General features: G+C 40.7%; 4 protein-coding genes across 5 annotated transcripts; 2 read left to right on the top strand and 2 right to left on the bottom strand.

Moving 5' to 3' along the window:
* The first annotated feature begins 42,424 nt into the window (after positions 1-42,424).
* Positions 42,425-55,353, top strand: LOC117485595 (protein FAM171B-like). The gene is given in 10 exon segments (XM_034134189.1): positions 42,425-42,754; positions 48,476-48,709; positions 49,882-49,974; positions 50,157-50,315; positions 50,694-50,773; positions 50,775-50,868; positions 51,892-52,008; positions 52,831-52,954; positions 53,053-53,100; positions 53,490-55,353. Coding segments are annotated over 10 exon segments (2,007 nt in total). The 5' UTR covers positions 42,425-42,579; the 3' UTR covers positions 54,373-55,353.
* Positions 55,354-56,165: 812 nt separating this feature from the next.
* LOC117485976 lies at positions 56,166-60,992 on the top strand. Of its 2 annotated transcripts, XM_034134686.1 has the most exons (7): positions 56,166-56,302; positions 56,942-57,055; positions 57,147-57,212; positions 57,310-57,438; positions 59,218-59,349; positions 59,441-59,493; positions 60,395-60,992. In XM_034134686.1, exons 4-7 carry the CDS (start codon positions 57,357-57,359, stop codon positions 60,671-60,673), a joined length of 546 nt encoding a protein of 181 aa, XP_033990577.1. In that variant the 5' UTR covers positions 56,166-56,302; positions 56,942-57,055; positions 57,147-57,212; positions 57,310-57,356; the 3' UTR covers positions 60,674-60,992. The 2 variants fall into 2 exon arrangements, with proteins under 2 accessions (XP_033990577.1, XP_033990576.1); XM_034134685.1 differs by having other exon boundaries at positions 56,942-57,212.
* A 71,969-nt stretch (positions 60,993-132,961) lies between these two features.
* Positions 132,962-178,746, bottom strand: calcrla (calcitonin receptor-like a). The gene is made up of 13 exons (XM_034134642.1): positions 178,593-178,746; positions 157,726-157,834; positions 152,909-153,062; positions 152,437-152,547; positions 150,367-150,479; positions 144,543-144,634; positions 144,311-144,437; positions 143,248-143,401; positions 142,907-142,967; positions 142,124-142,190; positions 141,113-141,331; positions 135,392-135,433; positions 132,962-134,460 (listed from the first exon to the last, which is right to left on the bottom strand). The coding sequence occupies exons 2-13, from the start codon at positions 157,798-157,800 to the stop codon at positions 134,239-134,241; spliced, it is 1,437 nt and encodes a 478-aa protein (XP_033990533.1). The 5' UTR covers positions 157,801-157,834; positions 178,593-178,746; the 3' UTR covers positions 132,962-134,238.
* A 1,130-nt stretch (positions 178,747-179,876) lies between these two features.
* On the bottom strand, positions 179,877-233,564 carry tfpia (tissue factor pathway inhibitor a). The gene is made up of 7 exons (XM_034134365.1): positions 233,389-233,564; positions 201,513-201,698; positions 188,953-189,129; positions 188,047-188,124; positions 187,306-187,365; positions 181,390-181,578; positions 179,877-180,941 (listed from the first exon to the last, which is right to left on the bottom strand). The coding sequence occupies exons 1-7, from the start codon at positions 233,474-233,476 to the stop codon at positions 180,874-180,876; spliced, it is 846 nt and encodes a 281-aa protein (XP_033990256.1). The 5' UTR covers positions 233,477-233,564; the 3' UTR covers positions 179,877-180,873.
* Positions 233,565-288,358: the final 54,794 nt, after the last annotated feature.

The following is a 288,358-nucleotide window of genomic DNA, read 5'->3' as shown; positions in this document are numbered from 1 at the left end:
CCCTCCGACGTAAGCGTGAAGTATTGGTTCTTGGTTGTTGCCGGGCTAAGAACCAGTTTTCGGTGCTTAGAGCCGGCTCCGCTGCGGTGGAAACAGGAAGAACCAGAGCTTAATCAGGCTCTAGCCCGAAACCGGCCCTGGAACCGGTTTGGTGGAAAAGGGGCATACATGGCCACTTGAAGCAATCTCAAACTAACTTTAACCATCATTAGTAAAGCTATATTTTGTAGCCTTAGTGTACTACAATTATGTCATTAGGCTTGACCAAACTACTTGTCAGATACAGAGACACCAGGAACATGGTCATGGTAACTAAATAATTCAGACCTCACATCATATGTGACCCACTCTATCGAAATCAGTCGGAAGTCGCAACGGCTCATTTCAAAATAAACGTGGATTTGCGTAAAAAAATTGTTTTTCGGGGATCGGGTATTTTGTTTGATTTTAAATAAACAAAGTCTTGGCTTTCAGAATATGACACTTTTATTTCCAAAATCACACGATAAATATATTTTTGAAGCTTGTAAAGGGAAGATGACAGCTCTCCCTCACCACTCTGCTGTTGGGCAGCGCTGCTTCCCCTTCCTCCGACTGAAATTATGAATGTAAGACGTATAGTAATCATAGATAACATGGCAGGGTCCGTTACAGTTTGTTTTCATCTGATTTCAAATAAACAAAGTCTTGGCTTTCAGAATATTAAACTTGTTTCGGCAAATTCAGATGATAAATACAACTTTGAAGCTTGTAACGGCATAATTACAAGCGGAGAACGGAGTAACTTGACGTCACAGCAGGCATAACAACAGCCGGTGTTTCTCGTGAGTGTTTTCCCCGGGAAACAAACACAATACACACAAATGCAAAAATACACAAACACACACACACGTATACACACACATACACTCGCGAGCTTCCCCCAGACCAGTAATCCAAACGAAAATATCTTCCCTCCATAGTATTTTGATCATTTGCTCCGCTAATAATCAATCAGATCGATGGATTCCAGAGAAGAGGAAACTTTAAAGGCCTTTTCCTCAAAATGATGACTCGGTGACAGTCATTATATAATGTGACATATTTAGTTTAATATTTGGAGTACAAAAACAATCCTGATAGTATTAGAAAGCGAGGAATCTCCTCTTTCCAAGAGTGTATACAACTCAAATGTGTCTTTGGGTCAATGCGACTGATTTCGATGGAGCAGGTCACATATGCACAATATCCATAGGGAATATGGAATATTTATTCATAAGGAGCTTACTGTGTTGTTAAAAATACGGAGCCTTATATGCAACTGAGACTGAAAAGACAAGTTGCTGATGAATTTTATCAAAACTTCCAATAAAATATCAATCAATCAATCTCAACACATACTGTATTGAGTGATCTGTACATGAGGTCCTTCAATGCATGACGTTTGAAGACTAACCTGGCTAGACACTTGGATCAAATTCCCATCAGATTTAAATCTATTCAGACTGAGAATTGGAAGGCATCACCCCCGCTTCGCATCACAGCAATTTTCATCAATTTAAGGCAGTAAACTTGCATCCTACTCTCCTGCGCTGTTGACACACTCGGTTAGCAGAAGATCACAGTCAAAGCAGCGTCTGGGAATTACATTTGATGGGAAGGGGGTCATCTGCTGTCTGAGTAGTCCATTCTCAGTCAAGCATGTGTTTTCACACTGCAGCCAACCAAAGCCATTCATTGTGAGCCAGACTTGAATATAGATTTCGATTGTAATTTTAAAATGTGGTTCAGGGACATTAATGGTTCCCAGACAATGCATCCTAAAGACTTTAGTAACTTTTTCTCCAAGCACTACTTTATGAGGTTGACAGTTGTGATTTTAAGTAAAATGCTTCTTCAAGACTTCAAGACCTTTTGACATACAATTTGGTTCACACATTCATGTCCGCTTTAACACAAAGGGAAAACACATTGGTGAACTCCTGACTTTAGGAAAAGATCAAGTACATTTATTCATTAAGCACACTTGAAAAAAACAAAAAAATGTTGCCGCAGATCAGGATAATATCAGAAAAATATATGTAGTTTGTGCAACTTCTGGTCAGAATGTATCCAGCACTATAGTTTATGACCTAATGCTTGCAAAAGTATTGCTAACTCAAATAGCATTAGCATGATGGTAAGACTGATAACAAAATATGTTAGCATCTTACTACTGGTACTTTGAGCATGTTAGCATCATGGATGTGGTTATTGTTATTGTCCGGCAGTGGACTTTGACTGTGAGCCGTAGGGTCACCGGTTCAAGTCCCCGACCAGACCTAAATATGGAGTGTGGACTGCTACTTGGAAAGGTCCCAGTTCACCTCCTGGGCCCTGCCGTGGTGCCCTTGAGCAAGGCACCGGACACCCCCCCACCCCCATTGCTCCCCGGGCGCTGTACAATAGCTGCCCACTGCTCCTGGTACTAGGATGGGTTAAATGCAAAGGCCAAATGTCACTGTGTGTGCTGTGTGCTCTGCATGTGTGACCATTAAGGAGGGTTTCTGATTCTATTCTATCGATAATGCTGAAGTTAGCATTTAGCTTAATTCACAGCAGTGACTCTTAAAGCTTCATAGAGTTGCTAGCATCTCTAGCATGGCATAGACACTCACTAGTTCCATTCCTTACCATAAATGCATATGAATTCATCAGCAAATTAGGTTTACTTTCAAATCACGAATTGGTATGGTGCATGATAATTGGAAATGATCTCCATTGACATAAACATAATAATAAAAAAACAAATTAACAACAAAGTATACAACAATAATCAGTATCAGCTTAAGGGTTATTGCTATTATTATTACCTAAAAATAATTTTCTTTGGTGTACATATATTTGTAAAGAGAAAATACAATAAGTATAGATAAAAGCAAGTTCCAAAAAAACAAAACATAAACACATTTATCTTTAATACAAATATTAAAAAATGCTACAAAATATAATTAAAGTAAAAACGAGTGCATGACATTGATTATCCTCTTCAATGTGTTCCTCTACCCAGAGACTAAGAGACAAAACTGTATATTTTATTACCTGTGCTTGGTTTCTTTTTATTAGCTTTACAAAATCAGTGGCCTACATTCTTCACTTTATTGAACCAGCTGGTATGAGAAAAGGACTACAATCCCCAGAGAAAAATGATAATGATTTGGTCTTCTCGCATCTCAGTGACCACAGTGATTACCCCTAAGTGTTGCTGCGACAGTGCTATAGATTTTTCCTGATCTTCATCATCTACCTTTGTGCTTCATGGGAGATAGAAAAGCTCCAGTCCGTTGTGAACCTTAACAAAGCAGAGGAGGGGAGCTATTATTAGACGCTGCTAAAGGGCATCTATAGGACATACATCACAAATGGAAGACTTTCTTTTGTGTATCCATTTTTTTCTTTAAAAATCACTCTAGATGTTACTTTAATAATATGCTCATAAGTCTGCCTATTGGGACAGAATTCATGGATTGACCTCTTTCGAGATTTCTACAGCAACATCACAACCTAGAGAACATTGAAAGCAAATTGCAATACTGGAAGATAGTGCAAAAAATGAATATTTGTTCAATAAATCCATGTAATGCCTCAGATTCCTTCAAATTGTCACTTTCCTAAGAAATATTTCCACAACAGCAATACCATAGATAGCAGATAATCGAATCTTCAAGCCAAGCACTAAATATAATTTGTTTATAGTTTGTCACATTATGGGATGTGTCTGTAATGCCCAGTTACTGATGCACAAAGTGTTTTTTTATCTTCAGTTCTTCAAACCTTCCGTACTTCAAATGGACTCATGGATTATCAGCTCTTAGAAGATGATGCTCACCACATGCTAGAAATCCTATTACTTGGAAGAAGCTCTCTTGAAATACTGATCCAATCAGAAAAGCTTCTATCTGTATTTTCTACATTGGTATGTGTGGTGGGAGCTCTACAGTGTATAGTATATACACTCTAAATTGTTGCTCCACATATACACAGCGAACAATTCAAGAAATGGCTTCTGAAAACATAATTTTAGCACGTGTCAGCAAGACATTGGCATTGTTTTAGTTCAATACATTTGTAAATGGATGACGGATTGTTATGATATGCTGGTGGTAATTTAAATTGTTGTTATTGTCAATACACGCCGTTTGAAGAACACAACCTGCAATGAATTGATCTTCCCAATTATTGCATCTGCAGCCAAAGCCGGATTCATTTTGCCTGTTCAGTGATACAGTTATATTTGGTCACATGTTACTTTATTACCATGAACACACACTCTGTTTATTTTTTAATCCAATGTACATCATCCTGCAAAGTATACTCTTTAAGTCAGGGGTGTCAAACTCAAGGCCCGGGGGCCAAATCTGGCCCGCGACTTCATTTTATGTGGCCCACAAGAGCTTGCAAAGAATATAATATGTTTATTATACGGTTACATGCCGATTTACAGAGGCACGTTGCCCATACATGGAGCACAATGCATCTCAAATTTGCCTTTTTTCTCAGAATTAGATTTTTTTTCTTCAAAATATGCCTTTTTCTTAGAATTTGCCCTTTTCTCAGAATTTGACTTTTCTTTTTTAAATATTACTTTTTTTTTCAAAATGTCACGTCTTTTTTTTTATTGTGACTTTTTTCCCAGAATTTGGCTTTTCTTTTTAAATCATTTTGTGACATTCTCACTGAAGAGACTTGCAGTTATTTGCCCTAAACTTCTGCTTTCAGTCGTAGTTAATTATGAACTTCCATCCTACATCTGCTCCCTGATCTCACGGCGAATTGTAAGTGGCTATTGCCTGAGATCGCATGCTGTGGTTTTATTAAATGTGCCAACTGCTAGGACTGTCTTAGGGAAGATAGCTTTTAGATGCGCAGCTCCACTGTCTTGGAATAGTCTTCAAATTAAATGGAAACTGAGCAATCTGGTGCCACTAAATGTTTTTAAAGCTCGGTTGGATGCTACACAATCGGATGCTATTGGTACCTGTTCATGTGGATAGTTATTGTAAATTGTAATCCCTGTAACGATGCTGTATGATGTCCTTTTTGTTGTTCTGTTGTTTTATGTTTCTATGTTTCATGTGGAACCTACTTGAGCAGGTCTCCCTTGAAAAAGAGATCAATGATATCAAGGGATTCACCTGGATAAATAAAGGTTTGAAATGAAATGAAGTTATTATTACCCTATCCGATAATAATCCAATACAGAGGCAATAATGTAATATATAACATTATTTTATATATATTATATATTTATATATGTATTTTTATGTAGTCTTAAAGTTACAACCGGCCCTTTGAGTGCAACCATAATGCTGATGTGGCCCGTGATGAAATTGAGTTCGACACCCCTGCTTTAAGTATAAATTCATTGCTGGAGAAAATTCCTAATAATGTGTTGCACTGATGACATATTATTGAAATCATTTCAGGTGTAATATTCTGTATATATTTATCATAGATTTTATAGAAAAAGTCAGGTTCTGATTGTTTAATTTTCCCCTTTTAAAAGGGTGCTGGTGGGTCATAAACTTGGTTTAATTAAAAATAAAAGAGAGAAAGTGAGAGAAATTAAACTGTAGGGTACTTTTTTATCTCCATATATACTATATATTATATTTAATGATATTTAAAGGGGACCTATCATGCAAAATGCACTTTTGTACGTCTTTTATACATGAATATGTGTCCCCGGTGTTCCAGGGAACTCACCAAGTGCCAGAAAACACAACCCTCTCTATTTTCCTCCATACCCAAATCTCTAAAAAAGGGGCTGCAACGGATCTGATACAGACTGATCCAGATTTGAACACTTCTATGTCGTCACAGAAGTGGCGCTACGGCTATTGGGCCAACTCTCCACCTATCAGGGGAATGTGGGGTTGGGCCACGGCCGGCTATTGCCGCTCGAAAGCGCTGGAGACGCTGTAGTACATATGCCAGGCCTGTAAGTGGCGCTGTAGTCTGCCACAAAAGCAGCGAAGAAGACTTCCCGCCTATAGTTACCATGGTTACCCTTCTGTTTATTCTCCGCTGTGGCTTTTTTTCTCCCTCCCCGAGGCAAGCGTTTGCTCCCGCTGCTTTAATTCAATGTAATCCCTCCCCGTCGAGGCAAGCACTGTAATTCTCTCCGGTTAGTCCACCAGCAGATGACAAACACCCACCTCTCCGCCTCTTCCAAGGAACGAGGGGACCGTGCGGCAGAGTTTCAGTTTCAGTTTCTTTCGCCGGTCAAGATGTCCGTTAAAGTTTAAATCTTCCGGACAAAATTAGAAAAGTGCCGGTCAAAGGTCTTCTTTGTTACCCTCGCCCCCCAGTACTTAACAGACCTCCTACATCCCTACACCCCTTCTCGGAGCCTGCGGTCCTCCGACACGGGCCTGCTCTCCATCCCCCGCTCTCGCCTTCGTACTGTGGGTGACAGGGCGTTCAGTGTTGCGGCCCCCACCCTCTGGAATGCACTTCCTCCTGAGATCCGGAACGCTGCCTCACTGGACATCTTCAAATCCTCACTAAAAACGCACCTGTTCACCATGGCCTTCGGACCCTAGTCCTTTCCTGGTCCCCTGGCTTCCTTTATTTTATTTTATTTTGTTCTTGTTTGTTCGCTCCTCATTGTCTGTTTTGTCTGTCCACCATGTACAGCGACCTTGGGTCCCGTGAAAGGCGCTTTATAAATTCCATTTATTATTATTATTTGTTATTTATTGAGCTTTAAAACAAATGAATAACGACTCTATATAATAAACAAGGTGCGTACGGGTGCTGGAAATCCTTGAAAATGCTTGAAATTGTACGAGGTGTTTTCAAGGTTTGAAAAGTGCTTGAATTTTGGGAATGGTGCTTGAATTTGGGATAAAGTGCTTGAAATTGTAAATGCTTTACTTCGCTTTTTAGATTAAAAGAAAATGAAGAAGTCGGAGCGGTTAATTGCTTCGCTTTTACATAAAACAGCTCCGCTCCGGCCTTCCCGCGCAATGCGCGTGACCGGCAAGTGTTTTTGTTACGTGTGTGACCTGGGCATTCTGATGAGAGTGATAGATGACAATGGGTGTTTCTCAATCGCGAGTACGCTTGCTTGGTAGCACATGTCTGCCGAGCATCTTGCTTCAGAAGCGAGTCAAGAATACTTCCTGGCATTCGGAAAATGAAGTGTGGAACACGCTAGCAAGTGTGCAGGTGTGCGTCATATGAGAGGCCCCGCCTTACATCTTCCGCCACAGATTTGGGGAAATTGGTCCGTGCGCAAAGCATTGTGGGGATTTTAAGATCGCGAAGTCTACTCATGTGCAGACTCGATATTTCTCCAAACGGAGTACGCCGGGCTCGGTAGATTTCCAAGTATACTGGAGATTGGAACAGTACTTCGGCGGCACTCGATGACGTAGTATGCTTGAAATAGTGGCTCTGAAGCAGCTTTACTCGCGATTGAGAAACACCCAGTATGCCAGGAGGTTGCCGTTTCAACGAGCGTTGGCTAGCAGAAGACAAATACAAGCCATGGCTAAGACGAGGGTCAAGCGAAGCCCAAGAGTAGCCTCCTGCAAAGTGTGCAACAATAACGATGCGAGAGTCTGCGCTGACGATCCACACACCATACGAAAGGCACGCCGTAGTAGAGCATTTTAGATTAGGCTATCGTTGCATGTAAAATACATGACACTTTTCTCTGTGCGCGGCAAAACAAGCTCGCCAAAATGGCTTCACTGGTCTGGCAGTATTTTAAGTGTCCGAAAATGACAATAAAATAGCGGTATGCAACGTGTGTGTGAAGCAGAAATCCTGCAGCTCCACCCGCTGTGACGGACCGGTGAGCGGAGCAGAACACACATTAAGAGTTAGACCTAACACACTTAGCTATTTTATCTACCTCTGGAACAAGCTAAACTAGTTATAAATATATTTATTCTTCACTGTCGGGTCGCTCATTACTGGATCAGTGAGCTGCAGGAGATACTGACGGGCTGTCAGGAGAGAGAGAGAGGGGGAGAGAGGAAAAGAGAGCGATATCGGTATCGGCCGATACTGATTCCGGCGATCGGCTCCAAAATTGGCGATCGGAGCATCCCTAATAATTGTATATGATATGTTTTATAATGATTGATCATGAAAGTGTTATCAAAGCTGGTAAAGTTTCAGCTAGTTTGAATGACTTTGTATACTACAGAGTAGCTTGTGAATTTACTCCAGGTGGAACTAAAGTCTGATTTAACACTTGATTATATTTCACATCATTGATCCACATCTGTAAAGTAACTAAAGGTATTAAATACATGTAGTGGAGTCAAAGTACACCATTTACCTCTGACTTGTGTTTACTGCCAACCTAAAAGTACCTCAAAAATAGTAATCAATAATATATTGAAAAGTTATTTGGCTGATTGTTTTATATTGGCTCAGCCAGGTTATATGGGATGCCCAGTCTACGTACAGATGGGTCACTCATTTTGAAATATTAAACTTAGTTTTATTTTCTAACATTTTTAATTTTTCATCCTCATGTAGAATGCTATTATGAAACACACATTTGGTTGTTTATAGCATAAAGAACATCTGATTTAATGTGAGGTAGGGAAATAATCATTTGAGTATAAGTATGTGTATATAAATATGTAATTTACAACAGCTGTAAGATGCTTGAAAAGCTTGAAAATGCACCTTGAAAATGCTTGAAAAGTGCTTGAATTTGACTTTGGAAAAGGTGTAAGAACCCTGAATAAAACACGGAGGACGGAGATCTCTTTTTCTCCCCCTCTTCTGACAGCCCAGCAGCTGATTAGAGCACGTCTCCCCTCTCCTGCAGGGGGGCGTGGTCAGCAGAATCAGACCCGTAGACAGCAAACAGCACATAGAGCGAAATGAGGCATGGCTAAAATGCATGATCTGTTTGGTATTTTGAAAACAGAAACGTATAAATATACCTTATATAGGTATGGCCCTACAATATATCATTTAAATATAGCATGATAGGTCCACTTTAAATTAAAACCAAGGTTAGATATCTGCCTAATTTATTGGGACCTTAGGTCTTCTATCTGAATACGGATACAGAAACAGAGTTTTGTTTGACTAACATATACAGATACAACCTCTGTATAATATGCCTTTTGCTTCTGTTTGTTGCAGGAAGAGAAAATATTCTAGGAGCAATGAGCCAACAAATGGGCTTTTGGTCCAATGAGACAGTTGGGGCGCATTGAAGTAAAAGCTGCTTCCCTTCACTTGCTTTTAATCTTGTAAACCACTGAGTTAACCTTTCCCTGATGACCTGATGTTTCATATCGCACAAGTTACTCCGAAATGTAATTAGGCCAGAAACCATTTAGTGTTTTATAGACATGTACAGTAATAGGATTTTAAAATCCATCCACACAGGAAGCCAGAGCTGTGGTTCAAGGAGAGGTGTAATGTGCTCTGTCAGCAGGATTTTGAACAAGCTGCAACTGTCTGATTGATTTTTTCTACGACCTGTGAAGACAGCATTACAGAAGTCTAGTCGAAAATAAACGCATCAATAAGTATTTTTGTATCTTGATAGAAAGAAATCCTTTAATTCTTGCCGTGTACAACAGGGGAAAATGTTTAATCATAACGTTCTGTATGATTCCAAAGACAGTGAATCAATGTTACTCCAGAATATCCTGTTATTGTGTGTACCTTCTCCCATGAAAAGCTGAACAAATTAGCCATCTGGGTCTCAGTTTTCTTATGCATTGAACCTCTGTGCTGTGGGCTGTCACATATTGATTTAATGTGACGCCATGTTAGCCACAACAGGCGTGAAAACACATATTTAAATGACAGTATGTCCACCTGTTTTCCAATCTAATCAACACCTGATGCGTAGCGAGGGGCTCGGTTTAGAAAAATTCCATCCTGTGCAGCATCTGCAGCTGACCCATTTTTATGCCCAATTTGGCACATCGCCTATCATTTCAAAAGAGTGAAACCAAGAGATGTGTGTTACAACTAAACTGCCTTAGTGTTTCCTGGTAAAAGGCAGATCAATCTTACTATACTCACGGGAGAATTTATACAGAGAACTGCTCAGCCTTGTAGTGATAAAAACAGGGACGAGCACTTACAGAGTCCCAAGTTCTAAATAAAGAAAGGCAGGAAAGAGGAATTATGACTGACCTTTTCTCCCTCTGCGAAAATAAGACGCGGATGATACCTCAATATGTTACAAACTGGCCCCTGCTGTGTCTACAGAGATATTTAAGCAGTGGAATCATAGTCGCTGAGTTTGCTTCTATTTTGGGGCTAGAGTGAGCAAATAATACAACTCTGCAGTAAGTAATTTAGTAAGTTCCACTTTCTAACTTACTGAAAAAAATAATGAGAGCATGGGGAACCTTAAAACCTTATGAAGTCAATATACAGTAGTTGCCATGGGTAAGCCTCTTACCATCGTCCAATTATAGACACAGCTGACAAATCTATTTCCAAATAAAATGAACATATTACAGCTAATACTGTGAAAGTAATGTGACTGGGGTAAAGCATGAAACTTGTATTAACAAGATCTGGGAAAGTTATTGTTCATTTTGTATATGCCCGGGGGGAAATATACCCAGAACTGGGGGTTGATGCTATTAAAAGTCCTGTCTCCAAGTATATAGTATATCACGTATAGTGGTTAGTTCAGTGGACATAGCTCTCACCAGGGTTCGAGTTATGTGGGAGCCAATGGGAGCTGAGTTCCCATAAGGAGGGGTCTGAGCTCCTATGAAAGCAGTGAAATCATAATCAGTGGGGGTCGCCAATACATTACCAACAACCATTATTTTAATCACAAATAATGAATTTTTCAATGTAATAAGTTATTTACGTTAACGAGGTAAATAGGCTAAAAGAAAAACAAGTTTTCCAAAAGAACTACGCATCGTATTGTCTCTTGAAGGACAATACACCTGCACTTCACCTCCAAGGTATATAAATATCACCCATTATCACCTGTTATTGATATATTGTTCTCCGCCCCTAACGTTAGTGTTAAAGACCCCCATGAAGCTCAGATTTTAACTCGAACCCTGGCTCTCACTATCGTCTTACAGAGATTGGATGGCCCTGAGTAGTGACCCCCTCACCTCTTACTCTCGATTCCCCTCCCAAAGTATCTCACTGGGAACCCGCTCATATGCCTTCTGCAAATCTCCAAAACACATGTAGACCCTCTCCGGAGGGTGGCTGGCATCTCCTTTAAGCCCGCGTCACACTGTCCTGAAATTGACACCAGATGGACACACGATAAAGGAAATGTTCAAATTCGGCTCTGATCGTAACAGGCCATTCGTGAGGGTATCTTAAGCCATCGTATGACCGCCGGTGGAGTTTCTCAGGCTGCGGCAGCAACTTCGTGAGCGGTGGCAAAATCTTTGGCATGCCAAAAAATTGCCGAAAGACTTTGCGAAGGTTCATTTTCGTGTTGAATTCGTGTGTCCATTTTGCCCTTCGTAAGGCCATCGTGAGGGCATCTTGTCAAATCGTGTCATCTTCATCTTTACTTCGTGTGATCGTCGGTGCCATCGGGCATTTTTCGCCTCACGAAGACAATAAGAAGCTGCCCGATTGTCTTAGGAAGGCAACACGACTACGTGAAGCCCTCGCAATGCCGTCGTGTAGCCATCGTATTATAGTACGATGACATCGAGATGGGACCACGGTGTCGGCGAAGACAGCCGAATTTGAGTAGCTCAAGCGTTTCCCATGTGTCATGGTAACGTGGACATATAAAAGGCCAGCCTCAGAGCATCTTCCTCAGTCAGTCCTGAGCAACTCTACAGAGCAGAGGCGTGTGTAACTCCCAACGCTTCAATCACAATTAATCACAATTCAGTTCCTGCAGAATGGCATACTTTGATGAGACAACCAGGAAAAAGAAGGCAGCAGCATTGCTTATTTTTATGCACCTCAGAGAACATGATGAGCAACTCTTACAGGCCCAGCACCTCCTCTTACAGGTAAAAATTGTCTTATTTCACTTTGTAATTTCTTGCTATTTGTGACCTGCTCTATCGAAATCAGTAGCAGTGATGATACCTGTATTAAGCAGGTGAAACAGGAGCATGAGGACACGGTGTGCTATGTTTCCTTGCAGATCGCTTCTCTGGTTGTTTGATTGCAACAAAACAACGAACAAAATCATGTAAACATATTATGTAAATAACCCAATTTGTGTTCTGTGAAACGGAAAAGGATATTATATTGTGTTTGTTACTTTCGTTGCAGTTGTATGTCTTAAATGTAATTTAGGTTGACTTCTTGTTTTATTTAGATGCTTTTTTTTAAGGCGAGTTTACGCTGTTGACAGGAAGTTGTTGTTGCTATGGAAACAACATGACGGAGAAAAGTAATATCTTCTACATATAAAGACGGAGAAAGTAAAGAATAAAGTGTATGTTTAAATGTTAGCACCCCCCGAAGAGGCACAAGCTCTTACGTTGAGTCTGGATACATTCTAAATCATCAGTAAAGTCTACGACCATATTTCGGAGGGATATGCTACATATTAACTGTCTATTTTATGCATTTCAGTTCTTCATTAACATTCCTTAATTAACACTTCACTTTCCTAACACAGTTCCACTAACATACATTCACTGTCGATTGTTGTTTTTTTATATTCTTTGCGGAATTTGGCCGTGTAAAATGTCCTCTTGGGTTGCCGTACAGCCAATGCGTGGCGTAACGGACCCCGAACCGATCTGGTAAGCCGAACACATCTGGTACCTGGCTGTTGTTATGCCTACTGTTACGTTACGTTACTCCGTTCTCCGTGTCACGATCCTAATGTTATGTCACGTTTTTAGTTTAGTCTGTCTTGTTTTGGGTGTTTTGTAATTCTGTTCTCCCTGTCTCTTGTCTTCCTTCCTGTGTTTTTCCTCCTTGTGTCTTGTTTGATCCTACTCCCTGGCCCGTTCTCATGTCATCAAATTCCCCTCCTCGACTCCCCTCCTCGACTCCTATCCTCGAGACTTAGTCCCGCCCACAGGAGATGCGAGCAGAGGAGCAGAGGAGGGGAGCCGAGGAGAGAGGAGGGGAAGCAGCAGGCGGTTAGAGAAATGAGAACTCCTCTCCTCTGAGCGGTCATTTTAAAGAGACGTCCATTAATGATGACAGGAGGCACAGCAGCACTCTGTCTGATGGACAGATGTGTTCATGACGACTTATATATTTACTTTTAATTCATTCACAGTGCGGTATAATGAGACAATAACAGGCTACATATGCGGACACACACACAGACACACAGACACACAGACACACACACACACACACACACACACACACACACACACACACACACACACACACACACACACACACACACACACACACACACACACACACACACACACACACGTATATATTTATATAAATATATACAATTTCAGAATCAAACAGAGCACTCTCATAATAACGTAACACTATCAGAGACTGGATATACCCACTGTTGCCGGAAATGCATCCACGAAGGAGCCGTGGAGGACCCATCAGTGTATCCTCGGTTATAGCTCCTCCAGAGAGCCTCCTCGACGCTCGATCCTCGGTCCTCAAAGTGCATTTAGAGAAATGAGATGTCCTTCAACATGGCGCGCTAAAATTCATTTCCGGGTCACTACCGGAGGACCGAGGAGTCGAGGAGGGGGATTTGATTGATTGTTTCCCTGGTGTGTTTGATTGTCTAATTGTGTTCACCTATTGCCCTTGTGTTTCTACCTCCCCTGCCCAGCTGTTTCTTGTCCCGTGATTACCCCTCTCTGTATTTAGTCTTGTCTTTCCCTGTGTTCCCCTGTCGGTTCATTGTTGGTTTTTCCTGTCTCCCTCCATGTTGGTCACGATCGTTTTTTGGTGATGTATATTCCTTGTGCTACCCATGTTATCCATGCCATGTTTTTTGCTCATCAGCTTTGTAAATAAAGCTCGTTTTTGTTTCTAAAAAGGCACAAATGGAGGTGGCCGACATGCCTTGGTTGAGGAGCTTGTTGCCTGCATGGCTCAGAGTTTTTTCTCGTAGCCCTGAGTGTCAGTCTCCATTTTCTGACCCTTTTTTGGGATCCCGCCTGGCGTTTGGAGGTCCACGGAGCCTCCAAAAGACCTCTAAAAAACGCAAGGTCAGGAAGCCAGCTCGTACTCCAGTACCGGCCCACACAGCCATGTTTCCGTGCTCCAGTACCATCCCACACAGCCATGGTCGCGGCTTCAGTTCCGGTCCCAGCAGCCATGTTTCCGGCTCCAGTACCGGCTCACACAGCCATGGTCCCGGCTTCTGTTCCGGTCCCAGCAGCCATGGTTCCGGCTCAAGTGCCGGCCCCAGCAGCCATGGTCCCGACTCCAGTACCGGCTCACACAGCCATGGTCCCGGCTTCTGTTCCGGTCCCAGCAGCCATGGTCCCGGCTCAAGTGCCGGCCCCAGCAGCCATGTTTCCGGCTCCAGTACCGGCTCACACAGCCATGGTCCCGGCTTCTGTTCCGGTCCCAGCAGCCATGGTCCCGGCTTCTGTTCCGGTCCCAGCAGCCATGGTTCCGGCTCCAGTGCCGGCCCCAGCAGCCATGGTCCCGACTCCAGTACCGGCCGACTCAAGTTCCCTCTCAAGTTCCTTCTCAGGTCCCCTCTCGAGTCTCTTCTTGAGTCCCCTCTCAAGTTCCCTCTCAAGTTCCCTCTCAAGTCCCTACTCTATGTCCTGTGCCGTTGGGGGTCCCGCCGACTACTGTTCTGTCGGGGGTCATGCCAACCCCATGTCCTGTGCCGTTGGGGGTCCCGCCGACTACTGTTCTGTCGGGGATCCTGCCAACCCCATGTCCTGTGCCGTTTGGGGTCCAGCCGACACCTGTTTCGTCCGGGGTCCTGCCAACTCTGTGTCCTGTTCCGTTGGGGGTCCCGCCGTCACCTGTCTCGCCGGGGGTCCTGCCAACTCCATGTCCTGTGTCGTTGGGGGTTCCGCTGAGGGTCCTGCCAACTCCATGTCCTGTGCCGTTGGGGGTCCAGCCGACACCTGTTCTGCTGAGGGTCCTGCCAACTCCATGTCCTGTTTCGTTGGGGGTTCCACCGGATTTCCTGCCAACACCTGATCCTGTTCTGTTGGGGGTCCCCGCCATATACTGTGAAGCTGTATGATGCACCAGGGGGTGGGTTCTCATTCTGGGCCTTCCCTTTCCCTTTGTCGCCCTTGCCCACTTCAGGCTTGGACTTGGACTTGCCTGCAGTGAGGGCGGGGGAAGCTGACTCATCTGAAAAGATACCAAATGGAAAAAAAATTAAGTACATGCATGGGAATATCTAACAAAATCAATAACCCCTCTTGCCCCCCATCCATACCAAAAATATGTTATAAATATTTACCTTCATCATCCGAGGATTCGGGCTGTCTGTTACGAGCCTGTTACGAGGAGGAGGGGGAGAAGGCTGCCGAGACTCTTGAGACTGCTGAGGAGACCTTTCAGACTGCTGAGGAGACCTTTCAGACCGCTGAGGAGACCTGGAACCCTCTGGGGACCGCTCTGGAGTTTTACTTGGACAAGGACTGACATCTTTCTCGCATTTCCTCCCCTTTCTCTCTCTGGTTGTACTCAGTGCTGTCTTCTTGGACCTCTAAATCCTCAGTTTCCTCTGCTTTCCTCTTCCGAGTTCTGTATTTACCAGCCAGCTTCTTCCGTCTGCCTCTCCCTGCATGTTAAAGTTGAATTTACTGTGTGTTCTGCTCCCAATAATCTCCGATCAGCAATTTAATTTCCCACGTGCGGCCAAAGGTTGTATACCATCAGGAGGTCACGTGACGCCTTCATGACCTAATTTGAACGCATCGTACTCTCAATACGATGCGTTCCTCGGGTGGCCTTCGTGTGTCCTGCGGGTATAAACTACTATAAAAATTCACATCTTCGCGTTGCCTTCGTGTGTGTGGTTCGGGTGGCATCGTCTGGCCTTCTGTAGGCATCGTACTTGCTTCGGCTGTTGCTTGGCTGTTGACCAAGTTCGGGGCCATCTTCGTGCGAAATTCACAATTCCATATTTGTGTGTCCATCGGGTGTCAATTTCGGGACAGTGTGACGCCAGCTTTAGGGATAAGGTGAGAAGTTAAGTCAGAACCGCTGCTCCTTCGCGTTGAAAGGAGCCAGTTGAGGCACATAGTAAGGATGCCACCTGGGAGCCTCCCTAGGGATGTGTTCCAGGCAGGTCCAGCTGGGAGGAGTCCGAGGGGCAGACCTAAGACCAGGAGGAGGGAATATATCTCTACACTGGCCTGGGAGCTTCTTGGAATCCCCAAGTCAAAGCTGGTTGATGTGGCCAGGGAAAGAGTAGTTCGGGGCCCTCTACTGGAACTTCTTCCTCCGCAACCCGAAGCGGTAGATGGTGGATGGATGGTATCTCTGAAAATCAATTATCTGTCGTTTTTTCTTTCATGTTTGGAGCCCAGGAGTGTTTATAAAGAGAAAGAACATCTAAAGAGTCCTCAATTGACTAATTTGTGCACATGACATATAATTTGTTACCTCTTTTATTTGGTTTGTTCCCAAGTTGAGATTTGTTTGTGTCCAGAATGTGTACAAGCCCATAAATCTAACAGCCAATATTCATTCTATCGTGCACGTTCAAGAACAGACTTCTTCTCTTCTGTAATCTTGCTCTGTTGTAAGTCTACTTTTTGAAAGCTGATTGACTGCTGGGATTTGATGGCTGAGGCTTCGAGGATAAAGGGTTGCCAATCGGAGGGTCAGTAATTTAAACCCTATCACCTGCAGGAAACATGACCAAGTTTCCTTGGGAAAGATACTGAACCCCAAATTCCTCCCGTAGGCATGGCTAATGGTGTAGTAAGGCACTTTGGATAAAAGCAACAATGAAATGAAATGACTGTATTTATACTGCACTTTTCTTTACGACTCCTCAAAGCACTTTTACATGCAAAATGCTTGATCTAGCACACCTGTTAACTAACAAGTCAGCATTAACCCATTCACACCAGTCATACAGAGGCATGCCATACAAGGGGCCACCAGCTCAAGGAAGCTAACATTAAAGGGCCCATGTCATGGCCATTTCCACTGATCATAATTCCATTGTTGAGGTCTACTAGAATAGATTTATATTGTGCAATTTTCCAAACTCACATTGGTTTCTCATACAGCATCTCTGTAAACTACGTGTATTCACTGAATTTCACTCTCTGCCTTTAACGGCTCGTTGAAGCTCCAATAGCTCCAGTCCCCATCCTCCCTGTGAGCACAGTGTGCTCTGATTGGTCGGGACGTTGTGAATCGCGCTGAGCTCCGTGGAGGTGTTGTTTCCTTGTTAGCGATACACAGCCAAACACAGCCAAACTCATCCTGAGCACACACAAAGTCACAGCCGAAGTAAAAACAATAAGTGTGGCTTGATCTTGAGTAAGAAATAGGTTGATAAACGCTGTGAGAATGGGTCTGCAGAGAGAATATCGCCGCGATCCCAACTGTCTGTTATCAGCCTGCAGCCAGGGAGGAGAAATCACCTGAGCTGCCTGCTCCCTGCACACAGATGTGTGTTTGAGAAAGTCCGTGGATTGGTCAATTTGGACCAATCAGCGGGGGCTTAACGTAACGGCTCCGCGGACGTAACGTAACGGCTCCACGGATTGGTCCATTTCAACAGCTCCACGGATTGGCATGATGTCAAGCCGTACCCGGAATGAAATGGAAGAATCAAATGGACAATGACGTATCTCCAACGAGGCGTTTTGGGGAGGTATTTTCTGTGTTAGAGTTTTACTCGCTACAGGGTGTACTTTGAGGGTTTGTGACTCTGCACATCGTTTACATGCATAAAAACCTTCATAACACACAAGGGGACGGGTAATAACCGGAAAAGCATGACATGGGCCCTTTAAAAGACATTGGAAGCAACTTATGGTTAAGTATCCCAACCTCCAGACTGAACAAAACTAACCTTTGGCGCATTCACACCGGAGTACTTTTCCCACAATAGTTCATCAGAACTCAGATATATTTGCGTTCACACCAAAAAGCCCCCTGAACTAAATTAGTTCATCAGAACCATTTTTACCCCCTTTTCAGTCCCTGCTAGAGAGCAGGGACTTTCGTGGGAGAAAAAGGTTCGTATTTCTGATTGGCTTGGCGGATTGCAAACCACGCCCCGTAAATCTCTGAAAAAGTTTTGGAAGCCGCCATTGTATTTGCTCACATTAAAAGCTCAGCGCAGCGCACCAATGAAGAGATTACTTTTGTGAAAGCAGTTATGGCAACACCAAATAAATCAGCGGAGCGGTGGAGTGATGATGATGATGTGTCGGCGCTTCTGGAGATTTACTCGGACGACGCGATCCAGAGACTTCTACTGAAGGCAGTTTCCAACGTGAAAATGTACGACTGTATTTCGGTAAAGTTAGCGGCCATGGGAATCGTCCACAGCGCTAAGTCATGCCGGGACAAAATAAAGAAACTGAAGCAGGACTACAAAAAAATAAAAGACAGGTTCAAAGCCCACTGCAGTCAGCATGTCATTGTGTCCCTGGGCAAGACACTTCACCCCAAATTGTCTACATCTGGGACAGTCAATTTTGTATTATTATTATATATATATGCCACTGTTATTAATACTGACACATGACTTTGCACTAAGGTGTGTCTGCTGCTGAGCCTATCCCTACATCTGGGACAGTCAATTTTGTATTATTATTAGGGCTGTCAGTCGATTAAAATATTTAATCGCGATTAATCGCATGATTGTCCATAGTTAATCGCGATTAATCGCAAATTAATCGCACATTTTTTATCTGTTCTAAATGTACCTTAGAGGGATATTTTTCAAGTTTTTAATACTCTTATCAACATATGAGTGGACAACTATGCTTTATATGTTTGTTTATTATCATTTGAACAATGACAAATATTCTCATGAATATTAAACACAACAACCTCTGAACATTACAAATATTCGCCTCAATTCAACCTGGAACCTCTCTCATACAATAATACAGTGTGTGTGTGTGTGTGTGTGTGTGTGTGTGTGTGTGTGTGTGTGTGTGTGTGTGTGTGTGTGTGTGTGTGTGTGTGTGTGTGTGTGTGTGTGTGTGTTTTGATTGATTGATTGAAAAGTTTATTAACAGCTTGTATATTGGGTACAGTGCAGTACAGCTCAAAACATACAATTGTTAAGGGGATGCAGACCAGAGAAAGACTTTCGTCTTGTTTACATCAGGGTCCCCCATTTCCAATTCATCATATCATTTAAGACATATAAGACATATTTGACATACAGATGGCTTATTTACAATTTACATACTGTACAGGTGGTTTTTTACATACAGATGGCTTATTTACAATTTTCATTTTAGATTTCGTTCTAATACATCCTAACCGGACATTTAAGACATACCAAGTCTACAGACATACAGTTAGTAACAGAGTCTAAAATGCGAGTATATACATAGATGGGGGGGAAGCTGTCCATTGTACGACAGGTTGAGATGTGTACCATTACCGGGGGCCAGCAATGCTCTCCCCCGAAGGTGCTCTTTAAGAGAGGTTTTGAAGGTAAGTATAGTTTTACTTTCCTTTACAGTTGTGGGAAGAGCGTTCCACCTTGATGTGGCATAATTGCGAAACGTGTATTCCCCCTTTTTGTGCCAAATCTGGGTTTTACATGATTTGTGGAGCTCCCTCTGGTGTTATGATCATGGTATTCCTTGACCTTTGGGAAGAATTTTGACATGTACATGGGTACCATAGAGGTGTAGTAGATCTTGTAGACCAGGCCCATTGCAAGTAGCTGTACTCTGTCGTCTACTCTAAGCCATCCTAGGTTGTCAAAGTGGGCAGAGGTGAGGTGGGTTCTAGATGAAAGGTCAAGCAGTAGTCTGACCAGTGTGTGTGTGTGTGTGTGTGTGTGTGTGTGTGTGTGTGTGTGTGTGTGTGTGTGTGTGTGAAAATGTGGAGACACTGTGATGGATCGTTGTGCAGCTCAAGGCACAAACGGGAGCTGCCTGGACGCTGCAATCATGTTGCGCGTACTATCTGTGCTGAGTGTGCTGACTTATCGTACAATGTCCCACTGGCTACCTGCATAAAGTCAAGTGCTCGGCGCAGTTGTCGGCGAAATGTCATTGAAACAGCTCCTTATATCCGTTAGCGCAGCTAGCTAGCACCAGATGCTAACAACAACACGTAAGGTGTGCCTCGCTCGCGCGAGTCGCGCTACACATACACACACCCTCCCGGTCCTCCCGATGGCCAGTCCGGGCCTGCCGGTGAGCGTGGAAGTGTGGTCTGCCACAAGCGGGCGGCAGGAGCGGGGCTGTCAGCATCAGCTTGTAGATGGTATCAGCTTGTAGATGGTATTTTACACTCTGAAACACTCTGAAACTACGGGGCGGCCGAGGACAAAAAATACACATGCGTTAATCGCGTTAAAATAATTAGTGGCGTTAATTTTTTGTATTAACGCGTTAACTTGACAGCCCTAATTATTATTATATATATATATGCCACTGTTATTAATACTGACACATAACTTTGCACTAAGGTGTGTCTGCTGCTGAGCCTACCTATTATTGTTATTATATATATATTGCTGCTGCTGCTGATAAATAAAAGAGAACCTACATGGCGATTAAACAGATCCTGTATCTTGCTTATTTCTCCTCTGACACTTTATCTTTACAGTGACCTGTGTAGCATTCTATACATCACATGTAAGTGATTATTCTGATACCATCATGTTTCATCGGTTATAAACTGGCGAAGCTTTATTTATTGTGTCCCACCCCAAATATGTGGCTTTGAAAAAGATAATTTCATTGTATTTCAAAATGGCGTCCATCAACACAAGCACTATTTATAGAAAGAGAAATGGTTACGTTTGTAATTACCAGTGTTTTGAGTTCAATATTTTTATTAATTATAGTAAGGGAACATCTTAGGAGTTAGTGTAGTGAGTTTCAGAGCAGTGTAATAATTATTTGACCTAAAACTAAATGTTTTTATGAATGTCCTCTGAGGAGGACATGGGGATTTGCTAACTTTTTATTTCCTCCATTTTACACAACACAAAATGGAGTCCACTATGGGCTAAAACTAACACGTAGGTTTCTGTAGGGTTCATGGCAGACGGATGCAGTTGCTCTCAGGAGGGTATATAATAAAGGTGTGTTAACTGCTGAGCCTATTTACTGTGCATACGACACACCTGGCACAGTTTGTTATTATATTGCCACACTGTTTTGCAGTGGCGAGCCATGACTTTTATACCTAGGCCCTCTGACCCCCCCCCCTTCCCTCGAAAAAAAAGAAGAGTTATTACGTCTCAGCATATACTTCAGCGGAATATCAAAACAACGGCCCGGGGTGCAAAACGCATCAATGACAGCGACCCTCTACCACACAAAACAACACCATTTATATACAGGGCACCCACAGCCAAGTAACAATTACAAATGAATTAAGTCGGCACGGCGGCCCACATTGAAAATGACTTAGGCCTGCCTTTGATGATCAATTCACTTAAACACAAAGTCCATCCTCCTGTCCTTTTGGATGAAGCACTTGATGGCGGGGTCATGCAGCTGATCCTTTGCCACTCCAGTTTATCATTGTAACTCAATCTTGAAAATGACTCGGTTAATAATTTCGCAACGATGTCATCACTATCACTGAAATGAGCCATCATGAACGAACTTATGCTAATCATAAATCTATCGATTAGATTTATGATTCGAAAATAATAAAAGTAGGGTAGACATGTGGATATTATCCGGCTGAACAAAACGTGCATTTATCTAACAGGTTCGTTTTCCACAGACCTTATTTCGAGCTATTACATCCATGAGAAATCCCATTGCTTTTCTGTCGAGGGAACCCGAGCGCAGCTTACTTCCGGGTTTTAGGACGCGTCACTACACCACTTGCACCACCTCACAGCGGGCGGAACTTGTCATAAAGTCCGCGAAAATAAAGCCCACCCATTTAGAGGGAGGATATGCAGGGTTGCCAACTCTCACGCATCTGGCGTGTGACACACGCTTTCACTCTCAATCTCACGCTCTCACGCTGCCCAAACTATTCTCACGCCAAAAACAAGAATACCGAAGACTAGAAACGGTTTTGAAAACTTTTGTCACGTAGTGATCGTCTTCTCAATAGAACATCTTTGATAATGTCTTCTGGCCAATCAGAATCACGATAACGGCGTGGTTGCAGGAAGTCCCGACGGAGAATACGTTTGCGGTAGTACATCTCTATACATCGATACAACATTACGTGTTGATAGAAATCAACACGTAATGAAATAAGACCCCACGGTTTGATGATTGATAGGTGTGTGGGCTGTCTTTCATTTTGACACACAGAACAATGGGGGCTATCCACCCTTATCCACAATGTAAAGTAATTCACACAGCCTCTTCCCTCTTCTCTCTGTGAGGAGCAGCAGGTTCAGCTTTCAGAACAAAGTAACAAAAAACTAAAATGGCATTCATTTTTTTAAATATGTCGTGTAGTAATAGATTTATTTATTTTTCTTTTCAAGAGAGTACCAGAATGTGTATTGTATGTTAGTATTTAAAAAAATCTCCTGGGGGACAATCCCCCAGACCCCCCTGCAGGGGTTGGGTTTTCAGCATGTCAACTCTTTCACTTGTGGGTAAATTGCAGGATTGGCTCCAGGTCGCCCTTTTTATTTACTACAAGACAAATGTGCCTTTTTATTTCATACAGTTCAATTTGGATTGAGACAGGGAAATCATCTAAACCTCACGCGTGGCGTTTCACTGTCGGGGGGAGCGTGTATGTAATTACATTGCAAATACTGATTTGAGCCCCACCACTGTATGGGTTAGCCCTACCATAGATTACGCAACAAAAATACTCTGGAGCCACAACTGCCGACCCGTATTGCGCATGCGCAGATCTAAGATCCAGTAGAAATGATAAAAAAGTAAAAGTCTGCTGCTTATTGTTCTACTTGGCCAAAATAGAGTCAAAGAGTATATGAGAGTGAGAGTGTGTTAATTAATATATTTGGAAGTTTGGAGGAAGTCTGTAGATTTGTTTGTGTGTGTGTTTCATGTATAGGCCTCTCACGGTAATTAATTTTGTTGGATACATTTTCCCGGAAATTATTGCGATAAACGATAATATTGTCGGCACCGTTGTATGACCATTTTAGACCACTGACATAATGATAATATATAATAATAATTCAAGTACATCCTTTCAAACTGCTAGTCACATCCTCATGTAAATGGCAATTTATCGAGGTCAGAAAAGTTATCGAGTTCATTTTTATTTATTGTACGATAAGTCAATTAATTGCTTATCGCGACAGGCACACAATAAAACAGTGGAAACAAACATGTTTGACTTTCATTAGTGAATGAAACTGTGTGCCCATTATAGTCTGTGTCCATTATTGTGTATTTGTATATATTGTATATATATCCTATATATATGCTAAGGTCCCGCTGCTGACACGAGAGCAGTTATTTTGTGCGCATATGTGTAATTAAACCGAATTAAACCCATGATATCAAAATCTCACTCCAGCCAGGTACCCAAAGTTGGCAACCCTGGGATATGATTGGTCAATTGTACTGTCATTTGACATTACTCTCTCGTTGAGTTACTATAGCGGGCCCTCTGTGAATGTACAGAGGGACCAACAAGCTCTCCCGTCTTCACAGTAACTCGCAGAGACGGCATTTAACCCTTCACATTCCAACAGAAACTGAACAGGCAGATTCTAAGGATTTATTTCTTTGGAAATGTTATTTTAACTACAATTAAATCAAGTCATTTTGGTAAAACTAATGGGCCTAGAGGGCCCTGACGGCTCGCCACTGCTGTTTTGATACTGACATTGTATCTTTGCACTAAGGTGTGTCTGCACTATTGTAATTTTGTCTGTTGACTGTGGTAAATAAAAGAGAGAACCAAAAGCACTGTACAAAAGATCAGCTTTATTGTCAATTTACAATTTACATGCTGTTCAGATGCTTCATAAGGGCTGTGCGCGTGTCTTGCCCCCCAGCCTCGACAATGGCTGGCACTGGCCCATCAAGCTGGGTTGCCGGTAAGGCAGTCCATTCCTCCCTGTACTCATCACCACGACGCTCACACAGGTTATGCAATACGCAACATGCTGCCACCTTCGCCTCCGAATCAGCATTGCTATTGCATTTGACTGGTCGACGATCTGTATTTGTGGCTGAGTTATTGGCTGAGTTATTGGCTTAAATAACTCAGTTACGAAGCTGTATAACACGAGCACCAAAACCACAACTTCAGTCAACTCCATCATGTCTGAGGTCGGAAGGTAAACAGACGCATCATATACAGCGGAAGCGGAAGTTTTTCTTCTTCTTCTTCTCTCGTTTTTTTGGCGGATTGCAACTTTAAGGTGCATACCGCTACCTACTGTACTCGCCGTGAAGTTGTTTGCGGCCTGCCAGTAAACTCAAAGCAGAAGAAGAAGAAGTGACTTCAGCGGCTTCATTTGCCTAATCCACCCCCAGGAACTCATGGGTGTGAACGCGATCTGCTTTAGTTCATCAGAACTAAAAGAGTTCTCATGAACTATTGTGGGAAAAGAACTTGGTGTGAACGCCCCTCTTGTTTCTGTATGAAACGTATTGATTGACGGGTGCTTTAAGCCAATCATTGACAGAAGGTCTGTGCCACCCTGTCAGCAGGCTTCATAAACTTTGAGGAGCTCGGCGCTCAGACACTCCAGCCATTGTCGCTAAATTCTGAAACATACCCACCGTGCTAACAGCAAGTATTGTTTGAAGGCATTTAATTAATTATTTGTTGACGAAAATAAGAGTAATTGCTTAAATTCTGCTTCCCAAACATAGAAGTCAGGCTTTGTTGACAGTATTAGCTGACAAATCATTGTAATAGTACTTTATCCCAGAGTGGTTCAGTAAGAAGTCTGGCTCTTTCTCAGACAATAACCAGTTTAATGTTAAGCCCCGAGCCTGTTTTCCAGGTCTCAGGCTCGAAAATGACATTCCCAGAACAAATTACTATAACTTCACTTATAAAAGCAACAAGTCCTCCAACTAATACGACCAAATAGGCCGATTGTTCCGACCCATAATACGACCCACAGGAGCGTTTTCAATCAACGGGAGCGTCAGCCTGCCAACCCTGTCTCCTAAAAATTACGTTCCCACAGAACTAAACTGCATTCTCAATTACGTTTAATTAGAAACATATTTTCTCCCACGTTACGTTTGTTATGAACGTATCTTAAATACGCTTATTTTCTACATATCTTTGCCATTTATTGTCTTGCTTATAATAATGATAATAGTAATTTAACAAATATCATTTTAGAGCACACATTTGAAATCGACAATCGGGCTCGATATATGGTTAAATTAAAATCAGTAGGCGAGGCTGTAATTTCGCCAGCTGTCACTCTCATGAGCGAGGCAGAAAATAATAGTTGTAACATGCCAAAAAGCTGCTGTGTCGTTTATTGCACCTCAAACATTAAAACAAATCCAGAGTTAAGTTTTTCTGTACTTCCTCTAAGAAGAAAGGACAGAAAAAGAAGAGCTCTGTGGCTTCAGGCTTGATCGCCGTTCAAATGACAGCGTTGGTTTCCCCAAAAGTGGGCGGGGCTGTAAAGTGACGTAGATTTTACTTTCATCTATTATTCAAAACCATTCTATTTATTCAAACGTAAATTACATGCCAGTGTTTTATCTTTTTATTTAGCGATTTGTTTTTGCATGTTTAACTGGGAATAGTTTTTACAGGAACAATACCGGAAACAGACGTAGGAAAGATCCTCAGCTTGGTGATTGAATTGTTTAGCCGCAATGCACGTTGGGATATGGTGTTTATGCGATGTGAAATCCGAAAACATTTGAAAAAAATAAAATAATACTTTATTCCGAGTGTTCTTGCTTTTCTCTTTGGAAGTCGTCACATAACGGCATTGTAATACACGGTTCGGCTGCATTAAATATTACACATCTGCCGTAGTTCTTTATTTATAGAGTCCTGATGAGAAGACTTCTGGACAAACTGGAAGAAGTGCCGCCGAAACTGAATATGTGACGTGAATCATAAATATATCAGCAATTACACAACATCTTACATTTATTTTCACAAAATACGTCTCCTTGCAGTATCAACATTAATTCGGCTGACTTTTTATATTTGATCCAATTGGTAGAAATTATGTTATATTTTGTTGAAAAATTATGTTATATTTTGTTGAAATTATGTTATATTTGATGAAAAAAATATTAAGAGTACATACTTTCATAGGGGAAAAGTAGAAGGTCAATGATAGAAATATAGAATAGAAAATATCAAGAAGATACTGTAGTGATCTCTACAATAAAACAGTTTAGTGCTGGACGTCCAAAGATATTAATAGGAGGATGTGCAAAACAGACAAACTAATAAGGCTTCATTTAAACATTAAAGAATACTTTAAGTTAAGGTCTTCTTTTGAATAAGAAAAAAACGTTGGGGGTATCCACAGATAAATATTAAGTCTGACAAAGTACAATCACCTTCCCTGAATTTGACTCAGGTGTAACTAAAGTCTGATTTAAGGGTTGTTTATATTTCACATCATTAATCAGAATCTGCAAAGTAACTAAAATAAATGTAGTGGAGTAAAAATACCAGGTTAACCTCTGAATTGTAGTGGAGTAGAACAAAGTAGTATGCTGCTGTAACAAAAACATTTCCCAACTTGGGATCAATAAAGTATATCTTATCTTATCTTAAGATGATCGATGGCTACTGCCATATTTGCAAAATTTGCCTCTGAACCTTGACAAGTGCATGTTTCCGGCTTATCAATGAACAACAGGAGGGGTCACAGACATAAGACCAGCTGTTAAATAAAGCTCTTCTGACCTTAGCTGTCATGTGGGTGGGTATATTAATGCTGCCCATTATGGACACAAGCCATTTTCACCCATTTATTAATTATATGGTTTTAAATTTGATAACACCACTGTGTTTCCCATCCCCTAAACCTCCAGGGTGTACACAGTTTAACACTGGCAACTTCTAATTGTGGGAAATACGAAAACGTCTTATAAAACTACAATTCCCAGTAGAGACGTGCCATAGAACATGTTGCGAAACACACAATAGCCAGCATGTGTAGTTCTGGGGGGGGCTGGACCCGTCCAATTCCAGTTTTGGAAAGTCTGCCGTGGTTCCATTCCATTTCATAGAGCTGTTTGACGCTCAGCGTAACCTTGTCGCACTGCCACTCCAACATCCAATCACAGGGCTTGATGACTAATCACGGGGTTTGTAAAGCAAGGCGGATGTTGTAGTCCCAAACGATAGCTGGGGATTCTGGGTAGTGTAGTGTCTTCGGAAACTGTAGTGTCTAAACTCCGAAAAAACTATTTGTTTCTCCGAATCGAAGGTTAAAAACACAAAAGCATTGTACACAATTTAAACCAATCAATATTGTGTAATTAACAAGGATAAACTGATGTTTTTTAGTGGATGAGTAATGCAGATATCAATGTGAAATCATTTGACAGTGAGGGGAATACATCCGGTTTTATTATGAAAACTTAGAGACCGGAAAAACTGTTTCACCCCGTGAGGGTTGGCGCTAACTTTACATGGAAGCTGCCGCATATACACGTTATCCTGGCGAGACCTCAAATCATCTTCGTAATATCTATCAAACTATAGATCCTACACATCGACTGGATGTGGATTCTAAGAGTACAATATACACTTCTCGCTAGAAATCGAATCAAAAAGCATTTTAATGGCCAAACTATTCCACAATTTAGGATTTTCCAGAGAGGGTTATTTGTGAATAAACGTCCCTCCGGAGCGTTTGCAATCAACGGGAGCATGTTGTTTCTTACACGACCACTAGAGCACCTCTAGTGGTCGTGTAAGAAACAACATACACTTTAAAACGTGTCTCTGGGTCGTAATAAGGGCTTGAACAATCGGCCTATATGGTCGTTTTTTGTAGGAGGACAGGCTGTATAAAAGGGGTAAATTAATAATCTTTTTTCTCAAAGCAATGATAAACCTGTGAGTTGGATGTAGAAAAGTAAGAATCAATATGGATTTTTTTTTATTTTAAAGTAAACTACTATTGAACATAGTAAAAAAATGTAAATTATAGTGTCCGTCCAAAAACGTATTTATAGTGAAAACCACCCTTGAATGATGAGATAGTAGACTAAAAGCTTTAGAAATCCAAACTATAACATATAATAAGTACCCTGTATCAAGATTGATGCAAAACAAGTGACATTTGACCTTTTTAGAGAGGTTTAGCAAAAAAAAACACTTCTGGGGTCATTTGGGTGGATTTTCCATATCTCCGGCCCCCCTTGGTCGATTTTGATGATTGACATCTCTTTTTAACCGTCAGAGCCAATATAATCGAGGGGAAGTTCCTAAATCCACCTACAGGTTACCAAATAAGGAGTGAGAGTGATGCGTAGCCAGAATACCCAAAACAGGAAGCTGTCATACACTCTGGCTATCATAGCAGCTAATATGAAAACTCAGTGTTTGACATAAAAATTGAATGATGGATTATCAGTAATCATTTCAAAGTGACACAGACAGTGTGCAGATCCGATAAGTAATAAAATATTTATACCTAGAGTTCTGTGCTTTAGTGCGTTAGCATTTTTTCGCTCAGGGCTAATTTAGACGCTTCTTGTGAGACTTGTGTTTTGTTTCGGTAAAAAGGGTTCATATCGTCAGTTAGCTGAGTTTCTTCCCGTTAAGTGAGTATGACACATTCATAGTTTATTAAATGTTAAGAAGCCCTGAGACACAGTTTCGTGAAAAAAAGTTATTATTATTATTATGATTATTATATTTTATCATATTATTATTGTTGCTGATGGTTGTGGTAGACGATCTGTAGATGTTGCACTAAAATCTGTATCATGGTCAGTAGCATCTGGAACACGAACGCAACCCTGTGATCCGCCATTGTTGTTGTTGGCGAAACGCATCAGCAATGACGCGGGTGACGCGGGGGTGAGCAGGAGAGGTGGGGAGATGCGGGGCTATAGCGTCATCGTTTTCAGTAAATGATCGTATAGGGCGTACACACGGAGCCGCAAGCGTTTCGTCCTCAGACCTAACCCACTTTGGGAGCCGTTATCAAAGTGTATCGGATTCGGGCTTCGAATCCGCGGCTCCGTTTCAGCCTTATGTGGACCAACCGTCTATCTATACGATAGAGAACGTTAGCGGATTCAACTGATATCGTCTCCGTGTGGACAGGGCCTAAGCTTCCTATGCTAATACTTTCACTCCAGGTTAGTGAGGCAGTTACACAACCCATTGTGATTGATTTAGCACTGAGGAGAATGAGCAAGATGCCAATGTTTGTGCCATTGAAGCAGTGTTACTGCAAAGCAGGTGTAATGAAACACATATTTGTCTGAGGAAAATATGTGTTGAGTATGTGTGTTTTTCTTTGCACAGCATGAAAGAAAGGCAAAATCAATGGGCTGTGATTTTAGTATTTTTAAGCAGAGGTCAATAATTTGTACGGCCCTCGGAGGATGTTGTAAAAATTGAAATGGCCCTTGAGAGGAAAAAGGTTCCCCACCCCTGTCCTAGACCATCCTCGCCAAACACTCCCCATATTGATCTTTGGTAGCAGCTTATTAAGACTCTGTTAGCTTTCTGTAAGGTGCAAGCAAAGGAGGAAGACCCACGTGCCACCATTACCATTGGCAACTGCATGTAGGCTTTGCGTAGCATCAGTAGCTATGTCAATAGAAACTGGTTGATTACACAGGATCAACGGAATACTACAAGGGCCCTTGGAGAGCGCAGACCCTCTCTGGCAATGCGAACGAAACAGGTTTCCTTTTTTTGCCCTGTGATTGGGATCCTCTCCAAAATGTAATGGCTTCTCTCTTGGTCCATGCTGTACCCTTCTACCAAAAGCCCCCAGGAAGGGAGCTGTCATTTAAGAAAATGTTCGTAGTGGCCAAACGATACAACTTATTTGTCAGTCTGTGACATCATTGGGCCCAAAAAACGTTTTCCCCATTGACTTACATTAGGAAAGAAACGCCTGTTAATCGGATTTTCAAAGAAAATCGAATCCAGAGTTATTTTGCCTCTCCATTCATTTGATTGCGAAGAAACCTGCCTTGAAAATTGATAAAAGTGGATAAGAAAAAAGCAAGTTGCTCTATGGGTCCCAGTCAGTGCTTAATCCAGGTACTTTTTGTACCTACAGATAGTACATTTTTGGCTACATGCCCCACTGAGCTACTTTGGAAGGCATTAACGAAGCCCGCATCCAATGCTGTTTCCAATTCTCTATTTACATCAATGCTTCCACCATGTTTCGTGATAATCAAGCCAGTAGTGTTTTCATTCAAACAAAAACGATCAAACAAATCATTGAAACAATTAACATCAAAGTCATGTTTTGGTCTTGAATAAAACCTAATGAAGTGCAAGTTCACAATTGCTGCAACAACTTCTCACACACACAATCTCACCAACACTTGATCTCTATGCCAGTGACGAACAACCAACAATATTTATAAGTAGACTTGCAAATACGTTAATTTCTTCCATATTTATTATAGTCGTAAACAGTTGGGCAGTAATTAGACTTCTTCTGGCAGAGGTGATAAGTCTTGGTCAGTTATAGATTTATGAGTACAGAAGGAACAGGCCCTGACTTGTCTTTATGGAGATGAGGCAGCTGGTATTGATAATGCAATTGGATGAGATCCGCTCATTGGAAGTCAGTCCTGATAGTTTCCTCTGCACCCCCCACCTGGAGCACTACAGCTGCTGCTCCCCACACCGACTCTATAAATCATTCAGAAAGCACCTCTGCTCTACTGCCTGTTAGTTCAGTTGCTAAGCAGGGGGTCAGTATTAGCTCTGATGTAATTGGACTTGTGGAGCAGCGGCACTGACAATGCAGGAATAAACAACATCCATTATTGTCCTATTGTGCTTGTCCTCATCTTCTCCGCTAATCCCCAAATCCTGTTCATTTCAGAGAATAAATACAGTGTGTAGAAGACTTAGCATTCACCTCCACTGGGATAAAGAAAGTTATTTAACAAACAACCAACAAGCATTTTGATTACCATAGGCTGTTTGGGTATTTAATTATTTTCTAAGACTAAGTAAGTCTTAATTAAGAAAGCTTTACTGAATCTCAGTGCATATTTTCCTACTTTTGAAGACTGAAGTAAAGGCATAAGTTAATGTAATAGAGAATGCTGAGTATCTGTAATGAAGTTGTGCATTGAATTATTAATACTCTGCATCACACTGATATGTGCTGTGCTGTTTAAATCCTGCAGTGTTGTAATACACCCAGCATGCAGAATTTGACTTTTTCTTTAACCAAAATGCTTAAATCCATAACCTTCTGGGTAGATAGATATACAAATGATAAATAAACCCACAAATTTGGTAGAATAGGTCTTACCTTGCCCCCCAGAAGCTGCCCTCTCAGCAGCCTGCCACAGGTTTAAAGAGTCAGAACAGGTTACCAACAGGAAGAGATGATCCTGCTGGAGGTTCCTAGTTTTTGTTTTTTCACACATAGGATAACACCACTTCCTTGTCAGTCTGTCAGTCAACATCCACTTTCTGAGGTGGAGTGCATGATGTTATAGACAGCTAACAGACACTACTGCGGGCCATCATCATCACAAGGCAATATTTCACCACTGGCAGCGAGCAACAGATGAGATTTTACAGAATGGAATTTCTGAAGAAATGGGTTTTCTTCAATGAGCTACAGCTAGGTTCCCCACTTTGTGAGGCTCTTCTTATCAAAAGATCAAATGTAACTTGATAACCAGCTTATTGCTTGTAAAATGCTGGCCTACATCCGGGTCCCAATAAAGGCAATGGGAGAGTCACTTCTCATAAAACATAATGGTAATGTTCAGTGTAACTCACAAAAATTCATTGTGTTTGTCCTTGAGGTCAAACAAAATGGAATAGCAACATTTTTAAAACACTCTAAATCCTACAATGTTCTACATCCATATCTCTTTCTTCCTTGTCTTTTTATCATCATAAACATTCCCGTTCATCGATCCCGTTTGAGATGCATATATGGTGCATTAGGTTTTTCAGGATGCAAGAAGGAGTATGCAAGCACATCGTGACCAAAGTCAGAAGCTTAAAGGTCCCATGTCATGCTTTTGTGCTTATTACCCGTCCCCTTGTGTGTTATGTAGCTTTTTCTGCATGTAAACGGTCTGCAAAGTCACAAACCCTCAAAGTACACCCTGTAGCGAGTAAAACTCTAACACAGAAAAGACCTGTCTACAGTATGCTGCCCCAGAACGCCTCGTTGGAGCTCCAACAAGGCGTGTAGGACAGAGAGTGAATACACATACTATACAGAGATGCTGTATGAGAAAACCAATGTGATTTTGGAACATTGAACAATGTAAATCTATTCTAGTAGACCTCAACAATGGAATTATGATCAGTAGAAATGGCCATGTCATGGGACCTTTAACAGATGTTTTACGATTCATTCTGTGGTTCATGAATATATGCACCAAATTGCATATTTATAAAAGTAGTGAACTGACGGGCATACATTTTTGTCTATTAAAAGTAGGATTCTTAGAGAGTAGCATCCATCATAGAGAACTTTAGATTTCTCTGGATTTTTCATATAAGACCTAATGCAACTTGTGCTAATACAAAATATGCCTTTCAATGTCCTTATTCTCAATTCACAAGTATTATCATGATTACATGTGTTGCCTTCACTTGAAGTAAAATACACAATCTGTTAGCTTTACGGATTCATTTAGATTTAAAAACTATATACAAAAGTTAAACTGAAGAACAGTTGAAGAGCATCCTGATGTAATGTCCTAAAGTCTCCCCTGCATAAAAAAACGAAATTAAAGGCTTACTTCTGACTTTCGAAAGTATTTATTATCTTCCAATCATATTCCACGGCATGCCAGGTCACCCAAAAAGTATTTGCTGATGTTAGCGTTATTAATGGCAAGTCATGCACCTGTCTCTCCGGGCGAGGGCTCCTTCCCCGTGTGACGCTGTCTATCACTTTGTGTTTCCTGTCTTACACCCTCACGTCACTTTGTTGCCTCTGGTTCATTTCTGGAGAGCACAGCTGCAAAGAGATACTTTCAATCCATTCCACCCCCGGCATACGTCACCTGGCAGGCTGTCGTCGCCTCCAAAATGCTTGGACCAATTACCAAAAGATGTGTCATATTAAGTATTTTAGGACATATCATGTACTTTGTGATATTGTTAACGTTTAGAAATTCATTTTAAAGGTGTATTGAGATGCAAATATCTGTTAAGTTTTGATACGCAAAGTTTAACAGACTTTTGTGGGTCATATCATGCTCGGACATATTTATGTAACATGAAGAAAATATGGCTTTTTTAGACCATATGGCTGATGCAATGGCCCAAAACTGACACGAAGGGCTCTTTAAGAACTCAGATGCTCGATTCCGTTGCTTTGTAATATTCTTTATTTATAAAGATCACAAAGCTTTTCAAGTCTTCTAGGATCTACTAGGACATTCCAAAGAATCCTTAGGTTCGACTAGGTATATACAACAGGTCTCTGGTAACAGGCATGGATCTCATGAAGAGACAAGACGAACCAACACAAGACAAAGGGAGAGAAGGACTATATATACACACACACACACATTAGGTAATGAGGCACAGGTGGACACAATCAGGGGCGGGAACAACAATCAGTCTGACCGGTGACACACAAAGACAGGAAGTGCAGACACCTGGAAAGATAGAGAAGAGTCATGTCACAATAAGACAGATAGACAAACACTAAAACCTTACAGTACCCCCCCTTTTACGGACGACTCCAGACGTCCCTGAAACCTGAGACCGTAGTCTGTCAAAATCCGTGATCAGAGTCTTGTCGACAATGAAGCTGCCCGGGATCCAGCATCTTTCCTCTAGTCCATACCCTACCCAGTCGACCAGGAACTGTCTCCCTCTTCCCCGCTTTCTTTCTGACAGTATCTTTTCCACTGTATAGACGATACCTCCGTCGATGACCCGAGGAGGTGGAGGTGGTGTGGAGGAGGGAACCAGTCTACTTTCTAAAACTGGTTTCAGCTTGCTGACATGGAACGTGGGGTGGACCTTGAGAGACTTTGGGAGACATAGGCGAACAGCAACAGGATTAATAACCTTTGAAATGGGAAATGGACCAACGAACCGGGGGGCCAGTTTCCTGGAGGCGACATGAAGAGGAAGGTCCTTGGTGGACAACCACACTCGTTGTCCGACCTTGTATCTAGGAGATGGACGTCGTTTTCGGTCGGCCAAACTCTTCATGCGGGTCGCACTTCTCTGCAGCATCTGGCGAACACCCTTCCATACCCGGCGACAGCGGCGAACCAGAGCATGTGCTGATGGTACGGTAACTTCTTGCTCGAGCTCCGGGAACAATGGAGGCTGGTATCCATGGACACATTGGAAAGGAGAGATTCCGGTGGCTGATGTGGGTAAGGTATTGTGTGCATACTCAACCCAGATCAGATGTTTGCTCCAGGTGGTAGGCTTCTGGGACACCAGGCATCTCAGACATGTCTCCATTTCCTGATTCATCCTCTCCGCTTGGCCGTTTGACTGGGGATGGTATCCGGATGTCAGGCTCACAGTGGCTTGGATCAGGCGACAAAACTCCTTCCAGAAACGTGAAACGAATTGTGGGCCTCGGTCTGAAACGACATCACTTGGGAAACCATGTATTCGAAAAACATGGGACAACATGGCCTGTGCAGTTTCTTTGGCAGTAGGTAATTTGGACATGGGGATGAGATGTACCATCTTGGAAAAACGATCAATGACTGTGAGTACTGTGGTATTACCTGCCGAAGGTGGAAATCCTGTCACAAAGTCCAACGCAATGTGCGACCATGGTCTGTGGGGAATGGGCAGAGGTTGAAGAAGACCTGCCGCAGCTTGACGAGATGTCTTGTTTCTAGCACACACAGGACAAGCTGCCACATACTCTGCAACATCCTTCCACATAGCAGGCCACCAGAATCTGTGTTTCACCATAAAAAGGGTCCTCTTGGTTCCAGGATGACATGAAAGGACAGATGTATGGGCCCAATGAATCACCTGAGAACGAAGTGTCCTAGGAACAAACAGGCGATTCTGAGGACAACCTTTATGGACAGGATTCTCTCCATTAGCCTGTTTTACTTTAGCTTCAATGGGCCAGGTCACACTCCCGATCACCCGGTCTGACCGCAGAATGGGTTCTGGAGTCTTGGGAACTGGCTCCGGATCAAAAACTCTGGAGAGAGCGTCCGGTTTCCCGTTCTTAGAACCAGGTCGATAAGACAGAGTGAAGCTAAATCTGTTAAAGAATAAAGCCCACCTGGCTTGTCTGGAGTTCAAGCGCTTTACCCTCCTGATGTACTGCAAGTTCTTATGATCTGTCCATACCAGGAAATCCTGCTCCGCTCCCTCCAACCAGTGCCGCCACTCCTCCAAAGCAATCTTCACAGCCAAGAGTTCCCGATTTCCCACGTCGTAATTCCTCTCAGCAGAAGATAGCTTACGGGAGAGATAGGCACACGGATGAAGTTTATTGTCCCCCGCTGACATCTGAGACAGTATAGCTCCAACGCCATCGTTAGAGGCGTCTACTTCCACCACAAACTGTCGGTTGCGATCAGGTACAGTCAGGATAGGAGCTGTGGTGAACCTCCTCTTCAGATCCATGAAGGATTTCTCTGCCTGTGGATTCCACACAAACTGAACATGGGGAGAGGTAAGGGAATGGAGAGGAGAGGCAATAGCACTGAAATTGCGTATGAAACGTCTGTAAAAGTTAGCAAACCCCAAGAATTGCTGAACTTTCTTTCTGGAGTTTGGCGTAGGCCAATTTGCCACATCACTGACCTTTGCTGGGTCCATTTCCATCTTGTTAGGGGAAATCACAAAGCCCAAAAATGATACTGAGTTGACATGAAACTCACATTTTTCGGCTTTCACAAACAAATGATTAGCCAGGAGTCTTTGAAGAACAAGATGAACATGGTTAACATGAGTATTCTCATCTGGAGAAAAGATGAGAATATCATCGAGGTACACAAAACAGAAAACATTCAGGAAATCTCTTAACACATCGTTAATGAGAGCTTGGAAAACAGCAGGTGCATTACAAAGTCCAAAAGGCATCACCAAATATTCGTAATGTCCCGTAGGTGTATTGATACCTGTTTTCCACTCATCCCCCTCCCGGATGCGCACAAGGTGATAAGCATTCCTTAGGTCAAGCTTGGTAAATATCTTAGCTCCCTGTAATAGTTCAAATGCCGTAGAGATGAGTGGAAGGGGATATCTGTTCTTGACCGTGATCTGATTTAGCGAACTATAATCAATACAGGGCCTCAATGTCCCGTCCTTTTTTCCCACAAAAAAGAAACCTGCCGCTGCTGGGGATGAAGATGTCCGAATCAACCCAGTCTTGAGTGAAGAATCGATATATGCCTTCATGGCCTCCCTTTCTGGCCCAGAAAGAGAGTACAGCCGTCCCTTGGGAATAGTAGAGCCCGACAGAAGTTCTATGGGACAATCGTACGGTCTATGGGGAGGCAATGAAGTAGCTCGTGTTTTGTTAAACACCTCCTTAATGTCTGAATAGCAACCAGGAACTTTAGACAAGTCAGGAAAATCAGAAGGTTTAGAACAAATGTCACTGCTATTACCTGCTTAAAGTTACTAGGTCTGCTACTCAACCCTGTTTCACTGGTTAAACATGAACGAGAGCACTCAACCCCCCACCCTTTCACCTTTCCTGTCTGCCAGTCAACGTGAGGGTTGTGTTTAACAAGCCATGGGTACCCCAAAATGAGAGGATGTTGAGCAGAGTTAAATAAGTGAAAACTAATTTGCTCTCGATGTTCCTGATCTACGACTAATACCATGGGCTCAGTGCGATGAGTAACTGTACATAAAAGGCGGCCGTCCAAAGCACTAGCCTCTAAGGGCTGATCTAAAAGTACAACCTTTAAATTCAAACTCTTAGCCAGCTCCCAGTCTAACAAACTCTCATCAGCCCCAGAATCGACTAATGCATCCTGAGTCACAGTCTTATCCCCAAGCTTGATTCGTACCTGCATTAATTTTCTGACTGGAGAGTCGAAGGAAGTCACTCGGCTCACCAGCGTCTTCCTTCCTGCTGATGAGCCTGATCTTTTGCCGAACAGGCTGCCGAAACATGACCCTGCTGGCCGCAGTAGAAGCACCGCCGCTCCCGTAGACGGCGCTGACGCTCCTCCGTCGTGAGTTTGGCTCTTCCGAGCTGCATCTGTTCCTCCGCGGCGATAGGAGGCGCTGGTCGCTCTGGAGATGAAGTCTGGGAATTCCTCTGCCAAGTGTAGTATTCCCTCGGTAACTCCCGTCTGAAAGGTGGAGTGGATACTGCATTCCTTCCCTTTTCCCGCTGTCTATCAGCTAGACGTTGATCAACCCGGATAGCCATGGCGATGAGCGAGTCCAAATCTTCAGGCAGCTGTAATGGAGCTAACTGATCCTTTATGGGATCCGCTAACCCATGCAGGAAAGCATCAAAGAGAGCCGCCGAGTTCCACCCACTCTCCGCTGCCAGAGTACGGAAATCAATTGCGTAATCCGCCACTCTCCTCTGCCGCTGTTTAATGTTCACCAGGGCTCTCGCTGACTCTCTCCCGGGTGATATCTGATCAAAGATCTTGCTCATGGTATCCAAGAACAGTTCCAATGACTGACAAACAGGCGAGCACCGGGACCACTCCGCTGTTGCCCAGGCTTCCGCTCTACCCGTCAGATGAGAGACAATAAAAGCTACTTTAGCTTGATCGGTGGGAAATGCTGCGGGCTGGTGTTTGAAGTGGAGATCGCACTGTACCAGGAAGGGACGACAGTTTCCAGAGTCTCCGGAGAATCTCTCCGGCGAAGCGAGACGGATCGTAGGTGACTGCATGGGTACTTGAACGGGGATATCAGCAGACCCGACCCCCGCTGAACCGGAAAACTCTGCCGCAGGAACACCAGGGTTTGCCACGAGGTGAGTCAGTATGTCCCGCATCTTTTCAGCCAGTAGATTTATTTCTGTCGTCACCGTAGCTTGAAAGTTGTCTTGACGAGCATGTAAATCCTGGACCCCTTGGTTGATTGCTGACAGCTGTCCCTCATGTTGATGAAGGCGTGTACCCTGCGCCTGCAGGGCCGTTCTTACTGTAGTGGAATCGGCTGAGTCCATCTTGTTTGGTTGGTTGGTTCTGACACGAAGGGCTCTTTAAGAACTCAGATGCTCGATTCCGTTGCTTTGTAATATTCTTTATTTATAAAGATCACAAAGCTTTTCAAGTCTTCTAGGATCTACTAGGACATTCCAAAGAATCCTTAGGTTCGACTAGGTATATACAACAGGTCTCTGGTAACAGGCATGGATCTCATGAAGAGACAAGACGAACCAACACAAGACAAAGGGAGAGAAGGACTATATATACACACACACACACATTAGGTAATGAGGCACAGGTGGACACAATCAGGGGCGGGAACAACAATCAGTCTGACCGGTGACACACAAAGACAGGAAGTGCAGACACCTGGAAAGATAGAGCAGAGTCATGTCACAATAAGACAGATAGACAAACACTAAAACCTTACAAAAACATTTCCATTTGGAGAAACGGGCTGGAGTTTCAAAAACGATGCAAAACACAAATGTGCCAAAACACATGCAAATGAAGAAACATCTTTAAAAACTTGACAACACATGCGCAGCATTTAGAAAACCTTCACCAACTTGGCGAAATATGCGCAGGGTTTATTAAAAGAGCTGCATAAACGAAACGCTGCAAATACGCTGGAAGAAGCTCAAAACATAACGGATACGGGGACACTAAAAAGTGACGCACACAGGTGGACCGGAGCGCTCGTTAAAGTTTGGGGAATATAAGGTTGGCCAACTGTCACTGGAAACGTACCTAAAATGTACGTTTTATTTGCTTATTTTGGAAATATGATCGCATAATTACTCCCGATATTATTGCAGATCTGCTTTAAGCTAGCTAACTAACCTATAGCTAACTTAGTCATTCTAAATATACTGACGAAACACTTACAATTATGAAACAGGCTAACTGTGTGCGTTTGCACCTGTTGGCCACCGTACTTATGACCTTAAAGACATTCTTAGACAAAACTATTGAGTTTTTATTCAAGTTTAAAGACACCCAAAGGTAAGATATGAAAATGAATAATGAAGACAACAAATACAGTTATTTTCAAGCCAAATGTTCTACCTTAAAAAATAGAGAAAACCTATTTCACAGTTAATTGTCAGTTCTTATTACAGTTCCATAAAAAGATGATAGAATTGGAAGATAATAGAGTCTTTGTTTTGTTAGCAGAATCTAATAAACAAGGCAGTGTTGTGTGCTAGAAAACAAAGTGTATCTGTGCTCTGATAAGATTAATAGGGGAGAACAGTCAAGCGTGGAGCACGGAGCAGGAACAGGGTGAATGTGAGCAGATTTCCAAAATGCAGCTATTTATGTGGAGAAATGAGCCATTACTGTATCTAATTTGTGGCAAATTGATCCTCCAGACTGCTGTCATCCTCCTGTTTGTGTGTTTAGACACCGATTAATACTTCAGGGGATTAGAGCAGCGAGGACGGGTCTGCTCACTGCTTCTCCCATGCCCCTGTCAGTGAAGAGCTATGAGGGGAAGAAGCCGGCTGAGGAAGGATTCTCTCAGGCTTTAAAGACAGGAAGCTCCACAGGCGGATATCACAGAGGAAGCCGATCTTCAGGTGCTTTGTTGAGGATAGATCTAAGTGGAGCAGGACCTGAAAAATACCTGGGTGTTATTCTTTACTCTGAGCTGAATTTGAAATCAGAAACAATACAAAGATGGCCTTCTATGATTAAGAACAAACTACAAATCTGAAAAAGAAATAGGATTCAATTAGGTGTATAATCAAGTTAATTAAATACTAAAAAGGCAGAATAATTCGAATTGGATGTTGTTTTCTCTGAATTCTATCCATTTTAAAAGAAAAAAGGCCAAACTGAGGAAACAAATGTGCTCCTAAACTAAACTGAACTCTGCTTGCTTGCAAGTGTGGGCACCTTTTTCCCCCCTAACATTACGTAAAAACAGAGGTTTAAAAACATGCAGAATGATTGTTAAATGTTTAATGGATGCATTAATTTCACTGGAAAGACCCACGCATGTTTTAATAAATAATCTTACAAAGAAAACTAGAGAACTTCTGTTATTGCTGTCACTATAACTGCTGCTATACTACCACTACCTCTGCTACTTTATAATATTAAATTCAGCTCATTAGGATTTATTATCAGGACGTATGACATATGTGTTGCAAAAACAATAATGAAAGTAAATGAATATTGAAATTTACAACAAATAAAGTGGATAACAATATTAATGAATAGAGTCGAGTAGATAATGAAATAAAACAATATACTGTATACATATAAGTGTACAAGTGTTTATCTAGTGATGAGTACACATATGTAATACTACAGTATATAGATAACAAAAGAAAACCTACTAAACATCAAATAAAATATGATAATGTTGACATTAAAGAGTAAAAAATGCACATTTAAGAAAAAAACAACATATACATGTCTATCTGTATAATTGTCTTTGTCCTTAAGTGGTTGTCTCTTTTGTTGAAGAAGAAAGTGACATTTTATATTTGCCAACACTGCACATTTTTTATTTTCCTACAGGATAAAGGGCTATTTTTCCCTTCCTGTCAGACTTTCTGGGCAAAATGTGGTTAGCTGTTCTGCCACTGTTGACAATCTGTTATTATAATTTTTTCTTTAGTTAGAATTGTGTCAGTGGTAACTTTCTGAGTGAAGGTGCACCTGATCTGAGGTTGGCTGGGTTTTGTGATGTCATGGGGTCCAAGGTCAGCCAGCCTCAGACTGAAGGCTGAAGAGAACAACCACCACTACCATCACCCATCACCCATCACTGTACCCTGTATGCAAGGGCTGGTCTGCCTTCACTAACTGTACGGAGGCTCAGTCACTGGTACATTTTTATATATAAAGCCATGTTAGGGAAACTTCCATCCTACATCTGCTCCCTGATCTCACGGCGAATTGTAAGTGGCTACTGCCTGAGATCGCATGCTGTGGTTTTATTAAATGTGCCAACTGCTAGGACTGTCTTAGGGAAGATAGCATTTAGATGCGCAGCTCCACTGTCCTGGAATAGTCCGCAATTGAAATGGAAACTGAGCAATCTGGTGCCACTAAATGTTTTTAAAGCTCGGTTGGATGCTCCTGAATCGGAAGCTGTTGGTACCTGTTCATGTGGATAGTTATGTAAATTGTAATCCCTGTAATGATACTGTATGATGTCCTTTTGTTGCTCTGTTTATGTTTTTAATGTTTCATGTGGAACCTACTTGAGCAGGTCTCCCTTGAAAAAGAGATCAATGATCTCAATGGGATACAACCTGGATAAATAAAGGTTTGAAATTAAATGAAATGAAACCACTACTGATCTTACAAGTACATCTTTATGTGCAGGTCATGTTCCTCGAGGCCAGACTTGCAGGTTAAATATCAGCTTCAATCAGTATGTGAATTAGGTCACGTCACTACAGTTATGGTATGATAATGGTGTACTGGGAACTGACGTTACAGTGTCACCACCTAGTGGGGAACATCAGTTAATGTAAGTGTTTAACAAAATATTACACAACAAAAAAAATATTGTTTTTGTAGTATTGTTTTTGATTTGTGAAGCATTTAATGTTTCCTTTTGTGTATGAACAGTGCTGTATAAATAACGTTGTATTGATTGGTTGGTTGATTGATTGATTAGTGTTTTTCTTGACAAAATAAATAACAACAATACTACATTTCTCAAGGAAACCTGCAAAAACATTTTTTATTCTCATTTAAAGTTGCATAAAAAGGCTAAATAGCACATTTCAAAACAAACATTTCAGAAAGTTCTTCAGAAAAATACAACATGCCACCACACAATTAAATAAAGAAGTAATAATAACAGTCCAATCAACAATTACATATAGAAAATATAGAAATCTGAAATAAAATTAAAATAAAATATAAAGTTAAAATAAAAGCCAGTTTATAAACACTAGTAGGCCTACTTATTTATTGTAAATACATATGATCCTAAAACTTAAAATATTCTTCATAATCATTAGGCCTACTTTATATAATCTTACATTGTGTTGTTTTTATTTTTAAAATAAAACAAGGATCTACCTTCAAAACCATATCTGTATTCGTTTGTGTGATGCATGTTATTGTCGATAAATCATCAGTCATCATGATGATATCTGGTTAAAGCGGATCTCCATGGAAGCAGCTTAAAGGGGCGGGGCCTCGCTGCTCTGACAGCGTAGAGGTTAGGATGGCGACACACTGCTCATCTCTGTTCCTCCACAACGTATAGATGCTAACTGGATGAATTGGATTTGTGAGTCATCGGTGACCTCCATCAACACTTCTCTTCTCCAGAGGCAGAGCCATGCGCCTGTGGATGTGTGTGTTTTCTGCGCTGATCCTATGCGAAGATGGGAAAGCGAAGGGAGCGTTCACTCCGCCTGGACATCCTCTGCATATCAATGACGGCAACTTTTCAGACCGGGATCACATGAAACAAGAGGCTTTTCAGAACCAACAAGTGCTGCTCCCGCTGTCAGGTCTGTGTGGGCTTCACTGTGTCACCATTACCGCAATCGTATCTGAGTACAACTGAACGTGTTTCGCTATTGTGCTTGATGTGTGCCATTAGAGCTGGGAATAAATAATATTTCAGCTGGATTATAAGGATGCATGTCGAATTCTGCCATTTGTTGTTATTTCGACTTCATCACCCATCACCATACCCTGTTTTTCTAATATATTTTAGTATAAATATCCTTTATTTAGTCGGATCAGACCATCTGTGCCAGGATTTGCTTGCATATCCTCTGATCATGAGTAGCCTAATAAGTGGCGTGGGAGCTTGCTGCTGTCCCCTCATGACTAACGGTTTGTCCATCTGTTCCTATTTATCTGCAGCATCACTACCAAGTTAACAATGTGCATTTGCAATATTATCACAATATTAACATCGTAAATTCTTGGGAACATTTTCATAAAAGCACAAAAAGGCTACTTATAAAAGTACATTTTGTTTTGGGTGTTCAAAAAGCATGACAGAAGGCCCATAATGTTACTAACTGCATTATCATGTTAATCAAATCAAATGTCAGCAGACTCATTCTTCTCTCCAAGTTGTTCCCTTTTTCAAGTTATTCAATTGATGTGCTTTTGTGATTTTCAAATCACAAATGCACCCCCACCTCCCCAATCCAGAGTGCATCTCTCTGTGTCTCTCAGTCACACACAGATGCATGCACTTGTCATGACAATGTTCTTGTTCACAGCTGAGTGGCGGAGAGGACAGAAAGAGCGATTTGTGACCCTTTTTCATCAACTGATTCATGACTAATTCATGCTGCTGTAGGAGTACATTACCATCCGTCATCACATGATCCTCCTAGTCTGTGTTGTTGACTGAAACACTTGGAAATGCACCCAAGCATGCTGTTGTCCCCTTGTAGCCTCCCTCCTCCCCCCCCTGCCACCAGGCGCTGTGTCCTGCCAAACCTTCTCGTCTTGGCCTCCCTTCTATACAAAGTAAGCTCTCAGGGGAAATGACTGGACACTTTACTGTATACTTATAAAATAAAATAGAATATCTAGACATAGAAATGTACAAAACATACATTAACAACAGGAACTAACGTAAGGCCAGCAGATAACGTTGGGATTGTCCCACTCTCAATAGCTTTAAAGGTCAACTCAAAGAATGGTTGAGAAACAAACAGACGTGCAATCACCGCTAAATGCACTTTAACACAGGTGTATCTCCTCTTGCACTTTATGTAGCTCTTGTATCATCTCTTGCACTTTATATGTCGTTGCTGCTATATTGTACCATGTCATAAATACTTGTGTATGCTGCTCTTGCTCTTTTTGCATATCATGTTTTTATTTTTTGCTATGTTTATAAATGTCATGTTCTTATATGTTGTATGTCAGGGACTACGGATGGAAATGAGCTCAAAGCTCAAATCCGGCATATTTACACTTGAAGCATTATTTGTCTTAAGTGTTCATTAATGTGCATTGTCCCTATTCAAATAAATGATTAAAGTGGACCTATCATGCTATATTTTGATAATATAGTGTAGGACCATACCTATATAAGGCATATTTATACTTTTTTTTTTTCAAAATACCAAACAGATCATGCATTTTAGCCATGCCTCATTTCGCTCAATTTGCACTTTTTTAGCCCTGTTTTTGCAAGGGCAGATTCTGTTAGAACAGCACCATCTACTGGCCTGGCATATGTACTACAGCGTCTCCAGCGCTTTCGAACGGCAATGGCCGTGGCTGTCTCCTCCTGATTGGTGGAGTTGGCCCAATAGCCGTAGCGCCACAGTCCTGACGTCAGGACAGTGTTCAAATCTGGATCAGTTTTTATCAGATCCGTTGCAGCCCCTTTTTTAGAGATTTGGGTATGGAGGAAAATAGAGAGGGTTGTGTTTTCTGACACTTGGTGAGTTCCCTGGAACACCGGGGACACATATTCATGTATAAAAGACGTACAAAAGTGCATTTTGCATGATAGGTCCCCTTTAAATGAAATGAAAGTTGAGGTTAAGGTTGTTACTCATGGTTAGCTAAGGAAACAGTAATAGTTAACACTCGGTAAACAGTCACAGTTATGTTGTAGCAATTAGTTGCTGTTGTTCATGTCTTTTCTACATCAACATGTGTCCCCTCTGTGTAAAGAGATTCTGAAAGTTTCAGCAAAAAAGATTACCTCACTTTTTGTCCTGATCCATCTATATAAAAACCTGTCTGAAAATGAGCTGATCAGATTTTTGCCACTTTATGATGTCATAACGATTTTTTGGCTTGTGTAACCATTAGCCGATAACCAACCAAGGTACCAGTAGCCACTACCCAAGCATCACTATTTGACTCCCTCCCCTAAAACAGGCTAAAAAAACACCTCTTTTCTGGAACCAGATGGTCAGTTCTCCCATGCTGAGATTAACATCTTCATTGTTGCCTTTTACATTTGGAGACAGACTTTAAGATTTCATAATTTCCCCCAGGGGAGGATTGTAACTATACCCTAACAGGACTGGTGGTTGCTCAGACATTAAATCTTCTTGACACCCCTCTGTCGCTGACACCCTACGCATCTTTTGTCAGTTTGATTAGATATTGCTGACTCGTGCTTGAGGCCTGTTTGGCCCACATATCAAAGGGTTCTCTTGTGTTTGTCTCCATCAGTGGAATGTATGGCCTAATTCCAACACACAAACATGCGTATGTGGGGTAGGTGGGGGGTCAGCGGAGATAAGTCCCTGTTGGACCATCTGTTTACGCTGACTGGTTGTCTCACAGAACTGACTGGTCAACATGGTTGTGCTTGTCCCTGTTCATCCTGATTTTGTTGTCAAGATAATATGTAACGCTATAATTCCTTGATATGTCAGCCAATGCAAATTGCAATGCGTTAAGCCAAAAATAATTGTGTTTTTGATTCATAACAGCTTGCCGTTCTCTTATTTACCGCCTTCATTTCTGGGTCACGTAGCTCTGTCATTTGTCGTTTGACATAGCAAGGGTTATCTAACAAAGGGTTTGAGATCTCTGGAGTTATGCATTTTCTTTCCTGGATGAGTGCTGTCATTTGCCCAATAATAACAGTGTTCAAGCCAAATCACACACAACGTGGGATCTATTTGTCATCTGCTCGGCAGCCTTGAGCAGCCCATTGCAATCCACTTCATAAACCTCTTTGTGCCATGGTTCAGTTCGCCAAATGTGGAGATTATAGTAATCTGGCACGAAACACCTCCACTTCAGATTTAGTGACCCCCTTCTGTTATGTTTGGCCATAGAGGCAGAACACACATCAAGATGACTCTTCCAAAACAAGCATCCTCATGTCCATCTGCACTGGTGTATGTATCCCAGTGGGCGGACACTAACACTGCCAAATGTAGTGTTTAATATTGTGGCTGAAAATAAAGGCCCTCCTGGCAGCTTCAGGCATCTGTCTGCTCCTGATCAAAGGGAATTGTTATGGGGTAATAATACAGGATGGTCTGATTATCTGGTTTTGGCACTTTATCAAATATTGCTAGTAGCATAAAGCCTGGCTTCATTAGTCTTCAATGAAGCTATTGCAGGTCTTTTAGCAGCTATGAGCAATCAGACCAAAAAACACCTACTGTAATTGTCAAATTGTCCCCATTTGAGAGTTCTTTACGACATTATGACCAGTAAAATAGCTGCTTTAGCAATGTTTCAGCATTTAGTTAGTGATATAATGTGCAATAAGGACCTTTGTATGGACTGCTAGCACTAAATAACTTCTGTAACTGTGGAGGCTGGATGATGAGCTGGCTGCTGAGATTCATGGCTCCAAAACTCATTTTCCGGGCCACACTGTATTGGAGCAGTACATTTCAGTAGAGAATATTTATAGCAGGGCAGTAGGTGAAGGAAGATAGTTTGGTGCTGGCAGAGATTTGCACCTCTAAAAAGTACTCTCAGTACGGAGGAGTTTCTATGAAGCAGTGTTCAGTAACTTTACGAGCAGTTGTTATGGGGCCTTTGTTCCAGATTTAACCAACTAGTCTTTGATATACACCTTTTTTACATCAAAAGATGAGGTTATATTTTCGGCTTTGTAAGCTGATGTTTGGGAGCAGGATTACAGAAAATGACTGGCCCAATTCTAATGGGGCGAGGAATTAACATGCATTATTTGTCAATTTCATTATCATTGTGAAATACAACATGTGGCCTTTGCGGCGAGTGCACTTTATTTTTATTTAGTTTTTTGTCATTATTGAGCTGTTTTAGTTCTATGCTATGAACCCTCATGAATGGCAGGTGTTAGGAATGCCAAACCTGCACATAAAATAAAATCACATTTAAAGTTGCATTAATTGACTTTGTGGCCACTTAAGGGCAGCAGAAGGAGATACAAGTTACACACAGTTGCCTATTTACAGTTCCACATTAGCATTCATTAGAGTAACCTGACACAAATCCAATATGGACTCACAATGTCCGGAGGGAAATGTCTCTCTTTAGCTGCTAAAAGCTCCTCTGTGGTCACCGGCTATCAGCTCATTATGTCCTGCTGCTAGGAGAAGCTAATGGAATCATTTCCCCAAAAATGTAGAAACATTAACAAACCAAATAACCTATTAAAATGACATGACTGATATTGTAACAACATTTTCATTTATAATATAAATAATTTCAACTTAAATGTGATACCCCCTTTTTAAATGCAGTCATTTTATAACATCAAGGAAACCAAAAGACTCAGTTAAAAAAAGAAAACATTTCAAGGAGATCACTGAAGTTTTTGTTATTTTCTGATGGTTTCTTATCTTATATCCACTCTGGTCTAATAAACCATCCTTCTATTTCCAAATTGATTTCTGTTTAATGCATTAAACAAGCACATGTTTCAACTTTACATAATCCGTCAAAATGCTTACATTAGCAGTTAAATAATCGGCTGCAAGGTACGCCGTTATCAAGGCTTGTTGTAAGTGGAAAGTCAGTGAAGTTGCAGGTTTCTCACTGTTTAATAACTAATACCCTTATGCATTGATCAATGTTGGGGAAGTGTATACATGGCCACTATTGATTCAAATGGCCATGGGACTCACTATTGGGAGTTGCTGCACTGTGTGAGTGACTAATTGGTCTTGTGGTTAAGGTGACACATCTACATTAGAAACCGATTATCAGGGAACTACTTGAAAACGTATAATGATTAGGGCTGCGGAATTGGAATCACATTATTGGAAATATGTACTTTAGTTACCCGTCTGCATGCTGATGTAGCTTAACATTGTCTTGAACCACGCTGTGCTGAAGTTAATGGCCATTTTTAACATTGGGTTTTTGCGTCCACCTCTGTAAAATAAACTGGGAATAATCGATTCATAACCTTGAGGGATTATGCAAATTACTTCTCGTTTTTTTGGTGCCAATAAGGTCCTGTCTAGGTTAATTACAAATGCAGCCAACTCCATTCTGTTAAAGTGTTAAGGTACACAGTCACACTGCATAAAGGGGGTGGACTAAATAATAAGGGATTTGGCATTTTGTCAGAAGTGTCAGTTTTGAGACCATTTGTAGTGTTAAAGTGGAATACATCATATTGTAAGATATTATGGTTAAAAAACACGATGTCGATAATGTGCAACTTGAATAAGTATCAAGGTTCTTGCTCAATTGTAAATACATTTTTATAGAATCAGTTATCTTGCCCCAACCACCCAGTTCTTTTCTTAACCTGATCTTTATTCCCCCCCCCCCAGATCCTGCTTTTAACCTGAAGGTCCAGGTGAACAACGTGCTGAGTCGTGAGTCCCTGAGCCAGGCGCTGGTGGAGGTCTACATCAACTACACCCTGTTCACCACTGCCCTCACTGGGGGGGACGGCGGCATTCTGCTTCACGTTCCTTACCAAACTGGGACAACAATCACACTTGTGGCCAGTAAGGATGGCTATATCTGCACACTGCTCCCGTGTAAAACCGACCCAATGCCAAGTAAGTTATCTCATGTTTGAATCACCACAGATAATGAGCTGTATGGAGCATCATCCTGGGCTCTCACCATCAAGTAGTACTTTTAGACTGCCCAGAATAGAGGAAATGTTTTCAATTCACTGGCTACAGTACACTTCATCATGACAGTTCATCATCATCTCTTTGCGCTCTGCCTGTTGAGTTCAAACCCAACCAATTACATAATTTCCCCCTCGGAAAAATCATTATATAACTACACTTGTGTGTGTTTACTCAACCCTGTCTCCTACGATGGAACATTCCCATACAACTAAACTGCATTCTCAATTGCATTTACAGGAATATGTATTTTCTGCTATATTATGGTCGCAGTATTAAACCAATGGTTAACGTTAAACAAAAACGTTAAACATAAACGTAACAAAACTGTTTGATTTAAAAAAAATAAAAAAAATAGGTTTGGGAAAAGAACATGACTGGCTTAAACTTGAACTCTTGGTACATAATTTAAATAACAGAAGTCCTGTGTTTGCTTCACCACTCTTTCCACCAAAACATCCTTTTTTCCCAGACTTTTTTAGAAAAGTACATGTATCAATTCAAGAGAAACCTAGTCTGGAAGAAAATGTGTTTCTCTCAGAATGCAATCTAATGCAGTTTCGTTGTATTGTGAATGTCTTTTGCGAAAAGCAGGCTGGTTTATTGGACACAAAAGTCACATGTACCTGTCGGTGGATCCGTAAACACAAAAAAGGATGGATAGTATGTTTTCCTTATTTTATCAGGTCATGTAAAAAACGAATTTGACATGAGGTACTGTATAAGCTTTACATCCTTGTGATTTTCATTGTTGTTGTTGCAATACCAAGTTTAGCCTCACCTCTCTGCATTTCACACCATATTAGGCAGAGCACCCAAGCGAAACACCTGGGATCATTATATAACCTGTGCACATCTGGAATGTGTGTCGTCTTCTGTTGCCCCTCTGCCATCTGTTATGCTTTTCCAATGACAGAAAATAACTAAATCATGATCCATTGTTTTTATGATCAAAGATGATATAAGCTTGCTTTTGTGTAAAGCTTGATAGAAAAACATATCACACTGCCATCTAGTGGAAGAAACTTTGTGCATCACATTAAAGTGCTTTTTGCTAATTGTGTATTTTTCCTCTATTTTTAACATTTCTGCAGTATTTTCCTCCTTGACCATGTCACTGCTTGGTCTGAACCAGGGGAACATCTGGCTCTATGATGATTCCGTCCTGATCACTGGCAAAACATCTGGTAATGTATATATTGTTAAAGTCACTTTCTTTCTTTCTTGCTCATTATTTTTCTGTATTTGATTCTCAGTGCAAGCATTGATTAAAAGTGACATATTCAATTGCCAAAGACAGCTGCACTACAAATTATTTACAAAGCACATTTTCAAGCTGTAATTGATCATGTTTTCCCTTCATTTGCAGATGATTCATCAAAGCCCGTTGTCCAGTTTCCCAAGAGCCTTCTGAATCTGAGCGACAGCAGTAATGCCACGGCTGTCAGAGCCTACCTGACCGTCCCAAAGCTGCCGGCAGAGGAGGATGGCTTCCAGAACACTCTGGGCATCATGAGCACTAAATCAGGTAGACAACATTTTGAAAAAACATTCATTTTTGGGCATGTTTTTATATTTATTTCTATATGTTTCACTTTGATGAGATGAGCACAAAGTGTTATAGATGGTATTTCCGCTGTCAATCTGAAATGTGAAAGTTAAATTGCAATGCGAATTCTAGCTACACAAAAGTAACTGCAAGTTCAGATTAAAAAGAAAACCTCTTATGTGTCTTCTTTTATAAAAATAGCATTTTTCATCTGAGGCTTTAATAATCAGATTTAAACAATAACCATGTAAACTGGAACCATGTATCTAAGGCGTTTATGTGTGAATAAACACTACAGTACGTATATGTATGTGTTTATTTTAATCCTTCTCAAGCATCACCTCCTCTGTTGTTAAGGATACGTTGGTTTGGAGTTGAGTCCGGTGGCAGCTGTCAGTGTGCAGCTGTTCTCAGGAGACACTGAGTTACATGTGAGGGGGGGGGGGCATTCAGATCAGCCTCAGCATTCCTGACAGCCGCGGACTCCAGACCTCCGATGTTGTTCCGGCCTGGTTCTTTAACCGGACTACTGGTAAGTTGAAATCACAATCAGACTAGCCCATTTTTATTTTAGGAGAGTAAGGAGATGAAGTAAGGTTTATTGTATGGCCTCTACTTGGAAATGTAGCTTAATAGAACAGTGCAGCGAGGTCGTATTTTTGGAGGCCGACCCGGAAGTTTGCATCGCAAGCAATTTTAAACATTACTGACCCAGCCCTGGGCAGCACAGAGAGACGTAGCTTAGTAGTATTTCCATATCTCTGTAGGCCATAAACTGTACTGTATACAGTCATTAACAGACATGCAAAAGGCCCCACCATTACTAAAACTATTTTTATATCACGGGCAAAATATTGCCTAATTTGATCTCAAGAAGTACTAGTACAGTCTGAAAATGTTCACAAATGATGACAACCATTTGCAAAACAGTTGATGAACAGCCTAAGATGCTTAGCTGATCTCTTGGGTACCACAACTCATTTACCTTCTTTGTTCTCAAACTCCCTGGCAAGTTCCAAATTGGAATTAATTACTTTTCAACACATTTTTGGCCGGTCATTCAGTTGGCCGGAATCGACATCTTTCAAAAAGAAAGGCTTTAGCAAACCGTTTATAGTCATCTTTGTAAGAAGATGTAAAATGATGACATTAAAATATAGAACTTACATGTTTTAAACTCAATTTACTGTCCTTTCTTTAATTTGTTATGATGTACATACTGTAAATCTGGTGCCGCCACTATAGAGAGAATACAGTTGGAGCCTCATGTGTAGAACCCGGTGCATTTGTATTACATTTTTTACTGAAACATGTATTTGTTGCCATCTTTGCCATATTCTTGTCTAGTGAAAAGTGTACAATCAATCTGTTCCTCAAAACAATCTAATTTTGGGTGAACAAAAGTGTTTTCATTTATTTTCCCTTCTCATTAACCTTCAATGTCTTTGGAAAGGAATAAGCTGATTTACTTGCACATCTCACAGGATTTTGTTGTTTGTGGGTAATTGAAGAAAGATGTATACAAACTAGTGTTGGTCTTGTTGTTTATCTCTAGGTGGATGGATGAGGAAGGGGCTGGGGACAGTGGTCTCAGTGGAGGGGAAGCTCATGTGGACATTCACTGCTCCTCACCTGGGTTACTGGATCGCAGCGCCTTTATCACCCAATAGAGGCAAGTGTAAAGTGTCTCAAGTGTTACTGATACTACCATCTTTGGCAGTTAGCTGTATGGCAATGTAATGGTAATACATTGTACATAGTTGTGTTAATTTATGAAGTGATCATTTTGACAAACATATTCTATAATCATTTCAAATGGGCCTGGAACATACAAAAGCCTTGAGAGAAGAGAAACACTGCTCAAACAATTTCAAGTTGGATCGAAATTGTTTTCTCCCCTGTTTTATGCCAGGATAATCTTTCAAGTGCATTTTTGTTTCCATCTTTGCCACATGTAGAGTTAGTAGGAAGGGTATATTTGCAAAACTACAGCTCTAGAAAAAATGAAGAGACTACTTCAAATGTGTCTAAAATCGCAATCTCTACAAGTATGGCATTACATTCCAGTGTCTGTTGAATTCCAACACTGACACAGAGTCAGTAGTTTAGGGAATCAATTAAAAAAAGAATTCATTTTACTCAAACATATCCCTATCAATAGTAAAACCAGAGAAACTGATTATTTTGCAGTGGTCTCTTCATTTGTTTCAGAGCTTTATGTTTTTCTCTTTTTTTTTTCTTTCATAAACCGGCATTAAAAACATATTTATGATTATTTTGTTTAGAACAAAATGACTTGGCATTGCTATCAAAAATTAAATATCTTATTTAATGATCTTTTTGATGGTATTTTTTAAATCTTTTAAATTTAGAACCCAGTTTTTTTTTGGTTTGGATGGAATACTGAGTTTATTCATTTTTATTTATTATTGCATGTACGTATGTTTTATATTTTTCAGCCAAACTTATATTTCTGACCATTTTTATGCTTTAGGTTTCTTTGGACTTGCCATCCCCATTGACTTCATCTTAAACCATTCATCTCTCCTGATGGTTGTCCTGGGAGGGATGCTTGTTATTATCATCTGTCTTCTGGTTGGGTTATTATGTAATCGCAGGTAAAAGAAACATTCAACTCATACTCCTCCATGAATACTATCAATTGTGATTTTGATTAGATATAAATATGTAAAACAATTATAAAATATCTCACCAGCTCACTGGGAGGGCAAAACATATATCAAAATATATCTCTATCCTCTAGGTAAGAACATTTGTTTTCATGGTTCTGAATAGTATTGTAGTTTTTAGTAAACACATATTGTAGTTGTGTTGCATATACAACTGTAATTCATGTTAAAATAACAAATTATAGCTTATATTTTATCAATGTCAATTTTACTTTAAAATTAAGTTGAATTAACTACTAATTTACCACTTATTAGTTATGTTCACGTCAATGTAAGTGTTACCTATCATGTTCCGTGGTGTACTCCTTTAAAACCCCTTCAATATTAGTCAAATCTATATTTTCCCAATTGAGTGAACATTTTTATATTTGTACTGTGTAATCATGTAGAGTTTATGGATAAAGTTCTTACTATCATTAGCCTGGCACTGAATAAGACTCAACACATTTGTTATTGTTTGCAGACGTTCGCTCAGTGAACCTAAAACCAAGAAGATCCTACCAGCGGTGAGAAGAGACAAAACCACCTCCACATGTGATGATGAATTCTTTGAAGAAGCTTCACTAGACTCCTCTCATCCACAGAATGGACTGAACCAAACCATTACAGGGAGGGGGGATAATCGGCACAATGGCAATGTCATAGCCAACCCCAATGCCGTGGCCATTCGGGTGGAGTGTGGCGGAGTGGAGCTTAACCCTGACCTGAACGATCTGATGTGTCTGCATGACCCTACGGATCAGATCAGGGCTCCCGTCTCTCTGGCTGAGAATTTGTTCTTCTACAACCAGCCCATTGCCATTCTTCACGCCCCGGCATTCTTCCATTTGGAGGAACAGGCCCAGTGGAGCAAGTCGGCCGCTTCAGATCCACTGAGTAAAGACGAGTTCTCCCAGGCCCCGGCAAAAGGTTCCTCTGCCACCCAGAACCAGGAAGTGGAAACTGAGGACCAGTCCGAGGTTCTAGAGGAGGCATCAACTTCCTCCAACACATCCAGCGGTCACTTCAGCCTCACGGAGTCAGCGTCGGTCCCAGGAACGTTGAATAAAATCCGGGGCAGCAGACGCTCCGTGCCCGCCTTGGGAGAGCTTTCTAAAATCCCATCGACGCAGTCTCCAAGGGCCTGGTTTGTATCGATGGAGGGCAAACCTGCAGCTGAGATCCATTACGCAGTGTCTGATCAGCAGAGGAGACGGGGGCCGGCCGACAGTCGAGAAACCAGCTTAGACTCAGGAGTGGACATGAGCGAACTGAACCAGCCGTCTGGAAGGAGGGCTGTACCACTGGAGCGCAAAAACACTTTCATCAAAAGCTCATCCAGCAGTACACAAGGACCGCCACAGTAGAAACAGCTATCTAAGTTCATACAAACAGCTATGGCATGTCATTTATTTAACTCATTGCTAATTGTTTTACATTAAAGGTGCAATGTGTGAGATATTCACATTGCAGAAGTATCATTTAAAACATTAAAACAATTAACAAAAATCAACAGAAAGTGAAGAGATAACAATATTGACATTGTGTCAAAGACGTCTATGTTTTGAGTTGCAGATATTTCTAATGAAATTAGCATGCTTTGGTGGGAAAAATGAGAGTTTGCCACTTTTGACATTGTTTTATACAGATTCATGTTTTCCAAATATTTGTACATCTCCCAGGGTTACCGCATGCTCTGTTCCCTTGCAGATTGGTCTCCAGGTGGCAAGAGGACAGGAGAATGTGCGGGTCAATCCCTTGTTTCTTGGTTTATTCTAATGACCGAACTATCAGGGCGTACATGAACCAAGCCGAGGTCGATGCCACACATGAAGACTATGAGATAGTTGTGTTATTTTGACCGGCTCTCACAGTAAGGTTTTTAAATGACTGATCAATTTAGATTATATGGACCCATAGGACAGGTGAAATACTGGCACCTATATCTGTGGGGCATGGCAAGGTGCCGATCCAGGTTTAGGGTTAGAGGCCCATCAGATTCCACACAGTGTGTGTGTGGAAGCTGTTGCACATGTACACAATTGTAAAATGTCTTTAACCAGTAACATACTCCATTTTGCAAAGTGTCAGTGATCATTTCCTACCGATGAGTTACATATTACCCTATGTATCTGCCTCCAACGGGACAGAGACACAATGTGATTGAGATTAATGAGGTCAGAATAACAGACGGACTACCATGGCTAACTGAACATGATTGAACTCTTGTTATTTTAACAATGTTCTTTAATTTGTATTTGATTTGCATATTTGTTTATGCATGTTTTTTGTGTACATCATCATGAAGTGAATCATTTCATTATATTTTAATCAAATAAAACTGACCTTGGTGACAAGTGTTTTTATTTGTTTACTTTAAAAAATACAGTGTGAAACTATGTTTTGTTACTTATAATATATCGCAATAGCCAGATATGAGTTAATGTATGTTTGAGATCCGCATTATTTAGCTTATTTTTTTTATGACACATTTAACAACCTTAAGACCTGCAATGGAGATCATTCAGAAACTATAAGACTTTGATAAAGTTGAAAACATATTGGATTATAAACTTTACACAAACAGTGTCCCGTTACCACCGTAGCAAGGTCTCAAAAATATAACATCATTTTCTGTCATGCGGTGGAGTGCTACCAAATCACATCACACAAATAATGGCAATATGTTTTTTATACTACAACATTTATTTTGAAGGAATATGCTCCTGGATAATTATGGTGAAGTTTTATTGCAAACAATATTAAATAACTGCACATTCTTACAGTTTAGGGCACCTGACCCAACATAACCTCACAAGAAATGGTCTCTTGCTAGTTTGGTAAAGGTATGCTTTCGAATAATCTTGGAGAATTGTTATTATTATATTCAATAACTTCATGTGTAGTGCTACTAGAATCACTTCATACAATAATGGTCTTCTGTCCTACTATTATATGTTTGGAGGAATATGTTTTGTATTAATATAGGAAGATTTTTGTATGTGGTTATTGAGCCGTCATTTCCTCACCGTATAATTCTTTCTAATAAATACCATAATTGATAAGCTACTTTAGCACATGTCCACGTCAGAGCAGCATGACACCTTCTTACAGTGTGCACTGCGCATTATGGGCTGTTTGCCCAAACTCTGAGAGAATGAGGAAGTGCTTTCTCTGATGCCAGTGTGCGTAATCCGGACAGAGGGAAAACAAGACTTTTTGTTTCTACGTGGAAAACTTTTCTTTAGAATTATTTTGATTCCTGCTGGTTTTGCGCGATAATCCACGCTAATAAAGGTAAATTGTGTGCGCTATTTGTTCAGTAAAGTTTTGGTAAAGTACAGTTACGCTATAGTATTGTGTAACAACAAAGAAAAGTTTACTTTCGGTTATTGTTTTTTATGAACAGGAGGGGAACAACAAATCCACATTTACCCTATAATCTACCAATTTGTAACACTAAAATAAATACATACATACATTTTTTGGACATTACATCTTTTTTGTAAAGTTAGAATTTTCCCAGGCACACAACATTTGCGTTGTAATTGTGTAATTATAAAATGGTATTGTTAGTATTGTTATTGTGTGAAACCAAAAGCTTTTTCAATTTGTGGTATGATACATTTTTCAGTCATTTTCAGTGAAGATTATTTGTGTTGTATTAATATATTGACCCCAATTTTTTTGATCAACACTTCCTGATTGCATTTGTGTGTCACCACAAATGTAAAACAAAATGGCCATGGTCTCAAAATGAAAACATTTTAAAATCATTTTTACATATTGTCTTTTGAATGTTGTTTATAGAAAATTATGAACACCACACACCACAGGCAATTATATCACATCATTTGGCTAATGCTTTGCTCTTGTTTGATACTTTAAGTATTAGTGAAACTGCCATAACCCCGAATATAATGTCTCTCGTTGCAGATCATGAAAAAACTGGAGTCCGTGAAGGCAAGACTCTGTACGTGGCTTTCAGAGGACCCTGATTTTATCCTCACCAAGTGTGGGAATATTTTACTCATGAACGAGTTTCGGGAGGTACAAGAGCGAAGCAATGCATTAGAAAAGATGGAAGTGCTTTTGAGTACAATAATTAAAAAGGGAGACGATACCTGTCAATCCTTCTTAGACATCCTGGAGGAGAATCAAGCGCACTACCAGCAACTGAAGCAGCTTTTCAACCCTGCACCTCAAAGTAAGGCCTCTAAAATACCTGTGTACTATAACCTCATAACTATATGACTTACAACTTCAACATGCAGCTGACATATGCTTTTTATTAACATTTACAGAGTCAGCTGCACCAACTGCGCACGCTGACAGTTGCAGTGTTGTTACCATGAGAGAGATAACAGATGTAAAATCAGAAACCCTCAACGTGGAGATTAAAACGGAGATGGATCCACGGAGTTGGACAACTGGTAAGCTTATATATTTCCAATACAGGATGAAATCACATAATTTGAAAAATTGCATTTGCATACTTCCAGTGGCGAGCCGTGAGCTTTATACCTAGGCCCTCTGACCCCCACCCCTTCCCTCGAAAAAAAGAAAAAAAAAAGAGTTATTACGTCACAGCGTATACTTCAGCGGAATATCAAAACAACGGCCCAGGGTGCAAAACGCATCAATGACAGCGACCCTCTACCACACAAAACAACACCTGTGAACCCCATTTGTGTTCTTTGACATTGAAAATGATATTGCATTGTGTTTCTTACTTTCGTTGCAGTTGTATGTCTTAAGTGTAATTTGGCATGCTTTTATTTTGAAGGCGAGTTCACGCTGTTGACAGGAAGTTGTTGTTGCTATGGAAACAAGAAAAGTTTCACAGCAGGCGGAACTTGTCATCTAGTCCGCGATAATAAAACCTACCCATTTAGAGGGAAGATATGATTGGTCAATTGTACTGTCATTTGACATTACTCTCTCGTTCAGTTACTATAGTAACCCTCTGTGAATCGCAGAGAGGGCCAGACGAGCTTCTTTCATGTAACCCACATTCAAACAGAGACTGAACAGGCAGATTCGAAGGATTTATTTATTTGGAAATGTTATTTTATTAAATCAAGTTTTTTTTCGGTAAAACTAATGAAAAATATAACAAAAATAATATTAAAAAAATATATTTTTTTTTAATGTTTTTAAATATTATTTTTTGGAATATCTTAGGCCCTCACAGAGGGCCTAGAGGGCCCTGACGGCTCGCCACTGCATACTTCAGAATCAATCAGTTACAAATCAATTTTGGTTTGGGCCTTATTCTAAACACATTAAATAAGAGATAGCAACATTTTACGCAACTTCAAGGACATTCAAGTAGTTTATTTTGGCAACCGTTGTGGACAATATCGGTAGCCCCCTATGCAAATTCATACAAAACAATATCTTGCAATTTATTTACAAAGAAATAGAACCCAGCTCTATCACTGTCCCTTTATTTACACAAGATTTCACACAAAATAACATTTAAAAAAAAAATAATAACACACAAAGTATCTCTATATACTGTAAAGCTACATAAGGTCAATAACTGTTATATGATGATGGTGAAACAAACTGAACTTTGATTTAGCCACTTATGTTTATTCACGTAGTGACGACAAACCAGGTCAATATACAATTCAGGATTATTTTTGGATTCTTTCAAATTCTATTTATCTTGATGCTACTCCAGTTTAATGGCAATTTGGATGTTTCAATGTCCTACATCCTGGTTGCCATTATTTCACAGGTGAGGTTTAAAGTGATCATACACAGACACATAACAGATTCATTTTCTGGTCGTTGGATGCAGTTTAGTTTGCTGTTTATTGAAGATCTGTACAATACCAATGTTGTGGTGAGTTGATGAATGAGTTCTCTGTGAGCATCTGGCAAGATGAATATAAACAAAATAAATTGACATGCCAACAATACACATACATGGATCCTACATCCAGTATCAGCCATAACCACATAATTTAATGTCAAATAACTATTCTCTTCATGACACCTCTTCCTGCTTCCATCTATGCCATAAATCATTTTGTCTGATTTTGTGGGAAATCTTGGGACAGGCATTCAGAATTACAAACAATCTCTTTGCCTATAGTCTTGTTTGCTTTTGTAAGTCATATAAATGCATCAGTATTTTATTACATAACCCGTTAGACTCCTTGTAGTCATTTGAAATGATTCATGTTTTTTTCTTATTTCAGGAACTGCTGTTGGACCAGTTCCCCAAAGAGATTACACTGCTCTTAATGGCAGTGTAATCTGTGCTGACAAAATATCTGGTGTCAATAGTGATGTTCTAAACTTATCAGTGTCTGTGAAATCAGTGAATACAGGTAAGATTTAAACAACTTGCGTTACATATTTGTTCTGTATAAATGTTCTATCTGGACATTTTAGTAAATCCTAACTCTGCTTTCTTATCAGGTAGACGAGACACTGCCACCCCATCAGTAGACGAGACACTGCCATCCCATCAGGTACAGCACATACACACAATTGTAGAAACCATTACACTATAAAATAGTTTGTTTTGTTTTTTGGGGAGTTTTTGTCATTACCAAGAATGGGACAAACTCAAGGGTGAACATCGCCAAACTAGCTCTTTTAAAAAACATTATTCACAAGTTTGACTAAAATGCTCATTGCATGTTATATCGAATCAAACATCAAATTGTGTTAAATACAATGCACATTTTACTAACATGACAAACAAATGATAATAACAAACATGTCTAGACAGCTAGCTAACAGCGTCAATCGTCACTTCTGATGAGGACACAGCCGCAGTGTGCAATTTCAGACAATATAAGCTGTTCGAAATTCATAAACTGCATAAATGTTTACAATGCAAACATGTATTTTTATGAAGATAATTGTCAAAATGTACAGCCACTGCTTCCAATTTGTGTGCTAATTGTCGGGCGGCTCTATTTACATCTTTATCCGACCATTTTGAGGCTCCAGATGTACAGCATGTGAAAAGTTTTTGGTCAAAAGTGTCAGTCATAAAAAATATGTTTTTATATCCTAAATAAAATCATATCAGGTAGAGCTTACATCACAAAGTTGGGAGTTCAAGTGGACAAAACCATTGTCCTGTCTGTTAAAATCCGATATCCACTATCCAGCTGTTCAGTGGAGGGTTACAAATATAGGGGAATATCTACCGGACAGGTTGTTAGCAACATGACAGAGAAACACATTCACACTCAGGCAGACATTAAGAAGAGAGGCAAGCTCAAAGTGCACACCTACAAACTGCATGCTGAAACATAAAAATGACGTCTTAGACTAGAACAAATTCCCAAAAGCAAATGACCCATATAACAAGTTAAACTTTTGTTAAATATTGATGATCAATTCTGCTGTCTGTTCCAGGGCCCGGCTGCCAAAATGATCATTTCGAACAAGGTGAGACTCATTGTCTGCCTGAGTGCGGGTCCATCCTTCATTTTGCAGAATGTGCAACAAAAGAACATCCTCTCACTTAGACAATATGGGAATTTGAAAGATCTCTCACAGCGAGAGGAATTCGCCATAGAGCTCATCGACCAAGTGATTAGCAAAGGTGAAAAGTCCTGCTCTCTTTTTCTTGAAGTTCTCAAACAGCCTGATATTCTTGAGAATTATCCGAATCTCAACGAAATCAAATGGTGATTAGCAGAAGTGGAAACAATGTATTAACAGTTAAGGTGAACAAGACATGGGTGATATGATGTTATCTTGTCTTGTATATTTCATTATTAACTGTTATTTTTTCTGATGAAAAGTACATATTTGAAATACATCCTTTACGCATAGTAGTAAGGATGACACCCAATAGTGTTTGCATTTTAGGGGTTTTAGCTTACAATTGGAAAAGGTTTTGGTATTTTAAATGTCCCCTATTATACTCTTTTTCAACAATATTTTATAGATCCTTAGATATATACAAAACATGCCTCTTTATGCCTTTTATTATACATTTTAGTTGTACTGTGAATTGTGTACTGTACTATAAAGCACTTTGTACATTCGTGTTGAGAAGGGTGCTATATAAATAAAGTTTTACTTACTTACTTACTTACTTATGTCTCTGAAGTGTTTGGTTCAAAATCCCTAAGAGATCATGCATTGTAGCATGCCATACACCCATCATAATCAGCCATTTATTTTGCTTTAGGAGGAGATTCATGTGATAAGGTGGGCGGTTGTTACCATGGTTGATTATTGGCCAGTGGATGCACGACCCAAAAAACTAATTATGGCATCATAAAGTGGCCAAAATCGGATTGTATTTATGTATAATAGACATGAAAAAGTGAATACGGCATAATTGGTGACCCTTAAAGGTGGGGTAGGTAATTCACTTCAGAAACACTTGTTATATTCCATGGAATGCTCTTAACATCCCGATCGCAATGAATATATTAAATGCTTTGACAATAAATACATCTGTGGAAGCCGTGGCGCTGTAAAAAGCACGACCAATCATTTTAGCCGGCCCGGCTAAAATAACTGGATGGCCTACCTGCCTGTCAGCCTTCCATCTGTGTACAAACTTATCTCGTGCCATCATTGGTCATGTGCGCATTCGTGTGTGTTGGAGGAGAGGCTCTGTAAGGAAGTGGTAGATTTTTTCCGGTTGCGTATTTTCAAATTTTAGCGCACTCGAGCTGGTTTCTCCAAAATTACCTACCCCACCTTTAAGGTAAAATCACTATTTGCAATAGCTTCCTGATGAGGAGCCAATAGCTGTCATTCACACTGGGGATGCTGGGGATATTTAAATGTGTGTGTATATTAAACCTGATAAAAAGCTTGCACCAATATCTGTCATCCGTCATTAGGAGAAAATAAATTAAAGATAGATAGATACATTCTGACTGGATATTCCTGAATAAATGGACTAGTAATATCTATTATGAGCCACTAGAGGTCACAATTGTTAAGGATTTGTTTGTTGTTATCATTTGTTTGTCATGTTAGTAAAATGTGCATTGTCTTTAACACAATTTGATGTTTGATTTCATTCAAACATGCAATGAGCATTTTAGTCAAACTTGTGAATAAGTTTAAAAACTAACAATCTAAGAAATATTCACCTAACTTTTACTTAAAGGTAGGGTAGGTAAGTTTGAGAAACCGGCTCGAGATTGCTAGAATTTGAAAATACACAACCGGAGAAAATCTGCCACTTCCTTATTGAGCCCCTCCTCCAACAAACACGATGGAAAGCTGACAGGCAGGTAGGCCATCCAGTTATTTTAGCCGGGCCGGCTAAAATGATTGGTCGTACTTTTTACAGTACTACGGCTTCCACAGATGACATTTTTATATGGATTTTTTGTCAAAGCACTTAAGATATTCATTGCTATCGGGGTGTTAAGAGCATTCCATGGAATATAACAAAAAGTGTATCTCGAGCCGGTTTCTCAAACTTACCTACTCTACCTTTAAGTAAACCTAGTAGTAAGCTAGACTGTAGTTTAAAAAAGATACAGAAAGAAATGACCTAACAAATCCTCCATGAAAACCTTTTACTGAAGCAATGTAAAAATAATATATATAATATACATTTAGCATCTTAAAATATGTAAGCATCTTAGTAATAATACTTGATCTCCACAATTGACCATTTAAGAATATAACATATCATATTATTGGATTATATTTAATGATCCATCAATGTGTCAGCATCAGCGTTTTTTATATGAATTTATTTTATGCACTTTGTATGACCTTGAGAAGACACAAGAAGCAGCACGCTTTTGGTCTCTGTTGACAAGACGGCAACAAAAACAAAAATATACACTTCACAACTTTGATTCTTTATTCCAGTTTGACAACGAGGGGTTACGTATGGTAACCCTTGTTATATAAGCACAGGCGGAGCCCTCTACTGGACTCTATGGGTACTACCTTATCATGCAAGCATTCGCCAGACTGCCCATAGGCAGAAACTCCCCAGCCCTTATTCTTTGTTAAAACGTTTCAGAAGCACGATTGTTGTTCATATTTTCAGGGTCGTCCAATCCTACTGTGTTCACTGACAGTACCAGTGTTGTTATCAGCAGAGAGATAACAGATCCAAAAGTAAATTCCATCTCCTTAAAGATTGAAACAGTGAGTGATCCAGGAAGACGTAAGACTGGTAAGAGTGGGTTTTCTCAAGCAATCAATCTAGTATGAAATCATGAAATGAACTCAGGGGTTGTAAGAGTAAAATTCCCGAACACCAATGACCCAAATCTTAAAAACCTCATTCATTTAGGATCAATTAACAAAACCGGCTTCTTTTACAGGGCCCTGATGTGAAAATTATGGGAACTCATTGACTGACCGAAACACATGAATTATATCAACTTATCTTGACCGTCTATTTGAATTTGACTAAAATATTAAACAACTTTTTTGAAATCCAGCCTCTTTTTTAGTAACATTCTGAAAGGATCACACCTATTAATGTCAGAATCAACATTTGTAAAGTGTAATCTTATAAACATTAGTTTCCTATTTATCATTTTTTGAAATATTATCTGTTATTGGGAGACATTAGTACATATTGTTTTGTTAGTAAAAGATTTATTTGGGCAACCAGTGCTTTTATTAAAGTGCCAGTGTTGAAAGCGGGAAAAAGAGGGGATGTCACGCGGCAAATAGTCCCAGGTCGGATTCAAACCCAGGTCATGGGGACCGAGCCCCAGTTCATGGACCAACAACTCTACCAACTGATCCACATGGGCCCATACATTGATACATTCTGACTGAAGTCTACTACATGAATGAACTAATAATGCACATTTTGTAGTTGAATGCAGACTGCTGCACTTCATCTTTTAAGCCACTAGAGGTCACCATTGTTAGGGTTTTGTTTTTGAATTAATGGGTTTGTCATGTTACAGTTTTTCTCGATTGCCAACACACAAAGATTATACATAAAGCACAATTATTTTAACTGACACTCAAAGAGCAAAACATCGGCTCAAATCTCCCAAACTCTAAACACGTTTTCAGCTTTTCACACAATTTGCAAATCAACATGGCACTTTTTGCAAACCAATGCACATGTTTCTCCACGTAAGACACAGGAATCTGACATAAAGTCACGTGTTAGCAGGTTTAAAACACTGATATTCAAAATGCCTCACACATGGACCATTAATCAAGAAACACGTTCCACCTGACCAAACACCTGATTGCATAATTGTTGGCTCATCAATCAGGATGTTAGCACTATAAAAAGACCACAGGTGAGTACTTTCTTACAGAAACAACAAGAGCAAGAGCAAGAGCAAGAGGAAGAGGAAGAGGAAGAGGAAGAGGAAGAGGAAGAGCTGGGCTGAGAGTGAGAGGAGGAGGAAGAGGTGGGGTGAGAGTGAGAGGAGGAAGAATGAGAGGTAGAGGTAGAGCTGGAGTGAGAGGACGTGGATAAAGAAGAATACTCTCTAATGAAATCCACTTTGATTGACCATGTTATCAACCATGGTTTGACGATGAGAGAGGCTGGACAGAAGGTTCAGCCTAATATTTTTTTACTCTCTAAGTTTTTATTTCTATCTACTGTATTTGACAGAAGCATCATTTTTGTTTTGCGTTACAGAAACAACTGTAACTATGTGCTGAGATGCATGTTGCACAATGTTATTTTTGAATAAAATATGATTTTTTTCAACAACTGATTTGTATTTCTTCATTTACTGTATTTCTGTATACTCAAGCAATCTTTCTCTGCAGAAACCTCTATGAACAGAGCATAGCCCATAAAAGATGAAAGTGCTTTAGATTATGCTCAGCAGTGTGTAGTTGGGTGGTCAAACAATCTAGTATTTTGAATGAAGTGTGTTATACTGTATGTGGTGCAAAAGTTTGCATTTGGTAAGTGTTTATGTAATTTTGAGTGCAGTTCTTCAATAAGCAGGAGAAATGAGGTGTTTTGCACTTTGGGTGTGTGGTTTTGTGAATTGTGTTTAGTGTTCTGAGAAACTGAGCAATTAAAAAAAAAGATGTGTTAGCAATCGAGAAAAACTGTAATTAATTTGCAATGTATTTCAGACAAAATACTTATAATTCAAGCACTGCAACGACAATCTGAGTGAAATTATTATTCAACATTATAATATTTCTCACTTACCTCGCATTTTAAGTATTAAAGTGACGTTTTTATATGTACAAAAGTGGTGGGGCACGAACAACTTAGATGTGTATATATAAGCTTCTGATGCTTTTTTAAACACGTAAACAAATAGCTAGGCTATCCATGGTTCCGATAGAGAGAGGGGGGGATATAAGGAAAACACAGACACTCATCACCGAGGTCACAATATCAATCGATCCCGCAGAGCAATAGCCTATTGGCAAAACACAGAAGATCAACAAAAGATATGACATAAAATGAACTTAACAAAGCTGAAGTAGATGGTCAACTTCATTCATTTTCTTTCCGTTTTACTGATTTTAATCGCTATACGCTGCTCTCTCTCGTCTCCTCTTCACAACTACACTTTTCGCGTCACACATACTTACAGCCAATCAGCTCTCTGAATTATGAGATGACGTTTGGTGGGTATGCCAGCACAGTGCCCCTATGGTGATTATTCTTTTGCCGCACACATTGAATAGAAAAATACTGTGTGCATGCGCAGTGTAGTTTTAACAGCACCCATTCATTTTGACAGCAGAGAGAGGGGCTTGCCCCACATCGCTCAACACGGCTCAATAGGCACACTGTGGACACTAATTGAAAGAACGCAGCCAGCAATGTAGAGACGAATCAGATGACTAAACATGATCTCAAAATATATTTTAACGTATATTGTTTTTGCATATTTTTGGAATTATTATTTGCATTACTTTCTGCTGACACTAGGTGGGAATGTGCCCCCACCTGCGGACAGAATCATGCAAATAATACATATACAAACATTTGAACTGAGTATCTAAAAGACGTTTCTCTTCCAACACACAAATAAATCAATTAGATTGATTCTTCCTTGAGCACTTGAAGCTTTTTGTGTCTCTCTTTGGTTTGCAGCAACACATGTCAGGAACATTTGGCATATTTCATTTAATCAGTAATAAAGCTGACTCAACTTGATCCCAGATCAGGGTAGGGTTTACCCAATGAGAGCATCCAGACCCTGACGGTTCATTTTATTCCCTTTGAAAGAACATTCGTTGTTGGATCACATCCAACTGCTTCTTCTCCAGAGATACTGACAGGTGAACCTGAATATGTTTGACTCTCTCTCAGTAACACCCTGCCTTGGATGGAGGCCTTGGGTTTCTGGCTTTGGACCAAGGATTTCTGGATGTGTGGAGTAAGAGTTCAGAGGAAAGGTAGCTGGATGATTCGTTTGGAATGGAAACAGTTTGACGCACTTGGTAGATCATAAAACGGCAGCAGGATTAGCGCTGGCCCGTTGGGGACAGCCAATGACAAACACTCTTACACCTCATGTGAACCGTGCTCCTGCCTCACTGCTATATATTTCCTCTGGCGTTTTATTTGATCTTACCTCTTTTGACGCAATAAGCTTTTTTCATCTTGAAATGGTGCACCCAAGAGATTTACATTTATTAACTGTGAAATCATGATAAAACTTCTCCACCCATCTAGCATTGTTCATATACTTTAAACAGTTTTTTTATACAAAGGATCAAAATCGCACTATAAAATAAAAACCTGAAATACTGCAAATCCAGATATTGCTTGTTTTATTGAATCCATATAATAATATTCTTTATTAAAACCTGGTGCCTACATTACCCACAATGCAACTTGACAGCTAGGAATCTGTGTTATATTCAGTGCTCTTACACTAGTACCGGCCTTAAGCCTGAGGAGTGGGATACAGGTGCTGTTTACACGGACGGAACGCTCTGGGGGGCCAAACGGCTCCGTGTGTACGTCCAATACGATCATTTTCCTGATTATCTACCCGGCGAAGTGTCAGTTCGGGTTGTCCATGGTGTGGGCAGCCCGGTGGATGAACCGGTGATAAAACGTCACCATCCCAAGGAACTCCCGGGCGCCCGAGCTGTGGGCGGTCGGGGAAAGGCGGACACGGCCTCCACTTTCGACGGGAGGGGGCAGCTCCATCTTTGCTGATGAGATGTCCGAGGAAGTGGATGGAGATCGTTTTATCACCGGTTCATCCACCGGGCTGCCCACACCATGCGCCCGCTGTACGAGGCCCTCAAAGACAAGTCCCCGAGCCAGGCCATAGGACAAGTCAGGCTTTTGCAACCCAACATCAACATTACTGGGCAGTGCATATGAACAGTGTAATATTTACTTAAGTTGTCTTGAAGATGAATAATTATTCGAAAAAATTGCATCTCTCTGTTTTCTCATCAACCTGTAGTTGTAGGGGTTTGCGGTTGTAAACACTTTAAATAGGAAGTTTTGCAGGGTCACAGAAGGTGAATTTGACCACGATTGTTCAAGATGATAAACTCTGGATCAACCAGACTTTATACCATAGACTTCAGATTACTTCATTAATGTTCCTTGATAATCCAATCCTAAAACATAATAGTTTCAGTAACCCATCATTCCACCCGTTATAAAGCATTCTGTCACACACAGTATGTGTTGTTAACCGAGGCCTTGGTCTATTCCAGTTGCACCAAGAACACATTAGCATGCCCTATTGTTCTACTTTCCTCCTGTCGTCCCAACATGGGGGACATATTGCACATGCCACTGCACAGCCAAGCTTTCGAAACATGAACCCCTGCCAGGCCAGGCAGCGAATGCAACCCGACGGTGAAAACGGGCTATCAGTTACCCAGGCAAGAGGCCAGATCAACAGTATTCGTTTTAACAGCAGGCTATTAGCCGGCATGCTTGTCTTGAGTAGTTACAAGGGTTTCCAATCATGTGAAGTAATAAGTAAGACAAAGGGTCTAAACACCCTTTGTTTAGAGTCTAAACAAAGGGTGTTTGGACCCTTTGTTAAGATGGTGGCAGGAGGATGACATTTTTGGTCAAAGTACAACCTCCTTTATGTAATCTGTTAAAAGATTACACACATGATTTGGTTGAGAGGTGTCAGAGCAAAGAGGCTGCTAATGGTTCGGCGCCATGGAAGAGTTGGGGGTTTGGTGTTCATGTGGCACCTCTCCTACCAGTCCAGCACTCTGTATGTTTGGTCCAATTCAGACTTGATCCGATGACCCTCTGACAGCCCTAAATCTGCATTGGACCCATTGAGCAGTGTAGGGGTCAGTGCTTCAAGGACACCTCAGAAGTACTTGATCTTTCTGGGATTTATACCAGTGACCTACCAATTCCCAAACCAATTCCATGAGCTTCTGCAGCCCTTTCAGGCTAAAGGTTGCGTGGTGTGTTCGAGATCATTAGTACCACACTTGGATTGTTTTGAGTTAAAGCTCCCATGTCATGCTTTTCCGGTTATTACCCGTCCCCTTGTGTGTTATGAAGGTTTTTATGCATGTAAACGGTGTGCAGAGTCAAAACCCTCAAAGTACACCCTGTAGCGAGTAAAACTCTAACACAGAAAATACCTCCCCAAAACGCCTCGTTGGAGATACGTCACTGCCCATTTGATTCTTCCGGGTACCGCCTGATGTCATGCGGTACCCGGAACGAAATGGACCAATCCCGAAGAGCTATGGCCACACCAGCAGCGGCGTGTTTCTCCTCCAGAGGTTCGAAGAACCGGCATTTCACAGACGAAAGCTTCCAAAACATTGCCCAGTTTGAGGCCGGATATGCACAGCTTGTTTGGACCGTTTGGAGCAGGGGAAGATCTGGGTATACAACCTGTAAGTTTGCATTGTTATTTGTGTATTTATCAAACAAGACTGTTTAAATGTGTAAACTGTGTTGGACTGCTAAGCCATTGACACAGTGCTAACTGTGCTAACTAAGTTGCTAGAGTTTCCATATATCAACTCTAATATCAGCAGATGGCCTTGCATACATGTATCTCATAGCAGGAGAATGTCTGCATTCACACACACGGAATACTCATACAGTATACTGTACTGTGATTTACCGTACATTGTGACCGTACATATACTGCATGTAGCTAACGAGGCTAGCTGTATGCTAGCGCAAAACAATGTATTCATGCAAGTTACATTGTATGGTAGCAGAATACCCGTATACGATTGCAATTATAAACACGTTATTGCTAGCCTAATATGAACCACTAGCTTTTGTTCATAGTAGTTTTATTACACTGCATTATAGTTGCCTTTCCTCCAAGCTAACGTTCATATCGTGTTAGCTACCAAGGTAAACAAAGCTAGGTTAGCATATTAGCAGGCAAGCTGTTCATTACACAACTACTACTAACGAATCTAAAACAACTAAGTTTCTCTAATATTTTGTGATTTGCATTTGATTTCGTCCAGCCAGATCCTGGCGGACAATCCATGACGTGCTAAAAGGCACTTCTACTACTACTGAGGCGTCGTGCTAAAAGGCACCGCACCGACTGTGCGCAGGCAAGATGCGAGGAGGAGGAATGGATGATATACCGTGTATATATGTATATTTATGTTCATTTTGTACATTTCTAAAAATAAAGTTTAATGGAAATACTTAGTAGGCCTATCCTTTCTTCCCTGAATTCATATATAGCAAACCATGATTTGATTTCTCATCAAACAGTAGTAGTTTATAACGGGTAAAAATAACTTACTCTTTGTTATGAGCGGCTCGTAGGCCACAAAGACAAGGAGACATACACGAGTTTACAAAACCACGGCACATTTATTGTGGTAAATGCAGAGATAGGTGGTTGAGAGGATCGCAGAGTTAGTCTTCCTGCAGCCGCTTTGGAGAGAGACTGGGGCCGTAGTGTCCGGAGGTGTCCGTGATCGTGCTGATTAGCCTCTTCAGCTCCACCCCATCGTAAGACAAAGGCCCTGGGGCCGTCACACTCTTCTATAACAACAGTTAAAAATATATATGTATATAAAATATACGGCTGTGCCGACGCCATGATAAGACTGATGTTACGCTGAGAGCAGCCGGGAAAAGCACTGTTAGACATGGGCGCAGCCTCTCTGGTGGTTGACTAATCAGAACGAGTGGCCGAGCTGACCAATCGGAGCACACTAGGCTCACAGGGAGGGGGGGGGGCAAGAGCTCCAACGAGTCGTTTAGTGGAGAAAGTGAATACTGCTGAATACACATGCTTGACAGAGATGCTGTATGCGAAACCAATGTGAGTTTGGAAAATTGCACAGTATAAATCTATTTTAGTATACCTCAACAATGTAATTATGATCAGTGGAAATGGCCATGACATGGGCCCTTTAACCTCTTACGCACCGCCCCCCCGGTACCGGGCGGATAAACGCGTCATTTGCAGGAAACAACGTCTAAGGAATCTTAATATTTAATAAACTATGAATGTTTTATATCCATGTAACGGGAAGAAACTCAGCTAACTGATCTTTTTAAAAAAATTTTTTTTTAAAAAACCACAATGCTAACACTCAGCCTCTGAATTAGCCACGAGCGAAAAAATGCTAACCTATCACTGCACCGAAACTCACTCATACCCAGTGCTTGAATTGGGCCGGTACTCACCGGTACGCAGTACCGGCACTTCTGATTTTTACCCATGTGGTACCGGCACTTCTTACTGAGTACCGGCACCTTGCCGGTACTCAGCTGCCGTACATGCCGAGATGCCGGCGGCATCTCATGACGCGTCTGGACGCTGGGCATATTTGTCCGAAAAGACAGCGGTTGTCGCCGGACAAGGAGCCGACTGCAAATACAGAAAATGCTGTGCCTGTGTTAGAAATTGTGTCTTGACGGGGAGCCTTCTCTGGTCGAGCCTCCTGCTCCAAGTTCTGCATCCCATAAACCACCGTCTGGATTCCCCGGTGTCCTCCCTGGCAGCTCCATTGATTCCCTCTCTCCTTTCCTGCTGAAAGATGAGTGTACTCAGGGACGAGGAGTCATTTAACCAGCCGCCAGTAGGAGTCAGGCTTTACTTCCTTTTATATCCATAAAGAAAAAGTAAATCTGTTTACAGTTCTGTTTCATATGGATGTTGAGAGGTATCCATATATCTCTTCATTTTGCTCTCAAAGTGCACCAGATTGATGCATTTAACTTCAATATTTAAAAAAAAATCGTCCCGGGGGAGCATGCCCCCGGACCCCCCTAGAGGGTGTCAGGTCCACTCCCCACTTATAAAAATAGCACTTTACCACTGCACCCCCTCTAATCTCAGATGCACCCTGAGTCATTTTGTTTAAGTACAGTGAGCCTTTCTAAAATATACAGTAAAGAGACAAACCCACCAGAATTAGGATATACTATGACTTTGAGCCAAATACTTGTTTTTGGGCTGTATAAATAAATTGACTTGAAACAGTTGCTGATTTAGAGTATTGGCACCTTTTTTATTCCAATTCAAGCACTGCTCATAACTCCCTTATTACTTATCCTAGATGCACAGCCAACCAATCTATTAGCATCGTCTGGAGACACAGAATCGATGGGTGCCCACCTCAACACTCAGTGATACAAACTCGCGACTCTATAAACGAAAACGTACATCAAAACATTTGGCGCTAGGTAGCTACAAACGCTAACATGGCTTACCTTGGTCTTTGTCTGGTCAAAACTGGTCTTCAATGGCATTAAAACGATAAAAAACGATGCTGCAGTTAATCCATAGGTTAATCCAATGTGTCTGTATCCTCTTTGAAATGATTTCTGATAATCCATAAGCAATAAAGCTGCTTTTCCGTTTCCAGATGTCAGAGTGAGAGATCGCTTCACTCTGATGCAAGCCTGCATGCGCAAAGCCCCCACCTTTTTGTGTTAATGTTGGTGTCTATGTGAAATCCCCCTTCGATTCTATTGGCTCTAACGGTCAGGAAGAGATTACAATCACCAAAATCGACCAATGCGTTCCAGAGAAACTGTAAAAACGCCCATTTACACCCAAATCACCCCAGAGGTGTTTTTTTTTTCTAAACCTGGCTAAAAAGGTCAAATGTCACTTGTTTTGCATCAATCTCGATACAGGGTACTTATTATATGTTGTACTTTGGATTCCTAAAGCGTTTAGTCTACCATCCCATCATTCAAGGGTGGTTTTCACTATAAGTAATGTTCTTTTTTTAGGTGGAGGTAAGAATTTACCTTTTTTTACCATGTTCCATCTGAATTTATTCTGACTGAGAAAAATCCATATTGATTCTGACACTTCTACATCCAACTCACAGATGTAACCTTGCTTTGATAAAAGAAATTATTCATATAACCCTTTTAGAAGTTAAGTTGTAGTCATTTGTTTTGGGCATGTCATTTTCGAGCCTGAAACATGAAAAACAGGCTTGGTGCTTAACAGGTTAAAGGAGAGGTGTCATGCTTTTCTGGTTATTACCCATCCCCTTGTGTGTTATGAAGGTTTGTATGCATGTAAACGGTCTGCAGAGTCAAAAACCCTCAAAATACACCCTGTAGCAAGTAAAACTCTAACACAGAAAATACCTCCCCAAAACGCCTCGTTGGAGATTTCTCATTTTCCATTGTTTACTTCCTGGGTATCGCTACGTAGGGATACCCAGTAGCCACGCCCAGAGCTATGGCCGCACCCTCTGCCAGCCTTTCACGTAACAAAGCTTCCCAAAACCTTTCAGCGATTCATGCCGGATATGTACAGCGTAGGGCACTGAAGAACGATGCTGTTCCTACTTTGTTTGGACCAGCGGGAGATTCGGGTACACAACCTGTAAGTATTCATTGTTGTTTGTCTATTTATGATGTTTAAAACAAACAAGGTATCTACCACGACTGTTTAAAATGCTCTCCGCAGACCCATGCTCACAGCGTTATAAACCTTTTTCTTCTCAATATCAAGCCACACTTATTGTTTTTACTTCGGCTGTGAGTGTTTGTGTGTGTTCAGGATGAGTTTGGCTTGTTCTAGCTGTATCGCCAAGCCTGTCTGCTCCTCCAACAGTGTGTGTGTCTTTGTGTGTGCGAGCAATGCTAACTAAGTTGCTAGCGTTTCCATATATCAACTCCAATGTTAGCAGATGGCCTTACATGTATCTCATAGCTGGAGAATGTATGCAATCACACACGAAATACTCATAGACAGTATACTCTGGGTGATTTACCGTACGGTCAGTACATTATAGTTGACGTTCCTGGCGTGTATGCTACGGAGCTACCGTTCATAGCGTTTATGCTACATAGCTAAACAAGAAGGCTAGCTAGAGCTAGACATGCTAGGGAAAACATTGTTTTCATGCCAGCTACAATGAATGACCGAACGTAGCAGACTACCCGTATAAGATTGCAATTGTAAACATGTTCTTGCTTGCCTAGACTAGCTGTTGTTCATAGTAGATTGGCATATTACACTGAACAACTAGCAAACGTAGGTTAGCATATTAGCTGGCAAGCTAACTGTGTTGATTAGATACACACTCCTACCACAACTACTACTAACAAATCTCTGGTGGTTGACTAATCAGAACAGAGTGCCCGAGCTGACCAATCGGAGCACACTGGGCTCACAGGGAGGGGGGGGCAAGAGCTGCAACGAGCCGTTTAGTGGAGAGAGTGAATACTGCTGAATACACACACTTTACAGAGATGCTGTATGAGAAACCAATGTGAGTTTGGAAAAATGCACAGTATAAATCTATTTTAGTATACCTCAACAATGGAATTATGATCAGTGGAAATGGCCATGACACCTCTCCTTTAAGAGTCTGAAATAAGATTTCAAATACAGAGTCCTGGTTCCCAAAATTAGAATATATAGCTTAGCTACTAAAATTAAATAAAACCATTAGTTTATATTAAATAGGGATAATTAAAACAGAAGTAATAACACTAAATTACATCAAAATAGTTATAAAATAAATAGGTACAAGTAATTAGAACCAGGATACTCTCAAATTCAACAACAAGGTAACTGAATATATATGTATACAAAATGTTTATCTGAAAGAAAGAGGGAACAGAGAATACATATTATAGCTTTCTTGACCTTTTCCAAACAACGTCTGCTTTGTGTCTTTTCACTTTTATTGCACAGTATCCATTTTCTTCTGAGCGACCTAGACTTCTGATGTGTTGGTCCACACACTGACATTTCTTCACTTATATTAGAGAGGTTTGATTGAAACTGATTCGTATAAATAATTCTGTGCTCAGCATTAACTTTTGGTGCTCGTGTTACACATAGGTTAATCCAATGTGTCTGTGTCACTTTGAAATGATTACTGATAATCCATCATTCCATTTTTATGTCAATAACGGAGATTTCATATTAGCTGCTACGATAGCTACTAGTGTATGACAGCTTCCTGTTTTGGGCATTCTGGCTACGCATCTCTCATTCACCAATGGGTAATGTTTAGATGGATTTTAGGAACTTCCCCTCGATTCTATTGGCTCTAACGGTTCAAAAGAGGTGTCAATCATCAAAATCGACCGACGGGGGCCAGAGATATGGAAAATGCACCCAAATGACCCCAGAAGTGGGTTTTATTTTCTAAATCTCTCTAAAAAGGTCAAATGTCACTTATTTTGCATCAATCTTGATACAGGGTACTTATCATATGTTATAGTTTGTATTCCTAAAGCTTTTAGTCTACTATCCCATCATTCAAGGGTGGTTTTCACTATAAGTAATGTTTTTATTTTGGACAGACACTATCATTTAAAATGTTTTACTATGTTCAATCTGAATTTACTTTAAACTAAAAAAATTCTATATTGATTCTGACTTTTCTACATCCAACTCACAGGTTTATCATTGCTTTGAGAAAAAATATTATTAATTTTCCCCTTTTAGAAGTGAAGATAATTGTTCTGGGAATGTCATTTTCGAGCCTGAGGCCTGAAAAACAGGCTCGGAGCTCAACTGGTTAAAGCAATCTATGCCAGATTATCACATTTACTAATATTCTTCGGAATGAGTGTAACACAATCACCCTTCTTTACTTTGCACTTGTACACAAAACACACCAGCCTCCCCCAGTTGCCCCAAAATAGCCCCACTTGGTGTAAAAGGGTTCAGAAATAGCCTGGAGTTGAAAAGGTGCAGACAGCTGGGTGTCATCTCATTTCCTTCGTTTTTGTTTGTGTCACACAGACTTGCGTACCATTGGAATTCCAGGCATATAGGTTGTCAATCTAAACATCTAGAGTGGACTCAGTTTACACTTAAGTCCATTTTGTGCCGTGCAACTTTAAATGTGTGCAGGATGAGGCGATTAACACCTATAAATGATGTTCTTCTACAATCAACTAATCAGAATTTACTAGAATGTTTGTTGTTTTTCGAAGAAGTTGCAAAGAGGGGCCACCAATGTTTCTGCTCATTTCTTCATGAGGGACAAACAGAAGAGATGGGTTATAAAACACTTTATATCCATCTGTCAATCACATGAACAGGACACCCTATTGGTGAATTGCAGCCTTCACTAATCAGGCCTTGATCTGTATCAGCTGTGTCCTCTCCTGTCCTCACTTCCTATAATCAGCATTATCCTGTAACCAAAACAGAAGCCTTTTTTATAGTATAAAACCAGGTAGTGATTTCAAATTAAATGTATTTTCAGCATATGCTTACATTAATACAATACAATTAAAAAGGTTATAAAGAAACTGAATTGCATGCAGTAAATAAAGACAGTAAGAAAATAAACAGTGTTGGTCATGAAATACTTAAGGCTACAGTTGGCAGAGTTCAACATGTGATAAGGGTTTGGGTCAAGATGCTGGAATTTAAGGGTCACTATCTCCAAGATAGTCTGGTGGTCTACAACAGTGGTTCTCAACTGGTCAGGCCTCGAGACCCACTTTTCCTTTGTCAATAAATCGCGACCCGAAATTTTGAACCACCACCAAAAATCGTGCTGTAATATATACGCTTTTCAGCATATATTATTAATTAGGTAGGGTAGATAGCTCCCATTGTTCTGTGACCTGTCAATCATCAAACCGGGGGTCATATTTCATTATGTGTTCATTTTTATCTGAAGTTATACCCATGGATGTATAAAGAATAGTTCTACTGCAAAGTTATTCACAGGTGACTTTGTTGTTATTGGTACTCGAGCTGCGCATGCGCGCAATGGATATATCCAGTGCTAAAGCACCGCCTCTGGCGGTCAGTAGGGACGAAATAGAACCACTGGTCTACAATATATGTTGGAGAAATGTGAAGCCTCTATTTGCCTAACAACAATTGTTAAAAAATATATCCTATATAAAGTGAGATTCAAATGCAACAAAATAAATAGTTAGATTAGTTACGGAATGCTGTTATATCTCACACAGGCTCCGCCCTCTACTGGACTCTATGGGTACTACTCTCTATCATGCTGTGCGTGCTTTCACCTACTGAATTACGTAAACGTAGCCGGCCAATCGGGGCGAGCCTACCTGAATGCGCGCGCAGGCCCACAGTATATAAGGCGGCTACACCCGCCGCCCCATTATCCTTTTTCTCTTCAGACGAGTTGGAACGTAACGAAGATTTAGAAGATTTAGAAGAAAAACGAAATGGACTCACCATTGCTAGAAGCTCGGCCATGCCCCACCTGCCCTGGTCTGATCGCAGGCGCGGATCCACACCGGTTCTGCTTTGAGTGTCTGGGGGCCGACCACGCCATGGAGGGTGGTGGAAATTCCCCAACCTGCAGTGCCTGTCGGGCGCTTCCGCGGCTCCAACGGCTGCATCGCCTGGACCACTTCCAGCAGGCACGATATGCCGTTCCTGAGGACGATTCGGACCGAGGCGATGTGGAGGTGGTGGAGATGGAGATGGACGAGGAGGACGGAGAGGTGCCTTTCGTCTTCGCACTTCCGGCCAGCCGTGCTGCTCCGCTTGTCGAGGAGGGAGAAGATGAGGAGGACTTCTCACTGTCGGGCGTTTCTGGCAGCGTGGGGCCACCACGCCGATCTGTCAGTCAGGATTTCCCGATGGTGATGGCCATGGCAGCGGAGCGTGTGGGCCTGGCGCTTCCTCCTCCGCTACCACCCAGACCGGTGAGCCGACTCCGCCAGGGGTTTTATGGCCCGGTCCAGCCGGCCCAGCCGGCTTTTGTCTCGCCCCTGCTGCCGGACGTATGGCAGTGTGTGGAGGCAACGTGGCGGCAACCTCTCAGGGCGAGAGCTTCGGTTGCCGGCATGACGGGGTTGCTAAGGCTAGAGGGCCACCCGGACTCAGGGTGTCCCGGTGTGCCCCCCTTAGATGAGAGCCTGGCGGCCCATCTGCTTCCCCAGGCAGCTGGTTGGGCGGAGGGGAGAAGGCCCCTGCCCCCGCTGCCTCGTGACCGTGAGGCGTTGGAATATCTAGATAGGATATTCCGCCTCGGGGCACAGATGGCCGCGACGGCCAATAACCTGGGCGTGTTGGGGGTATCACTAATTACCCCTCAACCAGAAACCTCCGCCCCCTCGTCTCAGGGCGACCCGGGCGATTATGCGGACCGCTGCATCGGACAGATTAACAATCTGGTGAACGGTGTGGCGGCTGCAGCTGGCCGTGTGATGTCCCTAGCCACAGTGGGGTCACGACATGTGTGGTTGGGACTCACGGCATTGTCTAGGTCGGACCGGGACGATCTCCTGGGAGCCCCCATATCCACGGCAGGGCTCTTCGGGTCCGTTACTGCGGTAACACAGCGCTTTCGCCGGTTGGAGGAGGAAAGAGAGCAGCTCAGCCGGATGCTGCCGCTGGCTCTCCCTCAGCGGGGCGAGCGCGGACCGACAGTAAGACGGAGAGACAGGCGCAGGGCCTCGGTTCCCATAGCGTCCGTTGCCTCTCCTGCTTACCCGCCCAGCTCTGCGCGGCGATTCCAGAGGGCTCCACGAGGCCAAGCTGGGCGATCCCGGAGAAATCCTGCCCCGGCCCCGCGTCAGCAGAGGGCCGCGGGTTGGGGTGCGCCGCCCGCTCGGAGTTGACGGGCGGCGGGAGGTAGCGTCCCGGCGGAGAGGGGTCTCTCCACCCAGGACGCGAGGATGAATCCTGCCTCCAGTGTTTATGATCCTACTGTGTGCATAAATAAAAATGATTGCATTTATTCCAGTGTGAGAATCATTCCTTTCCACAATCCCGCACTTCACGGTAATGCCTGTACAGATTCCCCCCTCGCCACCCCAGTTGTAATTCCAGTACAGGAAGCAACCAGCAGGTGCGCGTGTGTGATAAACCGCAGGAAGCACTGTCAGAATGCTATGCGGGTACAACGGCATTATGTGCGGCGTGAGCAGTGGCGACTGGTCATTAGGGGCAGGTGGGGCACAGCCCCACCTAGTGTCAGCAGAAAGTATTACACATAATGATTACAAAAAATGGAAAGAGATGCAAAAAAAGAAATAAAAAAATATATAAAATATATTTTAAGGTCATGTTTAATCATCTGATTCGTCTGTGCATTGCTGTTTTAGTCTGTGTTCTTCTAATTAGTGTCTACAGTGCCGTTTTGAGCCATGTGGGACAAAACCTGATCATGCCCCACCCTTTCACTGTCAAAGTGAACGGTGACTGTAAAAACTACACTGCGCATGCTCAGAGTATTTTTCAATGTAATGTGTGTGGCAAAAAAAAAAACACCATAGGGGCACAGAGCTGCCATCCCCACCATACGTCATCTCACATCATTCAGAGCTGATTGGCTGTACGTGTGCCGCGAAAAGTGTGGTGTGTGAAGAGCATGGATGTATAATAAGAGGAGACGAGAGCTGCAGTGACGCGTCCTAAAACCAGGAAGTAAGCTGCAAAAAAGCAATGAGGTTTCTCTATAGGATTTTAGAAAATAGCTTGAAATAAGATCTGTGGGAAACGTACCTGTTAGATAAATGCACGTTTTGTTCAGCCGGATAATATCCACATGTCTACCCTACTTTTATCATTTTCGAATCATAAATCTATCGATTAGATTTATGATAGACTTTTGAAACTACAAGATGATAAGGAGGACTTTTACAAAAAAGTTATAGAATTTTTTGTCCAGAAGGATAGGCAAATGGACTTCATCTTCAAGTCAAGGTAAGACCGCAATTTTTTGAAAATGGGATCTTACTTAGAGAGAACAATTCAATATTTAAATGATCAAATTACATTTTTTGGGTATCCTTTTGTTGAACTGTCTGTTTAAAATTAATCGAAGCATCAGACAAAAAAAGCTTTTGAAAATAATATTATATTTTGGTTTAGGTCAAAATATAATATTTGTAAACCTGAAGAGTCAGTGCCAGTGCCTCACCAGCCATGAACCTCACTGCACGTCACTGCAGAAGCTTATATATAGACATCTAAGTTTTTTGTGCCCCACCACTTTTGTACATATAAAAACGCCACTGGGCGTGAGGTTGTTAAAAAACACATCACGCCGAGTGTAAAAGCTCCGTTTAATGCCTCTTTTTCTCTGAGAGAAAACAGCATTATGGCGGAGCGCGCGCTCTCACGGGAGCGTGCTGTGGTGCGTTCAGGAACGTCAGTGGAAAATCGGTCGTTTTTTTCTCACAGTGAAAACTGCATTATTGAAAAACGGCCCTTTCTGTGTCAGCCCCCCATGGGTCAAACTTCCTTTTATGGAGGGTTTGACGGCGGAGTGGGCCACCAGAGAGTATCACAGCTTCATAGCTGCAGCTCCGCAGCTGATTGCACATCCCCTAACACAATGTTATGGGGAATGGAAAATCAGTTGTGTTAACAGAGTGGATGGACAGGACACTGAGACTGGGTTATTCACTCCAGTTTTGCAGCGTCCCTCCTCCATTCAGAGGCATAAGAGAGGCAAATCTGTCATCCCAAGAGGAGATAGGTTTCCTCTCAGCAGAGGTTCAGGCCCTGTTGCAGAAACAGGCGGTGTCTGTTGTGCACTCTCAAGACAGAGAGAAGGGGCACTATTCCCTGTACTTTCTGGTTCCCAAGAAAACAGGAGAATTCAGGCCCATTCTGGATCTTCGGGGCTTGAACCGGCACATTGCATGCAAAAAGTTCCAAATGTTGACTATGAAACAGTTACTGGGACTGGTGCAGCCAGGCGATTGGTTTACAACCATCGACCTGAAGGACGCTTACTTTCATGTCGAAATTGCCCCAGGGCACAGAAAGTATTTGCGTTTTGCCTTCCAGGGGATAGCCTACGAGTACAACAGACTGCCGTTCGGCTACTCCCTATCCCCACGCACGTTCAGCAAATGTGTGGCCACGGCGCTGCAACCGCTGCGCGACCATGGCATGAGGGTGTTCTTTTATCTGGACGACATCATAGTCATGGCCAGGTCCAGGGAATGGGCAATGTTTCACACAGCCCAGTTAATCCTTCACCTAACCAAGTTAGGTTTTGCGATCAATTGGAAGAAGAGCTCCCCCATACCTCACCAGCAGGTAGAATATCTGGGGGTGATGCTCGATGCGGGCAGGCTACGGGCCACCCTGACAGAAAGCAGACAGGCGTCCCTGTTGCGGGCGGTCTGCAGGCTGCGTCAGGGGGCGACAGTGACAGCTTTGATCATCATGCAGACTTTGGGGCTCATGACGGCTGCTCACTCCGTAGTGCCACTCGGACTCCTGCATGCACATCGCATGCAGAGGTGGTTTATCGGCCTTCGTTTAGATCTCAAAAGACACAAACGGCGTCTGGTGACCATCCCCCCCTCAGTCGAGAGCAACCTCCGATTCTGGAGATCCCCAGAGAATCTGCGGAGGGGAGCTCCACTGGGGCAGGTAACCTCCTATGTCACAGTCTTCACAGATGCTTCAGTGACAGGATGGGGGGGGGGACATGCCTAGAGAGAGCTATAGGTGGTTGCTGGCCTCTGACAGAGGCTCGGCACAACAACCTCCTGGAGCTGCAAGCAGTGATGTTGGTCCTACAGCACTTCAAACCCTTGATAGAGGGCAAACATGTGCTAGTAAGGAGCGACAACCGCACCACAGTGGCGTACATCAACAGGCAGGGCGGAGTCCGCTCAATAGCCTTGTTGACCGCAGCAGAGAACCTGTGGCTGTGGTTTTCACAGATTGTGTTGTCTCTAAGGGCCCTGCACATCCCGGGACGGGAGAACGGGGGGGCCGACCTCATGTCGAGAGGCGGACCCCTGCCAGGCGAGTGGAGGCTTCACTCGGAGGTGGTGAAGCAGGTCTGGACTCAGTTCGGGAGAGCAGAGGTGGACCTGTTCGCCAATCGGCGCAACAGCCACTGTGCCCTGTGGTTCTCCCTGGCTCGGTGGGACAACCCGCCCTTGGGGGTCGACGCATTTGCACACGAGCCATGGCCAAGAAAGCTACTTTACGCCTTTCCACCGCTGCACCTTATCCCCCCCCTCCTGGAGAGGGTGAGGCGGGAACAGCTGTCAATCATCCTGGTGGCCCCAGATCGCCGCCTGGCGCCGTGGTACGCGGGGGTAACACAGATGATGGTGGGCCAGCCCTGGGCGATTCCTCAGGTCTGGGGAGCGCTGTCTCAGGAAGCAGGTGCAATAGGGGCGTTACCCACTCTGGGCCAACCTCTCCAGGCTTGGCTCCTGAGAGGGACAGGCTGAGACAGGTGGGGCTGTCTGATAACGTTATTCAGACTATCCAAGCAGCAAGAGCAGAATCCACCACAGCTTGTTACAGGCCAAAGTGGGCGGGATTCCGGCGATGGTGTGAAGGAAGGAGTCTAGAGCCTCTGTCGTGCACGCTGGGCTCTATTCTTACCTACTTACAGATACTGGTGGACAGGGGGCTGGCTCATTCCACAATTAAGGTGTATGCAGCAGCCATTTCGTCCTGCCATGAGGGATTTGGAGGCAGGTCAGCCTTCAGTCAGCCGCTTATGACGCGGTTTTTGCAGGGGGTCAGGAGGCAGCGCCCGGTAGTGCACGCCTCCGCCCCACAGTGGGACCTGCCGTTGGTGCTCGAGGCTCTGGTCACAGAACCATTTGAGCCTCTGGAGCTGCTGAAAGCACTGTCATGGAAGACACCATTGCTACTTGCCTTGACTTCGGCTAAAAGAGTGTCCGAGCTGACCGCTCTGTCGGTACACCCAAGTTGTCTTTTGATCCGGGGTGACCGTAGCGGGGCGACACTCAGGCCGAACCCTTCCTTTACTCCTAAAAGTATCAGAAGTTCATTCAGATCAAGGGCTATTCAGTTAGGTGGCTTTAATCTTCCACCCCATATTGGGGCCAGGGAGGCTAAATTGCACCTCCTCTGCCCAGTGCGTGCGCTAGCATGCTATGTAGAGCGCACGGCTGCCATTAGGCGCACTGAACAACTGTTTGTGTGCTTTGGGGATGGTGTGGCTGGAAAAGCCCTCTCAAAGAAGCGCCTAACAGGATGGCTATGCGGGTGCATTACACATGCCTATGGACGGGCGGGGAGAGCCCTCCCCACTGGGGTCCGTGCACATTCTACACGGGCTGTGGCTGTGTCAACAGCCTTATTCAGCGGCGTGAGTTTAGAAGATATATGCACGGCGGCGTCTTGTTCTACGCCAGGCCCCTTCATAAAATGTTATCTCCTGGACATGTCTGGCTCCTTCTCGTCGTCTGTGCTTGCCGGGGCAACGCATGACTGGTGAGAGGGGGGGTGGCTGTGGGTCAGCAGCTATCTGACCCCCCCCCCTGGACATAAAGCACTTGTGTTTTCCCATGCTCCTGAGGGACTCGGGAGACATGGTGTGCAATCAGCCCCATACAGGGCTGGAGGACTCTCCCCGCCTGCCTATGGGCAGGCGGGGAGAGCCTTCCTCACTATTGTCCATGCCCACTCTAGACGGAGCGTGTGTGAGTGTGGGGGATGTGGTGCACTTATGTTTTCCCATGCTCCTGAGGGACCTGGGGAACATGGTGCGCGGTAGGCTCCAGACGGAGTCTCCGCACAATTTTTTCCATGCACACTCTACACGAGGTAAGCGTGTGTGAGTGTGCCTTATCCAAGTTGCGGCCCCGACTTCTCCACGGTTACTACCGGATGGGAGGAAGTGGGGATGCAGTGGATGTTAGCCAAAAGCCGGTCAGGCACGGTGTGGTGGGTCGATGTTGTTGGACGACAGGGCGTTTATACATCGGGGCTCCGCCCACTGTACCCATAGAGTCCAGTAGAGGGCGGAGCCTGTGTGAGATATAACGGGGGGTTACGTATTGTAACCCTAGTTATATAAACACAGGCGGAGCCCTCTACCTGGGGGCCCTGTCTTACCTAGTCCGCTCGCTGAAGAGTGTATAGGATAATGGGGCGGCGGGTGTAGCCGCCTTATATACTGTGGGCCTGCGCGCGCATTCAGGTAGGCTCGCCCCGATTGGCCAGCTACGTTTACGTAATTCAGTAGGTGAAAGCACGCACAGCATGATAGAGAGTAGTACCCATAGAGTCCAGTAGAGGGCTCCGCCTGTGTTTATATAACTAGGGTTACAATACGTAACCCCCCGTTACTTCATCAAAGGCTTAAGTATCATCATAAAAACATCTTTAATCCAGAAGGATTTGTGTTTTAGACTGCTAAAAGTTGACCGTAAATTACGTATATTATATTAGCACAGTGCAAATATGAAAAGCTTCACATAACAGAAACATGAGAAAACACATTAACTGCCAACAGTAGCAGTTTCCATGCTTCATAATTGTAAAGAAGGAAATAAACTAAAGTTAATCAAATCATTTAAAATAAGGCAACGTTGCCCTTTGGTTTTTCACGAGACAATAACAGCAGTCTCCTAGGTAAAAGCCCCATGTTCTACCCAACCATCCCCTTCATTTCCTCCATATGTAGGCTTTGATAAATCAAATCTCTCTAGCCCGGGAATTTGGGGTCTAACACAACAATGGTTCCTAATTAACTTCTGATTGCTATTGTTTATGTGGTACTTGATTGTAATACTATCTAGCCACCACCATGTAAGGCAAGGCAAGTTTATTTATATTGCACCTTTCAACACAAGGCAATGTAATGCACTTGTTGCGGTCATTTCACATATTTCTATGAAATCAGGCTGAATTATTTATGTAGTTGCACAAACCCGGCGTCCATTAGTGTTAATTTCAAAAAGGACTCTGATCAGCTGTGGGAAATACAAAATGGGACATGTGCTCTGCAGACAGGGTGGATCAAAGACGTCAGTTAATAGATTTAAAGTCTCAGAAAAACACCAAATTGATTTATGATGGTGGACTTGCTGTGTCAGCCTTCTACAGCTGACTGAATTACATACAAACATTCGCCCTTGCGCAGATAGAAAAGCAACGTTGCTTATAAAGTTTAGCTGGAACACATTACAATATTTATTTGGCTTGGGGTGCAAACGCAGCCCAGCTGTTTCTCATGCTGTTCTGGGTCCAATGTATGTCACTAGAACTGCCCTCTAAGGGTCCTGGGTTTCTCTCTGTCTGTGGTCTGCTGTGCTCAATGCTTAACAGACTTTCTGTTTTGTGAGATTATCTTTGATGGTGGGGATGTTTCTCTACATTGGCGTGTTTTTCATGTTCTGCTCCATTTCAGTCACGCATTGGACAGATGGTTGCTGATCTTGGGTGTTTTCTTGTGTTTATACTTGAAAGTCTGATTTTACATTTGATTTTAAATTAAAGCCACACCCATGTAATCTGTGTTCATTTAAGACATTGAATATCTCTGAAAACCTTTAGAAACATGCCTATAAAGCGTCCAACAATCAATTTTATAGTAAAAATTGATCATAATGAAAAACCTACAGAAAATGATAATAAAACTCTGTTTTCCTCCCAGCTATATGAAGTGTTGTACCATCTATTACCTTATTGTTTGAGTTTTCGGGCATACATTTTAATGTTTTGCCTTATTCTCAATACTTTCATAGTATTGTTTTCAGCTTCTGACATGTCTACAAATGAATGCTAATGTTGCATTGTCATGATTGATTAATCACAATCACAAGTTTAAAATACAAGTATTTACTTATATTATTTTGGGTGGAGATAAAACACACACACATGTGGTATAGTAATTAAGAAATGCATTTCAAACTGGTAAGAGAAACCAGATGCTTTTTCACTTTATCATGATTTCTGAATTATTGGCATGATTTCCAAAGCCGCTGGGTTAAACAAAGTCATATGATTGATTTAGGTTTTATTTTTATGCATTAAGGCTTCAAGATTAATAGCAATAATCACATCTTTCCTTTTCTCAAAATACTTTTTTGTTGGTTAATATACTTGTTTATAAAAGATATCTAAGTTTAAGGCACTTCAAATTGCTTGGTTAATACAAGACGAATGTAACTACTTTCAAAGAGATGTTAGATATAACTCATGGGAAATGTTACTATGTTCAGCCATTATAAGCGTAGTCTGTAAATCAAACAGCACAAAGCCCTTTGTCAAAGATATGACAGCCGGTTATGACTAAACTGGTCAAACCAAGGACACACATGTTTGTTTTACTTGACTTTCTCATGGTCGTCCATCCTTCATCTGCTCTCTAATGCAAGTGCATGCAAGTGATGTGCAATGCCTTTCAGCCGAGGCGGCGGGAGGGGCTTCAGCTGTACAAATAAAGGGAAGCGGGCTCCATGCTGGAATAATGTGTTTGAGTTGCCATGTTTGTGGTCTGACACCTGTATGGAGCGAGATAAGGGTCAGAAAAAGGAGGGCTCGGGGTTTGATCACATGACCTGTACGTGTATCCTTCACACATCTGTTTCACCAAGGAAATGATGTAGCACCAATGATGAAAGGTTAAATAAAATAACTCGAACATTAAACAGCCTTTTGAGGGGAAGCCAGCCATGGTTTATCTGCAAAACAATAAGCCGACAGGCAGCGTTTGGCTTTGAAAATAAATCATTCCTCCTAGCCACAGAGATAAAGCTAAATTGCAAATTGGTGGCTGCACACAAATGATTGTGTGTACGTGCAGCCGCGGCTGAAAATTGGATAATATGAGACTGAGGCAAAGTTTCAAATGTCAGTTTAATTGAGGCAAAAATTGTTGTTAGGGGTTGCGCTGAGAGTTCAGGGAGATGAGGATCTATAGCAATATGGACGTGTAGAAGATATGATAAGAATAAATCCCCTGGTAGCATGACTTTACCCTTTTGTACAGTAGAGAATTGACCTTTTGATGTGCAGTCAGAGGCCACAAGGCATATCTGTTTTAATCTACCATAGCAGTAATATCAATCTGTGGAGCTGGAGCATGGTCTGTTTCAGTTTCTCCTCTGCTAGATTGCAGTCTGATGAGTCACGCAGCATGTATATTCTTTTGTGAATCATGCCGGCATGAAGGCACTACAACCTGTTTAATGATCTCCATCTGTGCACCTAATGATTATTTATGTTTCCTTGTTAATCCACGCAATTTACGCAGGCTGTCCCTACAGATATTTCAAAGCATTTGAGTACAAGATACGCCTAAAGGTTTAATAGTACTTGAAGATAGTGGGAAACCCCAGAAAAAAAGCATGCATATCTATTGAAGTGAGAAAGTACAATTATATAAATAGCTGTAATAAAGCATGAAAATAAGGCATGGCTAAATAGTCCTGAGTCTGTTCATCCATCCCTTCTATTCCCTTAGTGGTCATACTCCCATTATAATCACTATTATACTATACTATATATCACTAATTAGCCACTAGAGGCATACACTTGCAGTTTTAGAGCACATGTAAAAATATTCCTGTGCATGTAAATCAAGCCCGCAGGAAGTGTGCCAGACGTTGAAGCAAATGTTCATAGTGGAAAAACGGTGGTACTACAACTGCAGTGTCGGTGACGCCATTGGGCCAACAAAGACTTTTCCGATTGACGTCTGTAAAATAGTGGAAAATTCTTGGAGCTAACTCAACTACCCAGTACAAACACTTTTATAGTCCTTATTTAAATCCTTAAGGCCCCTACACACCAGGCAGTCACCAGAGAACTCGCCGACATCCGACACCGACAGATCCATCGACGAGTTCTCCTGCGTCTTGGCCGTGTGTACACTGAAATACACCGCTTTACTACAGCCGAGCACGTACGAACTGCGCATGCGTGAGTGGCAATAACTCTCCTTACCAGCAGGCGGCGGTAGTGTGTATTCGTCATTCAAAATAGGCAACAACCGGAAGACAGAGAAGAAGAACAGACTGATATACAAACAAATAGCGGCGGGTGCCGTTCCATTTTCACTCTCGTCCATCGAAAACCATGTTTTAGAATATAAAAATACATGCATGATGAAATGAGCACATAAAGTGCAGACATACTATAAAATCACAGTTAATAGACCTGCATCTGATGATCGCAGTGTTCTGGCGGGTGTGTAGTTTATTGAGTCAGCAATGTAATAATGGCCACTTCTTGCTAAATTTACGATGAGATGAAAAACCGGACTTGACCAAACAAATCACGGAGCTCTCAGCAGAGGACAGCCGGGGACGCTCCCGCCGATATCAGAGATGTCCCTGCTATGTGTGGGAGGTAAGAGAGGACATTTAAGGGCTATGTTTGATTTCTTTAAGTATCACCTGCTGGTGTTTAGCTGCTGTCTTGTGCCTTAAATCGTTTGTTTACGTCCCTCACTTCCGTTTCGCTTCTCATTTGCTAGCTGAACAGCTGATCAGAGTGGTTTCTTGGCCCGATAGCTTGTGTCCAACACCCGGCCGATTCAACATGTTGAATCGGCCGGGTGTCGACCGTGAAAGGCCAAATAAGGCGTGTCACGGCCGAGGGTTCGGGACACACCAAAATTGACTTTGGGCGACAAGGAACCCGTTTTCGCCCAACAACGCAAGACGGCCGATATCGGCCTGGTGTGTAGTGTCTAAAAGTTGTAAATTGCACTAAAAGCCGAATCCAGACTTATTTTCAACTTTCATAGGAATTGACTGGGTCCCGCCACCAACGCTGTATCCAGTTCTCTTTATACATCCATGATGTAGATTCATAAGAATATTACCACGCATTCGGAGAACTGCACATGGTCTTTAGCATTGCTTTAAAATGACGTGGCCGTCATAAGTAGAATCCCAGGCCTTATCTTGAAACAAGAGCCATTAAAGACATTAAATGTACTTGATATGATCTCTGTAGGAATTGATTATTTTCAAAAGCGTTTACTTGTATTTCTACTCCCACTCCCAAACATTTAGCTCCCCAGAGACGAGAGGCGATGTGAGTTACTGCTCATTTCACAATCTGACTCCCCTCTCCTGTCTGGTATCATCACTGAAAGACATGGTGGAGAAATGGTTGTTCTTATGCAACTCCAATGTGAGCTAATGGTCCATGATCATAAACCATGTCAGCCTCCCAATGATGTCATTTATTCCTACAAGACATTTCCTCAATGCAGTTCAGCTCAAGTTAATTCACAAATGGATAAAATAATATCAAATGACACAAAGGAGATTTGCGAGATTGGACATCCTGATTATCTACCTAAAGACAATTAGAATGCAGTCAAGCAGAATCTGTCCTGTATTGCAAAAAACTATTTGGGGTGAAATTACACACTTTTATTTGGGAAATACAGAGATGGGCCAGTATAATACAATATCTACACAGAATGTGCTGACTGTAGACATTTTGCAACCCTGGATTTTTCTCCAGCCTCTGTCTCTCAACTCCCCATGACATTGCCGTTTCACAGATTTAACTGTACCACTGTTATCTCTAGACAGCAGGGGTCTTCTTGATGGGATGAAGAAAAAGGGAAAGAATGATACAATCTGAGTAAAAGCAAACCTCAAGTTGAGCATTTTCTCTGCCCTTTGGCTCTTTTTCTTTCACTGCCAAAGCCAATTTTCTTTTAGAATAGCACCAACTGTCTCGCAGAAACCCCTGTGGATTTGGGAAATAATGCAGCAATGAATATAGATATGTTGGTCTTGTCACAAATTGAACAAAGGGGAGAAAAGGCTAGAACACAAGACTGCAAGTCTTTGCACATCCCATACAGTCAAGTGCTGTTAATGTGCCATTCACATGCATAATTGCAATTTTTTGTAACAAATGCCTTAGGCAAGTTTCACGTTAAACCTGCAGGTGGGCACGTGTAATAAACGCATTACGTTGGAAAAAAAAAGCAAGAGTATAAGGGATAAATTATGAGCACATGGAAAAAGTAAATGCATATCACCTCACAATTCAATCAGAAGTGTTATGATGTTCCTGGAAGCATTTGTTTTAAATGTTGTGACAAAATATGTTTGATATTACATTTCCCTTCCTCCTCTGCCCTCATCACACGTGCAAATATGTGGCTATGGAGCGGGTTAAACACTCTCTCAAAAAGTGACCAGAGGAGACAACAAAAGACATGTATAAATACCAAGCAACAACATGCCATGTACTTCTCTCCAAAAACGAATTAAATGCACTGAAACAATCAATAAAGGATTAATTATTACCTCTGTAACAATTATACACATGACTTCACAACATATGGTAAACATACTTCACATTTTTCATCAAATGCAAAAATAAAGTTATGCAACATTTCTAAATACATTTACTCACAGATTATGCTGTTTCAAGTGGATTGAGGTAGATTGAGGCACAGCTGGGACCGGAGCGCTTGTTGACGTTCAGGCCTAGCTAACCTAGCTAACCTGATAATATCGGAAGGAATCCTCCAATCACATTGTTAAAATAAGCTGATAAAACCTACATTTTTGGTTACCCTCCAACAACAGTGACAGTTGGCTGGACGTCAACAAGCGCTCCTGTCACAGCTTTGTGCTGTGTTTCGTTTATGCAGCGATTTTCGTAAACACGCGTTAATGTGTTGTCAAGTTGGTGAAGATTGGCACTTTAGTTTTTTATACTTGCATCGTTTCTGAAGTTTGCAGCGCATATTTCCTGATGGAAAGGTTTTAGGTCGTTGAAGCTAATTTCTCCTGTCGGCCACTGTACATAATAGTAATCGATGTTCAAGATTACAGCGGAACACCACATCATTGCAACATTAACAATGGATCCCTTGAATGAATCTCACACCGACAATATGATCTTTTAGGACTTGTTTTTTGTGGTTTGCATACTTTCATCTGAATTTCCCAGAAGGGTTCATGAACCATTCAAAATTGCTGCGTGTTTCATTCCACATACAAATCAGAGTGTGTAGTACAGTGTGTAATATGCCACCTCTTCCCGACCCTAAGGCCCCACAGGAAGAAGTATGACAAAGGTTCAACCAACACATGCGAGCAGGTCATCAGTTGTCCTGGTAACTTTGAGACCAGTCGCTGTGCTTTGGGCTGTCAAGGGTTCAGGTGCTGACATTTACTTACTTTACATATTTAGAAAATGGTTCATCGTAGTGTCCAAAATATGGCATACTCAGCAGTTGTACTACCTATTGTTGTGATATTGCGCAATTGGGTTTTCCCTGTTCTACAACAACATGGCATCAGACTAACTTCATGAGCAACACGTTGTTGTCATGTTAACAGGATAGTCAGTGATAGTAATCAATTATGTGATCGGCCCTGTATGGTTTTGTTTCCCCCCTTTGGATGCATACTTTTCCTTCTTTCTGTGAATTTTTTCTTGGCTAACATCTGGATATAATTTCATGGAGCTGGGATTTTGCAGACAGGACCTGCTGCCTCCGTACAGATGGTGAGAAAAGGCAAATTCTCTGGTGAAAGGTCAAATCCCTCAACGATGGGAACCATTTTTTGTGCGGTGGTTGGAAATTCTATACTGTATACTGTATACTGTAACTGTATTATAAAGTTGCTGATCCTGGGCAAGAAATAGACCCTGATTATTAGAAAACTCTCTTTGTTTTTGACTTTGTTCTAGATTCAAGTTAAAGAAGCCCTAATGTGCTTTTTGGGGGTTTCCCTTTCCTGTAGTGTGTTATAATGGTTTCTGTGCATGTAAATGTTTTCCAAAGGCTAAAATCCCTGTGTTCCCTCCAGAGGAAGTTTCTCTCCCACACAGCCCCACTCCTATGTTTACTTCCGTAACAGAAAGACATCACTATGTAACCCATGCGCTTCTTTTGGATAGCGCTCCAACACATTGTACATGATAAGCTAAGGGGCAGGACATCTCTAAAGGAGCCGGCCAGCTAACCAATCAGAGCAGACTGGGCTCTGGTTTCAGACCTCGGGTGAAAAGAGGTGCTGCAGCACAGGTAGTATGAGAAAAATAAAGAGCTTTTTGAACATTAAAGCATTTTCATGTTCAATTCATGTCAGTTGAAGCACGAAATACAAATATGAATCTGAAAATGTGCACAACAGAGTCCCTTTAAAATGTTAAGTCCTGATAGATTATTTCTATCATTTTGTGGCAATAATGAGTTCAATTTAGACAAATATTGCTGATTATATGTCTTAACAATTGATTTGAGTACAATTATTTTAGAACTTTTAAGCTTTTATAAATGGTGGAGTGATATTGAATTGTCTGTCAAGCAGTATTAGGCCTATTTGAGGCTAATGACTGTAATTAGTGAAAACATTCCTGGAAGCTTGTTCTACATCCTTCCTCCAGAGTATCTCTTGCCTTGCCAGCCAGTTAGCAGACAGCCGGCAGCATGGCCACTTCCTTCCTCTATTGACTCCTTGACTGTCTCCAGTCTCTGACTAATGGTGGCTGCAGCATACATTACCAATGCCATTTTGTTTACTCATCATCAGAGTGGAGAATGTGCAGAAGCTAAGTCTGGTATGCTGACACTGTCTTGCTAGCCTCCCCACAAAAATGTATAGCCATTTCCTTATTTTTCCCTCGGTTTCCTGTGTTCTCAGAGTGTGGGTCTTCAACCAACACCCCAACCCCCAACCCCATTTCCCACATAAAAAAAACAGACACACCCAGAGACTCTCGATAACACACTCTCTCACCCAAGGAGGGGGACAAAAGAAGAACATGGAGAGTTTGAACGTCCACACTTTCTATTTCTATTGTTCTGCCTTGTTTTTCCTTTTGGCTGGTTGGTGACAAGCTTGGTCATTTATAATACATCACCCCGAGCACTCACACTGCCTTCCTACTGCCCTGTCTTGATAAGGAACACACCCAGCACAATCTGTTACCGTCCAGCCAGAATTAGGATAGAGTGCTGAGAGGAAAATCATGGCATGAACACCTTGAGACAGTTTCTAACCCTAACCCCATTTTAAAGTATTTCACCATCCTTGACCAATTCTGATACAAACTCTTAACATATACGACATTTAAACTAACCAACATTTGTGGCAGAATCATTCATTTCAATGTGAATTGCATTTTCAGTTGATGATGATCGGGCCGAGAGCTTTTACTGGTCAATAAAGTGTTGCAGTGCAATAAAAATGTTATCTGACAAGAATGTCTGTTGTATTTTACAAGATCTGGTTATTAGTGAGTAGAGAATAGGCCTGAAATTCTATTATGTAGTTATCTCTGTTGGCAGGTGGTGGTCAATTTGACTTTTTAGCAGGGATCCTTTACCATAGCTACAATAGGCGCTTTCACACCAAGTACTTTTCCCAGGAATAGTTCCCGGAACTTTTCCCCGGAACTTTTATTTCCTGGAACTATCTAGTAAATCGCGTTCACACCGGAATAAGTCCCTGAGAGAGCCGCTGACTTCACTTCTTCTTCTTCTGCTTTGGGTTTACTGGCAGGCCGCAAACAACTTCATCGCGTATACTGCCACCCGAAGTCCCCGGCCGGAAGTCCCCGGAGTTGGGGACTGGCTTCAGTAGAAGCTGCTATTGTCACACTGGCAATATAATCTTTTAGGAATAGTTTTTTTGTGGTTTGCATACTTTCATCTGAATTTCCCCGAACGGTTCATGAACCCTTCAAAATATCAAAATGAGTGATGCATGTTTCATTCCTCATATAAAAACAAAATACTTTTTTATACATTTTTGTGGACTGTGACATACCGTATCTCCTTTCTGGCAAACATCTTATAAGCCTCCTTTGATTCTGTGCTAAGTTTTTTATATTGTGCAGGCCACTCAGAGTGTGTAGTACAGTGTGTGATATGCCACCTCTTCCCGACCCTTAAGCTTCACAGGAAGAAGTGTGACAAAGGTTCAACCAACACATGCGAGCAGGTCATCAGTTGTCCTGGTAACTTTGAGACCAGTCGCTGTGCTGTCAAGGGTTCAGGTGCTGACATTTACTTTAATTCTGTTTATTCCCTCTCCATACTCAGTTATACTACCTATTATTGTGATATTGCGCGATTGGGTTTTCCCTGTGAGGAGAGCAGCTGTCCCCAGTTTGGATGTTATTACTAACTACTGGTGATTAATTGAAGTTTCAGAGTAGAAAGAGCAACAAAACATGAAACTTCTCAAACCCTCCTGCAGCAAAATCCAACTCTGTGCTGTCTGGATTTGGAAACATTTTCTACAGGCATTCATGATCCCCAGAGAATGAATGCTACTGACTTTGGTTTTCCCCATTATTATAAGATGCCGGGAGCAGTTCAAAGTTTTTAATTATCGAATTAAATAAACCACCTATTTACTCAAGATTCCTGCATTAAAACGTACGTTCCTGTGTGGTTAACACCATGGGTCAAAACAATAAAAAACTTGTCGAAAGTTGTGTACATGATGAACATTTCGTTGAGAGTTGTGGGGATCAGGCTGAAATTAGATGCTCAGGTCCCACAGGATATCTATTTCTATCTCCTATATTTGTCTATATAAGTTGAGATTTTTTTCCAGATTGTGGTTTTGCCATGAGATTCCAGTGTACACAGCAGATCACTGGAAACGTGTTTCTATAATTTAACCGGCCATGGCCGCAGTGTCTGCCTGTCTGTTTCCCTTCAGGACTGAATGTTATATTTTAGGACTTCCGTTCGTTTTCTGCTCCAAAATAATTCCGTTGGCACATCTGTGTTTTGAACAAGAGTGGATGCACCTGTTGGTGTCCAGCTTCTATCTGAGGAAGTTATTTTTTGAGAAAGATTGCAGATGTTAAAAACACAGCAGCGATATAATAATGTTAGAGACAGCGATTTCCTCAAAGATATTTCCTTAAACTTTGGAACACACTTCCTCTGCTTATTTTAGACACCGTTTGTCATCAAAACAGAATGATATCAGAGTTTGCAGGAATACAAAAGTGTCGGTTTGGCCTTGAAAGACAAATATAAATACCTGACTTAATAGTTAATATATTATTGCAGTCACCCAATATTTACCTACTCTTGTTAGTACTTTTTAGTGTGCATATAAACCCTTATAAGTCAGAATAATGCGCACACTTTAAGTATTACATTTCAATGTTTATCCTGCAAAACATATTGTAACACATTATTATTACAATACGTGGGAGGGCCACATGAAGTGTGCTGTGATGGCTGAACAAAACAAACTGAACTCTAAGAATAGTTGGAAGTGTTCAAAATACAGTTTTGACAAGTGTTGGTTAGAGGTCACTGCGAGACAAAAGCAGAGTGCAGACATCTGCAGGATTCTCAGCTCTGAGGTCAGAGGTCACAGAACATAAGGACCAGCTGACAGCGAGGGGAATAAGTATTTCTCATGTAGGGAAATATTAGATATAAAATGAAACAAACACACAAAATAGCCTGGTAAAGTTCCCAGCCTGATATCAGTAGGTGAATTAGTCAGCCTCTTGGGATTAGGAATACTTCTTGCAAATTTCATGTAAATCTGAAGGTTCTTTTTTAATATATTTTTTGCCACAACAAAATGCAAATTAGTATGTTCTCCTCAAATGTATACTACATATTTAAGTATGTTTTGAAGTCTTGATGTCCACTGGCTGGAAAATGAGTGCTACCACCTACTTTTCTTGATACACCAACTCCTATTTCCAGTAGTACCAGTCCTCTGCCCAGACTAATGTTGCATCAATACGTCCCTCGGATGGTCTAATTTCCTGAGTTGGGAAGTCATTATTCTGACTATAGTGTGTTCATTAGCTTTAAATCTTTAAATTGAATGCTAAAAAGACGATGTTTTTTATTCTATAGCTCTGAACTTTTATAACTCTTTACGATTTGTTGTATTGTGTTGACTTGAGGGGACGTTCACGTAAATTGTATACAACAATCGAAAAAGTTTCATAAAATTGTGCCTGTCGTTTTTTCGTAATTCCCTTTGACAGAATAAAAGACAAAAAAACAAAAACAGAAGTAAATACACATCAAGCTGATAATGGTGGAGTAATTATAAAAATCAATCACGAGGAAATCCGCTGACAGCAGAGAAAATGATCCTTATCATTGCCTTTACACTAAAGTTAATAACCCTAATGAGCGATTCATTACGATACTAGTTGACTCATTTTGAATGGACTCATGAGACTTAAAGGTTAAAGATAGATCCATAGCTCTTCCAGTGAGAACTGATTTAATCTCACAACAGCTCAGATCAGGTCTGGAAACACTGACTGCACGCTCTGCAATACCTCTCTCACAGGAAGTGCTTTGACGTCTTGTAAGTTGGGAATTATGCATGCGCAAGGAAGATGACCGTACCAAATGTTATGCCTTTGCCCCGTCAGAGCGTTTTTTTTACATGAACAGATTTTACTTGCACATCACAGCTGTGGCATGAATTATGTCCCACATCTGTGCACGGTTCCGCTTTATTAACTGGGTTAAACTGACCCACTTTCCCTGAAATAAAGCAATACAGGGGGATTTGAGTAGCCAATATGCATCCTTGAATTCCATAATCCATCACCATGACACTCTGGAACATTTACTCTCAGGAAGACGCCATGAAAACTGCATTAGAAAATGTTCCCACAGTGAGAACCCTGTCCTCTGGGTCAGAAAAACATGTTCATGTCTGCACATTAAGATATGAGTTTGGCTTGTTTTAGCTCAAAATTCAAAGTAGCTAAGGATGTCTGGCACCCCATAAGAAGACTCGCTGAGCAACAGCCACCCATTCGTTATAAGGTGAAGAAGTCATAAGAGTATGTATATTTCAAACTGCCTGTATTTATTTAGAGCAGTCATTGATATTGAGAAAGTGAAATAGTGAATTTCTCTTCTTTTAGTGAAAGTAAAAGGATTTCAAAGTCATTCAGGGATGCAGTTAAGCTTGGCAAAGCTTTTCAAAAGACCATCAAACTGCATTAAGTACGGTGTATGAAAGCAAGCAGGAAGAGTAGTAACATCCTTTTAAAACATTAAGTAAATTAATTTCCAATTCGCCACTTGTATTACTGTATCACCTCATTTTAAATAAGGCCTACAATTCAAAATAGGATACAAATTGACACCCAATTGCAAATGACTGTATAATGGGCTTAAAAATGTCCATCCTGGATATTGGTTGCTTTTTAAGTCCCATATATCATAAGTGGGAGTTCTTCACCCAGCAAATAGCTCTTAGTGAAATTTCTTTCTCCTCTGAAAAAAGAAATATCTCCGATGACATTCTTCCTGTTGGCTTCATTTTCCAAGGTACAAAGCCCCTGCCATTACTGCACATTAGTGCCACAAGACACACACTAGCACAAATGTACACACCATACAGAGATATATATACACTGGCACAATATACCGTCTAGCCCAGGGGTCTCCAACCTTTTTTAGGATGAGAGCTACTTTCAAAAAATAAAACAAGTCGTGAGCTACTTTTACTCCTCTTTTTATTGTTTTTTGCAGTGTATATATTTAGCACATTTTAACATTATTATATGCTTACCTTTAACCTTTGTGTGCTGTTTGGGTCTGTGGGACCCTTTTCAGTGTTTACTAAAATAAATTGTATTCAATTTAATTATTTTAACTGCTTTATTTGGGGGTGGACGGGCCTCACCTCCTCTAGGGGGGTCCTCACCTCCTCTAGGGGGGGTCCGGGGGCATGCACCCCCGCGAAGATTATTTTTTAAATGTTGAAGTGAAATGCATCAATCTGGAGCACTTTGAGCACAACATGAATTGATGGATACAGCTCTCAACACTCAGATGAAAGAGAGCTGTATACTTTTCAATAATCCAAACATCTTTAGAATATGATCACAACCAATAACAAATCATTTAAACTTGTTTATTCTTATCTTATGTTACCTAGTTAGCATTTTTTCTTTCTATTTATGCTTATTTTACTAATCACTCCCCTTTTAAATACAATATAGTACACATTGGAATGATTTCTTACTTTATTTGTTACAACTATATTAAATAGATAAAGGTGTGCTCTCTCTCTCTGTAATGGAGACATGTTGAACGTTTTTGTCACTTCATGCCCTCAAGAGGCATTTTGTTGAATTGTTTTGCTTAATTTTTCAACGTAAGAGAGGTTTTCCTACAATTCAAGCATAAAATGATGTCCAAGGAGTGTAGGGTTAGGGAGTTATGGCAGGTTTAACACATTTTTCCTCCACTCTGTTTTGAGATCAAAGCATCTAGACTTAACGAGCTGCGCAATACACACTAATGTTAAAATCTGAAGAAGGCCTCTTTACCAAGCTCCAAACTAAATTAAATATCTCAAAAAATGTAAAAGATATCAAAAATCTGAATAAGATTTTCATAGCTGAAGGTCTTGTGATCATTTTAAAGTTGGAATGAAGTCTCTAGATGAAAGTATGTGGAAGGAGTAGCATTTGGTGCAAGGTGTAGGTAAAAGAGGATTTGAAGGTTCCTCCCATTGAGTTACATGTTAAAAAAAGAGTTTAAAAAGCTTAATATTTCAAAAAGTATAACATATTTTGAAAAAGTTGAAGGTTTCCCATCATATTTTTGATATTTGAATGGTTGCTATAGCTGAAAGTAGGCTGAAGTTATTCGACGGCAAAATATTGGTTGAAATAAGAAGAAGAAGAAGAAGATTAAAGAGAAACAGAAGAACTATAGTGGAATGCTGTGGCACAGCATTCACACTAATTACCTTCATTCATACAGTAGTTAAGGACAATAGTTGTGCAATGTTGCTAGACAATAGGCTACCCTTTGATTTAATTGGTGGTAGATTGGGATGGATAATTAGGCTGTATTCCAATGAATCTCCTTTGAGTGGCAAGCTATAATTTAGGTTGACAGGGCACCAGTGGGCTCATCTCTGGCAATGGCTGATAAGTGATGACGAACAAAGCCACATGTCACTTCAGTTTAATAACTAGGATTAAACTATTTTCCTTTTCACATTAATATTCTGCCATAGCACGGTAATAAAACCTGACATCTGTTCAGACTTTGTACTTAAAAAAACATTCATAACTGGTTTGAGTTTGCCATTAAAGTGATGAAATACAGATGGCTTAATATGTTCTACCACTACAGCTGTTTCTCAGTCTAATCTAGTAGCAATGAGTACACATCAGCAAGTAAAGACTATACAAATATCCCAAGATCTAAGACCCCTTCAGTGTACAAAGTGGGCAAATAAACCAAGTGAACAACACAGTAATTCAATGTGTTCCAGAACATGATTGAATAATGGTTTGAATATAAAAATCCAGATCACTAGTGGTATAATATACAGTATATTTACTCACATGCTGTCAATGTTGCTACTTAGGTACAATTTTAAGGTAAGTGTTATTCTAAAACTAATCCAATAAAGTGTACCCAACGGTAATATTGAAGATCCATGATTAAAAAGGGTGTTGTTGAAAGTCTTGTGTTCTTCAAAAATGTTGATCTTCGATATTTACCATTTTATACTCAACTACTTTTCACAGGGAATACATTTATTTAACCGCCAACGTTATGAGTTATCTTGCCAATAGGTATTCTACATTAAAAAAATCTTTAACCTTATAAAATATGACACATTAACTCCCCCCCCTCCAACCAACCATACCCTGTTACTATAGTGACATTCTGACTGCATGGTCAGTAATAATGAAAATAGTATAACAATGTCAATGCCTATTCTATAACTTAATGAGGATTTTGACTAGAGGTACTTTAAATAGGTTTTTTATTTAGTACTTCTATACAACAAAACAATCAATTGACTCGTAAAAATTACATTTTAAAGATCATTTAAGAGACCCTGCAGCCCCCGGCCTGGATTGGTTCTCTTCTTTTCATTTTGCTGTGCCATGGGACTCTGCCTCCAGCTGTCTCTCCTCTGCCTTTTTCTCCGGCTGACACTGTAATCGGTCGTAATCTCAGGAAGCTCTGCTAAATTCTCCTGTCTGGCCACAAATACTACGACCAATAGATAGACTGTTTGCTAAACTCACTGACTGGGAGGAACCACTTTGATTGGTGTGTTTTCAAACCACAATGGAAAAATCCTACCCTAATTGCCTTTAGGTCAAATTATGAGTATACTTTTATAAAAGGGGCCCTATCATGCTATTACGAGTTTTCCCTTTCCTGTAGTGTGTTCTATAGGTTTTTGTGCATGTTAATGGTCTGCAAAGACTAAAATCCCAAAGTTCCCTCCAGAGGGAGTTTCTCTCCCACTCTCCCCCCCTTGCCTTGCCTCCATTGGACTCCATTGTTTACTTTTGTAACATAATGACATCACTATGTAAAAATCACACTTCTATTGGCTAGCGCTCCAACACATTGAACGTAATAGGCTAAGGGGTGGGACATTTCTAAGTGGTTGACCAATCACAACAGAACCGGCCAGCTAACCAATCAGAGCAGACTGGGCTCTGGTTTCAGACAGAGGGTGAAAAGAGGTGCTGCAGCACAGGCAGTGTGAGAACAATAAAGAGCTTTTTGAACATTAAAGCATGGAGACAACCTTTTTCAATGTAGATATATTCACACAGTTGACTACATTAGGCTAGACCAGGGGTCTCCAACACGTCGATCGCGAGCTACCGGTAGCTCGTAAGCCCTCAATAAGTAGCTCGCCAAGCAAATCCAAAATGTAAAAAATACACCAAAAATAAAGGAAATGTGATTAAAAGAATCTACCCTATGCATAAACGAAACCTCAATCATAGCGAACTCTATCTACTTACTACAACTCTATATCTATCTAACACCCCTCCTCCCCCCACCCCCCACAATGAATATCTACCAATCACGTTCTTGCTTGATTTGCTGGACCAGCGTTGCAGTCTGGAAGAAAAGCAATGTGGAGCGGCAGCTCACCGCTTCATAAGGAGTTTGACCTTTCCTTCTGGCAGAATCTACACAACACATCAGCCCCATTGAACAGCCTAGTCGTGCCAGCCTATACAACACATGAGGGCCAGAGTTTTACTGTGTGTGTGTTGCAACTTGTATATTTATTGCACTTGACGCACACACACGCATGGCGTAATTTCCACTGGGGACAGTCCCCCCCACTTTTCGAAATCCCGTTTGTGTCCCCCCACTTTACAAATATGTTTATTTTATTGTTTTTTTGGTACTTGAAGATTTAAAGATTTCACTAGAATATTTGAAAGCTTAATTGTCTGATATTTTCATGATTCTCTTCTGAATTCTTTTTTACTCAGCTCTCTCTTGGATCAGATAGACCTAAGATCCAAATGGTTAATGGACTGAATTTTTAAAGCATTTTTTAGAAGACATGCTCACAATGACAAAAGCTGTTTTAACCTTTTAACAAAGGAGGCTTCCGAAACAGAAGTCCTTGGAAGCTAATGGTCAATTAAAAAGGGGAAAGCAGATGGTCCAGTTTGCTCTAGTTCCAAATCAAGGGCACAGGGACTTTCTTTTCAACACATGCAAGAAGTTTCCACAGGCCATCCCCAGCGGAGGCACACCACGTAGGCTGTTAATTCTATTTAATACCACCACCAACTCCCATTTCCTTTCAACAGTTGCTGTGAGTTTGTTCAAGAGGTTTGGCTGGCTCGCTGTATCTTGTTTCACATGACACTCCACCACTCAATGAGCACTTTGGGATGCAGTTTCTCTCCGAGGGAAATGTTCGGAAAGTCCTAGAGCCTAGCTGAATGGAAGATATCCGAACATTTTGTTACAATATTGGATTTGAGAGGGACCAGACAATTGTTCTGGCACACATTTTTGGACAATGCAATATGTGCTCCAAAGTCAGGAGGACTTTGCCTGTATTTTGCATAGCTTTTTGCCACTTATACATGACTATCTTAGCATTGCACCTAACAAAGCTAACTGTATGCAGAAAGAGGAATTAAAAGGGTTTTGGTTCCAGCTCAAATTTGACACTATTGTCTGTGTCAGGGTCTCTTAGTTTGTCTTTGCTCCACCTTATCCTTCCTTCCCATCCTAGCAAGTGCCTTGAGGACACAAAGTGCTCTCATCTTCAATCACTATATTGTACAACCGTAGTGAATTCATCTTTCCTGGGCATCATTTGCATATTTTCCATTTCAGGCTCACCCAAGTAGTTTTTTTTAAAGTCATCCAGTTCATCTGTGTCTATCTCCAGGTTTTGGGCCTTGGAATGATGCTATAAGAAAAGCTATGGTTAAGGAGTCTTGAAGAAACTTTAAATGATCGAAGTAAATTTGAATCGATAAAACAAGAGCCAGAAGATGACTATCTTTTTTTCGTACAGAAATAAGAATAGCACACACGGGATCCAGATCTTGGTCAAATGGGGAAGCATATAAAAAAGATGTCCATCCTCGATGCCTTTAATCTGCATTTCTATTTGAAGCTCTCAGTGTGAAACCCTTTCTAGTGTAACTTTAACTCTCGACACTCCCGCTGTGTATCCGAAGGATGAGTTACATATGGTTAAAATAGGCAGTGAAGCAGTTGGTGATTAAATTGATAACTGATTAAAATAGTGTACTGTAAAAGATATAGATAGGCTACACTAAAATTAAATTTATGAGACATTAGTCAATATGCCAAGATGTAATACAACTACATTGATGACTTTGTGACATTAGATTATACATGGCTCATATAAATTATGAATTAATGAAAAGAAATCGCAATAAACCCAAAATAACATAATGTAAAAAAATACATTCATCTTCACACTTTAGCATTTAGATGATTTCTTATGCCAAACTATTTAAAATCATAAAAATAAACTACAATATTCTACCCTGAAGCAATTATTACTGACAGAAAATGAAAGGAATTGATCTGCACAGAACACATTATTTCTCAAACATTCATACTACAGTTTAGCTGGAAGATCAAGATCGTTCCAAAATCGGCACTATCGGCATATTGCACAGGCAGACAAACACAATGGAGCTTACTGTAAATCATATCATAGTAATTATTTGTAACAGAAAAATGCATGAATAGGCTCATTGTCTTTTGTATGGGACTCAGTTTACAGTAGATGAACATGTCCTGCTCGGCTGCCTAGTTGATATAATCAGAATAGGTTGATGAGGTATTGCACTGTAAATCTTAGCTGTTCAATGGCGCTGACATGCCCTTCAGTGTTGTCTGACACAGGTTTCAAAAACCTCAACAAATCCCCAGACATTCACGGCAAAGTAGGTCTTAAGTCCTTCTAAACTACGCCTTTTGATCGCTCCTCTGAGCATTATCTGATGTGCCAGTCCTATAGTTAAAGCTGCTTCTATTAATATTTCTATTAACAGTAGATTAAAAGATTATCATATTGTATTTACCAGAGGGGCATCCAAGAAGGGACTTTTGCTATTGTTTGTCTGCCCCAGAATACCCAAAGTAAAAAAACACACGGTGCAATGCCATTCGTTTTGACAGATCATGTTTGAACACGCTTTGCTTACATTCAGGTAAACAGTCCAGGTGGAGAGCAAAAGAGGCATAACAAATTAGACAAATTGCAATCTTGAAAAAAATCGATCGACAATCGTTTGACGATGATTTTGCTTTTTATTTGCAAAAATAAATAAATAATCTAAACTGAATGCAAACTGGCCAATTTGCAAACAATCTGGTCAAACACTTTGTTTCTCAACTCCAACTACATTCTCATGTCTCGTTACTGGAAAGTGTTTTAGCCGTTATCCAGAGCCCCAATCGATTCTTACAATAACCAATGATTAGCAACTAGCTTATGAAGTAGTAGAAGCTCATTTGGCAGCCAAAACACACATTTTTCTAGTTGGTGGGGACCAAAACGGAGGTTAAAGGAGAGTGGATATTGGAATTACAATCAACACGTTTCATGAAACAAAACTGTAAATCTATAATAATGTTGGTTCATTTGTTTAGCACAAAAAAACATTCCTTAAATGTATATAAATAAACACCCAAAAATGCCCCCAATTATCAGGAACTGGGTGAAATGTTGGGGAGCAATGAGCACTATCACAATCTGTGTACGTTTTGAGGCTAGCAACTTGACTTCAGTGAATTAACTCTGTTAAGTTTTGACACACTTCGACTCTGTTTGTAGGTCTATCGCTGGTGGCCAGACTATAATAACTCAACAAATATTGGGGGGATTTTGCACATATATAAATGTTGCCCAGATGATGAAGCATGATTTCCCTCTTTGCCCCCTAACTTAACCTTTAATGCCACCATGAGGTTGACATTGGTTGTTTTGAATGAAATGTCTCAGCAACTATTGACTGGAATGGCACAAAGCAGATGCTCAATTCGCCATTGCCCTGTGGCCGCTCTGAAAGGAAAGCACTTCCTTTTAAAGTTAGACGCAGTGTAATCTGATGAGGCAGCTGGTTAAACTCCAGATGACTGTAGCCTCAGGTCCTCCAGCTGTTTATTTATTAGCTGTTTTGCTGGCTGTGGATTAAAGACAAGTGATCTTTAGGCCTTGTCATCTTTAAAAACAACTTGTATGAGGAGCTCAGTCAGAATAAATCTGTTTTCTTTTACTAGTTACATTTCAGTCTTATAGACTATTTACAATTTAAATAATTTAAGTGCTTTTAAAGTGTTACATAAGTACAAACAACAATGATGACTAAGGTAATAATAATAAAATGCAAGTGCATGCTAATTCTAATGGTATGCCAATATGAGGACAAACACTTATTGTCCCTCCTGAGTTATTATTGTGCTATTGTGTGTCATTTCAGGAAGCAATACTTTGGGTTTCCCAAAGAGCTTGTGAGCGATCTATGAAATGCATTTTTTAAGATTTCTTTCAAAAAACATGTCTCATTTCAAAATGCATAACTGATAGTCCACATCAACTGATACCCAAAACTGAATAAGGACATTATTTCATATGTTGTGCATTAGCACTGAGTTTTGTTGGCCGGACTATTCCTGTAAGCCATCCAAACCTGTGTGTTGAGTACTTTAAATCGTGGGTGGGCTCTTTTGCCTTTTTTCCATAATCCAACAGTGTGAGAGCAAATTCTATTTTCTGTGAGTTGACTGTCACTTGAAGTGGGCTCACAGGTCGAATTAGTCATTGTTTTGATGAGTCATTCATGCTGCAGTTCTGGAACTAACTCTGCGTCAGATACATAGTTTATTTTCCAAAAACACTACAGTAGATATAAATGTTTGAAGTAAACTATAGGTCTAACATTTTGGGGGCCTGAAATATAAAACATCCAGTGAACACAATATTTTGTAATTTTCAGGACGAATGTGACAAACCTAACACAAAAGAAAGTCTAAGCCCATCTACTAGTTTGTTTTTTGAGCATTCAATCAATAGGCTACTTTGAGTATGAATATGTACCCGTAACGTTCAAAAAGTTAAAGGTGGAACCCTGGACACTTCTCACACTCAATGGTGGCCATATTGGCTAGGAAAGCGTAAGACACATTTGTAATTGCTTGGGTAAACACAGCACTACACAAACAAAAGTCTATATGTGGTTTTTTCCCCCTTTTAAGTTACATACCACTATACTGATGCTGAAAAAAGACATGATTGATTTTATAGGGTTGATTGAGCTGTCTGTAATAATTTGGTACTGCAAATGATCATTAATAGCTAGCTAGCAAGCTAGCAAACAAACAACGATGATTATCACTTCTGGTTACATCACAGCAGCAGTGTGCAATTTGAAACAAAGCTACCCTGAAATTCACAGTGTTCACAGTGCATGGTATTTGTCAGAAGATGGAGTTGGATCAGTTGCCGTGGCGATGAAGCTGCTGACGCACCAGCTCAGTAGCTTTTATAGCTTTACCCATAACACTTTCAGAACGTGTCTGGGGAATGACATCATTGTATATCCACAGATCTCCATGACAACAGGGACACATCTATTCCCTGACACAGCAATACTGGTGAAAGCTCCAGAAAAAGCTAGTAAGTCATGTGGTTGGTCATCAAGGATGAACTTTTATGCACAAATCCTTTAACATAAATTAAAAGTCAGTCAAACACTTATTCAGCAGGATGTTGCAAACTAGTTTGATTGATCATTTACTTTTCACATGGAATAAACTCTTATACCTTATAACCAATACTGTCTGTATTTCTTTCTTTCAGGTATAGACCTGTACTTGTTCTCATACATTGCAGAACGTTGTTATATAATCATATGTCTCTACTGGTGTAAACAAGATGTTCTAAAGTGGTGCGCTGAGAAAGGAAGACCACTTAGGATTAAAGTTGCTTTGGCAGTAAGTAGTGTTACGGCCCGGCTCTGGGGCTATAACATAAACTGGAGAGTCGAGACACGGTGTGACCAATTAACAATGATTTATTGATGTTAACAATAAATGAACAAAAGCCAGCAGCAGGTTCCCCGAGGCTGGCACGGAGAGAGTGCCCAGAGGAATGAGAGGCCCCTCCCGAAACACAATGGGCTGTCTTATAGGAGCTGCTCAGTCCACGATCACCCACAGCACTGGAACCTGCAAACAAGAGAGAGAGACCACGGAACGCCTAGTGGTGTGGAGGGGTCGTCACAGTAGCAACAGTGCTTTATAAACTAAAAAAGCTCCATTAAGTTCTTGAGAAATCAAAGCGGGGTTTGTTATATTTAGATGTCTGGGTTGCTAACTAACAGGAACTCGTTTCTGTTTTTGTTAATTTGCTTAAATAAATAAGATTTACTTGTCTGACTCAGACTTCAGTAAAACTGGGTTGGCTTATAATTCATTTAGATTTTTTTTTTTTTACTAAGGTTACTTAAGGGTTAAGTTAAACAAAAGGTTTTTCATGCACAGCAGAGTATACTAAAAGCTGTTAAGACAAGCATCTGAAGGCCTGTGTCTATTTATGTTGCTCCTCACCAGACACTATTTACATTCTTTGGACTTCCCTAAACAGATTAGATATTAAAGGGGACATATTATGCTCATTTTCAGATTCATATTTATATTTAGTGCCTCTACTGTGACATGTCTCCATGCTTTAATGTTCAAAAATGTCTTTATTTTTCTCATACTGCCTGTGCTGCAGCAGCTCTTTTCACCCTCTGTCTGAAACTAGAGCCCAGTCTGCTCTGATTGGTTGTTCAACCGCATAGAGATGTCCCGCCCCTTAGCCTATCATGTGCAATGTAATGGAGCGCCAATAGAAACGTGTGTGTTACATAGTAATGTCCCTATGTCACGGAAGTAAATAAAGGGAGGGAACACAGAGATGTTAACCTTTGCAGACCATTTACATGCACTAAAACCTATATAACACATATTTTTAATATACCTTTGTATGCTTGACAAATCAAGCCAAATCTTCCTCTTTTCCGAGGTCTACAACAATGATAAACAAGTATCAGTTATTTTCTTCTTTCTGTTCCCTGATGCAAAGCCAAGCAGAACTCCCACCATGAAGTCAACATTATTTCAATATAATTTCCTTAATTGCATGCATTTACGAGCAAAGGGCAAAAGAAGGAACATAGATTTCTTAAACAATACATCCTCTGTTTAGAGAAATGTCTTATCTGGGGATGTGCAGGAGATTAAACACGAGGAAGACTTGTTTTGTTTGGAACTCGAAACGGAAAAAAACATTGCAACTCACACAACCACTAGATATAATCATAAACACGACTGTGTTCAAATTGTGGTTTCAAAACAAATGTAATCAGTCCTGCAAGAGTAAACATTTTCTATCTATGTTTATGTATTTTCCGTGTTTGATAATGCTAAAATATATTTTAGCTTATAGGCAAGATGTTACATTTGGGATTTAAATACATCTGTTCCTCACATTATGACAGTGCTTCCCAAGGCATGGGTTTTGTGGTTTGGAGATTACGACGATTAAAGGTAGGGTAGGTAAGTTTGAGAAAACGGCTCGAGATCGCTAGAATTTGAAAATTCACAACCGGAGAAAATCTGCCACTTCCTTATAGAGCCCCTCCTCCAACACACACAAACGCGCACATGACCAATGAGGGCACGAGATAAGTTTGTGCACAGATGGAAGGCTGACAGGCAGGTAGGCCATCCAGTTATTTTAGCCGGGCCGGCTAAAATGATTGGTCGTGCTTTTTACAGTATTACGGCTTCCACAGATGAAATATTTTTATGGATTTTTTGTCAAAGCACTTAAAGGGGACCTATCATGCAAAATGCACTTTTGTACGTCTTTTATACATGAATATGTGTCCCCGGTGTTCCAGGGAACTCACCAAGTGTCAGAAAACTCAACCCTCTCTATTTTCCTCCATACCCAAATCTCTAAAAAAGGGGCTGCAACGGATCTGATAAAAACTGATCCAGATTTGAACACTGTCCTGACGTCAGGACTGTGGCGCTACGGCTATTGGGCCAACTCCACCAATCAGGAGGAGACAGCCACGGCCATTGCCGTTCGAAAGCGCTGGAGACGCTGTAGTACATATGCCAGGCCTGTAAGTGGCGCTGTAGTCTGCCACAAAAGCAGCGAAGAAGACTTCCCGCCCATAGTTACCATGGTTACCCTTCTGTTTATTCTCCGCTGTGGCTTTTTTTCTCCCTCCCTGAGGCAAGCGTTTGCTCCCGCTGCAATGCAATCCCTCCCCGTCGAGGCAAGCACTGTAATTCTCTCCGGTTAGTCCACCAGCAGATGACAAACACCCACCTCTCCGCCTCTTCCAAGGAACGAGGGGACCGTGCGGCAGAGTTTCAGTTTCAGTTTGTTTCGCCGGTCAAGATGTCCGTTAAAGTTTAAATCTTCCGGACAAAATTAGAAAAGTGCCGGTCAAAGGTCTTCTTTGTTATTTATTGAGCTTTAAAACAAATGAATAACGACTCTATATAATAAAACACGGAGGACGGAGATCTCTTTTTCTCCCCCTCTTCTGACAGCCCAGCAGCTGATCAGAGCACGTCTCCCCTCTCCTGCAGGGGGGCGTGGTCAGCAGAATCAGACCCGTAGACAGCAAACAGCACATAGAGCGAAATGAGGCATGGCTAAAATGCATGAACTGTTTGGTATTTTGAAAACAGAAACATATAAATATACCTTATATAGGTATGGCTCTACAATATATCATTTAAATATAGCATGATAGGTCCACTTTAACATATTCATTGCTATCGGGATGTTAAGAGCATTCCATGGAATATAACAAAAACCTACCCTACCTTTAACAATAGTAAAGAAAACTAAATATCCGTTAATTTCTTTGTATTTCTTTTTGGTTTTTTTCTAAAGCTTTCCTGTTTTATATTTACATTTGTACTATAAGAAAGAGTTGCAGTGACATTGACATTTTACGATCGTTTGTTCCAGATACAGTATATGGAATAATAATAACCAAAGGGTTCTGCTTCCTGTTTAGTTTTGACTTTGGGGACGGAAAGCAGACCTGTCCCGGATGAGCTAAAAGTATTAGATTGCTCATAGTTTAGCAGAAGATCAAACATTTATTAAGTTTGATATTTCATTTTACATATGATAGTCAACGTTTTGACGTCTGGTTTCACACGGTCAACTAACACTATGTGAAAGTCCTGTGTTTGTTTGACCCGTCCGTCCACCCCAATCTCCTCCGTAAGTGGACTTTGTTGGTCTTCAAACTACATCACCCAACTTCCTCCTTCACTCCATTCATATTTACTAAAGCCACAAGAAGCAGTCCAACGTGACAAACTGACAGAGGGATATGTTGAGTTTGACACGTAGAGACACCGTACAAGCTGCAGAATGGGAGGCGTTGACAGAAATGTCAGTATGTTTTGCTTTCTAGTGTTTTTCCCCCTCCGATTATCACTTGACTACACAACGGTATGAGTTACATTTGGGTGGAGAACCATAACTTGCTTTACGACAACAAGCAGAGAGGGTATTCACACTTCCAGGCATCGGTTTCTCACAATTGCAGGAAGAGTCTTTAGTGCTTATGGCCCTCTCATCGAGGAGTGACCTGAGCAGACATTTCCTTGTGTGATAGCAGAGCTGCACTCTGCAGTTTGTCTTGTTAGCAGACGTCCTGAACAGGCGGCTCCATAAACAAACCACTTGTTCCCCTTTTCTCTGCTTAACTGGGAGGATCTGTGTAAATTGTTGTACATTATGTCTCGCTGGATGACGGACTTGCCTGAGAAAACAGTTTTGTCTTCATGAAGCAAGAGAAAGAAATTGCTGAACTGCCTTATAGTACTATTTGATTTGGGATTCACACACACTTTCAGGCACTGAGTCAACATTTCTCCATCAATAATTTTCTGAAAAAAACATCCAAACACTACATGTATTTAAAATACTGAATATGACATTTAAAATAAATATGGGATACATTGCATTGGTCCAATTCAAATCCATTGTAAAGCTAGTAGAGTGATCATATACCTTACAGGTCAATACTATGGCAACAAGACCTAAGATGCATAATGCTGGCCTGTTGCCTATTTTAGTTTTTATGTATACGTATAAATGTCTATAATATTTGATATAGGAAAACAAGCCGTCTGTGTTAGACTTTCTGTTGTGGAAAGGTCAAGATCATTCATGTCTGCATACAGTGGAATACAAATAGTCAGGAACATTCTAGCAGTATGTGGGTATATCAGTGTATCGGTACAGATAACTGCAACCTGAAGAAGCTACAGAGTATCATTGTTAGAAAAGACTCTGAAGGTTCAACACAGCTATCATTTGCTCTATTGCTATAAACATGCAGTACAGCTGATGGGAATACTAGCAATTAACAGGTATTTGTTCAAACAAATTAATTATTAAACGTTTTGACTTGACAATGGCGCTAGATGAAAGGTCAGGAAGTCAGCAAAGTGATAGCAATTCTTCCTGATGATAAAGTAAATGTCTGTCGCAACTATACATCATGTACTTGTTGATTCATTTGACTGTGAAGGAAAAAGTACTAAAAATAAAGCAAGTTGGAGAAAAGGGAGAAGTATGAGAAGAGCATCAAAGATACTATCTTCAGAAGTTGTCCATGGATGTATAATAAGAACTGGATACAGCGTCGGAGGCGGGGTCTCGTTTTTTTCCTATGAGAGCTGCTCATTGGCGCATGAGGACAAAATGGCCTGACATTTTCGAGGAGCAAAACTTCACAGATTACCCATCATGCTTGGCTGTCAGAGCAGAAGTACCCGTATGTGCGCTCATACAGCATGCGCAGTTGAGTTTCCCCTTAAGCCCCGCCCCCGAGCTCCCGCTCTCGGCTCCGTAGAATAAATGGACAGAGAAAATAAATCTGGATTCGGCTTTTAGTGCATTTTACAACTTTAAGGACTGAATGATTCTAATGAGGCCTATAAAAGTGTTCGTGCTGGGTAGTTTATTTAGTTAAAACAAATTATCTGCTGATTTACAGCATCTCTTTCCCAATGTTAGTCAATGGGAAAAGGCTCCCTGGGCCGGGTGACGTCACGGACTGATACGGAAATTGTAGTACCGCCCTTTGGCCAATATGAATATTTTCCTTAGGAGAACTACCTGGGGGCTTGAATTAGCCTCATCGGGTTCAGCTAGACAGCAGCCATTAACCTGACTACCCTGCTGACTTTGGGATTTGTAGTCCTTGTTGCATCCAACTGAAGGGATGCACCTTCCCTCTATTGTACTCACTATATCACACCATTCAGTTTTAGAGCAGATCTAAAAGACGCTTCTGATACACGTATTCATACATTTTACTTATGGAAACAACTTTGGCCGGAGTCTGCACTCTACACATGCCCTTCTTATGGTGGCCTACAGGTGCAAACGCGCTAAAACGGCCCAAAACTCTCCCATTAGGAGAATGCGCTGCAATTTAAAAAAGTTGGTGAATGTTTTTTAAAATGTTGCATTTTGTCAAGTTAGTGAAGAAGTTTCTTTATTTGCATGTGTTTAGGCACATTTGTGTTTTTGTATTGTAGCGCATTTCTCCTAATGGAAATGTTTTGGGCCATTGTAAAGCATTTGCACCTGTCTGCCACCGTACATTCTAGTTAGAAAAGAAAAGTGCTAGTGAATTGTCCGACCGGCCCACTTCGGTACCGGCCCACCGGGAAAACTCCCGGTATTCCCAATGGCCAGTCCGCCCCTGTCTTGGTCCTATCGAATTTGGAACGGGTGCTGCTGCTGTTGGCATAGGCGGCGCGTGAGGTTCAGGTTTGGGAAGGCTAAATAACTTTTTTTACCTGACGCTGCCCGCCTCCGGCGTGTATAGAAAAGAGATCAACTCAGTGAAAGCACCGCCTGCTGACCAATCAGAGCTCAGTGTGCGGAGTTTAAATCTATCAAGTCATATTACAGGATTAAGGAAATACAGTTTAAACTGCCGTATGCAGAGAAGACGCCGACGTGTCGCACTTATCATTCATATTAGGGCTGTGCGATTATGGCAAAAATCATAATCACGATTATTTTGGTCAATAATTGATATCACGATTATTAAATACGATTATTCATTGACTTTGAAAACATCCATTTATTGAACTTTAAAACAAATACAAATAATAATTTGAACAGTATCTTTTTAACTGTTGATTACCCTGAACGTATAATTCAACTGAAAAACCAATACAAAAATAAATTAAATGATACATTTATATTTACATTTAAATAAATAATATCAAAATATTAAATACCAATAAACAAGATCAACAAATATTTTGGAGCGCACTTCAACAAGCTACTAAACATATGTAAATATGATAAATACAAATAAATTAAGACTAAAATAAATTAGATCCAATATGTTGCAGTGCACTGTCACAACCAAGCAAAGCAAAATAATCGTTTTTTACGATTATGTTGTTTTCGTAATTGTGGCAGGCCAAAATCGTAATTACGATTAAAATACGATTAATTGCACAGCCCTAATTCATATCACATCATCAATCAGATCATCGATCATATAATATCATAATATATAATATTTCCTTATCTGAGTCAGCTTCTCAAGCCGTATCTGGCCGTGCAACACTTACATTGTCACATATACTGTATGCAGAAGTATTATTTTAAGCAACACATTAGGTTGACGAAACACTCAACTCAAATGTAATTAAAGTCAGATCCACTCGTGTCTATGGGGCAGTGATATCATAAAACTGTTGTACGCTTTCAAACACTCGGTAGTTTATTTATTTTTTAACCAGTTGTTCTATATTCACCTTGCAGGTGCAACTATGTGGCTTGTATCCTGGATTATATGTTTAAATCATGGATGGTTAAAGTTCATATTTGTCTAATATTAGTTTACTTTTCATTAATGAAGTATGACGCTGCGCTGTCAGTACACTTGTCCCTGTTTGTCATTGGTCAAATGTTGCTAACCCCGCCCCTTCCACGTGAACGCGCTCTCAGCTGGACAGAGAAACCCTGGCTTGATTTACCGAGTTGATAACCAGCGTCGTAGGACTGCTTAGCGAGATCTCGTTTGTTAGGGTTAGTTAGATAACTCAAACATATCCAGGGTATGTTGAACTGGCTTCGTAGTGCACAGGGCACAGGTGGCTGCATAGAAGCGCTAATGTCAAAGACACAAACATTATATTTTTATTTTACCAGGATGCAGTGACAAAAATATTTGGGAAGGCTTAGCCTTCCCTAGCCTACAGTACCCGCTGCCCCTGGCTGTTGGTGTTAGTTGACTGGCTGATCTCTTCCGGATTCCAGGCGACAGATTTAGCAAGGAGTTAAATCTCTGAACCTCCGGTGTCAAATCCAAGGGCACAGGAAGTATGAGCGTTATGTTTGTTGCCATGGACACAAATGCACAACATACATGGATTGCAGAATTCAACGATAAGGGACTAAATATATAGCGGTATTACTCTACAGAAATAATTTTTTTATTAGCACTGCAAGACGTGTCATACTAACTATTTTCGTACACACAAAGAAACAGACATGCACACACAATGCACACACATACAAGGAAAACTGCTCATCTCCCATTACACACAAGCACAAAGCTCTGTCAGGGCTAAGCCTTAAATTCTGACTTTCTGCAGCGTCCGTGCCACCGTTACGATACACCTGTCATCACACCATATGAGCTGCCAAACAGCTTTCTGGCTGATGTGCATTAGCTGCTTCCTGGAAGCTCTTCATGCTGGATATAGACCCACACACACAGCACAGTATCAGTGATCCACAGATAAAGCTGCCAACGGCTGACTGGAACTTTTATTAAACAAAAAGTATTCCTGAGAAGGATGTCGAGTTGATCCCACTTATCTATGGATATTTTAGAAAATCTTAACCTAAACAGAGGTTGAAATCACAAAATAAAGCAGAAAGCTAACATGCTGTATCTCCAACTGTGCAATATGGTGCTTTGACGACATGGGTGCAAAATACTACGCAAAAGGCATTGATTGTTAAGAATGCAAAGACTGACACATCAGCATGCATACACACCTCAATGCCTTTGTTTGCCCTCCTGGCAGATTGCATTTTAAACAGTGAGTGCTGCAGCTTGATTAGTATGTAACAATAACCACAGCGTTAATATTGCAACTCTATCAGAATCACAATCTGCTTTAACGGTTAGGAGTGCAAACACATACAAGGAATTTGATGCTTTCTTTTCCATGGCTTTCAATGTAGGCCTACAGTATCTAACATAACAGCTAAGAACAAGGAAAACAAAGCGGGACAAATGAAGATAAAGAGAAGACAGGACTAGTATGTACACATGGGAAAATCAGGGGAATACATAAAAAAGAAACCAATGACCAACAACAAACGTCTAAACACCAGTTGAGATTTTCTTTAAGGTGGTATCCTACAAAAAAGGTAGAATTAATCAATAGTTTATTGATGATTATGTGCTATATGTATAGCTGTCTATACAGTTTGTACAGCATGTGATACAAAAGGGTTCATTTTAAAATTGTAAGGATATTTTATCTAACATTGTAGCTAAAGGACAATGATTTGATGTTAACCGTTAATCTGAATAACTTCCCTCAGAAAATGTGTTTTTGTGCCTGGTTATTTTTGCAATCAATGCCATGTCGCGCCAATTTATAGCTAAAATCAAATATTGATAGAAAGTCAACAATACAGGTGATATTATTGTGTCAATATTCCAGAGTTATTTTGGTTACTCGGTTCAAAAAGAGACAAAATGCTCAATAAAATAAGTCAAAGATGAATTTGACAGATAGCATTATATTTTATGCCTCAAATGTTAGATAGATATTGCAATAATAATGCTAATATGATTTATTTCTGCCATGATAAATGTGTTTTACAAATTGGACATTGTGACAGCCCTTACTGTAATTGGGTTAACAGCACTGGCAAACTATTATAGTGTTTCAGTCAATATAAATAAGGAATTAATTTGTATTTCTGGTTTTTCTTTGTAATGGTTACTTTATACCCAAACAAAACAGGTTGAGATGCATTAGTCAGAAATATAATGCAACGGTATCCCTTATGACACATCCTCCAAAATCAGAACAGAACAGAATAAGATCTGTGCTGCCTGTTTGATCGCTGCTCTGTCTCTCAGTGAAACTATCCTCCAGCATTCAGTTCAGATTACTTCTCACCGAAGACACCTCTCAGTAACATAACCTCTTCTTCCATTACTGCTGTCCTGGAACCTACAGGGTCACATCAGCTTGCTCCTGCCAGGAGCCCGGCTTTTTCCATCAATCTGCAGCTCTCTGTATCTGATGAGAGGAGTCTTACTGACAACCAAACATGTACCATATTCCCCATCTTGGTATAAATCATCCTTATGTGATGTATTATTAGAACATTCTTGGTTCAATTAAATTCCCTGTAACTTAAAAAAAACTATGGTTACTAACAAGGGCAAATACGCTACAACGAACAAAAACACTTCCATTTTATTATGCTGCAGATTTAGAAACAATGAAAATGTAAAAGCACAAGCGTGTCAAAAAACATGCAAATTAAAAAACTTTGCAGTATTTATGTAACATATATGCAGTTTTATATCCTGCAACTTGACGACACAATAATATTAATTTGACAACGTAGTTTATGAGTGGTTTGGACAATAGTTTAGAATTGTCCGCACATGGAAAGTAACTATTAATTTAAGCCAGATATGAGTTTAACCTGTAGACAAGTCAGAATCAATATAGATGTTTTTTATTTTAAAGAAAATTCAGATTTTACATAGTAAAAAACTGTAAATTATAGTGTCCGTCCAAAAATTCTTTTTTACTTATAGTGAAAACTACCCTTGGATGATGGTAAGGTAGACTAAAAGCTTTAGGAATCCAAAGTACAACATATAATAAGAACCCTCTATCAAGATTGATGCAAAACAAGTGACATTTGACCTTGAGTGCTCAGGGACCGTCTGCAAAGTGAAACTCGGAAAAAAGAGAATACAATAATATTCAATCACTAGCTTATTACTACCAAACTCACCACACACATCAATAGTCTCCTCTGTGTCATACTACAGCAGAGAGTTTGGAAGAATATGCTTTTGAATAATTTTGGGGAATATTTATAATGTAACATCTTCAATAACTGGCATCATCTTAAATAACTTTACTATTATACAGTATATTTCTACCAAATTCACTATTTGCATTGTTGGTGTTAGCATCTGGTTAGCTAGCTGCGCTAATGGATATTAGAAGCTGTTTCTAAAACAATGAGAGGGAGAGCTCTGTCCTGTCAGACTGAGAGAGATAACTACAGCTCAGTGAGGTAAGGGACTCTCTGAGTGTTTAGATAGTTAACTTTAGTCTAGTTATCTCAGTGGGTCTTAAACGGTTTGGTCACCATTTATGAGAATAAATGAAAAACAGTTATGAAATACTATATGACAGTAAAACAAGAATACAGTTTAAAAGGAGAGTGATTTGTAAAATATCCATAAAGAAAAAGAAAATCTGTTTACAGTTCTGTTTCATATGGGTGTTGAGAGATGTATCCATAAATTCATTTTGCTCTCAAATGCACCAGATTGATGAATTTAACTTCAATATTTAAAAAAAAAATCTTCCCGGGGGAGCATGCCCCCAGACCCCCCTAGAGGAGGTGATAAAATAAAATAGCACTTTACCTCTGCTTACACCTATATGCCATTTTATATGCTGTGAGCTGATTATCGAGCCTTCATTGTAAGAGTCGCGGGTACACTGTGTATGTGCATACTCGACTGTAGCGCCCGGTACATTAATGGGAAACCCTAGTTGTACATGTTCAATACATTTGTAACACTGTACACATGAACGTTTCTTTTTTCGGTTCACCAAAAAAAAAATCTCACTCCAAGCTGAACTCAAATGTTGGCAGCCCTGGCGAACCTATTTCTAGCTCTGACATCTGGAAACGGAAAAGCAGTTTTATTGCTTATGGATTATCAGAAATCATTTCAAAGGGACACAGACACATTAGATCAGGGGTCACCAACCTTTTTTAGGATGAGGGCTACTTTCAAAAAATATATACGTCGCGAATTCGTATAATTCAGTGATAATGAGGGTACCCATAGATTCCGTGTCACCTCACGATGTGAATCGATGTCATGGATGTGGAGAAGAGATAAATAATAAGGTTTTGTGAGTGATTTTCGGTGTAGTAAATCTGTTAGCATTTTTCGCTCGTTGCTAATTCAGAGGCTCAGTGTTAGCATTGTGGGTTTTCTTTTGAAAAATAAATAAAAATGATCAGTTAGATGAGTTTCTTCCCGTTACATGGATATAAAACATTCATAGTTTATTAAATGAACATGCCCTCAGACACGGTTTCCTGCAAGATGTTGCGGGAGGGCGTCGGTACCGGGGCCTCTCGGGCTTAACAGGTTAACCTTTTTCATAATTAATTGTATTTTGGCAGATAATTTGAATAGACTGGCTTATAATAAGAGATGCCAAGAAACATCAACATGGATGGGGGGAGAATCAACTCAGTGAACAACAGATACCAAGGATGCTGGCTGATGAAGAAGATCAAGTGAGCTAAGTAACCAATATAAGGCTTAGCAGTACAGATACATGTGGGCTCACTATTTGGCAAGCAACCGGTCACAGTTGCCCTGTTTATCTCATGTCTTATAAAAGCTTATTAATGATTTATAAAGTGTTCACAACCTAATTAATAAATGAATTACTAACTATTGTCTTATTGTAAAGTGGTACCGTTTCTTCTGTATTTCGTCTTGCTATACGCAGCCTTTTCCGAAACAAAGTTTGCCTCCTTGCTGTGATAAAAATCAAGAACCAAGTACACGATCGCTTCCATATCCTAGTGTTGGTGAGTTGTGTCGCATTGAAGATGACCTCACGGCAGTTTTACGCAGCGTCACTCCGCCCGCCGATCACCCCGCCTACACTGCGTCGTTACTATAGTTACTACCCTATGGAAACACAGCTTAAAGTGAGCCTGTCCTACCAAGGCCAAACTAAGGCCCCATTTACACGGAGACGGAAACTAAAATAAACCGAATTCGATATCAAAAAAGTCTTCCGTTCACACGCAATCAGCTCAATAAACGTGTCCGTCCACACGAGACCGCTCCACCCGCTGGAGATGCTGTAGTACATATGCCGGGCCTGTAAGTGGCGCTGTACTTCCGCCACAAAATACACCAAAAGCAGCGAAGCAGACCTCCCAAGCATGGTTGCCATGGTTGCCTGGTTGCCCTTCTGTTTTTTTCGCCGGTCAACATGTCCGTTAAAGTTGAAATCTTCCGGACAAAATTAGAAAAGTGCCGGTCAAAGGTCTTCTTTGTTATTTATTGAGCTTTAAAACAAATTGATAACGAAAAAGCATATATAATAATATAAGAATAATAAACGGAGTCTCTCTTTTCCTCCCCCTCTCCTGACAGCCCGTCAGTATCCGTCTCATGCAGCTGGCTGATCCAGTAATGAGTGACCCGACAGTAAAAATAAACATATTTATAACTAGTTTGAGAGGTAATTAAAATAGCTAAGGGTGATGATCTAACTCAGGGGTGGGCAATTATTTTTTCCATGGGGCCACATGAGAAACTGAAAATATTGTGGAGGGCCGGGCCAAAAGGCTGAACTCAATTCTGCATAATATTAATTGTATTTCTTTATAAAAAGCAGTAAATAGCATTGTTTTGACAAGCTGGTAAGAGTATATGTTATAGTTAAGCAATGAAAAAGTGAGGTTGCCTTACAAAAAAATGTCATTTATTAAATCAAATTTCCCAAAACAATGGTAAACAAAATGAACGTTTTTCACCATTTGTGACTCATATTAGTGAACATTTTCAGTCACATTCACTCAAACACATTTTGAGTGTCATTTACTGTTGGAAAGAGCTTCTTAGCATTCTAAAGACATCACAATATTGTCTTTGTACTCCAAATATTAAGCAAGATACATCATATTGAACTGTCACTAAACATCACTGAACTGTGATTTTGAGAAAAAGGCTTCCAAAGAAAGTGTCCCAGTTCACTGCTAGTTGGTGCCTTTACATGCCAACATTTGTAGTCTAACCACCTAATTTGGTGTTTTTAAGTTCTCTTTTCTTGTTCAGTGAGAGAAATCTAGTCTCTGCTGGGCTTTAACGAGTGCATCGAAGTCAGGTTGAATGTCTGAGGTGGAGATGCGAAGCACAGCTGACAGATGATCATCAGTGAGAGAGGATCTATACCTGGATTTCGTAAACTTCATCATTGAAAATGTTTGTTCACATATGTAGGTAGAGCCAAAGAGAACCAACATCTTCTGAGCATGTCTCCTCATGTTTGGAAAGTTCTCCTCCTTGAGAGAAGAGTAGAAATCCAGCAGAGATCCTGACTTAAAGTGCTCTGCCAGTACTGCATCAGACTGCAGGTCGATGAGTTCCAGCTGAACATCACTGGGTGCATCATCCACACTGCAGGTAAAGGGAGAGGAAATCAGGTGCATTTCATCCTCGATTTTTCACCATGCAATGCTCCCAACATGGATGAGTACCTGCGGAGGTGATCAGCTGATGGTGTGACTTCTTTCAGGGTTTGCATGTTGAAGTAAAAAGATATGATTCTACACTGTATTGAAGTAAACATATATTGTTTGAACTGTTTTATGTAATCACAAACGGGTTTTGATAATCACTTAGAAAAAGAATGTTATTCTCACTTTTAAATTCACTGACTTAGAGATTCTGTGTTTCACACACTAACATTGATCCTTATCACCACTAAGAGCCAGATGCGGTCACTAAGTCGTTAAAAGACATCGTAAAATAAGTGGAGAAGAGTTTAAATGTCTGTGGGAGAATGGTTTAGGTGAAAATATCCCCTGGGAAGGAATGTAGAGTAAGATAAGGTAAAGATAAACATTGACTTTTGACCTAGTGTGGTTTGGGGTCTCACTCTGTTCGAAACTCTGATTGACCTCGGCCAGAAGCGAATCCAGCCAATCAGGACACTTGGAGGAGGTGGTCAGTTTAAACAGCTCCTCCCCAGGGGCTCTCTAATTCGCTTGGGAGAAAAGTGGGAAGGAAGAATCGACAAATCTCCGCCCCAAAGACAGATAGAAATACTGATGTTTGTGTGTGTAAAATTGCTTTTGGGTTTGGTGAGTTTGTTGGTCCTGATAACTGTATCCGCATCGCATCACAAACTTGAAGTCCAATTTCTTCTCGTTTAATGAGTTTGTCTGGTCCTGACGCATTTATCCGCATCGCATCACAAATCTAAAAGTCCGGAGTGCTCGAGTACTCTGTATAACTTGTATATGTGTTTGGTTTCCTACTAGAAGTAAACTCAGATAATTTGTTATAACTTTGATTCCGGTGTTTTCAATTCCTTTCTTAATTTAATAGAGATCCAGCCTCATCCAACGAACGGCGCGTAGCAGAGGTATTCTACTCCAACAATGTGAGTGAGAGTGTTGCTCTCCAGTTGGCTTGAAAGAAACTGCATCTTTGTCATGAAAGCCTTCACCAGGCTGTGCATTTCATGAACAAAAAGGCCCTTGCCTTGCAGTTTGGTGTTCAGTTCATTCATCAGTGCAGTCACATCAACAGCAAATGCAAAATCTGCCATCCAGTCCTCATCTGAGAGCTCTGGGAAGTCTTTGCCTTTCTTCTCACAAAACTCTCGAATCTCTGCTTTCAGGTCCCAAACTCTTTTTAGCACTTTGCCCAGGCTGAGCCATCTGATAGCTGTGTGGTAGCCGATGTCACGATGCTCAGTCTCATGCTCCTCCAAAAGTGCGACAAACTGTCTGTGATTCAATGCTCTTGACCTGATGAAGTTTACTATTTTAGTAACAACATCAATAACATGGTCAATTTTTAGCACTGACTTGCACAACACATGTTGGTGTATAATACAATGCAAAAATACCAGTTTCTGATCCGCGTCGATTTCAGTCACTTTATCTTGCATACGTTTCAAAAGTCCGAATTTTTTTCCGGTAAGATTTGGACAACCGTCCGTTGTGACACCTGCCAGTCTGTCCCATTTCAGTCCCAGCGTGTCCATGCACTCGTTTACCTCCGTGAACAGATCGCTCCCTGTCGTCGTCCCTTTCATCGACCGCATTGCTGCCAGCTCCTCCGTAATCTTGAAGTCCGGTGTTATCCCGCGGACGAATACGTGTAACTGGGCTGTGTCGCGGACATCACAGCTCTCGTCCAAAGCCAAGGAGAAAAAGTCGAAACTTGCCACTTCACGTTGCAGCTGAAGCTCCAGATTCCCCGCAATGTCCTCGATCCTTCTAGTCACGATTCGCCTGGACAGTGGGACTTGCTCAAATGCGGCTTTTTTTTCAGGGCATATTAGTGCTGCAGAGTCCACCAAGCACTCTTTGACAAACTCCCCCTCCGAGAATGGCTTACTGTTTTTAGCGATTTTGTGGGATATCACAAAGCTGGTCTTGGTTGCTGCATCCCTGGATGTGTGAAGCTTGGTAAAAAAGCCTTGCTGCTTTTGCAGTTTAGCTAGCAAAGCTTCCGATGTCCGCGCCCTTTCAGCGTCAGTCAAGTTTTTATATTTCTCCGCGTGTTTCGTCTCGTAATGCCGACTCACATTGTACTCCTTAAACACGGCGATCTGCTCCCCACAAACTAAACACGCGGCTTTACCTCCGACTTCAGTAAATAAATACTTAGCAGTCCAATTTTTGTTGAAAACCCTGCATTCAGCATCTACCTTTCTTTTTTTAGCGGACATTTTGAGGGCTAAAGTCGTCTTGTGACAAGGATCCAATCATGTGCACGTCTTGATATACGTATTGCGTCATTATGCACGTGAATAAAAAACAACTTCAAAATAAAAGCAATGCAGCTTTAGTCCATGCATGAGGTAAAGTTAGAAAATATGTTTATTTTGTAATTTCCAATTAGCCTTACACGGGCCGGTCAGAGTCAACCAAAGGGCCGTATGTGGCCCGGGGGCCTACAATGCCCAGGTCTGATCTAACTTGAAGTGTGTGTTTTGCTCCGCTCATCGCTCCATCACAGCGGGCAGAGCTGCAGGTGATCATGCAGAGCTGTGTGTCTCTCCGTCAGCAGCAGCTGATCTCTGATCTCTCTCTCCTGTCCGATTAGACTTCACTCGCGTTTATGTCCATATCAATCAAATCTAGCTGGAGGCTCCTGCTGGGTGCACTGTCCTGCGAGATACCGGGACCTGGCTCGAAACACTCTATACGATAGAAAAAAGTAGTAGATACAACCGGAACCGTCTCCATGTAAACGGGGCCTAAGTCGTGCTAAGCCGTGCTAGGTCCTGCAGTGGAAACGCGCCATAAGTGGAGCAGGGCCTGAACCAAACCCGGGTGTTATTATGCTGAATTTTAAATCACATATACACAATATGCATGTTACCCTGCATATTATTTTATAAGAAGTGATTTATAAATAAATTATATTATTATTATAATTACATTAGAATTTAAATACATGATGAATTTAAAAGATAATTTCATTAAATAAATAAATGATTAATAGATGGTCCTTGGTAATTTGTTAGTAAGTTTGGAAAAATACAAAACAGAATATACTATTTTATTTCAGACTTCTAAAACGTAATTCTGTACTTTGTCAGTCGGGGCGCTAGCTACATATGACCAACTACAGCAGGACTTTGCACATGATGCCGACAGTTCTGACGTGACTTCTGCAGTGTCTTGTAGGTGGGAATGTGGTTAATGTTCTTGGACTTATGAGAGGTTAAGTGTCCTGCAGATGGTGTGAGTGCATATTAGTTTGACACTTTCACTTGATGCAGAGTAAGCTTTATATGAACTGACAGGAAACAAATTAAAGCAAAAAAAGGCCTGAATAGGAAACATAATTGATGCAGATGCTGTACAGAGAAGGAGGGGTCACTGCATGTGTTGATGAGTATGAACATGATGTGAATCATGTGGACTTTCTACAGTTTAACATCTACGGGAGCAATCAGAAATCTTCAGAACATCAAGTCTTTTTTGGTAAGATTATGTTCAATTATGGACAGGGTGTAGAGGGTGGGTTCAGAATTGTGGTGTTTATGTTCTAAGCCTTTTCTGAATTACATTAACCTCTTAAGCACGGCGGTCCCCCCATTGGACCCCTCCCACCTTTTTGTTTTCGAGATAATGTCTCAGGGCTTCTTAACATTTATGAAACTATTAATGTGTAGCACCAGATTAACGGGAAGAATCTCAGCTAACTGAAGATATGAACCATTTTTACCAAAACAAAACACAAGTCTCATAAGAAGCGTCTAAATGACCCCTGAGCGAAAAAATTCTAACGCACTGCGGCACACAATTCAAGATAAAGATACCCTTATTACTTATCGTAGCTGCACATACAATATATCCGATTAAAGCTGAGACTCCACTGATTATTTAGGTATAGTATCATCACTGAGCGATCCAAACTTGCGACAGGGGAAGCAAACACAGACATCACAACATGTACCTTTACGGAGCTTTTACGGCAGATCGTCTCACCGTAGCTGTCAATTAGGTCAAAAGACGTGTTCAATGGCATTAAAACGAAAAAAAAAATGTCTACAACTGTTGATCCATAGGTTGATAATGTACCTGTACCTTTTAAAAAATTATTTATAATCCATAATTCCATTTTTTATGTAAAAATCGGAGCGGAAAAGTTAGCTGCTAATGGTAGCCACCAGAGTGTATGCAGCTTCCGGTTTTGGTAACGCGTCACTCTCACTCCTTATTTGTTAACGTGTTGGTGTGTATATAACTTTCCCTCGATTCCATTGGCTCTAGCGGTTATAAAGAGATTTCATTCATCAAAATCGAGCAAGGGGGGCCAGAGATAGGTCAAATCCACCCAAATGACCCCAGAAGTGGGTGTTTTTGGCTAAATCTCTCTAAAAAGGTCAAATTTCACTTGTTTTGCATCAATCTTGATACAGGGTACTTATTATATGTTGTACTTTGGATTCCTAAAGCTTTTAGTCTACTAACCCATCATCCAAGGGTAGTTTTCACTATAAGTAAAAAATTATTTTTGGACGGACACTATAATTTACAGTTTTTTACTATGTAAAATCTGAATTTTCTTTAAAATAAAAAAACATCTATATTGATTCTGACTTTTCTACATCCAACTCACAGGTTTATCATTACTTTGAGAATAAAGATTATTAATTTAACCCTTTTAGAAGGGAAGATATGGTCATTTGTTCTGGGAATGTCATTTTCGAGCCTGAGACCTGAAAAACAGGCTCAGTGCTTAAGATGTTAAGAACAAACGAAAAATCTAAAAAAGGAAAAGGATACATTTAGGATGTATAATCATATTCACTAAATTATAAAAAGGCAGAATAATTGTAATTGGTCTGTTCTCCTTTCAAAATTCTATCCATTTTAAAATAAAAAAGGGCAAAAATTCCAGATGTAGGAAAAGTATATGCTCCTAAACTACTAAAGTGTGGGTAAATCTTCACCGAACATTACGTAAAAACAGAGGATTAAAAACATGCAGAATTCTTGTTAAATGTTTAATGGATGTATTCATTTCACTGGAAAGTCCAACGCATTTTTTATGAATCATTTTACAAAGACAGAACTTCTGTTTTTGCTGTCTCTATAACTGCTGCTATACTACTACTAGTATTACTACAAATACTATACCTTTGCTAATTTATAATATTACATTCAGTTCATTAGGATTTATTGTGTGTTGCAAAAGCAATAAAGAAAACAAATGAATGTTGACATTTAAAACAAATAAGTGGATAACAATATTAATGAATAGAATCAAATAGATAATTAAATAGAACATGAAAAAAAACAATATACTGTATACGTATAAGCAAGGGTGCACATAACTGGTACGCAGGTACGCATGCGCTGCAAAAATCTGAAATGCGTAACGTCACTTTTGTCACTGCGCGCCTTTGCGTACCTGATAGGACATCAAAACAGAACACATTTTTCGTCTACACGTGTTTCTTGTCAACACTCAATGGAGTAAACTACTAGACAGGCAATAGCAAGACTCTCAGATATCTGCACCTGTCCACACTGCGATCCCAAGGAGGCCCCTGCCGGGAAGCTATAGGCTATAAAGAGAAGTTTGTCAGGGTTCAGCGAGAGATGGAGAGATTGACAGGAAGGAAAGGAAGAGAAAGAGTTAATATAGAGTCAGAATATTAAGATAGTCACGCCTCTTTAAGCCATTCCAAATGTTGCGCCCCCCACCAACTCTGTAACATATCCTTTATTGAATACACTGGGAAAACCATGTGATATTTCACAGCAGGAAGAATAATTAACCTAAAAATGAACTTAAGCACAGACATTACCCAAAACAGATGTTTCATAAGCAAGGATGTTCTGCTAACCCTAACCCTAACCCTAACCAGCAGAACACACACATAGTGGGGATGTTTGGACATAAGGCCATTAGAGTGTCATGGAAGGCAGAGCCCGGTACCCAAATGCAGCACACAGAAGCACTTCAAAATAAGTCTTAACAGAAATATACCTTTTATGTCAGGAATCCAGGACAGGGCAAGGCAAGACAAGGCGAAACCGAACAGAACTTTCCCATACAAGGATCGACAAGGATCCTCAAAAGACAAGGACTTAATTACAAGCAGAACCAATCGCATTGACAATACACAGCTGGAGGGGGCGGGCAAAAACACAAGGGCAGCAGGTGAACAGAATCAGGGCGGGGCAGACAATCAGGAAGTAAAAGCAGACTCAACACAGGGGTTGAACACTTTTCAAAATAAAAGAGAAAACACAATGACAGATTATGACAAAGAGTAACTCCTATTCAGCAGGCATGGAAACACTTAGTTTTGTTGATTAAAAGTTATATTTAGGGAGAGTTAAGAATATAAATAATAAATATATATATATATAAATAAAATATGATAGACCTATTGCATTTAAGAAGACAATCGTATACACATCAGGCATCACATACATTCTGCCAATGTATTCTCAAAATAAATTGAAAACACCCTTCTTAATATTCCCATAAACATTTGTAGAAGACAATCACGATTTAAAAAAAGTCCATCCAACAGTTGGTCTTAGTTCCCTGCCTCAGATCTTTCCTGAGTTTTGGCAACATTCCTGAAATCCTGCTTGTCTGACCTGTTGACAGTCATTTAGGAGATTCCCCAAAGGTAAAGAAATCCTTCCTGCGTTTTTCCAGTGAAGTTGGCCTTTCTCCTACATATACACAGCAGCAGCTATCAGTGCAGGACAGGGTAAATGTTTTCATGAAACTAAAGGCCTCCCTTCGTCCCCATTTCCTCTGCTGTCATGGAGGGCTGCAGGATGGGGGTGATTAGATAGTGACAAGCACCCACACTGGCGCCTCCTCATCCTGTGGAGCTTTTTGTGCGGTGCAGTAAAGGCGAGATACTACATTGTTGTGTTGAAATAAATCCCTCTCTCCATACCCCTGTACTCCCGAATAAGGGGGGAACGTTTTGTCTTCAATGGGAAGCTCATGTGCTAATCCGTTAACCAAGCACTGACACTGGCAACATTGTTATCTTCTTCCTTGGATTGGATTGCGATTGGATCATGTCTGTAATGGATTTAAAAGATTCCCTAGAGCAAATCACAACATTTGATTGGCTTCTAAGTCTTTGATGATTTAAGTAAGATTTCAGTTTAGGTCAACAATTTTATGTCATTACTTTTCGGTCAGCGCGTTCTAACTACCAACTCTGGGTAGCTCTGGGCATCAAACTATGACACTCCACAAAACCTGCTAGTGGAGCATGCTCGTGAACTGTTAGGGCCTGAGCCTCGCAGCGGGGATACTGTGGAGCGCATAATTGTGCCGCATTACATGAATTGCGACGCATTTGCGCATTACATGAATTGCGCCTATGTAACACATGCGCTTCTATTGGCTAGTTCTGCAAAACATTGTAAGTGATAGGCTAAGGGGCGGGACACCTCGAAGTGCTTGACCAATCACAACAGTGCCGGCCAGCTAACCAATCAGAGCAGTCTGGGCTCGGGTTTCAGACAGAGGGTGAAAAGAGGATATGAACCTGATAATAAAGATACTTTTTTCTGTTTCTAAAGCTTAAATGTAAACGACTTAATGTACTAAACAATGTCAGGACAAAGTATGTGCTTTTTTTTGCTCACCTCAAATGTCAAACTGCCTCAGTCTGAAGTAGCAAGTGTTGGAATGTTTTCATGGCAAACCAATTATTTTTCCTTCCGTGTCATTTAGAATGAGTTCATATATTTAGACGGGTAAATAAAATAAACTCTCACTATAGTCAAAAAGTGTAAGTAAGAGAACAATGCACCATCCCTCGAGTTGTGTAGTGTACACGTGTATCACCACCTTTGAGGCTAAGTGCAGGCGACAGCGCCCTAAAGCAGCCCCCCCTCACCAGTGAGCAGCCAGTGGTGTGCAGCCATACTTATTCAGGTCACGGGAAAAAATCGAGATAAGCTACCAGAGAAAAGACATGAAATGTTTGTTCACGTAGAACTACAAAGAACGTGTGACTCATGTGAAAGTCTTACCATTTGTACAACTTTTGCTGTTGTGGTCAAAGCTGCTACGTGCGGAAAAGTTAGAAACTGGTCGAAAGAAATTCCATGTGTCAGCTCAGGGTGTTTGGAGGCAGTGGAGTGGTATAAATGAGTGGTACTGGGAGTTATAATTGGACAAAGTGGGATTCAGAAGGGTGGGGGACATGTCTTTAGCCCTGTGTTGTTCTACAGTCTACAGCTAGAGTTGTGAATGAACTTTTGAACTTGTTGAATTACAGTACGAGTACATTCCAGTGTAGAGGCGACTGTGCATTAAATAGGGCTCTGTTGTTGCCAACTGTGCTAGTGGACTTCTTTGTTTAAATGCGTATACTGGAAACAATAGACCGTCAAAACAAACCATTAGGATCTATTTATGGATGTACAGTTTCTGGAGCATGGGGGATGGAGTGTGTTGGTAATAACAAAATGAAATACTGCTGCATAATCTAGCAGTGCTGCATAAATGCATCTCTTAATTTCATATATAATAATACACCACTAAATGTACCATGAGGACCGCTCTCATCTGAGGTCCGCATTAATAATGTATACTTTCAGAGGAGGATTTGATTAAATGAATAGTCTCTATAATGTATTTTTAATGGTAAGCCCCACACTGCTTTGCTTTAGAATGTATGGCATTATTTCCAAATTCTAAATGAGTGAATTATGAAAATAAATGATATGCACAAAAACACTTTTGTAAACTTGTAATCTAGATAAGGTTGGAAAATGTGTGTAGGTCATCACATAATTCATCAGACATATGTTGCAATAATTGGCATAACTATTCAGAATTTGCAAACATGTGTTCATCCTAAAAGTCATACTTTTTGTATTTGTTTTACTGGAAAACAAAAATGTGAGGATATTACTGGTTTTATTTTTTCCTTTAAACCATGATATTTCCATATGAAAACAAGCCCACATTATGATTGATATATAGTTATTAATGGCAAAGATGAGAAGTCAAATAGGACAATAAATGAGCATCAGACACATTTCCACATATCAAATATAATATCTGCCCATATTCAACCTATATCCATCAACTTCTTGAGTAATTATTGCACCAAAAAAATGTATTTATATATCTTATAAGTTAAAGGTGGGAATATATATGAATATATTAAATGCTTTGACAATAAATACATTAAAAAATGTCATCTGTGGAAGCCGTGGCGCTGTAAAAAGCACTACCTGCCTGTCAGCCTTGCCATCTGTGCACAAACTTATCTCGTGCCCTCATTGGTCATGTGCGCGTTCGTGTGTGTTGGAGGAGGGGCTCTGTAAGGAAGTGGCAGGTTTTCTCCGGTTGTGTATTTTCAAATTCTAGCGCACTCGAGCTGGTTTCTCCAAAATTACCTACCCCACCTTTAAGGTTATTATGTTGTTCGAGAAAAATGCAAACCATTAGAGGTATCATCCAGATGAAGGCAGACTTTTTCCATTCAATTTGATTTAAAAAAAAAAAGTTAATTTATACTTTAGTTTAGGGTATCTTCTCTATCTAAAACATTCACTTTTACAACATGTTATCAGATGTCTGGCCATACACTATACATATCTTTACACTTGCTGTACACTGTGCTGTTACATTTTTTTAATATATACTTTTCTCCACTTCTCACAACAAAAAAGATTTGGGACCTGGGCGTTCTACAAAATAAAGCTTGTTTGTTTGACACTCTTTCCAGTGTAGTAGATGTTTCTTATTACAACACCCCCCCACCAGGCACAGAGGTGTCAAATTAGTTACATCGTGTTCGAAAGGATTTGGAAGACCATACTTCGACACTTAACTCATATTGTTTGCAATCAATGAGACAAACATGAAGGATGTTACGCTGATACACTTCAGGCTAAAACTGTTTTTATGGACTGGCTAACTTTGTGTTTTTTGGTTGCCTCCATAACATGTCTTCTTTCAGACTACTAAAAAGAAAATAGTCAAAATACAAATTAGTATTTGATATCCATTTGTTTTTCCAATTCATCTGTAGTTTCTTGCTAAATGTTAATAATTTTACAAGACTGAACAATACTATTTAAATATCTATCAACACAAATCTCCACCTATTAAACAAACCTTAAAGTTCAATCCTTATTCTGAATAGTTTTTTTTAAAGAAAGGATTTTCCATAAATGATTCATAGCTTGATGTATCACTATTAATCCCATAAACATTGGGGATTTTCTGAAATTTGGAGTGACACAAAGACATATTTAAAACCACTTTTCTAAAAAAGCTTTGAATTCTGAACCTTACTTCATCTTATATTCATACTTCTGTTCTGGAATTGTATGATTGCACATATTTGATAAAATAATCCCTCATACTGACCATAAAACTACCTATACTGGAACTAGTGAAAGTCAAATATGTGCTTTTTATTTAAACGTGTGTCAATGTGTGTGAAGCAATATAGTCTAACAATTAAGCCAAAAAATAAAAATAATAGAGTTGATGGTTGTTAACTGTATTAAATGCAGAAAGCAACATTGTCTAATCAGTGAAATAATAAAAAAAGACACCTTGTACGTAAATATATATGTATATATATGTTTTTCACAGAGAATGAAACACAACCAGTTACATTCAAACAGCAGTGTGGAGTCAATGTGTCAAGACTGCCAAAGTTAAATACAGTACAGTATAAACAAAAACTAGACATTGCCATTAATGCTTTTGTCATACTTCACAACATTTCACCAAAGTGTCCCAGCGGACTTCACAAACCCTTTGGAGAGTCATATGAAAATATTTCACACATATATACACAACTTAAATGGTACATAGTTACTACATTTTCCAGAAGTCTCTTAGTTTGTGATGAAAATACTGTTTAATTGACTATAAACCATCACTACACGGTAACTTACTTGGTTTATAAAGACTTCCACTGTGATTGCCATGTATGTAAATTGTATAGTTTAGAATTATACAGAGAAACTGTCCTGCAGATCTGACATTATAAAGTACAAAATGTATGTGTGATACTGAACCCTTGCTTTAAAGAATACTCTGCATATATCCTGTAATTAACCCACTCCCGTTATAATTGGCATCCAATAACACTTTTTCACATATCAAAATACTATAGAACTTTCTTTTAAATATGTTACTGGAACAGCCAAAAAACCCGTTAGGAGACAAGCACTGCACTTTCAAAAACGATGCAAATATAAAAACACAAAGCACATGATAAAGAAACATCTTCACCAACTTTAGGAAACATGTTCAGCATTTTCTAAAAGCGCTGCAAATACAAAATGCTGTAATGGGTCAAAACACACGGAAACCAGGGAACACTAAAAAGTGATGCACACAGCTGGGAGCGGAGCGCTTGTTGAGGTTTTCGGGAATTATAAAGTTGGCCAACTGTCACTATCGTCAAAGTTAGTAATATTCGAAATGATTGGGTTATCTACGGTAGCTAGCTAGCTTAACCTGTTAAGCCCCAAAGCCCCCGTCGGCGAGTCTTTTTTCTTCTTCACAAATAAAAAAAAAATGTTTTTTTTAAATTTTTTACAAAAAAAAATGTATTTTAATTTTTTTTCTTTGAATGGAATGAATACCTATGGTGATAATTCAATGTAATACATCATTTTTATAGTCTGGTACCTGAAAAAGGTCAAATGGCACTGATGGAACCAGATATACCCAAATGTGCCGAAAGCTTATTCCGCCTGGAACAATCTTGATACAGGGTACTTATTATATGTTATAATTTGGATTCCTAAAGCTTTTAGTCTACCATCCCATCATTCAAGGGTGGTTTTCACTATAAGTAATGTTTTTTCTTTAGGCGGAGGTAAGAATTTACCTTTTTTTACTATGTTCCTATTACTATTTGTTTTGGGCATGTCATTTTCGAGCCTGAAACCTGAAAAACAGGCTCGGGGCTTAACAGGTTAAGCAGATACGCAATAAAATCGGAAGGAATCATCTGATCACATTGTTAAAATAAGACAATACAAATTACATTTTAGGTGAGTTTCCAGTGACAGTGACATTTGGCCAACTTTATAATCCCCAAACGTCAACAAGTGCGCTTTGTGTTTGTTAGTGTTGGCGAAGTTGTTTCTTCATTTGCATGTGTTGAAGCACATTTATGTTTTTGTATGTGCACCGTTTTTTAAACTGCACCGCGTTTCTCCCAATGGAAATGTTTTGGGCTGTTGTAACGCGTTTGCACCTGTTGGCCACCGTACAAGTCCTCACCGTTCAGATTATTGAGAAATTCATGATCTACAAAAATACTCATCCACCAAAGATAAAAGTAACTGACTATAAAACAAATGTATAATTGTTTTTGGAATACTGTTATGAAGGATATATATTGTTTGTCTTCAACACTCTACGTTGAAATAGTAAAGAAGACATGCTGTTTGGAAAGTTGAATATGAGTTTCTACATATCAAACTAACACTAATTGTCTCTGTCTGTTCTTATAATATGGCATTAATAAGTTACACAGAAGGCAGTGCTACTTTTCTTTCTTCACTTTCAAATACAGGCAGAGTGGAAAGGTGACAAAAAATGATGGTAAATAATACGAGCAGACAGATCCCACGCTTCCCCATCCTCCCTTTTTTTAAACACAAAGGTAGAACAAACAATGTCTTTATCAACGTCCAACACACTGGCCGTTTCTCAATGTCGAGTATACCTGCTGCAGAGCCACTATTTCAAGTATACTACGTCATCGAGTGGCGCCGAATGCTGGGCATTTAACATGCATTTAAATAGTCCTTCGGCGCCACGAAGTATACTTGAAATAGTGGCTCTGCAGCAGGTTTACTCGACATTGAGAAACGGCCACAGTCACATAAGACGGTTGCTTTATGCTTGAATGCGTCAGAGTATAATGTACTCATAAATACTGTAAATGTATAAATCATGCACACACGCCAGTCACTCTCACATGTTCAACTTTTCAGAAACTAGACTTAGAAAAAGATTTACATCAGCTGATAGTGAATCCTGTTCCCAGCAGTATGGCCGTAGCAGTATAAAGGTTCTAAAATGAACCAAAAGTACATGAAGGTTTTAGGATGAAATGACAGCAGAACTGTTTGGACAGCTTGCTAAATGCTTTTAAGAATGTAAATGCAGTATTATTTTTTGCAGTTTCTTGAGAGACGGTGAGGATATCACTTCTGACTAAGGCGTGTGTTCAGACTGACGCTAGCACTAGTTAGCATATAACTAATTGATATGAATGAGATATACAAAATATATAGAATTTTGCTGCAATGCAATCCATCATTACCTTGAGACGCACTGCATCGACCAATTAACTTTGTGCAGGTGCATGTTCCTGCTACTTGGTGCTAACAACCTTAGCATAATGTTGTTTAATGTTAGCATAAACAACATTAGCTTCTAGCTTCCTAACAACCTTAAAAGACAATAGGTGTTTTTGTTAACTTAAATCCTGCACATAAGTTAAGTAAGTTACGAATGGGATGTAATATACATACATACATACAGTGCAATAGCTACGGTTCCTAAGTAAGTTACCTTGTGTACGTAAGTTGCAACCCAGTCTCACGGCATTTCGTGTTATTAGTCACGAAATTAATTTAATCTATTAAATTCGTGTTCACCAACACGATTTTCACCTTTTTTTCGTGTCACACAGAACGATTTTAAATGCAATGTATTTCTATTGGTAGTATGTTTCGTGCCTGCAGCCTAACCATATCCCTTTTATTTTAAATTGTATAATGTCTGAGTTTTTTTGCCGTCAGTGAGGAAAAGAAATGGGGCTCAGAGCCTCAGAATACTGAAATCTGTATTTTATGTCATCTTTTTTTCCTTCTAATTTGTTATTATTTGGTGCAGGCACGAAACATACTACCAATATAAATACATTGCTTCTAAAATCGTTCTGTGTCAGAATACTTAAATCTGTATTTTTTAAATGTGTTTTTCCTTCTAATTTGTTATTATTTACATTGCTTTTAAAATCGTTGTGTGACACGAAAAAAATGGCGAAATCGTGTTGGTGAACACGAATCAATAGATTAATTTCGTGACTATAACACGAAATGCCGTGAGACTGTGTTGTAAGTTGACGTTGAAAAATTGACTTTGAAAATCCAACCCTTTCCTTTAGAATTGCTTTCCTGACTTGTATTTCATTATCTTACCGTTAGCCTCCTGCATTTCTAACACAGTACTGTTCAGTCTGAACACCCCATAATGCTTATTTAGTGGTTATATTTAAGTAATCTGAGAGCAGTAAGGCTAAAGACAGCAGTGAATGGGAATGTGGTACATACAGTATATGTTCAGAGCCACGTCTTCAAACTTCACTGTTACATTCGAGTGTAATGAATATTGGTGAACATGTGATATCAAGACGGCTTCTCTGTGAAAATATTGTGTTAAGAAGTTACATAACAACCTAATATGTGGTTTACAGGATGCACAGGTCACTAAGGATCACTTAAACACGTTCAAACATTAGCATGATGATATCTCTTTAAATTAGCTTGCATGCTAACGATATGATTCGGTAAATCATCTGCATTAACTGCACACAGAAACGAACAAGAAATACATTGAACGTCTGCGTGAAGCAATAAGTCATATTCATTTCCAAAATAATATATCATATCAACTTCAATAAATACTGTGTGGTATTTATTCAATAAACAATAACATGTTCAGATAAATTAAGTTTAACATGTGAAATATATAATATAGCTTTAATATATTATTATGCACTTGTTAGACGTCCTATCTTCGTTCTGGTTCTGTATTGAAAAAAAAAAAAAAAAACGAGGCAGGCAAAGATTTCTTGGTTTGGCACTAACCATGTCATAAGAATTTTCAGTGTTACCAAAGGCTTTTTGTGCACAACATGTTCCCCGAAGGACGGTCGAGCTGTTAATGTTCATCCACTTTAAAACAATTCTGTCAGGCAGAAAGATCGCAACGTTATTGTGATTATCAGAATGCATCTTAGGTCGAGTGAAGCAGTTCTGTGTCAACTTGTACACAAAGCGCAGGAGTGGTTGTATTGAGCTCACCGTACAATGCTGATAAAGAGCGGTGTGACTGAGAGGGGACAATTTCCTTCGGGTGGGTGAGAGTGTGTCCTTTTCCTCACACATTGCTTCTGACTTCGTATCAAAAGGAAAAGGCGAGTTCTCTGGTTGTCTCTCCGAACATGCTGCAGTTTTTAGGCTTGTGGGTGGGGCAGGCAGAGTTACGGAAATATTCTCAGGCGAAGGGGCTGTCTGACTTCAAGATGGAGGCGTCGGCGTCGTGGAAGCCTTTGCCGTTCATGTGTTCTGTGTGGCCGTCGATGCTGTAGCAGCCCTGTACCTCTGTGATGGAGGAGGCTGTGTAAGAGGCCGAACGCATCGCTTCCGAGTGGTTCCCTATGCTGCTGCCAAACTGGATGTTGTACTGGTTCCAATGCCTCCGAAGAACTGCTTGGACCTAACCAGAGAAACCAGAATTCATATTTAATGGAAATGGATACATATTTGAGACACAACTATGGTTAAAGCACCTAAAGTAAAAGTGAAATGTGTTGGGAAAAAAACACATTTGCTTTCTTTCCAAGGGTAATATGAGTGTAGAGGTTTCCTAATGATACACATCTTTGTGCTAAGCTAGCCTAATAGCTATTTCTCAAAATATTAACCTTTCCTTCAGAAATTGTAATTACTTTGCAGTGCAGTCATTCTTAACTGCTTTTGTACTAATTCTTAGTAAAACTTTGTTTTTGATAAGGCGGACTTGTTCTTTTAAAAAAAATGTGGATGCATAAATACATTTGAAGTGCTTGGACTCTTGTTGTCTTGTGGTTTTGAACATATCTTCAATATGGCTCTTTAGTGCTGTAAAATACATATTTTTTGTCAAAGATATATATATATATCCATATATTTTGTGTGCCTAAATTCCTATATCAAGACAAGTCAATGCCACTGTTTATTTGAGCGTACAATAAGCCCATTATTGTTATAAGATGTTTAATAGAAATTCAAATCAGTTAAGTGTAAAATAAAGCGGTGCTTTTCTCCATTTTATGTTAACACCTAATAACAGGGTAAGGAGTTATTTAATGGCTCTTTAGACATTCACTTCTGGCGGTAACAAGCTATTCTGTAAGCAGATCAATCACATGAATAATTGAAAGCAATCAGAGTAAAATCTATGGCTGCTTTCCAACAGTAAACAATGCTAAGTCCCCGGCAAAGCCCCGAAGAACTGAGGCTGTCAAGACATTCTGCTAATTTACCATCCTGCTGCGGGTCATGCAGAGGAAGTTGCCTTGTCTATTCCTGATCACATAGGGGAAGTTTGGAAGAGTGTGGATGTATGTGTGCATGCAGGTTTAAATAAATAAATAAAAACATCTTACTTCTCCGTTGAAAAAGCAGAAGATGGTGGCCACCAGCAGACCCTGAAATTCAGAAAATATACATGAAAATTAAAGAAAATAAACACCTTAATAACTGGTCTGAAGCCTCGACTGTCAGCTATTCACTGGTGATATGTAAAGGTCTACGGTTCTGCAAAGCAAAGAAAACTGTTGTTATCGGATTCGGTTTGTTGCTCAAGACGTTTTCCCAGCAGTGCCCATGCTGGGACAGCTCAGAATGATCAGAGAACACCTTGCCAACACTCAACAGATTTCAGCCTCCTCTCAGTTTAGATAATTCATGCCTTCCTTCCTGCTGTTCTTCCCTGCGCTACAACATAAACAAAGTCTTGTGGGAGGCTGATAGGAATGCTCAGCTTTTTACTGAAAGCTAAGATGTGCTGGATACCCGGGCAAAAGTTCATTTAGTAAACAAAAAAACAAGTATATATCTCCGGGAATGCAGGAGTAAGCCACTTACATGTAACCAAGTTTAATAATAAATGATATACATGTTGCAAGGACACCATGACTTTATGAATAGAGCACAGGGACACTGCAGTACAGCGGACAATAAACCTTGAATAGGTTCGGAACTAAGATGGCGCCGCAGATGGCTGCTTCGGTGTTTTGTCTTATTTTGTGTGTTAATTCAGTGTTTACATACAGTACACCGAACTCTTTCAACAGGGAAGAGCTCCTAAACATTAGAGAAACAACTTCAGCGTATTACTTTCCCACTTTTATCTGTTCTTCCGTGGAATGATTGGACATTCTTGTAAAAGGTTCCCTCACGTGCATCCGAGCACTGAAAAGCCACAGGAGAGGGAAACTGGCCGGGACACTCGTGCGCCTCCGGAGCCGCGGACTTCGCACGCTGCTACCCGGAATATTTCTCTCCAACGTGCGTTCCATAAGCAATAAACTGGACGAGCTTCAACTACTGGTTAGTAGAAACAGGGACTTTCCTTCATCTTGTGTTTTGTGCTTCACTGAGACCTGGCTGTGTGGATCGATTCCTGACTTGGAACTGCAGCTGGGAGGCTTCCAGCTGTTCAGAGCGGATCGCGACGCGGAGCTCTCCGGCAAATCAATCAATTTTTACACTAACAGTGGCTGGTGCAACGATGTGACAGTGATTCTGCAGCACTGTTCTCCCACTCTGGAAACTTTTATCATCAACTGCAAACCCTTCTATTCCCCCCGCGAGTTTTCTTCTTTCATACTGGTTGGTGTGTACATCCCACCGCATGCTAATGTGCAGGAGGCACAGCCACACTCGCCGACCAGATACTGTGTGTGGAGAGGACTTATCCGGACTGCCTAGTTATTGTTCTTGGTGACTTTAACAAAGGAAACCTCAGCCACGAACTCCCAAAATACAAACAGTTTATTAAATGTCCCACCAGAGAGGGGAATATTTTAGATCACTGCTACACCACCATCAAGGGAGCCTATCACGCCGTCCCCCGCGCTGCACTGGGCCACTCTGACCACACCATGGTCCACCTGATTCCAGCATACAGGCAGAAACTCAAACTGTGTAAACCTGTAGTGAGGACATTCAGGAAGTGGAGCAGTAAAGCTATGGAGGAACTTCAGGCGTGTTTGGACTGTACTGACTGGGACATGTTTAGGACTGCTACTCAAAGTCTGGATGAATATACAGAGGCTGTGATGTCATACATCAGCTTCTGCGAGGACAGCTGTGTACCAACACGCACCAGGGTGAGTTTCAACAACAACAAGCCCTGGTTCACACCTAAACTGAAACAGCTAAGATTGCAAAAGGAGGAGGCGTTTAGGAGTGGCGATAAGGCACGCTTTAGAGAGTCGAAGTACGTCTTTGGCAAGGCGGTGAGAGATGCTAGACGACAATACTCTGAGAAACTCCAACACCAGCTCTCAGCAAACGACTCTGCTTCTGTCTGGCGTGGTCTAAGACAGATCACAAACTACAAGCCAAAAGCCTCACACTCCATGAACGACCGACGCCGATCTGAATCAGTTCTACTGTAGATTTGAAGACAAAGAGTTCAGTCCTGACACCATCCCCCATGACACCTCCCAACAGCTTCAGACCCCGTTTAAATGGAGACGAAATGGAGAACGAACCGAATTCGATATCAAAAAAGTATTCCGTTCACACAGTATCGGCTCAAGAAACTTGTCCGTTCACACAAGACCGCTCGACCCGCTGGAGACGCTGTAGTACATATGCCGGGCCTGTAAGTGGCGCTGTACTACCGCCACAAAATACACCAAAAGCAGCAAAGAAGACCCCCCGAGCATGGTTGCCATGGTTGCCCTTCTGTTTATGCTCCGTGGTGGATTTAGCAACATGTAGTTCATGTAGTTCTCAATGTCCACTTGCTGCTGATGGTTGTGGTAGAGGAGCTGTAGATTTTGCACTAACATCTGTAGCATGGTCAGTAGCAGTAGCTACTGACCATGCTACAGCAGTGAGCAGGAGAGGTGGGGCTATGGCTTCATCGTTATCAGGAAATGATCGTATAGGACAGGGGTACTAAAATTCAACGAGGTCCAGTTAGAGAAAATCTCCCCATGCAAAGGTCCGGAACATCAAAATGTCTAACTTGCTTTATGAATTAGTGTGATATATATTGAAGTAGCTGTAGCTTTATCAATGTCTGCATGTAATCAACAACTGACTGCCAATCAAATAAAGAAAGTACAATTAAAAAACAACAATATTTATTGTCAATAACATTGAACTATACAGATATACAGTAAAATACTGTGGATATGTGTAATGTTCCTCTCGGGCTGCAAGAAAATAAATCAAATAGCTTTTGAAAATGTGTGCATCTTAAAAGTGCTTAATTTTAGATTTAAAATAAAGTGTAGCAGCAGCTTGAGTTTCCCTTTTTCTTTGTTAACCGTTTCACATCATGACTTAACAGTTTCAGACGATTATAGAACAATATCAGTCTTTACACATCATAACAATTGAACAGTTTCTCTTTCTTTCCCTCTTATATTGCAGTCCCTCACTCACTTTTTTTTGTTCAGTGCGAGAATTGAGCTCGAGTTTGTCCTGCCAGGAGTTTAAATCTGGGCTGAAATGGTGTCAGGGCCATTCTCATACACACATGCAGGTGCTCATTGGTTAGCCTGGAACGACATCATATCATCATATTTGGCTCAGACTTCTTATTTGACCTCAGTTCTGACTTGAGAGGGAATGTTTGGTCAAACACTTTGTGTTTTGTCTCATAGTGGCGTTTCACATTGGCACTTTTAATGAGCGCCACGGTCTCTGAACAAATGAGACACACTGGTTCTGTGCTCCCAGTGGGCAGGATGAACATGAATGAGTCCACTCAGGGTTAAACTGTCCACTTTCCTCTTCTTGGAGAGCGCCATGTGTAATTATTTGTCTCTTCCTGTCTGCCGCTAACATGCCTGTTCGCTCTCCTCTCCGTCTTCTCTCCCTTTCTGCCGCTCTCTCCTCTCTGTCTTCTCTCCCTGTCTGCCGCTAACGCGCCTGTTCACTCTCCTCTCCGTCTTCTCTCCCTATCTGCCGCTCTCTCCTCTCCGTCTTCTCTCCCTGTCTGCCGCTCTGTCCTCTCCGCTTCTCTCCCTGTATCGCTAACTCTTCTCTTCACTCACTTTCCTCTCCGCTTCTCTCTGCCGCTCTCTCGTCTCTCTCTTCTTCTGTGTTTCTCTCCCTGTATCGCTCACTCGTCTCTTTCGCCCCCTGTCGGCGGTAGTTAAAATAGAATCGCCTCGTCAACATTTAAATCCCCTATTAATGTATTGATTATAGGTCCGGGTCCGTATAGGTCGGCGTCTGGGTCCGGATCCGTACCGCGGTCCGCCTGTTACTGAACTATGGTATAGGATGTACACACGGAGCCGTTAGGCCCCCCAGAGCGTTCCGTCCGCAGATCTACCCACCTTGGGACCCGTTATCGTTTGAGGGGTCCGTTTCCGCGGTTCCGTTACGGCCTCGTGTGAACGAACGGGCTATACGAAAGAGAAAAGTAGCAGATAAACACGAACCGTCTCCATGTAAACGGGGTCTCAGTCTCAAACCTCCACTTCCCCCTCCCCTTCAGTGTCCCACTCTCCTACACCACTGACCTCCCCCGACACATCAAATTCTCTCTCAATCAATGAAAGGGATGTAAACAGACTTTTTAGAAAATTCAATAGCAGAAAAGCGGCTGGCCCTGACAATGTCTCCCCCTCCACCCTGAAGCTCTGTGCTGATCAGCTGTCTCCTGTGTTTACTGACATCTTTAACACCTCACTGGAGACATGCCACGTCCCAGCATGCTTCAAAACCTCCACCATCATCCCGGTTCCCAAGAAAACAAGGATCACAGGATTAAACGACTACAGACCCGTCGCCCTGACCTCAGTGGTTATGAAGTCCTTTGAGCGCCTTGTCCTGTCCCACCTGAAATCCATCACAGACCCACTCCTGGACCCCCTGCAGTTTGCCTACAGAGCCAACAGGTCTGTGGACGACGCTGTCAACATGGCCCTTCACTTCCTCCTCCAGCACCTGGACACAGCAGGAACCTACGCCAGGATCCTGTTTGTGGACTTCAGCTCCGCCTTCAACACCATCATCCCGGCTCTGCTGCAAGACAAGCTCTCCCAGCTGCACGTGCCCGACTCCACCTGCAGGTGGATCACAGACTTCCTGTCTGACAGGAAGCAGCACGTGAGGCTGGGGAAACACGTCTCTGACCCCCGGACCATCAGTACCGGTTCCCCTCAAGGCTGCATTCTTTCCCCTCTGTTCTTCTCCCTGTACACCAACAGCTGCACCTCCAGTCACCAGTCTGTCAAGCTCCTGAAGTTCGCAGACGACACCACCCTCATCAGACTCATCTCTGGTGGGGACGAGTCAGGTGGGAGATGGACCATCTGGTGACCTGGTGTAGGGACAACCACCTGGAGCTCAACGCTCTCAAGACAGTGGAGATGGTTGTGGACTTCAGGAAGACCGCAGCCCCACCCACCCCCATCACTCTGTGTGACTCCCCAGTAACTGCTGTGGAGTCTTTCTGCTTCCTGGGCACCATCATCGCCCAGGACCTCAAATGGGAGCAGAACATCTGCTCCCTCATCAAAGAAGCACAGCAGAGGATGTTCTTCCTGAGGCAGCTGAAGAAATTCAACCTGCCAAAGACGATGATAGTGAACTTCTACACCTCCATCATCGAGTCCATCCTCACCTCCTCCATCACCATCTGGTACGCTGCAGCCACAGCCAAGGATAAGGGCAGGCTGCAGCGTGTCATCCGCTCTGCAGAGAAGGTGATCGGCTGCAATCTGCCATCCCTCCACGACCTGCATGCCTCCAGGTCCCTGAGGCGGGCAGGGAAGATAGTGGCCGACCCCCTATTCTATAACTCATTGCATTCCATTTCGCTGTAAATTACTGTTTTCTTTTATTGCTATTCAACTATATTTTATATACAGTGTCCTTCAAGATTTTTTGTTTTATATTAGATTTCTTGTTTTATATGGAGATTCTTTGTTTTATATTTTATGTATGCACCATGACATCAAGTCAAATTCCTCGTATGTGTGAACTTACCTGGCAATAAACCTGTTTCTGATTAAAAATATATACTCTGGGCATGCAGTTATGAAGCATGAACTAACGTACAGTTATTTATGTATTTTTTTACATGGAAAAATTCCTTGGACCTCAAGCCTTCTCATTGACCATCGTCTCACCTGGTAATGCATTAGTATGTGCATGATGTAGTCGTATATTTCGGAGGAGACCCGTCCCTCGGGCTTGTAGGGGAACAGGACGTACTGAATCCCCAGCAGAGGCACCAGGATGAGGGTGGCTCTCACGGCTTTCATGTAGAGACTAGACTCCGCTTGATGGGTCACCTTCAGTTTGGTGATGAGGACTCGCACAATGTTGAGCAGAAAGAACAAATTGACCTAGAGGCGGAAAGCAGCAGAGAGGACATCAATACATCAGCAGAATATTCTGGCTAATAGCTGCTGTTAAAGACTAATCTGCGGAATCTGCATTTAGCAATGCGACAACATTTTGGTATTGGAAGCATTTTGTTTTCCATTTGTAGTCAAGAAGTATTGACCAAATTTCGTACGTATCTGGTCACATTTCATTGGGCTTTGGTTGTATGCAAGTAAAGAGTCCATGTAGAAAGCAAAAAAGCGGAACACATTGCAATCTCAAAACCAATCAGCTTTTGTCTCAAGACATTACATGACATGTTATCTTGCCCATGGACAACTGCCCATGTGGTTCATGTCTCAACTGGCCAGTACGTGTAAGGTTTAAGCAAATACAGAATGTTCCATCATGAACAAAACAACACCAAGACATTTGTCAGCCAAGTTTCTGTAAAAGGTTTCAGAACTGGACATTTAGTCCTACGAGAGTCTTCAGGGAGCACTTTTCTCTGAAGCGTGCCCGGCTCTTCTGTTTACAGTAGTTGAATTCCTAGAATGCAACATCGGCCAGAAGACCATTAGGTGGATCCTCACAGGGGCAGATGCATTGATTTCGCAAGATAAGCGTATTTACTCATGATATGAATCCGTGTTCTGGTTTCAGGCCACCCACAGAGTTCACTCAGAAAGAGGCAAAACAGACTTATTTTTTTCGTTGCGCTATTAAACAAAGAGAAGTATGGAACACAATGTTGTTATTGTGTTTGACTCTACTGTAATTGATTGGTTTGAGGGAAAAGAGTGAAGTCTTACCAAGAGAGCTGCACAGATGGGGCCATGGATGATGTAGAGTAGCGATGTTTTGGAGCTGATCCAACAGCTACAGAGAAGAGAGGATGCCAGAGAAATGTTTACCCAACAGTGTTATTGCATCACATGACCGCCGACCCACGATGCAGATCAATGGGTTTTACGAGAAATTAATTAGCATCAACAGCTCAGCGGGGGGATTGATTAAAGAAGCCATCAGCAAGGTTGAATGCGTCGTTGAACTCTGCCAGGTGCGGATAAACATCAAATAATCATTTTAATAATGTATATACATAACATTTCATTATTATTATTCTGAAATTAAGCTGCGTTAATATTCTGCATTTCACATTTGAGACAGATGTCTAACCGGGTTCTATGATTTTTCAGGAGCAGAATTAGAAACAGTTTATTTAAATTTGGTACGTGGCATTTGCTCCATTTAAGAATGAAATAGATAATAACGTTTCAAATGTAAAAATAGAATGAGTATGTATAAAAACATAAGAAATTAATGTACAATAACAATATAAAATAAAATACAGATAGGTTTATAAACACAATAAGTTCAAATAAAATGTGCAATAAAAGATAGATAACAAATGATTAACAAATATTTGTAAAAAACAAGAAGTTAAAGTAAAAATGTGCACATTGTACTACAATATAAAACATGTTAATTAAACATTTAAAATAATTATTGTGTGGCATTCATTTAGTCTATTTTTACTTTATTATTATAATCTGTTATAGTAAAAATGATCAATCATGTACTTGGATGCTTACTTGTCGTTGTAGTAGTAACTCCGAGCAACGGCATGTATGGTAGCTGGAATAAGAGGAAAACCTGCAAAATAAAACATTTAAAGTGAATTAGAGTTGCAGTTAAGGCTAATAGACCTTGCAATAACACTTATGTAAGTGTATCATTCTAGACTGAGACAAATTGTTATACTAATCATGTGCTTAAAATGCCCTTCAAGCCATAAGTAGGTAAACAAAACCTTATTTCTCTGTTCTATCAAACCGGAATACGAGACTGACTACAACATAACCCAATAAAAAACAGACTCTTTCCCTAGCAGAGTGAGTGCATATCAGTGACACAACTCATTATGCTGACTTACCCCAGCCCAGGAGATAATACCACATGAGGTGCTGCTTCTCTGCGAACACTGCCACCACGATGAGAGTGTGCAGGTAAATCCCCTCACACAGCATCCAGAAGTAATTGCAGGCAAACAGGTACAGATGAATGAACTGGGACACTTTACAGCTCGTCTGAGGAGGAAAATCACACACACATAATTCATGTGAGAGTGGCCGTTTAACTCAGCTTCCGTTTTTTCCCTGAGCAGTAAACCCTTTGAAACAAACAAGCCTGAGGGTATGAAAAGCATATTTCTTAACTTTTTTATTTGGCAAAATTCCACTATTTATCATAGCAACATTACTAATTTTCAACTTTTCAACGTTCCTTGAACAGAAAAGGGAAAAAAATGCATGCTTAAAACAGGGATATTTTAATTAAAATCACTTTATTCTATATGTCTTATTTAATATTCTGCCAGAAATCAACAATTCACACTAAAAAGATACTGTAAAAAACATAAAATTCTGCATTTTTTAAGACAATTGGGTAGCTTTTTGACTAATACGAATAGTCGCGTGTCAAAAAAATCTAATAATTATTTTACATAAGGACAGGACATAAGTGGTTTTAAGTAGTACAAATATTAACAGTCAATATGTATAGCATGTGGAGTAATATATAATTAATAATTGTGGGCACTTGGCAAAATGTTCGATATGGATTCCACTTAACCATATTTGTTTAAAATAAATGATCAAAGAAGTTTGCGTATTTTTGTTTAACTGCAGAGAATGCTTTTTCTTGTTCTCTCTATTTCTAGCCATGGTTGTGCTGTCTTTATTAAGGTGTATTGCAGTGAAGAATGAGGCCACAGTGAGAAAAATCTGACAGGAAGAAAAAAACAAATCCTGAAACTGCTGGGTGCTCGGATATGAAATGAATAACTGAATCTCCTGACGCTATAATAAATGTATGTTTAAATACTGAAATAATGGTCACAAAAAGGAACAGCTCAAACCAAATGGGTACAAATCTTGGATGTAAAAAAAAGTAGATGATTTATAATGTAAAATATAAACATAAATACATGAACTTACTGGATTCCTCTGCACCAGCTCCTGGTTGTTTGCCACTCCTGTCAACCAAATCATGGTGATGACAGAGTTCAGAACAAAAGAGAAGAAGAGGTTTTTGTGAAGCGTGATCCTTTGGCAACTCAAACTCCTGCAAGAAGAGAAAGGAGACATTACATCATGGAGCTATAAAGTCATGCACTCAGTAAGACATATCTGCGTACAAAGCATGGTAGGAAAAGATTTGGTGACTCACTTGAAATGGAAGAATATCCCCAGGGAGACGAAGAGCGAGGTCAGGGACAGGCCATGTCCTATGAGAGCCAAGTAGAAGAGATTCATGGCCGTCTGGAAGGAAAAAAGAGACATGGATTAGATTATCTGCTAATGACTAATCATGTTGTGAGGCAATATTAATATGCTGTTGAAGAGAACCCATATCCTTTACTCCTACAGTAAAGCCCTAATGTATGGAGGGATGACCATGAAATCATGTTAAAGTGTGAATTAAGTTTATTAAATGTCAAAGAGTAACTGCTATATTGTGTCACCAGAGAATGAAGTAACAATGATTAATGTGTTGTGCAGTCCCATTGAGCAACAGTTCCCATTAATCCTCACATTGGTCCATACTGAGGCACAATATATATACGTCAATGGGCCAGATTTCCATTTGCTGTGAATAATCATAATCTCCAGATGATTCATTGGGACGTTTTAACCCCCTGACCTTTCTTCTATCAGTGCCTTTAGCCCAAACGTTCCATCGAGGCACTACTCATGTACAAATAAGTTGATTGGGTCCCATGGAAATTGTAATGGCAGAGGCTTCCCCAGAGGATACATTTTTTCAATTTTCTTTAATTCCTTCAAAGTACACACGTTTTGTTTTCTCCCTCGGGACAAACTGCACATTTTAAGCTTCAATACATCATTATTGTATTACATTTCACTCAAACAAATATCGGAGGCGGCAGCAGCAGTCTGTAGGAACTTGGCTTGGGAATCAAAGAGTCGCAGGTTCAAGTCCCGATAGGACAAAAAGTACACATGTCGTACTGCAAGTTTATCTCCTGAGCATTGCCAAGGTCCCCTATTATACTGTTTTTCATCAATATATTACAGGTCTCAGATATATACAAAACATGTCTCTGAAGTGTTCGGCTCCAAATACCAAACAGATCATTGCAGCATCCCATAATCCCCTCTGTTTCAGCCCTGTTTCAAAAGGGCTGATTCTCTGGCTGCATCTCATTTCTCTTAAATGCAATCCTTGCGTCCTTCACTTGCATATTTTCCTTGCGTCTTAGTCCCTCCCACCAGGGAAGCATGGAGAGATGCAAGGAAACCACGAGAAGGGAGAAGAAGCAGGGAAATTTGTTTTAAGAGCAATGGGACGTCCTTTCCTCCGGAGCGTCACGTGAAGCGACGTCCGTTTGTGATGACGCCGCACAGCTGATCGTCTGACAGCAGCCAGCTCTGTCCCCGTTTTTTTCACAAACACCCTCTCTGTTAGTACACTGTACATTTACTGACATAAACCTGTGTGTCATCTGTTATAGGCCCAAATAAATAAAATAAAATAAGAACTCATTCTCAATAAAGATAAACGCCATTCTTAAAATGTATAAACCAACAATAGTTTGATTAATATTGATTAGAGTGCACAACAGAAATAAAATAATTGAGAGAAGAAAAGAGATATGTTATCTATCAAAACCCAGTTAGATTAAAGATTCCATGTCTTGGCCATTTCTACTGATCATATTTCCATTGTTGAGGTCTACTAGAATAGATTTATATTGTGCAATTTTCCAAACTCACATTGGTTTCTCATACAGCATCTCTGTAAAGTATGTGTATTCACTCTCTGTCCTAAACGGCTTGTTGGAGCTCCTGCCCCCCCTCCCTATGAGCCCAGTGGCCGTCTGCGAGACAGCGAGACACAGCAAAACCAGCCCGAACACACACACACTTTGAAAGCACTACAGTATCCGGCTGAAGGAACGGTGATAATATTATAAACGAGGTGAATTTAGCGATCACAACGAAAACGGCCAAGACACATATTGAGCCCAGAAAACGAATGTTATTAAGGGCTGTAAATATAATAAGCCGATGTCTAAAATGGACAACATTGTTAGGAGATTTAAACTATACAGCGATTCTGCACTGCGGTCACTCAGCCGTCTCTCGCGTTTGTTTTTGCAAATCAGCAGCTCTTCATTGTTGTTCCTGCTATATTCAATGAGTCATACAAATATTTTTGACCATAAGTTCTTAATAAAACTGAAACTCTTGGCCTCGGTACTAGTTTGACTGCTACCAGAAAAAAGTACTTTTACTGTGTACTTTGTGAGTAATCCTCTATCAGAGTCCCCTCCAGAGTACATAATGCATGTTTTTCTGCTATCTTTGATGAGTGATAAAAATACAATTGTACCATTAGTTCTTAATGAAATTGATACTGTTTGACTTTGTATTAGTTAGCCTACTACTAACAATACATTGAAGTACTTTTACTGTGTATTCTTTGAGAAATCCTCTGTCAAAGTCCCCTGCTGAGAACAAAATCAAGCCACTTCTGCTAAGTTTGATGAGGGAATTCTTTGTTGTTGCCATTAGTTATTCGTGAGATTGATCCTGTTGGGCTCAGTACTAGTGAAACTACCCCCACAAGTACTATGAAGTACTGTGTACGTTTCCAGTAATCCTCTGTCAATGTCCCCTCCTGAGAACAAGAATGCATGTTTTTCTGCTATTTTTAATAAGCGTTAAAAAAACTTTCTTCCTGAGACTGATATTATTGGACAGACTACTTTAAGAGGATATGGTGGACATGATATCAGCAATACTTCCAGTCAGTACTCCAGCAGCAGCATTTTTACCCCTTGGAATGTCTTTAGAGACTGGTCTGGATAGCTGGTAAAAACTATGCTTCAGCACACTGACACACTCTGTCACTCTGGTTGGCCTCTTATGATGCTGCTGTCTTTTAATAAATAACTATTTCTCTGCCGCTAATTCTTTCCTCGCAGATTCTTCAGTCTCATCAGCCTCATCCTTCCATCAGTCCCAGTCAACGCCTCCAGCACACTTCCAGTGTCTGACTCCATATGATATTGTCCTGATGCTGTAAGGGTGATGCCCCATGATCACAAAATGACCCTCTAGAGTCTGAGTGCCAAGGACCTCATATTATGTCTGTCATTAATGTTACATCACCCATCATAACAGTTTACTTTCCTTTTTTCTCTTCTCTTAAAAGGTGGGGTAGGTAATTCACTTCAGAAACACTTTTTGTTATATTCCATGGAATGCTCTTAACATCCCGATAGCAATGAATATATTAAATGCTTTGACAATAAATACATAAAAAAATTTCATCTGTGGAAGCCGTAGCGCTGTAAAAAGCACGACCAATCATTTTAGCCGGCCCGGCTAAAATAACTGGAGGAAGAGGCAGATTCTTTCCGGTTGTGTACTTTCAAATTCTAGCGCACTCGAGCTGGTTTCTCCATTCTTACCTACCCTACCTTTAACTGAATAGTCCTTATTTACTAAACATTTAAAAAAAAGACACTGAATGTCCTGAATGTGGCATCACAAACATGACTTGAGTCTGAACACAGCAGACAACAGGAGTATTTACAACAGCATATAAAAACAAAAATACTGCATGTGGGTGCACACTTATTCTCTGTCTTACTGTTACATAAATCCCATGAATGTATGAGATTAAGTTAGCTTCATCATATCTCAATCAGTGATAAAGTGAATAATAACATTTCTATCAGGTTCCTATCAGGCTGTCACTCATTATTTTCAGGGAGGGGGCGGGGTTTGGTGGAACAGAGGAGACGGTGATCGCGGAAGCTTTTTTCAACTGAAAATAGTAAGAGGACATTCATACTCTGCAATCCAAGACTTGATTAAATCCACCAAAAACCTGACATGGTGCTAACGTGAGTATTTTTTAAAACATAAATCCATGTGTGTCTCAGCCGCAGCGACACGGACTGATTCAGGTGCATTTATTGTTGTCGGATTTTTTCTACAGTCTGTGAACAGCGAGCGGCAAGCTACTGAAAAGATCGAGGGGTTGGAGACCCCTGCTCTAAAGACTTTCCAAGGGGTAAAAATGCTGCTGCTGGAGTACTGACTGGAAGTATTGCTGATATCATGTCTACCATTTCCTCTTAAAGTACTCTGTCCAACAATATCAGTCTCATGAAGAAAGGTGTTTTAACGCTTATTCAAAATAGCAGAAAATAATGCATTGTTGTTCTCAGGAGGGGACATTGACAGAGGATTATTGGAAAAGTACACAGTAAGTACTTCATAGTACTTGTGGGGGTAGTTTCACTAGTACTGAGCCCAACAGGATCAATCACACGAAGAACTAATGGCAACAACAAAGAATTCCCTCATCAAACTTAGCAGAAGTGGCTTAATTTTGTTCTCAGCAGGGGACTTTGACAGAGTATTTCTCAAAAAATACACAGTAAAAGTACTTCAATGTATTGTTAGTAGTAGGCTAACTAATACAAAGTCAAACAGTATCAATTTCATTAAGAACCAATGGTAAAATTGTATTTGTATCACTCATCAAAGATAGCAGAAAAACATGCATTATGTACTATGGAGGGGACTTTGACAGAGGATTACTCACAAAGTACACAGTAAAAGTACTTCATTTTATTTCTGGTAGCAGTCAAACTAGTACCGAGTCCAAGAGTTTCAGTTTTATTAAGAACTTGTGGTAAAGAATATTTGTATCACTCATTGAATATAGCAGGGAAAAAAATGAAGAGCTACTGATTTGCAAAAACAAACGCGAGAGACGGCTGAGTGACCGCAGTGCAGAATCGCTGTATAGTTTAAATCTCCTAACAATGTTGTCCATTTTAGACACAGGCTTATTATATTTACAGCCCTTAATAACATTCATTTTCAGGGCTCAATGTGTGTCTTGGCCGTTTTCGTTGTGATCGCTAAATTCACCTTGTTTATAATATTATCACCGTTCCATCAGCCGGATACTGTAGTGCTTTCAAAGTGTATTTCAGCATACGAGTGCTTTTGTTTTGAAATCACTTCCGTGAGTTTCGCCCCTCGCTCCAATGACCATTAGACCATTTAGTAAGGTAAAAAGCAAAAAGGCCTCTCAGACGCTCTTCAGTTTACTTGTTTAATAAAGAAAAACAAATGGACGGTAGATACACGGATTGAGTGACTCCCATGAGTTTCATGTGTTATTTTCACTCCGCTGGTAAACTGCTCTCATGTCAAGAAGCGTAGGATCGGTGCACGTGCTGCATTGTCCAATCAGTGAGCGATACACAGTAAGGGGGCGGGGCGAGTGGCTGAGGATTTCACCGGAGGATGGTCTGGTAGTTCCTCGATTATCGCTCCTCCATTATCGCTCCTCGATCCTCGATCCTCGGTCCACCGGCACAAATAAGGGCACTGGGACGCTACTCAAGATGGCGCAGACAAATCAACTTCCGGTGATATCGAGGAGCGAGGAGCGAGGAAATGAAAAATAAGAGAAGTGAGAAGCAGCCTCTGTCTGTTACTATAGATGAAAATAAGGAGCCACTCCCCACGCCCCTCTGAGAGATATTTGGTTAAAAAATACAATGGTGCTCTAGGAGGAGGTGAGAAGGTGGGGGGGGGTTACCTTGGTTGGTTATTGGCTAATGGTAACACAAGCCAAAAAATCGTTATGACATCATAAAGTGGCCAAAATCTGATCAGCTCATTTTCAGACAGGTTTTTATATAAATGGATCAGGACAAAAAGAGAGGGGTTCTTTGTTCCGAGGGGACACATGTTTATGTATAAAAGACATGAAAAAGTGGATTTTGCATAATAGGTGACCTTTAAGTAAGGCATCAAACCCCCAACAGCTCCCTGATGCCGTAAAATAGGCAATAACAGAGTTAGATTTATAAAGTTGCCCGTTTTCTTCTTAAAAATATACCAAAACTGTTTAGAGATCTGTTTAAATGTCAGTGCTCACCATATTTATTTGTATAATCTGATTGCGTTTAACACAGTTTCATAAAAAGACCTACCACTCTGCCTTCGTTGGTGTGCTCGGTGCAGCGGGTGTAGTTGGTCCATGTCCGGTTGCTCTCTGGGTGCAGGAACCAGATACCGCTGTCTGTGCAGATCTTATTCACCATCTCTGCAGGTAAACATGAAACAAACATATGAAGGCAGTGTAGAAATTCCATTGGACAGATTACCAGGCATGATCAGAGGACCTGAATCTAATCATGCATCTGCATATCTGATGAAGGGAGTGCTGTACTGAAGCTTTAGCTCAGAATCTTCTAACAATAAAACGAACACATGCATGCATGGACATTATTGCACACGTGAACACAAATATAAAAAGAAAAAGCTTGCATAAAAAAACAATGCTTTTTTAATGAAACTTCATGTATAACAAATACAAGCAGTAGAAATGCTACTGACTGTATTTACTTATAAGTAAAGACTTATATTTAATGGTAATTTTTTTCAGCACATGATGGGAAACTTTCAACTTTTTCGAAATATTTTATACTTTTTGAAATATTCAGCTTTTTAAACTCTTTTTTTAACATGGAACTCAATGGGAGGAACCTTCAAATCCTCTTTTACCTACACCGTGCGCCAAATGCTACTCCTTCCACATACTTTCAGCTAGAGACTTCATTCCAACTTTAAAATGGTCACAAGACCTTCAGCTATAACACTTATTCTTCAGATTTTTGATATCTTTTACACCTTTTGAGATATTTAACAGGGGACCTATCATGCAAAATGCACTTTTGTGCAGAAACCATTCAACTATTACATTATTCAGCTATTTCAGGACATTGAGGCTATACATTTAGTTGTTTATACCTTTTTTAAACCTTTTCTTTCAAATATTAAGCTTCTTCACTATTTTTCCTACTCTTCCAGTTTAACATTTCACTTTCAAGTTTTCAACAAAGTCATTGCAATGCATTAGAGCTGTAACAATTTTGATTCAAATCATTTCACTTTTCTGCATTTCTCCGCTAAGTTCAGCAACACACTTATTTGGTTTTTGTAGCTAAAAGCAGCTACAGAGACCATTCAACTAATAACATATTCAGATTTTCAGCTAAATTCAGCAACAAATGTACACAGTTTACAGCATTCGCACGCATTTTCAGCAGGAAATGCATTTTCTAGTTCCTGTCTACATTGCATCCCCGCATCATCCGCCTGTGCGGATCAAAGACGCAGACTCATTGTTCACACTAAAGTAGCGGTGAGTGTAATAAGGAGGCAAAGTTGACGTTCAGTGTGTTGCCGGGAGCATATAAGGTTTCATCCACGATGTTGAAAATGTTTTTTAAAAATGTTTTAAAAATGTTTTTAAAACATAAAGATAAAAAGGTTTAAAAAAGTTATTGTTTAATGTTTTAAGGAGGTGACGCTACTCAGCCAATCAAATCGGTGCAGTCAGTGAGTCAGCACGATAGATTCAAACACACACAGAGAGACGAGACAAGAGGAGAGAAACAGTCGTGGCGTGATCAAAAAAGAGAAAGGTAGACAGCGAAAACAGAGCATTTAATGACATTTTCTCTTACTGGACCTCTTTGAAATGCAATTGAATACCCCTGCATTATAGCAACAACAACAATAATAATAATAATAATAATAATAATAATAATAATAATAATTGGCTATCCTGATGTAGGATATAAACCCAAAGTGAGGGTAAGGATATCATCACTTTGGCTGTTTACATTTCTGATCATCGATCTATATTTGTTATTTTCCACAACTTTATGGATGTGCAATACTAAAGCACTGGACAACCACTGTAAGCACAAAGTGAATAGGATTGTTTAGAAGCAGTTTGTAGGCACAACTTTCACAGTTACCTCCTCTTCCTCGAATCAAGGAAATCAGAAGCAATGACCTCGATAAGGGTTGGGGTGCTTGCCAGCGGGTAAAAGTTAACACCGGATACAGAACAAGCTTTCTCCGCTTGGAATATTTGCATTTTCCCATACAAAAAAAGAGAAGGTATATCGTGTTCTTTCTGGCTCTAAAGTTATACCAAAGAAGCTTGGTGTAAATGCCCCTTTAGAGCTACTGTAGGCCACATATCTTACCTGAAGGATCAAAATCCTGGAAGTAGTCGGGGCAGTGCTGCTCCGAGTTAGCCCCCGCAGTGGTGTCGTCCCAACACAGCCAGCCATCCCAGGTGCGGTTACACACGGGCTCTACAACCAAGGACAAAGGTGTTTAATGTGTTAAATGTGTGTCAGCAAGAATGTTGAAGTATATAACTAATACAAATTAGTTAAACAAATGTTACTAGCTAGCTTAGTCTGTAGGGGTCTGGCTTTGGAACAAGATGCTTGGTCGTTGCTTTGTGCATCTGTGTATTTCTGGGTAAAAGTCCTGATTGTGCATGTGCATTTTAACTTTAACTGTGTATCAACAACAAAGTAAAACTGAATATCCCCTTGGGGATCAATGAAGTATGTATTTTCCATCTTTAGCTGAGATGCTATTAGCTTAGATTTACTGCGATCAGTGTATTCCAACTCCACAGTTTCAGTTCAGAAACATGAAGCATACCTTCTCTTCCCTGGGGATCGTCCTTCATTATCTTCTGGTAGCACTCAAACTGTGCTGTCACTATCTTGTTCCTGGTGACTCCCATGTCGTGGTAGACGTTGGTCGGATGCTGCTGCTGGGTTTCATTCACCTCCAGGCTTGCCGTTACAAAAATCTGCAAAGAAGGATAGACGGGCGGAATACATCTGTTCAGTTCCTGCTTTAATCAAAATCGTTATTTTTCCAAACAGATCCTGGCTGGTGTGTAGTAATAATATTATTTTGAAATCTACAGTATGGCCACAGAGCTTCATGCCAGAAAAAGTATTTGCGTGCAAGCATATGTCTGGACTCAATTTCAACTGTGTGTTCTGACTCTTTTGGGATGCGTTAAAGAAAGACAGTCCATGATTTCCTCCTTATAACGCCAGAAAAGGGAGGCTAACATACACAAACTTCCATTAAATCCATTTGTGGGAAATAGGACAAGCAGACACAAACCTAAAACAGCTTTTTACACAACATAAACTGACATAAGTAAGTTTAAATATGTCAAACCAAAGCTAATAGTAAACTACAATGTTTGCTAAGTATATTTTACTACATCATAAATCCAATTACCCTGATGAAAAACAACACGACAGGCTGCAGTCATATAGCATTATACTATATTTTACAACACACTGTAAAAATGCTCTTCTACACATACAGGTCCTTTGGTCAAAACCCTGCTTAAGAAAACACAAGGAAGTATTACTTAGGTATAAACATTAAAATAACATTTGGTGTCCAAAAATGTATCAGTGTTTTACTACTACAGTACATTCTTTGATACTTCTATATGTATTTGGTCTTTATGGTCCATGTGGTAAATTAATGAGCACAACTGTTCCAGGTAACATTGTGTTTGTTCACTCATAAGTGATGGTTCAAAATATGTCGCTGGACATTTCTCAAAGTCTTTCGCACAGTTTTAAGGTGTTTATTTAAAAGTGAATTATTTGGCAAACAATATATATATATTTTTTGTTCTTTGTTAAATGGTTTATGGTTACTTAATAAAACAGTGAATTGCATTTAAATTGTCTGTGTGAAAGTGATAATGTTTACTTAAAATGTGTACATGAGTTATAGTTACTTAATAATATTGATGTAATCAGTTTTCAAAAAATCTCTATATTCAGTTTTGAGTACTAAGCGAAGTTTTTAATTGATAGTGGGGTTTATACAGCTAAAGGTTTTTATTTAAAGATAATCAAAAATATTGAAGTTAACGATACTGAACTTGTAATTACCTGACATCTTGTGGGATTTTTCAATAATAAAGTTTAAGTTCATCAGTTCAATAATAATAATAATAATAATAATAATAATAATGATATATTATAAACGTGCGACGATTAGTCGACTAATCGCCTGAATTGACGACTGCTGTTCGACGAGCACATGTTTGAGTCGCGGGCAGCCCTTTAAACGACACGGTGTATTGTTCACATTTGGCAGTACTTTCACTTTCTAGTCAACAAAATATCATATAACAATGTATGTACTCTTTATGTTTAAGTGAGGTGGAGACATTGAACATAGACTTTTTAAGTTTTAATGAAATGCTTTAGTTTATTTGTATTCAATGAAAATGCATATATCTGACTTTAATGCCTGGCTTTTTGTACCTTGGCAATACAATTTAAAAAAATGTAAAAGTTAATTAAAAAAGTTAATGTAGGACTTTTATCTAATTCACCAGCACCAACACCAGGTGCAGATATATTCACTTCAGGTCAGAATGACTTGCTTGAAGTGAATATATCTGCACTCTTTGTTGTTCGGAGTTGGAATCTCTATGGTTTTTGCACTTATTGTAAATCATGGGCAGTGGGTGAGGACGGGTGGACAGAGGGAGGGAGTTGAGGAGGATATTTCTTTAACTGTGTTTTTTTGTTTATATCCAGAGGGCATAAGAAATGCCTCTCTGGATATAAAGTGGGAAAACCTGCGTTCCAGGAGAAACCCAAATGCAATAATACTATAGAGAGGGTAAGGAAGAAGGGCAGATGAAAGACGGGCATGAGGTAGATGGAGGTGGGGTGAGGAAGATGAAGGAGGGTTGAGGGAGGGGAAGAGAGATGAAGAGGGGGGATAAAAGGGAGCTACTGTTGTCGTGAACAACTAGCAGCAGCCTGCATTCTCCTAGTCTCTTCTCCTCTCTTGTTTTTTCTCCTTTCTTCTTATCTTTTTCTGCAGCCTTGCCTTTCCTGCCTGGGTCTTCTTCAAGTGGGGTAACTCCTCCTGGTCCTTCTCCTCATCCTCCCCCTTCTTCACTTTGCTTTCGCAGCTCTGGTCTTTATTAGCCAGGTTGTCCCCCACCTCTGTTACTTTCATCTCCGTCGGTGTGACTTTCATCTCCCAGCTATTTGGTTTCCTAACTAGGTCCTTTGTGGACTTTATTTCATATGTCCTCTCTTTTACTCCTGTCCCCACCGCTGCTGCCAAGCTAAGTGTATCCTCCTGTCTGCGCTCCTGGTCCTGCAGCACGACCTGTCTTGCTCCGGTCGTCGGTAAGAAGGGGAACTCTTCCAGGTATTTCCTCTCATCCTCCAACTCTTCGGTTCCACAGCTGTGGTCTTCATTGGCCAGGTTGTCCTCCATCTCCTTCACTTCGATCATCATCGTGACTTTCATCTCAGAGCAATTTGGTTTGTCAACCAGGTCCTTTGTGGATGTCTCCTCCTGTTTTAATTCTGTCACCACTACTGTCTCCACGCTATGTTGTTTCACAGCCGAGTCCTCAGTGACCTTCTCCTCCAGTTTGAGGACTTCAAACTTCAAGTTGACTTCCTCTGCCAAGCTTTCTTGCTTCTCAGGCAGGACCTTTGTGGGCATTTCCTCCAGATGCGTCTTCTTGTCCTCAATCTTCTGGAGTTTCTCCTTCATCAGTTTGGTTAGAGAAGCCCAGCATTCTTTTTTCTCAGCCATGTCTTTTCTGAACTTCTCTGCCAGTGACTTTTTATCTTCCTCATTCCTTTTATCGCTTGTCCCGATTTTTGACTCTGGACACTGCTTTTCCTCTTGCAGGACCATTAGACTCATGTCTGGTTTCTCAGCCAGGATGTTTAAAGATTCCACCTTCAGTACATTGTATTTTTTTGTGGTCACTGCAAGCTTCTGAAAGAGAAACTCCTTCTCCTTGTTCAGACGCACGATTGCAGCGTCCCTGTGGCGGATCTGATCCTGCCAGCTGTGCTCTATTCCCATCAAGTCGGCATTTTTTTTCGCCAGGGTCTTGTTGGATTCTGTCAGACCCCTGATTACACCGTCCCTGTGCTTGATCCTGGTATTCAACATATTCTCATGTTTAGGCCAATTCACCTCAAAGTGCTTGTTTTTCTCTGCCAGGACACGTGTTTGCGTGTCCAGAAGTCCATATAGGAACTCCCAGTGTTTAATACACCCTTCCAATGCAGTATTTCTGCTGCACAGCGTGTTTTGGGCCTCTGTGAGCCTCTGAGCGGCTTCCTCCTTCTCCTGTCTGCAGCTGACCTGCTCACACACTGCTGGGATCATTATTCCAGCCATGGCACAAGTCTGTTTTAGTCTTGAATTGAGCGTAGGTAGAATAATGAAAGTCTGTTTGTGCAAGACCGTATTTCTTTGTAGAAGACGGTAAATGTTTTGAGTAGACTTTTTGTCTGGATGGGACTGTATTGTTCCTATGATGAATGTAGGTTTCCGTAGAAGTAAGTGTATGAAGTAAATCCGTTTGACCTGCACACATGTTCAGAATGCCAATGGCTTTGATGATGACCTCATCGTGACATCATCAAAGCCGTCAAGTTATGACATCATCAGCAGATGGATGCCAATTTCATCTTCTGATGATGTCATAACCTGGCTCTTGACAAAAAATGGCCATGAAAAAATAGGAAAGTGCACGAGGTAAGCACATTTACGTGTAATCAGGTCACTCACACTGACAACACTAATTCGGACAGGAAGTTCAGGAAAAGCAATGAAAGATTTTGTATTTATTTTAAATTTGAAGGATCACAGCTTTGGACCGTTTTAGAATGTATTTAAAAAAAAAAGACAATCGAATTTCCGACATAAACGGACCAAGTGGAATTTGGGCACAGATCGCTACTTGTAGACGTTTTGCATAGCTGTTATTTTGTTGAGTTGTTTCGCGGCAATTGCTCTCTGGTAGGTAGTGGTGCAGTACAGTATATGCCACATGTATGTGTATGTTAGATTTTACTGCTGTGGACTTTGTAAATATTTTAACTCCTTTATATACTGTTATGTAGTTTATTGTAAAGCAATACATCATATTGTATAAGATCTGCATATATTTGAAGCGTCTCTGTCCTGTGAGATCCACATCATTTTAAAAAGTCAACTTTTTCATGAGTTTCTCTAAAAACGGTCTTGTTTTCAGCTTTGTGACAGGAGGCATTTTTCAACTGATCCAAGAGGCTTTTAAGTACAAGTGCATAACATGTATACTGAAGAATAGAACTTAAGTAAATGTAAAATCACACCACTGCTAACAAGAAAACAAATCCGATGTATTAATACATTCTATTTTATTGGACATTTCAAATACATTTTAATATGTTAATATATATATTTATTTTTATTTTTATTTTGTTTTTTATTTTTATAAACACATTTTAACTCTATTTTTGATTTATATTTGTATCTGTTATTTTATTTACTTCTAAAATAAGGCAACTGTCACCAAACCCGATGTCTCTTGCGATAGAGTATTCTGATTGTGAACTGAATTATATTTGGTGTGTTTTTCAGTGTTTTGCCTGTTTGCATACAGACTCTCCTACCTTTGTTAGATGACACAGCAGTATGAGTGCCACCACCCCGCTCCGCTCGATGCTATCCATCTTGCTTTTGGCCATGTCAAAGCGAGACGATGATTTACGAGCTGCAGATCTGGAACAGAGAACAAAAAATTAAGCAACGCCATTAAAAAGTGAAATAAAATCCCCTCATAAAGGCCCTTATCTCTCCCACTGTCGATAAATGTTTCAATCGGCGGCTTTCTGAAATGTTGCTTTTGTATTCGCTATCACAGTCAATTAAGCTGGGAACAGAGTAAAAGCTTATTGAAACCTACATTCAACAGCCCATATATGACTTCATATCTGATTTGTCTATTTTTCTTAATTTCAAAAACGGTGGCATCAATCCAAGTCCTTAAAGTCAAACATGTTAAAAATAGTCGTAATGGGATCGAAAAGCAGCAACTGGATCCATAAATCCTCAAACACAACACACTGTATGCATTTAACTCCCGACTTTTATAAGCTGCTAAACTATAACTGCTCCTGAGTCGTACACGCATGTCTACTGTTTTACATTTAACATAAGATGACTCTACTAGCACTGACTGTACATTTTAAAGCAATACTTCTACAAAATGATCATGTTTCTATCAATATCTTGCTCTGTGTAACCTTTTGTGAAGAAAAGCTTTCTCGCATGCTTCTAAAGTTATTTTTTAATTAAAGTCCATTTGAGGCACGTTAAACAACATCAAAACTAGTCAGAACCACCCATATAACTCTGTACAACAGGTGTGTACAGTACAAGTAATACACAACCAAAGTCCTTTGTCTATTACTTCCCAAACACGTACATTTCCACTAAAATCTTCGTATTTAAAAAACGTAATCAAATTAACTAGAAGCCCGCTTTTGTAAGTAACCCTTGAATGTTCACACAAGTGTTAACAATGTTAGAGTTTTGTTTAGTTTAGCTGTTTTTAAACATAAACAACGCCATCTACTTCAATTGTTTAGACTTTTCTTTGATTTTGGATTCTTGGCATGGGGGAGTGCGAGAAACAATGTATGTGTTCTTCAAGAATTCAAGGTAACAAAGGGTCATTTTGGTGGGTGAAGTGTTCCTTTAAGAAAGTTTAAAAGTGAAATGTGCCCATAGTTTATTTGAAGTGATCAAAGAACACAGCTGACACAATAAGCAGCTGGAATCTGCCCAACTAAACAAAAAGTTCCAGTTCCCTGACAAAAGTCATGTACGCACAGCTGACACTTAAACCCCATGCTCTCCCGCTGCTGTGAGCTTTGTGAGCCATATCTCTTTTGCAATCCATAATAAATACTCATATGGACGGCAGGTTTATAGTGAGGACTGAGAGAGGAGCTGAACCAAGGATGACTTACTTTTAGGTACACGGCCTTCCGGAGGGGATTACGTCTCATTCAGAAGCAAAGTAAATAAGGTCTCTAACACCCGAGAGGAACTAGTTCATCACTTTTCAACATCGCACATCTAATTACATTTTGTGCAATGGAACAGACAAACTCTGCAACAGGAAATCAGGGGGGAGCGTTCCCAAGCTGAGGGGCCTTTGACTTGAAGAGCACACATATTTGTTTTTCATCACCAATGATAGAAGAGTGGTTTTGTGCAATGAACTGCATGAATCAGAAGTATGAAGGTGGAAAATGTTCAACATCCCAGGATAGAAACCTCCCCTTCAGCTCAGAGTGCAGCATTGGCTTTCCGCAGAAACAGTTTGTGGGAGTGAAGTTCTGCCTTTATGAACTGCAGACATATACTGAGTATCTGAACTTAAATATCATTTTTGGAAATCTGGAAACATGTCCAATACGTTTTTGTAATTTCGTTTTCAAACTGATTTTTGTGTCATCCTGTTTTTACAGATGTATGGTTATATAACTTACTTACTTACATGTTACAAAATATGTGAATATTTTAACATAAGTATGTTTTAATTTGGATGATTGGTGTCATGATTATTTTCAATATCTAGCCATAATTAGTGGTGCTATTTAAAAAATATATATATAAAAAAAAAAGAATGTTTAAGATTTAAAAAGTGATTTCAACTGATTGTAATAATGTCAAACCAAATTAGATTTTCAAATCCCAGTGACTTAAAGAAGTCAAAGTCATACAAAATAAAAATGCTGCCTATAAATAAAGTTGGCAGGTTAGCTACAGTAGCTAGCTAGCTTATTTCTCAGATAATTGCCATTTTAAAAAGCAAGGAAATTGTACACAAAATAACTGCGATTGTACTGTGATCTTTCAGCATACAACACAACAATGCTTGAAAAAACTTTGGCTTGGTGTCTAGAATTACTCCTTCAGTTGCAATACCATTGTTCTTTTGTAGAAAAAAAAGGATTGATTCAGAATCTTAGAAGATATGAAGGCTTACATAAATGGATGTCCCCACAGCCCTACAAATGCTGCAGCTTCATGCAGCTACCATTTTGCTAAAAGCTTGAATACTCATTGGTTGTTTGCCAAAACTTACAAAAACGAGTTCAGTCTTACAACACACTGATGAGGTAAAAGTGGCACGGCGAGGTAAAAGTGGCACGGCGAGGGGCCGTCAGACAGCCCATCCCTGAGGGATTTGACCCAGCAGATTGTAACAAGTGTCCCCGCAGCACTGTCTCCACGGGGGCCGGCCCAGCGCCTCCTCCAGTCTGCTCTCAGTTAAAACTGCGTTACCCCAGGGAGAGGAGGGGCTTACTGAAAGTGGGATTGTAAAACATTATGGAGATGTGCAAATTGGAAACAGCCAGGAAAAGATCAGCTGCTCTGAAACACATGCATGAAAACACACACATGCACACACAGACAGATACACACACAGCGCTCTGCTTTGCCAAGTTCCCCAGCTGTTTCTTGGCAAAGGCTGCATTTCATACAAAGCAGACCGATACAGTGGATATCTTGTCAGGACACAGAATGTTTTCCCAATAGCTGCTTAAACATTGCAATTAGCTAGTTATGATTTATTTCTAAATCCCGTTTTCTATGGCTATTCCTTGTTTTCACATTTAAATCATTCTTAAGAAGATATTAGAAAAATATAACAACAAACCCTCCCATCTGATGGAATCTAGTTGCCATAGTGGAAATTTCCAAGAGGATATTTTTGACTTCTGCCATAAATATCTTGTTTACGATGGAAACTCAAAACATAGCTATGTTTTTAACAGGTGTTGAAGAGCCAATAGAAAGCATGATCAACAGCAGGCTTGTGAATTAATCATAAAATCTTAGATCGAATGCAAAGTTATAAATACCTTCTGCCCAGACAAAGGGCAAATAGCTTTCCTTTATTGCAATCAAATGACACTGGCTATTACAGAGAAAGGTTTCAGTTGTATGTGTCTAAAACCAACCCTTTATCCTGCTGTCATACAGTAAGGCACTCCTTTGTGATAACCAATCATCAGGAAGATCTGCGTAAAGCGATAAAAGTACAACACTGACCGGTGGCAACATCCAGGGTCAGCCTGAGTGATCTGCTCAAAGAAATTGGCTTCTTAGTCTTTGTTCTGAAGTGACATGACCAACGTTGTCCTAAAAAATATATTATTTTCAAATAAAATTGCTCTAATTGGCTGCACAAAAACGCAGGGCCGCTCAGATTAAAGGCGCTAAGTGCAGAGGTTTTCTCAACACGTAATCATGGGACACCATGCGCAAATGTCAGAAAAAATGTGGACACAGGCCCTTAAAGTTGCAGCAACATGACCTTGGCCACTGGAGCATAACTCCAAATCCAGCTGAGAGACGTATAATCTTGCTATAACATTGCTTTTGTGTATGTGCTAGCAAACAGTTGCCTACAGTAACATAGTTATCTCATTGCAGCTCCTCTCCTGGCGAGAAGAAGTATTGCTCTGTGTATGTATGCCTCTGTCAACCAGTCCTGTTGAAGTTTTATTCAATGCCTATAACAAATCCCTCTATTATTTTACGCTATAAAATGTGTGAAATGTTTATAATTAGAACAATAATTCTTGAGTTATGGCCAAAAACATGTATAGTGTAGTCAATGTGACATTTTACTAACAATTCTAATCAGTTTAAGTTCAAGTGCCTTAGTTCAAGTGGCTTAGTTCAAGTAGTGGTTTGTGCCAAATAGGAAGAAATTACATCCAGGCATTCCTGAGACATTGACTCACAAGAAATGGAAAGACTTAAGGTCACAACAACCTTTGACTGTTGACTACCAGCAATCCCCCAAACAATCATATAAGTAAGGAACACTTTGCTAATTTCAGCTCTAAGCTAAGAGATCCAGCTCTACAGAGGAACAACACTTGATTATTGATCTGTTTGGGTCAACTTCATCCAACCACAAACCAGTGTGAGCTGTGGGTGGTCCACTATTATCTGTAGTACCTCAGAGAGCTCCGCAGAAGTGGTTAGTCATGTACACTTTGCACAAGAGCTGACATCACCTATTACATCCGCCAGAACGCACAAAGTTACCTGGAAAAAACATTCTATGTATAACAGCTGTTGTCTTCTCGCTCGGTGCCAGAGCTCAGCCTGTACTTATCAACTCCCACTGTCCCTGCAGTGCTGTAAACATCCTTCTGCCCTCACAGGATGTTCGCCGCCCCATACTCCGAGTTCCGCTCAGTGGCATTCGGATGTCCATTAGGCTGGTGAGGGCCAATAACATCATTACTGCCCCATTCTAAAGCAGGATACAGGCTTAACTAGAGAAGGGAGTAGCCATGAGAACACATGAAGCACTAACAATCAATCAGGGAATTGTGTGCTGTTAAAATGATTACGGTATGGCAAATAAGGCAATCTAAATGATTGAATTTGATGTAATACATACAGGAGTATAAGATAAAGTAATTCTTAATTTAAGGAGGAATTGAACATGTGAAATGCTCCATTATCCTGTAGTGTAATCTTGAGTTTGAGGTAAATACTTTCAGTTGGTGTTAAAACATGTTAATAGATCCATAATCCTGTAAAAGTGGTACTTTTAAATTCCATAAAGAGAGCAAAAATGAACACAAAAAAAAGAATCACACTCTAAAATTAGTTATTCGTTCAAATCTGTAGCTCAATATTCCTTTTAATGAAAAGCAAAAACAAGTAAACTGATCCTGCATGCTCTTTAATGCATCAAGCAGCATCTGGCGTTAAAGGCAAAAATAAACACTGTACTGTAGCACTGCAATGCTTGCTTGATTCTGTTGTTGGTCTTTGAAAACCAAACACAACACTGGGGTATGTATCGTGTAAACAGGAAGTACCCGGCACGAGAAATACAAATAGCTCAGATTTCAAATGACCTGCAGTCTTATTTCATTCCAGTAAACAGTGGGAGTCAGGGAACCTATGGTTAGGGGTCACGTTCCATACACAGTTGGATTTATTTAAAGCATTTGAATATAGTTGATTATTTCCAAAGCGGACTGAATCACCCAAGCATTTCACATCTAGATTCCTTTTTTGGGATAATAGAACATATCTTTACTTATCCCCTGTATATTCCAGCCAATTGCTATAACACATTTGAGCAAAAACAGTTTTAACCTGTTAAGCACCAAGCCTGTTTTTCATGTTTCAGGCTCGAAAATGACATGCCCAAAACAAATGACTACAACTTAACTTCTAAAAGGGTTATATGAATAATTTCTTTTATCAAAGCAAGGTTACATCTGTGAGTTGGATGTGGAAGTGTCAGAATCAGTATAAATGTTTTTTATTTTAAAGAAAATTCAGATTTTACATAGTAAAAAACTGTAAATTATAGTGTCCGTCCAAAAATTATTTTTTACAGATAGTGAAAACTACCCTTGGATGATGGGTTAGTAGACTAAAAGCTTTAGGAATCTAAAGTACAACATATAATAAGTACCCTGTATCAAGATTGATGCAAAACAAGTGACATTTGACCTTTTTAGAGAGGTTTAGCCAAAACCACTCCACCTCTGAGGTGATTTGGGTGAAAATGTTTTTTTTTCCATATCTCTGGCCCCCCTTGGTCGATTTGGATGGTTGACACCTCTTTCTGACCGTTAGAGCCAATAGAATCGAAGGGGGAGGCCCCCACACACACACGTTGTGAAGAGAAAAGGTGGGGGCTGCGCGCATGTAAATGTGCAGCAGAGTGAAACGATCTCTAGCTCTGGCATTTGGAAACGAAAAAGCAGTTTTATTGCTTATGGATTATCAGAAATAATTTCAAAGAGGGCACAGATACATTGGATGAACCTATGGATTAACTGCAGCATCGTTTTTTTCATCGTTTTAATGCCATTGAAGACCAGTTTTGACCAAGGTAAGCCATGTTAGCGTTTCTAGCTACCTAGCTCCACATGTTATGATGTACGCTTTCGTTTATAGCGTCGCAAATGTTTATCACTGAGTGTTGAGGTTTTTTACACAGATTTTGTGTCTCCATGAGACCAAAAACGAGTGGTTGGCTGTGCATCTAGGATAAGTAATAAGGGAGTTATTGTGAGTTTAAGTGCCGTTTTAGGTCACATTTTTTCGCTCGTGGCTAATTCAGAGGCTGAGTGTTAGCATTGTGGGGTTTTTTTGGATTTTTTTTTTAAAAAGATCAGTTAGCTGAGTTTCTTCCCGTTACATGGATATAAAACATTCATAGTTTATTAAATATTAAGATTCCTTAGACGTTGTTTCCTGCAAATGACGCGTTTATCCGCCCGGTACCGGGGGGGCCGTGCGTAACAGGTTAAACCAGTGTGAACTAATAACTGTAGCCTATTTTGGGTTCATTTGGACACATAACCCTAAACCCTAAACTACAATTCAGTTTTTTCATTTTAGAAGCCACTGCCTATTTTAAGTGATAAGCTAACATTACTGTAACTTAATGTTACTGTAAGCCCTAACGTTACTGAAAGCCAATGTTACTGTAAGCTAATGTTACTGTGAGCTAATGTTACTGTGAGCTAATGTTACTGTGAGCTAATGTTTCTGTGAGCTAATGTTACTGTGAGCTAATGTTTCTGTGAGCTAATGTTACTGTGAGCTAATGTTTCTGTGAGCTAATGTTACTGTGAGCTAATGTTTCTGTGAGCTAATGTTACTGTAAGCTAATGTTACTGTGAGCTAATGTTACTGTGAGCTAATGTTTCTGTAAGCTAATGTTTCTGTAAGCTAATGTTACTGTGAGCTAATCTTACTGTAAGCTAATGTTACTATAAGCTAATGTTTCTGTAAGCTAATGTTACTGTGAGCTAATGTTTCTGTAAGCTAATGTTACTGTAAGCTAATGTTTGGATTACAGGAAGCAGCAGGGAGAGGGACACGCCCCCATCGCCATCAATAGAGTGGCGAAGTCCCTCCCCTTCCGGTGGACCTCCATGGGACCTTATTTCGGAAAAATGATGTATTGAAGTCAATGGAGAGAGAAAGATTATCTTTCGATCCCGTTTGAATTGTGCCACGAATTACACATATGATGTTTCTCAATTTAAAAGATAATTTTGCAAGTCAAAAAAAAAAAAATGTGTCATAAAACTGTGAAGTAACACATTTGTTTGTGTGAAACGCTCAATGAACTACATCTCTGGTCTCACAGAACAACACACGTCACCAAGATGGCCGTCACTACTGTCTTGTGAACAAAACGATTGACTACCCTCATTATCACCACAATGAAACACGTCCTGAAGAAAGTCATGCAAAGCTGCCTGCCTGCCTTCCTTTGATTCTTTCTGAACTGCCTGGTCTTTTTAATGTTTAATGTCAACCATTTGTGCAGATAGCATGAAGTAGAGAAGATCGCTAGCGTTAGCGTTAGCATTTCTCCCCCGGGCTTAAATTGTGTATTATAGAATGATCACACCGGTGTGACAGTACTCTTCAAAGGGTTCACGAAATATGACTACTACTCTTACTGTTTAACATTTTGGGTTACTTAATGTTACTTCATGTTAAGGCTAATACAAATGACAAGGCTGTAATGCTAACTAACGTGCTAGCTACTAGCTAGCTTGATCCAGACACTCCTGGTCCTTTCATCAGACGGGAAGCGAAAGAACGAGCAAGACCCATTGCTGGTATGATAACAACCTGGTACTAAGCACACAGGCATCTTGTTAAAGTTATCTTATCTTAGCCAGCGCCATATAGATAGATTCTATCTATATGGCGCTGATCTTAGCTATCTCTTAGTGGAGGAAAACAATTGTGACATCACTTACGCGACTCTGGGATTTGTAGTCTTTCTAGTTGCGTATTTTTCATAGTCTTATATTTCAACAGTTTTACGACAAACTGTGACTTTTTTGACATGGAAATGATTTTTTAAGATTGACAAACATCATATGTGTAATTCATGGCACAATTCAAACAGGATCGAAAGATACGTTTTCTCTCTCCATTGACTTCAATACATTATTTTTCCGAAATAAGGTCCCATGGGGCGGAAGTAGATGGGCGTGACTTCGCCACTCTATAGGACTACGGTGGAGAGAGTCAGCAGCTTCAGGTTCCTTGGGGTCCACATCACTGAGGACCTGACATGGACTCTTCACACCACCACCATCACCAAGAAAGCTCGACAGCGGCTCTTCTTCCTCCGCAGGCTGAGGAGGTTCAAAATGGATTCCAGGATACTCTGCAACTTCTACAGGTGCACCATAGAGAGTATCCTGACTGGCTGCATCACGGCCTGGTACGGCAGCTGCACCGACCTCAACCGTAAGGCTTTGCAGAGGGTGATGAAAACTGCACAGCACATCACCAGGACGGAGCTGCCATCCATGGAGGACCTTTACTCCCAGCGGCTCAGGAAGAAATCCCTACGGATTATCAAAGACCCCCATCACCCCAGCCACAAACTGTTCTTTCTGTTGCCGTCTGGCAGACGTTACCGCAGCATCCTGGCAAAAACAAAAAGATTCGGAGACAGTTTCTTCCCGCGGGCAGTGAGACTGTTAAACAATTGAACTGCTGAAACAATTTCAAAACATTCATCTTCTACTTAGTAATATATATCTACTATCTAATATATATCATTCCAATAACTTGTATATAGACTAGGGCTGTCAGTCGATTAAAATATTTAATCGCGATTAATCGCATGATAGTCCATAGTTAATCGCGATTAATCGCACATTTTTTATCTGTTCTAAATGTACCTTAGAGGGATATCTTTCAAGTTTTTAATACTCTTATCAACATATGAGTGGACAAATATGCTTTATATGTTTGTTTATTATCATTTGAACAATGACAAATATTCTCATGAATATTAAACACAACAACCTGAACATTACAAATATTCGCCTCAATTCAACCTGGAACCTCTCTCATACAATAATACTGTGTGTGTGTGTGTGTGTGTGTGTGTGTGTGTGTGTGTGTGTGTGTGTGTGTGTGTGTGTGGAGACACTGTGATGGATCGTTGAGCTATGTGCAGCTCAAGGCATATATGCTCGAATGGGAGCTGCCTGGACGCTGCAATAATGTTGCGCTGACTTTTCGTACAATGTCCCACTGTCTGGCTACCTGCATAAAGTCAAGTGCTCGGCGCAGTTGTCGGCGAAATGTCATTGAAACAGCTCCTTATATCCGTTAGCGCAGCTAGCTAGCACCAGATGCTAACAACAACACGTAGGTGTGCCTCGCTCGCTCGCGCGAGTCGCGCCACACATACACACTCCCTCCCGGTCCTCCCGATGGCCAGTCCGGGCCTGCCAGTGAGCGTGGAAGTGTGGTCTGCCACAAGCGGGCGGCAGGAGCGGGGCTGTCAGCATCAGCTTGTCGATGGTATTTTACACTCGATGCGCTCTGAAACTACGGCGGCCGAGGACAAAAAATACACATGCGTTAATCGCGTTAAAATAATTAGTGGCGTTAATTTTTTTTTGCGTTAACGCGTTATTAACGCGTTAACTTGACAGCCCTAATATAGACTCGTACTGCACTATTCCACATACTCACTTTATTTTAGAACTATTTTTCTTTTTGTATTACTTTTAATATCTGTATTATTGTGTTGCATTGTTGGAGAAGCCTGTGACATAAGATTTTCAACGACATAATTACTCTGTAGCTATGTTAGTTTGACAATAAAGAACCTTGAACCTTTCTGTAAGCTAATGTTACTGTGAGCTAATGTTTCTGTAAGCTAATGTTACTGTAAGCTAATGTTACTGTAAGGTAATGTTTCTGTAAGCTAATGTTACTGTAAGCTAATGTAATTGGAGATACTGTATATTGGACAAGGAAATGTAAACAAAAAATAAAAATTACTGTTAGAAAGTTTGTCTGCACCATAAAAAGTAAAGAACCTAAGAATCAAAATCCATGATCAAAAGTGTTGTTGTTTTTTGGGAGTTAATGTAAAAATAAAAGATACTTCTCAATTTCATTATCAGTATCTGCCTAAAGAAAATCCAGTATCGGGGGAGCTATAAAAATAGGGACCTCCCTCAGGCTGAGTTGATCAGTAGCTGGGAAACGTTCCAATACCCCGCGGTCTAGTTGGTAAATGAGTGACAGGGGAATAATATATTGGAATGTTCAGCCAAAGTATGAGTTGATGATGGAGGTCACTATCCAACCAAGGCACCGGATGGCCACAACTTACTTTATATCTTTACATGAAGCTGCCAAAAGATATGACATAATGAGTCTGTATGAAAGAAAAGCTATGAGAGACTATAAAATGTGCCGATGTAACAATGTACATCACCCCTTTTGCAGCATATATGATATGCTCCCACTGAGATACGTCAACATTCTCTGTATGTTTGCTGCATCCCGTCATATTGGTTTCTTAGTGTTTTGTTCATTGTTAACGTAATGTTGTAAACAGACAGAAAGTGCTCCATCATGACGTTTTTGCCTAGACTCTATCAAGCCCAGTTTCGCTGCACGTGCAACACGTGTTTAGGGTCTGTGTCTTCAACAGCTCTGCTTACTTTCCTTTTTTATCAAAGACGTCTGTTGGGAAACAGCTTGAGGAGAGCAGGCGTTAGTGCAGTACGTTACCCCAAACTAATGAGCCAGTGGACACCCCGCATCCAGCTGAATTGTCTGGCCATACACATGTTTGCTGTTAAAATCAGATGAAGATAATAGAAAACTATTTAAAACCACTTCGATTTTGTTAGGGTAACTTGTTATTTTTTGCTTCTCCTCGCTTTTTGTATCTCTATTTAATTTAGAGTTGCAACATTATTTTACTCATCGATTAGTCAACTGACAGAAAAATAACCGCCAACATTGATAATTGATTAATTAAAAAGTCACTTTTTAAAAGCAAAAATGGCAGAAAATTCTATTTCAGTTCCCATTCAAAATGTGGGAATGTCCTGCTTTATTTTTAATGTATTTGGATTTTGGTACCAACAAAACATGACATTTTAAGAAATCAGATTGAACTTTGAGATTTGAGAGAAACTAGGTTTATCGTCTCTTCTAGTTAACAAAATAGTACTTAGCAAATTGCGCAAGTGCTCCTGACATGGAAGTCTTCATCCTGATGGGGAGGAAGGAATGGGTTCAGTTTCCAGCCAGCTTGGGCTCCCACTATTTTCTGTCATTTTGAGAGCTGACAACTGAATAGATGGGACAAAAAAGACTGTAGGAAACAGGAAATTCTAAGCAAAGCTGTCCTCAGTAGCAGCTGGGCATGTAAATACGACAAGAGGTTTTCACAACCTTGTGATTAAACGGCCCCATCTGAGATCTTCCTCTTGCAATCAACAAGAGCAAATAGGCAAGTGGGCATGAGGTCATCTGTACATGCAGATAATCCCTCCCTTGTGACTGAAAAAGGGCCTGAAATAAAGTAAACATCTGAGCAACTGATTTCACCAAGCCAGGACATGGGAGCGAACCTCATGCAAACCTCTGTGTTGCCAAGGGCACCACCAGATGTCAGGGAAAACAATAACAGTCCCACACAGATGTGAGGGAGGGGACGTCTTTTGTTTAATTGAAAGACCTCCTGAACTCTGGATTCACCCGCCCTGACTGATGCACGCAATATTCATTGCATTAATACGGCGAAAGAGAAAACAAACATAATACCAAAGTATTCATGTCAGTGCTCACTGCTTTCACGCCTTCATTGCCAGGCATGCCATTTCCCAGGGCAAGCACATGAACCTACTTACAACTACGGTGCCAAAAACAGGAAAAGACGGCATACTTATATGTAGCTCATGGGGGAAATAAGAAAGAAGAGGCTCAGGCTGGTTCTAAATATTGTTAGATGATGTCATATGCTAGATATGCAACCCTTCATGGTGGTCGTTCAGGCCCCTCGAGGCTTTACAGTAAAGGAAAGATGATGCAGCACGGTATCCCGAGAAATTATGAATATTGAAAGGTTCTGTCACATGCAATCTTCATCCAAAGCCAATGTGCAGTGCTAGTGCAGAACACAGTGTGCTCTTTTTATAGGAGGGAAGATAGTATATTTGTGGCCGATGAGTTGGTGGTGATAGAGTTGTCCCTTGTATAAACCAATCGTTAGTGCAAGCTTTATTTATAACAGGACTCAGAGTACAGTGAACACCACAGGCACAGTGTGTCATGTTTCAGTTTATTTGGGATGGGAGCCATGGTAGAGAAAAAGATATGCTCAAATGTGTGGCGCTAAAAAAACCTGTGTCCTTCTTCAAGCCAGGAATTGATAATGGAATCTCTATCTTAAAATGTATAATCCCTAATATGCATCTACCTTATTAGCTGTAATGTAATAGGGTTGTTTGGCTTCTAGGTTTGTCCCAATATCTTAGAAGCTCCGTTAATAATGTTAACATTTGAGTCATTACTCATTACTATTGATAACGTAAAGAAACATTGATGGCAATAGACGTATTTCCAACTTCTCTTTCCCCTCTCTCTCATAATTTGACAAAAAGGTTTATCCGCTTGGAATCCCAGAATAAATAATTACCCCCAACCCATTACATTTTGAAAGATAAATAAATCGGAATATTTTAGGGAAAGATTGTTCTGACTTTTCTTGCAATTGACTGATTTATATTTGCAAATTAAACAGTATTTTACAGTGTCCAGGGTTAGGGTTGAGTTGCTAACAAGTTTGTTGGAAATTACTGCAACATTGTATGAGAGAGATAGTGTTTTGAAAACCAGATGAACACTTATCACAGAGGAAATGGCTGCTTTGAATAGCACAGTTAATGTACACCCTAAAAGATCAAGTTTCACATCCTTATTCCAATATACAGTATGTAAAAGCTGGAATTATCAAGCCTCCATTAAAAAAAGGCAGTAATGCAAGTGAGTCATACTGTGCCGGGTGTCAAGTATCTGTTAGCTTTAAAAAGAAAAAGCCTGCCAGTTTAATGGGAGTTTGGAAAACATCATGAAGCAAGCAGCAAACAAAGTCTGAATGATGCCAACTACCGAGTGCCTGAATTCTACAGAAGGTACATGAGTCACAAGAACAGTGTGAAAAACAACAATAAAACAGCTTAATGATAAATGAAACACACTCTTATGTACCAGGATGATGGCTTCAATTTAAAAAGAAAAGTCCTCAAAACTAAACACAGAATTTAATTAAAACCTGCTGTTGCTGCATGATTATTCCATATTTTGAAAATGAGTCCCGGTAAAGCCAAATCATCCACTTTTTTAACTAGCTTTCAACATTTAACTCAAAAAACATTCTCTGTAAAATGTAGCTTGAGCAAACATCCTCAAGCTAGCCTAGCATAAAGACAGGAAATGTTGGGAAACAGTCTTGTGGGAGAAAGTTACTAAACACTGTACACAAGTAAACACAGTACTTATATACAATTTCAAAGAAATGTCTCTTTACTTATGTATGAGTACTTCTTTTGTTCTTTCCTAATTAATCATCACCCAACCCCGGAGTTGTAGCTGGAAGGAGCTACGACATTAAGTCAGTAAGTATATTAACTGAATACATTTTGATGCTTACATATTTGTACTTGAAAGATTATTAACACAGGACTTTTTCTTGAAATTAACTATATTTACATTACGTTTATTTGCAAGTCAAGGGTCATAGTACTGTTTTACTGCTGCCTGGCTTGGACCAAAGCTAATACAATATACAAGTGCAATTAAAGCTCACAAGTTAACATATATATATTTTTTTAAACAACTGGACACGATGTGTTAATTAGAGGGCTTTAGAAATGCTGGCAGGCGATTATGTTACTGTACCATGGAACAAAGCCAGGGTTATGTTTTCAACTGCTTCCAGCATCAATGCTATGCTAGCTACGCTAACTCTCTCCTGGCTCTAGGCACATACTGTATTTACCATGTACACATTAAAGAGTGGTAATGAGCTGGTTATCAAACTCTCAAGAAAGTGTATTACCTTATCCCTCAACAAGGATATGAATTAGTTACTGTAAAGATATCCTAAAATGTCCATTCTCAACCTGAAATAGCATTAATTTCAACACAATGACGTCCTTATTCAAACATGACTAACACCACGGTTGTCTCCAGTAGTTTTTTTTTTAAAGGAGACAGAGTACTAGAGGTTATACCATACAGGAATCCCATTCCAGAGGCCTCTGGTCTACGCAAAGGAAAATATAGCACAAATGCCTGGATAAAAATAAACTGGTTCAAAATAAACTAGCATCCATCATGCATTGCACCTGCATAGCTGCTAGTAATCTCCTTGGTGTTAATGTCAATGTTGTGATGTAGCTATAGAGCTTCTAGGCTGCGTTTAAAGTAGCCTACCCTTCTGAACATGTGCTTCACCTGAGGCATACTGTACAGTGCAGTCTGCTGGGTAAGTGTGGCTAATTCTACCGATTCTTTCCACTACATGGAGCCCCATTTTCACAGGTCAATACACTTCCTTTGTCGAGTACTTTAAGTGCACTGACAGGCTGACAGCTTTACACAATAGCACAAGCTTTCTTGGTTTTTGTTCTGTATCCCAAATGGCTATCGTTTTTGACAGATTTTAGTTTCATGGCTGTGTTTGCTGCAGCGATTAGCAGTCATTAAACTGGCATAGAGCTGGAAGGGGAGTTCCATGCCAAAAACTGCCATTAGAGTTTGAATTGGTCTTTATGTGGGGGATAATGGTTCTTTAGATCAATTGGCCCCATCAACGATGCTTCAGCTTAATTATCAGCCGTTTTTCTTCTGGCCTTGGAAACATTATAAAGCCGGAAAGATACCCTTAGGGATCTCTCTGCAAGCTAGTCAAGCACCACTTACTAATCCTCCCAATGTTCAGTGTCATTCTATCCATCCAAACACTGCCAGAGCTCCATTCCACACTCACACTCTGAAAGGATATCTCAAATTGCCAACGTAAGAAATATAACATTCTTTGTTAACACAGGACACAAACAAAATCATGTATATTAAATAGCAGGAGAGCTTTGGTAAATGTCCCCAAAAATGTAAAGTATATAAGTCTAACCACATAAACATTGAGGGGCTGTGTGAGTGGTTCCCCTCTGGTATTGCCACGACCAAAATAACCCTGGAGCTCGGTCAAATTCACGGCTGTTTTAAGACGGCCCCAAGGAATATCCTCCATGTGCTCGCTGTGGGCCCTAGACTTGACCTCTAGGGGAGCTACTTGTGTCATTACTAACAGGCTCAAGTTGCTCTGTATGCCTTGGGTTTGTGTTACAAAAACATTTAACTGCTTACATGAGTGAGACACTGTGAAAAATCCTGAAATACTGTGTATGTGTTATTGGAAAAATCTAGATTGTGATTACTGTTGCTAACAACCACCATTGTCAACATAGTGGCAGCCATAATACAAGGGCTACCACTCACAGCAGACCTCTAGCCAATAAAACAAGACCGATTGGAAGAAACATTTTGCAGGTGAAATAGTGTGCATAGGTTAGAATATCAAACAACATTAAACATAATGAATAGCAACAAACAACGGCTGAAAAACATGTATGTTTTCAGAAACTAATTACAATAATTCATTATCTTTTGCACTCAAAATGATGCATGTTAGGCTACAAGTTGTGATAATGACTAGTATCAAGGGTATGAAAAACAAAACACTGTGGTAATAAAAAGAGAACAAAGTCATTTGGGACAGTCATTAACCTTGGAAACCATTAACTGCAAGGTTTTTGGCACAGCTTGCAGCAGCCTATGCCTGACAATAATAGTCACATTTTCACAGTAGAGTAGGTTAGCTAATTGGAGATGCAACAGAAATGTCTGCTGCAGACATTTGATCCCAGCAGCAGAAAATACAGGGCGGAGTTCCAAAACACTGTCTATCAGCTGGAAATAGTGCAATTGTGTTACAAGAAATTAAAAGGAGGCGCCTTGTTGGTTTATATCAGGGCTTTTCAATGTTGTTTCACCATTGACATTGCAACGTGCACTGCAAATGTCAGGCTGCATATGAAGTTTGTTGGTAGTGAGTTGGTTCTGTATTCACAGCGAACCACCAATCCTTATCATTCATGATGAATCAAACAATCCAAGCAGACCCTGATGGCCATTAACCACAACCTGGAAATTAGCAAGTAATACAAAAACATGTTTTTTAAAGAGGTTCTGGCTGCAAAAAGCCCACAATAATTTGGCTACAGAAAGGATAGAGATGACCAATAATGGGTAGTTTTCATCTGGTGACAATGTCTGATGTAGTAGTTTTGCAGGAAAAACCAATATCACAATGGTTTTTTTCCAATATCATGTAGCCCTACCCTATATCTTTCTAGCAAAAAATAATTGTAAAAGTCAAATGTGCACATAGTATGACCACTACACAATACTATAGGTTCACCTTTGGAAGACAAATGGACATACAGAGCTACTCAGGATCACTTCCTCTTCATTCCATATGCCAGAAGCCCCCTGCAGTAAATCAGGAAGCCTGTGTCGCTGACGGTTTGGTTTGCTCACACACAGATGGAACACCCTTTGAAATACCACACAGCGTATTTCCACTGTCCTCCAAAAGAAAAAACACCTCACACATCCAACCACTGCACACAGACAAAGCTCCCCCGCTGCTTCAGAAGACATTAGCCCATGACAGTTCTCATGAGGCACCTTGTGCGCTGAAATTAAACTGGAGAGGGAAAAATAATGACCCTCCATAATATATGAGTGGAAAAATGAGCTCAAAAGGTTTCACATCCCCGAAACTAAATCCAGATCCTAAGGGGAACGCTTTCAGACCGGTGCATGTGTGCATCATTGTGCTTTTGTGTAATATGATAACTTTGGCCTTGGGTAAGCAGACAGAAAAAAACATAATGTATACTTGGGTTGCCGATCTGAAACACAGTGAAGGTTCAATATGAATGAGCTTAGGGGAAAATAAAATAAGCTGGAAGACCATAAAATACATCATTCCCATTGCTCAAAAATATGTTTGAGAACACATACAGTGTTCATAAAATTGTTGGGCGATTAGCGTCCAATATATCAGCGATTGGCTGAGTACATTGCTGTTACTTTTTGTCTCTTTGTCTTTTTATTGGCTATTTAATTGTCTGCCTCCCAAGAGAAAAAACTGTGCGAAGATTCGGGATATTTTCACATCTAACTTTGTAAATTAGGGATTTATATTGAGACAAAACCAGAGGGGAACTTTCATTCAGAAGGTGTACAGTTTTATTTTTAAAAGGTTTAATACAAAAACATTTTTAGTTAATTGATTGAGATCTTGTAGGACAAACTTGAATAATGGCAATCATCAGTTGTTGTTCTTGTGTTGTAGTTAGAAAAATGCAACATGTGGCCCAACCACAGTCCACAGCAGGAACGGGAAAATATTAGAAGGTAAATCAATAACACACAGGCTGCAGTAGTCTAGTGGGCTTTGATGATTTATGAGGGGTTACGTTTCCGGGGAACCGTCATTCCTCTTGACTGTGAGTCAGGTGGCCTTCACACTCATCAGAGTTGGTTTCCCAGAAGTGTTTGTAGGAAGTTGCATCTCCCATTATAGCGTCAGTTGAGCACACGTATAGACACGATCAGTGCAAAATGGCCATTCAGTGTCAACACAGCCTTTATAATACCACAACAACAGCTCCTAAAGGAAAAGTACAAAGGGAAATCTCCCCTTTACTGCTTGACTGCAAAGAAACAGAATCCTAAATACAACCCCCATGCACCACACAGCCACTGTACGCCAGTATCAGTCAGTGTGAATGAGATTCCATTGGCACCACCTCCTAAATGCCATAGGGAGACATCCACCATACCATGGAGATCGTAAAGACTCTGAAAGCTATGCAGCCGAGACCTTTGTGTCGGACAAATGTAATAGCGCACAACAGGGCCCTTTGGGGGTTGAATCCCTTGAGTTGCATGACATTCCCTCTGCACAATCGGCTCGTGTATTTAGTGTAGGGCATTGGAAGATGTCAGAGCAGAAAGGCCTCACAGACTCATCTGCAGCGATGCCAACTGGCAGCTTTGATGTGTTCACTGTCCAAGAGTCCTGATGGCTTACTTGCATGGGCAGTGGAGTAAAGACACAGTTTACCAGACCTATTTTAACCATAACAAATTATAATTATAATTAGGGTAATAACTTACAATTGATGGATTGGAATATATCCATGTATAATGCATTGTGATAAGTACAACTATGGAGTTTCTAACTGTAAGATATATCTTACGGGTCATGCACTGATCAACAGATCAGTCAAGACAAAAAGAACAACAGAAAAATGCTGTTTTGTTCTTATTTTTGCTAATGGCTAAGGCAGCCTGCTGCCCCCATGACCTGACCCCAAAAGAGTGGGAAATAATCGACAGATGGATGATATTTTTTAACTTCTTCTAAAAGTCTATATATTTTTTCTTGTAAATGACAATTTCATTTATTCAAGCCTCTTAACAGTATTTAAATAAGTTGTGGTTGAACTGCTCACAACTCTTTCTCATATGCAGCTAGCGATGGAGTTTACAGGTAGACACTGCTCGGATTTAAGGGGAGATTAAACACTTTCTTTTCTTACTACAACTGATGAATTGAACACAAACATCTGCCAAAGTCACATGAGATATTCTCACAGATTTTAAGTACGGGGTATGTATTTATGGTCGCCAATTAAAATGTTATCAAATGTGATGACAGTAATGGGCTGTTAGGGTTCTGTCGATCAAGCATGATCATACCACACCCAAACGTTACTAATGAACTGTTTTTCAAGTTTAGTTTAGTTTAGTTAATTTTTATATAGTGTCGTGGACAGTCCCCATCGATGAACTGTCACAAAAACAGTAAATGGAGCAGCTTTAGCCGACATGGCTAATTTCCAGCTGTTGTCCCCGGCCAGATGGTAATAGACACACATGAACTGACTTTAGTTTGTGGGATTCAAGGAATACGTTTTTTTTTTAAATAAATGCATAGAGAAGTTTTTTGCACAAAACATAGTTTAAGTTATTTTATTTAGCCATGAATTGGTTATATTTCGAATAGAAATGTACCATTAACAACATATGTTTGTATCGATTTTAAACATCCGACAGTTGTTTTCCTTTTCAAATAGTTTACAATAAGTGCTTTTTCTTGCAAATCTTAGTTGTTTAAGTTTCCCAAATTAAACACACATGAACTGACTTTAGTTTGTGGGATTCAAATATTTTGTAATGTGAAGCAATTCTAAACTAATTTAAATGGCACGGCATGGTCTGAAAACCACATAAAACCTGTCGATTTAAACCATCAATCTGCTTTTGCTTCTCCATAGCTTTGTTTTCACTGTAATCAATACCAAAGTGTTAACTTGTACTGTTATGAATACACATATTAAGCAATAAGGGGACAATCCCTTTCATCATTGCATGATAATTCTGCAGTTCAACACTCAATTTTAACCTGTTGGCAGAAAAGTTCTCCCATGTCCACAAAGCAATCTGCTTTGGTTTGACTGTGCTTCTGCTCTGCCACCTCCCTAATACTGACTCCAGTTATCTTTCCTCATCACCAATAGTAACCACTGCCATCATATCCTACTCCTACACATAAACATCACCACCCTTTTCCTTTTTTACTGCCCAGCCCACAAACTTCCAGCATGTCCAAATCCGCTGCTTATGTAACCATGCAGATGATTTAGCAACCAGCGAGCCACTTACATGAAAGCCTGTGTGCTGATTCTGAATGGAGATGAATCACTGTTTCTTTCCAGTTCAATTAACCTGAAAAGCCTGGCTGTATGTCATCCCTTCATGTATTTACATTTATTTTTGTATCTATTGAATGGATGTAAAGACTGGTGGATTGTACAGGAGCACTCCTATCTACATCTGATTCATCCATGCAAGTGGATGTCTAAATTGATGGAGTTTGTGTACCAACAGTGTTAATCTAATCCGAGCGATTAAAAAAAGGTTGCGTACTTTAATCCATTTAAACGGCTTTTACGCGTGTCCATGAAGCTTGAATATACCGTTGGCCCTAAAGCTTGAAAATACCTTTACAACACCACTCGACGTACAACCGTACACATCATGAATACAACCTCTGTAAAGCAAATAAATGATAATCCGAATATTTTATGCATATGATATAGGCTACATGACCATGCACAAAGCGCTTGGATGGACATATGGTGACCAAACCCCACACAACACTGCTGTCTTTTCCACTATATCGCATCCATATGTTTCTCATTCAGCTCCTGACAGAAGCACAATGCAGTTTAATGCAGTTGTGAATGCTCATGCTGCTGCTACGATGGATTAAGGACATTGCATCGTATTGCCTGACTCTGCAAAATATGCATAAACAGTTGACATGACCTGGATAAACACACAGCGGTGAACAAAACGCATTGTCAACCCCGCTGTGTATTCTGCTCGACGTTTACTGTCGCTCAATGGCTCAGAAAACGTGGAAAATAAAACAGCGTATCGCAAACATTTCACACCCAGCGCGTCCTACCGGTGAGTAAAATCCAGCCGCAGCGCAGGGGGGTCAGACCGGGGTAAAGTCGCAAGGCAATCCCGTAAAGTGGCTCCGGTCCTCGGCTGCGGTGCAGAGCAGCGAACACGGCGGATCTCTGGCTCTCAGTGAGCAGCTGAGGCGGCTGTCAGGTTGACGTCGGGATGCAACCCACTACTTCCTGTTACATCACCGCGAGTACAGCTGAGGAGCTCCCACACTCCACACACTGAGGAGGGTCAGCCTCCCGATACAATGTGTCGATTGTAATGGTTATGTCACATTAGAGCGGCAACGATTAGTCGAATTCTCGATAGTTAATGCTAACTATTTTGGGAATCAATTTTTCCTGCAAAATAATGACTGAAAATGCTGTTTTTCAATGTATCAATTCTGAAGATGACCTTCTTTTATCTGTTTTGTGGTTTAATTTTATGGACTGACAAACCAATACATACTTTTAGACTGAAAAACTAGAATAGGCATTTTCTGACATTTGACAGACCAAACAATCAATCTGTTAATCTAGAAAATAATTTGGAGATTAATCGATGATAATAATGAAAATAATATTTTTGTTACATTTGAACGCTATTGTAAAGCTTTTGATTTGTTAACTTCTGTCATTTTCAATGTATACAACTAGATTCTAGATAGTCTATTTTGAGAATAGATAAAAATGACAGAAAATGCTTTTTCCTCCTATAAATTCTGGAGATTTCCCTCTTTTATCTGTTTTGTTGGTTTACATCATATTAAACTGAATACATATGATAGAAACTATATATCCACTTTATTCTGAAATGTTACAGACCAAACAATTAATGGATTTATTAGTTTTTTTTGCATGTTAATGCAATTGCAAACATATGCTGAGTGCAAACGTTTAGGCTGAAGCATGAACTTGTTACATATTTACCTTTTTACATTCATTATTTTGTACAGTTCCGCTTATATTTATTCCCTGAAAATGAAAGAAACTAAATTAAATTTGTTTGAATTAACACTCTCCTTGAACAAACAATCTTTACCTTTACTACTACTTTTACTTTTTTTCTCAGTTCGTCGTCAAATGGTGTCCTATAGTATAGCAGCAGTTCCATTTAGCTTGCTGCCTTTTTTTTAAATTCTCAGGGTCCTGCCGTTTTCAAAATGCACATGAAATAACAATGAAAACATGGATTTAGTTTTAGTTTTTTTGAAGTTATGTATTAATTCAGAATATTAGAAGCTAAGAAACTCAAATTGGTAACAAAATGGGAAATAAAGCAGATAACTCCGGAGGAAAGATTGTTGAACTTTAATATATATATATACTCTTACATTTCATTACAGCCATTATAATAAAAAGATATAGTAAAGTGACAGTGCTGAAAACCTCTTTGAAAACGTACTTTACACAACACCGCCCCCTTCTGTTTTTTCTTACCAACAACACCAGCAGGAGAGCCACAGTGATTTACAAAACTGCATAATATTGATTAAAAAGAAAAAAGAGTTCATGTTAATTCCGACCAAAATAAAGCAGTCATTACCTTGTTCACAACGATTTATAGCTGTGAGGACATCTTGATGAATCTGTGTGCCTGACATCATTCCATATCCTGTTGTGGTTGATCCTAGAATACGGATAGCCAGCAGTTTAATCTGCTAATGCTGCTGTTCAAATTGATTAACAATAGCAATACCCTTGAACACAAACATCACGCACTATGCACACACAATATATACTGTAAGCAGAATAAGCATTCATGTTATTGAACGAGAATAATGCTTAAACTTTGGCGTTTCCCACAAAAAAAGATATCAGTATGATTATAACAGTATGGAAGACCGGAGAGGCAAAACAAATTGGTTATCAACTCTCTAAGTCTTAATTAAACAGATGTTTCTTCTGCGTTTGTGAAGAAACATTATGACAGGCAAAAACATTTTGCAATATAACATTTAAATAGGACTGTATATTCGTTGCGTTATATAGTGCATGGAGAAGTTGAAACTCAGAAAAATGACACAATATAACGTTTAAAAACAAGCATTGATACACACAGCATCAGTGTTGAGATCAGCAAGACAAATGTGTCCTTGTCAAGATTAAAACAAAGTAAATAAAGATTATAATTGCATTCAAACTCTACGAGGGAATTCGGTACAATACATGACTTTTATACAAGTACTGCACCCATAGAAAACAATAGATATGATTAAAGCTAGACTTAACATATGGACATAAATACAGGTGGCTCCACAGTGTTGCAGGATCTAATTCAGAGCCAAGTGTTCAGACTGAGCGATTCACGATGCTGTTCAGGTTTTTCTTCCTTATCCGAATCGTCCCCCTCCCATGAGCTGCAACAGAACGAAAATATATCGTATTAATTCCATGATTCTTTACCAAAGATTTTCTTGAAGAAGCTAATCTGATTAATATCCTATCAAATTGAATATTTTTGGGTTTGGACTTAAAGAACAAGCCCTTTAAAAACATAAACTTTGAGAAACTGGGATGTACATTGTAAAATGGTTTCTGATATTTGAAAGACCAAACAATTGATCAACAAATCTAGAGTAATTACAACATACAATTTTTTTTAATCTTTAGTGAAATATGTATGATAGTGTAAAACTTTATTTTGTTTTTGTTGTTTTGAACTAAAAAACGTACAAAAATAATATTCTACAATTGAACATGTTAACTGAAGGTGCATGTCATTTCTTTAATAATACTAAATAATTAACTCCAATTCAGTTTTTATAAAATGCATTTTGAAAATGCTAATACATTAAATAACCGTACCCTTTCTGCGTTTGATGCACTTGATGATACAGTCTTTCCGGGACTGGAAGTTGTTCTCGTTCCCCTCGCAGCCGCTGTAGTGGAATGCGTGGCATCTCTTGGTCTTAGAGTTGAAGGCAAACCTCTTCTCCGCCCCATCACATGTTCCCCTTTCCACCGGACTAAAGCACAGGTCTGTAGGCTTCACCTCTGTAAATCAGGAGTCAGAGACAGAAAAGTTCATATATTGAAATTAGGACTGCATACACTAATCCTAACCCTAACCCTTTTCTAACCTCAGAAGCAGCTTCAAGTTGTTATGCTCTGCAGGTCTGGAATACAATCCAGACTCAGATGTCTTTTTAAATCATGTCTAAAATCATTTCTACCTACCAGTGCTTTTTCCAGAGATAATTTAACAACATTTTCATATTATACTTCTGCACCTCTTGCAGCATTATCTGTATTGACAATGACCATTTTAACTACCCTTAATGTCTTTATTTATTGTCTTCTTTTCATTTTGCTTTATTTAAGTTTTCTTGTGTGCTAATGATAATGTAAAACACTTTGAATTGCCTTTGTATTTGAAATGTACCATATACTATATATAAACTAACCAAGAAAAAAAGGATGACAAAATAAATATTAAAATAAACCAGGCTTCAAAAGCATTTATGCTTCCAAAATCATAAAAGCTGTGTTAATATGGGGAGACTATCCTGCTAAACAAAATGTATACGTAGCATAGAGATAACATTCCCATTGCTTGTTTGTCAAAGGAGCCCTTGCAATGCTAACTTATGGGTCGGCCTACACCACTCTATTAAATACCCAAGGAAGCCCTGTGTCAAGTGTGAAGTTGTTTAGATGAGTGGTTCTCTAGAAATGGCCTGCAGCAATGCCAGAGGCCAGGGAAATGGCCAAACAGACACTGCATTAGTCTATGAAATGTTATATCATGATTTACTTGGATCTCTTGGATCCGTTCCATCTTTACTAAGGAGTCATGAAGGAGGCGGAGCACCTAAAGAAGACTCATGTTTCTTTTCATCTACATTTGCTTAGCTTTTAACTCCACACAGGCTCATCTCCTCACCATAAGCTTCAGTCTGGCTTTGGAATATATTTTTATCTGGAGGCTCTCAGACTAAAATTGAAAGATTGGAAAAAGAGAGTTGTTATCATGGCTTCCCACAGGGTGGTGTTAGCTATCCTCTTTGATTTATTCTCTAGCTGGCTTCATGGTGAGGCACACAGGGAAGCTTGTTAGCATCCATGAGTGCTCTTTTCCAAAACTGCAGGACACATATTTACATACAGGCAAACACTACTGCTAAGGCCCTATACTAAGACCCCATTTACATGGGAACGCAAACGAAGATGAACCGAATTCGATATCAAAAAAGTCTTCCGTTCACACGCAATCGGCTCAATAAACGTGTCCGTTCACACGAGACCGCTCGACCCGCTGGAGACGCTGTAGTACATGTACTTGTATGGTTTAGGCCCAAAATACATGTCTGACCTACTGCTAAATTATGAACCATCCAGAACTCTCAGGTCTTCAGGGACTGGTCAGCTTTCTGTCCCCAGAGTCAGAACTAAACATGGTAAAGCAGCGTTCAGTTATTATGCTCTAAATATCTGGAACAAACTCCCAGAAACCTGCAGGTCCGCTGCAACTCTTACTACTTTTAAATCCAGGCTGAAGACTTTTCTTTTTGCCGCTGCTTTTAATTGAACTATTCACATCTTAAACTGCACTGTAACTTTTATCCATGTATTTTTTCTTTTAATGTTTATTTTATTATCTTTTCTTTTTAATGACTGATTTTAAATGCCATTTTCTTAATGTCTTCCATTTTTGTAAAGCACTTTGAATTGCCTTGTGTTGAAAGGTGCTATATAAATAAACTTGCCTTGCCTTGCCTTGCCTTACATATGCCTGGCCTGTAAGTGGCGCTGTACTTCCGCCACAAAATACACCAAAAGCAGCGAAGAAGACCCCCGAGCATGGTTGCCATGTTGCCTGGTTGCCCTTCTGTTTATTCTCCACGGTGGATTTAGCAACATGTAGTTCATGTAGTTCTCTATGTCCACTTGTTGCTGATGGTTGTGGTAGAGGAGCTGTAGATTTTGCACTAACATCTGTAGCATGGTCAGTAGCAGTAGCTACTGACCATGCTACAGCAGTGAGCAGCAGAGGTGGGGAGAGGCGGGGCTATGGCTTCATTGTTATCAGGAAAATGATCGTATAGGACGTACACACTGAGCCGTTTGGCCCCCCAGAGCGTTCCGTCCGCAGATCTATCCACCTTGGGACCCGTTACCGTTTGAGGGGTCCGTTTCAGCGGGTCCCTTACGGCCTCGTGTGAACGAACGGGCTATACGAAAGAGAAAAGTAGCAGATACAACCCGAACCGTATCCATGTAAACGGGGCCTAAATGTATTACTAATTTGTTGGGATCAACTTGCATCTATTTCACCTAATGATCTTAACTATCCATCAATATTGATATTATTATTATTATTGATTATAATTATTTAAGAATGTTATACAAGAAGAAATCCTCTGCACTTCACTTCAATGAGACAACAATCACCACCATGATATCCAGTGACGACTGGTCATTAGGGGCAGGTGGGGCAAAGCCCCACCTATTGTCAGCAGAAAGTATTAAAAATAATGATTACAAAAAAATGCAAAAAATAAATAAATACAAAATATATAAAATATATTTTAAGATCATGTTTAATCATCTGATTCGTCTGTACATTGCTGTTTTAGTCTGTGTTCTTCTAATTAGTGTCTACAGTGTGTGCCTATTGAGCTGTTTAGAGCCATGTGGGACAAAACCCGATCATGCCCCTCCCTCTCACTGTCTAACTGAATGGTGACTGTAAAAACTACACTGCGCATGCTCAGAGTATTTTTCTATTTAATGTGTGTGGCAAAATAATAATGACCAGAGGGGCACTGAGCTGCCATCCCCACCATACGTCATCTCACATAATTCAGAGCTGATTGGCTGTAAGTACGTGTGCCGCGAAAAGTGTGGTGTGTGAAGAGGAGACGAGAGAGCTGCAGTGACGCGTCCTAAAACCCGGAAGTAAGCTGCGCGTGGCTTCCCTCGACAAAAAAGCAATGAGATTTCTCCATAGGATTTTAGAAAATAGCTCGAAATAAGATCTGTGGGAAACGTACCTGTTAGATAAATGCACGTTTTGTTCAGCCGGATAATATCCACATGTCTACCCTACTTTTATAATTTTTTAATCATAAATCTATCGATTAGATTTATGATTCGACTTTTGAAACTACAAGAAGATAAGGAGGACTTTTACAAAAAAGTAATAGAGATTTTTGTCCAGAAGGATAGGCAAATGGACTTCATCTTCAAATCAAGGTAAGACCGCAATTTTATTGAAAATGGGATCTTACTAAGACAGAACAATTCAATATTTAAATGATAAAATTACATTTTTTGGGTATCCTTATGTTGAACTGTCTGTTTAAAATGAATCGAAGCATCAGACAAAAAAAGCTTTTGAAAATAATATTATATTTTGATTTAAGTCAAAATATAATATTTGTAAACCTGAAGAGTCAGTGCCTCACCAGCCATGAACCTCACTGCACGTCACTGCAGAAGCTTATATATAGACATCTACATTTTTTGTGCCCCACCACTTTTGTACATATAAAAACGCCACTGACGATATCTGAGGGAGAAACTGGAAAGCTTATTAAAATATAATTTACCAAAGTTTTTGTATCATGAACATAAATTGGGCTGTTAATTTGTTTTGCTCTAACCCTAACCCCAATCCCAAGACCGAGAAAAACACATATTTTGATAAACCATAAATCCACATTGGTTGGTTGAAATGAAACATCACATTGGAATTTGAAAAACCAATGGAGGGTTATTTCAGGCTTTCAGTTGGTATTTGATTTATTATGTTCCTTAAAAAATGTTTTGTCAAAAAACATTCAATACATTTTTTTCAGCCTGCAAGAATTTCACAAGCTTGAATACATTTTTTGAATACCATTTCACTGAAAATCCATTAAGAATTCTACCAAATTCAAAACTGCACAATGTCGAAAAACTTTTATTCTAAGAAAGGGCCAGATGAAAATTGATAGTTGTGGTAGCGGAATCAAATCCTTAACTCAGAGCTGCTTTAGCTTGTTATGCAATTATGATCTATAGTCACACAGCTCGAAAATACAGCTTTTCCCAATGGCACTGAGAGTGTACGTCATTGTATAACCACAAGATGTCAGTATTTTATTTCAACATAGAATATATGCTTGGCGGACCACCATCATACTCAGGATACTGTTTATGACAATTATCTAATGCCTTCAAACTTTAAATGCCCCAATTTAATTTCAGCAGTAAAAAAATCATCTGATATTGATGACTGATATGAATTGTTAAAAATATATCCTCTAAATCTGTCAAATGTAAGTTCTGGAGGTGTTTTACTTTGATGCCAGCATTGTTTCTGAAATATATTATTGTGCTGGAGATCTCATGGCGGAAATAAAGAACATAGACTGGTAGCGGAGGCAGCACTAAGGCGAACTTATCCTGAATCTTCCCCTCACTATATTTCCTGACAAGAAGGAAATTGGATTCTTAAAAATTATAACTCTCTTGAATGAGTTCAGGGAAGCAGTCCAGGTGCGTGCTCTCTTGTTGGGTACAAAAGAGCCCTGAACGATGATATATATTCCCTTACTACTAATTCACCAAACAAATTGTAAGTGGGAATACGTAACAAATTGTAGGAAGGAGACGCTACAGTATGCATTTCGATGTTGCCCTTTGCCTCGCACTGCGGAAGTAATTTTGCAAGCTGTCTACCATCTATGCATCACTGCAGCTGGAGTTATTATTTTATTACAGTGAAGTTATTGGCAAGACACAATGGTTAATTAAAAGAACTGGAGCTTAATTGGAGTTATAAACATAACTGAGAAATTCAGCATGGACTGGTTGCTACTCTGAAGACAGGATGATAGATTTGATTTTGCTTAACAACAGTTCATGTATCCAAAATGTCTGCTGCTCTGGGACTTCTGTTATGAATTATCACAGCATGTACTGCTTCAGGCTTTCTGCCTCGCTGTCTACATTAATGTGATGAGACAGAAAAAGGACATCTCATCTTAAAACATTTCAGAAATCTTCAAGGTGAATGGATTTAAAAACTGTTATCAGCAACTCAGTATAATTAATAATAATAATTCCTTACATTTATTATAGCGCTTTTCCAGATGCTCAAAGCGCTTTACAAATACACACATGTAACGGTCATGTACTGTGGACAATACCCACAGGAGCAAATTCAGGTGAAGTGTCTTGCCCAAGGACACAACGGCCTGACGCAGTGGCGGGTTTTGAACTGGAGTTCCCCAACACCACCCTTGATCTGATGATAAACACACAGCCCACTGCGCCACTCCGTCCCGTCCCAGTATGCTTATATCTGATTGAATTATTTCCTTTTGTGCATTATCCCCGGATGACAGGTAATCTAATTTCGAACATAAGCGCCTGCAGATTAATTCCATACAAAGTTATGATACACCACATTTAGGCAAGATACAAGATGAATAAATCCCTGTTTTGGCTATCTCTGCCGCCATCTTGACTGGACAATTGTGTGCGATTCAACTCTTCTTTGTTTGGGAGGTGAGAGAGAAGCACACCTGGTGGAAATCACTGAATAATCTTTCGTGTTCAGATAGAAAGCAGCAATAATGTTTTCCTTAAATCTAATGCAGGATTGTTTTGCAGTCCTAATTGCTAAACACTGCTAATGTACCAACTGTACAGATGTTAGCTGTAAGCTAGCTAGTAGCGCATGCACCAGCTGTGTGTGTGTTTTTTGTTATGTTGATATATATTATTTCTTACCTTTTGGCTCTGGATTAGTGACATTTGCTTGCACCTGAGGTTCAGCTACAGTTGATTCCCCTGAGAAACAAAGTCATATGTCAAGGGATCTGTCGTTTGTCATAATAGTTAGCTTAGCATGAAGACTGCATGCAGACAAAAAAAAATGTTTATCCATCTGCCCAACACTTCCATGTACCAACTCTACCATGTTTCATGGCAATTTCAATCTCGCTTCAACTACATGCAAACTTTTGTCTGTCAAGCTGTTGTTTGATTCTCTAACAAGACATCTGGTATCCCTTGCCAGTCTTTATGCTAAGCTATGCTAATTGGCTGCTGGCATGAGATCCATACTCCATCCACAGAGAGACATACTTGGTATAGCTCTTTTACAATGCATTACATTTCATTGAGCTGATGCTTTTATCCAAAGCAACTTACAATATTTAGAATAAACCATAAAGATACAAACTCAGATCAACAACAAAACTGCAGATACATTTAGTATGTAAGAGTAATTGGACTGAAAGCAGATAATTCAAATTACACATGATTGCAAAACTACACTTTTTAAAATGTGTTGGATTGATTTACTTGAACACACAAACCAGTTTTTGATTGAAAGAAGTTGATCTGATAAAGAATTCTTAGAATGATATTGAAAATGATATTTTACTAGTTTAATTCTGTGTTTTAGACAAGAACAACAAGTATCAACACTTTTAGTTGAAGGATAGCGTGGTGTACATTCAGTCCTACCAGTTATCCTGGTCGGCTGCACAATGTCAGATCTTCTCGCAGACATTATGTGGCCTTCTGGTGCCTCAGTGGGTTCTGCTATATTGACGAAAAGAAATAGAAAAAGTACCATCAAAGAACATCTGTCTCCACAGCTATCTATGAAACATGAATCAAAGGAATTCATGCCTATATTTAGAACAGATTTAATTAAATCCGGATGATCAATCATCATTAAAGCAAGATTAATCTCATCAGTGTCAGACTGGAAAGGGTGTTCTGCAAACACATATAAAATACTAATAAAACCAGTTAATAAAATTGTTATTTAAAAAAAAAAGAAGCTTTTCCATCGATTTTCAGTACATGGGCTGTTTGCAGAATTGGTCACACTCGAGCAAATTACTCGTTATTTTCTGCGACTATAGTGTGGAATAATTGAGTGTGCCTTGGCCACTTTAAAACGATTCAAATGCTAAATCAAGGTGGGATGTGATTTCATGGTCAGCTAAGACTCATTCAAAAGTTAATTTTCAGACAACTATTTCGATCATGTCACCAATACGAAATGAGTTTGGCTTGTTGTGCAGCAGCTGTGAAGCCAGAGGTATAAACTAAACCTTGCATGCCTTTGAGGTAATGTCAGCGAAATAAAATATTTTCTGTCACAGCTTACTTATAAGGTTTAGGTGTAGACACTTTGGTTCTTATTAGGCCTTAGAGTAACACGTTTATTTTTCCTCTTTTGAGATACAGTCAATTTCCCACCACATGACAATGTCTTTGGAGCATTCAGAGCTGCTGGACACAATACCTGTCCAGATGTAATTATTGTTTCGGAATATAACCTAATAATGTGGGTGTTTGGACAGCTTGGCTGTTTGCCCGCCTTTACTGTAAAAGGATTAAAAGTTCAATCTGGCCTACCTGGGTTCTGACATTTGGCCTGGCAGTCCGCCATGCTTCTGAAGTTGTTGGCATTGCCAAAGCAGCCGCCGTAAAATAAATGCTTGCACTGCTGACTCATGCTGTCGAAGAAGTATCGCGTCAGGAGTCCTCGACAGGGACCAGGAGCCTCGGGTAGGTGACACGGGCTCTTGTCATCTAGGAAAGAGAGAGGCAGAAAAATGTTTAGCAACTAAGAAAATAATCGATGAATTATTGTGTCTGTCGCTTAATAAATAAATAGTAAATATCACATTTAAGTGCACAGCAGCTCATGGTTTTACCTTGTCTTCAACCTTGGGCTGAAATATAACTTTTCTGCTGAGTTATTGAACTTATTGATATAACTTTCCTTTTCCTTATGTTATTTGGACAAAGTCAGGCACAGTTCTTCACTAATTTAACCCTAACCCAGGTTAAAAAACAATTGTAGACTTGAATATTTGAATATGTTGACATTACCTGCTTGGCCCACTATCCAGCCAATCTAATTGGCTAAATTAAGAAATGTATTGTTGCTGAAACACCTAACCAATATAGCAACATTAGCTAACTTTGCTAGCACAATTAGCGTCAGCACACTTATCGTTTTGCTGCGATGTAGTAAGTAAAGCTTTACATGGCTATTAAAGGTCCCATGTCATGGCCATTTCTACTGATCATATTTCCATTGTTGAGGTCTACTAGAATAGATTTAAATTGTGCAATTTTCCAAAATCACATTGGTTTCTCATACAGCATCTCTGTAAAGTATGTGTATTCACCAGGTATTCACTCTCTGTCCTAAACGGCTTGTTGGAGCTCCTGCCCCCCCCACTCCCTGTAAGCCCAGTGTGCTCTGATTGGTCGGGACGTTGCGAGGCTCGTTGCTGCGAGCTGTTGCGAGCTGTTGCGAGGAGCGGACAGGTTTCCGGGTCGGCGATACAGCGAGAACAAGCGAAACTCATCCTGAGCACACACAAACACTCACAGCAATAAGCCTAAAAACAAAAGTGTGGCTTGATATTGAGTAAGAAAAAGGTTTATAACGCTGTGAGAATGGGTCTGCGGAGAGCATTTCTCCGCGATCCCAACTCGTCTATTACCAGCGTTCAGGGAGCTCTATGCAAGTCAATGGGGACTCCCTGTTAGTTAGCCAAGGGATCCTGGTGTGTGAGGTGCTCCGCGGATTGGTCCATTTGGGCCAATCCGGTAATTTGTTGTTGATTTGGGTGTTCACACGTCACAGAACCCAGGAAGCAAACAATGGAAAATGAGAAATCTCCAACGAGGTGTTCTGGGGCAGCATAGACAGGTCTTTTCTGTGTTAGAGTTTTACTCGCTACAGGGTGTACTTTGAGGGTTTTTGACTCTGCAGACCATTTACATGCAGAAAAACCTTCATAACACACAAGGGGACAGGTAATAACCGGAAAAGCATGACATGGGCCCTTTAATATGCATCATCACTGTTGATTTTTTGGATGTAGTTAAGGGTAAACACATGTATATGCAGTCACCTTGCCCCTTTTGAACATGACGGAAACTATTTGAGAATTCTTATTTTTTTGGATACCTTAAAAGTTAAAAAAATATATATTTTGCTGCTTTTTGTTATTGTTATTATTATTAATTATTATTATTATTATTATTATTAGTTTTGTTTCTAACATGTTCAATAAATTGACTAATGAAAAAACCTACTACGGTCAAGTCCCGGATCCAGTACAAAACACTCCTCCTCAAGTACAAGTCTCTCCATGCCCTCGCCCCCCAGTACTTGGTGGACCTCCTCCACCCCTACCCCCCTTCTCTGAATCTGCGGTGCTCTGCTTTCGAGTCCCCACTCTCGCCTCCGATCTGTTGGAGACATGGCGTTCAGTGTTGCAGCCCCCACCCTCTGGAACGTTCTTTTCACTGAGTTCTACAACCCTGGACATTTTCATTGCCTCTCTGGACATCACTAAAAACTCACCTGGTCACCATGGCCTTTGACCCCTAACCCATCACAGTCCCCCTGCTGCCACTCCGACTGCAATTTTTTTTTTTTACTTTGATTGTTTTGTTTTGTTCTCTGTCCTTACCATATGTAAAGCAGCATTGGGTCCCTTGAAAGGCGCTATATAAATTAAATATATTATTATTATTACTACCATTTTGGGCTATATAATATTTTTATTAATAGAATTTCCAATATAAAATAGCCATTCTTTAAATAATAATTTCCTTTCCTGAACCACCAATTGTTTTCTTTATGCGTCATTGGTATATATACACCCTACATCTAATTTATCTAGACAAGATGACTGTCTTGAATCTGAAGGCCACAAGACTCTACTACAATTATGTATCTTTTCAAGTTTGCTCCCCCACTTTAAAACATAACCTTGCACCCATGGCAGCACCAAAATAAACACTTAGGGAGGAAAGATATAGCCACTCAAAGTCTGTAAACAGTAAAAGGTCCAGTAAATGAACCGCAGGCCGTGACAAACTTTGCAATCACTGGCTACTCTGTCAGAGCTTGCCCACTTCCTGTCTCCCAGGCAGTACAGGGACATTTCCACTCCAGTCAGGTTTCAGATACACTCCTGATTTTCCTCTAGCTCAAAGTGAAGCCTTCCTGCAAGAACTTTTTTTTGGTCCCCAGTGATTCACATCACGTCATGTCTTCCTTCTCTGCCTTCCTTTCTGTCTTCTACACCTTTCTTCAGCTCTGGCTCCCCATGTTTCACTTCTGAGCACCTTTTGCATATATTATCACCCTCGGGTCTTGGAGTTTCAGAATCAGGGCAATGTCCTTCTGAGCAAGAGTTTCATGTTCTTCTAAATTCTGCATCTTTTATTGTGTAAGATTGTTGTAATAGTACGTTTTTGTCTGTCTTGTCTGACTTTCTTTTCATGGCGATTCTTATCATTTGGAAATCCATCATTTTGGGGTTTGAAAGGGAAATGTAAAAGTTAGATATTACTTGTACTTTATTTCTATTGTAAAAACTCCATTCAGATTGTCTTTAATTGAAAATATGTAACTTCAAATGGTATTTGCCTCAACAATGTAGAGCACTGAACAGCACTGACAGCAGAGTTGGTCTGGAGCGATGTTAGAAACCAAACAAATGTACAAGCTGATGACAGGCTCATGCTTGAATTGACTTGGTAACATGATTGCAACCATGGTGCCTGGCAAATGAATCAATTGCAGTGGACTGTTTGGGTTTGTCAACCAAGACATGTTCAACCACAGAAGCTGTGACAAGTTGATTAATGTTTTGCCAACAGCATATTAGAGTCTTTGCATCCCACCATGGTAAGTATACAGTGGGCTACTGGGTTGTATGGTCCAACACACAGATATATAATCATTTATATATCAAAACATATTGCGGTTTTAAGTCCAGACATTCCAATCTTTGCAATGTGGAAGTCTTCATAATGACATCACATTTGAAACGACAATGATGAGGCATTTTACTCTGAAAAAAGGGTAGTCCAGAGGTAAAATCATTAAGTAAACCTCTTGAACCCCAAGCCAAGTCAAACCATCAGAAGATTGGTTGGTCAAGTATACAGTACGAACACATAAAAAACATAATCACATTATGCAACAATCTTGATAGATCACAGGGACAAACTCTTGCCGCAATGCGGGATCACTTCTAATGAAGACATACACCACCCAATGCCAAACACATAAGGTGTTTAGGTGCTAGATTGCATGCGCAAGTACAGGCTATACATTGCTGCGTCAACAAAATAGACTTTGAGTGTTTTATCCTCTGAGGAGGGACTCTCTATTTACTGTCTGAAAGAACTTAGGCTGTGATCAGGACAGTTCAATAAAGTCTGGGCATTCCTTGGGACTTGCCTATAGCAGAGGTCAGAGAGCTGTAGCTGACTCACCCCAATAACTTTGATGACCACGGACAAGCAGACTCTGGCTCCCAAGCCCAGCCACAAACAGAAGGAAAGAACAGTGAAGAATGACTTCTAACCTCGTCAGAAGAAACTCATGTGAACCCAAACTCATTTTGGGTTCACCCAAAGAAAGAAAGACAGACAGACAGACAGACAGACAGACGGACGGACGGACGGACGGACGGACGGACGGACGGACGGACGGACGGACGGACGGACGGACGGACGGACAGATAGACGGATGGATGGATGGATGGATGGATGGATGGATGGATGGATGGATAGATAGATAGATAGATAGATGGATGGATAGATAGATAGATAGATAGATAGATAGATAGTTGGATGGATGGATGGATGGATGGATAGATATATGTTTGCATTATAAAGCAATCAGTACATTTGACACTGCCAGATTACGAGGTTGTACATCTCCAGCCACTTATTCTTCGCAGCACATGGTTATTTCATGCTATATTATCCATCCCCAACAACATTTTGTTATAAACGTGTCTGCATTTTCAGATGTAAGTCCAAAGAGTACATCATTTTCCACAGGTAAAATTAAGAAGTGGTTACTTCTTTCTACACTCTTTAAAACTTTCAAACCAAACTTTGTGATTCTTGGAACATTGGAAATACTAACAAAGACGCTTCTTATTCGTTTTTTATTTAGTTAGTGTCGGATTTAAGTGGGTGCAAGTAGGTTCTTTGCCTGTTGGGAAAGGGGCTTAAGACATGTAGCCGTAATGGATTTACTACAAGGCAACAATTAGCTGAGCAGATATTGGGATTCACTTCAATCACCCTTGTTAGGAACTAAATTAGTATTCAATTGCAACTTCTGATTAAACACAATGTGTCCTAACAGCTGCCGGAGGATGTCTTACACCAGCTACAAACTCACTATCTGTTTTCTCTGCTAAGTCTTTGTGTAACCACACTCTACTGAAGGGTGACCATGATTAAAAGGCTACCGTTGTAGCATCTGAAGACAAGTGACTTTGACTTAATACCACTGGGCAAAGATACATGTCCAAGGACTCTCTAGAGCAACGGAGTAATGAATAATTCAGAAACAATACTCTATCTGAGCTGTGAAGGTGGAAGAGGTGATACAGCTCCTTTTTCAATCGCTTGTCATACTGTCCATTGTTTCCCAAAGAGTTTTGACTGCTTTCCAGTAACAACCTCAATATTTAATTAAAACAGAGTTTAAGAAGAGCTCGGATGATTGTGTAAGAGAGAGAGCCTTGTTTGTTCAAGAAAAACAAAGATTCATTTTCATTTTAGTATCCTTCCCAGAAAGATGAGATGTTAGAACAATATATTGCAAACTAACAATGTTTACACTACACTTTGTGTGAACCCATCCATCTCTTATCTCTTCACTGGCTCAATTGCTTTTTAATGTATTTTCTTGCAGCTTTTTTCTTCAGTATACAGGATTTGATCAAATTATGAAATGTTTTCTTTTTTTCTGCCTCTGAAAGTGCTGACACAATCTTGGCCGGGAATCCTCTTGAAACAAAGATGACTGATCTCTAATGGAATAGAAATTCAAGCAAAATAAATGAACTCGTGCATAAAAGTAACAGTTGTAACTGAATGGAGACAGAATCAATCGAATCACACAGAAAGACACTGACATCACCAACAATATAAGCCAAACTATATATTTTTTTATAAAAAGGACTATGATATTTATGTTGCAATGTTATTGTTTGAATTGTGTTAAGGGCTATATTAACCTATTATGATCAAAGCACCACTAAGTGGATTGAAGGTGTCACAGCTTTGGTTCTTTAACTGGTTTCTTTCAGGATTATGGAACCTTACTGACAACAGTTTTGAGAGAAACCTTTGTATAACAGTAGTTAACAGTAGTAGCAAAGAGGTATTTCCAATTGCACTAAACTCCAGCCTGCATTGACATAATATATTTGTATACACACTCAAACATATTTTACTTAAACCGATATATTCATGAACTTTAAACGTATCTGAATATTGAAGTATGAATGCTTGTTGTTTGTTGTTGTCTCCTCCTGAATGTTGTACGTCTCTTGTTGGTTTTTGTATTTTTTATGGCACCTTAAAAAATGGAGTAGCTCTACTCATCTCATACCTGTATAATGACAATAAAGGATTCTATTCTATTATTCTTTTAAGCATTTCAACCAAAAATTAAATTGGTTCAGAACATGAAGATTGGTTCCAAGCTTGAAGCCAAAAATAGCCAAAGATAGTTTCTCCTTGACCTTATGTGTATACCATGACAATATCAGTAGGCTTGTCATATTCTGCGGTTCAAATAAAGAGAATAGAGTCTTGCACATTAATAGTTTTGCTTTCTTTGATAAAAACAAACATCTTTAAAAACCGAGCAGGCTGGCAGGTAACCAATGCAATCCACCAATTTTCAACTACTGTTCTTCTGTTTTGCATTGTGGAACACACTTTGTCAATGACGCATCTTTATGATGCGACATTGACAAAACTGGCAAAACTGGTGGAAGTGCAGGCTGGTTGGCATGACAACACCAAGGTTCCAGTACTAAAGCTCATTTTGTTTAGAGGGTTACCAGTGTGTCTTGTGTCTCCAGTCTCCTGTTCCTTTCCTGGTTCATGGCTGCCAGTCCAACTACACGACTGCCCACAATCAGCTCCTCAGCTTCCTCAGCTTTCACACCTCTCAGCCATCAGCTCATTATCTCTTCAGAAAATCAACCTTGGTTCTTCACCCACTCACCGCCTGATAGTCACTTCAGCTTCTGTAAAAGACTCACGTTCTGTAGCATTTACTATTATATTCTTGTGAAGTTGTTGCTGGAGTTTTTTTGTACTCCGTCAATCAATTTTTTTCCATTTGCCCTAGGATCGCTGCACTCATCCCTGTCTGTGTTTGTGTTCTGATTGTGGTTCCTGATCACTGATCATAACTGAGTTCCAAAGAGAGTGAGTGTGCTATCTCTTAAAAAAGCATTTTTTTCTGATAAACAGACCAATTGTCAGTTAAGCTTACATTAGCTAAGGATAAAAAGTAGGAAGCTGGAATTTTAATTTTTTTTTTGGTCATGTTTTCCAGTTTAGATTTCCTTAACAATCTCCCAAGTTTTCCATTTACATAATGTTGTTTTTACTGTTGTTTTTCTTTTCCTTTGCTTATATATTATGTTGCCTGTACCCAAAGACTGAGCATTGACCCCGAGCTAAGGACACAGAGGTGTTACTGTCACAGAGAAACTCTTTGTGTCTGTGACCTGTTCAAGAGCCGTAAAAGGGTCAACCAACCAAAGAGTTTGGAACACAATGCTTATGACTCATTGGGGTTTCAGTAAAACAGCAGGGTGGTCAGAAAGACAGTGTTCCTCATATTGGAGTGTGACCTTTACAAGAACATTTCTGTCCGAGGCCATGTAATGATGTGTAAGAAACAGGAGAAGATATGACTAACCGATGGTAGAGTCATTCAAAGTGTGTGTGCTTTTTGTAGAGTTAAAATGTAACTGATGAGGGAAGGCCCCGCTACACAGGATGGGTCAAATTGCAATGTGTGAAAATATGTTGGCACTTGAGATCTGTTATCTGAGCTACAGTAGTGATGACATGTTCAAATGACAGTGGACTGTTGTAGTTTTTTTGTTAATTATCAAATGAATTAGTCTTAATAAGGCGGACAAGAAAAGTGTGGCATGAATTTGACTGCAATGGATTTTAAATACTGCATTAACATTTATGTTCATTTTCTCTCTGCCTTCTTCTTTGTCTTATGTGGGCTCATTTCTAAGCTTTTGTGCTAAAGAACATAAATCGCATGTATCTGTCAATGAGAATGTGTAGTCGCAAGCTCAACTGAGTGTTCAAGTGTGTGTGTGTGTGTGTGTGTGTGTGTGTGTGTGTGTGTGTGTGTGTGTGTGTGTGTGTGTGTGTGTGTGTGTGTGTGTGTGTGACGTTTTCATTGTGCACTCACTACAGTACATCGTCAAAACCTGCTTAGAATAATTATGTTTGAATTTGGACCTCTTTCATTCTAGTTTTGACTTTGGCCAATAATCCAAAGTCACCTCCTAGCACAGGAAAAAAGTTACACCTACTCATGGAGGTCTATTCAATTTAGATAAAAGCAACCACTAATAGGTGTTATGCCTGTCCTTTTTGTCCAACCGAAAACCAATAAAAAGTGTTTTGTGAAAGTGCCCTTTAAATGCCATGGAACAAATGAACCTTTTATAGCTCCGTTTAATGCAGTGTCATTTCCTTTATGTTCAAAAAGCATCATGTTTCCCACTCATGAGTAAGTCTGTACACTCAGACCAGCTTTAATATCTGACATTCACCTTCATATTCCTGCCCAAACAGTTTAATGTAACGTGTGCGCAGACTCATCTTTACAGCGCAGATTTGTTGGTGTGGAGACAACGGGACGTTAAATCGATGCACCTGCTGCATATGCCAATGCCCCGCAGGTCGCAAAATTCATGCATGATCCTCTTGTCTGACTGCGTTATGTATCGCCAGCGTGGCATGCAATAAGGAGGTGAAGGTTATTCTTTGCTGGTGGGAGAAAGTACTTTATCACAGCGCAGAATAACACGCCGTGGAAATACTATGATGGATGTGTCAGCGCTTTCATGCAAGGACATATTTCAAGTTAATCGGACAACCTTGAGTTTTAAAGGTGTGTCGTTTGCTGCCCTATATGACAGATATTATTACATGGAGCTGCTATGTCAAAGAGAAAGGTGTTCTTCTGCCATTCATTTAATTTCCTTTTGTGGACGTCGTGTTTTACACAACTCAGCTCCAATAAGTGTTTTTGAACCAAGCCAGCGCAGGAAAACTTGTCTCCCAGGAGTGAAAGGTAGAAGTGTTGTAGTTTGATTGCTTTTCAAGAGAAGCAGTGTTACTGACATCTTAGAAAGGCTTAAGTGCACTATAGTGAGGAACACAATGTACCCCTGCATTGTGAAGACAGCACTCAACAATTGATTGAGGTCAGATGTTCTCTCATTTCAACTTTTAGCACTTCAGTCAAATCACTCCATGTGACCTTTAATCCTCGATTTCAGTCAACCCTAATTGCTCTAACATGGTTATACAACAGCATGTTTCAATATAGTGTGCATCATTTACATCGCACAACACCAGAGACATTTTAAACGGCTGCCACATAACTACATTTAATTTAATTTATTTTCTGTGTGAAGGTAGCAAGGTAAAAACTCTAACAACCCTATAACAAGAAAAATGCAGATATATTTGCCTCAAATAAATACAATAAATAAGCCTTAGTGGTAGTGTATTAGTTTTCAAAGTGCTACAATTATGTATTTGTTTGTGTTGGGTGTATTTGCCAATGATATATTCAATAATAACAATTATGCTTTATTATTTAATATTTTATTGGACATTTTACAAGAACTTCTTATATTTATATAAGTATCTTTATATTTTTTAATATTTCTTTTAACATTCATACCCTTAGTTTTGATTTTAAGATATATTATTTGTATTATATATTTATAGCTTTTATTTATTTTGTTCTAAAATGGAGCATCTGTCAGAAAACCCAATTTCCCACAGGATAAATAAGGTATTCTAAATCTGATTCTGATTGATGGTGATGCTACAGTCAAGTTTTCCAAACATGTGCTAATTCATATGGATGTCTTTTTTTCTTTCTCTTTGACATAAGCCCTTTATGACAATATTTGAAAGAACAAATTAAAAGAACTGGACCCATATCAACACCGTATTGTAAATGAATGTATCTTAAATGTGCAATAGTACATATGTGTGGCAGGCATATCGGTGTTTTGAGAGAAAATAAACTGAAACTGAGTTATAAATATAATCCTGTTTTCATCCGCCTAACTTTGAACTACCTGGCTCTTCTCCCTATTCATCCAGAATCCAGCTGGGGGAATCATTTTTAGCTACCCTTTTTCATTTCACTCCAATTGAACTTTAAAAAACAACCCCAAGTCAGTATTTTCATCTCAAGATGTAGTTGCATGCACCCCCCTCTCTACATACATACAAAGAGACTAGATTGAACAGACAGGTCTATAACATATTCAACCATCCATACGTCCCCTGGATCTTATGTATTGCTTTGTTTATGCACTTGGTTGACATAAGTTGTTTCAAATTACAACTTTATCTAATCGAAGTACACAATAAAAAATTGTATTGGTAGTTATTAGGGATTACCATATGTCAGTGTTGGGTGACCATCTGTTGATGTGGAGAATGTGGATTCCTGCTTCCTGTTTCCTTACTTTACCAGGTTTCAATCTTTGGAGTCTTGGTTGTACATGGAATCCAAATGAGACTAGTTTAAAAGTATTGCCCAATTGGCTTTTTTAACTTCTGTAACAAAGTCATTCAAAGGGATTGCGTACTGTATAAGATAACAAAAGACAAGATATACTTTCATGATCACAAATGGGGATGTTGTTTTGTTACAGCAGCATAAACAACAAGCAATTGCACATAATTAGAATTAAAAAAGATCAATAAATAAACAATTATAAAATATAAACATCTCACAATAGACAATAGAACAGAACTAAAAGTTGGAGAATCAAGAGCTTACTAAAATATGTTGTGGGTTAACAGGCAACATAGCCTCATAACCTTACAGCTCTTACAACATGTGTATGTTTAGTTCAACTGAGCTTGGCCTTAGCACCCAACCTTCCAATAGCCACCAACTAGCTGAACCCATTCACTTAACCAATACTACTTGTTTGTTGGGATGAATGTTTATTTAATGGACACTTCAGTCTTTTTACAAAGTGTCAAGTATACAATGTCAGTGTTTCCCCTAGGATGGAGTCATAGCAGCGGTGTTAAGGCATAATGTGAGCGCGGAGCGCGTGGAATTCTTTAGTGTGTGCGCGTGCGAAGTGCGCCCCGCCAATTTGTTTCTATGTGTCTGCCAGCACAAGAAAGGCTCTTGAGGCCTAGTACCAGGGCCGGTTCTAGCCAATTTGCTGCCCTAGGCGAGATTTTATATATAAAGAATAAATGAAAAATCTCTACAAAAGACAAATACATTACAAAAACAGAAACTTATTGACATAGGTAATATACGTCAAAATGGCTTCAAATGTATTCAGTATTGTATGAACATGTTTGAATTGGGGGGTGGACGTCACATCCTCTAGGGGGGTCCGGGAAGATTTTTTTGAACATTTTAAAGTAAAATGCTTCAATCTGGTGCATTTTGAGCACACAATTACTAGAGACCTGATCTAGGGGGTACAACTCTAAAACACCCATATAAAAAAGATCGGTTTACATTTTAATAATCAAATAAGTATGTGAACATAACCAATAACCTACCATAGCCAATAACAAATAAATGTAACGTATTTTATTTTTGTTGTTCATTCATATCTTATTTTACCTTAACATTTATTTATTTATGCATATTTTTGTATCTCTCCAACTTTAAACGATATTTTTGTTTACTGTCCTATAGTATACATTGGAATGATTTCAAACCTGTTTTTATTTATCCTAATAATTATAAAGGAGTGCCTTGGAAATATGTGTTTACATAATTTGACCCTGGGATAATTTAAGCCATTTTTTACGAACATGTTGTCAAGTAAAGGCTAACCAAAGCCCAGGGCTATATGATTCATACTGCACTACTTCTAGCCCAAATGAAGCTCCAAATAAGTGAGCTGGTCATTCAAGCAACATTTGGTAGTGGCCAAATGGTGGAACTACATAACTACAGATTAAGTTATGTGACACCAAAAGGCCCAAACACTTTAGGGGATAACCCTTAACTCAAGCAGGGCCAGATAGCCCAGGGCACACATTTGGGTTAGCCCATTTTCAGGATTGTGCCATTCTTAAAAGTTTTCTACGCCTCGAGCCTTATCCCCAGGCTAAGTGCACTTTTAAAGCCCTTGAGGCATGGCAAGGCTTAGCAAATAGTTGATCTATTGTGAGTGAACATTTTACTTTCACATTCAACCAGACGAGAAGCTGTTGATGGCATCAGAAGAGGACGTTTTCCATCTTTTATTATGAGGTCATAATGTTGTTAAGAAGACCAATTGACCCTTGCCTCTTTCACATTTCTTATGGTTACCATATAAGTTATAACAAGGGTTGAGGTGTCATTTTGCGTTTTATATTATCATGGTCAGTTTGACAGTCATTACAATCAATTTTCCAATGAGAATTGGGAAATTAGAGGGTTTAAAGACCATCTCATTAGATGTACTAATTTAACTAAACTTCAATTTATTATAACTTTAGTATGCACAACCTATAAATATTACACGACTGGCTGCCCCTCTTAAATGTGGCCATACTTTTCATTAACTACATGCCTTAAGATAAACTGTTAAAAATGAATGTGCTGGCAATTTTCCATTTTAGCAGCATTCCAACAGAATGAGTCTGTAATAGGTTTGTACGCCCAAGGTGGTGATTAAATCTAATGACTACAGTCCTTGAAAACATAACTGATCATTTGCAAGCAACAATATAACAATGCAACACTGCAATATACAAATAAACCTTTTGTATCCATTCAAATTAAGTTTTCACGGTCCATATGTTGACTTAAAGGGAAGATGGTCACAAGAATGTTTTAATGTAAGGGTCAGACTCACCTGAGACCAAGCATGTTTCCTCACATGCTTCCAAGGTCTCAAAATTGTTCTCGTTGCCCCCACAGCCTCCGTATTCAAACAGCTCACAGCCTCCTGTGTCCACATTGAAGAAGAATCGGTCTTTAATGGCCTTGCAGGGCCCCGGCTCGTCCTTCAGGGCGCACAGCTCATTGAAGATGAAGAGCTCTGGTTGGGATGGAAAAGGAAAAAGGCTTTTAGTACTATGCTTCTTGTTGCACTCTGTGAAAAGGCTTTTCTTGTGAGTGGGAAGAAATGAGGTCACAGCATCAAACTCTCACATCGGGCTTTGAGATAAATTAAAGTTGTTATTTCCGAAAGACTTCAGTGTATGGTTTAACAGCTTATATTTCCTTAGATGCTCTGTAGCAGAGGCAGGCTGTGTGAGGGATTTGGAAAAGGCAAAGCATCTTGAACTGTGTGACCTGACTGAACATTTGGACTCAATATTTAAAAATGAAATGTGCCTAATGATTAATAAAGATAATAATGACTTTCCTAAAGTAAAACAGGAGGCCTTTAATTATATCTGCCAGCTTTCCACTGTATGCATTTTATGGAAAATGAGGATACTTTCGAACCATTGTCAAATTTAATTATGTTTTAATTATGTTTTATATGTTTATATGTATGTTTTTTGCTTATTATTATTGTGGATTTATTTATTTAAAATATATATCTTGATTTTTTAAAGTGTATTTACTTCAAATTATGTCATTTTATTGTTTATTTTAGCATTGTTCTCATGTACAATCTTAGTTGTGTCAACCAATAATGATAACATATTTTACAAAGCCAGGAAAACCACTATACTATTACTCTCTTTTTTTAAATACACTTTAAATACAGTTGATAGTGACAAACAACACCTTCAGGTGTTTTTTTGGACTTGCACTGGGAATAAGGAACCATGAGGGAGCACATAAGAGCACATAAATCCCCACAGTACATAAAAGCAGATCGAGGCAGGTGGCAGGAGAAAAGTGGGTAAAAGCAGCAGACATTTCCCAGAATGCAGCACACAGCAGATCAAGCAGTATATTGCACAGACCAGACTGGATGATCATAGAGCCTTTTGAATAATCTGCCCAGTGTGCAGAGCATGTTTGATCAGTGGATGTATAGTTAATATTCAGCAGGAGACAGAGGTCCCATTATTATTGTCATTATCATTCATAAACGCCTGCTTATAGATCCAGAGGAGAGGTGACATGAGACCCTGTGAGTTCTTCTAACCACTGCTGCGAATGTTAAATCAGTCTCTCAGTGAGCGGCTGGGAAATGGCTCTTTATACCCTCTGTCCTGCTGCTTTTAGGACAGGTCTCTGTTATGTTTGCCTCGAGCAGTGCTGTTACTTGAAAAATGACTGAGAATAAATGGATTTATGTCCAAAAGGATCACAGTTTTTCTCCATGTATTACATGATGTTGATGTTATCTCCCTTTTAATGTCATTGTCTTTCACTGAAGGTTTCACTACAGGTAACAACATTGTGAGGTGATAATGGAAAGGTTGAAAGGACACTAAGGCTGGAATATGAATTTGGTCAGGTTTTTAGCCATGCTAGCAATGTTGCATTAATGGATCACACACTATAGCTAAGATATTTTTCTCTCAACAACCATTGCCTTGATTTCCATGGATTTTTTGCGTATACATTTGTGTTCCCCAGAGGATGAAGTTTATTGACTTTGGTGATCACCTCATGTTTCTGCTACTGCTAATTTAGTGTTAAATGGTAAATGGACTGCATTTATATAGGGCTTTCCATCTCTTTGCAACCATGTTCATACAAAGGCAAATGTAGGTATCCTTCCCAAGATATTGACGAAGGGACCTGGGAATTAAATCACCAAAACTTCTGATTGGTATGCAATTGGTAGACTTTACCTCACAGCAACAGCTGGGTAAACATTGGTGGGTTTTAAAATGTAAACAACTATTTTATTGAATATCATGATATTTGGTAAACACGTTCATGTCCCCTAGAAGATGAACTGAAACATTTATCCAAACCGTTTGTTTTGAGAAAATATTCCAAATAAATTGACGTTCCCATAAATCTTAGCTGTGTTTTTGAGCTTATACTGATATCGATATTTGGCAATTTAAAACAAAAACTTCTAGATTTCTCAATTATATAGTGGCCATAATACACACTTAGCTAAACGTTTGACATTTATATTCATTTGTCAATACTCTCTGGTGGAAAAACTGTTACTTTTTCTAAATTATCTCACGTCGAATTTGTAATTTCTGTAAAACAATTTATTTTTTCTTATAGGTATATCATATATACAGATACGATACACCCGCAAAAAGCTAACATTTGTCAGTCTGTCTCTGGCACTTTATGTTTAGTGCTACTTAGCAAATGTAATGTGCCTAAAGGATCAGAACATGGATAAAACAAATATTTGCCATTGTTTGCATGTTAGATATTGGCGTTAGCATTTAGCTGAAGGCACCATGGAGTTCCTCACGGAGCTTCATGGCTGTGGACTCTCAGTGTTTTGGTTTCATCATCATCCAACTTAATGTTTGTTTTCCAACGTTCCACTTCTATCAAAGAACATCATCTAATGGGCACCACCCTGCCCTGTCCTATCAGCAAAGCAGTCAACAAACAGTCCCTCTGCCAGCGAGGTAATGAGGGCAGCCGCTCTCCCTACATCCTGCTCATCCACCCATCCCATTCTAATTCAGTGGCGAGCCGTCAGGGCCCTCTAGGCCCTCTCTGAGGGCCTAAGATATTCTAAAAAATAATATTTGAAAAATATATATTATTTTTTAATATATATTTTTTGTTATATTTTTCATTAGTTTTACCAAAATAACTTGATTTAATTGTATTTAAAATAACATTTCCAAAGAAAAAAATCCTTCGAATCTGCCTGTTCAGTTTCTGTTGGAATGTGAAGGGTTAAATGAAAGGCCGTCTCTGCGAGTCACTGAAGATAGGAGGTGATTGGTGGTCCAGCTATAAATTCACAGGGGGCCAGCTAGGGTAACTCAATGAGAGAGTAATGTCAAATGACAGTACAATTGACCAATCATATCTTCCCTCTAAATGTGTGGGCTTTATTTTCGAGGACTTTATGACAAGTTCCGCCCGCTGTGAAGTGTATGTATGTGTGTTATAACAACGGGTCAAGCTAGGCGGAAGTAGCTAATTAGCATAAGCTCGGGGGGGGGGGGGGGGTCACGGCTCGCCACTGTTCTAATTTATAACCAGGGATTGGGGACACCAACTCTCCCAATGTCCTTCCTTCCACCCGAACGGTGGTATTGCTTTTGCATATGTGAGCTCGGATGGGGGAAACAGGGCTTCCTTGCACAGACTGCTTTATATTTACGTATTTCTTGTTGTGTCTGATAAGCAGTACAATATTGAGTCGTTTAGCAGTGGGAAATGGCACAGCCACACAGTACACAACCCCAATTGGCTATGTAAACACTCTGCATTCTGCATTCCTGAACCGCACAGAGATTAAAGAAATAATGACGTTTAGATTGTTGCTCTCTCCTGTCCATTGCCAAGATTCCATCTGTTTTGGGCGTTAAAATTACAGACATGGTACAGACATGTCATCTTTCATTTCAGAATTAAAATGTTCAATAAGTCTGACTTTGGCCACCCAAGGAGATGAGTGAAAACAAGTTCCTCCTATTGATTGCTTCTCGTCTTGTCTGACACTGACCAAAGTTTGTCCCTTAATCAGTTATGCCAAATATCCAGACAGAGGAATTCTAAGGCCTTATATTTCATTTGAATAGTGGGATTTTCTATTTTTTTTTATTTGAGGATGTGACAGCCTTTGTTTATCTTATTGGCTTTATACCACACACAGCTCTACTTCAAGATAGCAGTTACATGGTGGAGTGATTGAACAGCGTGAACTATTATTTCACTTTCTTTTAGTTTGACCTCAACTCATGCATGTGGAACTGTTAGCATTCTTGCAGGCTTTAATTATTAATTGATTTTGTATTCATATGAATTTGGTGTTGCAGATTGACACTAATATTTGAAGTGAACTGGATTTCTTTGTTAACTTATTGAACCCTTTCTCTGAACGGGAACAACATTTCCAAACCAACCCACAAATCCTCCTAAAGCTCCAAATCCATGTTGTCGAACAAAGGGTAAATAAATAAAGCTCTATCACACAATGCATCAGCAAAACCCTTGGAAGCCAACCAACAAATCAGCCATCTACTTGAAATATAGGCCGTGCAATCAGATTTCAGATGCATCATATTTATATTGGCAGTAAGCCTCATGTGTATCGTTGAGCTTGGCCAAGATTTGCAAACACACTCGCCCATATGGATAAAGATCTGAGTTGCTCAACGTAAGCACTGTGCCAGGCACCTCCATAATTCCCGAGATGGACAGGTTGAGTCAGTTTGAGGCCCAGTCCCAGCTTGTTTGATATAGCGGATTATCCTGTATCTCCAATCCAAAAGTCTTTTAACAAAGGGAAAGTGAGTCCAAATAGTACAGCAACCATGGAGCAGAAGTAAACAAAACACAGCCCATTGTTTGTAGGTCAAAGGATGGCAATAAGATATTGCCGGGGAAAGGGAGACAGGTGTATACAGAAACACAGTGAAACAGCAGAGCAATGCCACAGTGTTGACAGCTTCCAATGGTTTTACCATCTGCAGCCCTGACTCTACACTCCTTGAGAAACAAATATGTTATGCTTCCATGTACCACAGTTTTTATGACACCATACTCTAAACCAGGGGTTGCCAACACATGGCGTAATTTCCACCTGGGACAGGGGGGACATGTCCCCCCCACTTTTCGAAATCCCGTTTGTGTCCCCCCACTTTACAAATATGTTTTTTTTTTTTTTTTTAACGCAAGCCGTCATCGCCACGGAGGAGCACACAGCCTCTGTGAGCGAGCGAGACAGAGAGAGCGAGTGAGAGAGAGCACAACTTTATCTATTTAATATAATTGTAAAAAATAAAGTAAGAAATCATTCCAATGTGTAAAAACAAAAAAAAACTGTTTGAAAGGGGAGTGATTAGTAAAATATGCATAAATAAAAAGAAAGAATGCTAACTAGGTAACATAAGATAAGAATAAACAAGTTTAAATGATTTGTTATTGGTTGTGATCATATTCTAAAGATGTTTGGATTATTGAAAAGTATACAGCTCTCTTTCATTTGAGTGTTGAGAGCTGTATCCATCAATTAATTTTGCTCTCAAAGTGCTCCAGATTGATGCTTTTAACTTCAACATTTGAAAAAAAATCTTTCCGGGGTTGTATGCCCCCGGACCCCCCTAGAGGAGGTGAGGACCCCCCTAGAGGAGGTTAGGTCCACCCCCAAATAAAGCAGTTAAAATAATTAAATTGCATACATGTTATTTTAGTAAACACTGAAAAGGGTCCCACAGACCCAAACAGCACACAAAGGTTAAAGGTCAGCATATCATAATGTTAAAATGTGCTAAATATATACACTGCAAAAAACAAAAAAAAGAGGAGTAAAAGTAGCTCACGACTTGTTTTATTTTTTAAAAGTAGCTCTCATCCTAAAAAAGGTTGGTGACCCCTGGGCTAGACCGAAAGCCTTTTCTTTTTTACCCGTATTTTGTTTTTATGTATGCATTGCCTACTTCTTTTTCAAACTCTGTAAGTATGTGTTACTATTACGGATAGTTTAGGGTGAGCTACTGTTATTGCAGCAGTGTTAGCATTAAACACATTTTAGGCTGTGGAGAGGCAGATCCTTTTAGAGTTCTTTCTCTTTTTTTAAACGGTTGAAGGACAGAGTTGTTCTTGTAAAAGTGACCGATTAATGTTCACCTGGGAAAGTCAGACAGATGTATAAACACAGGGAGAGAGCGGAGCAATACCACAGTGTTGACAGCTTCAAGTGGTTTTACCATCTGCAGCCCTGACTCTACAGTCCTTGGGAAAAAATGATTTTATTCTTTCTTGAGGGTGTCCTTTACATCATTTTTCCCATACTGTTTAATTGAGAAAGAACCAGCGTTTTTTTTTCCTAAGTTGAATAACTGTAAACAATAGCCATGTGTAGACACTAGACATTACTGTCAATCGAAACAGTAAAATCAGAAATGACAACAGAACTGGTTTTTTGCTACTTTATTTTTGCTATTTTGGCAATGACTGTTTGAAAAGAGATGAGCTCCAGTGAGTTTTATGTAAAGCAGATGTTACAAACACACGTTTTAATAGAAAGCTTAATTGAAGTGTCAGATACAGCCTTTTAAATATGTGAACACCATCTGGCAGCAATCACTGACATCAACAACTCCAAAAATACAGCTCTGTTTATAGCAATTAGTTCAAAATAATAAAAAAATGCTGAATGCTTATGAATCAGAACTGGCATTATCATGTGGTTACATCATTTAAATATATTTTACAAGTTTCTGTTTTCCTACTTTGAACTCACTTATACATGTGTAAAATGCATCAAGTTAGTCACTACTGTTAGTTGATGACTCATTTGGTTAATTGATTCAAGAAGTGAAGGGTTCAAATTCCATGAAATAAAAGTGATGATGAACACATAACAGAGCAGTACACGTTTCCTTGGTATAGAAACAAAAAGGGTGCATCACTGTGCCAGTGTAGATATACTTGCAACGTCAGAAACGCTGTCAGTGTTTATCAGAGCCGTGCCCTGAGGCCAGTGGACAAAGGGCTGAGGGTGAGTCACAGCCCGTCCCAAGGCTTTACAGCTCAATTTAAAACAAATCAGGCTCCCTGTCTTTATACTTGTGTTTCTCTCAGTTGCTGTGTGGTTGTGTGAATATGCAGGTTGTTTTTCTTTGTGTTTAGATTTCAAGGGTTTGATTCTAAGCAGCTTCAAATTTAAAATGGGTGCTAAGAACACAACATATTAAGTAAGAATGTATACAGGAAGTGGGATGAAAGTGGGGCTTTTATAAGATCGAAGTAGTGTGTGATTGTTCCTATTAAGCGACCCCATGGTTTCACAGTTCAATTCCCTCACAAACCACTGTCATAAATATGGACTGCTGTTATATTAAATGTCTATTTAATTTGTTTATGCGGACACAGCCAAACATTAAAGAAGTGCAAGAACACAAGACTATGGCACAGTGGCTAAATGGGTGTACTAATCAGGAGGTCAGCGGGTCTGCAGTGAAAATGTCCTTGGGAAAGATAGTTGACCCCAAATTGCTCCCTTAGGCATGTCTACTGCATTGAAGTCTCTTTGGATACAAGTGTCAGCTATATCATGTAATGTAATGTAACATAGCGAACTAGCTTAAATTACAAACAGAAGCTAGCTAAAATTACTAAGCTTGCGCTGTTGCTCGCCGAGCTCAAGTTCTTCCCAGAACTCAAGATCTTGTGCACCACCAGCACCACTCGCCATCCAACGTTACCTTAACTTGGGCCTTAAACCCCCCGCTTTGGTTATGACTCCAAGCTGTGGCATCGTGGCTAACCAAGCTAACAGCTAATTAACAGTTAGCCTAACTTCAGCAGCAGGTATAGCTTTCTGAAGACTCCAATTCAACAGAGTCGAGGTAAAGCTGCAAGAACACATAACCAGAGAAAACCTGAAAATATTTTCTGCACACACATTTTATACATTTTTACCAAATGTAACTCAAGACTGATATCTCTTGGGTGATTGTAGGACTCTTTCACCAAAGTGGAAGAACAGACGTTCAGGGCACAGAGTGGGACTGACTCCATCTTCAGTGTAGCATCTAAATGAACTTGGAAGCTGGTACTTTAAGAACAAATAGTTCAATTAAGTTATTTAAAATTCAAGGCAGAAAACAGCAGATGCTCGCTTTTCATTAATTGAGAAAGTTCAAAGCCCTTGTGCTATAGAGCAAGCCTATCAATTATAAATACTGCTGCGTTATGGGTTATTAATTAACTTAATGTTGCTAGCTATTTTCTATTAGTTTATCTACTACTTCAAGCCAGTAACAATTAGTCAGTATTAAATTAAACAGTAAGCAGTGGTGGAGGCAGTAAACAGATCCTTTATTAAAGTAAAAGTACCAATGTTACACTGTAAAAATACTGATGCAAATACAAGTCCAAAACTCAATATGTACTAAGAAGTTTTCTGCTGGTTCATGTTACAGCAGATGACGTATACAACCTTCAAACACATGGAAAGTGTCTTTAGCTGACATTTACTGCAGATATTTATTGGACACAGTCACTTGTCAGAGGTCCAACTACTACGATGTCATGCCGAGTCATGTTGGAAGACGGCGAGCCCACAAAGGAAGTCTGAGAAATGTTAACTGTCAGAGAAAATCATTCTTTCTCCCATGACTGTTTCCAAGAGTATGCCAGGAGAGTGTGTATGTGACTGTGAAAAGTCAATAAAGCCTAAGTCTTTTACTATAATTGAATGTTAAATTGTGTAAAAGAGTAAGCGCTTCAAGGACCAGAACTTACCAATGGGTTTGCCAACTCTATCTGTTATTAATCTCCAGATGTTGAATATGGACAGCTTGTTTGTTGAGGCTTAAGATAATAATTGAACACTTGAAAAGTTTGGATATCAGACTCGCAACACCTACAATAATAATACTGCGGCAGCTCTTCACTGCAGGTGCTTGAGCTGATGTTAACAAGAACTGTCTGAATCCTCAAGTGGGTATTGAGGTATTTGAAGGTGATACGTTTTAAACAAGCAACACGCTGTGCTCAGAACCTGGAACCTTGGACCAGCTGTGTTCACCTACACACCACAGCTGCCAAGCCACCTGCTAGCTCTCTGTCTGTGATTGCTGTCAGGTAATCAATGGATTGTTTATATAAAAAGACTAGCAACTAGCAACTCTCTTCAAGGCAATCTTTGACAAAGCGTAAAAAGTGTGAGTGGCATGCATAGATTAACCAGGCAAGAGCAATCATTTACAACTCACATAATTCATGCTAATTAGCAATAGCTAAGTGAATACGCTGGCGACAGTCGTCCTTAAGGCCAATCAAATAGTTGTTTCTTGTATTAATCATATCAATTATAATAACATTGTGGCCTTTTTTTGTGTTTTCGTAGAAGTAGAAACAACCTGAAAGTTGGCAAATTAAAAAACGTTTTAAATGTGACAATACAAGTATGCAGCTTTACATTTAGAACATCTAAAATGGTAACCTTATTTTTCGTTGTTTATTTCCGTTTAAAATTATATTAATTTCTCTGTAAACTGTGTAAATCTGTCTCTCTCGTTCTGTAAAACATACTGGTTTCACTTGTGATATTTTGATATGCCTTTATCTCAATTTGGATGAAATACAAGATGAGCAGAACGGGTTTCTGAACACTTAACTCAAGCGTGAAGATAGAAATGTAATGTGCATGCCTCACAGTGCTACTAACAGCCAACAAGAGGACTCAGTAATGGGGAACTTGAAAAAGGTTTTACAGAAAAACTAGAAATGAACCTGCAGATAATTTCAAATGCAGTTCATTAAGGCAATACACTTTTGCCTTCAAGCTAAATAGAGATGATCTCATTCCTGCAGCGATCTTGCAAACACGAGAGTTCTTCCTATGGCGCTTCATGTAGGGAGATCAAAGTGGCTTCAAGCACCTCCAAAGCACTTTCTCTCGGAGATCAAAGGAGTCCCACTGAACCAAGGACACGTTCATGCCTCCAGGAGAAATCTGTTGCCACTCCTATGAACAATAGAAGCGTTGAGATATTGTGTGCTCGGGAATCAGACTGGGGGCTACCCTGAAGGCTGAGTGAGTAGAGATCCTTGTGTTCGGGCAGGCCTGGTCCTGTAGCGCTCAGTAGAGTATGACACAAACTCTGTCACGATTGGTGGTTTGATTGTTAGCGGATAGTGGAAAAGGTTTTCACTTGCATAAAAGATCATGCAATATCGTTCAGCCTACATATCTCTGTGCAAGCCATTAATGTGTGTATTTCATGTGGCGCTGCTGAAAAGATTGCCTTTTTCCTTTGTTCCTGCGAGGAGCACTGCAGGGAAACCTTTCTTAATGATCTGAATGGCTTGTGAGACACATGCATTTTTAATCAGGGACTGCGTGTTGGTATGGCAGGTGCAGAGGGAGGAGGGATGCAATGAGCGAGCTAATGGTCGCTCCACAACTCGATAGCTCTCGTAGACCCATTTGTCCCTGTCAATCCAGATTTAACATTCATCACAGCTTGCCTTTTCCACCCACTGCATCTGATATATTTGTTTGTCTTGCTCTTTGAAACCGGGGACTTTCAAACTTTCCTTTTCATGGCTTTAACTCTCTTCTGTCTGTCTATTCAACTGTTTTTATCCACTGACTTTCCAATATCAGCTCAGTGGTAGAAATCTCCATGCTGTCTTCCTTCTGCAAAGGTATTATCTTTTCCTGGCAATATCTAAGCTGAGCCCCTACCCGTTTCCCTCTTGGTCTTGATAACAAAACAATAGTGGGAACAAGAAATCCCTCTTGCTTCAGTGATTCTGCCAAATCCGTGCTCTGAGCTGCCGAACCGAACAATCCCACTCAATGCCAATTAGAGTCTGTCTCGACTGGTTCTCGGCCAATCAATTGGACAAAGTGCGTTTTCCGGGCAGGGTGGGTGTATATGATCAGCTCGACTGCAGGTTGGTGACAGATTTTCTTCAAACCGGTCATGCATTTGCAAGAAATCAAGCATGCATCTGCAGGGGCCAAATGATGTCCCAGTCCAGAAGGAGCATATGGCAAACAATGATGAGTGCATAAGTTTGCCATAAGTTGCACAACCCTGTAGGGGAGATAGTACCAAGGCGCCATCTGCCAACTTGAGGAAGTCCCAATTACAAAACAGTCAGTGAATTTTTCATCACATCACTTGCAATAAAAGCTACAAGATTCACACGAAAGGAGGTATTAAACCAAGTGATAGAAAATGTTCAAGGGAGGGAAAATCAAAGGCTTTTCATACAAAGAAGGCAAGTTAGAATTTGATTAGAATTCTGAGAATGCCTGAAGTGCAACCGAGGTCCTGCACAACTGTGACTTTAATTAAGTGAATGCTAATGTAAATTAAATCCAATTATTTTAATCTCACACAAAGGAAAAGTAACAATATGTTAGGAGTTACTTATTATTATTTATTTAAAGTCTATAAAGGCTTAAGCCTTCGCTAATCTTCTTTCAAGATTTGAGTTGCATTTCAACACCGGAAATGTGTTCTGTCAGCAAAGTCCTTTTTATTTGTAATACTGTACATTTTGGTGGATTGCTGACCGCTTTTGGAATGTAGGCCAGCAGAATGTATTATCATAATGCTGGTCCAACAAAATGTGTTTTTGAAATTACACAAAAGGGAGCTACAAGAAAGCGTAGAGAGCAAAACCACAGTGGGATTCAGTCCCTGGCCGCAACGCTGTGTTGTAAAATGGGATATCATTTGTAACAACCTTTTTGAACACATAGGCAGTAAAATCTATAAAATGTTTCACTTGTGTTCTCAAGAAGTCTGTGATGAGTCTAGTAGAGTAACATTTGACCTACGGTTCGCAGACTCTGTTGACTCCTTCAAAACTAATTTAAAGACATTCCTGTTTGGGCAAGCGTTTGGGTAACCGGTGTGCTTGATTTTATTCTATTTTATACTATGTTTTTATTGTGTTTTGGTGCTTTTATCACTTCTTAACACGTGGCTTGTGTGGTCATTTATCATTGTATGATTCCTATGATGTTTTATTGTTTTGTCAAACACTTTGTGACTTTGTCTGTGAAAAGCACTTTATAAATAAATGTTACTTACTTACTTACTTTTTACTTGTGAATATATTGGGATATTTAATTATATACAAGTAACAGAACATTTTTCTTTGGCCTGGTCCATACCAAATGATTTACTTGTTTGAGATCATATAATAACTGAGAATTGAGAATGGATTGATCCAATGTGTTAAAGGCAGCACTGGGGTCAAGAAAAGAATGGCTCAGTTTCAGTCTGAAGAAGTTCATTGTGGACCAGGAAGGATCATTCTTGACTGTCAACCGTGACTGAAAAATGTCAACTCTATCTGTTTCGAAGAGAGGAAGTAACTGGGAGAGAAATGCTTTTTTTCCCTAGGACAAGAAGGGTGACTTTGAGATGGTACTGTTATAGAGTGGTGCTAATGAGTCAGTAAACCTAGAAAATACTCAGCTCTTCCGGTTATTTCGTCTTGAAGTCAATGGTTCTTTTAATGTGTTTGTGGTTAGAAACCTGAAATAAGGTCTGTGATAAACAGAATTAGAAGAGATGTTCACATCTTTGTTTTACAAAATAAAATATGTCAGTTAATACCTCACTTATGAATGTCCAAAGCTTCTATGTGTTTCAAAACAGTGTTTGCAAAAAGTAAAGTAAAGCCTTTAGCTTAGTGGTGCTAATGAGCAGCCACGCAACAATGTTGTAGTTCATGTACAGTATAGCCTTACGTTAGCTTTTTAGTTCTGCCTGCATTTAGCTTCAAAGATCACAAAGTGGTGTTAATATGTGGAGATTATCCTTCTGAGCAAAATGTTAAGTTCCATAAATGAGCTATTTAAGATGGCAAGGATGATGGAACCAACCATAATGACTTGGTTGACAAAGAACCTCGATGAGTCATTATTTGTTTTGAAGGTGTGAATGAGTTAATAGCAGAGAAAATAACCTGAGATTATGTCAGTTCTTAAAAATGAGGTCAGAGAAATTTCTCTCGAGGCTTTTTACTGTATGCAAACCAGGAAGCCACATGACAGTTGGCAACCATTAAGATCTGCTGTGTATTTAATGTGTGACCTGTTAGACAGTGGAGCCTGTGTGAAACAGAACAAATTGTCTTTAAAGGCAAAATTGTTACTGCAATACAAGCAAAAATAAAAGTAGGCTCTGTCATTCCGATAATGACATGTTTATTTATTGTGCCCGTGGGGAAGGCATGCATGTAACTGAAGATACGCTCTAATTAGAAGCCATGTAAGTGTTATACAACAGTAACAAATTACAGACAACAAATATGAGCCCATAAAGACACGCACACATTTGCACACTATACAATCCACTCCAGCACATCGACAAATAGGGCTTAATACATATTGCACAGCCCCTGAGGCCAGCAGCACATGTTGGGATCTAATGTAGCTTGTCGATCAACTATGTAGCGGCTTAGCTTGAACTCAGGAACCCTGCATGTATTACCAGATGCCAAAAGCTAAGTATAAACAAAAGTCTTCATACTTTATATATTCAATATAAATGACTGGCAGAAAGTGGAATGTATTGTTGTGTTTTATTACCCACAAGAATACATTGTGAGGTTAATTGTTGGAGTTGTATGTTTTTGAAAAATGTGCCACAAAATCTTGTTATTTTCAACAGGGTGTTTATCTTATCATCATATTGCATTGAAAACGTGAATTTTAAAACCTCAATATTGCACTTTTTGCAATACTGTGATATTGTGTTATCTCAATATCAAGAATCCAATACAGGTATATTACCTATCTATACTATTACATCCTGTGGGAGCAGTGAGCTGGTAACCACATTATTTGCTGTCAGGAAATTGGAAAAGACAACACTTTAGCGAGTCAATAATTCCAACAGCACAAGATCACACCCAAGGTTTCTGAACGACCACCGATGGCTTTTACCACATGGAAATAAATAATAACCCCCAGTTGGCAATTCCAGCTCATCTTTTACAGCCAACAATTTGTAATTTGTCAAACATTGAACGGTACATCGAGAACTCTACAGGCTGCATCCATGAGTCTCTGTGTCTTAGCCTCGTCTCCACTGATGTGGATGAGATTACCGAGCCGAATCAATTGGGACAGAAAGACAGCGAGAGCAAGTGGCTCGTTCCACGTCTGTGCAAATGTCATCCTCGACTGATTGTACTGTAGGTGCACTCTTGATTAGATGAGAGGATCGATACGGCGGTCGTTATCTGCAATGTGGGTTATTGTCAGACAAAACAAATGAGAATAAAGGGAACATATCCTCTTCTTGCAATTAGTGAGCCTTAGTGAAAATAAAAGTTTCATGAGAGGGGAGCTGCTGGGATCCAGAAGAACTAATTTACACATAAAATAAGCTTGAGACTCAAATTCACAAAAGATGCATCAGTGCAAGTTCACAATGTTGCAGCAAATGTTATGTATCTGCTTTATAAATGTACAGAGAAAAGGGAGAGAACAACAGGAAGAACCGGAGTTTCTGGTGAGTTCTGGGTTTGGTTTGAACTGAAGACAAACACAGAGGCAGCAGAGAGAATAAAACAGCAGGAGATCTAAGAATCATTGTGTTCTGTTACAAATTCCCATTCTATTTTTTGGGGATATTTAAATATCCCCCTTGCTCGTATCCTGCTGTTTTTATCTGAGTACATATTCTCACATCTCTGTACGCTTTTACAACTACCACATTTCTAATAATAAAATGTCTATTTTATCTCTATGCTTCCATTCTCACAGCCATAGTTTATACCACCTATATAATCCTTGAGTTGGACAATATTAAACATGCTTTCATATTGATCCAGCTGCATTGCTTGTATTTGCACATGCTGGAAAACTGAAAGAGAGAATCTGTTGGCTTTGGTTGGCATTTTTCCTGCTATCTTTTGCGTTGTTCAATCTTGTTCATATGTTTAAAGGTCTTGATATGGGGCTGATAGTACCACCCTGATGGGGGCAAGATTGCTGTATGTTGTGCAATCCGTTGTACTTTTGATGGACTTGCATTGAACCTGACAAAGCTCTGCATCTGCTAAGAAGTAAACAAAGGCAGATCCAATCACATTATCCAGCTACACGCAATCCTGACAGCAGATTCCTTTATTCCTTTATTCAACATCAACTACACCTTTTATAAATGGAACAATCTCAACGGCAATAACATTTAAAGCCAAGCAGTTAAAACAAGACGCCCATGGTCCACTCCCATCTTGCCTGAACTAGCACGGAGACTAATTGATCACTCTTTCATCGTGTGTTTTATTAAGTGCTACTGTTCCTCAACAAGTTCAGACTTAGTCCACTTCTTTCTTTTGTTCCCTCGACATGTTGTACACTCCTCTCACATGAGTTACTAAGGTTGAGCGCAAAGTTTACAATTAGTCTCCACGCCTCCTTGTGAGTGGTAGAGTTTTCTTTGCTTTATGATGTTACAGAAGACATATTATGCTCATTGTCAGGTTCCGATTTGTTCATGCTTAAATGTTGAAAAAGGTCTATTTGTATCATACTGCCTGTGCTGCAGCACCTATTTCCACCCCCTGTCTGAAACCAGAGCCCAGCTGACCGGCTCTGTTGTGATTGGCCAACCGCCTAGAGATGTCCCGCCGCTAAGCCTATCACATACAATGTGTTGGAGCGCTAGCCAATAGAAACGCAAGTGTTACATACTTACGTTCTGGAAGTAAACAAAGGAGTCTAATGGAGGAGTTTCTGGCAGGGGGGGGGGGGCTTTTCACATGCACAACAAAACTATTTAACACACTACAGGAAAATGATACACCCAAATCATACTAGGGCCCCTTTAAGAAATATTAGGCAACATTTCTGGCAACACTAATACAAGTTGTTTTTTGCTGATAACAACATCATTTTTAACACTCGCAAAACATACTTTTCATAAAATGTGTAACAAGCAACTGAACACCACTATATATCTCAAGACATATTTGCATTTACATAATACAGTATGTCATCTGTACATTTCCAAGTGACTTACTATTATGGTTATCTCCCACAAGTTCAGTATCCTGTTAAATGCATCACTTCCTGAAACTCTATCCTTTAAGTAAAGCTTACAATTATGGTCAGTGCGACTCATACAGGAAACTCCAGCAAAGCCTTATCCATCTGCACATGGCCAGTTGCAAAAACTTTCCAGGCTTCACAAAAGATACCAGTATCTTTTAAAACAAACCAAGGAGAACGAGTCATTGAGGCATGAATAGGAAAGGACTACAGCACATCCCTAATTATCCTCCTTGTTGGTGTCATTCACCCCCTGTGCAACAAGCGACATATTTATCCTATTAGCTGTCAACATCCAAGAGATTAAAGCTTCCTGTATGCTACACAGAGACAGTAATACTCTCTCCCAAACAGCAGACTCCTTTGTCCACACAGAAAGGGACATTTGATCAAAAAGCCTACTTTTGTCTGTTTTGGCTGCTGAATCTAAATCATCAAAATCATAAAGTATACGTTTTACACAGGCACCACATGAGAAATGTTTCACCACACACCACAAACACAGTGGGTAAAGTTTCTCAAAGAAAGTGACATGAAAAAAACAGCAAGTGCTTATTTAAAGGGGGTGTTTAAAAGTTGTGTTTTTCTACTTTAATTGCAGTGCTATCTTCAGTCCAATCTGTGTTAACACTGGATTATTATTATATTACTAAAATGCATCATCTTTAAAAAGGAATTAGAGTTAAAGTGAAAAAGACAGAAATTGACCACCAAATGTTTCTTACTTGTATCCATGGTCATTTAATAGTGTAATGTAATTGGAAGTGTGTGTGTCAATTGTTTCACCATATAGACTGGTGCAGTGATGATGTATTTATGTAGGCCAACCCCAAAGTTAGCATCGCAAAGGGCTCCCTTGAGAAAAAGCAATGAGATTTACCCATTGGATTGGATACTCATCATGTTCTGTTCAACAGGATAATTTCCAAATATTGACACCACGTTATGATTTATGATTATGAAGCTAAACGAATTGCTATAAACAAACTACATTGCGGTCAAAGGGCTGCGCACCACAACCGCTAAGCTAAAGGCGGACATGTGTCAGAGTGATGAACTTTAGTAGTTTGTTTGGTCACTTGTTAGCAACCACATTTGTATGACACAAAGAAGCTTTGAACATTCATGAGTGGGGTAATTACTGAAGTATTATATGTTGTAAAACAAAATGAAAATCTCGTAAGCTTGTGTTAACCACAGACCTTATTTCAGACTTCGCAAACACATTCAGAAAACCATTGATTACGAGACAAGGGAACCTAGAAGTGGTAAAAAGCTTAGTGTTTTCCTGGCTTTAGGAATCAATACTGCAACACTCTATCGTGGCCTTGTTTCACAAACATAATGTTTACGCAGCTCCTGTAACTGTTGCTTGAACTTTGCTCTGACAAAGACATGAAATGTTTGACTAAAATTAATGATTTACCTTAAAAACTGTCAATTAAGCTTCTGATCTCTTTTATCAATAACAGATAAGACAATAATGTTAGAAAATAGTGAATAGCATCCAAAATCCAAGGTGGTCTTCAAATATCTTGTTTTGACCAACAGACAAACAAAAACGTACAATATATTCAAATTACAATTATATAAAACACAGAAAAGTGGCAAATCGTCATATTGGAAAACTAGAAGATGATCACAATTGTTTCTGTTAGATTAATGCTTATAGACACGATTTGAAGACTAATCATTTAAAAAAAGGGATGATAATTCACAGGTGGGCAAAACATTCAAATTGGCTGCACTAAGCCTATGAGTGTGTTTTTGTGGGAATATTTAACTATTTATTATAGCCATATTCTTCTAGGATTAGGTAAAAGTAAAAAATATCAACTCATTAAATACCAGGTCATCATAATTTTTTTCCGCCTTTTCTTCAGATGTTTTGATGTGTTTCGCTTAAACAACTTTGCTGTGATTGGCAATCCACACCGTGCGGACATGGCCACTGGTCATCTAATGCTTAATCACATGTTGATGATAAATTGGTAACACTTGGAAATCGAAAATGTACTCAGAGGTTCCAGACTAATTTGCATTTCAAATTGTTCTAGTGATTTCAGGCTAGTAAGTAATACTTCAGCTTTCTAAAACATGCATATCTTGATATATGCGTGCAGAGTGGAAAATAAACTCCTATGCAGATAAGTAACCATTGGTTGTAGACCACCAATATGATTCCAACACGACATCATAAAACTTGGTTTAATCCATTTGGTCTAGTATATCACCATCAGTCGATTTCCAATGAGCTGTCCTATCTTCTCCTGCCAGTGAGCAAATAAGATGGCAGAGGGATTTCTCGCTTGTCAGATTTGGGAATGAGTCTGCTCTCGCTCTGCCCTCAGTTCTGAGGCTACCCTGCTGTGGCTGCGAATGGAAAAGCTAACTTAACCATCTTGTCAAGCTAGTGGAGAAATGACCAAGGACACAGTATCTTCTTTCTAAATATAGAGCCGAGGAACTATCCTTCACCAACTCTTTACAGGGGACGCTGCACAGGACACACAGATTAACTGTGGCTTATGTGACTCAGAGTACATTTGTCATTTTCACTGCTGTGTCAGCCTAGAGAGGAAGGATATTTTCCCAGAAATACACATCTTCACCATATTGCAATGTAGTTATCGTAAGGTAGAATCATGGTGATTCAGAGGTTCAAAACTCAAATCCAGTTCACCTGAAGACGACTTTTGGTGGAGCATCTGTGTTCTTATTCTGATTAATCCAATATTGGAATGGTGTGTTTATTGGTTTGTATTCTAGTCTTTGTGACATTACATGCACTCTCCCCCAGAAAACAGTCATCTATCGCTCTAAACTAGCATTCCTGCTGTCGTGTTACATAACAAGGTGTTTTTTATTTCATATTTCACAGCAGATGATTCAGAAGGACTTTGACCCCTACTGTATGTGGCACGCAAGGAGTTGTTTCTATTGACAAGAAGCACAAGTTGTTCCCAGTCAACAGTTACATACTGTGAGAGTTATAATGAGTTCATGACTCCCAGACAGCTGTGGGGCATCATTATTTCTGTGTATTAATTTACAGTATCAGGTCATGTATCAACTACATTGGAAGACAGAGACACCAAACATATAATAACTAGACGTTCATTGTGCTAGAAGCACCACCTTGAGAATAAATGAACCCTTTGCCCCTGAGAGGTACATTAACCTGCCATGGGGCTGTGTTTGGAGCAAAATGGGAATGTCAATGCCAGGCCACATGTGCAATGGCAATCAATAATGTCTGCATTCCATTTCAAAACACATACAGAGATGATTGGTAACGTACAAGGCAGTAATGATGAGGGCAGTAATGAAATGCCTAAAAAGGAACAAAATGTGCTTTGGGCAACAAAGATTACTTATTTTCCACTACTGACCATCTTTAAAATCCATACAACCTACTACAACACGAAAAACAGACTTCTTTTGATTTCTGTCAGAAACAGATATGCTGGGACTATTCCGTGAAATCAGAAAACAAGTCTACACGCCACATCCCAGCCTTCAAGAGATGAAATGAAGACCTGTTGAGAGTTTTTTGGATCAAGACCAATTCACATCTTAAGCCCTCAGGGAGCAGTCAAGTCTAGAGTCTTCAAGACAAAAGTTGAAGTCATGGTTGAAGTCTTAAAGGTCCCATGTCATGCTTTTCCGGTTATTACCCGTCCCCTTGTGTGTTTAGAAGGTGTTTATGCATGTAAACGGTCTGCAAAGTCACAAACCCTCAAAGTACACCCTGTAGCGAGTAAAACTCTAACACAGAAAAGACCTGTCTATGCTGCCCCAGAACGCGTTGTTGGAGATTTCTCTTTTTCCATTGTTTTCTTCCTGGGTACTGTGATGTGCCCATACCCAAATGGACCCATTGGTCCAAATGGACCAATCCGTGGAGCCGTTACGTTACGTCCGCGGAGCCAATACGTTAAGTCCATGGATTGGTCCAAATGGACCAATCCGCGGACTTCCTCACACACAAACACTCAATCTTTTCTCAGCTGCAGCTCCGCCGATTTCTCCTCCCTGAGACAACGGAACGCGGCGAGGCTGTGAGTCGGTGTGTGAGTATACACACAAACTCCCAGCCAGGCTGCGGGTGTGTGTGTGTGTGTGTTCGGGCTGGTTTCGGGCTGGTTTCGGGCTGGGTTTCGCTGTGTCTCGCTGTCTCGCAGACGGCCACTGGGCTCACAGGGAGGAGGGGGCAGGAGCTCCAACAAGCCGATTAGGACAGAGAGTGAATACACATACTATACAGAGATGCTGTATGAGAAACCAATGTGAGTTTGGAAAATTGAACAATATAAATCTATTTTAGTATACCTCAACAATGGAAATATGCACTTTTTGATGTCTTTTATGCATAAATATGTGTCCCCGCCCCGGTGTGCCAGGGAACTCACAAAGTGTCAGAAAATAAAACCCTCTCTCTTTTCCTCCGTATACAAATCTCTAAAAACGGGGGTACAACGGAGCTGATCCAGATTTGCTGCCGATATGACGTAAATTATTCATATCGAACATGTCGAATTGAAAAAGTATCAAGGTATTGATGGACTACCTTAGAGCAAAGTCTCAAGTTTTAAGGGAGCCGGGTAACTGAAATGTTTGTGTTGACACAACATTGTATCATTCGTGTGCTCTCCATTCTCTTATCTGAATTTGGAGGGGTTTTTTTGGGCAACCTGCTACAACTGCAAAAGTATAGATAGCAAAGACGCCTCCCTGTTATGCTATTAATTATTTATGGCAGTTTGGCGGTGCTCCAGAAGAAACAATTTAGGATAGTTTTGATTTAATATTAATGGGTCAGCATGTCAAGTCTCCTCATCTTGTTGCTTTCAAGTCTTAACTCAAGTCGAGTCTTAGGCCCCGGCTCCACGGGAACGCATACGGCAAAACGCATAGGAGTAACGCAAACGCAAACGCCAAAAAGCTTCCGCCCACACGCAATATACACCGGATTGTGTCAAGCTACACGAGACAGCTCCGTTTACATCCAACCGCTGGAAAAGCTGCAGTGCATATGCCGAGCCTGTACGTGGAGCTGTAACTTCCTCCACAAAAGCAGCAACTTCCTCCACAAAAGCAGCGAAGAAGAATGGTTGTCATGGCTGCACTTCTGTTTATTCTCCGCGGTGGGGGCCGAGGGATCCGGGCAGAGTTTTTCGCCGGTCAACGTGTGTTAAAGTTTAAATCTTCCGGACAAAATTATAAAAGTGCTGGTCAAAGGTCTTCTTTGTTATTTATTGAGCTTTAAAACAAATGAATAACGACGATATAATGATATATAATAATAAAATACACGGAGGCTGTCTCTTTTTCCTCTCTTCTGACAGCGTCAGTGTCTGTCTCATGCAGCAGCTGATCCAGTAATGATGACTCGACAGTAAAAATAAACATATTTATAACTAGTTTAGGTAGTTTGAGAGGTAATTAAAATAGCTAAGGGTGATGATCTGACTTGAAGTGTGTGTTTTGCTCCCGCTGCATCACAGCGGGAGGAGCTGCGTGTCTCCGTCCTGTCAGATTAGACTTCACTCGCGTTTATGTCCATATCGAGATAAAGATAAATAATCTGAATTCAGTGTGCAGTGTACTTTTGCGGGGGTGAGCAGCAGAGGCGGGGAGAGGCGGGGCTATTGCGTCCTCATTATCAGAAACGGATGACCGTATAGGCTACCACACGGCCCCGTTGGACCCCCCAGAGCGCTCCGTTCCCAGATCTATCCACCTTTGGACCCGTTGTCGTTTGCAGGGTCCGTTTCTACCGTTCCATTACGGCGTCGTCTAGCTTAAAGGGCTATACGCAAGAGAAATATGCGGATTCAACCCGTTTTCGTTCCCGTGGAGCCTAGGCCTTAAAGCGAGTCCAAAACAAGCTCTCAATTTTGTGATTTAGTCAGACTCATGTCCAAGTCTCAAGTCTACAGCTGGGATTAAATGTACTTGGGAGGAAGACTTGGGGAATACAAATACTGCAAAAGTTAAGACAAATAACTAAGAAATAATTGAATGTGTTGTCATGACAAATAAAAGTTTGAAAAAACTAAAATAGCATGAGCTGGAAGCAGAGACTTAGCTCAAATAGAAAGTGTGTGTGGGTGCAGAGAACAGACAGAAAGCAGTAAATTGCATCATTTAGAGCAGATTTTATACAGTGTGATCATTAATAGTCTGTATCATTTTGTTGGGGTCGCCCCAGGAAAGAGCTGCTGCTTCTGCTGCAATGAAATAGCTTCAAGGTGGGATTGATGTTGTGATAAAACCCACACTTTCGCATAAAAAAAAAGAAAACTTTAGGCCACACATAAGTGGCAATAAGTGTGTACACTTTCCAGTAACAGGTGTGGTCATCTAATGGACTGTGTTAAGTGACAATTTAGGCAGGCGCTTTTTTGAGAGCTACTTCTTATAGAAAATGCTAATTAAGATGCTAATGCTATGCCGTTTCCTCTCAGTCTATGGCCTAAGGCGCCGTTTACACGAGGAGAAAACTGCTTGTATCTGCATAGTTTCGCGTGCGTATAGCCCTATTATTTACACGAGGCCGATAGAAACTGACCCCACAAACGATAACGAGTCCCAAGGTGGATAGATTTGCAAACGAAACGCTCTGGGGGGTCAACCGAGTCCGTGTAATCACCTCTATACGAATATTTCCTGAAAAAATAACGATAGCCCCACCTCTCCCCACCTCTCCTGCTCACTGCTGTAGCATGGCTGTGTTAATTAAACGCACAAGGGGTTCTTGAATGAAATAATATTATAAAAGGCAAACCAGAATTGTTAACGCCCAATATACTCCTTAAACAAAATAAACAGAGTCAGATTTCATGCATTGATCCATTATATTGACAAAGGAGGATCTCACCCGGTGTTTGTAGAGAATATCTCTCTGAGCGAGTCCTCTCCACGGAGACATGCTCCTCCTCCTGTCAGTAGCTACTGCTAGTGCTACTGCTACTGACCATGCTACAGATATTAGTGCAAACATATACAGCTCCTCTACCACAACCATTAGCAACAAGTGGACATGGAGAATTACATGAACTACATGTTGCTAAATCCACGGCGGGGCGTAAACAGAAGGGTAGCCATGGCAACATTGCTGCAGGGCTGCTGCGGAGTCTTCTTCACTGCTTTTGGTGTATTTTGTGGCGGAAGTTACAGCGCCACTTACAGTCCCGGCATATGTACTACAGCGTTTCCAGCGGTCTCGTTTGAACAGACACGTTAAATGAAACAAATGCATGTGAACGGAAGACTTTTTTGAATACGCATACTGTGCATAAACGCAAACGGTCCCGTGTGAGCGGGGCCTAAGGCTCCCTAATAAAAGGACCACTTCAAACAGCAAGTGAGGGTCTAATTAAATGTCTGCACAAATGAATGAGTCACAGTGTTTACCCCTCCGTGAGACGATGATTGAAGCTGCTATCACCATGCGCCAATGATCCTGATGCTGAGTTTCATAGGGTGCTTCCTATTGTTTCACCTCTCACGAGCACCTACATGATAAGCAATTAGTAAAAAGCTAATGTTCCACTATAAACAAAGCCCCTGTAATGTAAGGAGCTGACATCGCCTCTCTGTATTTACCATTGCCGTGTATTCTCATATCTCTGATGGATGCCAAGTATAATCACCAAATGGTAATGTGTTTTTGTTATACTGCCTGCAGGCTAACATTTTTGTTTTGGAATATTAAACACTTTGCATATTTGTGCTCATGTGCTTTAAGGTTAAAACGCTTGACGTGTGTCGTTTGCTAATGTACACCATCAACAAAGGTCTGCTGACGGCTTGTGGGGAACTGAGCCTTTTAATTGCAAAATATGTTAAATGCTTGTTGAAGGAAAGGCTAGGGGAATATTCAATCATGTAATGAATAAAGCTCAAACTAATTTAAATTCATATATATTAAGATGATGTACAATGTATTATGCAAAACATGTTCTTATTATTGAAATACAATATAATTTTTTAGGAAAATACATACATCATGAAAAATGCTTATAAAAGCAATAAAATGTGTCTTTCACTAAAGATTCAAGCATTTGGAGGATAACATGATGGACTATTTTAAATAATCAGCTCTCAAGCCTTGTGCCAAGTTAATTTAGTAAATAAGAATTTCATGGAACATTTCTTGTTCCCCAATTTTATCTTGTAAATATTATTGTGTTTATTAACTGGCCTTCTGTCATTTTGCTTCCCTTCAAAGACAAACCATAACGCTTCCAATGCCAACAACTTGTCACGTTGCCAACAGATTTGAAATTCACACAGATATCTGTTTATTTAGATCAGATTTATAAAACTCACAAATATTGAAATCAGCCAAAAAAACACAATTGGTTGGGCTATAATGTGTTCAGTTTCACTGTTATGTAACCATTTAGGATACTGATTCCAAACCATGTTATGGAGTAAAATGATACAACAATGGCCACAGTATGAACAAAGGGCTATGTAAGAAATGCATGACCAAAAGGTTACGTATCATTAGGAAGGCGAGTAACAGTTATATGTCTTATGAAAACTATTGACAATGGCAACCTGGGTTCGCTGTGTAACTGTGTAAATGGAAATGACAAGACGTTTTAACATGTCATTAAATCAGAGGTCCTGATCATCGGCCCTGAACTCATTTACAACCCAACAGCCCCTTAGTCCGAACACAGATTCAGCCCCAGAAATATCTGGATGTTGTTTTTGACTGAGCCTGAGGCAAATTGCTCAGTCGTGCTGTTATCAGCTGAGGATAATCTCCAAAATGAAATCTAATCTTTTAATTATTCAAAAAGATAATTATACATGCCTCATATCCTCCAGCCGCAATTATTGTAATGTTTACTTGGTTTAGCAGTCGAGCAATGGAACTCTGAATTTGTTCAGAATTCAGCAGCTGACTGACTACTGACCAGAACGATGTGTTTTCAAAACTTCACACTAAAATTGCCTTCACTGCTCATAATCTCGTTTGGATGTCCCTTTAAAGAAATCTTAAACACATACACTAAGGCTTGGCATGGTCTGATGTCGTGATGGAGTAAGTTAATTATTTTGTGGTTTTTGGATTAATAATAGGGTATTAAATATGGTTACTTGAGTTGTGGTTGGTTTCTGGTACTTTGGACCAAATATTTAAAAAAGTTGTATGTTGTCTGCAGAGCCATATTGGTACTAAAACACACCAGGATACATACACAATACAAAGATAGTGGGAATACTAGGAAGGTAAAATGGGACATAGTGTCACAGTTCTGCTCCATCATTCACCAGTAGTTTTCCATTCACCTGTCTCACCTGTTAACCACACCCACGTTTTTGCTCACTCTCTTTCTCTTCTGCACCCATTAGCTTTACTGCCAGTATTTAAACCCTCACCAGACACACACCCATTGCCAGATCGTACTTTGTCTTCATGCTAGTCTTTCACGCGTTTGTCACCAGATTGCCCACCCGGTTCCGACCCTGCCTGTCCCTGACCTGCCTGCTCTGCCTGTTCCCTGATCCTGCCTGTCCCTGGACTATCCTGCCTTGCCTGCTGTCTGACCCTGCCTGTACCTACGTTGACCGCCTCGCCTGCTCCCTGACCCTCTGCCCGGCCCTGACTCACCTTCTGCCCGCTGTCCTCTGGTTCGTCGGCCTGCACATCATCCGGCTGATACTGTTCTGCTGGTATTCCTCTGCTCTGGTAGTATTACCAATAAAGTACATTACCAATACTCCTTGGTTTCTCGAGTGCTGCATTTGGGTCCTTCATAAGATCGTGACAGAACGATCTGGCCAGAACATGGACCCAGCGCACTCCTCTTCACCTAAGGACCGTTTCGAGAGAGTTGAGGACGCTCTCCAGAGGCAGGGAGCCTCGATAGCCTCCCTGGCCACCGAGGCTCATCATGCTAACTCTACACACGACCAGACTCTAACCTATTTAGCTGCGCAGCTACAGTAGCTAACGGCTACTGTGCAGCAGCTAGCGGCGGCAGTAGGGGCTGCTCCAGCGCCTCTTCCCATGCCGCCGGCACCCGCTTCTGCATTCTCTCCGATGGGATTTACCCCAGAGCCTCGGGTGGGAACTCCGGAGCGTTACGCCGGGGAACCGGAGGGCTGCAGCCCGTTTCTTACTAACTGTTCTATCCTGTTCGCGCTGCAGCCACACACTTTCGCTTCTGAAGCAGCTCGTGTGGCGTTCACGGTCAATCATCTGACTGGGAAAGCCCGACTGTGGGGCACAGCTGAATGGGAGCGGCAGACACCCGCCTGCTCTTCTTTCCCCGCTTTTTCCGCGGAGCTGCGCAAGGTGTTTGGACCCGTGTCTGTGGGTCCAGACGCTGCAGGAGGATTACTGAGCCTGAGCCAGGGTAATGGATCTGTGGTGGATTATGCTATTGGGTTTCGCACCAAGGGCCGCCTCAGCAACTGGAATTCTGAAGCCCAGTGTGACGCCTATCTGCGTGGCTTGGCGGCTTACATTAAAGATGAGCTGGTGTCTTTTGATCTGCCCAACTCACTGGATGGGCTGATTGAGCTGACTTCCCGCATGGATCGGCGCATCCAGACACGGAGACGGGAGCGACGATCGGAGGGAGTTCAACATGCATGGGCGCCCCGACATCCGGGTTCGACTGGGACTCCTCCCCTCACTCCAGAGCCGCAACCAGGGGGTGATGAGCCCATGCAGGTGGGTCGCACCAGCCTCACCTTGGAGGAACGTGAACATCGCAGACGAGGTAACCTATGTCTCTACTGCGGCCGGGCCGGCCATTTTGTTTCTCGCTGCCCGGTAAAAGGCAAGGCTCAGCAGTAATGGGGAACATACTGGTGAGCCAAACCCCTGGATTTGTTCCCGCTCAGAGACCATTGAGCCACGCCAGGTTGCTATTACCGGATAGCTCTCAGGCTCTTGCAGTTTTTATTGACTCTGGTTCGGACGCGAGTATTATGGACGAAGAGCTTATGCTGCAGTTGGGAATAGACCGGGTTCCCTTATCTCGCCCAGTTCCAGCCAGCGCCTTAGACGGTCACCTGCTGGGGACAGTGACTCATCAGACTGTACCTGTTCACATGCTCCTGTCCGGGAACCATCACGAAACTATTCAGTTTCATGTTCTCCGGTCTCCACATATTCCGCTTATCCTGGGTTACCCATGGCTCCGCCGCCACAACCCTAACATTGACTGGGAGACGGGAGCCATTTTGGGGTGGAGCCCCTCTTGTCATCAGATCTGTCTGAAACAGGCTGCCGCGCCTCAGCGTTCGGTGAACCCCAGCCAAGTTCCGGATGTTACAGGGGTTCCACCGGAATATCTGGACTTTAAGGAAGTATTCAGCAAGACGAGGGCTACTTCCCTACCACCACACCGGCCTTACGACTGTGCCATCGACCTACATCCCGGTACCAGCCCTCCCAGGGGTCGATTGTACTCCCTGTCTGCTCCGGAAAGAGTTTCCATGGAGACGTACATCAATAACTCTCTGGCGGCTGGGATTATTCGCCCTTCCTCATCACCCGCTGGAGCGGGGTTCTTCTTTGTGGAGAAGAAGGACAAGACCCTAAGGCCCTGTATCGACTTTCGGGGTCTTAATGACATTACTGTAAAAAATCGATACCCACTGCCTCTTATCTCCTCTGCATTCGAGTTGCTGCAGGGAGCAACCATATTCACCAAGCTGGACTTGCGTAACGCGTACCACTTGGTACGTATTCGCGAGGGGGATGAGTGGAAGACCGCCTTCAACACTGCCTCGGGGCACTACGAGTATCTGGTGATGCCTTTTGGACTTACCAACGCCCCTGCAGTATTCCAGGCGTTGGTAAATGACGTGCTCCGTGACATGTTGGACCGACACGTATTTATTTACTTGGATGACATCCTGATATTTTCCAAGACTCTGAAGGAACACGTGCACCACGTCCAGGCGGTTCTCAAGAGGTTGCTGGAGAACTCACTGTTTGTTAAAACGGAGAAGTGTGAGTTTCACACATCCTCTGTCTCTTTTCTGGGATACATCGTGGGACAGGGGAGCATTGAGATGGATCCCTCCAAGGTCGATGCAGTCACTTCCTGGCCGGTTCCAGACTCCCGGAAGCGGCTACAACAGTTCCTCGGGTTCGCCAACTTCTACCGGAGGTTCATTCGTGGATACAGCACCTTGGCCGTTCCACTCACAGCCCTGACCTCCTCTAAGGTTATGTTCCAGTGGTCCTCCTCGGCTGAGGAGGCGTTCCAGAACCTTAAGGCCAGGTTTACCTCCGCCCCCATCCTCCGAGTACCCGATCCTGAAAGACAATTTGTTTTGGAGGTGGATGCTTCTGATATGGGGGTGGGGGCCATCCTGTCTCAGCGAGCAACAGACAGCCAAAAACTCCATCCCTGTGCTTTCTTTTCGAGGCGTTTGACACCAGCGGAAAGAAACTATGATGTTGGAAACCGGGAGCTGCTAGCAGTGAAGTTGGCTCTGGAGGAGTGGCGTCACTGGCTCGAGGGGACCAGTCAACCTTTCCTGGTGTGGACCGACCACAAGAATTTGGAATACATCCGGTCGGCCCGCAGACTGAATTCCCGACAGGCTAGATGGGCCCTATTTTTCACTCGGTTCAATTTCTCCCTCTCCTACCGCCCTGGTTCTCGGAACATTAAGGCTGACGCTCTGTCTCGTCAGTTTGGGGAGGGAGGTAACATTCCCAGAGGCTCAGACACCATCCTTCCAACTCCTCAGCTCGTCGCCGCCCTTACCTGGGAAGTGGAGGAGAGGGTCAAGGCCGCCCTGGATGACCAGCCGGGACCCAGTGCCTGTCCTCCGAACCGCCTGTTCGTTCCGCAGATGTTGAGGTCTGATGTTATCCAGTGGGCCCACAACTCCAGACTCACCTGCCATCCTGGTATCCAACGTACCCGGGAGGTAGTCCAGCAAAGGTTCTGGTGGGCAACACTTAAGGAGGACACCAGGGAATTTGTTAATGCCTGCCCTGTGTGCAATCAACACAAGTCTTCTCACCAAGCTCCTGCTGGTCTCCTACAACCTCTGCCTATCCCTCATCGCCCCTGGTCCCACATTTCTCTGGACTTTGTTACTGGTCTGCCACCGTCCAACGGGCACACTGCCATTTTGACGGTGGTAGACCGGTTCAGTAAGATGGCTCATTTTGTGCCGATACCCAAGCTCCCCTCAGCTAAAGAGACGGCGGAGCTGGTCCTGCTCCATGTGTTCCGGCTCCATGGGCTACCTACCGATGTGGTTTCCGATCGTGGTCCCCAATTTACCTCGGTGTTCTGGAGGGAATTCTGCACACTCATTGGGGCCACGGTCAGTCTGTCTTCCGGTTTCCATCCTCAGTCCAACGGTCAGACCGAAAGGAAGAACCAGGAGATGGAGACGGCTTTACGTTGTATAGTCTCCAAGCACCCAGCGGCCTGGGCTAAACAACTGCTCTGGGTCGAGTACGCCCACAACACTTTGATCAGTTCGGCCACCAAGCTGTCCCCATTTCAGTGTGCATACGGGTTCCAACCCCCTCTGTTTCCGGCCCTGGAGAGGGAGGTTACCTGTCCGTCCGTTCAGGCTTTCATTCGTCGCTGTCGCCAGACCTGGAATCAAGCCCGGATAACTCTTGTTCGTTCGGCCAACCGGTACGCCTCCTCTGCCAACCGCCGACGTTCCAAGGCACCCGTCTACCAGGTGGGCCAAAAGGTATGGCTGTCCACCCAGGATATTCCTTTACGGGTGGAGTCGAAAAAGCTTGCACCGAGGTTCATTGGACCATTTGAGATTATAAGGATAATCAATCCCGCAGCAGTAAGGCTAAGACTGCCTCGGACTCTGCGGGTCCATCCCACCTTTCATGTTTCCAGGATCAAACCTGTCCGAGAGAGTGCACTGGTTCCTGCGGTCCCTCCTCCACCACCCCCCCGGATGATTGACGGCGGACCTACGTACACTTTCCATCGACTGCTTCGTTCCCGTCGCAGAGGGAGAGGAGTCCAGTACCTGGTAGACTGGGAGGGTTACGGCCCTGAGGAGAGGTCTTGGGTTCCAGCTCGTCATGTGTTGGACCCCCGGCTCATCAGAGAGTTCCATCAGCGCAATCCCGAGCAACCTTCTAAGGCCATCACATCGACGGGCAGAGACACTAGGAGAGTCTCTCCACATACTGTCAGCTCTTCCGAGGAGGACAGTGAGGGGCCTGCTTCTGATGAGGACGCCGATTCCCACAGGGGGCAGGAGAAGGAGGCCGAAAGAACTTTTTCAGATGAGTACTAACCCCACCTCCCACCCTCCTCTGTAGATTAGTGTTTAGGGACGTCAGGAGCCGTCCATTAAGGGGGGGGTTCTGTCACAGTTCTGCTCCATCATTCACCAGTAGTTTTCCATTCACCTGTCTCACCTGTTAACCACACCCACGTTTTTGCTCACTCTCTTTCTCTTCTGCACCCATTAGCTTTACTGCCAGTATTTAAACCCTCACCAGACACACACCCATTGCCAGATCGTACTTTGTCTTCATGCTAGTCTTTCACGCGTTTGTCACCAGATTGCCCACCCGGTTCCGACCCTGCCTGTCCCTGACCTGCCTGCTCTGCCTGTTCCCTGATCCTGCCTGTCCCTGGACTATCCTGCCTTGCCTGCTGTCTGACCCTGCCTGTACCTACGTTGACCGCCTCGCCTGCTCCCTGACCCTCTGCCCGGCCCTGACTCACCTTCTGCCCGCTGTCCTCTGGTTCGTCGGCCTGCACATCATCCGGCTGATACTGTTCTGCTGGTATTCCTCTGCTCTGGTAGTATTACCAATAAAGTACATTACCAATACTCCTTGGTTTCTCGAGTGCTGCATTTGGGTCCTTCATAAGATCGTGACACATAGCTTCATATTTGCCCCAAGGCCCCCCAAAAGACTTAATCCGGCCCTGGCAATCCAAACTCAAATGCATCATCAAAAACATAATATTTATGGTAGACTGTCAATTAAATAATTTAAACAAATATTTGTAAGAAGTAAGGTAGTTTTACATAAATATAGGAATCGACTTTTGTAAGGGTTTTAAAAAATACATGTTTCTGCAACAAAATGTCACATTTTCTTTCATAAGAATGTTCTCAGCCTTCATGTTCTGCTGCTAACTCTGTCCATGGACTGAAAATGTTTTTCCATACAGGGAAGTGATGCATAAAACCAGCTGTATGTCATGGAGAGATAAGAAAAGGCAGACATTGGCATTAAAGCATAGTGGAGTTCAGCACCAAACCTCCTCGGTGGCCCTCAGCCAGAATCTAGACTTCATTAATGATACTGTGTAGTTATTAGTTCCAGCTCAGTATTTTTCTCTCAGGGATGGAGCAGTATTAGGAGTTTCTTTTCCACTTTGGACCCTGCCTCCACTTTTTCTCAGTATCAGAAATCCAGTCCCAGCAGCCTCATTACCGCCTGCAAGGCTGCTGTTGTAACATGACGGGAGGAGGTGCGTTCAGGTGTGGGTCGTGGCCGGTCTAAGAAGTGCTGTAATAGTGGACTTTGGCCCTGCCTGACGCCACACATCTCTCCTCTCACTAATAAGGACTTTAAAGGACTCCAACACAACAAAACAAACTCAGTGGTGCGTTGAAAGGGAGCAGGATTTCAGTCACAACATTGGTTAGCAAATAAACAATGTGTTATAAGTTTGTGTGGTATTACACATAATGATGTATCCCTCCTTGGGTTTAACTGACAATGGCGTGAAGTGAAGTGTCGCCTTTATTATTATTTATAAAGTGCAACGAGTCATTTGGGGCGCACATATTCCGTTTCGAAGTGCGTTTGCGCTTTTATTTTGAAAGGAATATATTTGAACAAAACGATTAATATAAAATGAATATAATATGTATAATAAAACGCACTACAAAGGAAACAACCTATACGCAAAGTCCAAACAAGAACAAACTGAAACCCGGATATATAAAAGTGTGAATATGTAAAAACTCAGCTCCACTGTACGCACCACTTTGTTGTCAACAACTTTCCCATGCGCTGCCTTAAGACCGACCAACTGTAACCTCGCTGAAAACAATAAAATAACAATCTAAACATATTAATCTATATTGGTTATCCTCTTACCGGCTTTATGTCTTCTGCAGGACCCAAAACGGGCGACACAGGAAACCAAAACTGCGCACAAAATCCACCACTTGTTGCATGGAGCCATGCTGTTGATCTGGGGGCTGGTCCGCGCTGAATGTAAAGTTGGAGGAAAACTTCATCAAGTTGTAGGGCTGAAGTTGTGAGTGGGTGTGTACTTCCGTTTGATAACACTATGACAGTCTTTGGGCGAATGAAACGGAAATTCCCAGTCATCTCTGATGGGACACTCATTTGAGGAAATACAATATTTCACTTGAATCATTAACGTTTACCAAGGAATTAAATGATCATGTTTTCAGTAAACACGTCTTTGTTATTTTTTCATTTTCAAGCCATCTTCACAGGATGGCCCAAACATACAGATACTTATTATACAAATCATGTAAATACAGAATAAGGAAATTAAGGCAAAGAGCTCCCTCCCAAACGTACCTCCCCCACCCCTCTTTCTATTTCACAATTATTATAGATATTGTTTGTTTGCAGTCAAATAGGTTAATCAAATCACGTAACATTTCACTATAAATACATTTTAGCATAACAGTTCATCATTGTACACAAAGTTGGCAAAACATGAGCAATCCATCGGAGTACTTTAGCTCAATTTCATAGCCACGCCCCCTTTTGGGTGAAAACATTTGCTGTCATTTGACTAGTGGTTTTCACTAATCATGTAAAAAAATCAAAGATAACTGCATGTTTTTATCTACAAGGGGCCTAAATATGATGGCTATAGAAAATATTACATGATGGCATCGGAGATCGATCATCAGCGTCGATAAATAGTTAAATTAAAGCTATTTTTCTATGCCAGTCTGCCGGTGGACGAGTGGCAGGCAGCAGGCTAACATTTAAACTGGTATTGCCTTGTCTTGTCAGTGTTTTATATTTAAATTCAGCATCCACAGCCAATACTTTGACTTTTAAAGTTACCAATGTTTACTTTGAAGATTGATTTGAAGATACTTTGAAGAATGTTAACCTGATTAGCATTATAATGTGAGGAAGTGTTTCATATAGACGTCCACGTTTTAACTGAACGATCCCATTGATATTGATCTCCTGGGGCGGGGCTTTCATTTTGTCACTACAGTGATGTTTTGCTGCTCTCATCTATTAGTCTTCTCCTTATCATCTTTTCAAATATCAAGGTATGCATGATATATCTAGAATCATATTTTACAAAAAGGAAATGACCAAGTTAGCAAAGTCTTTGTTTTTCAGCGATTTTGCCCTTAAAGGAGTATGAAATAATGGCTTTATAATATAAGGATTGTGGACTTCTGAAACTGCATCTCAGAAGAAAACCTGATTCTGCTGTTTAGCACACATACAACTCTCTGTCTCACCCAAAGGTTGCATCTTTTCAACCTCTCAACAGCACTTTAATACGCCGCAATTCATCTCACAGTGATGAGAAAATGTCATCCGAAGCCCACCACCAATACTCAGCAGTCTGCTTGTACCTGAGTTATGGCCTTTGGAGAGCTCTCCAGCCCCCTTCAGCTCCCGCAGGCCTCCGCTGGTGACACATACTGTAATTGAGCTTCAAGCTGGCACATACCCTATGAAATTATAGTCTGCCAGCCCCTTTGTGTCCCATATTTTCATAGCTTGAATGAATTCATTACACTGTGTTAAATACCGCACAATGTGCACTAACACACCATATACGGCTGGCTCTACAAATGCCAAGGCTGGAGATTTGATACGCAGCGGGGGGTTGCACGGAATAAATATTCTGGCTTTCACTGTCATGCAAGGCCCTTCAGTTGAGTTCATCCTTATCTTACTCAAAGTCTAAAGATTGGTGTCATCTTTGTGAAGCCCTGCGAGAGACATTTGTGATTTGGGGACATGGGCATACAAATTGACTTGGCTGATGAAACAGGACTATTTTGCTTGTCGGAGATTCCCTACTGCCACAAGCTGTCACGATTGTGACAAGATGTAATACTCGAAAATAAATAAATAATAATAATAATAAATCGAAATATTGTCGTGTCTGTGTGCCTAGATGAACTGCACAGAGCTCGTGTAGTAACCATGACCAGTCGCCATGCAATCAGCAGAGACTCCAACAAGTTACTGGTCCCAAATACGAAATAATCCGGAACATAACCCCAACATCCCAAACCTTTTTACACATTGTTATTGTATGGATTTATCCAAAGATGTGTAACATTAAGGCAGAGCTAGGATAGCTGTTTCCAGTATGTGTGCCAAGCTAAGTTACTAAGGTAAACTTTTCCTTTAACATTATATTTTCTGAGATATATAGCCGTTAGTGACTGTTTTTAGATCTAAGTTTAGTCTGTTGCTGATTTGAACTTTATTCATTCTGTTCACTACAAAACTAGGCGGATGTAAACATTGTTAAAATTCTGCGAAGCAAAAGAAACCCACCAATCAACACCAAAGTTAACTCATTATCTTTCTGTGGCTTTTGTGGCCTTTCATCAAGCTTCCAGCCAGGCAGTAACATATAGCGCGTTCACACCTGAGTACTTTTCGTCAGCGGTTCATTTGCCTAATCCACCCCCAGGAACTCATTTTGGTGTGAACGCGATCTGTTTTAGTTCATCAGAACTAAAAAAGTTCTCATGAACTAAAATTCTCATGAACTATTGTGGGAAAAGTACTTGGTGTGAACGTGCCTATACTGTGTAATGAAGGTAAGCTCCAAAACACAAAGCCTCCGATTCAGTCAGAAAATAATGAAAGTGTTTGGCTTAAGAATTCAATGGTAATTATTCATTTGTACAAGAACTGAACACTTCTACTTTGAATATTTTTAAATACTTTATTTATAGGTAATTTTAATCTTGGATATAGGATTTGGTTTTAGTTACTGTTGTAATACTGTAGTTCAACTAAAACTGGTCTTTTGGGTCGATTGTATCCTTACTACAGCTGCTGTCAAGGGAAAGTGAAAAATATTCAAAGAAAGTGAAAGATATCGCAAACTGACATTGTTTCAAAACTGATGGCGAAACTTTTGGTTCTCTCTTCAGATGGGGCCAGAACAAGCAAAGAAAGTGAAAGATATTTTAAGAAAGTGAAAGATTACTGTCAATGTTCCGAAACTGATGGCAAATCCTTTTGTTCTGTCCTTGGAAGATGTCAAAACAAGCACTCATTCTGGACAAGACTGACACATGGGGTCCTGGTCCAACTCCCTAGAACAGCTGGGAAAATCTGTGCTGGGAAAGCTAATATTTGTTTCCTCTCCCTGAAGGGACCCTGAGGTGCCATCAAGACAGCCTTTCCAAACGCCACGCGCTGTCATGGAGCTCGTAAACCAACCATCAGCAGAGGACAGTCACACTTATCTGCTCCCAGGAGTGACTGTGAGGAACTTTAGCAATGTGTTGCAGAGTGGAAAAAGATGCTCAGTCCCCCTTCCCTTGGCAAATAAAGGTTGGGAAACACAATAATAAAACGATAAAAAAAGTGCTATATCGCTCTAGATGTCATTAAGATAACTGTCCTGCGGAGATGTTATTGCGTGAGTCAGTTATATCACATCATCCCACCCTGAGTAAACTATGACTATTTTATTTTCGCATTGGGAAATATCGATTTGAGAAATGCTTTTCTTGACAAATAGTGTGTCATCGTTAATAGAGGTGTCATTATTCTGAGGTGCAGCAGAAGCAGAGCTGGGATTTCTGGCAGAACTTCACCTACTTTCAAGGTGCATGGAGAAAGGAAATTGGACATCTCAAGAGGTCCACATTTTAGCAGCGCTTCAACTTTAAACCGCTTTATTTGTCAGACCAGCGGGCTGTATTCTAGTACTTTTGGAGCTCAAGTGGGTCCAAACAGCAGCTCTCTTCTATGAATGACATTCATTTGAACCTTCTTCTCAAATAAAGTTGTTACGTCAACATTGAAGGAATAAGTATGAGTTCAAAGTCTTACAAAAATGTGAATCCACGTAAATATCTATAAATTGCAAATCTTAAAGCCCTTACACACCATTGTTTTTTTGTATGCGTGTGTTTGATGGTGTTTTCCAATTGCAGATTTAACCATTGGGAAATTCTTCTTAATAAGGCTGGTTTTGGTCTGCTTACTTATAACCATATTATGTTGATAACCTGTCTAAGCCAGGACACTTCCTAATTATCTCTTTAGCTCCTTAAGAATAATATATATGGATTTTCTATGAACAATAGGAAAGCTGGTGCTCATACATGATGTACCCACTGGAAATTGTCAGCACAAAAAATACATTTTAATTTCTATTATTGCATTAGTATCTCTCGTGCTATTCAGTAATACTTGCCTGGGATATTTTGGATTTATGTACAGCAGTTTTTTTCTTTGCTATCTTTTAACTTTTGTTATTTACAATGTGTAATAGATGATGAATGGCAAAATGAAAATGTCCGAATGTGATGCACGCAAATATAAACAGTGAGAATTAACATATATATTGTGATTTTAAATAACTCTTCATTCAAATTATATTCTGTATTGTTTTAAGATAAGATTCTTGAAAAAAAAAAAAAAATACTGGGAACAAGCTGAATCATCTCAACCCATTGACAGATTTGTGCTGGACAAAACAAGCTTTTATGACCTAAAATGACACTTCATGTCTTGTAACCACATCCCTGGCACTTTGTCAGTGTGTGCATGCTTGGTTTTACATTAGGTGCGCATGTGTGGGATGTCAGTGGACAAGAATGTGCCCGTCTGCGAGACTAATCATGCAGCGCTATTACTCACTCTGTTGAGGGAAACTGGGCCTCAGTGGTCCCCCACATTCTGCATGGAAAGTCTTAGAGGGAGAGAAAGTAAAAGTCACCATGTCGTATCTGCAGCAAAGTCTGATGGAATTTCCTGTGTGCTAATTTTCCCACGATATTGTGACCTCAATATTTTTCATTTGAAACAACGTTGGAGGACGAGACTCCAGACACTTTGGCTCGTAGTACATGACATGATGTCATTTGCCCTCTAGCCTCCCGGTAACTTCAGAGATGAATGAGGGAGCTTTGTTTTATATGTCTACAGGGGGGAATATGGAGAGGCCATGGGAAACCTATTTTATTTGAGTTACAGGTAGTTAAATATAACTTCTAAGAAACGCAAAATACAGCTGTAGTGAAAGTAACCTTCGTTGCCCACAGGTGGTTTAGCTATCAACATTGCAGCAGATATAACTTTTATGTCTCCTATGACAGTGGTTCCCAACCTGGGAGTTTGGGCCCAAAGGGGGTCACAAGATAATGATTATCAAGTTAATAATAAGAAAGTAATATCTCCAGGACTAATTAAATAATCTTAAAGGGAAACATAACTCTTTGGTTTCTCTGAGCTAAAAGATATCAGACTTGTGTTGGTGTTTCTTAAAGTTAATATGGTTGCGATGCAGTGCTAGGAAGTGAAATTAACATGTTGACAAGTTGTGGAGGTTAGCATGAAAACTTGTCTGACGATGACCTTCTTGGGGTCACAGTTTTCAATACTGGGGGTTAGATTGACTATGATAGCAAAACATCAGCCTTTACATACATCTGTATTACTGGACACAATTTACGTGTCATTTTAACACGTAGTATACAAATATGGCATTGTCATTCAATGACAATACACAAAGGGCTCTTATTAGAGTATTACAGTATTACGGCTTCCACAGATGAAATTTTGTTATGGATTTTTTGTCAAAGCACTTAAGATATTCATTGCTATCGGGATGTTAAGAGCATTCCATGGAATATAACAAAAAATGTATCTCGAGCCGGTTTCTCAAACTTACTTACCCCACCTTTAAATGCTAGAATATAAAGTAATTAATAAATAAATATATACATACAAATATGCATACTTTTTTTATTTAAGATTAAAAGTTAATTAATTAAAAAAGAATCAGTTATAAATGTCAAAATCTCCCTAATGGAAACGATGTAGACCATCTCTTATTGGTATGAAGATTAGCACACAGTCACAGACACTATTTCACAGTAAAGGTTATATCAACTAATTAAAATGTGTGGCTTGGATTTGAGGCATTGACAATGTATCAATTGTATTTCCCCAAACCTCACTGGTTTGAGCTTTAGAGATGTCCAGAGAGGTGATATTTAAACATCAAGAGAATCCTTTGGGAAATCAGGAGTTTAGGGGGATTCTTCAACCTCAATTCATGTTGTCTGCTGTCAAACATTTTCCTACTGGAATTTCTTAACATACATTTCTGATTCATTTAGAACCAAACAAATCTCCCTCTTGTGGAGATTCAGGAGGCTGCTGAAACTTAGTATGAGCTTGTGAAAGAGTTAGAAGCCTTTTGAAAAGTTGTTTCACGTAAAAAGTAAGTACAGCTTATTGCCTCATCCCTATATACACGTAACTCTACGAACACAAGGACACCCAGTTACTGAGTGTCTGTATGTTTTGAAGGGTGAATGTCTTCAAAGCCATCATTCTCTGTCCTTTTACAGCTCTCCCCGAAAGACTCAGATTAAGCCCTGCTCAAGACCTCTTCGCTCTGTCAAACCCTGCTTGGCTCAGATAACACTGGCGGTGCCTCAGCTCCATTAAAAACCCACTGCTGGAGCCAAACATGTCTTAAGTTAAAATAAGTTTAAAAGTAGTGACATTGGTAGAAAAACCCAATATGAATGATTTAGTTAGCAATGTACTGTAGGTAATTACGTTTTTTGTTTTGAGCCAATGGCCTTTTATTGTGTTACTATTTTCCAAATAACACATCCCATTTATTAACTTCAAACTGGTTCTCCTTTATAAAGTTAGACAAAGCAGCCAACAATTTACATAACACTCCACAGTGAGCTGACCTTCAGATCAATAATTAATTTAATGACTCAGTAGAAATGGACAAAGGACGAGGCCAGAGATTTGAGTAAAGGCTCGCAGTGTGGGTGGAAATGTGTGGACACACTTTAACATTAATAAGGTACGGAGCATGATTCACAGCCACAACACCTGCTGGCTAATGTGAAACACCCCTGCAGGACTCTTTAACCACCTGGTGCATATCATTGTCTGTCAAAATATAATCATTGTAACTCCTCAGGGGTCGATGAACAAGCAGCCTGTTTGATTTTAAATGGTGCCGCGGTTACCGTCTAAACAATTTATATATCTTCCAGAAAAATACAAAAAGTCCAAACAGTCCATTATTTTACTGCAGGCAGCCCCACTGATATGTTTGAAACTTATAATTGGTTGTGAACACTGACAGAAGGGGGTGTACAAAAGCTCTCTCACCTAAGGCTAAAATACAAGCGACTGTTGCCTAGTTATTGTTATGGCAGAATGTTTAATACAGCGTATTTCTGATATTTATTAATGATCACATGGTATTCCATATGATGTGTGTTACTGAGTTGGGTCACACACAGTTAGAGAGACAATGGTCGTTCTGAATTATCAATAGATGTATTCATTTTAAGTGAGCTGACACCGAGGGTAGAGGAAGTTCAGAGAAGGCCTCAGGTTATAAAAACAGTTAACCTTTGTTAGTTAACTAATCCTAAGGATGTCATGAGATGATGATGTTTCAACATATACAAGTATATCTTTCAGAGAGAAACACATGTGACATTTGTGTGGTAGGCTGCATGATAAAATGTGTGTGCGTTAAACATGCTTAGGGAAAATGTGTGTGTGCTCATTGCAGTGGCTATGCTGTATGATTACTGCTACTGTCGGGGGGCATTTCCGCGATTGGCTGCTGTGGCAGCAGGTGATTCCCATTATTATTGTTTGTTGCAACAACTAAATAATAATTACTGATCAGCTATATCTGTGTTTGTGTTTTATTGATTCCTCTCTGTTTCATTCTTTACTGTTATGCTGGATCGCCACAACATTATCAAGAGGAAATAACACAACACTACACCATACATTACTTTTTACAGTCGTTCCCTTGGCACTGTCTGAACCCAGGTTGCATTAACCTCAAGTAGTAGTTGCGATTTCATTGCATCTCTCTGATGAGTCATTTAACATTAGGAGAAAGACAGTCTAATACTATACTTTACAGTCCTGCGTGTATACAGGAAATGTTAATGTCACAAGTTAAAGCCGAAACAGATTCAACTACATTGATGGATTAGTTCATTTAAATTGGATAATCTTCCCTCTGTGCAGTTAGCATTTAGGCTATGCATGGGAAAACAAGGAAAATACAATATCTTTAGTTGAACATCCCTACTATCATCAAGTATCACAGTAATGCCACTAAAATGATGTGAAAGACAATGAATGAAAAGTAGTTTGCTAAGGCTTATTGGTATAAGTAATTCAAAACCCAGAAACAAAAGATAATCTGTCATATCAAGGTTATCAATTTGTGCTTGAAAACAAAAAGCTACTACTACTCTAAATCTTCTCCAAAAAAACTTTTTGGCGGTCATACTTCCATATCACTTGCACCTTCAATAGACAACACAAGTAAACATTTATTGAGCTATAGTGAAATAAAGTGCAAGTAATGCTACAACAGTGATATATGTCTCTTGAATTTGTCAATGTTTGAGCTGGTCTGATTACGTTTACAGTCATGCTACTAGACATGCAATACCTGAACTATTATGAATCCAGAATATTTACATTTCAACTGTTCATCCAAGCTAGCCATGTTTAGCCTACGTATTACTTTTGGATAGCTACTGTATGTTTACCAATTACTTTCAGCTTGTTAACGTCTATCCATTACTTTTAACTAGCTAGCTGTTTATCAGAGATGTTGAAGTTTATCCATTACTTTATGTTCTCAATTTTAACATTTAGGTATTTGTACGACTAGCCTATTCAAATCATTTGGGCCTATCATTAGTTTTAGCTAACTATTTCAGTTGTTCATTCATTACCTTAAGCTAACTTTTTCACCAGCAGCTAACTACAGTATTTCACCTGTTTATTAATTACTGTAAGCTAACTATTTTACTTGTTCATCCATTAACCTACGCTAACTTTTACCAACCTTCATTTTACTATTAAGCAATTTCAACAACAGCTAATTATTTCACCTGTTATCAATTACTTTACTTTAAGCTAACAACTGTAACCATTCCAGTACCCTTATAGCTATCAATTTCAAACCTTTCTAATTTTATTTGTTCAAATGTGTTTTATGTATTCCTATTGCATTGTTGAGGAACCTGTGCCCACATTTTTTGATTACACAACTACACTGACTGTATCACATAAACCTTTGAAATCTGTATCTTGAAATCTAGGCCTTAGCTAACTCCTTATAATTGTTATACAGTTGTAAGGTTGGTGAAAGTCTTGCTATTTGAATGGTTTCAACTTGATGGCAATTTCCTTCTGACAAATGCAGATTCTTTATTATAAAATCACAATTTCTATTTGTTTGTAGTTATTCTACTACACAATGTTTTCTAATACTACTAAGCAAGCAGTATAACCATCTGATAGACTACCCCTGGTTGGGAACTAGCCTACTGCTTTAAATCATATTACCATGTTAACATTTTGCTTAGTTCAAGTAAGGACAATTATTTCTTGTCGCAATAAACATATCTCTCTCTGCATGAATAGGTCAGATGGAATGCACAAATTAAAGTCAAAGTCTACTGGAACTTGATTAAAATGGATTTATTACGTGCTGGGCTAATATCAAACAAGAAGCCTGAGGGGATTTCCAGCTCACACACTTACTTCATATATAGGACTAGAAAGGCTTTGCTCTGCAATTAATGTCCTTGTTCTTACCAAGTTATTTCTGAGTGTCTGATTGTGGTTACATGGCTAATCTAAAAGTAGCAGAAATAAAAGGCAAGCACGAAATCAAGATGTTAGATAGCTATTCTTAGTTTGAAGATGACACTGCAGACCCACTTTGAAGAAATCGTTCATTCAAAAGCAAAGTCAGTAATAAGCTTTCAAGTGGGATCACAGGCAGAAATAAGTGCACAGACACACACATACAAACCCCACTCACACACACATGCCATGACTGCTTATTTTGTGCTTGCAGGCATCTGCTAAGAAAAGAGAATGATTTTTGCCATTGTTTTTATCCTGAGAGACTGGGAAACCTCATCAACACATTGTCCTGAGATAAAAAATCAAGGTTAATTTCAGCGACATGAAATGTATTTTAATTGAACAAGGCTTTCCTCGCACACAGAACAGATAATTAACCACACGTGCATTATACACAAGGTCAAAAGAAAATAAATTTTCCTTTTGATTCCAGGTATGTTGCCAACACTGCTACAGAAACACAACATCCTTCATCTAATTTTGTTTGCCCATTAGGAACAAAACACAGTTATGTGTACACCTGTTTCAGCTTTAGAGGTTTATTTAAAGACACAAATTGTGTTGGATAAAAGAAAACAGCCTGCACAGCAAAATCAAAAGTGTTATATTTTCAGTGTTGGAGTTGGGAATTTAAATATAGAGTTGTTTCAACTCATTTTAAGTGTCATTTAACTCCAAGATAGTTATTATTCAAAACGAGTTGGTGTTGAAACTGTCACGGCCCAAACTGTGTCCCTGTGTGTCCCTGTTTGTTCCCCTGTGTGTGTGTGGAGGGGGTGTGGTTTCCCTTGCAGGCAGCAGCCTGATTGCACTCACCTGGCCGACCGGCTCAGCTGTCCCTCATCAATCCAATCAAGACACAGCATATCTACTCCAGTCTCCCAGCAACTCACCGCCAGATTGTTTTCTACACCAGTGTACGATCCCTCAGCCATCGGCCACCAGAGCTTCCAGCCAACCTGCCTGCTTCTTCCTTCACCATACCTGCCTGCCCTGTTCTCAGTCCAGCCTGAACTGCCTACCTCCACTCCGGACCTCCATAGTCTCCAAACCCGCCTGAGTCTCAGAACAATAAACCTTTTAAACATCTCCAGTCATTGCCTGCGCCTGGGTCCTGTTTAAAACATAATCCTAACAGAACAATCTGGCCACCATGGACCCAGCAGGCTCGGACCCAATTCGTGAGGCTCTCTCCAACCAAGGCGTCCTCGTGGGCCGGCATGACCAGATGCTCAGAGAGGTTATGGATAACCTTGCATCACTAGCTGCCAACGTAGCACAGATGGGACATCACCTCAACCTGGTTTCAACTCATCTTGCTCCGCCTGCTCCTGAAGATCCAGCTCCCCCACAAGAGTTAGCACCGGTTCCAGCCCAGCCCGCTCTCCCTTCACGTGAGCCTAATATTCCCACTCCAGAGCGGTACGCAGGTGCCTTAGGGACATGTAAGTCTTTCATAATGCAGTGTTCTCTTGTGTTTGAGCAGCAGCCGTCTACTTATGCTAACGACAGAGCTAAGATTTGTTATATGATAGGTTTACTTACAGGTAGCGCCCTAGCCTGGGCATCAGCTGTATGGGAGAGTCAGTCCAACCTTTGTAATTCTTATCCAGAGTTTGTAGAGGAAATGAAGAAAGTATTCCACCACCCCGTCAGCGGTAGGGACGCTACTAAACGCCTCCTCTCACTGCGACAGGGCTCCCGTAGTGTAGCCGAATACTCAGTGGAATTTAGGACCTTAGCTGCAGAGGCGGGTTGGAATGACACAGCGCTTCAAGGGGTTTTTCAAACAGGGCTAACTGATTCGGTTAAGGATGAGTTAGCAGTGAGGGACGAATCAGCTAACTTGGATGAGTTGGTCTCTCTAGCCATAAGACTGGATAATCGCCTTAGGGAGCGCCGTAGGGAAAGAGCCAGCCGATCTCCTGGGTCACTCCACTCTCGCCCTGTCTCGTCTCCTCTCGCAAGATTCGGGTCGGAAACTTTCCCAAGTCCCAGTGCCCCATCTGAAGTCTTTTCTCCTCTCCTGTCTTCAGAGGAACCGATGCAGCTAGGCAGAGCCCGACTCACTCCCCAAGAACGTCTCCGGAGAATAAGAGAAGGACTTTGTGTCTACTGTGCTCACTCCGGTCATTTCGTGGACACATGCCCCCAGCGCCCAAAAGAGGGTGCTCGCCAGTAAAGGTGGGGATACTGGTGAGCAAGGCTGTTTCTTCCTCAACCCCCCAGACCCGCAAGCCACTTGAAGCCACACTGTTGTTAAACCAACAGTCTCTCTCTCTGCCTGTCCTACTGGACTCTGGGGCTGATGAGAGCTTTTTGGATGCCCAACTGGTTGCCTCAGCCGGCATCTCAACTCAACCTCTGACAGCTCCTCTCAATGCTCGAGGTCTGAATGGGAAGCTCCTGGCACACGTTACCCATGTCACCGAACCCCTACATCTCGTCCTGTCCGGTAATCACCATGAAATGATTCAGTTCCACGTCATGTCCTCCCCTCACACACCCCTAGTTCTGGGCCAGCCATGGTTAAGACTGCATAACCCCCACATAGACTGGTCGGAGAATCAAGTAAGGAGTTGGAGTACCTTTTGTCACTCTTCATGCCTGCGGTCTGCAATTCCCCCAGCAGAGGTCGGTATTCCCCCAGTTCAGCAGGAGCCACTCAACTTGTCCGCTGTCCCTCCGGTTTATCATAGCCTGGGAGAGGTTTTCAGCAAGCAGCGAGCCCTTTTTCTGCCCCCTCATCGCCCTTACGACTGCACAATAGATCTTCTTCCTGGGGCATCTCTCCCATCCAGTCGCCTGTTTAACTTGTCCCGAACTGAGCGTGAGGCCATGGAGACATACATCAAAGACTCACTCGCTGCTGGCATCATAAGACCCTCTTCTTCCCCCGTCGGAGCAGGCTTCTTCTTTGTATCCAAGAAAGACCGCTCCCTGCGCCCCTGCATTGACTACCGGGGCCTTAACAACATCACCATCAAGAACAAGTATCCACTGCCCCTCATCAATTCAGCCTTCGAACCCCTACAGAAGGCCACCATTTTCTCGAAACTCGACCTCAGGAATGCTTACCACCTGGTCCGCATACGTCAAGGAGACGAGTGGAAGACCGCATTCAACACCCCACTAGGCCATTTCGAGTATCTAGTGATGCCCTTTGGACTCACTAATGCCCCAGCTGTCTTCCAGGCTCTTGTGAACGATGTCCTCCGTGACTTCCTGAACCGTTCAGTATTTGTGTATCTGGATGATATTCTGATATTCTCACAGACCATGGAGGAACACACCCAACATGTGCAGCAGGTTCTACAAAGGCTCCTCGAGAACAAGCTGTTTGTCAAAGTAGAGAAATGCAAATTTCACGTGGATTCAGTGGACTTCCTGGGCTACATCATTGAGCAAGGTCAGGTGAGAACAGACCCAGAGAAGGTACAAGCAGTGGCACAATGGCCCAAACCTTCCACCAGGAAGCAGCTCCAACGTTTTTTGGGCTTTGCAAATTTCTATCGCCGGTTCATCAGAGACTACAGTCGTGTTGCCGGTCCTCTCAACCAACTCACCTCCCCAGCAATCCCCTTCTCATGGACTACTCAGGCTGAGGCTGCCTTCTCTGAGCTGAAGAGACGTTTCACCTCGGCTCCTATTCTTATGAATCCTGACCCATCTCTTCAGTTTATTGTTGAGGTTGATGCATCCAACACCGGTGTGGGGGCTGTTCTATCACAACGCTCAGTCTCCGATCAAAAGCTTCACCCTTGTGCTTTTTTTTCCCGACGACTGACAACCTCTGAGCGCAACTATGATGTTGGCAACAGGGAGCTGCTTGCTGTAAAGCTTGCGCTGGAAGAATGGAGGCACTGGCTGGAAGGCTGTGAACATCCATTCATTGTGTGGACAGACCACAGGAACCTGGTCTACATACAAACTGCCAAACGACTAAACTCCCGTCAGGCACGCTGGGCATTGTTTTTTGGCAGGTTCAACTTCACCCTTACCTACCGACCTGGTTCTAAAAACCTTAAACCTGACGCATTGTCCCGGCAGTTTGCAGTGGATCAGGACCCCATAGTTCCTGACACCATAATCCCTGCTACCAGAGTGGTGGGCGCTGTGACATGGGAGATTGAGAACTCAGTGAGGAATGCACAGAGAGACCAGCCAGATCCAGGAAATGGTCCAGATAACCGTTTGTTTGTACCTGACTCTGTCTGCTCACAGGTTCTCCTATGGACCCATGCTTCCCGCTTTGCCTGCCACCCGGGTGTGAATCGGACCCTGTCCCTCCTGAGACGACACTTCTGGTGGCCTTCCATGGAAGCGGACTCTCGAGCCTTTGTGCTGGCCTGCACTGTCTGCGCCCGTAGCAAGTCTTCACACCAGGCTCCTATCGGTCTACTCCAGCCTCTCCCAGTCCCTAGTCGTCCCTGGAGTCACATCGGCCTAGACTTTGTTACCGGCCTCCCGGTTTCACAGGGTAACTCAACCATTCTCACTATTGTCGATCGCTTTTCCAAAGCGGTTCATTTTGTGCCTCTTCCTAAACTCCCCACAGCCTCTGGAACTGCTGACCTCCTAGTCAATCATGTGGTCCGGCTTCATGGCATTCCAACAGACATTGTTTCCGACCGAGGGCCACAGTTCATATCTCAGGTATGGAAAGCATTCTGTCGAGCACTTGGAGCATCTGTCAGTCTCTCCTCAGGCTATCATCCGCAGACTAACGGGCAGGCCGAAAGAGCCAATCAGGACCTTGGAGCTGCACTTCGCTGTGTCACCTCCCGGAATCCCACCTCCTGGAGTTTACATCTGCCCTGGATTGAATACGCTCATAACTCACTGTCTAGTGCTGCCACCGGTATGTCCCCATTTGAATGTTCTCTTGGATATCAACCCCCTTTGTTCCCAGCCCAAGAGGACGAGATCGCAGTTCCCTCTGTCCAAGCCCATCTCCGTCGTTGTCGGAGGATCTGGAAGGATGCCCGCTCTGCCCTTCTCCGCTCCGCTGAACGCAATCGGCATATTGCAAACCGCTACCGGACCGCAGCTCCCCAGTTCCAACCAGGTCAGAAAGTTTGGCTTTCATCTAAAAATATTTCTTTACAAGCTGAGTCTAAGAAGTTGAAACCACGCTTCATTGGTCCCTATGTGATCGAGCGCATAATCAATCCATCTGCTGTTAGACTCAAGCTGCCTCCCTCCATGAGAATTCACCCTACCTTTCATGTGTCCCAGTTGAAACCAGTGTTTTCCAGCCCTTTGTGCCCTCCAGCCATCTCCCCTCCACCCACCCTTGTTATTGATGACCACCCGGCCTACACGGTCCGGCGGCTGTTGGACATTCGCCGCCGGGGCCGTGGGTACCAGTATCTGGTCGATTGGGAGGGTTATGGTCCTGAGGAGAGGAGCTGGGTGTCCCGCAAGCTCATTCTAGGTCCCTCTCTCATTCGGGACTTTCACAGAGACCACCCAGACAAGCCTGGTGGTTCGCCTGGAGGCTCCCGTTGAGGGGGGGGTACTGTCACGGCCCAAACTGTGTCCCTGTGTGTCCCTGTTTGTTCCCCTGTGTGTGTGTGGAGGGGGTGTGGTTTCCCTTGCAGGCAGCAGCCTGATTGCACTCACCTGGCCGACCGGCTCAGCTGTCCCTCATCAATCCAATCAAGACACAGCATATCTACTCCAGTCTCCCAGCAACTCACCGCCAGATTGTTTTCTACACCAGTGTACGATCCCTCAGCCATCGGCCACCAGAGCTTCCAGCCAACCTGCCTGCTTCTTCCTTCACCATACCTGCCTGCCCTGTTCTCAGTCCAGCCTGAACTGCCTACCTCCACTCCGGACCTCCATAGTCTCCAAACCCGCCTGAGTCTCAGAACAATAAACCTTTTAAACATCTCCAGTCATTGCCTGCGCCTGGGTCCTGTTTAAAACATAATCCTAACAGAAACAGGGAGTCAATTGTGGAATTCTCCAAACAACTCTAGAGTATTGATTTCATTACAAAGCCAGTGTTACAATTTCTCTTTCTGTGGATCACTCTGGCTGTTGCTCAGTTGGGTGTGGCTTTGACTGTGCGCAATCGAGGCGGGAGACCAAGTCGGAGGAGCATACCACCACATTCTATTTGGAGGATAAACTGAAAAAATGGTAAGTACTTCAGTCAATGTTTCGACCCAGTAGCCTAGTATAGGTATTTATTTATTTAGCTGATTAATAAACCAGCGCTTACCTTCAGCTACATAAATACTATAGCTTTTACGGCTGCTGTCTTCGCTCCACGTGCTAGTAATATTTGGTGCTATCATTAGCCAGGGTTGTTTAGCCTAACCTCTTTGTAATATCATTACAAAGTCTGTCATTGGGGCGTTTAGCTCCATGTGTTAGTAATATTAGCTGCTATTGTTAGCCGCGGGTATTAAGCTTTAAGTGTTAGTACGTTTCAGTGTTTCCCACAGAATTTGAATCTATCCACTCACTTCACTGGCTTCCGGTAACTGCTAGAATCCACTTCAAGACTTTAGGCGCGTTCACACCAAGTACTTTTCCCACAATAGTTCATGAGAACTCAGTTCATGAGAACTCTTTTAGTTCTGATGAACTAAAGCAGATTGCGTTCACACCAAAATTAGTTCCTGGGGGTGGATTAGGCAAATGAACCGCTGACGTCACTTCTTCTTCTTCTGCTTTGGGTTTACTGGCAGGCCGCAAACAACTTCATGGCGAGTACAGTAGGTGGCGGTATGCACCTTAAAGTTGCAATCCGCCCAAAAACCGAGAGAAGAAGAAGAAGAAAAACCTCCCGCATATACTGCCACGCCCACCTGCTGTATATGAGGCGTCTGTTTACCTTCCGATCTCAGACATGAGCTTCGTCTGAGTTATTTAAGCAAACACAAATACAGATCGTCGACCAGTCAAATGCAATAGCAATGCTGATTCGGAGGCGACGGCGGTTAAGAAGGATTGACAAAAGGATTGGACGACGACATGCACGCGCTTATGGATTGCGTAACCTGTGTGAAATGAATAAACTGTGCCAGGTATGTCGTATGCACAGTAAATAGGCTCAGCAGTTAACACACCTTTATTATATATCCTCCTGAGAGCAACTGCATCCGTCTGCCATGAACCCTACATAAACCTACGTGTTAGTTTTGGCCCATAGTGGCCTAAAACAACCTGGTCTCACCAGAATGCGTGACTCCACCACGACTCCTTAACACCGCATTGCGTGGTGGAGTCACGAACTTTGCTACATTTACGTGTCTGCACCACGCAAACAACCCCAATGTAAAGTGAATGAGGCTCCTTTGTTGTGGTGCACACACGCATTTCTACAACGTCCAGCAGTGAGCTTTTATTCTATAAAACGTTTTTAAAATCTACTTTATAGCTTGTAGTAACTCACAGGAGGCTTCTTTTATTTTATTTGTATTCATAATCATTTTTATTTTTCGTCAGAATGTATTATGGTGCATTATTCACCAATGTTTGTTCTCAAAAAACAATGTATTGTATGTAATACAACTGTGATTTTTATTAAATTAGTTCGTTTTTAAGGAAGGCCAGAGCTTCAGCTGTGTCAAAGAGATTGTTCCCTTTAGTTAACGTTATTTAAAAGATAATTATATTCCTATTTGATCAAGTACCCTTTATTGTATTACGGACCCAAAGAGCTGAGCGTCCATTCCCATTGGATAACGGAGCATTTTACACCCGGAAGTAAGTATTCTCCTTACTGTCCATTGATTTTATTTACAGTGATATCTGCACTACTCATCAACTCAAAAACACCAGATTATCCTTGTTAATTACACAACATTGATTGGTTTCAATTGTGTGCAATGCTTTTGTATTTTCCCCTTTCGATTCGGAGAAACAAATATTTGTTCGTAGTGTGTGGATGGCAGAAGGCACTACACTACCCAGAATCCTCAGCTATGGGACTACACCATGTGCTTAGAACGTGTCCTACCCCCCCCCCCCCCCCCCCCCCCCCCTTAGGTCACAGGCTCCTCCAACAGTGCAACACAATAAAACAGATAGGCTACACAGAACAAATAGTGCAAGTAAATACAAAAAGAAAAATAGTAAAATAGTAAAAAGTGAAATAGTGCAATACGAGTCTATATACAAGTGATTGGAATATGATATATTAGATAAATAATTTCTAAGTAGCAGCCAGATGAATGTTATGGATGTTGTTTCTAAGTTCAGGTGTTTAATAGTCTTATGGCCTGTGGGATGAAACTGTCCCTGAGTCTGGTGGTTTTAGTCCGGATGCTGCGGTACCGCCTGCCAGACGACAGCAGACAGAACAGTTTGTGGGGTGATGGGGGTCTTTTATAATCCTGAGGGCTTTCTTTAAGGTTAACCTGGTATTTTTACTCCACTACATTTATTTTAGTTACTTTACAGATTTGGATTAATGATGTGAAATATAAACAACCCTTAAATCAGACTTTAGTTACACCTGAGTAAAATTCAGTGAATTCAGCCAACAATCAGGCGAGATATTTGGTAGTGGGTGCTTGAGAAGACTAAATATTTATCTGCAGATCCCTATAAAGCATATTCATTACTCGTTATTCTCTGCTAATAGTTCATTAAAAACTGTATATAATGGCTATTTTGCACATCCCTTTCAAGATTTCAAGATTTTCTAAGGTTTATTGACATATCATATACACAACTACGGTGTAGTTATGCAATGAATGAAACACTTGGGTCACAGGTTCATCAACAGTGCATCACAAGACATCTATCGATATCTGTGTACCTCCACCATTAAACATATTCTGCACATTTCTTATACTATCTACATACATCTTATAAGAGTATAATTAATATGTATAATATCAGTTAAAATAAGTGCTTCAACATAGTTAACATTGAAGGAAAGTTGATTGTCAAGTTCCAAAACAAACCATGCAATATATTAGACGTTAAGTACTTTGTCAGGCTTAATATCTGTAGATACCCCCAAAGCTTTTTTCTTATTTAAAAGAAGACCTTAACCTAAAGTATTCTTTAATGTTTAAATAAAGCCTTATTAGTTTGTCTGTTTTGCACATCCTCCTATCAGGCACTAAACTGTTTTATTGTAGAGATCACTTACAGTATCTTCTTGATATTTTCTATTCTATATTATTTATATCATTGACCTTCCACTTTCCCACTATATTAAGAGTATGTACTCTTAATATTTAAATGTTTTCATCAAATATAACACATTCAAAAGTGCTTTACAAAAATGAAAGACATTAAGAAAAAGGCATTTTAAAACAGTCATTAAAAAGCAACCCAATCTACCTGCATTGCAATTACTCTAAACGTGTAATAACGTGCTTTAACCAGTAGGAGGTGCGGGTTAAAAAGCTGTCAAGTTTACAGTGTTAACAAAATAAAATATACTGCTGTTTCTGGTTTAGTTTACGACGGATATATTCTGTTATTGTTTTGATATTTGTAACACAAAAGCGATGTAAAAAACCCACAGCAACACAGAAAAGATGGTCTTAACATGACCCAGCGGTCTAGTAGTTAATAAAAAACAATAATATCAAAACAAATTATTACTACTAACTTTATTGTGAAATTAAAATAGAACGGTAAAAGAATAGTTTCCGGTCTCTGTAGATAAATAAAGAACTACGACAGATGTGTAATGTTTAATGCAGCCAAACCATTCATTACAATGCATTCATGTGATGACTTTCAAAGAGTAAAGCAAGCACTGCTGAATAAAGTATGATTTGATCTTTTACGAAACGTTTTTTTCATTGGAATGCAGTTGGAGGTCAACCAATCACAGAGCTTGAGGCAAAGCGGAACAATAGCTGAGGATTCTGGGTAGTGTAGTGTCTTCTACCATCCACACACTCCGAAAACATATTTGTTTCTCCGAATCGAAAGGGGAAAATACAAAAGCATTGTACACAATTTAAACCAATCAATGTTGTGTAATTAACAAGGATAATCTGGTGTTTTTGAGTTGATGAGTAGTGCAGATATCACTGTAAATACAATCAATGGACAGTAAGGAGAATACTTACTTCCGGGTGTAAAATGCTGCGTTATCCAATGGGAATGGACGCTCAGCTCTTTGGGTCCGTAATACAATAAAGGGGACTTAATCAAATAGGAATATAATTATCTTTTAAATAACGTTAACTAAAGGGAACAATCTCTTTGACACAGCTGAAGCTCTGGCCTTCCTTAAAAACGAACTAATTTAATAAAAATCACAGTTGTATTACACACAATGCATTGTTTTTTGAGAACAAACATTGGTGAATAATGCACCATAATACATTCTGACGAAAAATAAAAATGATTATGAATACAAATAAAATAAAAGAAGCCTCCTGTGAGTTACTACAAGCTATAAAGTAGATTTTAAAAACGTTTTATAGAATAAAAGCTCACTGCTGGACGTTGTAGAAATGCGTGTGTGCACCACGACAAAGGAGCCTCATTCACTTTACATTGGGGTTGTTTGCGTGGTGCAGACACGTAAATGTAGCAAAGTTCGTGACTCCACCACGCAATGCGGTGTTAAGGAGTCGTGGTGGAGTCACGCATTCTGGTGAGATCAGGTTGGCCTAAAAAGTTAGCAAATCCCCATCTCCTCCTCAGAGGACATTCATAAAAACATTTAGTTTTAGGTCAAATCATTATTACACTGCTCTGAAACTCACTACACTAACTCCTAAGATGTTCCCTTACTCACAACACTGGTAATTACAAAATTAACCATTTCTCTTTCTATAAATAAATAGTGCTTGTGTTGATGGACGCCATTTTGAAATACAATGAAATACATATTTGGGGTGGGACACAATAAATAAAGCTTCGCCAGTTTATAACCGATGAAACATGATGGTATCAGAATAATCACTTACATGTGATGTATAGGATGCTACACAGGTCACTGTAAAGATAAAGTGTCAGAGGAGAAATAAGCAAGCTTAGTTACTCCAGGGAGAATGTCCTTGTAATTAGTAATTGTAAGTCGCTTTGTATAAAAGCGTCAGCTAAATGAAATGTAATGAAAAATGTAAGATACAGGCTCTGTTTAATCGCCATGTAGGTTCTCTTTTATTGCACACTCAAGACAATATCAATAACGGCATCACGCTGTCCCAGGTGTGTCGTATGCATGTAAATACAAGTTAAAAGTTTTAGTGTAAATAGAAGTTAACATTTTCAATATAAAATAAAGTGTCAGTAGTATCAAAAACAATATATATATATATACATAATAACAATATTAGGTAGGCTCAGCAGCAGACACACCTTAGTGCAAAGTGAAGTGTCAGTATTAATAACAGTGGCATGTATATATATAATCACAATAATACAAAATTAACTGTCCCAGGTGTAGGCAATTTGGGGTGAAGTGTCTTGCCCAGGGACACAACGACATGCTGACTGCAGTGGGGTTTGAACCTGTGCTCCCCTGGTCCGAACAACAACGCACTAATCCACTGCACCACGCGCCTCCCAACAAGTCATTGTACAGTTTATCAACGAGGACAAGTTTTTCTTTATTTTTTTTATTGAAGTCCTGTTGGATTTAATCAGCTCGCTTAGCACTGCCAGAAGCCCAGCCTGAAAGATATTTTGTTGTTTTGTTGCTCCACCTGGCGCACCGACACCTCCACCTGGCGCGCAGCCTGGCACGCCGCCAAGTCAGCATGGCGCGGCATCACCATGAGCAGCTGGTCGTCCGATTCCTGGACCTTGTGTGAATGCAGCAGCCGTTCGTCGTGCATCTCCTTGGCACGCAGGTCCTCATTCTCCTTGCTGACCATGGCACGGCGGTCCTCAATCGGTGGTGTCAAGGAAGCTGTCATCCCGTGCCCGCTTTCCTAAGAGAAATAAGTAGGTTGTCAACTGAGACAACATTGGACATGGTGCAGGCAGGGACAGTTGAGCAGCACTTGAAATGTTTTGGCTCTATGAAACCTGATGTACTTATATGATTCTGTTTTCTTCAAGTTTGTATCTTCCTGGTCGAATGCACTTATTGTAAGTCGCTTTGGATAAAAGCGTCAGCTAAATGCAATGTAATGTAATGTAATGTAATGTAATGTAATGGGGGCACCGCACCCCTCTCAAATAAGAAAATACATGCGAGTTCATGGCTACTGTAGACAACGTTCTTGTTGCTCTGTGTTGCGTTGTTAATGAGTGAGACACACCGGAGTTGAGGATCTGTGGGGTTTATTTAAAATGCTCTCAGGTTTTACACCTCTTATGAAATGTAGACTACATTTCTTACGGAGTTTATGTCCAACAGACTCACAGATCGTTGGCTACTGAGAGATATGCAAAATACACCGCATAGTACGACACAAACCTCCGCTGTGGATTTTCAAAACAAAATACAGTAAAACTATGGTCGCAGGCCCAAGTTTAACTCTCTGAGGCCTGCATGGTCTGCCTACAAAACAAAAATAAAAAACGTTTATGCAGCCCCAACAACAGCCTCTGATCATCAACAGACTTCATGCAATGCTTCATCGGATGCATTTTTTAGCTCTATCTAACCCCTAACACATCTAAATCTACTTTCAGCATGGATAAATGTTCATAAAATACATCCATTGTTTGTTCTATATGCTTCTTGAAATCCAAAAAAACACATCGTTTTTCTAGAACAGATTACAAATCACCTGAACATGGTACAAACAAGTGACAACATGTTTGACGAAGGTGTTGCGCTGGGCTATATCATGCAATCGAAAGTGAAACTTAAGCTCGCTCCATTGCGGAGATATTCCCGCGAGAGTGCGGAAAACTTAAAGGGGACCTATCATGCAAAATGCACTTTTGTATGTCTTTTATACATGAATATGTGTCCCCGGTGTTCCAGGGAACTCACCAAGTGTCAGAAAACACAACCCTCTCTATTTTCCTCCATACCCAAATCTCTAAAAAAAGGGGCTGCAACGGATCTGATAAAAACTGATCCAGATTTGAACACTGTCCTGACGTCAGGACAGTGGCGCTACGGCTATTGGGCCAACTCCACCAATCAGGAGGAGACAGCCACGGCCATTGCCGTTCGAAAGCGCTGGAGACGCTGTAGTACATATGCCAGGCCAGTAGATGGTGCTGTTCTCACTGAATCTGCCCTTGCAAATCCAGAGCTAAAAAATGTCAAATTGAGCAAAATGAGGCATGGCTAAAATGCATGATCTGTTTGGTATTTTGAAAAAAAAAAAGTATAAATATGCCTTATATAGGTATGGTCCTACACTATATTATTCAAATATAGCATGATAGGTCCACTTTAAATGAATTCCCCCCGGGTCGCCAGTCTCTGGCACTGTTATTTTGGGGGTCGCGGGCTGAATAGTTTGGGAACCCCTGCATTAGACCACCAAATTTGTTTTAACATTTTTAATTTTTTTATGAGATCCATTTGTGGCGGACAATATTTATTTGATGACCCTGTAACATCGTTACGAGGGCTGAAAGTATGTTTTTTTTCTTCTGTGCAGTATGTCATTCTTTTATCTATCTTGCAGTTGTGCTTCAAAATCGATCGCACACTTTGCTGGAGTCGGACGTTTCAGACACCTCATCCTCCGTGACCAATGCTTCATCCTCTGCGGTGTCTGATTCATCAATCCAAACGACAAAGGTTCTTTGAAGAAAGGTGGGAGATTGTTGAACCTGTTGAGTATGTTATTGGGGTCAGATTTGATGTACGCAGAGATCGAACAACAGGAGTTTACAATCAGATACCTGTAACAGATACATTGGTGTATGCACCCTTGTTGGGAACCCTTAAGTCTATATTTAAGAACAGGGAACTATGTGAATTATTCCTGGAGGCAAAACAACAAGAAGAAGGTACTTATAAAGACATAAGTGATGGTTCATATTTCAAAAGCAATGATTTGTTTTCCAAGCAAAAACACGCTCTACAGGTTCAACTCTTATGACGTTTTTGAGACAGCAAATCTCTTAGGTTCAAAGAAGGGTATACACAAGCTTGGTTGTAATTACTTTATATTGAGGAACCTACCCCCAAAATGTAATTCTGTGCTGATGAATATTCATGTCGTGGCACTTTTTCATACACAAGACCTGAAAAAAAGATGGATTTGATGCAATACTAAAGCCTCTCACTGATGATCTTAAAATACTGGAAATGCAAGGGATAGAGGTGCCTTTCTCTGATGCCCCTTTCACACCAACGCGTTTTCAGGGCCGGCTCGGAGCTAGAGCCTGAAAAGTACCGTTTTTTCCTCTTCACACCGCAGCGGCGCCGCCTCTTAGCTCCGGAATCCGGTTCGTTTCCAGCTCCAAAAAATTGTCGGTCTAGAAGCAACAGTTTTCTAATGAGATGGATGGAAAAACATACATAGTGCCACATTGTCATATTGTGTGACCTGTGCTGTTAAGGACTGAATGGACGTACTGTGGAATGTTAATGTAAGCCAATGCTGTATATGTTGTTTTTACACAAATACAGTTCGATGTTAACTGCAAACTTTGAAACTTGGCTTGTGTCTTTCTTTTATATCGTTTTTTAAATAATGTTGCATTTTGTGTAGGTGAGATTATAAATTGACACCCTACAGTGCTTTTAAAATATGAATCAACTCTTAAAGAGTTGAGTTACATTTTATATCCTTAATAGTGTTAATATGACTAACTCTATTTAGTGTTAAAAAAAATTACACTTGTGGTGTTAACTTTTGACTCTGCACGCTAGTGTTGCGTAAATGTAACACTGACCGGTGTTGACCAGAGTTACATTTTAACTATAGAGAGAGTTGCTGGAACTCTGTCCTAGTGTAAACTTTTTAACACTTTCAAAAGTGTAGTATTAACTCAAAACTGTGGACCAATATAGACACTTTAAAAGTGTTGTATTTGACTCTATAAGAGTTAAATTAGCACTGCTGATTTTGCTGTGTGGTTGTTGCCTGTCCAAAACATGTGCTATCACTTACTGTTGTTTAACTTGAGAGGGTCAGACTGACTGTCAGAGCTTTCCCACACTGCGCTGCCCAGAGATGAACATAAACCCCCCTGACTTTGAGAGGATAATGTTCTAATGTCATCTGAGGATCTGTCAACAGGATCCGAGTGTCCATAGATAAATATAAACTGTAAAATGGCATGCTACATTTTACATGATCCTTTCAAACATGGAGGTCGCCTGGTGGTAAGGGAAAAAGTACCCCGACCTACAGATTTACATTCATTGGAAATATGTTAACCGGAATTGTCCTTAAAATGCAGAAGCTGAATAAATGAGAAGAGAAATATGATGAATGGAAATGCTTGCATGCTCACTGAATAGCTTAATGCCGTGTTTGATTAGAAACATTTTGGCAAGAGGACATACCCATGGTTTAATGAGCATGAAAATCAGATAGATGTAACACAATTCTTTCTTAACGTTTTTCTTTTCTCTTTTAAGTCTGCAGAGGACAAAAATAAAGCTGGCAATCAATTTGTTCGCATTCATTTGAAATGCATCCTTGTTTTCTGCATTTGTCAAAGCTCCGAATTTGCTTCTGTTTCCTATTCAGGACATTCTCTTTGATTTAATCCCTATAAATATATAGTTATATCAAAAATATTAAGTTGTTGGTGATGTCATATGTTGATTTCCATTATACAGATGTAGCACTCCAGATAGGACTCCAGCTTACAGCTTCCTGCCTAAGACCTGCCTAAGACCAGCGTCTGGGAATGTTAAGCCCTCCCACTATTTTCCAAGAGGGCGTTGCCAGATTTTCAATTTCAGGATTTAACCAGGAGATGGCGCTTCATTCACAAATACAGAAAGACAACTTTTCATGGACTTTCAGTTGTGTTTTGAAGAGCATTTGAACACATCAATATTTTAGATCAAATAAAGTATATCTAATCTTGTAATTAATAATATATAGTCTTTATATATTAAATAATCATAATAATAATGTAAATGTTTACATTACACTTCTTTATTTGTTATGCTCATACTTTTACCTTTACAATCGTTTGCTTTAATATGCAGTATATTTTTTGTATATTTTTGTGTTTGCTTCCTCCTGCTCCCTTTCGGACACATACTGTATGATTTATTATTATTATTAATATGAAGATATTATTAAGATAAGATAAGATGTTACTTTATTGATTGAACATTTTAGTTTAGAATGTGCTATCCCACGGTAATTCAGAAGGCTCACAGGTCACATTCCGACCATTATTTAAAACAATAGGCGCTTTCACACCGTCTACAGCTTGATTTGCATACAGTAGAGGGAGCTGTGGCTGAATGGCCGGCGATTAGGTGTTGCGCATTTATTATTAGGTGATCAGAGCTGCCTGCCTGCCGTCAGATTTCATTTAAAAAACAGGTCTGATTTTAAGACTATTTCTGCGCTCATAAAGAATGATAAGAATAAGAATAATGCGTATTGAACTGGTTTCATTAATTAGTGAGTTTATTTAAGGTAATTAGGTAGAAGCCCTTTTTTATCAGTAACGAATTTAGCAGTTGAACATAAAAGTCAACTAACTGAGTGTGACTTGCAATGACAGTGTTGTGTTTTTATTTTATGAACCTTTTACATTAAAAATGGTTGTTGAATATATAAATATTATTATGAATATGGATAAATACTAGGCTATTTATTATAAAAGTTAGTCCTTAACATCTATCACTGTGTATATCACCATTCTTTAATTACATGTTTGATAAGTTTCTATGAAATAAGAAATGAATACAATTAAAATGTAATTATCATATCATATATTATAATGTATTGTATTATTAAGTAATATCATGCATTAACCCAATTATAGCAGATGCTACATTGAATGGATGAACACATTTATGCATCAATAATTACAACGGAGTATTTCTAAATACAAGTTGTAAAAGTACTTATATGTATTTAATACTAATAACATAATGATTCATTTGACTTTCAGATGATAATACTTTTCAGGGTTAGGGTTAGGTCTGGTCTGACAGCGCTTAGCTCTCTGCTGCAGAGAGGAAGAGAAGATCACTGCTCTAAACAAAGTCATAAATCGTACATCCAAACGGAATAAATATAATTAATTATTATTAATACGTTAAGTCTTGTTCATCGTTTTTCACTTTTATTAAATGTTTGATATTTCCGGCACAGACCCTTTCATACCGGCAATGCGCGATAGAAACAACAGGAACTGCGACAGCATAAATATGACTCACAAAAAAAAAGTGTTACTTCACTAACTGTAAACTTGTCACTCAGGCTGCCTTTACACGGGAACGTTTGCGTTTATGCACAGTATGCGTTTTCAAAAAAGTCTTCATGCAGATCTTCGCGTCGGGCTCCTGATCAGCCTGTCGGTGTTCTTTTCCCCATAATGACCGCGTCGCTGCACATTATCCCTTACTTAATGAAGTTGACTAAAGTATATTCATATTTGTCAATGCCTTCATGTCAATTCGGCGAACATAAACATAAATGATCGTGGTGAAGATGATGATTAAATTAGGATTAAAAATCGAGAGCCAGCCCGGCTCTCGATTTTTAATCCTAATTTCCTCCCGTTCGTTTTTGGAGCCGGCGGGCTTCCTGATGTTTTTTGTACAGTAGTTGTGGACTAAACAACATTATTTTGTTAAATAAAAACATGGTGATGTTTTGTAAATTATTACATGTCTCTTATTTAGCACAGAGTATGATCCTATCCGTGACATATGGATCTTAACAAAGATCCGCTATACAGTAGACATAAATCTACCGTACTGCAGAGTTGATTTCACATGAGCTCCAGTATGGAACCCCACTGCACCCCCTGGTGGATCAATGATCCATTGCAGCTGGCTTCATTATAATTACATTTATTAATCAAGGGGGCGGTCTCAAGTCACGCTGGAGGTTGTCCTTTGAGCGAGGGCAGAGCTCGTGCCGACCACGGCCCTCGCATTTTAAACTGTCCGAAATGAGGTGCTACATCTGTATACAAAAGAGTTCACACAAATAAAATAAGTAAAAAACTCCTAAGCTGTGTCTGCATGGATCCAAAGCTAGCTATATGTTCATTCCTTTAAAAAAAAAAGAATCATATCACTGATATAAGATATATAAGAACCTTTAATTGTTGTCTATCTGTTTCAATGAATTTTTTTAATAAAATGCCATTTAAGCTGGAGAGCGCCATGCCACTATTCCTATGTCACTGATGGCATGAAGCAGGGTGGTCTATGAACTCGGAAAAAACGAATAAACGTATTTTTATGGATGACTTGTTCAGGCACTTAAATGACTATACAACAGGTTGTGTTTTTAGTAATCTCATTGTCTTTTTATTTCACTTTGCAGATGATTTGGTTATACTGTCTTCCTGCAGCGCTGTCTGCAACAGCTGTTGGGTGAACGCTGCCAGTATCCTAGAGTTTAGTGGCAATTCAATAATCACAACCCATAAAACTATGTATTGGAAAACCTATTCATGTGACCATATATTTAAATCTGAATATGGATTTGCAGTAAAATAAAAACCCTGCAAAAGTCTGTTGGCTGGACTTTCAGGAGGTCTTTCAGGTACTATCCCCATATCAGAGATTGAGAAATGACAAACTTGAATTGATGAATGTAGCTGACTCACAGGAGTATGCCTGAGAGGGAACATTAACCCGTCTGGCCCTCAGTGGGGGAGGAGATGCGGAGAAGGCTATGCTGAAATAATTACATTAGAGGCTGAAATTAGAGGCCATCCTCTCAACAAATTTAGCCAAATGGCAGTGATTTCCCTTTACAGGCTATTCTCCTCCGCTGCACAAATAATAGGCTCCCTCTGAGGTGATGCAATCACATCATGCAACGCAAAGCCAATTCTCTAAACCCATTTTAATCATCTCCTCTTTGACCGTCTAAGCTGTGTCTGCATGGATCCGAAGCTAGAAGAGGAAATGGGCCGTGACCCATCTGCTGGATATATTCACACCATAAATAATTCTATAGTTAAATATCATCATCCTTTTATGACAGTCTTTTGGGTGAAGCATTGAAACAGATTCCACCTGGTTTCAGTGAGAGCTGCACTGAGGGAAACCGTATTGCTTTTTACCAATTAGGACCAGGGAGCCACAAACAGAATTGTCATAACATCCATCATATCTCAGAGGTCTCTTGTTATGTCAGTAAAAGGGACATTCTGTGCAGACAAACCTCGCCACTTCCTGTTTGGGTTGCAACGTAATTGAGGAAGTATCTCTGATACTGCTCAAGAGACCTTTGTGGTAGAACAAATGACGCTGGAACTTGGAAGAAAAATGCCCAAAAAATGCATATTAACACAGCAATTTCTTAATTTAGAAATCTAGAGTTGGAGAGGTCATGCATCACACAGAAACATTTACAAGCTCAAAAACACCTAACAACTAAATCCCCTAAAAACTAAACCAATCCAAAAAACAAACTAATAACTACTATACTAGACTACTAAATGGTCCTAAAACATTATTTTCATCAATCTAAACATTGGTTTAACCTGGGGTAGATATAATTAACATAAATATATGACAAAGGGAAAATATATGTGGTCTTATTTCAATAGGAAATAAGGACAAGGGATAGGAATAGGAACAAAAAATGCATTGAATAAAAAGGCAAAAGAAAATAAACAAACAAAAACACCAGATGTGGGATAGCAAAAACCAAACAGCCAACATGATGTACAGAGTGTTACAATAAAATGGGATGCCAAAACTGGAGTCTTGCCACAGGTAACCCTCCATTTATCCAACAAGGGCTGCCACCTTTTCAGGAAGATGGTGTCTATTGGTGAACTTACATTCAAGTGTCTTCATGTGAGGCACACCCCCCAGGTCTCAGCCTCTGCTTGTCACGATCTGTCTGTGTTGTGTTTTGTCTTGTCTTTTTCTGTCTCTGGTTTCCTGTTTTGTTTTGAAATGTTTTCCTCCTTGTGTCTTCTCTGTTCCTTCTTCCTGTGTTTGCCTTCCTGTCTTAGGGTGTTTCTCAATCGCGAGTAAAGCTGCTTCAGAGCCACTATTTCAAGCATACTACGTCATCGAGTGCCGCCGAAGTACTGTTCCAATCTCCAGTATACTTGGAAATCTACCGAGCCCGGCGTACTCCGTTTGGAGAAATATCGAGTGTGCACATGAGTAGACTTCGCGGTCTTAAAATCCCCACAATGCTTTGCGCACGGACCAATTTCCCCACATCTGTGGCGGAAGATGTAAGGCGGGGCCTCTCATATGACGCACACCTGCACACTTGCTAGCGTGTTCCACTCTTTGTTTTCCGAATGTCAGGAAGTATTCTTGACTCGCTTCTGAAGCAAGATGCTCGGCAGACATGTGCTACCAAGCAAGCGTACTCGCGATTGAGAAACACCCTTAGTTTCCCTGGTGTGTCTGATTGTTTGATTGTGTTCACCTGTTGCCCTTGTGTTTCTGCCTCCCTTACCTCAGCTGTGTCTTGTCTTGTGATTACCCCTCTCTGTATTTAGTCTTGTCTTCCCCTGTGTGCCTTGTCGGTTCATTGTTTCTCCTGTCTCCCACCATGTTGGTCACGGTCAGTTTTTGTAGTACCTATGTGTTTCATGCCATGTTTTTGTTCAGCTTTTGGAATAAAGCTCGTTTTTGTTTCTAGACCTTTTTACCTTGTTTTGTAGTCTGCATTTGGGTCCTACCCTTTCCACGCATTCGTAACAGAATGAACCGACCAGAATTGGACTCAGCAGACTCTGATTTTTTGTTGCTACAAGCGGAACGTCTTGGGTACTCTCTGGAGTACATTTTTTATACCTGGTATGACGCCACATCTATACGGGGTAGAGTGGCTGCTTTGAAGGAGGCACGCCAGGAGGTTGCTCGCAAGCCCTGGCTCAGGGGTTTGTTGCCTGAGTGGCTACAACATTTTACATGTAGTCCTGGAAGCTTTTCTCAAGCCTCTAACCCTTTCCTGGGATCCGACTACTGTGATGTTGGAGGTCCACGGCGTCTCCAAAAGGCCTCTAAGAGACGCAGGGCCAGGATTCCAGCCCGTGCCCCAGCAGCCATGGTTTCAGCCCCAGGTCTGGTCCCAGCAGCCATGGTTCCAGCCCCAGTTCTGGCCCCAGCAGCCATGGTTCCAGCCCCAGTTCTGGCCCCAGCAGCCATGGTTTCAGCCCCAGTTCTGGCCCCAGCAGCCATGGTTCCGGCCCCAGTTCCGGCCCCAGCAGCCATGGTTCCGGCTTCAGTTTCGGCTCCAGTACTGGCTCCCCGGCCGACGCCAGCCCCCCGTGTGCTGTCGGTGGTCCGGCCGACTCCAGCACCTCGTCTCCTGTTGGCTCTCCGGCCGACGCCAGCCCCCCGTGTCCTGTTGGCTCTACGGCCTACGCCTACCCCATGTCCTGTACCGTTGGAGGTCCCGCCGACTACTCTCCTGCCGGGGGTCTTGCCAACTCCATGTCCTGTCCCATTGGGGGTCCCGCCGACTACTCTTCTGCCGGGGGTCCTGCCAACCCTATGTCCTGTGATGTTGGAGGTCCCGCCGACTACTCTTCTGCCGGGGGTCCTGCCAACCCTATGTCCTGTGATGTTGGAGGTCCCGCCGACTACTCTCCTGCCGGGGGTCCTGCCAACCCTATGTCCTGTGATGTTGGAGGTCCCGCCGACTACTCTCCTGCCGGGGGTCTTGCCAACTCCATGTCCTGTCCCATTGGGGGTCCCGCCGACTACTCTTCTGCCGGGGGTCTTGCCAACCCTATGTCCTGTGCCGTTGGGGGTTCCGCTGAAGGTCCTGCCAACTCCACGTCCAGTGTCGTTGGGGGTCCTGCCGACCCCATGTCCTGTCCCGTTGGGGGTCCCGCCGACTACTGCTCCGCCGGGTTTCCTGCCAACACCAGATCCTGTCCTGTTGGGGGTCCCGCCGACACCTGCTCCGCCAGATTTCCTGCCTACACCATATCCTGTCCTGTTGGGGGTCCCGCCGACACCTGTACTGCCGGGGGTCCTGCCAACTCTGTGTCCTGTCCTGTTGGAGGTCCCGCCGACACCTGTTCCACCGGGGGTCCTGCCAACTCTGTGTCCTGTTCCGTTGGGGGTCCAGTCGACACCAGCCCTTGCTCCATCCGGGGTCCGATTGACACCAGCCCATGTCATGTTCAGGACCCCGTCTACGCCTGTCCCGTCGGCTCCGGTTCCTGTCCGGCCGATACTGGGTCCTGCTCGTCCTCCGGAGCTGTCCCGTCAGCGCCTTCCTGCCCGTCCTCCGGAGCTGTCTCGTCGCCGCCTTCTTGTTCGCTCTCGAGCCCGGCCCCCTGAGTGCCGCAGTCTTCGCCCTCGAACCCGGCCTCCTGAGTTCTCCAGCCGCGGTCTTCGCCCTCGGGCTCGGCCCCCTGATTCTTCCAGCCGCTGCCTTCGCCCTCGAGCCCGGCCCCTTGAGAGCCGCTGCCTTTGCTCTCATGCCCGGCCCCCTGAGTTCGCCCGCTGTGGCCTTCGCCCCTTTTTGGACTCTGCCTTGCCCCCGGGCCGTCCACCCGGGACCCCTTCCGGGCCCGTCCTCCGGACCCCCTCCACCCACCCTTTTGGAAATGTTGGACTATGTTTTTTGGGACGTCTGGGATCCGTCCCTTGAGGGGGGGGGGTTATGTCACGATCTGTCTGTGTTGTGTTTTGTCTTGTCTTTTTCTGTCTCTGGTTTCCTGTTTTGTTTTGAAATGTTTTCCTCCTTGTGTCTTCTCTGATCCTTCTTCCTGTGTTTGCCTTCCTGTCTTAGTTTCCCTGGTGTGTCTGATTGTTTGATTGTGTTCACCTGTTGCCCTTGTGTTTCTGCCTCCCTTACCTCAGCTGTGTCTTGTCTTGTGATTACCCCTCTATGTATTTAGTCTTGTCTTCCCCTGTGTGCCTTGTCGGTTCATTGTTTCTCCTGTCTCCCACCATGTTGGTCACGGTCAGTTTTTGTAGTACCTATGTGTTTCATGCCATGTTTTTGTTCAGCTTTTGGAATAAAGCTCGTTTTTGTTTCTAGACCTTTTTACCTTGTTTTGTAGTCTGCATTTGGGTCCTACCCTTTCCACGCATTCGTAACACTGCTGGGAGACAGAGCCGACTCTGACTTCCTCTGCTGAAGGATCAAGCATTTGTCACACAACATGCAGAGGGAAATGGATTGTTACTCATATTTATTAATGGAAAGATTAGCTGCCATTGAGATAGCAAAGGGGTAATCTGGATGCAATAGTTTTATTAAAAGCCTCGAAAGTAATCAAATAAGGAATTTAACTTTAGGGCAGGACAATTTATTGACAAAGATATATTTATTGTCATATTTATATTTAATTTAAGATGCATTGGCCGCTAGCTAGAACTTCCCAACTTAAAAAAAAGCCCTCATAGTGACTGGCAACTGCTTTACATGTTGTGACATAATATAATGTGTGCCTGGGTAAAAGACATTGCTGACTATGGACACCTGGCCTGGGTGAATGTTTTTGCCATGCTATATATATATACACCCGGGTGTAAATAGCCAAGTTGAAACTGGCAATGTTATCTACGGACACCCGGGTGCAAATAGCATCTGCCAAAAATGTATGAAAGTGCATTTTAAAACCTATTCAAAAACCATCATTACAACAAATAGTAATTTATACATTGCAACAGGTTTTGTTTATTGTTCAGTTGTCAAATTGATGAAATGATAACATTCATTAAATCAGCGTATTTCAAGACATGAATGATGAACTTTGTGTTATAGTCACATGATGTTTGGGACAGACAGCTGATGTTTCAATGTGTCTGGAGTCTGTCAGCTTCCCTTGTTGGATCGATACTTCTGTCTCGTGTTACTTCATGACAAAGGAACTGCAGAGTGAATCAATCAAACACACTTCTGTCTCCAGCATGTAGTTGACCTTACTGAACAGTCTGATAATGCATAGAGAGTGTCATCTGCTGCTGTTGTACATCAATAATGCTTTTCTCAAGAGGGGGCCAGTGGTCAGTAGTGTGGACTCTGCCTGTGATGGCTATCTTTTATTAAATCAAACAACCTGTCCGATAGTTGATGTGATGCAGCTATGAGTAATCCCTTGGTAAGATATAAATAATAACTGCTGATCCCTGCTGCCAGACTGAGGCTACAGTTCACAGCATGGGCGGTAGAAAAAATAAACACAAAAAGTGTAAAGGGGAAATCTTTTTTGAGCGATTAGATGGCTTGTGGAAGCCGCAATAACAGACATGATGTAAACAAGATGAGACAATCTGATAGAAAACGTTGGTAAATAATTTATTAGTGCATACTTTTATATGTATTACCTTATTACTTATGGTTGCAAAATGCGGAAATACCTCAAAGTATACGGCATCACGTACACAAATAACCTCCACTTTTCTGTTTCATGTTTTTTGTATTCACTTCTAATCTACTCCTCTATGCATGAGTGCTGTCAATATGTGCTCGATCCTTTTGTCTTTAGCCGTGACAGGCTTCAACAACATGAGTAATTAAGAAAATAAATAAACTTCTCCTCCTCTTCTAAACTCCTTCTCCCTCCACTGTCCTTTCAACTAGATGAAAAGCTCCTCTGCTGCTGTGAGATCTATTTCCAGGTCCCACATCCCAAGCCTCATCAAGACGCATTAGCAAGGTGTAGCAGCGTTAGAGAGGAGATGAGAAAAATGATTTCATAATCAATGAACCGCATGCAATGTACCTGACTTCTAGGATAAACGCTGTTTGAGCATGGCTGGCTCAACTAATCCAGACAGGACTGGCCATGGGGTCATCGATTCATATGAAACTGATTATAAGGCGTATTGATTCATTCAAAACCTTGATGGAAATCTGATTTTGTAATCATACAACAATACTCAGCCAGTCAGAGATGATATACCGGATGCACATGAAACTTACCCCTAACCCTAACCCTAACCGAATAATGTTAATGGTAAAACTGCTGGAACTGCTCTATTTACAATACCATGAACAGACGACTTCCACCAAACAACTGCAGGCAATGTAGAAGCAAACCACCACCACCTTCCCCAATGCCACCATCTACATCCCCATCATCAACTTTTCAGACCGACTTAACCCAAAACAACAGACTTTACTGACAGCCATCAACAACACCATAGCCCTGAAATATAACTTCATACCGGAAATGAACCCACTTCTCTTTAGAGTCAATAACGACGACATACACTGGACCACCGAGACGGCCGAGATGTTGCTCAGGTACTGGAAGGAACAGTTAAACTTGTAGACGGGGATAATTGCCATATCACAACTCCCCACCTGTCCAACATAACAAATCTTTCTGCCGTTTTCTCCCTAACGGCCACCCAGTTGGAGGTGCTGGAAAAAGGACTCACCTTCATCCCCACTCCCAAACCACCCACCCGGCCGGAGCTCAGAGCGGACTTCCATGCTTTCCACAGGCGTATCAAGCTCAAGGACCACTTCCTGGGGAGCCAGGGGCGGGAGCCTGTCCCGTTCACCGGACCGTCCACCGGGGTACCATACACTGACACATTAACACCTGAAATAACACAACTCATCAATAAGAACCTTGACACACTCAGACATTGGCACCCCCTTCCACATAGTACACCCAACATTAGCCAGGAACATAGACATATTATTAAAACATTAGGTAACAGCCAACACATAGTCATTAAACCAGCAGACAAAGGGGGCCAAATAGTCATACAGGAATAGTCAAACACAAACACTAGTTAGGAACATTACAGAAACACTATACAGAAACAAATCCATCAACAAAAAACAAAAACAATATCTGGATGGTCCGGAGGAGCCCAGGCCCCGTCTCTTCTACCTGCTCCCCAAGATCCACAAGCCTGTGGAGACGTGGACGGTCCCCTCTGTGGTTGGCCGCCCCATCGTCAGTGACTGCGGGTCTGAAACCTACAACATTACAGAATATATAGATCATTTCATAAATCCCCTCTCTAAACCCCACCCCAGCTACATCCAGGACACATATCATTTTGTTCATCAAATAAAAAACCTCCCCATTCCCAGTCACACCCTTCTTTTTTCTTTAGATATAGATTCTTTATACACAAATATTGAAACCCCACTTGGCATCTCTGCACTTGAACACACCTTTAATAAATACCCAAACCCAGCCAGACCCGACAGTCACATCCTCCAGTTACTCCACCTCACCCTCACCCAGAACGATTTTCTTGCCACAAGCTCCATGTGGGGGAGACGCGGCATGAGATCAGCCTCAGGATAAAACAACACTTTTACATACAGAATGAATAACGGTTACAGTAAGAGCGTTCTCTACCTTCGTTTTAAACTCCACGGCCCAGAGAACCTCCAGTCTTTGGGCCTGGAGAGCAGCGGGAGCTGGACCACGGCACAGAGACGGGCGGCGGCAAGGAGGTGGATTCATCGCATCAAAACGATAGACCCTACAGGCCTCAATGAAAAATATCCGTGATGGGTCTGCCTCCTTTTTATCAGATGGTTTTTAAATCTCTTTTATACATTTTTAAATGATTACTGCTTCTCCCCTCCGGATGTTTTTAGACCCCCTCTCTGCGGTGATGGCAAACCAGAAGTTCCACCCTATTTTATATTTATTACCTAAGGGGATTTTTTTTTTAAATTAACTATCTAATTATTTATTGATCAATGTATTATTTATTTACTTTATACATATTTCCTATCCTTATTTTATAAATCCTCCTCATCTGGGGCCTCATTTATAAACGGTGCGTTTGCTCAAAATATGGCGTACGCCAGTTTCTACGCAATGTTTGCGATTTATAAAAAACAAACTTGACGGGAAAATGTGCGGCCCTCCACGCAAACTCTGACCCATGTAACGCACTACGCACAAAAACGGGAGAGACGAGAAACTGCGACACCGTTGGCAGATGGAAGAATGGAGAGGAATATGTGGAAATAATACCATAAATAGAATGTTACCTCTCATTTATAGAGAGAATGATGCATTTAATTTCAATATTAAAAAAAAAATCTTCCCGGGGGAGCATGCCCCCGGACCCCTCTTGAGCATGTTAGGTCCACCCCCCACTTAAAAAACATAGCACTTCACCTATACACCGTGAGCTGATTATCGAGCCTTCATTGTAACAGTCGCGGGTGCACTGTGTATGTGCGTGTGGGGAGTGTTGCAGTAGAAAATTCAACTGTAGCGCCCGGTACATTAATGGGAAACCCTAAATGTTTGAGCACCCTCTAAGAAACGTCAAGCTACCCCACAGCACCAGTTCTCCTAACTTGCATGAATTGCAGTTGTGGGAGGCAGAGAGCCCAATCCCCAGAAAGGCCCCCAGCCCTCACCTTGCCTCATCTGCTATGAGCATGACATTACAATACACATGTCGCCCACTAATACCTTTCACATGCTGGATTTGCATATTTCTATGCTAAAATAGTTGACAGTGTGTTTTTTCAAACATTGCCTTAAAGGGCCCATGTCATGGCCATTTCCACTGATCATAATTACATTGTTGAGGTATACTAAAATAGATTTATACTGTGCAATTTTCCAAACTCACATTGGTTTCGCATACAGCATCTCTGTCAAGCATGTGTATTCAGCAGTATTCACTTTCTCCACTAAACGACTCGTTGGAGCTCTTGCCCCCCCCTCCCTGTGAGCCTAGTGTGCTCCGATTGGTCAGCTCGGCCACTCGTTCTGATTAGTCAACCACCAGAGAGGCTGCGCCCATGTCAGTGCTTTTCCCGGCTGCTCTCAGCGTAACATCAGTCTTATCATGGCGTCGGTACAGCGGTATATTTTATATACATATATATTTTTAACTGTTGTTATAGAAGAGTGTGACGGCCTCAGGGCCTTTGTCTTACGGTGGGGTGGAGCTGAAGAGGGTAATCAGCGCGATCACGGACACCTCCGTAGCCGGTGCTATTAATCCCAGCGGCCCGGAGTCTCTCTCCAAAGCGGCTGCAGAAGGACGAACTGAGCGACCCTCTCCCCTCGACCACCTGTCTCTGCATTTACTACAATAAATGTGCCGTGGTTTTGTAAACTCGTGTATGTCTCCTTGTCTTTCCGTTGTGGCCTACGAGCTACTCTCATAACAAAGAGTAAGTTATTTGTACCCGTTATAAACTACTACTGTTTGATGAGAAATCAAATCATGGTTTGCTATATATGAATTCAGGGAAGAAAGGATAGGCCTACTAAGTATTTCCATTAAACTTTATTTTTAGAAATGTACAAAATGAACATAAATATACATATATACACGGTATATCATCCATTCCTCCTCCTCGCATCTTGCCTGCGCACAGTCGGTGCGGTGCCTTTTAGCACCCTCAGTAGTAGTAGAATCCCTTCCCCGTCATGGATTGTCCGCCAGGATCTGGCTGGACGAAATCAAATGCAAATCACAAAATATTAGAGAAACTTAGTTGTTTTAGATTCGTTAGTAGTAGTTGTGTAATGAACAGCTTGCCTGCTAATATGCTAACCTAGCTTTGTTTACCTTGGTAGCTAACACGATATGAACGTTAGCTTGGAGGAAAGGCAACTATAATGCAGTGTAATAAAACTACTATGAACAAAAGCTAGTGGTTCATATTAGGCTAGCAATAACGTGTTTATAATTGCAATCGTATACGGGTATTCTGCTACGTTCGGTCATACAATGTAACTTGCATGAATACATTGTTTTGCGCTAGCATACAGCTAGCCTCGTTAGCTACATGCAGTATATGTACGGTCACAATGTACGGTAAATCACAGTACAGTATACTGTATGAGTATTCCGTGTGTGTGACTGCAGACATTCTCCTGCCATGACAAACATGTAAGGCCATCTGCTGACATTGTAGTTGATATATTTAAACGCTAGCAACGTAGCATCACAAAAATGTTTTTCTGACCGAAACTAGCTCTAGCTCCGTGTGTTAGATCGCTACGCCAGCTATAATGTAATTACGTTTCGCGACTGACCGGCAAATCACCCGGAGTATACTGTCAATAGGTATTTTGTGTGTGAATGCAGACATTCTCCTGCTATGAGATACATGTATGCAAGGCCATCTGCTGATATTAGAGTTGATATATGGAAACTCTAGCAACTTAGTTAGCACTGTGTCAATGGCTTAGCAGTCCAACACAGTTTACACATTTAAACAGTCTTGTTTGATAAATACACAAATAACAATGCAAACTTACAGGTTGTATACCCAGATCTTCCCCTGCTCCAAACGGTCCAAACAAGCTGTGCATATCCGGCCTCAAACTGGGCAATGTTTTGGAAGCTTTCGTCTGTGAAATGCCGGTTCTTCGAACCTCTGGAGGAGGAACACGACGCTGCTGGTGTGGCCATAGCTCTTCGGGATTGGTCCATTTCGTTCCGGGTACCGCATGACATCAGGCGGTACCCGGAACTAAATGGAAGACTCAAATGGGCAGTGACGTATCTCCAACGAGGCGTTTTGGGGAGGTATTTTCTGTGTTAGAGTTTTACTCGCTACAGGGTGTACTTTGAGGGTTTTGACTCTGCACACCGTTTACATGCATAAAAACCTTCATAACACACAAGGGGACGGGTAATAACCGGAAAAGCATGACATGGGAGCTTTAAGTTAGAATTTTCCATGCTGGGTTTGTTCAGAAAAGAGTCTGTTGGCTAGCTTGGAAAGAATATTGCTACAGTTTTTCACACTTGTATATTGCAATTAGTTTGAAGTCATTACATTTGTCTACACATGCTGACATTGTGATACTGGCTATGGTATAATGTGGACTGAGGATTGGGCCACGATTTTTGCTTGCTTCTGTCAGTTGGCAGTATCTTCCTAAAGTATAAATAAACTCAATACATTAATGATATAATATGTTTTCTTGCAGAACCACAACTTTTACTTTGATACATAAAGGGATTTGTTCCTTATAGTTATTTTAAAGAGTGAAGCAGAATGAAGTGTTGAACAGTGTCGTGAAAAGTAAAAATGCTCCGTCAACTAAACATAAATGTAAGAGCCCCCTGTCGTCGGGGAAACCTCCTCCTGACTACAGAAAGTCTCTCATTATATGTGTTATAATAATGTTTTTTAACGGACGTTGTCTGATTGTATAATCATATGCGTGGGCCGCTAGAGTCTGTTGATCTCCAGATTAACAACAGTATAAAAATAACCTGCCGAAAGTGCCGATGCTCCATGGCGGAGGCTCCGGTAGAAATTGCCGGGATTTGCGTTTTTAACCCCTTAATGTATGACCAATTGTTGAACAGCATTTCAGTGCACATGACTTGTGTTTAAAGGAGAGGTGTCATGGCCATTTCCACTGATCATAATTCCATTGTTGAGGTATACTAAAATAGATTTATATTGTGCATTTTTCCAAACTCACATTGGTTTCTCATACAGCATCTCTGTAAACTACTTGTATTCACTGAATTTCACTATTTGCCTTTAACGGCTCGTTGTAGCTCCAAAAGCTCCAGCCCCCACCCTCCCTGTGAGCACAGTGTGCTCTGATTGGTCGGGACGTTGTGAATCGCGCTGAGCTCCGTGGAGGTGTTGCTTCCTTGTTTAGGATACATAGCGAAACACAGCCAAACTCATCCTGAGCACACACAAACTCACATCCGAAGTAAAAACAATAAGTGTGGCTTGATATTGAGTAAGAAAAAGGTTGATAAACGCTGTGAGAATGGGTCTGCAGAGAGAATTTTGCCGCGATCCCAACTGTCTGTTATCAGCCTGCAGCCAGGGAGGAGAAATCAGCTGAGCTGCCTGCTCCCTGCACACAGATGTGTGTGTGAGGATGTCCGTGGATCGGTCAATTTGGACCAATCAGCTTAACGTAACGGCTCCGCGGACGTAACGTAACGGCTCTTCGGGATTGGTCCATTTCGTTCCGGGTACCGCTTGACATCATGCCGTACCCGGAACGAAATGGAAGACTCAAATGGCCAGTGACGTATCTCCAACGAGGCGTTTTGGGGAGGTATTTTCTGTGTTAGAGTTTTACTCGCTACAGGGTGTACTTTGAGGGTTTTGACTCTGCACACCGTTTACATGCATAAAAACCTTCATAACACACAAGGGGACGGGTAATAACCGGAAAAGCATGACACCTCTCCTTTAAAGTTTATAGTCTGTTTGAGTTTTGCGCGTGTGAACGCAAACAGAACCTTCTGAAAAATGAAACAATGTAACAAACTGTCGTCTGGTGCGCACCAGAGAAGCGGACTATTAGGTGTGAATGCGACCTTAAACTCCATTAAAAGGGATTTTGATTGAAGCTTCTATTTATTTACTTATTTAAACGTTTTAACATTTCTTGTGTTGCTACATTTTAAGACTGCAGCTTCAATACTCCATGATTCTCTTCAAATATCTACTCACTAAAAGAAAGATTGATCTGTAGGCGTTACAGTATACGGACAAAGTGAGGAAAAACGTAATATCCGCTTTAATTGAGCACGTTTTGACTTTTGGCTTCACCTTCCATGCACTTGGGATGTGACTGATCTCTTTGTTTGTGAGCGCAAACAGATTAAGACTTGTATGCATTCCAAATGAAAAAGGCACATTCTTTTTTTCAGATAGGTTTGTCTTGGCAAAGAGTCTGACGTGAGAAGCACACGGTGCCTGTGTAGTATTAACATCAAAGAGCCGGGGAAATGTGAAGTTGATTGAATTGTGTCTCTTTCCAAAGCCTTTCTGCTTTCCTCTTCCTTCCAATTACCTACCTAGATTTTCCTGCATAATCACGAGTATTCACATTTCCAGCAACTTGAAATATGATGCAACGTACCGGCTGAATTTTTTAACATTATTTTTTTATCAGTTGGCTTGTGCAAACACTTTTAACCAAAGCAACATCTCGTTTGCAAAGGAACTCTTTTCATCTTTTATGAAACAGTGAAATCCTCAAAGACTAATTGATACACACTGTATTTTGTTATACATGGTATAACCATGTATAACATTTGTACTTTAACTTCTTTTGTTTGTATAAATATTTGTATTTTATTTGAACTTTTATTAGATCTTTATCTTTTTATATTTATATGACTATTTTATTTTATTTATTTTGTTATTACAAATTCTAACTTTTTAATTATTGTGTGAATATACAGTAAGACGTTTTTTTTCTAATCTTTTATTGGACATTTTACTTAAACTTTTTATGTTTACAGTATACTGTATGTATTTCATAAAAATGTTATTTACGTTGCTAATTTGAATTCTAGTTTGAATATAAATATTCTTACTTTGTTTTATGATTTATCGGACATTTTACTTGAACTTTTTATTTTTAAATGAATTTTAATTTATGTTTTTCTTCATACTTTCACTTTGACTTCCTATATTTATATAGATATTTAAAAATGTATGTATATTTATCTTTTATCATAATAAAGCAACTGTCACTTAACCCCCTTATCCTGGTATAAATGAAGTATTCTGTTCCTATGATTCTGACTGATATTTAATATTTTTTAGTCTCTTGATTAATCACACACCAGCCGGGTGGGATCAGAGCTAAGGTCGGCGGCTGTGAATGAGCTGGATCTGAGTTGAGATGCTGTTCATGGAGCCAGGGGTTGGCATCCAGTCTGATGCAGGCTGCAGTTTGTTGGCTCCAGCCCACATCACATCCCCCCAGTGGCTCTGAGGATTAACCCGAGCCCCTCCGCTCTGAAATCACTTCTCCCCGGCCAAGCTGCTCTGGCAGGCAGGCAAACGAAAGCAGGTTGACACCAGGTTGAGGGAATAAAAAGAGATTATGAACACCACTCAAATATGTATTCATATTCAAGGCTTAGTGTGTGGATAATCTTCTGTTAAAAACTTAAGAATTAGCTCATAACCTAAGAATACTCATTCAGAAGTGGCAAAGCATTTAATATTCTTAACTGCAGTTCAAATAAATATATGTCTTGTTTTTGAAGCATTGTGTATTCTTGACATGTAGTTTTCCTTTGAAGTTGATGTTTTTTCATGGGGACAACAGACAATATGTACAATTTGCTGGTAGTACATCGGAGTGTATGAACATAGAATATGGTGTCCCACAGGGCTCGGTTTTAGGGCCTAAACTTTTTATTTTGTACATCAATGACATATGTGAAACGTCAACATTATTGCAATTTGTGTTGTTTGCAGACGACACACGTTGTTTTTGTTCAGGAGATGACTTAACCTGTTCCACTCTGAGCCTGTTTTTCAGGTCTCAGGCTCGAAAATGACATTCCCAGAACAAATGACCATATCTTCCCTTCTAAAAGGGTTAAATTAATAATCTTTTCTCAAAGTAATGATAAACCTGTGAGTTGGATGTAGAAGTGTCAGAATCAATATAAATGTTTTTTATTTTAAAGAAAATTCAGATTTTACATAGTAAAAAACTGTAAATTATAGTGTCCGTCCAAAAATTATTTTTTACAGATAGTGAAAACTACCCTTGGATGATGGGTTAGTAGACTAAAAGCTTTAGGAATCCAAAGTACAACATATAATAAGTACCCTGTATCAAGATTGATGCAAAACAAGTGAAATTTGACCTTTTTAGAGAGATTTAGCCAAAGACTGGGCCATCTGGGGTCATATGGGTGGATTTGACCTATCTCTGGCCCCCCTTGCTCGATCTGGTTAGTTGACATACCCTTGTGACCGTTAGAGCCAATAGAATCGAAGGAGGAGGCTCCCACCCAGACAGGTTGTAAAGAAAAAATGTTGCCGCTTCGCGTGTGGAAAGCGAAACTAAACTGGAGGAATGTCTCCTTCTGGAGTTTGGAAACTAAAACGCAGTTGTATTGCTTATGGATTATCAGAAATAATTTCAAAGAAGGCACAGACACATAGGATGAACCTATGGATTAACTGCAGCATCGTTTTTTTATCGTTTTAATGCCATTGAAGACCACTTTTGACCAAGGTGAGCCATATTTACATGTTTAGCTTCTTTGCTCCACATGTGATGATGTACGCTTTCGTTGATAGCGTCGCGAATGTTTATCACTGAGTGTTGAGGTGGGCACCGTTAGATTCAGTGTCTCCAGGACACCAAAAAAGAGTGTTTGGTTGTGCATCTAGGATAAGTAATAAGGGAGTTATGAGTGAGTTTAAGTGCCTTAGTAGGTCCCGTTTTTTCGATCGAGGCTAATCCAGAGGCTGAGTGCTAGCATTGTGGGGTTTTTTTGAAAAAAAAAATTAAAAAGATCAGTTAGCTGAGTTTCTTCCCGTTACATGGATATAACACATTCATAGTTTTATTCAATATTAAGATTCCTTAGACGTTGTTTCCTGCAAATGACGCGTTTATCCGCCCGGTAGCGGGGGGAAGGCGTGAAACAGGTTAAACATTTTAGCAAAGTGTATTGGACATGAAATGGTCAAACTTAAAAGATGGTTTGATGAAAATAAGTTAACCCTAAATTTGAATAAAACTAAGTTTATGGTTTTTGCTAATAGAAAAAAAGATGAAAACATTTCACTGTCCATTGATGGAGTTTTTATTGAAAGGTGTGACACTGGATGATAACCTGACATGGAAATCACAAATAGCACATGTTAAAACAAAAGTGTCCAGAAATATTTCTGTTCTAAACAAGGCAAAGTATTTGCTAGATTACAAGGCATTGAGAATATATATACTGTTCACTCATTTTGCCATTTTTATTTATTGTACCGGGGCACTGCCGCAACATCTTGCAGGAAACAGTGTCTGAGGGCATGTTCATTTAATAAACTATGAATGTTTTATATCCATGTAACGGGAAGAAACTCATCTAACTGATCATTTTTTTTTTTTTTCAAAAGAAAACCCACACTGAGCCTCTGAATTAGCAACGAGCGAAAAATGCTAACAGATTACTGCACCGAAAATCACTCACAAAACCTTATTATTTATCTTTTCTCCACATCCATGACATCGATTCACATCGTGAGGTGACACAGAATCGAAGGGTACCCTCATTATCACTGAATTATACGAAATCGCGACGTTATAAACAAAAACAGACATCAAAACAGGTGGCGCTAGGTAGCTAAAAATGCTAACATTCTTACCTTGGCTCTGTAGTCTCTCCAAAGTGGTCTTCAATGGCATTAAAATGATAAAAACGCTGCTGAAGTTAATCCATAGGTTAATCCAATGTGTCTGTGTCCCTTTGAAATGATTTCTGATAATCCATAAGCATTAAAACTGCTTTTCCGTTTCTAGATGTCAGAGCTAGAGATAGTTTCACTCTAATGCAAAATTACATGCGCAAAGCCCCCACCTTTTTGTTTTACAATGAGTGTGTGTGGGGGACTCCCCCTTCGATTCTATTGGCTCTAACGGTCAGAAAGAGGTGTCAACCATCAAAATCGACAAAGGGGGGCCAGAGATATGGAAAAAACAACATTTCCACCCAAATCACCTCAGAGGTGGAGTGTTTTGGCTAAACCTCTCTAAAAAGGTCAAATGTCACTTGTTTTGCATCAATCTTGATACAGGGTACTTATTATATGTTGTACTTTGGATTCCTAAAGCTTTTAGTCTACCTTACCATCATCCAAGGGTAGTTTTCACTATAAGTACAAAATAATTTTGGGACGGACACTATCATTTACATGTAAAATCTGAATTTTCTTTAAAATAAAAAACATCTATATTGTTCTGACTTTTCTACATCCAACTCACAGGTTTATCATTACTTTGAGAAAAAAGATTATTAATTTAACCCTTTTAGAAGGGAAGATATGGTCATTTGTTCTGGGAATGTCATTTTCGAGCCTGAGACCTGAAAAACAGGCTCAGGGCTTAACAGGTTAATGAAAGTGATCCCGACACGTTTTTTTAACTATTTGAACGTGTAGCTAGTGCTAGAGATTGGCCTGATGCAGACTGCGCTCTGATGCTTCAGTGTGTTCTCACAAGAGGAGCACAGTCTGCATATTCCTCCTTATGTCTGGAAGATAGCTCTAGCTATAGTAAAATAAAATCGGCGGTGCTTAGAGCATATGAACTGGTGCCAGAGGCCTATCGACAGCGTTCTAGGTTCTTTGAGCAAAAACAAGATCAAACATATGTGGAGATGGCGAGGGATTTGTCTGTTCATTTTAAGCGTTGGTTAACTGCTCTTGAAATCGCTTCTTTTGACGATTTGTGTGAACTCATGATTTTAGAACAGTTCAAAAATATTCTTCCTGACAGGATTGCTACTTACATAACAGAACACAAGGTAACTTCAAAAATCCAAGGGAGGAGGATTTTTTGTTAAACCGGTTGCATTTGCTGCTCCTGTGAAAAGCTGCTGTGTTGCCGATGTGCTTACAGCCCACTCATGTGGATCAGATGTTTTGGCATCGTATGCCCTTTTTATAAGAGACGGCTCGGTGTCATTGGTAGGTAGCGATGTCAGAGTTCCAGTTAAAATCTTGAGGGACACAGGGGCATTTGACTCCTTTATTGTTGATTCTGTTTTGCCTTTGTCTGAGGAAAGTGACACTGGTGACACCGTTCTGAGTCGGGGGATGGGATTAAAGGTTCTCCCTATTCCTGTTCATAGGATGTATATTGACTGTGATCTTGTTAAGGGTGAAGTAGCTATTGGTGTACGTCCAGCTTTGCCAATCGAGGGGATACATTTCATTCTGGGCAACGGTTTGGCAGGTAGCAGAGTCTGGACTGATGTTTCCCCTACGTTTTTAGTCACTGGCGGTCTGATTGAGTCGGGGTCTGAGGAGAGCTCTACAGTGGTGCCAGACGTTACGTCCTCTTGTGTGATCACTCGTGCTATGGCCAAAACAGATCATGACTTGTCACCAGATGGAAAGTCTAGTGATACAGTGGAGGTTCCATCTTTGTCTGAGTTTTCGGTATTACTTACACACAATGAAGTTTTAGACGAGCAACGTCAGGATTCTTTGTTGAAAGAAATGTTCGACTGTGTTGTGCCGGTTGCAGAGCTGGAAAATGCTTCAAGTGGATACTTGTTGCATAATGGCTTGTTGTTTAGAAAATGGGTTCCTGTGGCTGATGGTGGTGTGGTGAATAATGTTTTCCAGCTGATGGTGCCAACTAAGTTTCGTCTTCTTGTCCTGAAAGTCGCACATGATGAGTGTGGACACTTTGGTGTTCGGAAAACATATTTAAACATCCTGAAACACTACTTTTGGCCACGTCTAAAAAGAGATGTGTCGCAGTATATTAGAACATGCCATGTGTGTCAGTTAACAGGGAAACCAAACCAGAAGGTCAAACCAGCACCACTACAGCCGATACAAGTTGTAAGTGAGCCGTTTACACATCTCATTGTGGATTGTGTGGGTCCATTACCATGTTCAAGGTCTGGTTGCAAATATCTGCTGACAGTGATGTGTCAAACCACTAGGTATCCAGCTGCTTATCCTTTGAGGTCGATTACAACTAAAGCTGTGGTTAAGGCTTTGTCGCAGTTTATTTCGATATTTGGTATTCCTAAAGTCATCCAGAGTGATCAAGGCTCCAATTTTTCGTCTCACATGTTTGGTCAGGTGTTGAAGCTTTTGAAAATTAAAAAGAACCAATCAACAGCTTACCACGCTCAAAGCCAAGGTGCTTTGGAAAGGTTTCACCAGACGTTGAAATCCTTGTTACGTGCATACTGTACTGTACTGAACTAGATGGAGACTGGGAAGAGGGTCTTCCATGGTTAATGTTCGCTGCAAGGGAGGCAGTACATGAAGGTACGGGGTTTAGCCCTAATGAGTTGGTTTTCGGACATGCTGTACGTGGCCCCTTGGCAGTGCTGAAGGAGGGTTGTGTTGACACTGAGCCACCACGGAGTTTAGTTGATTATGTGAATGGATTCAGACATCGTTTGGTTGTAGCTTTGAGTATGGCACAGGAAAAGCTGTCAGTTTCTCAGTGTAAAAAGAAGAAGTTGTATGACCGTGGTTCGGCACGACAGGAGTTTAATCCAGGTGACCAGGTTCTATCACTTATGCCTATTGTTGGTTCCCCATTTCAGGCTAAGTATTCAGGTCCGTACACTGTCATTGAAAAAAGGTCTGACCTAAATTATGTTGTGGCAACACCAGAACGGAGGAAGACCAAACGCCTCTGTTATGTAAATCTTCTGAAACCTTACCACAGGCGTGAAGCTAACACAGACACAGAGGTGATGAAGGACAGTGTGCATCCAGCTGTGACTGTGACATCACATGGTTTGATGCATGAGGGAGATAGAGTGCCTGAACCTGATGATAGTTTGCTCTGTGGTCGTTTGAGAAATTCTGAATCACTAGGTAATTTAGACGGGTTGTTTTCTCATTTGCCGGAATCGAGACGTGAGGAACTCTCAGCATTGGTACACAAGTATCTATGTCTGTTTGGAGACACTCCTTCGCAAACTGACTGGGCTGAGCATGATATTGATGTTGGAGACGCTCAGCCGATCAAGCAACATTTTTATCGCATGCCACCAGTTAAGCGCAAGTGTTTGGATGCTGAGATTAATTACATGTTGGAGAATAAAATTGCTGTCCCATCGGCATGTAGTTGGGCATCCCCATGTATTTTGGTGCCGAAGCAGGATGGAACACCTAGGTTCTGTACTGATTTAAGGAAAGTGAATGCGGTGGCGAAATCTGATTATTTTCCTTTGCCACGAATGGATGATTGGATAGATCAGGTGGGATCTGCGAAATATGTTAGCAAGTTTGATTTGCTTAAAGGTTATTGGCAGGTCCCCTTGTCCAAACGGGCACAAGAAATATCGGCATTTATCACACCAGCTGGACTTTATTCATATAAAGTAATGCCATTTGGGTTAAAAAATGCTCCCGCTACATTCCAACGTTTGATGAATCGCGTGGTGTCGGGTTTAGAGGGCTGTACTGTGTATCTAGACGATTTGGTAATTTGCAGTGATACTTGGACTTCTCATGTTCAGCGCATCGAGCTGTTGTTTGAACGATTGGCGGAGGCACATCTGACTATTAATTAGGCCAAATGTGCCTTTGCAAAGGCCACAGTGACATACCTTGGCCATGTGGTGAGTCAGGGTTGTGTGGCTCCAGTTCTGGCCAAGGTCAGGGCAATATCTGAATATCCACAGCCCACAACCAAAAAGGAACTCCAAAGGTTTCTGGGTATGGTGGGTTACTACAGGAGGTTCTGTGAAAATGTTTCCACTACAGTGTTTCATCTGACTGAACTTCTTAGGGATAAGGTCAAATATACTTGGTCGGTTGACTGTCAGAGAGCGTTTGATAATGTTAAGTCTCTGTTGTGTTCCTCTCCTGTACTAGCTGCTCCATGTTTTGAATGACCTTTTAGTCTTGAAGTAGAAGCAAGCCAGGTCGGAGCGGGTGCGGTTTCGCTCCAGGGTGACAATGAAGGGGTGGTGAGACCAGTCAGTTTCTTCTCAAAGAAGCTTAACTGTTACCAGAAAAATTACTCTGTGATTGAGAAGGATGCGTTGTCACTCATCTGGGCGTTGCAACATTTCAATGTATATGTGGGAGCAGGAGGACCAATTTTGGTTTACACAGATCATAATCCTCTGACGTTTTTGCATTCAATGAAATGTTCTAACCAAAGACCGACGAGGTGGTCTTTGTTTCTCCAGGCTTACAATCTTGATGTTAAGCACATTAGGGGATCGGACAATGTTATTGCTGACGCGCTATCGCGTGCTCCATGGCACTAAGTAGGTGTTAGTTTGACCTTGATGTTTATATATTACCTGTCATACTGTTTTGCTAAATCTTTCTCGCTCTGCCCATCTTTTGAAAGTGTGCTTCCCAGATACCTGTGTTTCTAAAGATGTGGCTGGTTGCTGAAGACGGGGATTGCGGTATAAAGGTGGTATATTACAATTAGGGTTCGTTAAGATAGGGTGCTATATATTTTTTTGTGTTCTATGACTTTTTGTTTTTGTTTGGGATTTCTTGTTTGGTTCGTTATGCCGGTGGTCCTGGGGACACCGACTTTAAGGGGGGGGGGGGGGGGGGGGTGACGACCCCTGCTTTAAGGTCTCCTGTGGTGTGTATGGCCCTTTAATGTTCTTCCTCTGCTTGTGCCCGCACTGATTGAGGACACCTGACGGCTGGCTACGGAGGATTAAGAGGCCTGAGCCAGAGTCTCGATCTCTCTCCCCGCAGAGGACCGGACCTCGGAGAGCAGCCACATTGTTTATTCTTTTTTGCCTTGCCCTTTTGTTTGTCTTTGGCCACATTGAGTTTTGCCAAATAAATACCTTTTCCTATATATTCTTGTCCTTCCCACGCTTTTTGTTATGGCCAAGAGCAAGGCCATGACACAAGGAAGACCACAGAAGGAAATGAAATGTTAAGCATCCTTATGCAAGGACTACTCTAAAGCAAATGTGTATTTCGGTGGTTGGTGTAAAATTGTGGAACTCTCAACAGAAGGATCTAAAGAATTGTATATGTATTTTTCAGTTAAAGGTGGGGTAGGTAATTTTGGAGAAACCAGCTCGAGTGCGGTAGAATTTGAAAATACACAGCTGGAAAAAATCTGCCACTTCCTTACAGAGCCCCTCCTCCAACACACGCGAACGCGCACATGACCAATGAGGGCACGAGATAAGTTTGTGCACAGATGGAAGGCTGACAGGCAGGTAGGCCATCCAGTTATTTTAGCCGAGCCGGCTAAAATGATTGGTCGTGCTTTTTACAGTATTACGGCTTCCACAGATGACATTTTGTTATGGATTTTTTGTCAAAGCACTTAAGATATTCATTGCTATCGGGATGTTAAGAGCATTCCATGGAATATAACAAAAAGTGTATCTCGAGCCGGTTTCTCAAACTTACCTACCCCACCTTTAAAGAAATTGTATAAATTAAAGGGGACCTATCATGCAAAATGCACTTTTGTACGTCTTTTATACATGAATATGTGTCCCCGGTGTTCCAGGGAACTCACCAAGTGTCAGAAAACACAACCCTCTCTATTTTCCTCCATACCCAAATCTCTAAAAAAGGGGCTGCAACGGATCTGATAAAAACTGATCCAGATTTGAACACTGTCCTGACGTCAGGACAGTGGCGCTACGGCTATTGGGCCAACTCCACCAATCAGGAGGAGACAGCCACGGCCATTGCCGTTCGAAAGCGCTGGAGACGCTGTAGTACATATGCCAGGCCAGTAGATGGTGCTGTTCTCACAGAATCAGCCCTTGCAAAAACAGAGCTAGAAATTGTCAAATTGAGCAAAATGAGGCATGGCTAAAATGCATGATCTGTTTGGTATTTTGAAAAAAAGTATAAATATGCCTTATATAGGTATGGTCCTACACTATATTATTCAAATATAGCATGATAGGTCCACTTTAAGAAAAATGGGACTATATGAAGCAGAATGTGAATAAGTCTGTACTCTGACCCTGCATTGGTAAATAATGTTGATGTGATGTCTGTTCTTTATTTGCAGGTCCCATTTTTATTATTATTATTATTATTATTATTATTATTATTAACAAATCAAATCAAATCAAGTTTTATTTATAAAGCACATTTAAAAGGGATTTTTGGTCGAGCCAAAGTGCTGTACATGCAGAGATGGGGTCGTTACTAAAAAAAAGTAATATATTACATATTACATATTACTTTAAAAAAAGTAATATATTACACTACTTCGTTACTCTCTACATAAAGTAACTCGTTACTTTACTCGTTACTTTACTCGCAGGGCCGGCCCGCCCCTCCCTACAGGCAGATCACGCAGACTGCTAAAGTTTCAAATGTTCTCTTTAGTTCAGTTTCCATTGTCGCATAAGTCTGATCCAGATAGCTCTGACCATGGCTGTCCTCTGTCTCTTGCGCAGTATCAAATCAAATCAAATCAAGTTTTATTTATAAAGCACATTTAAAAGCGATTTTTGGTCGAGCCAAAGTGCTCACACTCATTGTGAAACAAAAAGGTGAGGGCTTTGCGCATGTAATTTTGCATTAGAGTGAAGCTACATTCTAGCTCTGACATCTAGAAACGGAATAGCATGGATTACCCGTTTTATTGCTCATGGATTATCAGAAATCATTTAAAAGGGACACAGACACATTGGATTAACCTATGGATTAACTTCAGCAGCGTTTTTATTGTTTTAATGCCATTGACGTCACCTGTTTTGATGTCTGTTTTTGTTTATAACGTCGCAAATTCGTATAATTCAGTGATAATGAGGGTACCCATCGATTCTGTGTCACCTCACGATGTGAATCGATGTCATGGATGTGGAGAAAAGATAAATAATAAGGTTTTGTGAGTGATTTTCGGTGCAGTAATCTGTTAGCATTTTTCGCTCGTTGCTAATTCAGAGGCTCAGTGTTAGCATTGTGGGTTTTCTTTTGGAAAAAAAATTAAAATGATCAGTTACATGAGTTTCTTCCCGTTACATGGATATAAAACATTCATGCCCTCAGACACTGTTTCCTGCAAGATGTTGCGGCAGTGCCCCGGTACCGGGGTCTCTCGGGCTTAACAGGTTCAATTCCTTTTTTCTCCATCTGTGCAAAAATGTGGTTTGTTTTGTTGTGATACTCCTTTCCGCCACAAGAGACTTAAGAGTACCACTACCCCATGTTCTGAATAACACTAAAAGTTCATATTTGTATCCAAGTACATTTTTATTTCTCCATGACTCTTACCACAGGTTACTTATATTGTGTTTTAGCAAGTTATGAATCTGTAATTTCTCTTGTCTTGCTTTTAGCTCCAAGTTTATGCTAATTGGCTTGGCCTACCCTTTTTTGAAGGCAGGCCCAAAAGTTATCATCACGTGAGGTCCCTCAACAAAATCCAATGATTTTCCCAATGGATTATTAAAAAGAAAATGTTGCTTTGTTCAGCAGGATAATAATATATGAACACCACTTTTATATTACTTGAAGCGTAAATGCACAAGCTAATTTAATGCTATAATGGAACTATATACATTGACCTTTTTAAAATACCTGAAGTTACAACACAAAAATATATATATATATTTTTTTTAAACACGTCATGAGTGTTAAGTGCACTTTTCTGTCTGATTTTTGACACTTGCTTGTTCATATGTTTTGCCTTTTTTCAGGAAGAGATTGTTACTTTAACCTCGTCTGTGGGTCTTGCTTTTGAGTACATTTCCTGCTTGTGTCTGAGTAACACTGTGATAGTTTAGATCAGTGATTCTCAAATGGGGGTATGCGGGGTACCTAGGGGTACGTTGGGGTACTGCAGGGGGTACGTGAGATAAAAATAAATAAAAAGGTTAATAAAAAAAATACCATGCATGATTACAAAAATAATCTTAGTACAATAAGTAAAATAGAAAACACAATTTTATATAAAATATTCCTAGAACCACTAAGGGGGTCCTCATATAAACATGTCAAATTTGTGTATTGTAGTTTATAGTTTTTCATAATATATCGTTTTGTTCATTGGTTTGTTCAATATTACTTCAACTGAAAAACTCCTTGGAAAAATCTGTTTTAATTTGTTTTCGTTATATTCTTTTTTTTCATGCATAAAGATGAAAATATCCTTAGTTTGTTGTAATTCATGCATGAAGGAGTTAATAAATCAAACATGGAACATTACTATATTGTAATTATTTATATAGGCTTTTCCTATCAAAAATGTCTGGGGTCGGTCCGGGGGTAGTTGGCTGAGAAAAGTTTGAGAAGCACTGGTTTAGATAAGAAAAAAACTATCTTCGAAAAATACCCACTGAGAAGTTTTACCCCCCACTGTGTGGGAGCGGCTCAATACTCCACACTATGTTTCATCATACACTGATTTTTTGGTCAAGTAAATAATACTATGATTATGTGTTTAAATCCTACAAGAAATTACTAATAATTTTCTTTTACTCAAAATCTCTCCTTTTATTTAATGTGTTACTTGAATTTGCAAGTAATTTTGTTGTTTAAGTACATTTAAATCATAGCACAAAGTAAATGTTAACTAAAGTAATGTGTTGACCTACAACTTGTGAAAAGCTAGTAAAATATACCTGGGCAATGTGAGTAAAGGTGGGCGACGCCCCCGATGACGTCAGAGGAGTTTGCGCACGGTATAGACATTTGAAAAAAAGCAGACGGTTCCAGCTGAAGAGAAGAGAGCATGGACCCTCATCTAAAATGAATACTCATGGATTTTGAATCATGTAAGTATATTTATGTACTTTATTAACTCTGTACATCCCTGTTAGCTTGTCAGCTTAATGTGGATATCAAACAAACGTTAGCTAACGTCAGTCTTTTAGCTTAGCTAGTTAGCGTGCAAACTAATTTAGCCTGCTTTCATGGACGAGGCACACACAACATGTAATACTTTGTGGTTTAGTAGTTGTTTCAAACTAGTCAACAGCTGGCGAAATTCACCGTTTTGAATAAAAAAATGTGGCAGTGGGGCATTAGTAGTTCAGAAGAGTTTTTTTTACTTGGGTGGGGGGTGGTGTTCGCGCTACATTTTCAAATGCTGCTCGGTAGTTAAGCAGTGTGGCGCCAAACGGAGTTTTGCTTTACTGTGGAAGTCAATTCACTCACATGCATCCGACTGTGTGTGATGCACATGTGGGCTTCTTTTCCTTGTGTACACTGAGACAGATAGCAGCACCAGCTTCCTAAAAAAAGGGTCACATTCACTGCCATGGACGCTGCTCTGTGTAAACTGCCTGTGATTCGGCCTGTATCACTGCAGCCTAAAGAAGGAGAGGGGTGATCCAGGAAGACTACTGGGACAAGAGTCACTTTATTAGAAGTTGAACTTGTTACAACCCGGCTCCTGGGCTGCAACAAAAAGCAGGGAGGCGAGACGAGGGTTGTGAATAATAAAGACGTTTATTTTCATAAACAAAATGATCACGCAGCCCCAGCAACAGATCCCCGCGGCTGGCCCGGAGAGAGAGCCCAGAGAAGTGAGAGAGACGATATCCGGCTTGGCTCCTCTTCTATTCTCTCCGCAGGTGTAGCTCATCAGGCAGGTATCCTCCACCGGCAGGTGCAGCTCATCAGGCACTGGAACCCACGTGGTGTGGAGGGGTCGTCACAAACTGTTGGTGCCTCCTTCTGTAGCGCGTTAAATTGAAGTTAAGGCATAATCTTTGTCTCCAATATCTTTCTGTACTTACAGTTATGTGTGTTCGCTACAATAATTGACATGTCTGTTAAACAGCACCACGCTGAAGTTAGACGGAAGCCGCCCCCCCGCCTGATGGATC

Source organism: Trematomus bernacchii, unplaced genomic scaffold, assembly GCF_902827165.1.
Source record: "Trematomus bernacchii unplaced genomic scaffold, fTreBer1.1, whole genome shotgun sequence".
NCBI lineage: Eukaryota > Metazoa > Chordata > Actinopteri > Perciformes > Nototheniidae > Trematomus > Trematomus bernacchii.
This window is presented reverse-complemented; position numbering and strand designations above follow the sequence as displayed.

Excerpts from the sequence above, each read along its gene's own strand:
- LOC117485976 (XM_034134685.1), top strand. The coding sequence starts at position 56,945 with ATGAAAAAACTGGAGTCCGTGAAGGCAAGACTCTGTACGTGGCTTTCA. Across the intron at positions 57,213-57,309 it reads TTTCAACCCTGCACCTCAAA|AGTCAGCTGCACCAACTGCG; the intron begins GTAAGGCCTCTA and ends TAACATTTACAG. Across the intron at positions 59,350-59,440 it reads TGTGAAATCAGTGAATACAG|GTAGACGAGACACTGCCACC; the intron begins GTAAGATTTAAA and ends CTTTCTTATCAG.
- calcrla (XM_034134642.1), bottom strand. The coding sequence starts at position 157,800 with ATGGCCAAAAGCAAGATGGATAGCATCGAGCGGAGCGGGGTGGTGGCA. Across the intron at positions 153,063-157,725 it reads TGCTGTGTCATCTAACAAAG|ATTTTTGTAACGGCAAGCCT; the intron begins GTAGGAGAGTCT and ends CCTTCTTTGCAG. Across the intron at positions 152,548-152,908 it reads CGATCCCCAGGGAAGAGAAG|AGCCCGTGTGTAACCGCACC; the intron begins GTATGCTTCATG and ends CCTTGGTTGTAG.
- tfpia (XM_034134365.1), bottom strand. The coding sequence starts at position 233,476 with ATGGCTCCATGCAACAAGTGGTGGATTTTGTGCGCAGTTTTGGTTTCC. Across the intron at positions 189,130-201,512 it reads GGAAACATGCTTGGTCTCAG|ATGACAAGAGCCCGTGTCAC; the intron begins GTGAGTCTGACC and ends TCTCTTTCCTAG. Across the intron at positions 181,579-187,305 it reads CACTAATCCAGAGCCAAAAG|AGGTGAAGCCTACAGACCTG; the intron begins GTAAGAAATAAT and ends CCTGATTTACAG.